The sequence below is a fragment of the Apodemus sylvaticus genome, chromosome 8 (genome assembly GCF_947179515.1).
Source record: "Apodemus sylvaticus chromosome 8, mApoSyl1.1, whole genome shotgun sequence".
Classification (NCBI taxonomy): domain Eukaryota; kingdom Metazoa; phylum Chordata; class Mammalia; order Rodentia; family Muridae; genus Apodemus; species Apodemus sylvaticus.
Genome location: NC_067479.1, coordinates 22,456,414 through 22,702,612, shown reverse-complemented (window position 1 = coordinate 22,702,612; position 246,199 = coordinate 22,456,414). Strand labels below are relative to the sequence as shown.

General features: G+C 37.5%; 1 protein-coding gene across 13 annotated transcripts; it reads right to left on the bottom strand.

Annotated features, from left to right (window-relative positions):
- Positions 1 to 4,230: 4,230 nt before the first annotated feature.
- On the bottom strand, positions 4,231 to 232,626 carry Mycbp2 (MYC binding protein 2). Of its 13 annotated transcripts, none has more exons than XM_052190750.1 (85): positions 232,012 to 232,626; positions 207,552 to 207,627; positions 201,105 to 201,320; positions 197,638 to 197,791; positions 192,802 to 192,998; positions 191,144 to 191,386; positions 190,865 to 190,936; positions 189,120 to 189,216; positions 185,042 to 185,115; positions 184,766 to 184,904; positions 182,780 to 182,856; positions 181,814 to 182,018; positions 180,540 to 180,704; positions 178,220 to 178,378; positions 175,635 to 175,839; positions 172,474 to 172,619; positions 171,686 to 171,787; positions 164,826 to 164,933; positions 158,903 to 159,022; positions 151,405 to 151,486; positions 142,371 to 142,488; positions 138,216 to 138,420; positions 137,571 to 137,724; positions 133,854 to 134,026; positions 133,111 to 133,236; positions 132,900 to 133,027; positions 127,895 to 127,986; positions 124,521 to 124,655; positions 123,047 to 123,130; positions 120,818 to 120,914; positions 119,326 to 119,518; positions 118,720 to 118,994; positions 114,844 to 115,065; positions 110,133 to 110,324; positions 107,971 to 108,177; positions 107,524 to 107,655; positions 105,030 to 105,208; positions 103,675 to 103,817; positions 102,271 to 102,371; positions 101,407 to 101,625; positions 98,852 to 99,077; positions 97,563 to 97,681; positions 96,926 to 97,013; positions 95,238 to 95,287; positions 93,675 to 93,847; positions 92,597 to 92,741; positions 90,979 to 91,194; positions 88,129 to 88,184; positions 80,582 to 80,697; positions 76,615 to 76,712; positions 75,827 to 75,943; positions 73,195 to 73,335; positions 67,919 to 67,993; positions 65,393 to 65,617; positions 64,408 to 64,540; positions 63,238 to 63,360; positions 60,612 to 60,791; positions 47,070 to 48,716; positions 46,064 to 46,233; positions 45,271 to 45,515; positions 43,076 to 43,243; positions 39,376 to 39,533; positions 37,699 to 37,898; positions 36,594 to 36,743; positions 34,988 to 35,148; positions 33,440 to 33,596; positions 33,037 to 33,261; positions 31,014 to 31,079; positions 29,555 to 29,794; positions 29,036 to 29,134; positions 26,974 to 27,054; positions 25,449 to 25,715; positions 24,720 to 25,003; positions 21,867 to 21,963; positions 20,328 to 20,447; positions 18,355 to 18,456; positions 17,509 to 17,637; positions 17,191 to 17,323; positions 15,141 to 15,244; positions 14,090 to 14,278; positions 13,278 to 13,385; positions 11,653 to 11,862; positions 8,831 to 8,938; positions 7,884 to 8,049; positions 4,231 to 5,047 (listed from the first exon to the last, which is right to left on the bottom strand). In XM_052190750.1, the coding sequence occupies exons 1-85, from the start codon at positions 232,323 to 232,325 to the stop codon at positions 4,932 to 4,934; spliced, it is 14,307 nt and encodes a 4,768-aa protein (XP_052046710.1). In that variant the 5' UTR covers positions 232,326 to 232,626; the 3' UTR covers positions 4,231 to 4,931. The 13 variants fall into 13 exon arrangements, with proteins under 13 accessions (XP_052046710.1, XP_052046713.1, XP_052046711.1 ...); XM_052190753.1 differs by having other exon boundaries at positions 29,045 to 29,134; XM_052190751.1 differs by having other exon boundaries at positions 37,699 to 37,895.
- Positions 232,627 to 246,199: the final 13,573 nt, after the last annotated feature.

The window sequence follows — 246,199 nt, the reverse complement described above, 5'->3', positions numbered from 1 at the left end:
TAAAGGAGAATGTTTATTTGATGACAGAATAAGGCACTTATCTGTGAGTATAGCAAACTATTGTTAGGGGTCATTTTAGTGACAGTTTTTGTTTTTTGAGCAGCAGAGTTTGGTTTTACCCTGGGTGTCTTCTCTATCTTGTCTCTGGCTCTTGGTCACTTAAGCAGTGTCGGGTAATTGTTCTGTCTCATGGAGTGGACCTTAAGTCAAATCAGATATTGGTTGGCCACTCCCACTCCCACTCCCACATGTTCTGTACCACCATTGCCCTAGCCCATCTTGTAGTCAGGACAGGTTGACTGTCAAAGATTTTGTGGCTGGATTGGTGTTTTATGTTTCTCTTTTGGAAGCCCACAGAGTATCTTCCCATAGGAAAGACAACGGATAGTAGTAATAGAGACTCCATGTGGACACCAGGTTGACAATGACTCACAGAGCAATGAGTTCTGTGAGCGTTGTCCTCAGCAGTGGGGCCCAACTGTCACTTTTCGGAGAGCAACCCATTGTCTTAGCAACCGTTGGGGGTGTTTGGGGATTTCCATGAGTTTTCCATGATCAATACCTCAACCGAATGCAATGCGGTCCTGGTACTGCAAGCGTCCTTTGGTGAGAGCTAACTGGGACTCTGTCTCTCCCATTATTATAAGAACTCATTTGGATCACCTTCATATATTTTAGATAGTTTCTTAAAAAAAAAAAAAAGCACTGCACTGTGCTTTCACATCATCCCTCAAATGCTCAATTCCAGCCTTCTCCTCTTGTTTTCTCCCCATCCCTATATTCCCCTGCCCTCCACTGACCCACTTGCCCCAGTCTACCCATAAAATCTATTCATTTATCTCCCACCTCCCACCCCTACAAGAGCCCAGTCCCTTCATTTAAACCTAACCTCTGAGTCATGGATTTTATGATTTCCTATGTGTCTGTTATGTTGCATTTTTGTTTCTCATTAAATTAATTTTGTAATTGCTCAAAGTTACATTGAATGGGTTACCTGGAAGGGAGCTGGGGATGTATGGGAAGGTGGCAAAAAGAGAACAAGACCAAGACAACAGTTGCTGATCAAGGTCTCAAGGTTTAATGGAGGACTCCTAATATATAGGCACGTGGGGGAGGGGGGAACGACGGGACACCCTTCCCAGAAAGACTTGAAACTCTTTACAGAATTGGTTCAGTTGCTCAGCAGGTAGCTAGTGTTTCTCAGTAAACTGCAGGTCCTTGAAGAACAATGGGCTTCACCTTGGTCTGAGCACTCCACCCTAGGTGGAGGGGATCATGGCTAACACGGGAGTTTCTGCTTAAGGCTGGAAGAGGAACTTCACCTTGGTCAATGTCAAGTTCCTGCCAGGTGGCATGGCACCTCAGTAAGGCTCTCTACAAATTTGGATATTTTTATCTTTTAATTTGGATAAAGGTTTGTCTATCTTGTTGATTTTCTCAAAGAAAAATGTCTCACACAGATCTGTTTCACTGATTCTTTGTATTGTTCTGAAAGGATAGAAAATAATAGAGCTTAACTCTAATGACCCCAAGAAATCAGGAGTTTAAAATGCTATCTCACTTTGTTAGAAACTAGGTAAAGGTCACATTCCAGAGCCCGCCCTTTGTTTAGAGCTAGCAGAAAGGCCTTGAATAGGTGATCCTGGCCCCACAAGGTAACTGGAAATGAGCTAAGCTTATCTTGCTTCTGTAAACTTACACCATTACCCCTATGCAGGAGTTCAAGCAGCTGTAGACATTCAAGAAAATAGGAAACTAATTGGTCCACTGAGCACGGGCTCCGATAATTTAAATTGATTGGACTAAAAACTATGGAGTGGTACAAATCAATTGGCTTGCATTTCAGCTAAGAAATGATTGGTTTGTGATTCGAGGGCTTTGTCATAAACTTATAAAAGCTGCCGCAATTCGGCACTCGTGGTCCACAGTCCTCTAGCCCTGCGCGATGTACGGCTGTGGAACCCAGAATTCTGAAATAAAGAAACCCTCATGTTATTGCATCGAGGCCATTTCTCGAGAGTGATTTGGGTGTCGCCTTCTGGGGCGTGGGGTGCTGGGGCACCCTCGGTTTTTGGGGGTTCTTACATCTAGAAGACTTGTTTGTTGGTGAGAGTGGCATACTGTAGTCTCCCACTATCAGTGTGTGAGGGCCAATATGTGATTTAAGCCGTAATAGTGTTTCTATTATAATTTGGGTGCACTTGTTTTTTGGGTATAGATGTTAATACATGCAATGTCCTCCTGTTAATTTTTTACTTCGATGAGTATGTAGTGTCCTTTTCTATCTCTTCTGATTAGTTTTTTATTTGAAGTCTATTTTGTCAGATATTACAATTTCTACATCAATGATTGTTGATGCCTGTTATTTTGTTATTGTTGGTAATGATGGTATGTGTGAGTGTATGGGTACCTCCCTTCTTTTGATTTTGCTGGTGTGAGATTATTTCCTGTGTTTTCATGGGTGTAATTAACCTCCATGGGTTGCAGTATTCCTTCTAGCACCTTCTGTAGGGCTGGATATATAGAAATATTTTGTTTATATTTGGCTTTATCATGGAATGTCTAATTTTCTTCAGCTGTGGTGATTGAACATTTTGCTGGGTATAGTAGTGTGGACTGGCACCTGTGGTCAGTAGCACTCTTTACAGGCCCTTCTGACTTTTAGAATCTCCATGGAGAAGTCCAACTCTGTTTCTTGAAATGTCATTTTTCAAAATAAAGCACCATGGATTTAGTTATAATCATGCAACCAAAAAAACCAAGCCAAACCAAACCAAACCAAACCAAACCAAACCAAACCAACCACCCCCCCAAAAAAACAACAACAAAAAACAAACAAACCAGTAATGATTTTTCATGAACCTTGAAGCGTTTGCCTTGGATATTTTTATGAAATTTATTAAAGAAGTCTATAAAATAGTTATTGCTTACCTGTGTTCAGAATTGATTTTACATATATACACATAATTTTTATTAAAAACTCATTTTTGGGACAGAATCTTATAGTCAGTTCATTCATAACCTCGTGTTTTCCCTTCTCTACTTTGTTCCCAGAAATAATGACTCTGAGATTTCTTTTATATAAATAAATGCTTGTTACTATAGTTTTGGCTCTGTTCCCTGTTCCCTGACTAGCTTATATCTTAATTATCTGCTTGTCTTATTGTAAGTCACACCACATGGTCGTTTACTGGTCCTCAGAGTCATACACATGCCTTCTGTGTCTGGGGCGTGAATCCCTTTGCGCCTGACTCTGTTCCCAGGATTCCGTCTCTCTGCACTGGAACTTCTACCTCTCTATTTCCTGCCTAAGTTAAAAGGCCAACATTTGATTGACAAGTGATACTTCCATAACAGTACAGAGGTTATTTGTACAGAATCTCATCTATACCAAGATGGCTTCAAAACTGCTCTGTAGGCTAGGATGATCTCCAGAGTGCTGTATTAAAGTTGTGCCTTCTTTATGGGGTGCTGAGGATGGAACACAGGGGTGTGTGTATGGTGCTGTCCTTTTCCTCTCTTCTCCTCCCACTTATGTTCTCCTTTGTCTGCAGGCTTGTGAAGGCTCAGGGAACCTTTGCACTCAGGAACCATTTACCCTGCTGCTCTTTTAAGACAAGGTCTCTCACGGGTTACTCTCCAAGTCGTGGGGATTCACGTCTCCCAGCACTGTTTTAAACTCCTCACAATTGCTTAACAGAAACCAAGGCCATTAGATTTGTTAATAATTTATATGTTGGCAAACTGATTTCTGTATTTCCAACAGTGAAAAAATTTTTAAAAATGGGTCAAATATTTCCTCAGTATCATGAAATAAACAAACCTAAAATTTAATAGTTTCACAACCCAAATGGAAAAAAAAATCTAATGAGCCAAACAAATATCAGCAAAACACATAGGTAACAAGTAAGTGGAAAACTGTGCACACAGATGTTGGAGTCTGTAGAAGTTAAAAACTAGTGCACTTATGTTGATAAATTATGCAAAAGGCAGAATTTTGGCTAAGACAGATGCACACTCAGTCCCTAAGTGCTTCTCTCTGTCTTTGGCATAGGTGTCTATGAGAAGATATAGCTTTGGATATTTATTTTCATGATCTTTGTTCCAGATCAAACCAGTGTGCTTTACTGATATTTTTATTTTCCCAGACAGAAAAGTTATGAGTGTGTTATTAGTGGGTTTTAGGCTTCATAAGTTGTTTATTTTTCAAAAAACACTTTACACAAATCGTCGACTTTATCACTGTATAAAAATGTACAGTGGCTTTATTGACATGTACATTCCAATATGTTTACAGCTGCAAGATAATGAGGCACACTCAGTATTGCACTTCATTAAAATTTCAGGCTCAAACTTAACCTAGAAGTTTAAATGAAACTGCTTTTGTAATTTAGTAATTCTTATACAGGACAAACATTGATAGCTTTATATACAGTCTGATACTTATTACATTTATAGGTCTTACTAACACAATTTTTTTTAAATAACAGTCCAGGAAAGAAACCAGAATATTCCTCTTTTTATACCCACCCGTGATGCAATTGTACAGGATTACAAAAAGGCAGTATACAATAAACAGTGATTCTTTTTCTTTTTTCTTGAAAGCCAGCATCATTCTTAGTCCATAAGTATGGAGATCCTTTTATATCAATTATCTATAATGTCCAATGCTTCACAGGCCAGTAATGGCCACATGCAAACACTTCACAAGTTTGATGTCTTGGTTCGAAGAAGATAAACCAAAATAATGGGGAAATGTTCGTAGCAAGAATTATGTACAAGGTATTTGGCATCATTCCTGCACTGTAAATGGTTCGGTTTCAGAATGTAAAATGGTCCCGTTCTGATCCTGAGCAGAGTTTAACCTTCACTGTATCTTCCCAGTGGATGAAGGCAACTATCTTTTCTGTAGACAAAAGGATCTGAAAGTTCTAAAACGTGTGAGCATTTCTGCACACGCCACACCCAAGAGCAAACTCTTCCCCCGTGGGTGGGTGAGCAACGTGGAGCGGACATTCAGTTCCTTCTAGCTGCTTGCCTTTGGGACCTGTGCACATTGTAAAGGAGGGAAAGGGATGTAGTTTTAAATACTCGATAAATGTGATGTGAATAAAAATCAGCTTATTCAACGAAATAACATGTCTATGAATTAACAAGCTAAACCCAAGTTTCTTCTTAGCACAAATACATTCACCATGCAAGCTTCGGCATTAGGGACCCGAGTATGTACATCAGACAACATGGAGGGAAATGCCCCCTGACCCAGAGGGTCCTGAGCTATAAAGTTTTAAGGAGCAATGATCAAAATCAGTCACAAAAATCTCTAACCTTAATCTAGCAGAAAATTATTCTGCATCAAAAAAAATAACAACAACAACAACAAAAAACCCAACAACAAATTTTTGTGGGGGAATTTCTTTTTACAAGTAAAAATCAAACCTAAATATAAATAAGCCATTTTCATCTTCTTCTACCTTCACTGAAGAAAAACTAATTAGACACTAGCAAAATGGGAAGACTTCTAATGCCATTTGTTAAGTATCTGAAGCAAAGTCAAGTTGAGTTTAAAACATGAATGTTACAATAACTGTAGTAATCTGGAAAGAATCACTGTGGGAAAGACACAGGTTTGAAATCAAGTAGGGGCATACAAATGTCAAAGTAATACCTGACCTTCTCTATTTACATATTTCAATGATATGCTAACGACAGCACAGTGCAGGCCCGTGATGACATTAACCAGCATTACCAGTACTCAACACAGACTCCCCCTAACTCTTTTTTTTTTTTTTTTAGATTTTTTTTTATTTATTGTTATATGTAAGTACACTGTAGCTGTCTTCAGACACACCAGTAGAGGGCGTCAGACCTCATTATGGATGGTTGCGAGCCACCATGTGGTTGCTGGGACTTGAACTCAGGACCTTTGGAAGAGCAGTCAGTGCTCTTAACTGCTGAGCCATCTCTCCAGCCCTTCCCCCTAACTCTTGTGTCTAACTCACTCCTGGGAGTTGAGTTGTGTAAGGACAAAGTCCTTCATGTGGTCAGTCCCTTGCATGCAGTGGAAGTCCTGTCTTGGTGTGACCTCTCATCTCAGCTTACACCCCACAACTTTGTCCTTAAACACTTATTTCTTTGCAAACTTCATCATTTTTTGCATTTTTGTTTTAAAAAACTACAATTTCCTTTATTAGTAAAACATGGATTTTCCCTGATGACACTGCCTTTAATTTTTCTCCTGAGAGTGGCTGTGCCCAGGCTTCTCCCATGTCCTTAGGCCTGGGAGCATGGTGGACTTTCTCCCAGTTCCTGCTTCTTTCCAGACCTTGACCTACAACTTCTGCGGAACGCTCCCCTTTCTCCCTGAGAATCTCTGCCCTCGCTGCCTTCCGCTCCTCGCTGCCCTGGCTCTCCTCTTACAGTCACCCTGACACCCTGCTTCAATGACATTCTCCATTTGCTTCTTTCACAGTCTGCCACCAATTAAAGAGGAGTTTTAATGGAAACCAGTGTAACAATTTTTGTGTGAAACAAATAAATGGCAATACACTGCATATAAGTCAAAATGTTATAGGATTGAGTCACCTGTTTATCCTCTCATTTCTAAAATTTTGCCCATATAAATGAGTATATATCTCTTCTTTTCCTTTTCTTCCAAAAGGCAGCACAGTGCAAATACTGATCTTTGTGTTTATCACCTGCACTACGTCTTAGGCTTTACACACGTCAGTACAAAGAGACGCCAGGATTTGTCTCCTCCCTCCTATTCTTTTTAAATACTGACAGCGTTTAGTAATATTAGCCCACTCCCTTGTTAGACACTAGTGCCATTTTCCTTATGTTACTGTTGTAGGAGCCTTTTGCCCCTTGCGGTCTTGTTGGGGGTATATCCCATGGTGAGGACCGCAGGCTGTGACTGAGGGGTGAAGCTACTGCCCTGCTTGAGGGGGCCTCCCATCTGTACTCTAACAAGCCAAGGTGAGAGGGTGTGTGAGCCTCAGAGCTTCAGCAAAGCTGTCTATGACCACATGTGCGTGTATTTACAGCAACACACTCAGCTCACACACAGGTCTTCCTCCAATCTCATTTCTCTCTTCTCACCTGTCACTCTACCCCGGTGTAGCCTGGTATTCCCTTCCCTGTGACCCTAAGCTTCCTATTTTTTTAGATTCCTGGATTCTGTGTTCATTTTTTTCTTTGCCTAATCTCCATGGACAGTGTTTTCCTCTGTATTTTTGGGAGATATTTTGGTTTCCTTAGCTTTCTGGTTCTAACTCTGCTACCATTTCCTAGGTATTCTACCTCAAATAAATACTCTTCCTATCGTATGGAAATCTTCCTAAGGAGAACAAACAAAGACCCCCCCCCCCCAAAGTCCCAAAACATCACAAGCTGGGCCTGATAGAGAGGCCTATAACCCCAACCATCATAGTCTGTGCAGAAGGACTGCAGGTCTGGGGTCTCTGCCTGGGCTACAGAGTGAATTTAGGTTAGTCTGGGCAATTTACTGAGACCTTCTCATCAAATAAAAACTACAAAGACTGTTCAGTGGTGCGGTATTTGCTACTGTACGCAAGGCACTGCAATGAACTTGTCTCCCCTCCCCGCCCCCGAGAGTTAAAATATAAACCTTTTCCTTGACTCTGCCAAGAATTTAAGGATTTAAGACATTAAGTGTCACATGGCTGACTTTTCCTTTGCTTCCTCTACTTCTCAGTAGACGTCACTCTTGCTCCAGGAGATGTTTCAGTACAGCTCCTAGCACATGACCTCAACTTCTTAACTTATTCAGGAACCATAAACTGACACTAGAAACAGAGTTCTCAGTCTTTAAATCTCATTACTATATAGATTATTGTGGGCTTAAACTATTGAGAACATACCTGCAGGACAGTGTGGGAGTTCTTCCTTAGGAATGCTGGTCATTCTTTGAAAATCATCATGACAAGCATTACAGAAATGTGTTGTTCCAAAACAGAAGAAGACAGCTACTGAGCAGCAATAGCGACATTTGTATTCTAGAAAGTCTGTTCCATGTTTGGGACACATCTATATAAAAAGGCAAGGGAAACACAAGATTAGAGTGAGGTATTTCAACAATACTTATGATAGCTGAAGACACATATAGTGAGTTTAAGAAGTGTATAGCTTATTAATCAATATTTTGAGAACACATGTAGCTTTGAATGCTGATCAAGAATGCAATGGTATAGGTTAAAAGATTATGGAGTAAACATGCAGTCCAAAAGATCTAATCAGAGCCTCAAGTTCTGGTTCGGCCTCCCATCCAATCTGTCTGATTAATAAGCAAACTACATTTCCTCATCGATGTTTTATTGGGTTAGAAAGTTGCCCAATAATATCGTACTATCTACCAAATTCATAGGAATACTGTGAAAGTTTCATTAAGGATGGGAAAGCCGAAAAGTTTGAGTGCAGGTTTATAAATGAATAAGTAAATATACTGATCACTTCATGAATGGCAACTATAAAAATATTAAAAAGAATAATACTCATGAACAAATTTAGAAGCTCATGCACAATCCTGATATGGATCAGAATAGACTACATGTATGTTGAAGCAGGGATTATGGAGAATTGGTCTTAAAGACAAAATTTTGACTAAAATAGGTTTAATTTTATTATTTTTCATTGTGTGTAGGTGTTTGTATGTTTGTGAATATCACGGTGCCTTTGGAGGCTGCCCCCCACCCCCCTGAGCTGGAGTTATGGAAGGCTATGAATTGCCTGCTGAGGCTTGGATTCCCTGGAAGATGACCATCTCTGTAGGCCCAGCTGTGACTTTGTGACATGTCTAACATCTGCCTACCTGAGCCCTGGACACATCAGAGCAGGCACCACAGATGAGCTCTCTGGGGTCGTAATCATCTCCTTGTCCAGCTTCAGCGTCACAGCGAGCCTCGCCACCAAAATACGCCTGTGGAGAAACCGTGTGTCCATGAAACAGCAGCCTGGGGGGCAGTGTGGCTGCAGTGACTGTGCGACACTCCCTAAGGCCAAGTATGTGGTGTCCACACTGATGACTGCAGGGAGAATTGGGTGCAAATGAAGCTAATCGTTCACTTATTATCTATTTACTTTGTTTTTATGAGACAAGGTTTCTTTGTGTAGCTCTCTGCCTCCTGAGTGCTGAATTAAAGGTGCGCACCACCAAGTCTGGCTTAAAAATAATTTCAATTCTGGAATGCGGATATTCTCCTTTCAGAAGGAGGGAGTCTAAAAAATTATGTTAAAGGAAAATGATGAGAAGATATACAATATTTAAACAAGTATGAGGAATAAGGTATCAAGTAGTAAATACAAATGATGCTTTTTCTGAGAAAAATTGGGAGTTTTTCTCATTCTGAAATCTTATACAACATGGCCCCTTTTATTGCTTAAAACATGCATATCAATTCCTAAGTCACAATTATACACAATTAAGTGTGCCTGGAATAAATTAGAGCAGAATTAAAATTCTTTTTAATTTCTAATTGTTTAATAAGAAAGCAAAAAAAAAAAAGTCAATCCTCTTCTGATCATACAATTTTGGACATGAACAAAAAAATTAAGAAATTCTATTCAGAATACTGCTCATATTTGTAAATCTACTCTACAGTCAAAAACTAAATATCTAATATGAGCACCAGAATGAATGCAACTATCTTGATGGCCAATTTATTTTACTTTTGACACAAAATAAACGAGGCCAAGAAATTGAGACAATTTGCATGCTCCCTATGCCTGCAGTCAAAAGGCCAGGTCCCTACTGAGTGAACCAGGTGAGTCAATATCTGTCTCCATCCACATGAGAACAACAGGACAGCAGACGGGCTCCAGTGGCGGAGTCTGAATGCTCATCTGTCAGTACATGTGGCTTTCCAGTATGCCAGCGCGTCCCAGGCCCATCTGCTTATTCCAACTGCTTGAGGTTTCTATGTCTTAAGCACGTGACTGTTACCCCAGGGGTAGCACAATATTCATTTATAATGTGTACATGGTAATTATACATAAATGGAGTTTTATTATTTGTGACAATATAGTGTTGACAAATGTATGGCCTGGGTCTTGCCTTGTATGTACAGTGTACACTCATATGCCTGCCTAACCTATTTACCTTCTATTCATTAGTTTTCTTTATTACATTTCAGGACTGCATATCATTCCTTCACTCATTTATTCATTCTCTAGTTAATCTAGTATTCATAGTACTGACTAGCATCAGGGACTGGAGATAGATGAACAGAAACGATACATCCTTTGTCTTTATAGAGCTTAAGAAACGGAGAGACAAGTAGAGCAGTAAAATAACGGGGGTTATGTTATTGTGGGCGTGGATGCAAGGCAGCAGAACTGCACGCAGAGGTGGTGGTTCTGGGAAGTGTGCACATGTCACCGCAGAGGGACAGGAGCAGAATCCTCCAGTCAGTCAGACGGGCTGTATGTATAGAGTTACAATGAAAGTAAAAGTGCACCCAAAAGATGAATCATGGTATGCACTCACTAATAAGTGGATATTAACCTAGAAACCTGGATTACCCAAAACATAATCTACACATCAAATGAGGTACAAGAAGAAAGGAAGAGTGGCCCCTTGTTCTGGAAAGACTCAATGAAGCAGTATTCAGCAAAACCAGAACGGGGAAGTGGGAAGGGGTAGGTGGGAAGACAGGGGGAGAGAAGGGGGCTACGGGACTTTCTGGGAGTGGGGGGGCTAGGAAAGGGGAAATCATTTGAAATGTAAATAAAAAAAAAGGAGCATCTGCAGGAACTCAAAAAAAAAAAAAAAAAGTAAAAGTGCAGCAGGGCAGAGAAGAAGATTCCAGAGAGAGAAGCAACCTGTATTAGCACAGGGCAGCAGTGGTGGCACAGTCATGGCTGAGTTTGGAGAAATGTATATTGTTCACTATGTTATTGGAGGTGAGGAGAGGCAGGCAATGCTACAAGATTAGAGGAGAAGAATGACCCAGGCAGATCTGAGATTTAGAAAAACTAACCTCCTTGCAGTAGTATAAGGAAAGAAATAGAGTTTAGGAACACCACAGAAAAGCTCAGGAAGATACTACAGTCACAGAAGAAGATAGAGTTATTCAAAATGTGTCAGGAAGCTAGGACTCAGAAATCTGTAGGCAGAGACAGAAGATTTTGCAGACACACATTACACACTGGGAAATGAAGGCTGATGTATCATATCAGATATCAACACTGAAGTACCTGTGAGAACTTCAAATGTCTAGTAAAATCCCCAAAGAATCTGGAAGGTCATAATGGCATAAGTGGTAGGTAAAGTCATGAATGTAGCAGTGAACACCCCAAACAAGGAGGAGCAGTGTCTTAAAGGAGTACTGGTAAGACATGAGTGACCAATAGGCTGCTGTTAGAGCAGCCATGGAAGAACAAGTAGTATCACACAGTAAGATCTGTCATGACGTAGCGTATCCTTTGTATGGAAATACTATACGCTTTAGAAAAAGTTTGTTTAGGTAAAAAGTATTCCCCTCTTCCGAATTAAATTAATTACTTCAATTTGAAACACTTCATCAAAGTTTCACATTTTTAAATTCTAGCTTAAGGTTTAAGAATAATTATACGTCACTATACAATTCAACTTGATTATATGGGTAATCTCAGGATCTTAACACTTTGGCATACCTTTCTGCACTTGTAGCAAACATAATATGCGTATCTGTTCATGGCATAGCCAGCTGGATCATTGTAAAACCTGACGCCAGGAGTCGTGATGGCTTCACTCTTGTGCAGGCCTTCATACTCCAGTCTCATTAAGGCTTTTCTCCGCACATCTTCATAGAGCTCTTTTATTGGATCAAGCAGGTCTTTTAATACTATATGATTTATTTTGTTCTGAAATAAAAAGTATATTTTTAACAGAAGCATTTATGTAAGAGTCCAACAAATACTTAGTGTATACTCAAGTGCCAACCACTGTAACAGGAGATAACTAGTTAGAAAACTCACTGTCTATAAAGCACTACTGCAAAATCCTCAAAAAATTCTATTTTGCCAAGAGCAAGGAAAATGGAAGAATAAGGACTCTGCACAAAACACTTCCATTTCTTGACTTTGTAGTTTCTGGCTGAAATACATCTTTCTCAGTCTTATCTGTTCTTGGAACAAAGGCTATCCTGTTTCTACAAATATGACACATGACCTCATGTGTGGGTTGGGAATGTGTTTTGGATCCATGGAGATGGGGTCTTGTCAGGTAAGAGATGATCATATTCTATACACCATCTTCCCTGCCTTTCCCAGGCTCATAAATATGACTTTATCTTCATGGTGGCACCATGAGAAGGGAGAACAAAATACTGTAATTCGTTTTTATTATTCTAAGTAAGCAAAGACTGGGCTGAGATTTTTCATATTAACTCCATTGGAACTGCCCATAAACAGGAAGGTTAAACAAAACAAAACAGAGTGTTACAAAGTCAGACAGAGAGAAGCAATGGGAAGACGATAGTGTCTTTAGTGAAGGGGCGTTCTTATCACTACAGGCTGCCTCAGCAGTTCTCTACTTCCATTACTACTTTTCTAGAGATGTGTTGTAATGCCAGAGAAATGTTCTTATTTTAACTAGTTCTAAAGGCACTGAATAACAATATTTCACATTTTAAAAGCAGATCACTGGTCCTGCAAGCAGTAGAGGTTCCTTTTCTGTTAGTGCCTCACAGCTGTGTGACATAACTCTTAGTGGGTCTGAACTAGTGTTGCATTCATCCCTAGTACACAGTGTTACTTAATTAACATTCCTCATGCCATATATGAAATATTTACTTCAATTTAGCCAGCTTTTACCTGACAATTAGGTGACAATTCAGGTGTTCCCACCCACAAAGGTCTCAGTTTCTCACCTTTCCTAATGCTGCAACCCTTTAATGTGATCCCCAATGATAAAATTATTTTTATTGCTACTTTATAACTGTAATTTTGCTACTGTTATGAATCTTAATGTAAATATCGGTGGTTTTTGATAGTCTTAGGTGACCCTGTAAAGGCTATTTGACCCCGAAAGGGGTTGCAACCCACAGGTTAAGAACCAGTGGTCTAGGTAAGGGAACAGTTGACAAAGAGGTATATTTCTACTAACCCAACAGTAAACACTCTAGAGAGACTGTGCACTGTTTTCAGGTTCTACATGGATGATGAGGACAGCACTAATGGAGACTCAGGGAAGGATGCCAGGAGAAGCTGATAACTATCTGAGATGAAAACAAAGATGAAAAGATATAAAAGTAGGTAAGTTCAGGTTCTTTGCACACCTTGCAAATGGGACAGGATATAAATCCAAATGTTATCCTTGGACCAAGCCATCTGTTTTCCAAAACTCGCCGACAGCACTGTAAGTGGAATACATGACTGCAGTCCAACTTAAAGAGAAAGACAAGGACGTGAGTGAGCAAATGCAGTCATGACCACACTGAAGTAATGAAGAGACTCTCCTATGTAGGAGAGCTGCGTGACAGAGGGAAGAGAAAAACCAAGCACTTTAGTATCAAGGCATGTCAGGGCTTTGAAAACTTACACTTGAGACATTTATTATTGGCTAGGTTTTCAATTCTAATTTTTTTCTAGTCATGTATTAATGCCACTTATATAACAGCTACATGTATAAAATAGGCTAGGTCAGGAAAATGTGAAATTATTCAATTAGCTAACATATAGAGAAAAGAAATTATAAATGTCAAAAATGTCACAAACATTTATTTAGCAAATATAGCACTAACTTCTATTAAGTAGTGAGGTACACATTGCTATCTATATACAGAGTAGGTATATATGCTACAACATATTCTGCATTGCAGAAATTAAGGAGAAGTTATCTACTTGATAATCTGATCATTTCTCTCTTCAAGCACGTTCTAAGTAGGCTCACACAATCACCAATGGTTGGACCTACAGAATGGGAGGCAGAACGTGAAGCAACAGAACTACTCAGCATCAACTAAGGATCACATATTAACAGGCCATTTTCCCTTGGCCATCTAAAGAATGTTCCAATCATCTTTTCACTTGAGAACTGTGGTCCCATCCCCTCCTGTGTAAATCTAGGCACATTTTCAAGCTGAGGCACCTGAATGGCTGGCGCTGCGGAGAGCGCTTCGGTGAAGCAGACCATGCACATGTCGTCAGCGTCCTGCTTCAGGGTGGAGGCGCTCTTATCGCAGCCGTGCAGACAGGGCAGACAGCGCTCTTCGTTTCTAACACCTCCACATGGGTGTCCACATGGATGCGTCTTGCTACAGGCGATCTTCGCATATTCCTATTGAAGATGAATTATAGCAGTCTTAGAATGATTAAAAAGGCATGTAACCTCAGGGTTAGATTAACTATATTAATTCCTCCAAACAACATTACAGGAACATTATACCTATTAGAATAAAACAACAATAATTATTCCTATGCTTTGAATATAAACTAGGATTAACAGTGTTTTTCTTTAATGTAATTAAAGGATTTCATTCAACATAAAAGAACAGCATTGATAAAAAGTGAACTATGAAAAAAAAGCAGAACTATGACTTTAGTTGATTTGGCATTTCACATAGGCACTATGTTCAGATGTAAAAATCTTATCACTGGCCCCTTTCCCAAACCAGTGGCCAAACTCCAAACAAACACATCCCCACCTATGTCTCGTAACTGGAGTACCAACCACATTCCACAGCATATATATTCGGCATGCAAAACCTTTCTTTCAGACACTACAGGTTTACTTTAGGCAAACAAATGAACAAAGACAATGGATTTCTGGGCAGATGTATATTTTATAGTGTATGTGTGTGTGTGTGTGTGTGTGTGTGTGTGTGTGTGTGTGTGTGTGTTTACTCATACAAGGCCTGTACTGAGAATCAAGCCCAGGTCCCCTGCAAGAGTAGTGAGTGCTGTTAGCCACTGAGCCATCTCTGCTGTCCCAAGTTGGCAGATACCTTAGCTGTTTCCAGAAAAAAATTAAGTACTAATGGTGGTAATGAACAAGCATCACAACATGTCACCTTTGGGCCGTGGCAAAGGAAAACTGCACTGAGGCAAAATGACAACCCTTACTAAACAATGCAGATGCCTTGTGAGAACATATACACTCTTCCTTCCTGACATGGCCTAGCCTCTAACAAGATGCCTACCTGGCAGTCTGCATCAGAGCAAACACTGCCGACAGCAGATAACTCCGTTCCACTCCTGGACCCACAGAAACGGCATGCTTCTGAGCTGCTTGTGGTGGGTTTGCCTAGGTGCAAGCAGAAGAAAAAAAATCTTTAGGAAAGTCATGCTTTTTATATAGTATTATAGATAATTTTGAAATAGCAAGCTAGATTTCTTTCAGTTATTAAGGGCTGGAAGCTGCCCTAATTAATAATCTCACTAAAGTGGTAAAAAAGATAAATCTAAAACCAAATAAACTTGACTGGTCTATAGCCTTTTAGCAGAAGAAAGAGACTATATATCTAGTTAAGGTAGCAGAATGAGCAAGTCTGGCAAACCCTTACCCAACATGTACAACACTAGATAAATATTATAATTAAAAAATAAAGTATATAGAATAAAGAGAAGTTTTTGAATAATTTTATGTAACAAAATTACAAGACAGTACAAAATCTGACTAGATTATAAAAGCTGGAAAATAGGAAAACCTACCCAAGGAACTCTGCAATTTCAAAAAAATTTTAAATACATTGAAATACTGAAAAAAGAATCAGAATTCCTTAAAATAAAGATTAAAGACTGTGATTATTTTTGAATACAGGCACACAAATTCGAGTAACAATCACTGAGTCCAGAAATGACTGCAGAACATTCTTTGGAAAAGGAAAGGAGTGTTTATATAAAAGGAAAGGTCAATATTATATTTGTTAATGTAGACCACTGACAGATCACAGGAGAAAAACAAATTGGGTTTGAGAAGAGGTGTATGTTGTAGCATGAGTCACCTGTATATAGTTAGTTAATTCAGATTTATGCTCAAGGCCAACAGGAAAAACTGTGTCATTAGGACAGATGGCTGACAGACAGCAGTTTTGCTGAAAGTGAGGGGTTCAGCTCATAAAATGTAAGGTTCCATCTTATAAACAAAGAGAACGAAACTGTGTGAGGTTCAAGTGTACCGGACATACAAAAGTATATTCTAAAGCGGTGCAATGCTCACCTTCATTATTACAATTAGCGAAACAACTATTTAGTAAGCTCTGAGAAGTACTAACTGTAGAAGAGACTGAAGTATCAGGAAATCATAGGACCTTGCAGTTATGTCACAGTATAGTCATGGTATCCACAGGCTCACTACAAAGATGTAAGCAGTCTAAGACAATGGACCTCACAGAGGCTAATGGATTACTTAGTTGCTGAGTGGTTTGAATATGAATGGCCCTCATAGGCTCATATATTGCTTGGTCACCAGGAAGTGGAACTGTTTAAAAGGATTAGAATGATTAGGATGTGTGGCCTGGTAGGAGAAAGTGTATAACTGGGGATTGGCTCTGAAATTTCAGAAGCCCAAGCCAGGCCCAGTCTGCCTGCCTGCCTGCTCAAGGAACCAGATGTAAAGCTCACAACTACATTGTACCTACAATGTAGTTGCTTCCCATCATGATGATAATGGACTAACCTCTTACACTGTAAGCAAACCCCCAATTAAATGTTTCTTTGATAAGAGTTGCCTTGGCCATGGTATCTCTTCATGGCAGTACAAAAGTAAGACAGTTATACAGCAGGTTCATGGGAAATGGGATTTCCTAACTTTTTGTCTGATGCTCTTTCTAACATAGATGGCTGTCTGTATCTACAAACATATGTGGTCAGATGCCATTATTTAGCATCTGTACTACTCAGAATTATTCCTGTTAGATAAGCTAGTGTCTTAGTTAGGATTTTACTGCTGTGAACAGACACCATGACCAAGGCAACTATTATGAGGACCACAGTTAATTGAGGTTGGCTTACAGGTTCCAAGCTTAGTCCATATCGTCAAGATGGGAACATGGCAGCATCCAGGCAGGCATGGTGCAGGAGGAGCTGAGAGTTCTACATCTTCATCTGAATACTAGCTTCCAGGCAGCTAAGACAAGAGTCTTAAAGCCTACCCCACAAGGCCACTCCCCAGCAGTGCCCTCCCTGAGCCGACTTATCCCACACTGCAGACAAGCTTCATCTTCCTCTTAACCTTTAATTCTCTCTTACCTGTGTGTTCTCGGAATTCCACCATTGCCTTCATTGTTTTAGAATCTGCTAATGCCATCAACCAAAACAGTTTTGTTCTACCACAGCCTTCATGAAGATCAACTTTTATAGCTTCTTCTTCTTCTTTGAAGACCTGTTGTTCCGTTACAGAAAAGGGTTGAATGTGTTTAGTTTCTGGGTAGAAGCATAAACATAATCATTCAGCATCAGTGGTTAGTGAGACCACTGAGGACCAAGTAAGGCCATAAATTCTAAAGTCCACTTCCCCTGGTTCGCTCCCACATGATTTCAGAGTTCTGGCTAGGAAGACAAGCTCACCTGTCTTTGGTGAGTCTTTGTTCGCCGATGCAGATGAAGGAATCTGTCACAGTCAGTACACAGATTGCCACAGATGTTGCATAAGATGATAGCTGCAGTTTCACCATCATCATGGTTGTCACACATAGGCTGGAAGATGTTTTTACATGCTACTTTAGACTCACAAGAAAGCCTCCACAAACTGAACCTAACTAGTATATTTATGATATTGAAGGCCTTTATTCTAAAATCTACAAGACTTTTAGAATCTGAGTGTAAAACAGAACTACTGTAGGAGTATACTGGATTATCAAAATCTCTGAGAATTACTCAATAAGATTAATGTGTATGCAGGGTCAATGATTAAAGGGAGAAAATGACTTTATTTAGTGACTTAATATTCTCCTTGTTATTCCAAATCTCATGAATGATAAATGAGCACAGTTCATTAAAAAATTTTTTTAAAGGTAATCAGAAATGTTGAGAGGACTCCATCACGCCCCATGAATGCCTGCAGTGCCCCTGTGCCTCCTCTGTTTACACTTGAAGAGGGTATGTTAGACCATTCCTTTAGCTGGTTTGCTGCTTTATTTTGTCCTCAGGATAATCACATTTAAGCAAAAATCAGTCAGGTTACAAATTTTGCTGATATAAGCATGAGCTAGAGAAGGATATATAAAAGATTATATAAAAATCTTTTTTATATAATCAGATAAAAGCCCATAGATTTCTAAAGCATGAAGTAGGTTTATGAGGTGAATTGGACAAGCTGGATATACGTTTCCAAGAGTTCGATATGCTGTCTTTCCCCACAAACCATCACTAACTATAAAGAAAAAAGTTCTCACAGCGCACTCCCGACCTTACCATTTGCTTCTGCTGCCCATCCTTTCCCATCCACCTCCCTGAGGAGAGGCGGTCCACATGGTCCTGATCAAGAACACACAGTGATGCCAGGGCAAGCCAGAGCTGTTGAAGAGGAAGGCTGCTGCATTACTCAATTATGGATGGGAACACAATTATGAAATGCTTGATATCTGACAGAGATACAGCCACATAAATGCTCGATCCATTTGGACATGCACAGATGTTTAGTAGCACTTGCATTTCCCTGATGTGCATATGTGCCACACACCAATGGAGCCAACTCAATAAATGACTATTTCTGTATAGAATCACCATTATTTACCTGATATGAAGTTACCTCTACCAATGATGTAATCAATTCATTTATAGGAATAATATTTACTGTGCATGACTACTGTATATTTTCCTAGCTAGTACAGAGTCTGAAGTTCTATACTCCCGATGAGCTGATAAGTAGCTAGTTTTGCAGTTCCATAAGTAGTTGGGTACATATTAGGTTATTGTACATAATAGCAGTTTTTCAGGAGTCTGTTGTCTCAAAAGACCTACTTTGTACACCTTGCCATAAATAAATATCTGATAAATTTCAGAAAATTATAGAAAATCTATGGTGATGGCAGGGGCTATACAAGTGTGAAAGCCTGGGTCCAAACTGCTAGGATGCATGTCAAGCTGAGCGCGAGAGAGCAGGTCTGTAGTCACTCACAGTGCCCCTGGGCAGGAGGAGAAGGAGATGGGGGGGGGGGAGCCCGAAGGCCTGCAGGCGAGCTAGCCAACTGAGGCAGCTATAAACAAGGAAGCGACTATCTCACAAGATGGAAGATACACATCAACACCTGAGGCTGTCCTTGGACCTGCATACATGTGCCAAGTGCACACAAGCATCTGTACACACATATCATCACAGATGTACACATATGATGCAAGACACAGATATATGAAATACTAACATTTCTGAGGGATATAAAGAGTAGACTTCAGTTTTACACACAAATGACATGTTTATTCATTAAGAAAACATTGAAAAAAGAAAAGAATCTATGCAAGTGAAAAGGGAATGTGGAATGAAATAATTCTTGAGTGGTAGGAAGGGGGTCACAGTAAAACATACTTGTTTTAAGTGTCATGCCCATAAGCATGGTAGCATAAACTGGATTTCTCTGCTCTAATAAAATATAATTTACTTCTTTTACAGACTTCAGAGAATTAATCTAAATGATTTCCAGTAGTGTGTCATACTGCCATCTTCAGCAATAGCTGAAATCACCTTTGGAGGTATATGGCTCATAAAACCTTATGTTAAAAATTAGATGTCTCATTTAAAGACTCCAACCCTATTTCCTCAAAAGTTCAACCCTACCTAAAATTAGGATGTACTGTTTTAAAACATTTTTTAGACTTATTTATTCTATTTTATGTGCATGAGCATTTTTCCTGTATAGACAGACAGACAGACAGACAGACACACACACACACACACACACACACACACACTTGCATGCATGTTGAGGTCAGAAGTAGATGTTAAATCCCCTAGAACTGGAGTTACAGTAGCTGTGAGCCACTAAGTGATACTGGGACCTGACCTGAACCCAACCCTCTGTAACAAGTACTCTGAACTGCTCGCCATTTCTCTAGGCCAAAGAACTGGGCAGAGGCAGTCCTGTCTTTGAAGGATCATCAGTCTCTCATAGCATAATATAACTACTACTCAATTTACTAAGGTAAGCTATGGTAAATAGGTCAGTAGAAAGATAATAAACACTGCATAATTTAGACTTTTCTAACCAGTATATCCTCAGCTTCCAAAATAATAACAAAAGTTGATACTATACACCCAACAGTGAACAGTAATTATTATCACATTTAATTCATAAGTAATTTTTTGATGAATACTTATTTAATTACAAATGTGATTAAGTTGCCTTCTTGATCACACATAATGATACAGACCAACAACAACAAAAACTTACTCTAGTTGTTGCAATACATCTCACTGGAGACCTAAATTCTTCTTCCATCTTGGTCAAGGCAATGATGGTTTCTGCAATAGCATTTTTTGTCACTCGGGACCAGGCTTCTGACAGGTGACCCTAATGAGCAGGAAAGAATATCTTATTAAGTAACCAGAATTGTCATTATAGCAAACCCTTTTCTCTGAAAATCACCTCTCAAAAGAGAATCTTTATTGATACCAAGACCATGTGCTTTTAGAGGAGGACACAAACTACAAATCCTTTGCAATCTTATGAAATACTGCAGCTGCTAATCTCTACTTTGATGATTGTAAAGCAAATACAAATTTAAAGCTTCAACATTGCTTTTCCATATGTGCAAGGACATTTTCTTTTATAATTGGATAAAAATTAAAGGTACACATAAGGTTCCATGCTTGGGAACCTTGATATTTAAACTAACTTTAAACTAACTAAGAGAGTCCTAGATGCTCTCTCTGGAGCCTAAGAGCACACAGAGGCTCACCCCATAATTCTGGGTACAGTCCTCAGTAAAAATATTTAAAAAATTTTATTTTTATTTTTTTTATATATATATATATATATGTATATATGTTTGGTTGAATGTATGTATGTGTTGTGTGTTGTGTGTGTGTGTGTGTGTGTGTGTGTATGTGTACCTGGGATGACAGACAGCTGTGAGCCATCATGTGGGCATGGTGACCTAGATCCTCTAAGAGCAGTTAGTGCTCTCAGCTGTTGAGCTATCCTTCCAGCCCCAGCTATACAGAGACTTAATGAGTACCAATACTCCATTTCAGAATTCAGCTCTTCAAAACATTCTTTTTTACTTCAATGGACTTCTTAGAGAATGCCTATTTGCTATGAAGCCTAGGAAAACATCCATAGTTAAGAAAAAACTAGAACTTCAACTTTCCCCCAGACTCTCTCATTCCAGGTGCAGTGAACCCACTAACTGGTGTGCCCTCCTTTACAATGTCCCCTCTGCCTCCTCCTCAGGCTGTCTCCTAAAGACACAATACCATGGGATCAAAGTGACCCCAATGGACCCAGACACTCAGTGGAGTAATTCCCTGTCCTTTGCACCCCAGATTGTCCCCCAAGGACCTTAAGATAGCGGTAAAGGACATGAGTGAAGAATTTAAAGGCCTAAAAACTCACAGTGGCAGACAATGAGAAACTTCTAGGAATCTTTTTTTTTTTTCCTTTTTTTTTTTTTTTTTTTTTGGATGGGGGTATGCTCCAACACAAGTTCTTTCTTTCCTTAGGAAGAAGACATTTTATGTTTTAAGGTCCTAGAAAAATTACCTAAATTCTCAGGTAAATTAACTAGAAGTTTGAAATGAGCATACTTTGGTGACAAATTTCTCATCCACTGATAAGACCAATGATACAGAAGTGAGTGTCCTAAAAATAGTCTTTAAATAAAACTTAAACACAAATGTACTTTTATTAATTTAGCAGAGTAAGCTGTTTTCTGAGTGAAGCAGCTTCCTGCTTAGCTCCCTGCTGCTGTCATCAGGAGGAAGGACTTACTGCAGCCATATCCTTAATAAGCTTGATGATGATCTCCGAGATCTGAGGAGGAGTTGAGCCTTTCATCCACCAATGACTTTCACCTCGTCGGAGGTAACTATAAAGAAAACAATGTTATTTCACCACAGAGCATTATAACTGTTTAACTGACTGAATCGATTAGAATGTTTTATGATTTTTATTACACTCTTATTTATTTGGTGTGTATCTGTATGTATAAGTGTGCTATGGGGATCAGAAAGTCAAAGAACAACTTTCAGAGTTCATTCTCTCCCTCCACTGTGAGTCTCAAGAGGTTCACACTCAGGGTACTGCATGCATGTGGTGCATGCACATACATGTAAGCAAAGCACTGATATACATCAAATAAAAATAAACAGGATCCTTTACAAATGTCTATTCTTTCATAAAGTTCTTAAGCTCTATACATATTTTGCTATTTAAAAAGTTGTTTTTATATAAGTATGTGTGTGTGAGATGTATGTACATGTGTGTGTGTTCTTGGGTATGACATGTGTGTGTGTGTAGATGTGTATGTAGCCCCATACTGTTCCTGGGTATCTTCCTTCATCATATCTCACCTTGTATGGAGATAGTCTCTGACTGAGCCTAGAGCTCGCCCTTTGCTGTTAGTCTGCTTGGCAGGTGTGTTTAGGGGAGGCTCTGTCTAGTCTCTGACCTTTGGGACAGCACACAGTTCACGCCCACTGCTTATAGCTTAAGTTCTGGCAGCTATGAAGCTGTGAACAGGAAGTCTAATTGTCCTTACACTTGTGCTAGCTGAGCCGCCTGGCCTGCCCACCTGCACTTGTTGGATCTGTATCCTCCTCGTGCCTTTGTTCACTGACATTTTCAACTTTTTCTACAAAGTGTTACTGACACTTATTGGCCCTTTGCCCTTTTATAAACATTATTTTAATCTTATGGCCAATAGTCTACTATGTAACTTTAGATATTTTCCAGGTATGTCTTTCAATTTAAAAACATTTTTATAGCATGTATGACAAATACACTTACTGTTATATATCAAATCTGTGGATCTTTTTCTATATAACTTTTGGTATTAGTGAAAATTTAAGATTAGAAAAACATTCTTCTAAAATTTGTCTTTGTAGAATTTTAAAAGAATTATAATGTATTAAGTGATATGAAGTTTATCTTCTATTTTTATTGTTATTGTGGAAAGTATTAACATAAACCTGAAATTTATGTCTCTATACAGTGAAAAACAATATTTTTCAACACAGATACACAAATACCAAATGTTACCTAAAAAGCTTACTTTCTATATTCTATGATAGTTCTTTTTAAAATTTTGGTAATTTTATCTCATTTATTAATTAATTGATTGATTTTTTTTTTTTGAAACAATGCTGCAGTGGCCCCAGTAAACTCTGTAAGGCAAAGTTTTACAGACTGAGGGGAGAAATGCCTTCTGGGGCTCTCCAGAACACCTCTATTCAGAAGCTGTAAATCTCACTTGGCAATTTTACTTCTAGACTCTCTTCCTTCTTAGTAGCTGGGACTAAGAAAAACCAAGCAAATTAAGATGTAAAAGAATCCATCTTAAAGTAAGTCACTAGCCAGAAAATTCTGCAACGTTTTGCTCCAGTCGTTTACATAATTATTACCTCCCAACAGTGTATAAATGTAGTATGGTTCTGACACGATGGTATGAAAAGCATTAATTAGCACAGTGGTATAAATATATTTCACGTGTCTTGGCTGTATATCAGCTTATAAGTCATTGGACATAATTTAAAAGATATAATGTTATTAAGAAGAGGCTAGTTTAACTAGCGACTCATGAAAAATACAACTTTCTTTTGTTCTTTGATGCTTATGGTCACCCTTGCAGGACAGGTGGATTTGAAACAATAAGCCCAGACTAGAAGATATTTACATCTGAAGAACCTTATACAATGTCCTTGCCAAACAAGTGGGTGTTGGGCAAGGTAGAAAGAAACTGCTTTTGTCCTGCAGACCCCACCTAGGGGGTCTTTGGCTAAAACAACATTCTTAACTTATCCAGGTGTGATCCAGGATACTTACTACTCATGGAGACTCATTTAGACTTAAGAGTTTCACAAAATGCCCTTTAAAGTCTCTTTAAAAGTTTATATCAAGAAGATTGTTGTTGTCTGTGTTCGAGCTTCTCAACCTATTACACAGAAAAACCTTTCATCTGGTTGGTTTTATACTTCCTTGTGCCAAATGGTTATGCTAATTGTTCCTTGGGACTGCTTTACTGGATACATCTTTTGATATGTAAATGTCAAACCCTCATGCTTAAAGACTCATGCCTCAAGACAAAAAACACACTCAGATCCAAAAACCACCTCAGTGTCTGTGTGTCATTTCACCGCTGGACCAAAAGAATCCTGGTTATCCCACGGCAGAGTTTGGTCTGCGGCAAAACAGGGTCTCTCTGTATAGCCCTGGCTTTCTTCACTCTGTAGACCAAGCTGGCCTCAGATTCAGAGAGCTGCCTGCCTCCAAGTGCTGTGGTTAAATGCTTGTGCCACCACTGCTCAGTTAATTTAGTAATTTTAAATAATTAAAAATATTAATATTAGAGTGTGAGGGTGCGCATGCATTCAAGAGATGTGTCCACGCCACAATGTGTGCAGAAGAGGACATCTTCATGAAATCTCTTTCCTTCCACTTCTAGGGGGATCAAATGCAGGTTACCAACCTTGCACACAAGTGTCTTGTCTTGCTGAGTCATCTTCCTGCCTGACACTGCATTTGTACATATAGCTAGTTGCTCACGGATGTTATTTAGTGAGTGAGGCAACAGTAAAATTTGGGATGTTTTAAGTGTTTGATACTAAAATTGAGAGAATGACAAACCTGGAGTTGAAAATCATTGGCAGGGTGACTGTCGTAACTCCTTTGCCCACAGTGGTGCCTGCTGTCCCAGTGATGGTGGTCCCTTTGGCTTTGAGCTGGACAGTGAGCGCCTTGGCAATGCATCCCAGAAACATGTCCAAGATACCCAGCTTATTCCAGTCTCCTTTCTCAGTTGAGTGAATGATGTCACTGATGTCAGCTGGGGGAAGAGACTTCACTCCTATGATACTGGCCAGACGATTAGGAGTCACTTCAGGCAAAACACGTCTTAGTAAGGAGGTCACCTGATCAGAAGATTGAAAAAGTGCATGTAAACACTGTCACTTTATACTTCTCATGTAAAATATGCCTAGCTCCTTACTATTCTGTAGCTTTAAAATCCATGGAAATAACAGAAATTAACTTAATACTTTTAATAATTTATAGTTTTAAATTTAAGAAGAATATAATTTAAGCATTTTCAGAGTGGTGGCTACCACCAAAAACAGAATGACAAAAAAACCAAAAACAAGCCTTTTACCTTTGTTCTTAAATGGCATAAGATCTCTCTTGGCAGGAAGTCAGTCAATACTCAGAGTACTATTTATTACACGACACTAGTAATTAGAACAAATCTTAAGAAATAAACATGGAGTTCAGTTTTGATCAGAAACAAAATGCAAAATAATAAAAGTTCACGTTTATGGTCTTTGGTCTTCAAACTTTTAAGTGGCGGGAGTGCCGGCTCACCTGTCTCTGGACCCTCGGGGAGGCTGTGTGGAGCAAGGAGAAAAGGTCTTGAAGCAGAGTCAGCTGCTGAGCCAGGTACTGTCTGCCCACATTGGAGCCGCTCAGTGCCAGGACCATGGAGAGCAACTCGAAGCAGTAAGCATCTGAGGAGGCATCTTCATCACTGGGCTGCGAATTGGCGTTTTCCTTGCTGGATATGGCATGTTCCCACTCTTCACGAACTCTTGTGGCTTCCATGCGAATAGCCTGGACGATGTGTGCACAGACCTATGTGAAGGAAAGAGAAAATACAGAGTTTTATTCATAGGTCTTCTTTACTTTTGGTAGAATAAGCAAAAAATGCAAACTATGCAGGTTAATATCTGACTTAAAACTTTTTTTTTGCCAGTATATTCTCCATTATATTATTTTCTTAACTCATCTTAAAAATAATGGAACAAACTAGGGGAAACTATGACACAAATCTCAATAACCAAATCATCTGATATAAACAGCCAAGTTAATGAAGCAGGAAAATAAAATATAAATTTATGCTGCTTTTTCCTTTAAAAAAGATTTAATGTTATGAAAAGTAATATGAGGGTTAAAAAAAAAATCAGTATTTTTCATCTCCCTATTTTTTTTTTTTTGATGGAGTTACCCTATACCAACCAGGCTAGCATTAAATTCAAGTCCTCCTCTCTCTATCATCTACATAGCTGAGATCACAGATGTGTGTTTTTGTGCCCGGTTTCCATCTGTCTTCTGAAATGCTATTTTTATGTCACCTAGCATTCTCATATATTAAAAACCTAGACTTACTTCTCTGGATACTTATGTTTAAAAGTATTAATACGAGTAATTTAATATTATTAGCTTAGCTCTTTCCTTCCTGATTGAGAAAATGAGAAGAAAAAGGAATATAATAAAATACAAATGTTATGTTTGTTATACCTGGTTACTATGACTAAAGTATAATACTGTACCGGGGGTGTAACAGCTCCCACATATAACCCCAGCACTTGGGATCCTAAGAGAGTAGGATTGTGAGTTTAAGGCAGGTCTGGATACCATAGTGTTGCTCCGCCTCCAACCAATCAACTAATCAACTAATCAACCAATCAACCAATTAACCAATCAATCTACCCAACAAAGATGCTTGGTAGCCACCTACGCACCTGCTGAAAACAGAGATAACAAATGAAACAACAGAGACAGTGAAGTAAGAGTCAAATTTGTAATAGACTTTCCCTCTCCTTTATATTGAGACAAGATTGCACTACACAGGCTGGGCTGGCCTCACAACGTCTGCTCAGTTCTTTGCTTTTTCAGTGCAGGAATCACAGGCACAGGAAAGCATGCCCGACTCTCAAGTGATGCAGTATGACACTGCGGTCATTTCTTTTAAGGAGAGGACACATTCTCTACAGGACCAATGGAGATGGAGCATTAAAAGCCTTCTCAGATTTAGAGGACATTTTATAAACTGAAAGTCCTCAGGGAAGCTAAGAGACAAAGACAGCTAGCTGGAAAGCTAGTAACTAACCTGTTTTTGTAAGTTAGTCAGTTTACTCCTGCTGAATATGATTCCAACCATGTGCTCCTTCAGGTCAGCATCGGATGTTGCCTTTACATAGAAAAGTAAAAATAAAGAAGTAGACTCTTTAGAGAAAATGTGTATATTTGACATTTTAGAGTACCTTGAGAAATAATTAAGCATATATGTATATATGTACACTTATGCTAAATTGAAGCTCATAACTCCAAGCCAAGGAAGGATAAAGTTTGAGGAAGCCATTTTAACAAAGCATTATAAAAATGAACAAAATTTGAGGGAAAAAAGGGGCCTCTGTCCCTTTATAAACCAGAGAAATGGGAAGAAATCAAAATCAAAACAAATATATGGGACACAATGATAAAGAAGATGAATTCTATAACTTAAAAGGAGGTAACCCGAGTTGAAGAGGTGGCTCAGTGTTTAAGAGCACCGACTGCTCTTCCAGAGGTCCTGAGTTCAATTCCCAGCAACCACATGGTGGCTCACAAGCACCTATAATGGGATCTGATGCCCTCTTCCAGTGTGTCAGAGGAGAGTGACAGTGCACTCATATACATAAAATAAATACAAGAAAAAAAAAAGGAGGTAACCATAAAAAGCTAAAAGCTATTTCCTCAAAACCACTGAGCTCCATCTATATTACCTAAGAAGAGAGGGAAGGCACAAACAGCCACCACAAGAAACAAAGAGGCTTCACTACAGAGTCTACAGATATTAAAGATACTGATACTTTTGTAAACAATTTATGCAAACAAGTTCTATAACCAAGCACATTAGTTAATAGAACTATCAAGGTTTTCTCAAGAAGAAATGGGTAACTGAAATGGGCCCACATTTAGTAAGGAAAGCACATTCCTAGGAGGTGGCCCTTTATCATCTGTCGGCTAAATTATGCACAGCTTTGTTCTAGATAGTTATTTTCATCTTAGCTGTGTTTACATCTTTACTAATTTGTTATTTTTAAACAAAACTATGTTGACATATCTTCTATATATCTCTTTGAGAAATTTCAATTGTTTTTTGATACAATCACAGATATGTACACCTGAGTTACCTAGAGATAATTTTCATCATTCTTAAAAAGATACCATGCTATATATCTATCATCTAATACTATTGCTATATTATTATTATTGTCATTGCGATTGATAAACAAAATACCTATACACCAATAACACATTGATTAAAGTCCATAGCACTGATTATTCTCCTGAATGACATTTAAGCAATTAACAGAAGAGAACTACATAAGAATATCCATTCTGAGGGAAATGTTAGCAGAATAGGGAAAGAAGAAAACATCCTCAGTCTCATTAACAGAACCTTAAAAAAAAAAAAAAACCCAAACATAAAAACCTTCCAATAACATCACTTTTTCTTTCTGGATGCAGAACCAGGCAGGCTGCCTGTCCTGCAGCTCCCCGCCATGTGACACCTCACCAAGAGGAACTCAAGAGGCTGACCCTTTCCTCCTAGGTGGACTGTTTCAGTTCAGAAAAAAATAGTAAGGTAATTCTTTTAGACACGAGTCAAAAGCACCGAAAAGTCATTATTTCAGTAATATTTAACTGCCATACACTGACCAACACATGGTGGGTGATGTGGATGAGCTCTCTGAGAAGCCATGGGAGAGATAAGACAGTATAGATGAACGTATAAGAAAAAAGAAGCTGTGAAGGAGAAGCACAGATGGATTGGTCTGAACTTTGGCTGTTTTCTCTTTGGGGAGGTTGTAAAGAAGGTTCCTCTTATTTTCAGCTAGACCATGGAGGGAAATGCAATGGAGAAGGCAGAATTTGGTGATCCCCAAGGATGCCAACAGCAGCCAGCAAGCACCTCACAGAGCAGCTTCTATGGATGAAAACTTCCAGCTAGCTTGGATATGGAAAGGTGAGTTACTTTTAGCTCCTTTACCTTCTTTCTAATGCCACATGACATAGAAACTGCAGCCACATACCCACTAAAGTGTAAATCAACCCAACAGTTGGTTGTTTTACCAAAAGAAAGAAAATGAAAATGAGAAACAAAATTTTAGTCTACAAATAAATACATTGTATACTTTTTCCTCTCCTTCAGGGGACGACAGGAGTGCCTTTTCCTCCTGCTCTGGTGTGGGCTCAGCATCTCCAGAGATGAGCTTTCCAAACACCTGACAAAGAACAGAGACAGGCAGGTGAGAAAGCTAATGACAGCACTACCCCGGGGGGGGGGGGGGGGGGGGGGGGGGGGGGCTGGGCTGGAGGACTACCTAATTCTGATGGGTTTATTCATTCTTTATTTTGAAGCAGGGTGATACTGTAGTCCAGGCTGTCCTGAGGTTTGCTGCAATCCTTTTGTCTTAGTCTCTAGAGTGCCAGGACCATAGGCTCAGCCCCCCACTGAGCCCGATTCTGAAGGGTTCCCTCTGGTACAGCATCTCTATCTCCCAGTACTAGTATGGCTTCGCCAACACTGGATATTGGTAATGGCCTAAAGGAAGTGACCACGGGCTGTGCTTGGAACCAGAAGATAGTAGTAGAATGCCTGCCATACTCTCAGCACAGGTCAGTTTACCCTGCAGTTCACTCACTTGAGAGGTGATGAGTCTGAACACGCGGAGGGTCTCGGCCTCACAGCTCCTTTGCTGAGCCACACTGGCTGAGATCTGGCCAGCAATTTTTGTGCTTTCACCATCTTTCCAACCGAGGACTTTTACTTGTCGAACTCTTAATGTATTTTCTGGGCCCTTTAACTCAATTTTGATGATGTGATTATCCCCCCCTGGGAGTTCACTTGTTACCCAGCCAATGTGCCTGGAATCCAAATCAACCTGGTGGAGCAGAAAAAGGACAGGAACCTGATATAGCAGAATCACTTTATCACTGTCCTGGGCCTAGCATCAATAACAGAAAGCTCAAATAAACAACTGCACAGACAGTAAAGATTATCAGGTTATTCCCATTATCCTATTTAAGTTCTGTGGGGACAAGTCGGAGACAGAACAAAGAAGAAAGGGAGGTTGACCCAGGTTGAGAGAGTTTCAGGAGGTGATGGGGCTGGGAACTGATAGAGGCCTGCCTACCATATGGCTTCCCTGTATAAATTCTGTGAGCGAACTATTAGAGTCTACATGATTCCCCTATGCTGGCTCTTAGTACAACAACGTAAGCAATGAGGTGCTGCTTTATGCATTTTTACATTCAACACCAGAGAAAAAAATGGTTTTTTTCATTGTGATGGTATTTCATATGAGTGTTTGTGTATCAAGAACTGAATGTCAATACATAGCAAAATGAGTTTTGACACTACTTCATCAATGAAATTAAAATTATTCTCATTGTATTTGATAACCAAGAAGGAACCTGCAGCCTTCTAGATGATTTATTTAGACATTTGTTATTTTAACTATAATGTTAATACTTCCAAAAAGAGAAATTAAGTGTGGAAATCAAAACAAAACAAAACTGCTTTTAGAATAATTTTCCTAGATTTTTTTAGTATTTAAATATTTTTCATCTTAACTCTCAATATGTTTGGAGATAAATTCAAAGAAACTTATTGATTTTTGCATTACAAAGTAAACCTTGGAGAAAAGCTCTGAGAAGGCATTTGTTGTGTAAGTTCCAAAGCTTGTGCATCATCTCAGGCCTGGGCCCAATGGCTTCATTTCTACAACTGTTTTGCAAACTGATTTTCAACACAGATCTAGCTGCTGAAGTAAAGCCAGGGTTGTATTTTATTTTATTTTGTTAGGCTAACAGTCAATTTTAACCTAAGTGTTGGCAAGTGAAGTTCCTGGCAGTGAACAAGTGACACTAAAGGCGCTCGAGTCTTCACAGGACAGAGAGGTTACAGACTGTAGGCTCCTGACTGAGGGCGTTTAAAGAAGTAATGGGGAGATATCTAGCATTGGGATGGTAGTTCTTGGCTACAGACTACTTTCAACTTATTGTTTTGTGAATAAATGATTTCTTATGCTATCTAGGTAGTATGGCAAAGCTGAAACTCAACAGTGAAAGCTGAGAAAAAAAAAATGACATTTCAATTACCTGCTTTATTCTGCACAAATCTTCTACTGCTTTACCAGTTAGGAAGGTCATTGAGGTAACTTTATTCTATAATAGAAATTTAAAATAGTTATACTATGTTTCTTCTTGGAACATTTACACATACAATAATGTCTTACAGCCTTCAGATGCCACATTGCTGCTTCAACTTGAGTTATCAGTCCTCATAGACCCCATACCATTTATCAAATCAACCACAGTGCCTACAATTCCAGTCATCTCTTAGATTTTAGCCTTTATGTGATTTCTCAGTTTGACTTTCCCAGTTTTAACCCAACTCTGTATCTTCATGTAGTGTCTAACAATTCTGTTCATGCTACTCCCCGATTTTGAAGTACATGAAAGGAAGGTTCCTTAACTAAGATAGATCCTCGTGTGTGTCATCACTTCTATACGACTTGGGAAAAGAACATCTTAGTAAGGTGCATTCTATTCCTTCAAAGGGCTCAGCAAACCAGGGAAGGCAATGCTAATGCTCACATAGGAAATGAATATCCACCACTGCTAGTGCCATGTCTCAGTACAGGAAGCCAGTCACCCCGGTACTAGAGCTGGGTAGCTTTATGCTAAGTACATCAAAAAATGGACAAGCATTAATTCCTCTTGAGCTGTTTATTATGAACTGTAACTCAAAACCACAAAAGTTGTGAATAAGGCTCACTGTGGGTAATTGGGAGGCAAAGTGATGTGTTTGCTCAAGGATGTCTCTTAAAAGGAAAGCAGATGTTAAGAGTTTTTAGTTTTTACAGTAAATATTGTTATGAAGTATCTCTACTTAACAAATATTGAAGTTCAATTTGATTATAATCATTGTGAGGAAGATGTCTTGGTGAAAATTGTACTGAGTCAAAGGTAAGTTCGTAGTCAGCAGTAAAACCTAGCCAGCAAAGTTTTGACATTTTCTTATAAGATAAACTATTTGCACCCATTGGAAATTCCTGTTTCTAAAGAGGAAATACACTCACAGTAAGTTATCTTATGCTCACTGTCTTATTTGGCAGCAGGGATGCACTGAACCTGCACTGATGCCTCAGAGCTGGGCAGGGAGGATGGCAGATTACTGTACTCGGCCTCAAGAGGGGACTGATGTGCTTATCTTTACATGCAGGTTATTTGAGACAAAACCCCACTATCTATTTTCTTTCTTTCTTTCTTTCTTTCTTTCTTTCTTTCTTTCTTTCTTTCTTTCTTTCTTTCTTTCTTTCTTTCTTTCTTTCTTTCTTTCTTTCGCAAAACCAATATGCAAATGGATGGGTTTATAGCTCAGCAATGGTTCATGGGAGTCCACTAAAACCATCTCCTGGAAAGCCTCATCTACCAAAACTAAGGACAGAAGAAGCAGTCTGGTGGCCAATGCTATTTTCCAGCTCAGGTAACAGGATCCTTTTCTTTTCTTTGGTGGAAAGGATTTTATGGAAGAATGTTTCATTCTTCCATTCAGAGGAGACGCTCTATTAGAGAGATTAGGGCTGGGAAAACTGTAAGTCATGAATATTTAAATGAATTCAAGGACTATCCACCTCTAACCCTAAGGACTCTAACCTTAGGGTGTGAAGCAGAAGCCAGAAACTAAGTATACTGTGGCCAAAGGATGATAGGCACCATTAGAGTACTACAAACAAACAAAACAAAACAACATACCTGAAAAACCCCATGGAGGAATGAGTAATTTTTATCCGGGAGTTATAATTCAAAGAGGGTTTCCCTGCTGAGTCTTAAGATTGTGGGAACACATTTTAAAGGAAATTAGAGCCTTGCTTAAGCAATGGCATAGAAACAGAAAATACTAGTGTATATTTGAATCTTGTTCAGCTGTACTCAAGGTAAATTGTGATCAGACCATTTTTTAGGATTTATAGCCCACAGTGTTTTCAGTCATATAAATCTGTTCTTAAATTTAGGATTTATTGGAGGATTATAAAAATATCTGGTTGGAGAATTCCCCCAAAATTAAAACTTTTAGTTAAAAAGAACTAATAATCCAGAAATTGAGCTCCCTTCTTACCCCCAGGTCCCGGGAATTGTCCACATGAACAGATACATAACGGGCATTAATTCCCTTCACACAGTTGATCGTGATGTTTTTAGTTTTGTTTTTATCTTCATCTCCTGATTCCCAAAAGGTTTCTGTGGAGCCATCTGTTAAACTGCCAATCATGGCTGGTCGACTTGATGTTTTTATGTCAACGATGCTGGTCAAGTCCTTTAAGCACATAACTATGCATAACTCCTAACAGAAAGAAATGTAGACAATCATAGTATTAAAAATGCAATCTTTTTGTGATAAAAAAAAACAAGCATTCAATAGTAAACAATGTAATCAAACTGTGTATGACTCACTTACAGTCTGTCTTTACCACACACACCGCCACTAGCTACTATATCAGATATATAGGTAAGCCACTGACCTGGCTCATAGCTTCAAAGCCAGACTGGATACTGATACTGAAGCTCTCCTCACTGTCTCCGTCGTCTGACTTTGACAAGATGTTGTTGATGTGATGGAAGACATTGCTCTGATGGAGGAACTGGTGGTCGGACTGCTTGAATTTGAGGCTCCAGCATCTGAAAGCAGAAACAAATACAAAGTAATTATTTTCTAGGACTACCTATGAATTCTGAGAGAAGTTACTATACTTTGAAGTGTATATATCAAGAGAAATTTACTTTAGAAAACTAAACATTGAAATTTTTCAGAGGATGAAATCATATATATATATATATATATATATATATATATATATATATTTGTTTTGAGAAATAAAGGTAACTTAGCAAGGTAAGTTCTAAAGAAAATCTCCCTATTTTAAAATATATATGTGTATATATATATATATTTTTTTTTTAAAGGAGCTATGGAGGTCAAGGCCACACAGCAAAGATGAATCTGTTTTATGGATAAGCATTATAGCAACTGTAATAACTTTCCAAATTTCTGTGTAACAATTCCATAATGGTTTTGGGGGGTACAACATTTCTTGCCCTTCAAAAACCTTATGAGGATTACAAAACCATCTGTTTTCTATTGGCCTTATCATTAGGGACATAGGAACCCTAATCTTTCCCATCAACTTGTGATAGACACCATGGAGGATTTATTGATGTCTGCAGTCCACTGAATCAATCTAAAACTACAGTTCATAATGTAATGTAATGCCAAATTCTTAACACATTCCAAAATTAAGATGATGTGATATTACTCAAGGTAGTTTAAAATTGGATGCACATAACTAGAATCTAGAATCTGCTTTCAAGCCCCTCCCAACTTTGTTTGGTTTCTGAGATGTTCTTGTCACTTTCTTTACTGGTCACAGTGAGACAGGAGCAGGCAAGGTGAACAAGACGGTCTCAGCAACCACTCTTGGTCTAGAGACCAAGAAAGGCAAACAGATACTAGCCGGAAAGAAAAAGGTTATAATTTAGGACAAAAGAGGGCAGTCACCATTTCCACAATTTAGGGATTCTTTGTATCTTGCCATTTAAACAAATTTTTTTTCAAGTATTCAGTACTTTGAATATTTCATTGTCCTGGCTGGTTTTGTGTGTCAACTTGACACAGGCTGGAGTTATCACAGAGAAAAGAGTTTCAGTTGGGGAAGTGCCTCCATGAGATTCAGGTGTGGGGCATTTTCTCAATTAATGATCAAGTGGGGAGGGCCCATTGAGGGTGGTGCCATCCCTGGGCTGGCAGTGTCAGGTTCAATAAGAAAGTAGGCTGAGCAAGCCAGGGGAAGCAAGCCAGTAAGAAACATCTCTCCATGGCCTCTGCATCAGCTCCTGCTTGAGTTCCAGTCCTGACCTCCTTTGGTGATGAACAACAATGTGTAAATGTAAGCTGAATAAACCCTTTCCTCCCCAACTTGCTTCCTGGTCATGATGTTTTGTGCAGGAATACAAACCCTGACTAAGACATTCATAAAATATTTTTTTATTAGAATACTTTGGTGAAAAATTACCTTAAGGCCATTTGTTGCAATGAACTGCCACTAGGGAGGGACATCATAAGATCAGAGATGGTCTGAAGTAACCGGTGAAATGTGTGTGGCAAAGGGTGAGCAGCTTCTCCTGCGATCACTATATCTGACAGCGGATGCTCACACACTCTTGTGTCCTTCTCCTAAGATGAAAATGAGTTCATCAGTTGGAAGAAATATTTAAAAAAAATCTTTTATCAGTTGTATGTAAAAGTTCTAATGTATTTGTATCTTTTCTAGAGAAAACTGATAAAGTAAATAAGAAAAATGAGCAAACAAATGAAAATCACATATACATATCAATTCTAGGATACTCACATATCATTAGAAGACTGAATATAGATGTAGATACATGTATTTTCATGCATATAAATTTATATTCAAACAGAAATATATTTTATGTATTTGTTTATGTATAAGAAATCATACATGTTTAGAAGTTGGGGTACTCCTAGTTCATAGGACTTTTTATGTACACTGCACAATAATAGACAATTTACAACATGATCATGACTTATTACCTATGTACACAAAACTCAATATTCTGGTCAATGTTATCCCACGAACAGGAACAGTGCAGTATTCTTATTAGTCTACCTCAGAACAATTATTTTGTTTGTCTGTTTGTTTTAACAAGCTCTGCAATGAATCACATATTCACATAATAGTAAAGCTCACAAAAGTGTAATAGCTAAATAGTTTTTAATGTGAATTTGTATAGGTTTTGTCAAATTTTTCTACTAGATGTGGTTAATACCCAGCAAATATGAATGCCTTTTTTTTCCATTCTGTTGCTAATAGGTGTGTCTCAACATTCTGAATTATGTCAATGAGCTAAGTAAAACACAGCCATGCTATTGCTGCTTTCTTTGTATGTCTACTGAAGTAAGAACATCATACAAGTTCTAGTTTACATCTGTTGCTAAACCATATTACGTTTTATACTCTATGTAGATTAGGTCAGGGCTTGGCACCCACGTGGTCAGACTGGTTATTTCCGACTTCGCTTTACATTTGAGCACTACACTCCCTGATAAGACATACACCACATTCATCCCATTTGTTCCTACGCTAGAAAGGAAAGCTTTCCAGCTCTAGATTTGCTGTACACTAGTGATGCTGATTGTAATACTGCAATGCATCTGCTGCTTGCTTGCTTTGTGACAATGACATTCAATGAGAAACCAGATGTGTCAGGATCTTTGCCAGACAGAAAACTTTTACTAAGTACGGCTAACATTTTGCCCATACTATCATCGTATTGTTGGGCTTTGCAAGTCATCTGTCAATTATTTCATGTAAAACATTACATACTACACCACCAGAAAACATACTACTTGGGTCCTATAAAAATATGAAATTATGGCTATATAGCCATGCACATATAGGAAGCACTATTTGGACTCTGGTTGCTATTAGCAATAACAAGGAAACAGGAGAAGTGCAGTAGGATGCACTAGGGGCAGCTGGAAGGAAGTAGTGGTGGAAGGGTGTGATTGGTATATATTATATACATTTATAAAACGTCCAAGCAATAAAATATATAAGTAAAAAGGGAAAACATGGAATGAGATGGAATAAAACCCACTTGCTCTGCATTTTCTTTATTGGATTTATTATCTTCATCCTCATCTTCTTCTGCTTCTACTGGAGAAGGAGTCAATGCTGCCACAAAGTGCCAGAGAATGTCATGCAGAGATGTCGTTTGGATGACGTTACAGAGCAGCCAGTTGAATGCCTGAGTAAACCAAGGCACAAAATAAAGGAAAATATGTGACTTAAACTACGTAGGGTTTTTTAAAATTATTATTTAAAGATAGACATGTTAGAAAACGTGGCCCTTGTTTCACTGAAAAAGCACTGAATCTGAAACAGTCAGTTCTGCTGTTAATAAAAAAGAGCAACAAGAATATATTGTTTACAAAATATAATGAAAATTCTTTAATATCAATTTATTCTATTCTAGTCATTTTTTCTAACCAGCATTTAAAACTAACCTAGAATGTATGATGGTTGATATATGATTGGCCCAGGGAGTGACCCTATTAGGAGGTGTGGCCCTGTTGGAGTAGGTGTGTCACTGTGGGTGTGGGCTTAAGACCCTCACCCTAGTTGCCTGGAAGTCAGTCTTCCACTGGCAGCCTTCAGATGAAGATGTACACCCCTCAGCTCCTCCTGCACCATGCTTGCTTGGATGCTGCCATGTTTCTGCCTTGATGACAATGGACTGAACCTCTGAGCCTGTAATCCAGCCCCAATTGAATGTTGTCTTTTATAAAACTTGCATTGGTCATGGTGTCTGTTCACAGCAGTAAAACCCTAACTAAGACAAATGTTTTCCAAATTCTACACAGTTATTTACTTAACTATATTATTTCCAACAATGAATGTAACAAATTATCTACCACATTCTTTTTATTCTACTGAAATGTCCTGAAAACAAAATTGTTTAAAAGATAACCTCATATTCAAGTAATATGAAAATAAAGATTTGGCATACTTAAGTGTAAAAATTCATAATTAAGTTGTTTATAAACTTTAAATTTTTATTTTGATGTGAACAGTTTTTTTTCCCCATTAGGCACATGACTTTAATTTGATGTAATTTTTTTGTTAAAAAAGTGTCATCATTAAATAGAATTACTGTGTATTTGTGTAAAGCATGGATAATAATTTCACCAAAGTATTCATACCTCCATAGCAAACACACGGCAAGCAGACTTCCTTAGGGCCTGCTTCATTGCTATTTCAAGCCCTTCTAAATCATGATGTTGTATAACAAAAGCTAAAACTGGCCATTGGAAATTTCGTTCTCCTTTGGAAAGAGAGCTGTGGGCTGATATGAGTCGGGAAAGCTCAGGTGATGGATGTCGCAAGAGGGAAGACCCAACTTCTAAAACGAAAAAAAAAAATTAGTAATCTTCATAGATAGTATACATAGATTTTATACAGTTAATGTATAAAATACTGAAAATATCCAGCTTATTCACTTTCAAGTCTTTTGCTTTTGCACATGACACAAATCATAACAATTTCAATCAGTGGTAAGGAATAACCATACCCTGTAATGTCTTACTTTATTAGAGCTACACAGAGTGTGTTGAAGAGGTAGGTGTTGAATGAAAAACTGAATCTCAAGTTCCATACTTCCTGCAGCATTGTAAAAGCTAAGCAGCTTGTATTCTACCTGAAATCTACACCTCATGTCCATAGCTTCCTGAAGGGTGAGTAAAAGTATATTATGTATATATGTAAAGTATGTAAAAAGATGGTTAGTTATAATTGTCAAGAGGCACAATCCCTGGGGAGGGAGTCTCAATGAGGAATGGATTAGGTTGGCACAAGGGCATTCCTGTGAGGGGTTTTCTTAATTGGCTTAGTTTCATTGGAAAGCCCTACCGAGACAGAGCACCAAGCACTAGCACACATGGAGCAATAAACAGTCTGCTCCTGATGGCAGAAGTGATGTGACCAGCTTAATTAGTTGTGGGCCAAATAAACCCCCCTTCATTAAGTTACTTTTGCTGAGGTATTTTATCATAGCAGCAGGAAATACAACAAAGGCAGTGTCTCAATACAAAGTCTAAAATATTTATTGAATAAACCTACAAATTGTCTACTGGGCAAAACAATATTTCTTTCTGGTGATCTTCAATATTAACATAACAATATGGTGACATGCTCCTTCAATCCATGAACCTGAGAGGCCGAGACAAGATAGTTGCAAGTTTGGGGACAAGCCTGAGTAACACAGTGTCTAAGAATAAAGCTTAGGAAAAAAATGCTCTCAAATTGCAACTGGTCCAGAGTACAAACAAACAAACAAACAAAATCCAGCAGAAGTTATTCATCTCTCTGTAGTGTTCTATCTCGTTGGAACCATGGTGACTGTGGGAGTTATAAGTTTCTATGGATGCTGAGAAATTACTGAGTGCTTAAGCACACTGGATCTGCTGGTTCATGATACTTAGTGGAAGGCATAGTGATAGTAGTATGTGGGGGTCAGACACCTGCCAAGATTTTGTAAGTCAATTCTGATCTAAATAACTATTCTCACTGAGATATAAAAAAAAGTAGGAGCTTTCATGCCTGGGTCAGATAAAGTACAATCTGTCCCAAATGGAAACCAATGCACCAACGTAGTGCTTCCCCTTCAGGGAGTACACCTTAAAAAGTGTCTGCAAAGAAAACAATTTTTCCTTTCTTTTCCTTTCCTTTTTCCTTTCCTCTTTCCTTTCCCTTCCTTTCCTTTCCTTTTCTTCTCTCCCTACCTCCCTTTGTTTCTTCATCTGTCTGTCCATCCGTCTGTCCGTCAGATGGCTGGTTTGTCTGTCTGGCGGTTTGATCATTCACCCTGCCCTTGTACCTACCAGTGTCTCCACTGTTGACTCTTCTTCTCGGGATGGCTTTCACCCGTGCAGGTAAAATGGAATGCTGCTTGTCATACTCAGAAGCAACAACAGAGTATGACCTTTGGAAGACAGTTCTCTTAGCCAGGTCAGTGTCGGTGATGGGGCTAGTTTCCAGACTGCGGATATGGAAAGAACAGAGGAAACACTCTGTGAACCAAGTGTGTCAAGTGCAGTGACACTGCTTTCATCATAGTGAGTTAGACATCTGATTCCACGTGGCCTCCACTAGCCTGAATACATACATTCAGGCAAACACTCATAACACATTAAGTGAACATAAAATCTCAAAAAGGAAGAATATAATCCTTTTCAACAATGTAACACTCTGAATGATTTCAGAACTATATCTTAAACTTACACTTTTCTTAAATTGTTTGTATTTCAAATGAAAAGGAAAAGGTAACAAATGTACTGATATTTTCTTTTTAATGTGTATAATTATTTCATGTGTATGAATATTTTGTCTGCATATATGTACATCATGTGTGTGCTCTGTGCCTACAGAGGCCAGAAGGGAGTGAGAGAAATCAACCAGAATTGGAGCTATAGGTGTCTGTGAGCTACACTGTGGGTGCCTGGAACTAGATCTGCGTTCTCTAGAAACACTCTTAACTCTTAACCTCTCCAGTTTCCTAACTTAAAATTCAAAGCTTGAAGATATTCAGAGGGGGGAAAAACAAGGAATAATCCTAAATACAGTAAACAGAGAGAAGCTTCCATTTTATAAGGAAAATTGACAGATAAAATGATGCCTTATTCCTTACAGATACTTGAATATGGGTAAGTGAGGTTTTATATTCTCCAGAAGAAGTGCTGTTAAAAGAGTGCATGGTTATACCAGAGTGCAATTAAAAGGTGAGAATTATACTCACCTGTGGGGATAAGAGTAAGATTTTAGAATTCAGTTAGAAAATATATTGGTTTAGGAAAGTGGGTTCTCTTCCGGAATCTATGATCTCTCCAGTCACAAGCAGTTGGCTAGGTTTACAATACCAACACGAATCCCCGCACTGAGCAGCTGCTATTAACCCCAAGGTAATGAAGAGCTACACACAACCAGTGGCTGTGGTGGGAGGAGACAGTCTTTTCAGTCCTTTTGAGCTCACTGAAAGTGAATGCAATTCTGAACAGTCAACCCTAAACATATATACATATGTGAAACACTGAATGAACCCAGGAGGGTTGTGCGTGTATGTATACACATGCTCATATTCATATATACACGATATACAAACACGGGGTGATTAATTTGTGAGAAAGTAAGGGGCAGTGGAGGAACAGGAGGGGGAGAGATAGTCTTTTAAACATGGTTTTAATATCATTAAAATTAATCATTGATATTATTTCATTAACTTATAGTTACTCTTGGGTTTGTAATAGGACAGAATTTAAAAACACTACCGCTGCTAGCACCACATTATAGCCTTGTATGTACTTAGGTTCTCAAGCTTTTTTTGTTTTCAACTATATCTGATTCAAATATATTTATATCTGACTTCAGGTAAACTTCTAAGGTAACATTTTTTTTTTGTTTTAATATTTCAGAAGACATTTAAAATTTTTCTCATACTTTCCTTTTGCAAGACAACTTGTTTTCCTTGTGCAGATAATTGAAATATTCCTATTTTTGTTGTTGTTTGGTTGTTCTGAGTTTTAGTAATTTAATATACTAATATTTATCATAAAAGATTCTCTTCAGACACACCAGAAGAGGGCATCAGATCTCATTACAGATGGTTGTGAGCCACCACTTGGTTGCTGGGAATTGAACTCAGGATCTCTAGAAGAGTAGTCAGTGCTCTTAACCGCTGAGCCATCTCTCCAGCCCCAAAGATTCTCATTCTATTTCAATATTGCTTAATTTTGGGACCCCTGACCTACTGTAATATCGGAAACTTTTCCTTTATTTGCAACAACTACCCTTCTATAAATTTCTAATTATTTCCTTAGTTTTATAAAGTGTTGGTCTGCCATTTTAGCATCACAATGTATTGCTTTAATCATATATATACTATAAATTACTTGGAGAAATTTTCATTTCCTTTAGTTGAATTTTCCTCCAGATTGGTTTAATTGTTTTTATTATTATTAATTACTATTATCATATGATAAACCAATTTTGTTTCCCAGCTTATCTGATAATGTATTATGGATTTTATTGAACTTGTGTTGGCAATCATACTTGATACGTATTATTCCTTGCAGAGATACCACAAGGTTTCAGGTTCTATTGCAAGGCAGAGCCTGCGCTGTGAAGAGTGCCATGGGTCCTTAGCAGCGGGCAGCTGTGAGCACAGAGAGGCAGATCCTGGGAGTGTGGTGACGAGAGGCCGTCTGGATCTCCGTCTGAGCTTTGCAGCCCTCCCTCCAGCTACCGTTCCATCAGCTGGAAGGCCTTTCGGCTTCTTAGCAAGTTCTGGTTCTTCTCATGGCTAACATGGAAATTTATAGCGACTTGTTTAATTTAGAATTGATGAAAAAAATTTTTAAAAAAAATATTAAAAATCATGTGGTATGGATAACTCTATTATACAGCTTTACCACTCACTATATCCAACTAGAAGTTTGTTCTATATGGCTTTAATCTTGGAACACATAACATCACCACTGAATCCGATTGATCATAGTCTAAAATGTTTCACAACTCTTTTTCAAAGGTGGAATTTATCTTCAGAGACACCTGAGTTTCTTTAAAGAAATAAAATGTACATTGTACTCTTTGGAGACAATGTCAAGAGCAGCTCAAAAACACATGAGAAAAATCCACAGATGGGAAAAATCTCAAGTATTTTTCATGGAAAAATACCTACTTTGGATATGCTAGCCCTATCATAATTCCTAATGTGCCTATTACTTTAGCTCATTACGATGACTATATACTACAGAACACTAACGTATCTTAGGTAAGTGTACTGTCTCTCCAGCAAAGACCTCCCTTTCCAGTGACACTATGCTCAGCTGCTTGTGCCTATTGCTTTGGTGCCATCTAAGATTATTTCTTCTTTACCCAGTGAAGTTGCACTCATTTCCCCCACGGTATATCTTCTTTATCCATCTTTCTCATGAGGCTGCAGTGTGCTCGGAGCCACATATTTAGCTGATGTCTATTACCAGTTTAGCAGCTTCTTAAAGACACTGTGCTACTCCCACACTGTTGGCATGCTTTTCCTCTCAAAGTGTCTGTGACGCTAGAGTTTCTCGGTGCACTGTGTTTACTTACAATTCCTTTTCAAGAAGCTCTTTGATAGCAACAATAGCTAAGTGAGAGGATGCCGCAGACTACAATCTAAGAAGCCTACAGTTCATGATCGAAGCTCTGTGCCATTTTTACCATGGGTCTAAGTGCTGCCTTGAAGCTTCTCTTCCCTACTCTGACGCAATGCATCACTCAGTTATCGGCTTCAGGATAATCTTTTTTTTTTAAATTTTTTTAGTATAGTCTTTTATTGAATTGCTAGTTCACATTTTCTCTCCCAGTGGTCTGCCCTCCCATCAAGAACTCTATCTAATACATAGTTTTTTGCCCTTTCCAACAGCAAGCACAGCTGACTCAGTGGCCCTCCGGAGACAGAAAGCTCTATTCAAAAACTACAAGAACATGTTTTTATAGTTCAGCCTTTCTTCCAGCAAACACTCGTCACTCCAAGAACTAAAGTACCTTGGTGGCATAGACTTCATATTGCTTTCTGGCTCTTCAAATACATTGGGACTTGCATCCGGAGTCACTGATATGTACGGGGCAGGGACAGACGTCGAACGCAGATATCTCATTTCATCCTGGAAGAGGTTGTCATCTTGATAGCCCACAAAATTTTCATGGTGGTGCCTGCATTAAATTAAATCCAAGAACTTAAGAGTACAGTGGCGGTATAGATCCTCTTCATTTTAAATCTCCTTTGAAAAAGGCAAAGTAGTACATGAAGAATATACAAATAAAGGAAGAGTATTAAAATAATCGCAGAAGCAGACTGGTAGATATAAAAGTCTGATATTACTTTCTACAAACTGAAATGGAACATATTTTCTTTTGTTTCAAGAATATCTCCATTTTCCGGTGCTTGGTGAATGATCCCACTGACTCTCTGTGCACAGAGAATATCTGTGCTAGACAAGGCCTAGCCCTCAATCAGCACTAGTCATTCAGGCCTATGATACCAACCACGCCTCCTTTTACACTGATCTCTCTTATCATTTTCTATCATAACTGCCACAGTGAAGACTGGTATCATTTCTTGATGGTTTGTTGAAATAGGTGTCACTTCTTGGGTTGTATTATATATCAGATTTGAAAAATTTGAAAAGCATAAATGCAAAGCATTCCTTTGGTTCTGGTGTATCCATTCCGCAGACAACTAAGAATTGAAATTCCTTAATTATGTTACGCTGGCAAGTTTTTCCTTCCATGTTTTATATTTTGACTGCTATTTTAATGCTACACATCTTTGTTTAGTGTGTGTGTGTGTGTTTACTAATGCATGCCAAGGTACATGTGGGCAGGTTAGAAGACAACTAGTGAAAGACGCATTACTCCTTCAACCCTGTAGATCCGAGACACCAGATTCCACTCTAGTTCGGTGTGGTGCTAAGCAGCTTTACCCACTGAACCATCCCACCAGCCTGGCTTGATTCATTCTTTTTCAAACCACAATAAAACACTGTTAACCTAAATGCAAAAAATAGTCTAACTGAAATTCAAGATACGTTTATGTTTAGCATGCCTTATTATTTCTTCCTGGTTTTGAATGTTTTACATTTTCCTATTTTAACAAGTGCAAACATTATTAAAAGCCTCATAACTTTGCCATAAAAAAGGGGCACTTTTCAGTGTAATGACTGGCTGGCAAGCCATGACAATAGGCAAAATACAGAACTCACTCATCAGCCAGCACGGAAAAACTCTACCTTTGGAATATGAAAGACTACTTTAGAGTGTTAGTATACAATGGAAAAGGGTGCAGATGTTAAGTCCACCTCCAGGATAGGAAACAAGCACTATCAGCAAGCAGTTCTCCACTTGGGTTAAATCCCTTGTCCAATTTCTGTATTGGTTTCCACATTCCATACTGTGACCTTTTAATTACAAACAGGTTGATTCTTTCCATGTTTAAAATTCTTCCTTCATTGCCTCTGCCTGAAGAAGAATCAGCACAAGCTACCGAGTACTATGTTCCCCAGATCACCAGTGACATTGGACGAGATTTCATCTGAGTGTGCTCTGCTAGAAACTGCTTTCCTCCCATCACTCGCCCGGTGAATTTCTATTATCAGTCCTTCAGTATTCAGGGGAATGGTGACGGCAGGCCCTCTGGGAAGTGACCCAGGTACCGTCTCAGTGCTTTCTGCATCCTATCTCACTTCACTTTGAGCAAGGCTAGCATGACATGGGACGGTGTTAATGACGTATCTCTCTTTCCACCACCGCTGACTACAGCTAGGACTTTAATATTCCTTTCAGTATCCTTGTTACTCAGCTGGTTTTTGTTTAAGGATAAGAAGAATAAATAAGGAAGACTTCTACAGGAAGCGTCAGTTTTTTTTCTCTTCAGCATTTCTGACTACTAGACTAAAGTCAACTAATAGAGAAAAAAATGCAAGTCTTTCTTTTTACGATACGTTTTGCATTAATCGTAACAGAACAAGTTGACAAAGTACCCACTAGCATCCAATGTGCACCATACTCCCAGTCTTGTCCATCTGGGCAATGGAGAAAGCCAATTCTGAAGGCTCCTTTCGGGCTCTCCATCTGTGGCAGTGTGGGTACTCGAGCACCCCTTGAGCCCCTTTATGGTGTCATTAATCCTCTGAAGCTGTAAACCCCTAGGGAATTAAAAGCCACAAACAAAGTCTTCTTACCTAGCTAATGTCTGTAAGTAGAGACAAGGCATTTTTACAGGAAGGTCCTCAGAAACACCTTCCTTCACGATGGGCAGCTGAGACTGGAATGGCTTTGCAGGATGGTAACACAAGATGCTTGGCTCTGCCGCACTGCTCAGGGACAGCAGGAAGAGGGCATTGGCTTTGATCACCTGGTGTGCTTCCATGGTGGGCAAGGCACGAGGTGTCTTTACTTGCATTGGCTTTCTTCTCGATTGTTTGACCTGGCAAAAAAAAAAAAAAAAAAAAAGGAAGAGAAGTGATTCTTTCTTGTGTATATTTATAAAGATCATTCTTAACTTTTGCTGTTTCTAGAAAAAAAGAAATGAAAAAGTATTTTACAATCATGACTGTGTTTACTAAAACAACCAACCACAACCCCACCACTGGGGAACTGGGAGGAGTCACGTAGGGAAGGAAGCTTTAGCAGAGGTCTCTGACTTGGTTTGTAATTAGTAGGAATGATCTCAACTTTCCGTGACTTCTACGGTACGATTGGGTATTAAGGAAAAGACAAGAGAGGAAGAGGAGGAAAGCAAACCAGACAAGAAAGAACAGGGAGAAACTCATATGTGTAGTGCGGGGGATAATGATAAAGAATGACACCACAAACATTTGTCAACATACCATTTGTACCTGTTAGATTAGAAACAGGTTACTTAACAAATACTGAATTTGTATCTTATTTTTTGTTGTACAAGCTGAAATTAATATCATTTACATAGAACTAATCCATATCATAAATAATATAGCCTGAATGGAATAAAAATACCTTTTCTCTTGCAGCAGCCTGTTTCTCACGGAGGTATTTTTCTCTACAGCGATCGCATACGAGGTACCAGGTACTTCCTCCCATTCCCCCATCACCACAGTTACCAGCCCATCCTCCACAAAAATGCCCAATACTATTGTATCCTTGTCCACCAGCATATCGGCCACAACCTTGAAAAAAGCATAAGACAAATATTTAACATTCTGAATGCCTTTGATCTTCGCTGCTGCTGTTATATCAGCAACAGGTGCATCTTTTCAAACTGAAATCCTGAGCAAGTACCTAACTGTTTATAAGGTGTCCATGTTAGAGAAACACAGCATGCCTGATCTAAAGAACTATCAATCAGATATGCTCAAACTGCTTGAGATATTCTATTTTTAGATGAGTTCATTAAAGAAACAGGGGATGGATACCTTTAGATCTACTTATGAACGTGAATAAAATAGATACATAAAAAAGAGTGGCCTGTTTGGGAAATCAAATGTTTCTAACACCAAAGTGAAAAAAAAAAGAAAACAAATCATACATGAAGTAAGTTTTAGATTATTCATATAAAAATATTTACCTAACATACAATCCTCTGATAAAACAACTGGTATCATCTACATAGGAACCACCGCCCCTCCCCATCCCAATTTGTATAACCCACTTAATTGGTAACTTTTGAACAGGAATCTAAATTAGAAGATCTAATACAGAGCTGTGCCTTCTTGTTTAGACATGCCATTATTTCTATTGTGTAAAACCTTCATTGCATCCTTTGGGAAACACATAAAATACTTTTAAAAATCTTTTCAAAATTTGCCACATTCCAAGTAAATAACATTAAATTTCTTGTACTGAGTATTACTAGAATTTCTCTATCTCTTTAAATAAATGATTCACTGTGGTCAATGCCATAAGATTCTATTTATTTGGGCAACTGTTTCCCTATCCTTTGATATAGTTCAGAGGACAGTTCACAAGGACTAAGGCGCATATATATCTAGCACAAACAGCTTACCGGGGTGAGCTTGTCTCATGTGGTACGTCACTGGGTATGGATGGGATTCTCCACAGAGCTCACAGATGGTATCTTTCTCTGGCCCTCCTACTGCAAGCTGGGCCATTTCACCAAACAAATTGCCCCTCGGCCGAATTTCTGTCTTTTCTTTTTTCTTTTTTTCCTTTTTTGTTTTTTTATTCTCTTTCTCACATTCTTTCTTTTTAAGGACTGCACAGGAACCAGGACTTGGAAAAATCATATTCTGGGAAGCAGCTTTGATTGTAGCCAAAGAGATATCTTCCCAGAAAGCCACTAAATGTTGTAATGTTAAGGGAAGCGGAGACTTAGACTTCACTGTATGATGCATGGACATTTCAAAAGTGGCTTCTGATTTTCCGTCCTCACATTTCTCATGGAGAGGTGGCTCCTTGAGCATAGACAAGACCTTATTTTTGTTGATACTACCCATCTTGGATATATCTGGTCCATGAGGTGCAATGTTAAACATATTTAGCGCTGATGATATTTCCAATGAATGTCTATTTTTTAACTTGATTTCCTTTTCCTCTGTGGGTGGTTGGCTATTCAAACTACTTCTTATAGGAGCGTGCTCTTTGGAAAGTTCAGGATTAAATTTCAGGAAGGAAGAGCAAGCCATTGCATCATGTACTATGCCTTCATGCCACAGAAAAGAGGCAAAGACGGCCCTGGCACACTCGGCCACAGACGGGGACATGGCTTGCTTGGCTGGCTCTAAAGATCTGGCTCCATCTCCTTTGAAAAGAAAGTTAGACTTTTCTTTTTTGGGCCTGGCGTGTCTATTAGCACACTTCCGACTTATTTTGGGTGATGCTCTCATCTCCTGCTCATCTTTCAGCGGTGCTTTTCCTATGCTGAAGTGCACTTTATTTGAACCTTCATCCACACTCTTGAAATCACTGCTGTCATCGCAGGTGCCGTCTGTGACACTATTTGTTTTTAAAGTACTTGAAGTACAGACTTCAACCACCTCACTATGGAGGTTTTCCTGCACTACATGGGGAGAAGGGGCTCTGTTCTCAGACCCTGGTGAGTCTTTAAGATCATTTGGTGCTACTGGTTTTGGTTTTGGTGATGTGGACCGCCCCCTCAATGGCTCTGTGAGGGGCATTTTCTTCTTACGGAGGGTGTCTGGATCAAGTGTGTATGAGTCTGACTTGGAACGTTCCCGAGGTGGGTCAAGTTTTGTCTTAGCAGGAGCTGTGCTTTTCTGAGGTAGATTTTTATCCTGCGGTGAGGAGGAGCGTGGAGAGCTAGCACCAGATGGGCTAGGCCTGGGAGTCGGCAGGGTCTTGGGCTTAGGAGAGGATGACCTAGAGCCTGGCCCTGGGGATTCGGCCCTGAAGCCAGAAGCCATCCTCCCGTCAGGCTTCAGTGTCTGCAGAGTGTTATGGTTAGGGGACAGTGACCTACTATGGGAGTCTGACCTCAACTTTGCAGCATCGGATTTTAACATGAGGGATTCACTAGCAGATAAGCCTTCTGTACCCTGTGGCTTCTTCTGGTCAGCAGTAGTCCGGCTCACACGCCCATCGGGTTTAACTGTTCTGCACTGCTTAGAGGGCAGCTCTGACTTTCCTGATGTACAGACTGGTCTTGAAGATGTTGAGATAGTTCCTCTGTCACCTGCATGATCCATTTCATAGTGAATTTGTTAATAAAATGCAACATAAAGATAATTTAAACACTAAACACTAAAATAGAAAAGCTACGAAATTTATATTACTTACATATACAAAACATGTTAAGAATAAGATAAAAATATTTCCCATAAAATTCTACTCTCTCATTATGCATGCTACTATAATATATGTTTATAGAAGCAAAACAAATTGAATAAAGAGTATGTATTCACCCAGATGAGCTATTAGTGATCAAATATAAACCCTAGCCCTTGTGCGACTAATTAGAATTTAAATTCTGCAAAAGACTAGAAAGAAAGTAACTACTTTAAAAATTAAATTTTGAAGAATATATCCTCCATACAAAATAACCAAGTTAAGAAATTCAGGAGAGTGAAACTTAGCATACTTAAGGTAACAGCATAGGTCTTCGTGAACAAAGAAACTCAATTTATATAATTACTGTATTTAATTGTAAAATATAATGCAACTAGGTTAGTGAAGAGCTCCATACAGGAGACACCTTGGTTTAATGTCCTGATAACAATGACATAATAAAGTATGGGTATCCTAGAGCTGTTGTGTATTAGCATGTAGGACAGTCACTCTGTTATATGAAAACAGTTTTCATCTTAAGATCTTAGCAACTTAGCTGATAGAATTTGGAACTGAAGGGCCCCACATATAAAAGAAACCATAGGACCTTCATCATGAGCACGACAAGTCTGAAATGGGATCGTCATGCCTAGTGAGTAACAGAAACAAACCACAATCACCAAAAACCCCAAACCTCTTTCTAAGGCAAATCCCAAGATAACTCTACACAGATACCATTTGGTATGGGTATCTGGCCTTCCCTTAATTTCTCTATTCTGCATATTATGCTTTCTTTGAAGCAGTACAGTCAGGCTTTGTCCCTAGTTGGTGGTTCAGATTAACGTTACTTTTCCTCCTTAAACAAACAACCATAAAACGACTCTTGCTTATAGTGCAAAGACTGTTTTAGAAGGAGAGCAATCTGATCCAAGTGATTCAAGTGTCACGGAAAAGCAAAAAACAGCTAGATACAATGCTATGTGTTTATAAAAGAGGTTCTAGGAAATGGAATTTGTTACTGGTAATAAATGCAGCCTCTTCTCTCTTTTCCCAAAAAAGAGATGGCAGTAAGTGTAGGCACTGCAGAGAAGTGTTCTGATTTGCCCGTGTATGAAGTCACACTGCAGTCATCTGTATGTCTGAGCAATAACTGTTAGAATTTGTCTTCCTTCTGGAAAAGAATCCAGGTCCAGGTCCACTTTGCGTCATTTACTTCTCATTTTTCTTCCTTTTTTTTTTTTTTTTTTTTTTTTTTGGCTATCCAACACATTCAGACTCTGAGAATCCACTCTTTGGCAATCACAGCAGATGTGATAGCAGTTGTTGTGTACAATTAGAGTCAACATGAATAATTCTGTAGTGAAATGAGAGGGCAGAATAGCTCTTGGAGAGCACAATGGTACAACACATATGTACTTCAGCTGCAACATCCCAATATGTAGCAAACAACTGTAGTTCTTTTGAAAGAATGAAAGTATTTTGAACATTATCTATTTCTGCTACATCATGAATTTTCCTCTTTCTTAAACATCCAAGTTAGTCTTGTGTTCCTTTCTCTCTCTCTTCCCCGCTCTTCCCCCTCTCTCTCCCCATCTCTCTCTCTCTCTGTATATATATAGATGCGCACACTTGTATACTGAGAGGGTCAGAAACTGTCTCTAGTAGAGGGGATATTTCCTTGAGTTCCATAAGTGACAACAGTTAAATAACTCTTGGAATTCAAGTGCATAAGTAATGATGGAGAATTTCTTCCCAAGATGTATTTATCAAATCATAACTAAATCCTTTTAAAGAACATATGTCTTCAAAATGTTTTTAAAAATATTTTTAAAGTGAAATTTAGGAGCAGTAAACCTGTAAGCTAATTTTTGTTTATGATTTTCATATGGCTTTCAAAGAATTTTGCTGCATGAATTGTTACTAAAAATTATCATGTTGATGTCCTAAAATAAAAAAAAATTATAAACAAATACCTCATTTAAATTCTTGGACTACATATGCGTTCACAGGCAGAAGTTATTAATTATGGTTTCATAATTATGTTCATAATATGTAAACTTAAGTAGTAGGAAAGAAAATTTAACCTGTAATGAATCCTTACTAAGAATGAGCTAAAAACTTTGTATAGTCAATCAAATTAAATGTTACTGAACATGTTAAACATGAAGAATTTATTTATTAAATCACTAATACCATTTTTATTAGTGTGTGTGTGTGTGTGCATATCTCTGTGTTTGGGAGTTTGCTCTCTCTTTCCATCACGTAGGCTGCAGGTATTGAGCACTGGATGCCATTGGCTGCAAGTTTTCTTACCTTTTATTAAAGATTACTTTATGGCAAAAAATTTGAGTAAGCACTTGCTGTACTCTAAAGGACCAAGTGCATACTTTTAAATATTTGAAACTGCGTCTGTTAATCACTGAACACGTCTAAATTTAAAATTTTTAAAATAGGTCACTAAAATAGTATAAGAGAGATTCATCATAGAAAGGGGTAGAGTGTGTGCACATGTGCCCGTGGTACTTCTTAATAATCAAAGTTTTAAAAAGCTTTTAACCTAATTTTAAAAATGTTTCTATAACAATTAGGATGGTAGGCTGCTTAATCAGGCTCCATACAGCACTACGAGTCTGCGAGCCAGCTTGTCCATGAGAAACTGCTTTATCCAAGCTTTATGCTTCACATGCAGCATCTGGTGGCAATCCTTTTCAAACTCTTAAGACCTTACAAAGCTTTAAAGAGTAACAGGAATGCTATCTGAACCCCAGGTATGATAAACATATATAAAAGGACAAAGTATAATACAATATAATATAAATGGATACATCATAAATAATTTCAAACACAAAATTCTAAATAAAATGACCGAGCTTAGTTTAACAACTGGAATGGGACAGACAGGACAGTGGTGAAGTGAGCATGTGCAGGCTCCTCTCCAGCCACTGAGAACGGCCGGATGCTCACGAGGCACGCATACCCACCCTGCAGTTTGTGAGACAGAGATGAGAGAGCAGAGGCAGGCCCAGTTACACCCAAATGTTTGTAAATGCGCTCACGAGAAGCAAGGTTGCGAGATGGAGAGTCTAGTGGAAAACATTGGCAAAGAAGCAGCACAGATTCAATGGACAAAAGCTTAGAGAACACAAGCAAAAACAAAGCAGTTCAAATGGTATGCAATTATACACTTACTTAAAGCTACTGTAAAAGTTTTCAAAAGTTTATATAAAATTAAGATTTAAAACAAAGGTCAAATTAATGTATTTAGATGAATTGTATATGTAGTGTGTCCAAATATATTGTTATTTGTAAGGCTTTTAAATCTGATTGATCAAATTTGAGTATGTCTATTTAGACTAATATTTCTTTAGTTTGTTAAGTTTCTGTGATTGCTTACCTGTAAACAAGGTTATACATGGAAACAATGATGGAAATGTTACTTGTAGTTTAACTATTGTCTCGTTTTCTGAATGGTTTCATTATTATTATTATTATTTCCAAAATATGTATCTTAGAATGGCCCAATGTTGAAATGTACATTTATCTACTTTTTTTAAGGCTAACCCCAGTATTTAGTGTTTTTTGGTAATAGATCTTTTATTTAAGATATTAAATCCTGTTGGCAAAAAGTCTCACAACACAAAGCACATTTAAAACTCATTGGGACATGTTAGACACTTTACTTATTTTCAATGCAGTCATAAATAATAAAAACTTTAAAGCAGAAAAACTAAAAAAGAAAAAAAAGCTGAATTTTCACCACCCTATAACACTACATTGCAATGATGGCAATTAAAATTAATCAGTAGCATAAACTTTGGCAATGAGAAAATTTTTTACAACATTTTTGAAAATAAAAATCTTGGGAGGTAGAGTCCTGGCTCTGTGGGTAAAGGGCTTGCTACATAGCTATGAGGCATGAGTGTGAATCACTGCGAATGTGGAGGTAGCAGAGTGCTCTTTAACCCTGGCTCTGAGGCGGTGGAGACGGAGGCTGCCAGGACCTCAGTGACCAGCTGGCCCAGAGGAAACAGTGAGCTCCAGTTCCAGTCAGAGACCCTGTCTTCAACAAAATCAAAAGAGGGCAATAGAGGACAGCACTCAGGAAAGACACCTGAACTCTACAATTGGCTGTACTTATCTATCTGCATGCATTCATGCACATACAAGCCAGCAACATACACATACACACAAATAAAATAACCTACATATAACATATACATCTAGAACAGCATGAGTGATATTTTTGCCTGGGTTATTCTTATAGATGACTTAAAAATGCATGACATACAAATAAAAAAAAAACAACTCAATGAACAATATTGAGTATTATATATCAGCAATCATCCTAGAGACCAAAAATACAATGATGAAAAAGAAGTCCTAACTCTTATGGCACTTGTGTCGTGTGAAGGGTGAGGCAGAATGAAAAGATAAGGCAACCTACGGTACGACATACATAGCAAAAGACATGGGCGCTATTATCATGCAACATTGATAGTACTCCAGCACTGCTCAAGACCATCAGGGATTGGACCCACAGGTGCAAAACCATGCACCCTTGTGGGAAGGGTACAAAAAACAAAACAAAACAAAGAAAATGAGAGTAGAACTGAAGAGCTAATGAGAGAACAACTAAGACTCTAGGAGGGTAACCACAAGGCTGTCAACCTCACACAAACCAGAGAATGTCCTAAGGCTCAGAAGGAGATCTCACCCCAGGGGGTCAGTCAGAAATGGAGAGTTGACAGTGTGGTAAACCCACCATAAACTACAACTTAACACTTTACTTTTGAATGTTTGTCTTTTTGCATAAGTCTATGAAAATCAGAAGGAGCTGCAGAGCTTCTGATGCATTTAAATCTTAGCTGTAGTTTGTAGCCACTGTCAAGAACGTTAGGAGAGTGATGTGTCTGACGTTTTTCTCCTCTTCAAGGCCTAAGCTGGAAATGGGAAGATGGACAGTGTCAGAGTCTGTCTAGCAGCCTCAAGGGCCTAGGTTCAACTGCAGTGTTAAAGGAACCACCAACAAAGAGACAGACTGGAAAGTGGCAGTGCTGCATGCCATCAGTCTGTCAGCTAGGAAAGCTATCTCCTTCCCGGCAGGCTTCCAGTCTGGGACCCAGGCTTATCCTAAGACAGAAGATGGGTGGGGTGAGAGCTCCAAAGAAGGCCACTACCCCGAGGTTCTCATCCATAGACTACAGTGTGGGGAACTATAACATATGTGCAAGACAAAATGTCTTAAGTGTGAGGGAAAAACACCTGTAAACATTTTCTAGGCTGCATTGCTATGTATCTATCATTCAGAATAAACAATTACATTTTCTCAGGGTCAAAAAAGCATACTGTTAAATGACTAAAGGAAATAAAGTGTGACTAGGGACATACTGAGACTATTTACAAAAGAAGGGTTAATGGATAAAATACTTTATTAACATTAAAAAGGCATTTTTAAAAATAATTAAATTCTACAGGTGAGACCAAACATTTAATTCATTTCTACAACATGAACTATCTTTTGGACATTAAATACTTCACTAAAGATAGTAACAGTAAAAATAATGAAAGAATAATCTGGCTTCTCTGCAGTCCCTACCTGAGCCCCCACAAACCTTGCTGCTGTGGGTGCCACTAGCTCGTCACAGCCAGTCCTGTGTCACGTCCACTCTAATGAAAACTCACCTTAAACAACCTTTTCTCTGTACTCCTATGTCTTTACTTCTTTCATTTCTTTGTTTTGAATTCCCAGTATCAGATCCCCTGATCACTTTATTTACTGTCACAAAAACTGAGCTTTAAATTTATTATTTGTGTACAAAAATAAGTGAACAGTAAAACTTTCAAATTTTAATAAGTAAAGCAATCTAAAAACTTGTGGTTTGGGTCTGAATGCATGATTTCTGGACCATTCCTGATACCACACTCAAAGAAATCAGGGCATCTGTTGCCCTCTTGTGGCAAATACACAAAAGTGCAGGTTCCCAGAATGGAAAAAATGGCATAAATTATCATTTAAAGTAAGTCAACAATTAAGCACTGACTAAAAAATGATAAATTTCACTGTCAGAAATATGTAACCCATTAGAGAGCTATAACATGAGAATGACTGTGGATTCTGACAGAAAATTTTCAAGGGTTATAATACAATGTTACATGTGCATGAAATAAAATCCAGGTTGAGCACTTATTTTAGAAAAAGATAAATGTATTTATTAAATTCACTTCTAGCATTCTATTTATAAATTTCCCATTATGTGCTAGCATCAAGGTGGGCCACTGCCAAGGGTTTTCTAGGTTCCTATTGGGCAATACTGAGAGAACTGAAAATGACATTTTAGGAAGGATAATATAATGGAAATTACTGCACTGAATGAGCAATTCAGGAGTGTAGACTATCTTAGTCACACTGCACATACTATCATTATTGACTTGAAGAAAGATCATAAGCAGGCAGATCTCTGTGATTTCAAGGCTAGCCTCATGTACAAAGTGAGTCCCAGGCTAGCCTGACTACACAGTGAGACACTGTCTTAAAAGCAAGCAAGCAAACAAAAAACAATCCAAAACAAAACCTGGTTACTATTTTAGGAATGTAATACCCTCACTCATAGTTGACCCTTCTCAGTTTTGCTCACTGGAAACATAATCCTACACTTGATCTTAGTTAGCCAAAAGGCCGAGAAGCGATGGAAACATATTCCTAAAGCAGTTATTTATTTCTTTTTCTTTTTCTTTTCTTTTATTTCTTTTTTTGAGACAGGGTTTCTCTGTGTAGCCCTGGCTGTCCTGGAACTCACTCTGTAGACCAGGCTGACCTTGAACTCAGATATCCTCCAGCCTCTGTCTCCCAAGGGCTGGGATTAAAGGTGTGCGCCACCACTGCCTGGCAGCACTTATTAGTTTTTCAAATTCCATAAGTTTAAAGTTACTAAATGTAGAATAGTAAAGAAAAATCCTAAACTTGGCATACACACACAAAGGAAATCTGTTATAATGTTCTTCTAGAACAATAATTCTTTAATAGAATTATTATTTGCACAATATTCTATTGTATAAAAAGAATATTTATATCATATTTAAAATAATTTGATATAAAATAATTCTGACAATTAAAAATTACCAGTTTGGGGGCTTGAGAGGTGACTGAGTGGGTAAAGTGTCTGTTGTGGAACCATGAGGTTTAGATCACAGCATGCAGCCCCTTGGGGCTGGGGTACATGTCTGTCAACCCAGCTCTGAGGAGGCAGAGATAGGCTGACCCCTCAAATCACTGGTTAGAGAATCACTGGTTAGCACAATCAGTAAGCCAGTTCCTGGCTCAGTGAGAGACCTTGGCTCAAAAAGCAGCCAGATGTTGACCTCTAGTCTCCACACATATGCACCTGTATGTGTGTGCACACAGACACAGACAGAAACAAGTATATGTAAAACCCACACATATAAAATGATTATTTTCATAGATTATTTTCAATTCTAAAGTAGTGAAAAACTATGCAAAAAAGAATAAGAGTGAAAGCAAATATCCCAGAAAGTACTAAAAATAAAGCTAAGAGAAATGCTAAGCCTAACATGTGGGTACTTTATTTGTCTGTTGATTTTGTCTAGTTAACTGAAAACCTGAGTTACAATAGTTAGGAAATTTTTTATTCTAATGCAATACATAGAAAGTAGAATTATAAAAAGGAGTCAGTTTATCAAAACAGAACTTCTAAAATGTTCATTAAGGAGTAGGCTGTGTAGCACTTAGGAAGACAGGGTGAGGATAAAGTGTAACGTCTGCCGTCTGCAGCCACAGTCTGACGCAGCTACTGCCACTTACTTCACTGTGCAACCTTCTAGGGAACATCATTTAGTCACCCTCTATGTGTGTTTTACTCGTCAATCAGAGTATGACTTCAGATAAGGATCCATTAACGTGCCAAAATAAAGTGTGGTTACTGCTTAGTGCTGCTGTCAGTATAGGTTAAATTGGTGAATATCATCACTGAAATAATATTTTACTTTATTAACATAAAACTGTAAGGCAATCCTCATTTGGTAGTGAGAACAAGAAAGTGGTTTAAATACAACATAGTATATAAAAAGATAAAATATAGTGGGATGAGAGCAATAAAAGCTCTGGTCTTAATAAATACTTGTTATACTGACTTTCCTAACATGATATGAAAAATAAGAATAAATTATTTTCAAATATTGAGATTATATTTTAGCCCCATATTTCCTTAATGTTATACTAAAGAGACTTCTGATTTCTGGAATTTGGAAGACAGAGTTTAGTTATACTCTGCTGAGACTGTGTGGATTGGAAAATGATCTAAGAACCTCCCAATGTTGGAGTACAAGATAGTAATGACTTAGAATCATTGCTGCAATCTACCTAGGCCACAGTTAAATTTGCTGAAAGGTGGTGGTAAAGAACTGGTGGTACCTGAGAAATACATGATGTCTTTGTTTTTAGTCGTTGAGTATTCCATTGTATAGGTGTACTACATTTTTTTTTATTATTCATTCTTCAGTTGAGGGGCATCTAAGTTGTTTCCAGTTTCTGGCTATTAAGAATAAAGGTGCTATGAACATAGGTAATTAAATGTTCTTGTGATATGGTGGAGCATCTTTTGTGTATATGCTCAGGATTGGTATAGCTGGATCTTGAGGAAGAACTATTTCATTTTCTGAGAAAGCACCAAACTGACTTCCAAAGAGTTTGCAATCCCTCTCACAGCCATGGAGGAGTGCGCCCCTGGCTCCATGTCCTCCCAGAAGGTGCTGTCTCTTGAGGTGTTGATCTTAGCCATTCTGATGGGTTTAAGATGGAACCTCAGAGTTGTTTTGATTTGCATTTCCCTGATGACTAAGGGCTTTGAACATTTCTTTACATGCTTCTCAGCCATCCTCTGTTAAGAATTCTGTTTATCTCTCTACTCCACAAGGTATCGTGAATTTTACAGGCAAATGGATGGAACTTGATAATATCATCCTGAGTGAGATAACCTAGTCCCCAAAGGACATTCATGGTATGTACTCGCTTGTAAGTAGATATTAGTCATAAAGTAACAGATACCCGTGCTACACTCTAGAGACCCAAAGAAGCTAAACAAACAAGAAGGAAGGTCCAAGCAAGGAAGCTTGAATCTCACTTAGAAGGGGGAACAAAATGGTTTTAAGAGGCAGATGGAGTGAGGAAACTGGGGGGGGGAGGGAAATGGGAAGGGGAATAAGGGGCTCTGGATCAGGTGTGGGCAATGAGGAGAGATGGCTGGATGGCCATGCAAATGAATGAAAATCTGCACTGACAGGGGAGGAGGTACAGGGCTTCTCCGGGACTACACAGAAAACTGGGAGAGGTTAGGCAACCAAGAATCAATGGGGGTGACTTTAGCTGCGACTCACAACATTGGGGATAGGGAACCTGAAGAGGCCACCTCCTGTAGCCAGGCAGGAACCCCACTGGAGCACTAGGGACACAAATATACCCACAAAACTTTCAACCCAAAATATATCCTGTCTATAAGAAATGCAGGAGGGAGCAGAGACTGAGGGAATGGCCAACCAATAACAGGCCCGATTAGAGAGCCTTCCCTCAGGCAAGCACCAGCCCCTAACACTATTAATGTTACCCTGTTATACTTGAAAACAGAAACATGTCCTCTGAGAGGTTTCACCGAGCAGCTGACTCAGACAGCCAAACAGTGAATGGAACTTTGGGACTCTTAAGGAAGAACAGGCGGAAGGATTGAGAGACCCAGAGGGGATCGAACTCTACAGGAAGACCAACAGAGTCAACTAACCTGGACCCTTGGGACTCTGAGTCTGAACCATTAACCAAAGAGCATACACAGGCTGTACCTAGGCCTCCTGGAACACATGTAGTAGATGTGCAGATTGGCCTTCAGGAGGGTCCTGAACAACTAGAAAGGGGGCTATTCCAAAAGTTGTTGCCTGTCTATGAGATATGTTCTTCTAGCTGGGCTGCCTTCTTTGGCCTCAGTGGGAGAGGATGCACCCAGCCTTGTAGAGACATGAAGTACCAGGGAGGGAGAATCCCCAGGATTCCCCACCCACTCAAAGTAAAAGAGGAGGATGAGTGAAGGATTGTGGGAGAGGTGACTGGGAGGGTCAATGGGCATAAAGTGAATAAACAACAACAAAAAATTATATATAAAAAAAGAGTTGGTACCAATGATACACATAATGTGTATGAAATGATACTGGCATAAAAACATCTGCAACTAGAGCATAGCTGGATAAATCAAATTTACTGTCATCTTTCTTCATGGGGAGACTACAGGGCCTTACACAGAACAAGCAAGTGCTTTATCATAAACAAACACCCATCCCTAGGCCAACATATGGGACCATTATTAGGCAAATTTATCTTATTACAATCAAATTAGAATGAATTTGAGTTTCTATAATAAGAATTTTTCATTTGACTGTATTGTTTTTCCACTTTAGAACATCCTACAACCAGAGCACATGTAATGATAAAATAGCTGGTGCATCATAGAATTAATAAGTCAAGATTAAGTCTTTACTTTATTTTCATTCTTCTCAAATACTGCTTATCATAGACAGGAAAAACAAGTATATCTCACTAGTCTGTTTCCCTGAAAGTCTTAAGAGAATAGACATGTCAATACTGTAGAAAATGATAGCAATTGCATGTCCAAAGCTTCTGTATTAAACATGCTTGTTATGTAATATAAACCCATGAAAGGTCACATACTTGTATTGTCTTTAATTTATGTTGATAATACTACAACAGTGAATAATATAATTTTTGCCTAGAATCTCGAGTATTCTCTTAAGTAATCCTAACAACAGTTACCAAAGTCTTGCTGTAACATAGTAACTCAGGCTTAACTGTGAATGCGGTATAAGTGAAGTGGTCATGTGAGAGGACCACATAATGGATCCATAAATTGAGGCACACACAACACTCAGAGTTGAATTCTAGGCATCTCCCCAAACAAACAAACAAACAAACAAACCAAAAGAGCTGGAAAGTAAGGCTTCCATAGACATGGTACTCAGTGTGTTTAATCAGACAACAGGAAAATTGGAATGCCAAAAGAACCTACTGTTGTGAGAGTGCAGTTTATTTTAGTGGAAAGGCTCAGGAGGCTTTTAAGAGAAATGAACACTCGGTTAAGTGTGATTTGTTTGAGATTATGTTCTAAAGCAGTGTAGGCCATTGTTATGGTTAAGTAAAGGATAGAGGTACCCTAGATTGTAACACTGGAACCAAATGACCAAAATAAGGCCCGAGGGACAAAGGACAAAGGTGGTGAGGCAATGACAAGTTAAAGGCACCATGGAACTCCAAACTGCTTTACAGTTCATGGAGATCAAGTTCATGCAGAAGAAACCACCAGTGCCTCCCTTTCCCCTAACTGCCTTAGCAAAACAGGCTGATTCTTTTTGGACTTGTGGCAAATAACAAAAAAAGTCAATGAAACAATGGAAGTTACTACTATAATTAATGCTTACTAAAATCATGCATATTAATAAAATGAAATAAAAAATGTCTTTCTGAACATGTTTTGTAGTATGAATTTACTAGAATTAAAAATAGAACAATGGTCAGATTTAGTAACTCTCCTTAATTTATAAATATTTAATTAAAACAAATGTCTTAGGTGCAGAACATCTTAGCTCTGAACAGTTTAAATACTTCAAAAATATGGGTGGGATAACAGTTACTTAAGCAAAAGCAGTCAGTTGAGGTCATGGCTAATAGGCTGACCGTAACTAGAGACAAGCTTCAGAAAGGCTGGAGGAGGCAGAAGGCTGACAGACTTACTCTGAAGCTGACGCTGCTGGAAGGAAAGGGGCTGTCCGAACACAAATGGGCTGTGGACTAGGGAAGAGGGAGGTTTTGCAGCTTGATCAAAGATGGAAGGAGCTGGGAGATTGGGCCGTGACTGAATAGAATTCAATATGGCACTCAGTTGATCACCTGCAGTGGGCAAAACAGTCAAAACTACAACTTGTTACTTATAACATCCAAAATGGTAAAGTAAATGGTGCTCTTACAACAGTCAAGTACATTAACAGTAAATACAGCTCTGCCGATTCAGAAAGGGGAGGCTGGTGATCACTGTTCTCACGTTAGGGAGCTGATTCTACATGCTAGTTGGTTTAAGGTGTTCAGTGGACACACTCCCCCAGTCTTATACAGTAGTCAACAGAAGCCAATCTAATTAAAATTCATATATAATTCCCTATTATTTGTGACAGATAAAGGATCTGTGAGGAATATATAAGTTTATTAATACTGAATTGAGAGAAAGAACGAGACAGAGAGGAATGAAGATCTTAGGTATGGTAAAAGGTGTTTGTCCCATGGTTCTCAGTAAGAACTAATGCCACCCTCCCTCCTCTGCAGAGTATTTCATGCAGGAAATATTCACTTCTGAACTTCATTTTCTTAAAATGTATACTCAATGGAGAGAAAGTATATTTCCAACTCAGCAATGCAACTACAGTCATAAGTCAACACATTCTTCTAGAAATGATTTCTGCTAAGGAAACTGTATTTTTTGCAAAAGCAGGAATTCTTTTGCTAAATTTTATAATTCCTATAATACAAAAAATGAATGCGTTACCTAATTTGATCAGTATTTTTCCTTATAATAAATATGAAGGATATTAATAAACTAGCTTAAGGACAGAAATAATGTAATTAGATGAAAAACTGTATTTATGAAAACTTATACATTTCAAATACTTTAGAGGAAAGCCTTCAGTCAGGTCAATGAAGAAACTGACAATGCATTTCCGGTTATATTTACTAAATTAAATAAAAAAATCTCAATTGAGCTGCCACGTGGTACATATTTATATGAAATAATGCATTTAAATTGCATAAGTACTGAGTTTTTTTAAAAAAAACAAAACACTTCAGATTCCAGAAAATACTTTAGTTTTTGAAGAATTGTTAGAATTGTTCTAAATCAAAATACTTTTGCAAGAAATTTCTTAATCTTGTGCAGTAAAAAAAAAACAAACAAGAGAAAACAGTTAAATAGTAGACACATTTCATCAAATTTAACCTTTGTAATATTTTCTCAGTAGATACACATATATTCCTAAATGAATGTTATTTTAAAACAATATTTACAAAAGTACTTTAAAAGTACTTTTTATTTCTATTCAATAAATGCTTACAGCAACACATTTCTTAAAAAGTGATTTTATTTTTACATTGCTTGATTAAATTCCATTTAGTTTTAAAGACTGAGTTACCATGTGAGAGCAGTCAGCAGAGTGACAGTGACAGGCTCACAGGGAAGGCACACGTTAAAAGCAACACCGATTTGGATGCATTGTTCCTTAGGATCAGTGGCAGTAAGTAAACAGTGACATTCTCATTTAAGAGCTGACAACACTAGAGAAAACAGAACCTGAAGAGAGCCCAGCTAGCACCTTCTCTGTAAGTTAACAGAGGTAAGAGAAAATACAAGCTGTACAAGCCTGTGAAAGCGACCCAGCCAAGACAGAAAAGGAAAACCTGCAGACATTAATGAAGCCAATTATAAATGTGGCTTATCGTACATCAATGGAATTTTGTATTTCATTAATTTTTAAAAAACTGCAAGTCAGATAAATATAACTATATGCCCTAGGCTGGCCATCTGTTTCTCTCTCTGGTGCTGAAGTTACTAGACTAAGACACCATGCCTGGCTAAAATAAATTTTAAAAGTCAAGCTACTTCCTTGTCAACCCTCCTCCCCTATTCCTCAGGGGGTGGCTGACTTCTCACAATATTGCAAATTTTCAAGGAGCCAAGGTTAGATACATTGGAAAGAATATATCTGAATTTATCCATAAAGGCAATTTTGAACTAATTTCAGGAGCAAACTATCCCAGAAGAATTCTTTAGACTCTCCATGATGTTGACCTGTTCATTAATGTATGAACAGCTATATATTTCATAATAAAATACCTTAGTTGTTTCAGTTTTACAGATTTCTAGTTCATTATTCATACTATGTTCAAATGGAATATTTCATATAACTGTAATCTAACAGAGATTTAAACCACATACAACTCATGAAGCTCATATTCGACATTTCTAACAGTAAATTTTAATGGACTGCTTAAGAAAATTCTTTGTTGCTCATTTGCATTTATCTCCTAATAACAGGTCATGTTACAAATTATTTACTAGATGTAGCGATTTAGGTCTTTAGAATACAAGTTCAGAAGGATTTAAAACAGTATCAATTTGAGTAAGAAATCCAGGAAACTTAGGCAGAAATTGATATAATACAATATTGTGAAAAAGAACACCTGTTAAGCACTTTGAGTCTTAGTTTAGCATGAACACATTTTAATGACAACATGTGGGAAGGACAAAATGAGTAAAAAGTAACAAGACTTTCCTGAAGTCTCCGCAGTAAGAGACTCACATTCAGAGGCCTACCTTTGTTATTTCCCAAGCCATAGTCAAATCCTTGAGCACTGCAGCTCGCCCCTTTATTGAAAGCTTGTACTGAGAAAGGGCTTGGAGGAGGAGGCTGAGAATTCTGGTCCAGAAGAATTTGTTCTACAATAAAAGTCACAGCTATACAGTTAAATTTTGTCCGTGTTTTTCCCTATTCATATATCAGAGAAAATCCTTAGAGTTTGAAATGGTTTGATTTAAAGTAATCCCTCAGGAAGATCTGAGCTAAATCTGGTTCTCAGTCAGACCATCTTAACAGGTTGAGGCATATTATAAATTATTGCTTTTGTTAATCAAGTAAATAGGGAAATTATAAAAAATGGATATATGCTTTTAAGTGGCCCCCTCTTATTGCGAAAAATAGACACATGGGCATTATAAAAATAAATTGGACACTAAATTAAGAATAAAGACTATATATATGAATATATGAATAGTTATATATTTTTGAAAATTCTATTTTGATATCATACCTATGACGTTTTAAACTAGCTTGCATTTACATAAGCCTATAATGAGCTAGCTGGTAAGTATCAGAATTATTTACAAACTGGGACATAAAGACAGCCTGTCCTCAAGAGACTCAGCATCTTGATTTCAAGACAATGAGAAATAAAAGTTTTGTCACCATCAACAAAAACAAAAGGGGTCAAGACAGGAATCTTGGTGATATCAATGTTGGCAAACAGCATGGAAAGCTAGTTCAGACAACAATAGATGCATACACAGATGCTTTGCATTTATTCAACTTTCCTTTCTTGAGAGAAAATTCAGCTAAATGTGATTTCCTCACATAATACTGAAATTAGTTTGAAAACTGAAATTCCAGCTCAGATCCAGCCTCACGGTAAAGAGTGAGGCACACAAGCCAATGTTGGTAATGCAAGAGCAACCTGGTCTTACGTTTAAACAAAGACATGACTCTGCTCTCAGCATTCTTGTGATCTCCTCCTTTGTGGACATTCATTTAGTATGCAAGGATTTTACAAGTCTCCTTTGTTAGCTGTAAGATGTTTAAACTTTTAGATTTTCTTTTACTTAAAAAATAAACATTCGAAAACCTCTTTAAGGAAAGATAATGCAATAAACATAAAATGTACGTATACTAAAAGTTTAATGAAAACAAATCACAAATTGAAGCCAACTTGCCGTCTTCATGCCGTAGGTACTGGTTTCCGCCTCTGTCTCTAGCTAAGGACCACGCCTCTCCTTCATCACTCTCACAGAACTCTACCATGCTGTTCTTATCCAGCTGCACCCATGCACCTTCAGAATTGGTTACCTGGTATATAACAGAAAGCATGATTGATTGGCTTAACTCTTTCAGGGCATCCAGGCTGAAAACCAATACAAATGCTTAAATGTTTGTGAACAATGTAATGATTCCATCACATTCCTACTGTGAAATTCTGAAATTAAGACCACAGCCTGAGGTAAGACAGAATTTAAAACATCTATGAAATACTGTTTATGTAAGCCTTTAATTAAAATAATATCTTTAAATCACAAAGATCATCTCTGTATAATTTCAAGTATGCCCAAAACCCAAGGCTTATTTTTTAGGCCTAAAATGTCCTAAGGAAGTATAGGCAGTATTCCTAGGTTACTGGTGCCTACAGTGTACTTTGAAATGACCCTGACCCTGAGAAATAGCATGACACACTACATCTTCAAGCTTATCTGCGGAGGCAAATGCCACAGTGGTCTAAAGAATAATTTTATTTGCTCAGGACTTCAGTGAGACCTGTGAATGGGAACAAAGAAACGAAAACTTTTGAAGGGTCACATCTCTGTACCAATTCATAGAGAATGTTTTAAGTGCTGACAACCCATAACATACAGTTAGAATAATGAAAAGCTATATCCAAATGTGGAGCATTTATATATACAATATAACTTACATGTTATTACATGTTAATATAAACAATGCAAATATTGTTTTCACAAGATATTTATGAGAATAATTTTTTAAAGCACAGAAAATTATGTCATAGTGTTTCCAAACCAAGTAAAAGTCCACAACATGAACATTTAAGAACCTGAGATGGAAATGACAATCTGGAAAAAAGTGATGCTTGATTACATTACAATAAGAATGGGTATCATAAAGTCATGAAGCTACAAGAATCCATACCTCTCCCACTGCTTTGACTTTGTTTCCCAGAACTAACATTCCAATTGGGATACCTCTAAGGTTGGGGCAGCTTCTGACGTTGTGGCCTGAAGGCCCTGTCTTCACTACCTTGTACATGCCTGGCCCGCCTCTCAAGAACGGGTGATCACGTTCCTGCATTGTTGCTTCCTGTGGGCAGCAGGAGTTCATGTCTTTGAAAAAGTCATCAGTATTAGTTTTAGGTTCCTAAAAAATTGAATAGGAAAAGAAAATAAACAAAATATAGTCTATTACCACTTTCATAATCTTAAGAGTTTTTGGAGCAAGTCTATAAGATTTCCAATTAAGAATATATAATTAAAATAATACCCAATACTAATACTACTAAAGAAACTATTCAATTTTAAACATTGATATTTAAAATAAATTTGAGGAGAAAAAAACCCAGTAGGAACAGGAAATTAACTGAATTTTTGTCTTTCTCACCTCCAAATTAGAGAAATGCAGTACTATAGTATATGAAATGCTTATAAGATCTTGGCAAACCACAGTACAAAAGAAAATATCTTTCTAGATTTGCTAGGCCAGCACTATTCTGTGACATATCAATGCTAGTGGCAGAAAAAAAAAAGGCCTATTTTTAGTAGAGAGGATAGATTGCCACTAAAGATACATTTTTAAAGAAAATAAACTGTATTTAAATTTCTACATTAAAAAGTATTATTTCTAAGTGAAAAGATCCTACTCTGTATTTCCTGTTGAATGTCAATACTGTGATGAAATATTTCCTATGGAACAAACAGGGCGATACAGCAATATGCATACACTGGGGTTTTTCTGTTTCCATATTACTGTTTTCTTTGTAGTGTTGATGACTGAACTTAGGCAAGTATTGAATCACAACTACATGTCTTAAAAACAAACAAGCCTACCTTTAAATATTGTATTATAAATTCTATGAATTGTATTTACATAGTTAGAAATAACCATGAGACACATATAAAATTAGGAAAGAATAAGAAAAAGTTATATAAATAATAACAATAGTAGCATTACACATGATAAACTTTATAGCAGATTTTTATTTCTACAAGTATCTTTATATTAGCAGATGTATATATATATATATTCAAATAGACAATTGGTTACTAAAGATAAATACTGGAGCAAAAATACATGTAGATTCAAGAACTCATATGTACTTCAGTAATGTATTAAAATTATTAGTTTTTTTATTGTTGTTTTGAGACTAAGTCTTGCTATGCAGGGCTGACTGGCTAGTACCTAACAAGCCTCCTAAGTGGGAGGATTACTGGTATGTACCTATAATCTAGGCTCCTCACAAGATACTTTGTAAATTACCTGGTGGTAATGAAAGAGCAGAAAATTTTCCTAAAACAAATATATACTATGGCAATAATTTATTTATATTTATTATAATGTACTGCATATATCACTATTAAATGAGGCCATTAGTGACTAAAAAATACTAGATTTGTAAGTAAAGTAAAAAAATAGACATATGATTATGAATATATATATTTGTAAAAATCTGTATATACACTTCTATAAAAATAAAGAGAACATTAAAAATAAATTTAAGAGTATACTAGGATATAAACTTTGAATAGTGCTAGTATAATCACAAGATTTTTGAATAAATACTTAAAAGTTCCTACTTCTCAATGGTAAACTTCAGTAATATATTATGTCAGAAGAGGAAACTCTTGTGTTTTTTAACGTTTCATGTTGACATTAAAAATAACAGCAAAATGCACAACCTGAGCATAAAAAAATCTTTGTTACTCAATGACCTTCTTGAATCACTCCTAAGATTCCCCAGTGAATGTGTGTCAAGGGGAACAAGGGAGGAACCGTGGCAAAGCTAAGACCCTTCTAACCTGTCAGCAAGGACAGTATTTATCTAATCATAATGAAGCTATATAAGATAACTAGAAAACAATGCATTCTTTCTAAAGATGAAAAGTTCTTTTGTATTAAACCATATGAAACTAATTGGTGGACATAACATTATAACTGTGGATGTCATTCTTAAGCAATCCTACAAAGTACATTTTAGTACAGCAATGTGAGATCAGACACCAGATTATAAAACTGGTGGATTTCAATCATTTATAATATATATTTATATTTATTTATTTCTCATTCAATTCCCAACCCCTTATCTAAAATAAATATTTAAAAGGACAATTCAAAAAGAACAGGCTGGAGCTGAATAGAAGAGTTTTAAGACCACATCACCACTACCTATGTAAGGTTATTCTGACAAAGTAACTTGGAGCGAACTGCTGGAGACAGCCCTGCAGCTGGGAAGCCCTGTGAGGAGTGCTGCTTCTTTAAAGCCTTAGCACCCTGGAGGGAAAGGAGAGGGGAAACTACACTGTAGCACTTGCACATTTCCCCCTCCCCCCACCCCTGGTAACTTGTCAGTTTACTAATCCTAAGCAACACCTCAAAGACAATGTAAAACCTGTTGCACATGCTGAGACAGCAGGAAATGCTTATTGTTCCTTACAGTTAACTCACCTGGGGGAAAAAAGCTTTGGAAGTCCATGAAAATACGTCCAAATCCCTGACTCCTTGGCTAGCATTAAAGATATTCTGAGCAACAAAGTTTAAGAAAGAAAAATATCAACAAGGAAAGGGAACAGAGTATCATCTGCAGAAGATGCTTTCACAGTAACATTTTCTGAGCTCCAGCACCAATAGGAAATACAATTTTGCTAAAGTGAAACTGAAGCCACCTGAGTAAACCACACACCAAAGTTCTGAAAATCAAGGCTTTGTCCAAAGCTCTCCGTAGATGTAGTGTGTCATGCCATTTATTAACATCAAGAGCAGACTTTGCTGTTAGACTTAGGACTCAGTGTAAGAAGGAAACCCCGAGACCCTTAAGCGAGAACATTATTTGCTCTAGTACAAGCCTATGACAAAAAACAATCTGTTGTTTTATAAAGATGCCAGCAATGGAGACTACATAGAAAATGCAACACGTACAAATAATAATGGCATGTATGTAAACCATCACTTTAAATATCAAAATTAAAAAAAAAAAAACCTTAACCCAAATGAAAACCAAATCATTAAAATATCCCTCCCTATATAAATGAAAAAAGAAAAAGAAATAAGAATAAGGAATCTTAGGAGAAACTACTTGCAAAAAATTCAAGAAAAGCATAAAGAAACACAAGCTTAATCTTTTATCAAAAGGTAACTGGTTTATCTCAAAGCTTAGGAAATCATAATCAATCATGATTTGGCATGATTAATCGTGCCAAATTATTTTGCTAAACAATTAATGATAACATTAATCCTATTTTTCACATTCTAATAACAATTTGTGTAATATATAGTTTGCACAGATACATCACACGATCAACCTATACTTCATTTTACCTAAAACTCAAATACAGTCAATATGCAGCAGCATACCATAAATGTATTGCTTATGTAAGGACTGTGCTAACAGGTTATTCAAATGAGGCACTCAAATGTTAACTGAAGTATACATCCCTGAAGACTTTAACATGAAAGAATTACTAAAATACTTCATCACTTATGCTATTTTAGACAATAAAAAGATATTTGCTTCTTTCTATTTCCTTAAAGTATGTGTGAGTGAATACAGAAACATATATAAACATAATATAGACTTTACAAATAGCAATTATATAATATAAAACATGTAAAAATGAGTTTCTAGTAATATATAGGCAAATAAATTTAAAACAACAGGAAACCAGAGCCATTATCCCCTTAAATTTGGAATGCATGGCCAATAAGTCCTCTCTATTTAGGTAAAATGAAATCTTTACAAAGCATTTAAAAATGCCGCTCTGAAGAAAAATGATATACATATTGGTTGTTCAATGGATATGAAAATGTGATTGTCAGTGGCTGTTCTCCCTGAGAACAGTGATGTAGACATTTGGACATAAAATATCAACATTTAAAAAGTACTTTTCATAATTATTATATATGATTTTAATACTAAAAGCAACATGACAAGCAATTGTTAAAAACACTTCAAATTGATTCAGTATTAGAGAGTGAATATGGTAACTTTTTACGCTTATATCTTATTTTCATTGTACAAATTAAGTGTTTGCTAAGTCAGTAACATGTACAATGATATTAAAAATTTTAGCTATGGCAACAGATTGCCAGTGAAAAAAACTTTGTTTAATTATATATAAATTCTAATTTTATATATTTTGCTTTAGCTCCTATAATTGCAGAAAACTCTCAGACTACAAAAATGTTAAATTTAAATTATTTACAAGCATTAAGACTTTTACCAAATAGAAATTAGTTTATTTTGAAGGTTTAGGAATATTTCATCTAATCATATGAATAGTTATCAAAATAGTAATTTATCTAAAGTCTCAATTTCTGATTATTACAAAAGACAAATTAAGTTTTTATACTATATAACTTCAAAGATTAATATGGCACAGTACAGAGATACATATATTATAATTTGAATTACTTCTTTCTTAAATCCTATTTTATAAATAATTTTTTCTAAAAAGTTAGAATATTAGTGCATATTAGAAACCTAGTTAAATTAGCAAGCAATAAAGTTCAATTCTATGATAAGTTTCTCAAGGAACAGAAGACTTTACATAAGTTAATTACTACAGTGAAAACATTTTTAAACGCTTGTGGAAAAAAAAATCACTCTACTAGAAAAGCACAGCACTAAGGGCTGCTAATTTTAAAGCAGAAAAAAATATAAGAAAATCAACTGTATATATATTACAGCATCCTTTTAACTGCTTATAATAATTTAAAGATGACATATTTATTCCTGCTGAATTAAATAATGACTTAATACTATTAATATTAAAATATGCTACTATACACATAAGGACAAGGAGTCTGAAGGATGTCAAACCTGTACTGCCAGAAGTTATTAAGCATTTCAAGTGAACGTCTATAAAATGCAAGAAATATTTGCAAAGTGTCAATAGGTGGTACTATGAGGGACTCACAAGACAGCAAACCTTCCCTTAATCTACACCAAATCTTTAGTACTCTTAATTTTTGATTATCAGCATACTTTCTTTAGGTGAACAACAATTAGACTAAATAGAAAGTGATCTGTGTAGTACATGAATATGTTCAGACACTCTCATCTCTCAAAGGATTCAGAACACACTCATTAGCTTTCCTGGGTATAAAATCTCTTTTCTATTCAATATTTCTTATTATATTGAGTAGATAATTCTTACAATATTTGCAATTTTTTGACAAAACACATGAAGAATTGGGTATGTAAATTTTAAGTCTTGAAAATCTCCAATAATAAAAATAAACATCTAAAAATGTTTTGTGATTTTTTTTTAACATTTTTTTATTTTTTGATGTAGGGTTTATTTTTGTGTAGCCCACGATATCCTGGAACTTGCTCTGTAGACCAGGCTGGCCTTGAATTTTAAGAGAGTTGCCTGCCTCTGACTCCTGAGTTCTGGGATTAAAGGTGTGAGTCACCACCATCTTCTCTGTCATATAACAGCTCTTTGATGTCATATCCATCTCTCTTTACTTGCATTTATTACATATATCTTGGAAAATGTAAGTAAAGAGAGATGGATATGACAAGATATATAACATATTGTTGTAACTAACTTTAGAGCAGTGGCTCTCTACCTTTGGGGCACAAGTCCCTTGTGAGTCACATGTCAGATATCCTGTATATCAGTTATTTATATTATGATTCATAAAAGTTGTAAAATTATAGTTATGAAGTGGCAATGAAATAATTTATGGTTGGGGGGGTCACCAAAACATGAGGAACTATATTAAAGTGTTTTATCATTAGGAAAGTTGAGAAATACTGCTTTATAGCTTTCATTTATTCATTTTTATGTTTACATCATGTATTGTCAGTATGTCTATATGTATAACCTCAGGTGACAGCCTCAGAACCACTGTCTTTCACCTTGAGGCAGGTCTGGAGATACCCCTGCTCTGTGTCTCCAGAACTAGGGTTGGAGCACCGAGCAGTTTGCTCTGGATTTTATGTGAGTGCTGGAGATTGAATTCAGGACCTCCCACAAGGAAAAGACTTTACTGCTTGAACTATCCTCTCATAGAACTTCATTTTAAAAACTTAAATTGACTTATTTACCTTTCACATTGTGATACTCATTTATATTTAATAACTAGTATTACAAATATTCATACTTACTTAAATTGGCAATTTATACTTAGTAGTAATGATGTGAATAATAGTTCTATTACTTTGAATTAAATTACTCTAACTTCTTCCTTTTTCTTCACATCTGCCTTAGATATTATCTCTTAAGCTATTAAACAGCTTATCACAAACCAACTTAATAAATTATGCAATTATTTATCTTTTTTACTATACTTATACTTGTTTCTCCATTATACCAAGGTGTGTTAACATAAAACATACACTGTGGAATCACAAGTAGGACTCTAGCACCAGTTACACTAACACTTACAATCTTGGAAAAATGAGAACAATACACTTAACAAGACAGCGTCACAGTAAGAATGACATGACATAAACAAGGTAAGCACACACATATGTGAGTAATTATTTTACGCACAATGATTATACCAGACAAAAACACTCAACATAGATATCAAGCAATACTGAAAGACTAAGATGAGTAAATTACAGTATTTAACACTGTAGAAACAACAACCTTGAGTGACAATCCTTAATTAGTCCTTACCACTAAGGAGCTTAAACCTAAAATCTCAATCTCTCTCTCTCTCTCTCTCTCTCTCTCTCTCTCTCTCTCTCTCTCTCTCACACACACACACACACACACACACACACACACACACAAACACACAGGTTGAAGGTAAATAAAGGAAACTAAATTCAATAAATAGTTGGAATGAGAGAAAGAATTAAGCCCTTTCCACTCTTAAAATGTACAACTTAAAAAGAGAAACCTAATTTTCACACTACCTATCAGCTAGTTCTATCATCCTGCTATGACAACTAGCTATCAATTTCTAAGTATTTAATACCAATGCTACTTATTAGTAATGTCATAGGAACACTTAATGAAGAAGAAAGGCTATAAAGTAGTGCTCCTATGACAGACTCCAGTGAACATTGACTTAACCATTCTCCTGCACTATCAAGGAGATCTAATGATTCTCTCATAGTTACTATCACTAGATAGAAGTCTAAAGATTGCATCTCATATCAACATAACAGTACTGTAAATCAAAACAAAGGATCCAAAGGTAGACATAACACAGAAACTACTGCAAACTGTCAACATAACAAGCCCACATTTATACCTGTTTCTGAATGCATAGTAACTCTAAGTTTCTTAAATATTGGGTGAAATTCATTTTAAAAAGCATTGCGAATAAGAAAAAACGTGTAAGCATTTTATTTTCTTATTTATTTTTATTTTTATTTTCTATATTCTATGTTTACGTTCCAAATGATTTTCCCTTTCCCGGTTTCCCCCTCCCAATAAGTTCCCTAAGCCCTCTTCCTGCCGCCCATTCTCCTATCAACCCCCTCCTACTTCTCTGTCCTGGTACTCCCCTACAATGCTGGAATAAGCCAATTAGTTATGTTTAGTTATAATTTATTATCTACTACCACTGGCAGCATTAAGAGCCTTATCCCTGCCAAATTCCACTTTCATCACACTGAAGCCCTTAAGCACTCAAGCACTTTTGAAGTAAAGGTGACATAGGTACGAATTACCTCAGAACTGAAAAGCCTTAATTAAAGAAAGATCTATAATGAGGACAGAGTGCAACTCTGATGCTTTTAAAAACCATCTTTCACTTACGTCAACAGGGACCAGAAGGCTCTTGCCAAGATGTTGATTAAAAGAGAGGCACCAGGCTTCTGTGTAACCGTTCATGTTAGGAACATACTTCTTTATTGTCTCCTCATTCAGTCTCAACCACACGCCATCATCATTGTGGATCTAGGGAAAAAGATACCAAGCAAGTTTGCCTTCCTGTAAGCACCAGGGAGCAGTGAGGACTGAGGAGGAGCAAAGCAGGGAGGGAGGGTAAGGTGGAAGTGGAGAGTCTGCATGTTTTAGGAGAAGATAAATGTGTGAGAAATTGAGGCAAGCAAGGGATATTAAAGCAGCATGATCATTTCCGTGGTGACATTGTGAGAGCAACATCTCTCATGAATTATACTTAGGATTAACATCTCCCTTCCACATACTAACCAGGCCCAACCCTGCTTAGCTTCAGAGATCAGAAGAGATAGTGCACATTCATTAAAAAAAAAAGATTAAGTATGTAAGCTGTTGCATGACAATAGATAAAGATAGCTTAATTTCATTTTGTAGTTAAAACTTTTTTACTTTGGGGTTATATTTACTTTATGAGTTTTCAGAATGTAAAATAAAATTAAATGTAAGATTAAAATTAAATGTAACAATCTAATAGCAAAATTAGTCATTTCTCAAAGGACCATGTCTTTTATTCAGGCTATGGGTAGCCTGCAGGAAAATATTCCTTGGGCTTTCCAAAGTTAAAGCAATCCAAGAAATATATTTCAAAACAATCTAAAATTTTTTAAAATTTGTCTATATTTATAAAGTAATATTTTTATAGGTTTTGATTGCTATGTTCAACTGGTTTTTATCATGCTCAAAGTGCAATTTTCCCAGTTTTTACTGAAAAGGGGGGGATAAATTAAATGTTAACCTCAATGAACATATCCCATAGTTTTTTCAAAAGATTTCTCAAACTCTTTGAAACATAAGCCTTGAAACACAGGTGGTAACTGGCATTCAACTATTGATCATGCAGGGAAACTTCTCCAGTCATCTGCCATGTCTTTCTAAATGATATCTCTTTCTAATAGGTTTTTACAGATAACTATATTTATCAGTCAGGAATAGGTTGTCTCTTTTAGAGTTGTTGACCGGACTTGGGCAGAGGAGATGTGCTGTAGACAGCCTGTTTCAGACCGAGCCATCTCTTCTCTGCGTCCTGAACAGAAGTGAGTAACTGTTGGTCATCATGTTCTGGGAAAAAAAAAAAAAAAGGAAGAAGAAGCTACTGAGGTGCTTGTATCTATAGGTCAACTAGGCATCAGTTAATTACTATGTCCATCTAGTATGGTAATTGACAAGTGACCCAAAGACCCCCCAAACATTATTAGGGTGCTGCCACTGTTCTAGGTGACCATCCAGACATTAACAGTAAGACCTATTGCAGAAGAGATCACACATGTGCCCCACAGAACACAGAGCTCCCAAAGGTGGTGCTCACTGGAAGATGCATCACTAGTGGCTGCTTTTCATGGTGCTGGAAGGTAGTACGCATACTACCAGAGGAGAAAAGGAATCACCAGTCGTACCTAGCTGTAGCACGATTGTCTAGACCAGGAACCTGTGACTAGATAGGTCATAGGCCCTAGAGGGAGTGCACTACTATTACCATACTAGATGGACATAGTATTAAACTGATGCCTAATTGACATATAGATACAAGCACCTCAGTAGCTTCTTCTTTTTTTTTTTTTTTTTTTTTTGTATTTAAAACATGATGACCAACAGTTACTCACTTCTGTTCAGGATGCAGAGAAGAGACTCGTTGGTCTGGAACAGGCCATCTGTGGCACATTCCCTCGGCCCAAGTCCCGTCAATCATTTAGGAAGATGGTAGGTAAGGAGGGATTTTAAGGGTGACGTTGTAAGTGATGAAAAGGACCAGTGTTTTCTGGCAACAACAGTGCAGCTGACACACCAGAACTGCTGGTGGTTGAGAAAGCATTAACAAGACCTTCAAGAGTTCAAGGCAGACAAAACCCCAGCATGGAGAATGGTCCCACAGCCCATCTGAGAAACTCGTGGCAGCTGGTAGTTTCTGGAAGACGGAGAGTCAGCTGTCTTTAAGGGTGCAGCCCTTGACAATGGAGGACATTCCAGTGAAGACCATCAAGAGTTAGGGCCAGCACAGCTTGGACTTGGTGGGATGAAAGAATAAAGGAAGGTCTGGAGCAATGACTCTCTGGTGAAGAGCACTGGCTGCCCTTACAGATGCCCTGAGTTTGATTTCTAGCACCTACTGGGTATCTCAAAACCATCTGCAACTTCAGTTCTAGTGGATCTGATGCTCTTCTCTGACCTCCACAGGTGCACACATGCTACATAGACATACATGCAGGCAAAACGCCCCCCACAAAGAAAATTGTTAAAATAATAATAAAAAAGCAGAAAGAAGACAAAAAGTTGGGTAGGTTGGGAAAAATGTATTTGGGAGGAGTTGCTGGAGGGATGAATATGACTAAAATACTTTGGAAGAAAAAACTTAAAAAAAACTGATAAGTTAAAGAAACGGTTCCTAAACTGTTTAGAACCCAATAACATAACATAGTTTCCTTGTTATTATGCAAATATTACAAAAGATTTTCTGTCCAAAATAAATTACTCATACATATTTATTAATTACCTCATCAATAAAAGTGATAGTTCCATTGACTTTCACTATTCCAATCTGCTCACTCTGAAGGGAAGGGTGGCTCCGAATGCGGAGACCAGCACTGTCCTTGGCCACAAATTTTCGAATCTGAGAAAAGAACAGATTTGACAGTGACAGAGAAAACACAGGATATTTATTACTTAGAAAATAAGAAAGCCCATACAGTTAAAAGAAGTACAATCTTAACATTTTTTCACAATCATCTGTAGCTGGTTATCTAGCTGTATCCTTAAAACAGCAATAAAAGTATACTTCTAAGTACTGAAGAATATTTGATATCAATGATTAATATATTTTATGATTTCCCACTTTAAGTATTGAAGATATATAACAAAAATAGAAAAGGCGAATTTTTAGAAAGACAAAATATAAACTACATTATAATAGTTTTAAAAAGTTTATTCAAATCCCTTTAGCTAGTTTTTAGATATAAGAAAATTAATGTTTCTTTTCAGAATGTTACAGAATGTTTAACCTTGAATTCTCACATGTAATTTCAGTAGACTTTCTGTTAATAGTAAACATTTAATATAAGAATGTACAGAACACTCATAAACAATAAAAAATATATAAAGAAGCCAAAAAAGGCAAAATTGTACAATTTGAGAGGAATAATTCTTATGAACTGCTCTTCAGGCTGATTTAGGGGTTCTGCAATAAATCAAGTAAAATGTTAGATATCTGACAGCTACATTGAGGCATGAATGAAAAATTTTAAATCTCTGACCAATTCCACTTTTGATCTGTCCCACACTGACCTTATTGGGTTGAGGGTCAACCTTTGGCTTGACTAGCTGAGTTCCTGGGGGGATCATCCCTTTTGGTGGTTCTTTTACTTTTACTTCCAGGCCAGCATCTGTAAGAAAAGCAGTGCAATTAATATTTGACCAAAGGTTGAAAGGACTGTGAAATCTAACCCCATCATAGGCTATTTTATTTTTTATTTATGTATATTTTTTCCCCCACCATGTATGTCTGGTTACCCCATTCATGCCTGAGGCCTGCAGAGGCCAGAGCAGGGCATTACATCCCCTGGACTGGCCTGGAATTCCAGGAAGTACAAGCCAACATGTAGGTGCTCAGAAAGGAGACCATGTGCTCTGGAAGTCGTTCAGTGCCCTTAACTATGATGCCACATCATAGACTGTCTTAAACAATTAAGACAAATATCTGAATTTTGCTTTTTTAAAAAATGTGGTTGATACTAAGTGGGAAAAAATGAAAAAAAAAATTGTTCTTTTGACAGTGTCCTTTGCCTTACAGAAACTTTGTAATTTTATGAGGTCCCATTTGTCAATTCTTGATCTTAAAGCATAAGCTATTGGTGTTCTGTTCAGGAAAATTTCCCCTGTGCCCATGTGCTCAAGGCTCTTCTCCAGTTTCTTTTCTTTTTTTTTTTTTATTCGACATATTTTTTATTTACATTTCAAATGATTTCCCCTTTTCTAGACCCCCACTCCCCGAAAGTCCCATAAGCCCCCTTCCCTCCCTCTGTTCTCCAACCCACCACCCCTTCAAACTTCCCTGTTCTGGTTTTGCCCTATACTGCTTCACTGAGTCTTTCCAGAACAAGGGGCCACTCTTCCGTTCTTCTTGTACCTCATTTGATGTGTGGATTATGTTTTGGGTATTCCAGTTTTCTAGGTTAATATCCACTTATTAGTGAGTGCATACCATGATTGATCTTTTGAGACTGGGTTACCTCATTTAGTATGATGTTCTCCAGCTACATCCATTTGCCTAAGAATTTCATGAATTCATTGTTTCTAATGGCTGAATAGTACTCCATTGTGTATATATACCACATTTTTTGCATCCACTCTTCTGTTGAGGGACACCTGGGTTCTTTCCAGCTTCTGGCAATTATAAATAGGGCTGCTATGAACACAGGGGAGCATGTATCCTTATTACATGCTGGGGAATCCTCTGGGTATATGCCCAGGAGTGGTATAGCAGGATCTTCCAGAAGTGAGGTGTCCAGTTTTCTGAGGAACTGCCATACTGATTTCCAGAGTGGTTGTACCAATTTGCAACCCTACCAGCAGTGAAGGAGTGTTCCTCTTTTTCCACACCCTCTCCAACAACTGCTGTCTCCTGAATTTTTAATCTTAGCCATTCTGACTGGTGTTAAGGTGAAATCTCAGGGTTGTTTTGATTTGCATTTCCCTAATGACTAATGAAGTTGAGCATTTTTTAAGATGCTTCTCAGCCATCTGAAGTTCTTCAGGTGAAAATTCTTTGTTTAGCTCTGTACCCCATTTTTTAATAGGGTTATTTGGTTTTCTGGAGTCTAACTTCTTGAGTTCTTTATATATATTGGATATTAGTCCTCTATCTGATGTAGAGTTGGTGAAGATCTTTTCCCAATTTGTTGGTTGCCAATTTGTCCTTTTGATGGTGTCCTTTGCCTTACAGAAACTTTGTAATTTTATGAGGTCCCATTCATCAATTCTTGATCTTAGAGCATACACTATTGGTGTTCTGTTCAGGAACTTTCCCCCTGTACCGATGTCCTCAAGGGTCTTCCCCAGTTTCTTTTCTATTAGCTTCAGAGTGTCTGGCTTTATGTGGAGGTCCTTGATCCATTTGGAGTTGAGCTTAGTACAAGGAGACAAGGATGGATCAATTCGCATTCTTCTGCATGCTGACCTCCAGTTGAACCAGCACCATTTGTTGAAAAGGCTATCTTTTTTCCATTGGATGTTTTCAGCCCCTTTGTCGAGGATCAAGTGGTATAGGTGTGTGGGTTCATTTTTGGATCTTCAATCCTGTTCCATTGATCCGCCTGCCTGTCACTGTACCAATACCATGCGGTTTTTAACACAATTGCTCTGTAGCATTGCTTGAGGTCAGGGATACTGATTCCCCCAGAATTTCTTTTGTTGTTGAGAATAGTTTTAGCTATCCTGGGTTTTTTGTTATTCCAGATGAATTTGAGAATTGCTCTTTCTAACTCTATGAAGAGATTTTAAGCAAATATTACAATTCATTATGGTAATTTTTATATTGAAAATAGAGTCTTCTTTAATACAATACATCCCAACCAGTTTCCCCTCTCTCCATCCCTCCTAGCTTCCCCCACTTTATCCAATTCCCCTCTGATTCCTCTTCAGAAAAGTGCAGGTCTCAAAAAACAGGACAAGCATTCAGGACAAACAAGAAAGAATAAGACAAAGAAGAAGGCCTCATATTGAGGCTGGACAAGGCAACCCCCTTGAAGGCAAAGCCCCAAGAGCAGGCAAGAGAGTCAGGACACAGCCACTCCCACAGTAGAGTCCCATGCAAACCCCAAGTTAACAGCCCTAACAAACTGTTTTGCTGTTTCCCTTCCCACTCCCCATTTTGCCCTCCCTTTTGAAAATAAAGGAGCTGGTGGCAAACAAAGGCTATGAAGCAAAGTCCCTGCCTTTACAGTTGGTATGCTGGATTCTGTACTCCTACACCTAAGGAGAAAAACTCTCTAAGGACCCCCTCTGCACTTCCTGTCTTGTTCCCTGCCTTTCTCTGCCACTTGCGGCCCTCATAGTCTCCTGTCTAGGTCACAGCCTATCCCTACTCCCATTCATTCTAACATTAGCACTTGCAACCTGTGCATGAGGAAAAGCAGGCAATTGCTTTTTCTTTTAGAATTTGGATGACCTCACTTAGTACAATACTTTCCAGATTCATCATTTTTCCTGCCAAATTAATAACTTCACTCTTCACAACTGAATGCAAGCCTATTGTATACATGCACATTTCCACTGCCCATCAGTGGACACCCAGACTGTTCTGACCCTTGCTCTGTGAATGACGCTGAGAGAAACCTGAAAGGACAAGCATCTGGGTGGCTCCAAGGCTTTGAAGTTCATGCTCAAGTCCGTATTCATATCTACTTAAAATCACTTGGAAGTTATAACAAGTTTGTTTGTTTAATCACAGCAACGTATAAGTCTTTAATGCTTGATAAAATTATCTTTTCTAGAACCAAGTTTTGCTAAGAACAAAGTAAATGTGTGCTAGCCTAAAGGATTTAGCAAGGTGGTAAAATAAGAGACTATGGCAAAGACATTATAATTTATACACCTGATTGAATAGCTATAAATTCTACATGTCAAAATATAAACAACCTTTTTATCTCCAATAAAAACATAAGTGATTTATAGTACAACTTCCTAAAGGTTATTCTGATGCTATGTTACTATTATAGTCACCCTTTCATGACATTTTTCATTCTGTTTTCCTTTTACATGAAAATTATACAATGAAGCATTAACACATTATAGAAAATCAGTATGATTTCAAAACTACTGAGAAATAAAATCTTTTAATTAACAATATCTGCTAAGTAGCCACTCTATGCCAGACACTGATCTAAACCACATCACCTATGAAATAGATGGTATCTGCTCCTGCCAGGTGAGGATGACTGATGGGGGTGGTGACAAGGGGTGTAGGACTTGGGGCTGGGTGGGGGTAAGGGTATGGGGGTAGCATACACAGGTATAAGGAGGGTATCACACCTCATTGATACAGTAAAAGGCAGGGAGCTCATGACAACACAATGAGTGATCACATACCATAAATCATCCTCAAATAATATCTTTGCAATGTACTCACTATGAAGGAGGACATGAAGCTACAAGAAGTAACGTATCTATCTATATATGTAACAAGGGTAAACAATACAAGGATGATTTTAATTCTACTTCTTTGCAGCAACTTCTTACTTAACACTGTATTTACCTATTTCAATGCCATCAATGGTCACATGAACAGTGTAGAGTCCGATAGCCCCTGGAGTCCAGTTTGCACAGTACGTCCCATCATTATTAACACGAATAAGCATGTTTTCACTGGGCCTGAATAAAAAGTGGATAGGAAAAATTTTACTTTTGATTATGCAGCTAGCATCGTTTGCTACTTCAGTGCATGTGCCTGTATCATCACACTGCCTGTCAAACCTATAACTGTCATGGCGTGTTCCCCAACCCACAGACAACTGAATTGCACTCTTTTTCCTTTATAGCCCCACTAGTTCTCCCTCACACTCTCAGATGATTATGATTTCTATTTTCCCTTCTGTGGAAATATAAACAACAGGTTATAATCTCCATGCAGTAATCAGATTGGGAAACCAATTTTGCCTCATTTTCTCCCTGGTTACAATGGAAGTAGGAATGTGGTTCTTATCTAAAGCCAGGTTTTTCTACGTGCATTTGGTCCCCTCAACAGCATCACTTTCTCTCACACATAACTTATTTGTCCTCCTCTACTAGGCCCCTTTATTATATCAAATCACTTTATAATGTTCCATCTTAATTCTCCCTCCTCAGATGACTCTTAGCAACATCTAATAGCTGGCAGTGCTCACTTTCCTGTAACACTACTTGTTCTGACCTTCTCTTGGCTTTCCTCTTCCTTGCTAGTCATCTTTCTCCAGTGTTCTGCTGGCTTCTCTTCTAATGTTCTTTAATTCATGGAATACCCAGGGTTTGATACCTATCTTCGCTTTCTTAATCATCTGTTTAACTGGCCAACTATTGCTATTCATTAATGGTAAGTACCATTTCTATAAAGACAACTCCCATATGCACTTTCCCTTGGACTTCAAACTATTTGCAGCTGTAGAGCTATATCTCTACTGAAATATGAAGTGTATGAGAATTTGGAATTTCAATATTAACATATTTAACAAAAAGCTTCTATTTCCTACTAATCAGCACACACCTTACAGATCAATACAGAAGAACATAAATACCTGCTTGATCTTATGACTTCTTGGTCCTGGTAAAAATTATGATATCTATACTAAGAGTCAGTCAGTACTTTATGTTACAATTTTAGTTTCTTAAGTTAAAATTGGTCTGTCAATTGAAATTGCTAAGATTCTGTTCTATCTGGTTTCTAAGCCAAAAATAAAATCTGTTGTTTTCTAAAAATAAGCTTTAAATTGTAATAGAATTATATCACTTTCCTTCTCCCTTTCTTCCTTCAAACCCGACAAAACTCCCCACTCTCAGGTTGACAGCCACCTTTTCTTTTATTATTATAGGCATGTATGTATGCATATATAAATATGTATGTATATGCAACACACAGACATGCACATGTACATGACCTTCCAAGTCTGTTTTTGTTGTTTGTGTAATTACAGTTTTTGGGCTGATCACTCTCTAATGACAGACTCTACTGATTCAACCTTCAGCACTCTACCCCAGTCTATATTGCTTAACCATTTCTAACTTCTTTGCTGCTCTTCTTGATTTCCATTAATTTACCTCTGAAGAGTTACCACAATGATCTTCTACAAACATTAAGGACTAATGTTTTTAGTCCTAAAAACATTTAAAACTCATGGCTTATAAGAAAATTAAACCTCCTTCCACCTGGTCCTTTCTGCTGGGGCAGACTTTTAGCTGGTCTGCTTCAGTGAAGACACCATATCCTGACACATCCTAGAGAACCAGCTGCACTCAGAGCAGGTGGACAACTGGTTGACTGATCCACTGAAGACCCAACAGTCTGAAGGCCTCCCAGGAGATCTTCTGTAGCCAGGGCAACAAATCAGAAGCTTCTCTCTGCCCCTGTGAAGAGCTCCCAGTTGGAAGGCTCCACAGGTGACCTGCTACTACAGCCAAGAATGCAGGCCTACCAGGAGACTTGGAGCAACCAAGGGACAAAAGAGGCAGACTCCAGACTGTCACCCAGACCAACAATCACCAGGGATATCCAGATGGTGAAAGGCAAGCACAAGACCATAAGCAACAGAAGCCACTATATGTAGGCATCATCAGAATCCAGTTCTCCCACCACAGCAAGCCCCTAATACATCACACCTGAAAATCAGGAATCTGTCCTAAAGTCCTATCTCATGAAGGCAATAGAGTCCTTTAAAGAAGATATCAATAACTCACTGAAAGAAAGACAGGAAAACATAGGTAAATAGGTGAAGGAATTGAATAAAGCGGTCCAAGACCTAAAAGTGGAAGTAGAAACAATAAAGAAAACACAAATGGAGGCAAACCTGGAAATGGAAAACCTTGGAAAGAGGTCAGGAATTACAGATGTAAATATCACCAACAGAATACAAGAGACAGAAGAATTTTAGGTGTAGAAGATACAATAGAAGAGATTGACACAACTGTCAAAGAAAATTAAAAATATAAAAAACTCCTAACCCAAAGTATCCAGGAAATTCAGGACTCAATGAAAAGACCCAATCTAAGAATAATCGGAATAGAGAAGAACAAAGATTCCCAGCTCAAAGGACCTGAAAATATTTTCAACAAAATCATAGACGAAAATTTCTCTAACTTAAAGAAAGAGATGGCCATAAAGGTACAAGAAACCTATAGAACACTAAATAAATGGGACCAGAAAGGAAAATCCTCCTGTCACATAATGATCAAAACACTAAATGCACAGAACATGAAAGAATATTAAAAGCTGCAAGGGAAAAGGGCCAAGTAACATACAAAGGCAGACCTGTCAGAATTACACCAGACTTCTCAACAGAGACTATGAAAGCCAGAAGAGCCTGGCCAGAGGTCATGCAGACTCTAAGAGAACACAAATGCCAGCCCAGTCTACTATATCCAACAAAACTCTCAATTAGCATAGATGGAGAAACCAAAATATTCTAGGGCAAAACCAAATCCAAACAATATTTATCTACCAATCCAGCCCTATAGAGGATACTAGAAGGAAAACTCAAACACAAGGAAGGTACTTGCACCAAATAAAGGACAAGATATTAAATATCTCACAACAAAAGGAGAGAGCCACAAGCACATAAAGCCACCTACCAAACCAAACATATCAGGAAACAACAGTCATTACTCTTTATTAATATTTCTCAATATTAATGGACTCAACTCACCTATAAAAAGACATAAGCTAACAGACTGGATATGCAAACAAGATCCAACATCTTGCTGCATACAAGAAATATACCTCAATAACAAAGACAGGCACTATCTCAGCGTACAAGGATGGAAAAAGGTCTTCCAAGCAAATAGTCCTAGCAAACAAGTAGGAGTTGCCATTCTAATATCCAATAAAATATACTTTTAATCAAAAGTTATCAAGCGTGATGAGGAAGGACACTTCATATTCATCAAGGGGAAAACCCACGAAGAGAAAAATCTCAATTTTGAACATCTACACCCCAAATGCAAGAGTACCCACATTCATAAATGAAATTTCACTAAAGCTCAAAATACACATTGATCCCCACACAATAACAGTGGGAGCATTCAACACCCCACTCTGAACAATGAACAGAAACAGGTCATTGAAACAGAAACTAAACAGACACAATAAAACTAAGAGAGGTTATGAACCAAATGGATTTAACAGATATCTACAGAACATTTCACCCTAAAACAAGAGAATACACCTTCTCAGCATCTCAGGATAATTTCTCCAAAATCAACCATATAATTGGTCACAAAACAACCCTCAACTGATACAAGAAAACTGAAACAATACCACGCATCCTATCAGATCACTGTGGCCTAAGGCTGGTCTTCAAGAACAGCAAAAACTATAGAAAGTACACAGACACGTGGAAACTTAACAACTCTTTACTCAATGATAGCCAAGTCAGGGAAGAAATAAAGAAAGAAATGAAAGACTTCCTGGAATTTAATGAAAATTGTTGACACATCATACCCAAATTTATGGTACACAATGAAAGCAGTGCTAAGAGGAAAGTTCATAGCACTAAGTGTCCTGGTAAAGAAACTGGAGAGATCTTACACACTAACAACTTAACAGCACACCTGAGAGTTCTAGAACAAAAAGAAGCAAACTCACCTAAGAGGAATAGAAGGCAGAAAATAGTCAAACTCAGGGCTAAAATCAACCAAATAGAAATAAAGGAAACAATACAAAGAATCAACAAAACCAAAAGTTGGTTCTTTGAGAGAATCAACAAGATAGATAAACCCCTAGCCAAACTGACTAAAGGGCCAAGAGTAGTATTCAAATTAACAAAATCAGAAATCAAAAGGGAGACAAGAGAAATGGAAGAAATTTAAAAAAAAATCATCAGATCCTACTATAAAAGCCTATACTCAACAAAACTGGAAAATCTAGATGAAATGGATAGTTTTCTGGACATATACCACATACCAAAGTTAAATCAAGAGCAGGTAAACTAAACAGGCCCATATCACACAAGGAAATAGAAGTCACTAAAAACTTCCCAACCAAACCCAGCTCAGGGCCAGATGGATTTAGTGCAGAATTCTACCAGACCTTGAAAGAAGACCTGATACCAAATTTCCTCAAACTATTCCGTTAAATAGAAAGAGAAGGAGCAGTACCTAACTCATTCTACAAAACCACAATTACTGGTACCTAAAGCACACAAGGACCCAACAAAAAAGAGAACCTCAGAACAATCTTGCTCATGAATATCGATGCAAAAATATTCAATAAAACTCTTGTAAACTGAATCCAAGAACACATCAGAACCATCATTCACCACGATCAAGTAGGCTTCATTCCAGGGATGCAAGGTTGGTTTAATATATAAAAATCCATTAAAGTAATCTACTAGAGAAACAAACTCAAAGGAAAAAAAAATCACATGATTATCTCCTTAGATGCAGAAAAAGCATTTGACAAAATACAACACCCCTTCATGTTAAAAGTATTGGAGAAATCAGGAATTCAAGGCCCATACCTAAACATAATAAAAGCAATTTACTGCAAACCAACAGCCATTATCAAATTTAATCGAGACATGCTTAAAGGAATACCACAAAAATCAGGGACAAGACAAGGATGTCCACTCTCTCCATATATTTTCAATATAGTACTGGAAGTGCTAGCTAGAACAGTAAGACAACAAAAGAGATCAAGGAGATACAAATTGGCAAAGAAGAAATAAAGGTATCACTATTTGCAGATGATATTATAGTATACATAAGTGACCCAAAAACTTCTACCAGAGAAGTTCTCCAGCTGATAAACAATTTCAGCAAAGTGGCTAGATATAAAATTAATTCAAATCCATAGCCTTCCTTTATACAAATGATAAACAGGCTGAGAAAGAAATTAGGTAACCAATTCCCTTCATAATAGCTACAAATAATATAAAATATCTTGGGTTAACTCTAACCAAACAAGTAAAAGACCTGTATGACAATAACTTCAAGTCTCTCAAGAAAGAAATAGAAGATCTCAGAAAATAGAGAGATCTCCCATGTTCATGGATTGGCAGAATTAACATAGTAAAAATGGCCATCCTACCAAAGGCAACTTATAGATTCAATGCAATCCCCATCAAAATCCCAACACAATTCTTCAAAGACATGGAAAGATCAGTTCTCAAATTCATCTGAAAAGGTAAAAAACCCAGAATAATGAAAGCAATTCTTAACAATAAAAGAACTTCTGGGGGGAATCACCATCTCCGACCTCAAGCTTTACTACAGAGTAATAGTGATAAAAATCGCATGGTATTGGTACAGAGACAGACAGGTTGATCAATGGAATAGAACTGAAGACCCACAAATAAAACCACACATTTACAGACATTTGATCTATGACAAAGAAGCCAAAAATACACAATGGAAAAGAGAAAGCATCTTCAATAAATGGTGCTGGTCTAACTGGCTGTCTGTATGTAGAAAAATGAAAATAGATCCATATTTGTCACCATGCACAAAGCTCAATTCCAAGTGGATCAAGGACCTCAACATAAAATCAGATACACTGAATCTAACAGAAGAGAAAGTGGAAAAGAGCCTTGAACTCATTGGCACAGGGGAAAAATTCCTAAACAGTACTTCAATGGCTCATGCTCTCAGATTAAGAATTGACAAATGGGACCTCATGAGACTGGAAAGCTTCTGTAAGACAAAGGACATAGTCAATAAAACAAATCAGCAACCCACAGATTGAGGAAAAAATCTTCATTAACCCCACATCTGATAGAGGGCTAATATCCAAAATATATAAAGAACTCAAGAAGCTAATCACCAAAAAACCAAACAACCCAATTAAAAACTGGGGTATAGAACGAAACCTAGATTTCAAAACAGAGGAATTCTGAATGGCTGAGAAGCCCCTATAGAAATGTTTAAAGTCCTTAGTGATCAGAGAAATGCAAATCAAAACGACCCTGAGATTCTACCTTATACTAATCAGAATGGCTAAGATCAAAACCTCAGGTGAAAACACATGTTGGAGAGTATGTGGAGAAAGATGAACACTCCTCCATTGCTGGTGGGATTGCAAACTGGTACAACCACTCTGGAAAATTGGAGGTTCCTCAGAAAATTGACAATAGATTTACCTGAAGACCCAGCTATACCACTCTTGGGAATATACCTAAAAGATGCGCCACCATGCTACCGGGTCACATGTTCCACTATGTTCTATGCATTCTATGTCCTTTCTATTGAGTGAGATTCCCTTACATCCATGGGTTTCCTAATCTCTCTCTTTTGAGCTAGTGGGCTATCACAGACCCATGAATGTTACAGGCTATCGTCACTGCTCTTGTCACCCCCTAGAAGCTAATAATAAGACCTTATTTTGAAAGCAACATATGCTTACATTATAAAGCAAAGAGAGGTCAAGACAGAACTGGCCTGGAAGCTTCCTCCCTACTGACTTGCCTTTACAGTACTGGGAGCAGTGATAATGAGTCCCATCCAGCCATAAGCCCTGAGCTACAACAATGACTAGCAGGACAAGAAATGGCCACTGGAGCCATAGCAACATGGAAATCATGGGAATAACCATTTTCTGATTGGATCTAAGTCCTGTTCTACAACATGAAACCTGGAACTAGTAACATTAATGAAACTAAGAACCTGTGGCTAGATAGGTTATAAGTCATAGGAGTATAACAAAATATTATTATTATTATTCATAGACATGGTGCTGAAATGATTATTGATTATTCAAATACCCATAGATTTCAATTCTTATTCAAGAAGCTTCTAACAGTAGATGGCAATTTACAGAGACTTACAACTGGTAAGCATACAGAGAACAAGAATCTATGTAGCGATCAGCCTACAAGGGGCTGTTCTTATTAGCCCCCTCATGTCAAGGCCCAAGGACCTTCCTGAAGAGAGGGTGGGATGATGACAAGGGCTGGAGGTGGTAGATGACTCCCAGGCACAAATAGGACAGATACACATATGGACTCAAAGAATTAGTAACAATATTTTAAAACAAAAGAAAATAAGGAAGGGATTTAAAAAAATTATTTCAGTCTGAATGATTAAGTTTTAGTTTCAGCAACACTTTGAGAAAACAGTTCTTACCTTTTAGGAGTTGGTGATGCAAAACGCAGTTCTTCAAATGAGTAGTTTTCATATACCTTTAAGGAAGAGACAAGTAACGTTGGCACCCTTGCAGGGGACATTCCATTTAGTGCAATGCTAAAATATCCAATAAATGAGGTGGAGCATTCTATCCACACAAGAGAGGAATAAGACCACTTGGAATTCTCTCAAACAAAACATAAAAGTCAACTTTCTAAAACTTTATGTTGTTGTTCTTTATATTGTCAACTTGACAGGACCTAGAATCACTAAACAGACAAATACATGGCTATGTCTGTGAATAATTTTCTAGTTTGGTTAAGTGTTGAACTTTAATAAAAAAGGAGAAAGGAGTACAAGCAGTACTATTTAAGTCTCTGCTTTTTTGACTTTTTTTAGATCAGTCTGCCTCCCGGCCTGCAACCATACCATCCCTAACATGGAGGACTGCAGTCAGCCAGAACCAACCTTTTCTTAAATTGCTTACAGGTGCTTTTTCAGAGAAGCATAATTTGAGCTTTAAAGGATGTAAAAATAGAAATCTTTGAGGTTCATTAAAATTTTAAAATATCTCCAATATAAAGATACTGTAGAGAAAAGTCTTCACATGGAAGGATTTTTAAATGATGTAATTTATATGGGATATACATACACAATATATACAGGCCAAATCAATCAATACACAGAGAAATCACAGCAGAATAACTGTGAAAGGCACTAGTCCTAAAGAAAAGACTTCATGGAGATGGAAAACAAGGAAGCACAACTTAAAATGACAAAAAGCCGCAGCACAGCTACAACTGGAGCTGAGTAGAAAACCAGTGTGGATGTGCAAGCAGCTGGCGGCAGGGGGATCAGCTCCGGAAATGCTTAACAAAGAGTTAGACATGCTTTTCCTACAGCCCAGAAATTACATGGCTAGGAAACTTTTCATGTACATGCAAAAACAATGCCACTGTATAAAGCTTTGGAACGCAGAGTAAATAAAAATATTATTTATGGCTTATTTTATATTTACTAAAAGTATGCAACACACAACACACACACACACACACAGAGAGAGAGAGAGAGAGAGAGAGAGAGAGAGAGAGAGAGGGAGAGAGACAGAGGGAGAGAGACAGAGGGAGAGAGACAGAGGGAGAGAGACAGAGAATGAGAATGAAAAGATATCTTCTGGAAAGGTATGGAACAGGCCTGCAGGAGCCTTTTGCTGGCATGGGTTGTGTGTCAGTCTTGCAAAAATAAGCAAAATGTCTGAACAAAAGATATAGCAAAATATAAAGATAAAAATGGGCAGTACATATGGTAAATTTAGCACATGAACCCTGATACATTTTATACCTGCAAATTAATCATTTTTCATAGCTCAATTCAAGATCTTCATGCCCTTCCAGCTTCCCCAGTACTTATGAAGGAAAGTACACACCAGTTACAGCCTTTCTCCTCCCCTGCCCTCACCCCCTTTCTTTACCATAACAGTGATTCAGAAATTACCTAGCTGCATTCACTTATCCACAGGTCATGCATTAGATAAATGCTAACTTAAGGTTGACTCTGCCAAGTTTCACAGCAGTTAACAGCTGGGAATCCAGGTGTCCAGACTCTGGATTATGTGTTCACTGCATCAATTTCAACCATAAGAGCATATTTTATTTTTCCAGCCTCACTGCTGAGTGAGGCTACAGTATCTATGAACGGTTAGTAATTGATGCAGAAAGCACAGAAACAGAAAAGCATGTGTGAATGGAAGATGCCACAAAGAATGCAGCCCTCTTCACAGCTGATTAACTGACTGTGAAGTATTTAAAATGTTTATAGGCCCAGAGCCACATTTAGCCCTCTAAATAGTCTTTCCTTGTACACCTCTTTGTGGAACTTCACATCCTGTGACCAACAGCTTAAAAAAAAATAGTAGTTTAAGAAAACCTGACTTTCTACTATCAAAGGGTCACAGTGCTCTCAGACAGCATCTATGGCTTAGAGCAGAGCTCTTCCTGTTTGGTATACCCTACTTCTCTGATGTTTCCAACTTCAATTATGAACTTCATATTTTATTTCCTACTTCCATTCTTTTCATTTTACTCTTCATTAGTGTTGAAATTGGGCTGATGCAATATTCAATATGTTTTAAGTCTATTCTGACTGACAACTCTCTAGATCCACGTTGTACCTCATTGTACCTCTTTAGAGGAAGTCAACAGTTTTCCTGGGAGGTTTTAATCCATGCTTCTTATTCAGGTGTCTTCTTAACTATACTATATTATTGTACTACAGCGTTAATAAACTATTGGGTATGATCATATCTTTAAGTTACTAGAATATAGATACTGCTTTCTAATAATACCAAAACACCTACCCTCAGCATGATGCCTGGGGTAGTAACTCTGCCTTGTACGATAAGTAAAAAGCTGGACTGTTTTTTTTTTTTTTTTTTGAAGAAAAAAGATCCATCTAAAAGGAATTATAAACTAAAAAGCCAGGAGAAGTAAGAAATCTAAAGAGATAGCCTAATATTTGGGAGTCATAAAAACTGAAGGGACCCAAGAAAACCCTTGTATCTTGAAGGCCTGTATTCTGGCAGACAAACACTTCAGCGTTAAGTCATCTCAACCTCTGAGTGAATTAACTTGTTCTATAAGGGGTCGGCCCCTCAATGTCCGCCAGAAACTGATTCAATGTCTCTCTAGGTGAAGAAATAGCATTTAAAAATATATGCTGTCAGTTTAATACTTGAGAGTAACTCTCTAGACCTGTAATATTATGCCTGTAACTGACTTGAACTGAACTGAATAACTGAAACATTAAATCAACTGTGAAAGATAAAATTTCTAATAAGTGAACATGAATGACCTTCATCATTGTTATGGCAATGTACCGAGCCTCCTTGACTATCATCGGCTCATAGGAAACATCCAGCTTTGGTGATGCCAGCCCACCAAAAGTCAGGTCAGTGGACGATGCTGCTGCCGCTGCCGAAGGGCTGCCGGGAATCCTTTGAGATTTCTTTCCTTGTTCTTGTTGCAAAGATGTTTTTTTCTGAGAAACAGGTACAGCTTTCACTTCCACCTATCCATAATAATATAAAAACCAAATATATAGTTATCATAGGAAGTAATTCATAATTTTAAAGTCAGTGATACAAATTTTGTTAACACTGGTTCAACTTGGTCATTTCCAGAGCCAGGATGACCTCACATACACTAACAGTAGAAAACAGATTTGTCAATATTTTTAGAACAAATAATCACAGATTTCAAAGCATAAAAATTAAATCTTTGCCGGGCAGTGGTGGCGCATGCTTTTAATCCCAGCACGTGGGAGGCAGAGGAAGGTAGATTTCTGAGTTTGAGGCCAGCCTTGTCTACAGAGTGAGTTCCAGGACAGCCAGGGCTATACAGAGAAACCCTGTCTTGAAAAATTCAAATCAATCAATCAATCAATCAATCAATCTTTCATTAGTGTGATACTGGGAAAGAAAACAGAAATAATCTACATTGAATTTTTCAGGAAGTAATATTATTTTATCAGATAATTGAAATGCAAATAATTTTTATAATAAAAGTTTATTTATAAAAGTTGATTTGAATTCTTACTGTAATAGTCTACAAAGGAAAAATATTCATTAATAGAAGCCTTTAGAATTGATGGCAAATAATTGATGATAAAACATACCAGAAATCTGCTTGTTTACTTTAGGGAAGAAAAATACACATTTACCACTTACCACAATACCACATTTAATAATTTGAGTTATTGATTTTAACAATGTAAACTTTTTAACTCAGTTTCTACAATGGTACAATGTGAATGTCTTCATCTACAAGTAGGAAAGCTGAATTTTCAAAAGCGTATTAAAATACTGAAAATATTTACTGTTGTTAATGACTTGCCAGAAACATTTTGGAGTGTCTAAGATTAGTGACATAGTATATAAGTGTAATATATTTACATATATTAATTATGTATTATATACATATATATAGTATATATACATATATAGTAGGTACATACATATATGTTTATCATCAAATTTCCTAAATTTTGAAAGCATTTGCTTCTTTATTTTACTCTGAACTTTTAATGGTGGTAAGTTGCAAATGCTCTGTGTCAAACAACAAAGATGAGACAATCATAGTATAACACAATGAGTATATATGCATGTCACCTCCCATATTCTGTAAGTACTACAAAGTCTATCTTTTTGCTTCCATGTTTGGGTCATGAGACAAAATTTTAATCTGTGTTTGACATAGACAATTTAAACTATCTTCTTTAACTCTACTGTAGCATCTAACTTATAGCTTGGAAATTAGGGAATTAATTAATATAAAATAAATAATAAGCAACTCTTCAGTGTCCTCCATCATACAAAGACAAGGAGAGAAGAGCAGACTGATTGTGAATACTTGCCATTCTCAATTTTTATTAGCAGTCAATGTGTAGACATTGCTAACTCACATAGAATTACCTTCATGTTGGGAACATGAACCACATCGCCATATTGGTCTTTTGTTTGAACAGTTATGGTGGTGGGCCAGCCACAACGAATATCATCCTTATTCAGGATCAATGACGTTTTCTGAGGATCAGCATAGGAATCTGGCTGAAGCCATCTAAGAGAATCAAAGAGAACATGAAATTAAGCCAAATAAACTAAACTTGTATTGAACAAAATGCTAAACCAGTATCTTCATTTCCGATTCAGTGATAGTTGCAAGTGTTTTCCTGGGAAGTAATTAATAAAAATCTTCCAGACATAGACAAAAATGCATGAAGTTTCTGATGTTTACATATACTATGAAACAATTTTAAAGTTAGAAAATACTGAAATTTTTATGTGTAAGATATCAAAAACGACATTAAGTTACAGCTAATTTGAATTCTCACTGAGAGTGACTAGATTTATGCTAACAGCTGGAAACACCCCAGTTTCCTTATGCCTTATGAAAGCTAGGGCAGAAGGCTGCTCACGTGTTTGGGAGCAGTGGGTGTTCTGGGCACCCTTTGTTAACATAACTTATTACCACCTTCTTTAAGATCTGCTCTTTCTTGCAAAACTTGTCCATTTCCTATTGTTGCAGCTACCCAGTCCTGAATCTGGTTCACAATTACATCTAACTTGTCTTGTGAGATGGATCATAAGTAATTCTGTCATGTATTATATACAAGTGCCTATAAACACAAAATGGAAGCTAATTTAAAAGTTTGCTATTGTTTGTTGGTCAACATTTTGGCTTTAATAGTAAAGTGCAACCTCTGAAAATTAAAAATTAAAACCAAAAATAGGTTAGCCTTTTATTTTTTTATTAATAAGTTAACACAAACTTGTATATTTTTCTTTTCATTCTAATTCAGGCAAAGGAGAAAGACAATAAATTAATAAGTGTCATATATCTTAAAATATCATCATCTTTTACTTCCGGTTCAAAACACGTAATCTGGATTTTAAAAGGGAGCATTTTAACACCAAAAATGGCCATTTTTCTCCTTTAATTTCTACTCAGAGATGAGGCCTTAAAAGACATTAACTGTAACATTAAAAGTACCTTGCAAGTCGTCCTCCACTTGATCCTGGGACACAAGCAATGAAATCATCCAGGAAGGACTGCTCATTGCTTTGGATTTGAAGTGGCAAGTTTCCTTCAAGTGCCTCTAAGATAGTTGGTGAGTGAGAAAGAGCCAAGCCCTTTCCAAGAATGCCAGAGTGAGTTTTGCACACCTATTGGGAGAAAAAGGTTTACTTTTTCTTTACTTGTTTATTATTTATGTATAAAAAAGGCTCCATGCATGGCCTTGAATGTAGGATCCTTTTGTCTTGGCCTCTTGAATGCAGAGGTAATATACGTGTGCCACTATACATGGCAAATATATTAAAATAGAAACCTTTCTATGAATTTTTCAACATGTGTACATTTTTGGTATGCCTTATTGAGGAACATTATTTCTTCCTATGCCTAGCCTTACTATCTTTGGTCCATGACTTCCAAATTATACTAAAGAAAATACAGGAGAACAGTCAGTCACAGTTGTGTAACTACAGATCTCCATGGCGATGGCACACGCTCTCTGTGCTGTCTGTCCCTGCACAGCAGGCAGGGCAGAGCCCCTGAATGTTCAGTGCCCATTACTGACAACTGCAGGGGTAAGGAGTTAATCTGCTCTTTCTAGCCACCCACCAGAGTTTTCTGGATTCGTGAATAAAAGATACATACATGCTGCATTATTTTTAATATGCCTTACTAGTTCAAAAGCTAGTCTCATAATCAAACTTAAGTTGCCTACATTGAGGAAGATGATGTTGACTTAAAAGGATGATTTTCAGATGGTAATACAAGTGAAAATCAGAACATAATTCAAGTATAGAATTGTAAGCTCTTTAAGTTAGGAATGATGGTGGAGTACTTTATCTAATAGACAAAGTATGTTAATGACCAGATGTTAATTGTATATCATACTTGGTAATTTACATAATTGTTAAACTCTTTTAATAGCATCTAGTCTAAATGTTATTTTATATAATACCATCTTATCAAATAATAAAATATGAACTTTTTATTGGATATTTTCTTTATTTACATTTCAAATGTTATCCCTTTTCCCTGTCCCTCCCATTCCCCACTGAAACACCCATCCCATCCCTTCTCTTCCTGCTTTCTATAAGGGTGTTCCCCCACCTACCCATCCACCACTGCCTCCCTGCCCTGGCACTCCTATACTGGGTCATCCCCAGAATATGGCAATAGTGTTTATATGGGCTTTCTCATTAAGAGGACCCTTATAAATTATGTGACTCTACAACTGCCAGTAAACAGAACGAAGATAACCACTGAGTTTTTTGGTTTTTTTTTTTCCTTTGGTTTTTTTTTTTTTTTTTTTTTTTGAGACAGGGTTTCTCTGTGTAGCCCTGGCTGTCCTGGAACTCACTCTGTAGACCAGGCTGGCCTCAAATTCAGAAATCTGCCTGCCTCTGCCTCCCAGAGTGCTGGAATTATAGGAATGCATGATCACCGCCCGGCTACCACTGAGCCTTATATTGAATAAAATAAGAATTGTCCAGGAACTATTATTTTAACACCAATGAACAAAAGTTAAAATGTTTGGTGCAATACCTGCAGTGCAGCCTCTTCAAGAATCTCAAGATCTTCCTCCAACTCATTACCTGTTACACAAATTAAAAAGTTATACTAAAATATACTAATAACCTTACCAATCCTTTGTATTCACTATTTGTTTTTGTAATCTTGCTATTATATAGATTGCAAAAATTTACAAATCTAGATAAATCCAGTAGTTTAGATTTTAAAATGTTCAGTTTTTTTGTGTAATATGAGTTACAACTGCTAAGCTAGTAATCAAGTATCATTCACCAAGCGATGTGAAGAATGAAGCAGGTTCACACGCAGTGCACATGACGGAGGAGTCCTAAAGCAACTATCAATATCAACACAAAAAAATCAAAGACACTTACAACTCTATGAGAATATTTTTGTGTTATTTGTGTCTTTCTGTGGTGTGTGTGTATGTGTGTGTGTGTAGCTTGTGTGTGGAATAGGTGACAATTTCGTGTTTCAATGTAAAAAGGTTGTATGAACCTGAGAAAGTAACTATATGAATGTATTTATGTGTGAAGTTTATATACTTAATATATTATATTTTTTACTAATAAAATTATTTTGAGTAATTAATAAATTTCAGGTAAACAGTGATGATTCATAAAATCCTAAGTTATTGATTTCCTGTGTCCTTCAGCCATTTTCTCTTCTATTGTGTAATACAGAACATGTTTTATTTATTGATTTTTTTCTTTGATAGTTATGAAACAGTAATATGGCTCAGAAGAAACAGACTGACTAGAAGAAAGTGTGAATAAATATATTCTAATCATCACATTTTCCCCTAAGGAAATCTATTATCAACGGTTTCTTATATACTGCATGGTGTATGTCAATAAATATACAGGTGAATTTGCATACAGATATGATGCTGTTACCAACCATGAATGTGACCTTTTAGGTAACTATTTATTTTTTCATTTAAATAATACGGACAACTTTTGTCCTCAGGCCACATAGTTATACTTTCTGTCTCAACTGCACAGACTCCATTAGGTATCTAACTAGACTCCAAATGACAGATTTGGTTGCAGCCTAGTTTGTCAATCAAACGCATTGCTGTCTTCATCCTTCATTCAACATTTTTTTTTATTTTATTTATTGATTCAAAAAAACCCACCAAAAAGTACAGTCACATCAAAAAGCAAAATTTTAACAGTTATTAAACTTTGTTCCTCCAATGATGGTGCAAATAATTCTCTTCATATAAAAATATGAAGATATTAAAAGAGCAGAAGACTGGAATATTTCCTGCAAATGAACTAATATTAAGCAGGATCAAGGAAACAGGATTGAAAAGGAGCAAGAAAGGGGCATAGGAAGGAATGACAAAGAAAAGGTAAATAATGGGAGTAATAAATGGTGGAATGAGAAGGCTTACATGAACCTTCAGAGTGAAAAAATAAATACCTGTATGTGTGTGTATTTCTGTGCATATCTATGCACAGGTATATGTTATATATGGACAATAGCATATATATATGTATGAATTTCAATAAGTTAAAAAAGATTTTAGGATATGCTCCAGTTTCCATTTAAACAGCAGTGTATCAGACAGTTATAGCTCCTACTTATGTGTAGTCATAGAATTTGTGTTGAAAGTTTACTTTTAAATGTTTTGTAATAAATATATTTTACTTATAAATTATCTTCAAATTCCCTAGCAGCACCAATAGTAGACTCACCAATAGGCAGCGCTAGATCCTTCTTCATCAGAGCTGCGGCACAGACCCCACCAAGATTGGCTAATTCTTTTTCCAGCTGAATAACTCCCTGTAGAATTGCATAAAAGTCACAATTTAAAACATGTTTGAATGTGATATGTGAAAACATGTAATTCTTGCTCTGCAGCTGAAACTAGAAAGAAAGATCCATTAACATGAGCTGAGAGACAAAGATTTAATATCATACCCAATTTCATCACAGTGTGTGTTTGATCTTCACTGTCCAAATCATTCTCCATTCATTATTTAGGGCAATTATGACCTTGGGTTCATCTTAGTGTTTGACTTAAAATATTTAAGAAAACCCAGAATAAGCTAAATCACACTGTAAAGCTAGGCTCTGCTATTTACTAAAGATAAAACTACGTTAGCATGGGGCATGAGCTATGCTTCAAATCACACTTCACTAAAATGTGACCATACTGCATAACCTCAATTATTCCCATGTGTGAAGGAAGAGTAGCAAAAAGTTACCACACATAATTAAACCACACAACACTTTAAATTATAAACCTCTAGCTTGCAAAGCATTTTAAATCAAGAGAATCTTTAAAAGAGCCATTTGTTCTTAACAGACTTGAAAAATAATTTTTCTTACCTCATCAGGTCCAGGGCTAAATTCATATCCAATTGCAAAACACTTGAACCCATAGAAGGAGGCTTTGTCATCTTTCACATAATCTGAAGCAGTTTCCAGTGAGAAAAGGGCTTCATTTCCTTTAAAAACAAAACAAAAAAAGTGTGTGTGTGTGTAAGCAAGTACTTGTCTATTATTGATATCAAAGTCTAAAAGAACTTTATAATTCATATTTTCATTATGTCAATAATTCTTCAAATAAGTTAATGAAGTGGAAAGAAGATGTTTTGAGGAAGACTCCTTTATTTACTTAAGCAAACTGTTAGAAGCAACCCTATCAACAAACTCTAATGAATTGTTGCTAATTGCCATTACAATCAAATCTGCTCCCTTAATCCTACTTTAAGTGAGTTTGGGCATATCAAAAATTGAGTACCTAAGTTAGTCTTCTCTTCTTTGAATTAAGTAATTTTCTACACTGCTAATTGGTTTTTTAGGATCTCTTAACAAATCAATCCAACAAAAGTAGGTTAGAGTAAAAGGAAAACCTCTAAATTTATCAAGGCTAGAATATGTGAAAGATGACAAAGCTTCCTTCTACAATTTTAAAAGTTTGAAAAAGTAGTTACTGTTAACTGGTTAAAATGAGGATACTTCAGACAAGAGTTTAAAATTTACATTTTTAAAGGAAAATATAAATATTATACGTAAGCATTCATGTGCCTCCACCTTCACCCCATCCTCACATGTTAAAAGAAGGGGCTTGAATCCTATCTCTAAAAACACATGGCATTAACTGAGAAAATAGGGAATCAGGTCCACTTGGATACTTCTTAGTTAGTTTGGTCCCAACTACACAGAAGAGGCAGTACTGTCAGTCCCACTCCACACCCACACACAAAATCTTCATGACAATCTCTCTTCACAAATTCCGACCATACTATGCCCCTTACCTGGCACATCTTATTCATCCTTAATTGTACCCAAGACCCATAGTCTTTAAATAATTGTCTCTGAAGTTGAACCCTTTCCATAATTAATTTTTTTTTTTGATTTTTGGTTTTTTCAAGACAGGGTTTCTCTGTATAGCCCTGGCTGTCCTGGAACTTACTCTGTAGACCAGGCTGGCCTTGAACTCAGAAAGCCGCCTGCCTCTGCCTCCCAGAGTGCTGGGATTACAGGAGTGCGCCACCACTGCCCGGCTACCATAATGAATTTTTAATACATACACACACATACACACACACACACACACACACACACACACACATGTATCCATTTCACTCCATAAACAGAGAAGAGAAATTCACCTGGCAACACTAAAACCATGGTAGGCCATCCAGAGGATCCTGAATATTTCTTTAATTCTATCCATGAATTAAGGTTTTCATGAACAGATGTCAGTTTTGCTCCATATCCTGAGTTCTGAATGGTTCTCACAGGAATAAGCAAACGAATGACGTCTTCTGACTGTGCAGTACCACACTGAGGGTCAAATTCGATTGTCATCCACCTAACACATTCTGGGAATGTCACCTGGTGGTACACAAGAGGATATCTGTTTATGTGTATGTATACTTTTATTAAATGAAACAAAGTAATGTTACACTACAAAAAAAATGAAGAACTAAAGGAGAAACAAACTGAAGGAAACAACAGTGTCTTATTATTTAATCATCTATTTAATTATTAGAAAACAAAATTGTCTTATGATTTCTATTCCTATATAAAACATCACAACCAAGAATCAAGTTGGGGAGGAAAGAGTTTATTGAGCTTACACTTCCACACTGCTGTTCAGCACTAAACGAAGTCAGGACTGGAACTCAAGCAGGTTGGGAAGCAGGAGCTGATGCAGAGGCCATGGAGGGATGTTTCTTACTGGCTTGCTTCCCCTGGCTTGCTCAGCCTGCCCTTTTATAGAACACAGGGCTACCAGCCCAGGGATGGCACCACCCACAACAGGCCCTCTCCCCTTGATCACTAATTGAGAAAATGCCTAACAGCTGGATCTCATGGCATTTCCTCACCCGAAGCTCCTTTCTCTGAGATAACTCCAACCTGTGTCAAGTTGACACACAAAACCAGCCAGTACAAAAATCCAATACATGACAATAATAATTCTAATTTACCTAACTTAAAACATGCATTAAAATGTGTTCTTGCATAACAAGAACCAGAACCTTTTCCTCTTTCAACTGACTGATTCCAGAGTTATGGAAACATGAGTTTTCATATTTGCACATTCATGGGAACAAGGATACAAAGACAATTAGAAGAGGAAATCTAAAGACTCAGAAAGGTGGGGTGAAAAGCAGGGACACAGGGCCAGTTTCCTCAACAATCAGAAGTCAAGGAAACCAAGGGATAGAGATGGAGGGGGCTGAGAATGCTTAAAGGGATTTAACACAAAAAGGGACTGAAGAAATAAATAGTCCCCAAAGTAAGCATCTTATGTAAATTTAAATTCAAACAAACTCATAACATGTATATTTGATAATATTAAGGAGTTACTCAGTTTTAACACTATGGTTATTTTAAATGGTTCTTATAGTAGATATGCAAAAGAAAATATCATTAATTGTTTTACAATAATATAAAAGGGAAGGAATAAGTAGAAAACAAATGAACTGGGTTTATTAAGAGCTTAAGACTTGAATCAGGACAGCAGAAACTATTGTCTATTGTTCTGCATCCATTTCTATAACAGACTGAATACAAGTATAAAAGAAAATAAATTGAAAGAAATGTGGTTCATTTTCATTTATTTACTGAAAGGACTTGAATATGATGAACTTAAATTCTTAGATATTTTCCTTTTTCCACAATATTCTGAGTGGGCCTCTCTAATTTCTCCGAGTTCTGACTGTAGTTTATGGCATCATAAGTGTGACTTATAGGCAGGTGACAGATGAGCATGTAACGAGCTGGACGCTTACAGCGTAGTCTCCAGGACCTGTGCAAAGGTAAAGAAGTGCAAGCTGGGCATGGAGGTACAAGCTCTAATCCCAGGGCTGGGAGGGGAGACAAGGTGATCCCCAGAGCTTCTTGGCCAGCCACGCTAGTCTACTTACAGAGCTTCAGCCAGTGAGAGACCCTGTTCCAAAAACAATGAGAGAGAGAGAGAGAGAGAGAGAGAGAGAGAGAGAGAGAGAGAGAGAGAGAGAGAGAAACTGACAGACAGAGAGACAGGCAGACAGATATCTTGGAATATACAGCTCTAATTGGGATGTTTCAAATAAATCCCTCTCATCATGGCTCAGGGATCCACATAGAAGAGGAGATCATAAGAGCCAGAGGGGGTGGAGGACCCCAGGAGAACAAAACCCTCTGAATCAACTCATGAATCACATGAACCCACAGGGGCGGAAGCAGCAACCATGGAGCCCAAACAGGTCTACAAGGTCCTCTACACATGTACTATAGCTTTCAGTTTAGTATTTTTGTAGAATGTGTGAATGAGTGGGTCTCTGATTCTTGTGCCTTCTCATGGAGTTCTTTTCCTTCTGTTGGGCTGCCTTGTCCAGCTTTTAATGTGATAGTTTGTTTTATCTAATTATATTTTATTTTCACTGGATCTCTTAGAAGCCTGTTCTTCTATAGCAAGAAGCAGAAAGGCAGGGCAGGGGAGGTAGGGAAGAACTAAGAGTAGAGGGAGGGGAAACTATATTCAGGGTACATTGCGTTAGGAAAGAATGTCTTCAGGTCTTCTTTAATGCAACAGTACCACATTATCTCTATGGACTCCTTATATTTAACTACTACAAGCAGTAACATTTCTGAACGTACATGAAACACTCTTTCTGCTATCATTAGAAAGCCTAAGCTGCAGCTCTGGTGTGAGCCTGCTGAGAATGGTGCCCACCTTGTAGTGCATCACACAGGCGGGCTTGTAGGGGTGCTCACTCTCAATGACAGCATAGTGGTTGGAAGTGGTGCACGCCGAGAGGCCTTGCTCAGGCTGGTTTCCTGTCGTACTATCAGTTGACTGATTGGGATTGAATGCAGGTGGTGCATACTTCTGATTCAAAATGGCAACTGAGGGAAGCAATTGCTGGACAAGGCCAAAAACTTCTACAGCCACCTAGTAGATAAAAAAAATATACATGATTAAATCAGTGTGAAATTCATTTTACTTAGAAACTATCCTAACTGATGGTAACTCTTATAAGTACCAATTTTCATATAGTTTCTATAAAGTACTTTTAAAAAAATGCGTTTTTAGTGGGTAAAGAAATTTATTCTAAATATTATATTGAAATAATCTATCTTTTAAAGCCCTTGCTTTTCTGAGATCTATAATAAATAGCTTTACTCTATTTAATTAAACTGCCAAAGACTCTACAGTTTATGATATTCTTCATGTCTTACCTCACTACTATAAAACAATCTTTTTATTGATAATTTTATTAAAGCTGGAGAGTTGGCATTAAGTTCTGAATTTTTTTTAAAAAAAAACAGGAAACTTAATTTTTTTATGTCATATTTATAAAATAGAGTTCCTATTCCCAAATTCTTCAAGTGTGAAGCCAACATGTACACTAATCAATCAGAAATGCTGGGAACAATGAGACTTAGCTAACAACTTCCAGCACTTAAGGCACTTGCTTTATCTGTTACCTATAACCCTCCTGCCTCAGTGATTAAAATATCTTTAAAGGGCAGAGGTAAGACCTGTGAAATGGTACCAATCGTAAGAGATGCAAAGTTAGAGAATTGGATTACACACCTTGGGAATAGCAGCGGCTACTGGTCCTATGTAGGCTATAATAAGGGGAAGCAGCATGGAAAACAGACTGGAAGAGCTAAGCAGTTCTGGAATGTCATCAGCTAAAAAAAGCATTAAGACTGTAGTTAGAAGGTAGTTTGTTATACTGGATGCATGCTATACTAACCCTGTTATCCTCAGAAAGCTGTGCTTGACATCAAGTATACATTTATAAAGGAGAGGCTCAGTTTATTCTGAGGGATTTATTGTTTTCTCAGTCCTTTCCTTACAACTGATACTTCCCTCATTTCAAAAGGAAAAGCCAAGTTACACAGTGCTTGTATATCTTACAGTAAATTTGTAACACGGTCTACATGAGAAAGGGGTAGAACCTGGGCTGATGGCTTTACATAGCTCCATGAGTGACACGAAGCAAATCATTTAGAATAACAACAATATTTCTTCACTGAATGCTATCAGGATTAAATTAACTGACACATAAGACACTTAGAACAATATCTGTATATATCAACATTCCAAAAAGCATTTGTTGTTACTAAACTATTGTGACTTCTTTTTTCCCCATAAATCCCTTTGCTGATAGTCATTTTAGTTATTAACCCAAGATCATGATGCTTAAAAGGCTGGTTGAGTCTACATATTTATATTATAGGGCAATTTTTCTTTCAGATAAGGGGTTCTAAACCTATTGTACAAGAATACATGACATACATTAACAAATACCTTTTTAGCCTAGCCTAAATCTCTGGGTTGGGACAACATTTTAGGTGAAAGGATAACACTGAATATTTTATACTAGTAATTCTCCTTAGTGTATAGAGGATGCCTACATACCCAGGTGGGTAACAGGAGAAAGGTAGCAATATGATTATTTGGGCATTTCCACTCAAGAAAAATGTGTGTGAGGTTGCACTAAGGCATCTTAAACTATGTTCTGGAAGATCAGAGAAAATACTAACTGGACTTTCCAAAGAAGACAGTTCTAGGACTTGATTTAGACCATTAGATCTGAGGATATGGACAGGGTTATTCATCTGGTTATTCTCCAGACATTTCGATGAATAGTTAATGGAAACAGGAAGCACAGAAAGAAAAAAAAATTCACTACTAACAAGAAAATAAACAAAAATGATTTTAATCAGATGAGATGTTTGTCTTATTGTGAAAACTAAAAACAAAGTATTATGTATTTTTTTTTTTTTTTTGGTTCACTTAAAAAAAAGTCTTCCTCAGAGTATGAAGGGAATGAATGATCCAAAATCAAGACCTGTATAGATGGATAAAAAAGTAAGGAACTAAACACTTAGGGATTCTAAAAGGTGGCTCCCTTTCATTAACTATTCACAAAAGAAGAACTGTAAGTTCTAAACTATTACTATATAGAAAGGAAAAGGACAGCCTTACCATCCACAGCAAGAGCTCTGTGCAACAGGTCCTTAGCAGCTCGAACAACAGTGCTTACCACAGAGAGTGCTCTGCTACAGTTTTTATCTTCTTCATTGGCTTTACTTAGAAGTTGGGATTGTAAATCTCCATCAAATTCGCTCCTGTGACATGAATAAACATGAAAACAGTTTTCTTTGGGAACTTTAGGCATCATGTTCATATCAGAAATTTTCAATAAACTTAAAGTGAAAAACAATTATAGTTAAGACAGTATATCTGTAATTATGTAATTATGTTAGTTTAGTTTGTGATAAAGGCTTTGAACAAAAACTAATGCAGATTATGTTATATTATTTTATGTTAGATTAAGTTGCTTTTTGTTGAACTAATATTTAACAAAGACCTGAATTGTGTTTAAAAGACAAAGTACAAATGGGCCCATGGAAAATGTGAGAGAAAAGTATCCGGACAGTGGGAGCCAGGTGCTGAGTTCATGGGAGAGGATTAGTCAAGCAAACAGGTGTCAGATCATATGGATTTTCAAGGCCAGAGGAGCAAGCTCCTGTTTTATCACAGAGTCAAGAGAGAACTGAGGAAGGGAGGGGTATGCCTTCATTCCTATCAGAGAACGCTGACTGAGCTGTGGAGAACTGACTGTAAAGGGCAGCAGAGAAAGAAGAGACACTGAGATAGAGATGATGATTATTTTACAGTTAGAGAGATTGGTGATCAGCAGTTCGATTATAGGAATGATAGGAGAAGCCGCATGTAGAGCACTTTACAAATATGTATGTCAGAAATTACCCAATTAGATGCAAGAGAAAGAGATATCTAGAAAAACAAGGTGTTTGGCTACAAATGGGTGACTACTATGGGACACATTAGACCTACAACTATCAGTCACCACAGAAAGCATCCTTAAGGAGGATATAGGGTGTGGTGATTTAATAGTGTTTTGTTACCTGGAGTCCAACATCAGGCTATGAACCCCTTTACCGTAAGTCACTGCACATGAGATTTGGGAACAGTGTTTAACTACTCAGTGCCTTGGCTCCCTCTTCTGAGAATAAGGATAGAAAAAATTCCCACCATGTGACACTAGCCATGGCAAATACAAGAAGCACTGCCTATACAATATCAGTGGCTTGATACAAAGTTAGGTTGAGAGGAAAGGGGGATAATTACACTAAGATTATACATGAGTTATTAAACAAAAAAATTAGACACGACGAAAAATGTATATATAGGGTCATTTTTCCTCAAAGATTATAATTTTCTACATTACCACTTGGTCTATTTTACTATATCACTGTATCACTGTAAACGTTCCCCACCACTTTAGCACGCTCGTTTCTAACTGTAAACACACTCACCTATAGTACAGTATCTGGGGGATTTGTCCTCTGGTTTGGTTTGTGCCATTGCTGCTCAAGCTGCATGTGCTGAAAGTAAAGGCCACCCCATCAGGGCACTGGACGGTAGTCATCCCTCCGTCTCCATTAGCTGTACGGCTGCCATAGTTCCTCAAGCGCACAGCGTACTTAACATTTTCCTTCATGATGAAGACATAAAGCATGTTATGTGCATTCACAATATGAGGAAAATACAGAAAGACTCTAGCAGTCAACTACTCAAATATAAGGAAATAGTGTGGTCATTATAAATAATATCATTAAATGAGCTTTTAATGAATATAATAGCTAATAGTTACTGAATACCTTTTGATAACAGAATCTGACCCAAATACTTTATATGATCGAAATGAATTAATTCAAGTATCCTCAGTAGGTAAGTATATTACTTGATACAAGAAGAATTTGAGACCCAGTTGCTAAACACTTGCCCAAAGTAATGTAACAGGTAAGCAGTGAGACTAGTAGTTGACCATCATAACTATAGGTAGTTGTATCTGTGCCTAATTACATGCATAAAATATTAGTCATACAATACTAATATAAGCTAATATTGTTGTCAGTTTAAAGTCTTAAAATAATTTAAGTATGTTAATTGTCAAATCTGTTACATTTTTATTTTGGGAGAAATTTATTCAGAGACAAATATATGCACACAAACACAGAACAACAATCCATGTATAACAACCTATCCAGTATACAGTATGTCGAAAAACAGAGACGCAGATACTTATGCTTTATGATCCAGAAGGTTTGTGTATGTTTTCTTTCATTTATGCTGGATAGTTTTATGTCAACTAAACACAAATTGTTTCGCAATTAAGGAGAGAACCTTAATTGAGAAAATAAGATCAGGCTGCAGGCAAGCCTGTAGGGCATTTTTTAATGACCAAGTCGATTGTGGGTGGAGTCACCCCCAGGCTGGTGGTCCTGGCTTCTATGTGAAGGACAGATGATTATACAGCATACTGTAGCTGTCTTCAGACACTCCAGAAGAGTGTCAGATCTCATTATGGATGGTTGTGAGTCACCATGTGGTTGCTGGGAATTGAACTCAGGACCTTCAGAAGAGCAGTCAGTGCTCTTAACCGCTGAGCCATCTCTCTAGCCCCCAGATGATCATACAGTATCCCTGGAGCTACAGTTATAAGTGGGAAGAAGCCTCTCAGTGTGGGGGCTGGGAACTGAACTCTAGTCCTCAAAGAGAGTATTAGTACTCCAAACCACTGATGCATCTCTAACCCTTAAAGTTATTTCTGAAGTCTCTGATGAGTCTACGTTAAACTTTAAATTCTGTTCTGAAATGGTGTCTATTCACTTGCATCAGGTATAGTTTAATTTTACTTTAATATTAATAATTACTTTAATATAATTTATCTACGTTGGCAAATGCTTGCATTTAGAAAATAAATATAAAGGATAAATCTTAATACAATACTCTTTTCTATTCATTCATTCATTCATTCATTCATTCACGTGTGTATGTGTTTTGCCTACATGCATGTATGCATGTGCACCATGAGCATCCCTGGGGCTTGAGTAGTTCAAAGAGGTCATCAGATCTCCTGAACTAGAATTATGGATAGTTGTGAGACACCATGTGGATGCTGGGAACTGAACCTGGGTTCAGCAGCACCTAGTGTTCTTAACTGCTGTGTCATTTTTCTGGCCCCCATTAATACCAAATCTTAAGGCCACCTTTGTCTTTCTTAAAGAGTTTTTGGTGTAATATAAGTTGGAAACATGGCGACGAATGCATAATCAGTTTAAATACTCTGCAACACCAAGGCTTGTGCTTTGCTGTCATTACTTTAACAGTATAACACTACAGTATTGATTATTCTTTCTCACCAACAAAGGAGGCTCAAAAGTACTAAAATGACGATATGCCAGAATTAAGATAACTCACATGGGAGAAAGCTATAGTCGTACTGAAACTGAATAAATACTATTATATAGCTTATCTACTTATATCATACAGTTCCTTTAAAAAGCTCAATCTGTCTTACCCTGCATCTAAAACTGTCTGACTATACAACCTACCCACTTGTCCCAGTACACCAGATTTTGCTACATGTGAAGACCAGAGCATGCTGAGTACAACACCTCATCTATCACACTGGAGCAGTTAAAACAATACAGCGGATAAAGAACTTAGGAGAAGCCAGAGTCAATGCACGAGTGCAAAAGGAGATGTATTTTATTGTTAATTAGTATGCATGCACATCTGTGGGGCAGTGATGCCTGTGAGTGCAGGCACCCGGAGAGGTCAGAAGACAGCCCTGGGTATCCTGGACCTAAAGGAGCTGGTGCTGGTGACATGGTGCCAGGATCCACTTACGTCCTCTGCAAGAGTGTACACGGAAGCATGGTGCGCCCTCTCTAGCTCTACTCTTCATTATCTTTAACCATGAAACACTACCTCTTAGTTTAAAAAGAAATGTAGTTGAATTACCTTTAAAGGAACAACTTTGTCAAGTCTGATTTCAGCTATGTCACTGGGTGAATCGTCTGTTGTATAAGTTCCTTTAACTAATTCTAGAGAAGTCCATCTATGAGAATGAGTTGAATCTCCTGCATGTTCACTCTGATGAAGATATGAAAACAACATTTACAAGATGGTTAACTTTATTGTAGGAACAATTCTAACTCTAACTCTTCAGTGTCTTTAGGTAGTTGATTATTGCCTTGTATAAAATAAACAAAATAAAGTAAGACAAAAGTGTGCCGAAATGTTCCAAACAACCAATAGGTTTTTGATTCCTATTTAATGTTTACATATAGGTGATGTGTTAAATTTCTGAAGGTTTGAAGTCATTGTACTACGATGATGGTAAACACTGACCAGCACACAATGCTGATCAAGAGTGACCAGCAGGATCACTGCAAGAGTGGTACTTACATCATCAACCAACACCTCCAGTTCATACTCATGGATGCCACCTCCTCCATAGACAGAGAAACCAACAACAACAATTCCAGGTTTGTCTACTGCAAAACAAATTGCATCAGGGGACCCATTTCCAGTGTTCCAACTTCTTCCCTGACTTGTTTTTGTGAATCGGTTAGCACTAGCTTTGACAGAGTGAAGAGAATTAAGTCCATCAACCTGTAAACAATACACACAATTCCATTAGCAGTTGTTAACCTGAGTATTATGAGCAACAACTGAAACAAAATATTTAGTGCACACGTGTTAGATATTAAACATCCATTTGAATGATGTATTTCATATTAATATAAGATTTTCAAAATCAACCCACAATAATTGCTGGGAGAAAAACAAAACACAGATGCATCAAAATCAGTTAAAATATTCAGGTAAGTTATAAAACATAGCTAAGAAAGGCAGTGGAGAGAGGAAAATAATAATACTTCACAAAATGTATCAAACATATAATATTTGATGCTTACATTTTGTTACAGTGGCTACAGAACAAGATATGCAGTTTCTACCTATGGGATTGATTATAATCATAAAATTTACAAATATCTTACCACAGTTACAGAAACTCTGCTATAGGTAAGACAGACTCTGCCCAGCTTTTATATGGATTTGTATATATTAACTATAGACAGAGCAAAGCTGTGGAACTTTTGTTCTTTTAACACCATTTGTTTATTATTACCAGCCTGACCTCATAACATTACTTATCACTTATTAATGAGACAACTGGTGCAAGTTCATGGCCTTGTGTAATAAGGCAGACAAGATCTTTGTCTCCAAAACTATACATACTTAATATACAGTGATAATCTAGTTCTATTAATGAGGAAGCAGTTAAAAGATGAGATTGGAATGGAGAAATGGTCAGGTAGTAGTATGTGCTCTATAATCATGGAGACATTGGTAAAGGCAGCACATCTGTAACCCCATCAGTAGGAGGTACACAAGCAGATCTAACCTGGGGCTCTTCTGACCAGTCTAATGAGTTTCTACATTCAGTGTGAGATCATTTTTCAATAAATATTGTTGAGGTGAGGAAGACACCTAAGATCAATATCTGGCTTCTACGAATATACACACATAGTGAGGCATACCTATATGTACACACACATACATACCACAAGAGTGCACGTGCACATACACACATATTCTATGAAAGAGACTGAGAGAGTGAGTTTTAAAAAGTAAAAATAAAATGAGTAAATCATAGAAGAACAGGAAAGCAAAATAAAAAATTATTATTTTGTGTATGTATATGCTATGCAGGGCACACACAGAGCTAAAGGATATCAGGTATTGTGTCCTATTACTCTACCTTATTCAGGAGAAATAGGGCCTTCTCCTTAAATCTGGAGCTAGACTGGCAGCAAAAAGAGCCAAAGATCCTTTCTAAACACATATTCCTGACTAATTGGAAATTACTAAGAAGCAAAAATGTATGAATGAAGAAACAGCATAGAAAGATAAGTCTGTCTGTTGTTACTGTTCTCTATCTATCCTTTTGAAGAAGAGCCTTTTTAAAGAACCCAGACTCACTCTGCCTCGCTTCCCCATCTGGAGTGCTGGATTCTAGGCATGTACTATAGTGAATGATACTGTAAAAAAGAGGCAAGGCTGCTTTGGGAAAGAAACCGACAGGAACTGACGGTCAGAAATAAGCTTTATTAATGTACAGGCCTTTTACAAAGGCCATGATCAGGCATTGAGGTAGGTGAGAATTAAAGGTGTATCATATCAGGGACAACAGCAAGAGGCCTTAAAGGGAAAGAGGAGCTATGCTAAGATGTCTAAGTAAAAGAGAAAGAAACCTCCCGCAGACAGGATGACAGGATAGATGGTGTGGGGAGATCAGAGGAGAATCTTCAAAGAAATCAATCTCCTGAATAAAAGAAAACACCTCACGTGCACGTGTTTGTGCACGTGTGTGTGCATGCACGTGTGCACATGTGTGTGCATGCCTGTGATTAGAAGAGTGCTGAGAAGGACTATAAGTTAGTGGCCTGACCTTTTAGGCTATGAGATCTCGCAGCCTAGAGAGGCCAGTGTCCTAAAGAGACAGGCTTACTATTCTACAGAAACACATGCTTATTGATCCAATTTGGAGATACAGCTCTTACCTCAGAGCCTAGGGCTGATGCAGTCAGCTCACTAACAATACTGGCCAGTAGCCCGCACGTGTTGGAGACCAGGTGAGAGGAAAAGAGTTCATTCTCCCTCCGAAGGCTATTTCTCACCGGAAGCACGACAATGACCAGCATCTTCTCCAGCACTTCCCGGAAGCTCGTCATCCCTGAGATGTTCTCCTCACTCTACAGCAGGATACGGGAGAAGAGAGAGGCAAAGCTTTGCCTTACAGTCTACCACAGAAGTTCTCAGTACACAACCCTTTCCATAGGATACCCTAATGAGCCATACCTGAATTATTCCGTTTTGTCTCATAATTTACAAGATGGGTTTTATTAGCTTTGTGACATTTTCACATACTTTCTTATTTTAACTACATAACAAATCTGTATCTATGTGATAGACAATTAGTCATTCTATTCAAAATTATTTTTCTACAAGACTCCAGGAAAACTTGTCTCTATAAAAATGGTTTGTACATTCATGCAATACCTACACAGCTAATCCTTTTACAACTACTATTATATTCGATTTCTGAAAGAAAACAAAAATTGCAATTTCTGTCATTTGTGAAGTCCATTTGTGAAATTAGAATTTCATTAAACCTCAAACTCCAAAAAGATCTCCCCCCAAATACTGAAAAGATGATTAATGCCCCTGCTACCTCACACAAAGCTCTGTTCTCTCTTACAGTCTCATGCACTTTACCCACAGTGAATGAAAGAGGCACATTTAAGGTCATTAGAGGTCCGTTATTGCCAGGTATTGTGGGGTGGAGCTTAGACAGAACCCTAACACTCACTAGAAGGAAGTTCTGGTAAAGACTAGAAAAAAAAATCACATCGTTTGATACCGAGTTGTAATTCTTACATGGAGACTCAATTTTCCTGACTCATTTGCTATCATTCAATTTTCAAAACCACATTCTTAGTTCCTTGATAAGTTCTTTTATAATAATTATATTCCTGTTTTATATATAAAATATTCATGAAAAAAGATAGTTTGAATGAACAGGAGCATAGACGCTAACTCATTTTCTCCTCAAATCAAATTTATATATAAATCACCTATAGCAGGATTTTCCCTTAATTGATTAAAATAATAAATACAAAAAGGCAATCACTGGGTGAGGAGGAGGCAGGACTTCCAGGTCCCAGAGAGGAAGTGGGAAGGCAGGAGGAGGGAATTTCCTTTTGGTCTGTGAGAGCAAGGAGGACATAATAGGGACTGTTTCGGTGGCGGGATCCATTTCTAACAGAATAGTTGGGGAATTTAGGATGCTAGTTTCTGTACCCAGCAGTTATATTATCTGTTGATTCTAAAGATTGTCTGGTGTTTTCCTTACAAGGTAATTCAGCTGAGCTCCAGTGAAAGTTGATCTTGGCAGTCCCTAGGCTTGCCTAAGTGTGCCCCAGCTAGCCGGCTGTGAGAAGGAGAGAGGGAATTGGCAGCTCTGGAAAGGCAGAGCCCGCTTTGGTGGGACAGGCTTTGGCAAAAGGGAAACATGAGGCCTTGGTACCAGGCTAGGAACAGACGGAGAGCGCTGGCTGGTGCCCAGCCCGAGATAGCGTGGATTGCTTCTTAATACACACAACAATTGCCCACTTAGGAATCAAGTCTGTCAGTTGGGATGTTATCAGCATGACACACTATTTTCTTCCTAAACTACAGTCTTAATGCTATACATAAAAGTGCTTAAAAGAGGTGGTTTTTTTTTTAATTTCAGTTAGTTTATTAACATCTAAGTAAATTACTATATTTTTGTGAATTTCTAACTTTTTAGGATTTAAAAAAATCTATTTTTATTTAAAAGTCAAGATAGTTTTTCCCTTCCATCTTTCCATTCTCTAGGAACTTCACTTTCCCAGAAAGTCTGCTTTGAAAAACAATCGCTAGTGATATGTCATAACTAAGAATCTTGTGGTGCTTCCTTTAAGAAATGTCTGCAGGAGAGAAGTCTATGTGTTTCCGTTTCTAGTTTGTAGCTGTCAAGAGAAGCAATTACAAGAGCTGCTCTAATAACAATCCGTCAGTGTGACATGTCAGACAGCAACACGTCAAACACAAGGGAATACTAGCTTTCTAAATGAGTTTTGGCAGTTTTTAGCAAACCTTTACATATTTTCCTTGACATAAGAAAATTCTGCATCAGAGAATAAGGGCCCATGCCGATAGCTGTAGGGCTGAGAAACTAAGGCTGAGGGTGCACGCTCCGGCTGACTTAAGATGCAGGAGAGAAACGAGCAGTCAACACTAAATACTTAAAACTGGGAAAATAATCATGACCATAAATGAGAAGTTAGGCAATGATACTGTTTAAAATATTAAATATTTGAAATGTTCTAAATACATGTATCTATGGGCATGGTTGATCATACTCTGGCAAAATGTTAAAATGTACAATCTCCAGTAGGGAAGGAAGGGGGAAATGATATAATTTTATTTTAATTAAGGATATATAAAAATTTTAAGTTATAAAAAAAACCAGAAAAAGAATATATATTAATTGTGGTATATTTTCAAAGACTTTAAACACATACTTACTACTACATGTTAGAATTAAAATATATAACTCTAATAGTAACTCCTAAAGAAACACCAGAATATCCCTAAATTCGTCATCCATGTTACTTTATCTCTGTATTCTTTCCAATAAGTGTCCTTTTGCCTAGATAGTTTATGTAGTCCCCACTTTTTCTGTACATTTACATTTTTACAAATTTGCCTTGATAATAAATGTGAGTGTAACATTTGGAATGGCTGACTCATGGCCTATCAAGTTAACACACCTGATTCAACTATTCCACTTAGTGATACGGATTTAAAGGCCTAATTAAGGTTTCTAACTTTTCTTTTTAGCAGATATACACAGAGCTTCAGTTTTCCAATTACTCTCCCAGTTCCCTCTGAAAACACTGACAATAAGCGGTAATAAAATGGCAGTTAATCACCTAAAAATGCTAAATTGTTTTACACACTTCAACTATGACTTAGTTAAAATTACAGTAAATAATTGTGCAATAATTTCTTGCTAAAAGATTTTAAAATGATTTACACTAATTTAAATTACAAACAGCTGTCTATAAGATTAAGGTTAGTATATTCATAATCTCACCAGCATTGAAATTTAAAAGAAAAGATTTTAACTTTTTAAAATTTTTCTAGAAACAAATTACTATCTTAGTATTTATTTCTTTTCCTGGCATTCATTAATAATAACTAATGAGGCTGATGTTTACTAATGCTGGCTCTTACATTACTTTAAATTACTTTAAATTTAAAGATCCTACAAAAGGCCGGGCAGTGGTGGCATACACCTGTAATTCCAGCACTTGGGAGGCAGAGGCAGGCGGATTTCTGAGTTCGAGGCCAGCCTGGTCTACAGAGTGAGTTCCAGGACAGCCAGGACTACACAGTGAAACCCTGACTCAAAAAACCAAAAAAAAAAAAAAACATCCTACAAAAAAAAAAATGTGTCATTGATTTTTATAGTGCTTTCTAACAATGCAGAAGCAGTTACTAAATGTTTCCTATGTTTAACATGCCAGCATATTTTATAAAACCAATTTCGTCAAAGTTATTTCTAATGTATTTTATCCATTCATGTATTTTGTGTGTGCATGTGTATGCGTGGAGGTGTGTGTACGCACACATGTAATAGTCAGAGGACAGTGTGTTAAGTGCTGGCTCTCCTTCCACCATGGAGGGTCTGGATCAAACGGAACTCGTGCTTGGTGGCAAGCACCCTTATGAACTGTGCCTTTGCTAACCCTGGGTTGGGTGGGAAAACAGGGGGAGGGAAGGGAGCTGATGGGACTTTTGGGGAGTGGAGGTCTAGAAAAGGGGAAAGCATTTGAAATGTAAATAAAAAAGATATCAAAAAAAAAAAAGAACAGAAAAGATTGCTTATGCTATCTGTAACTTAGTTTCTTTTTTTGTCATTGATTAATTTAATCATTTTAACATCCCGATCTATCCCCTCCTCCTACTTGGTCCCCCTCATAGAGTCCCTGCTGCCCTTCCTTCTCTTCTGAGAGCTTGGCGCCTGCCCATCCCTCCTAGCTTTCCCCCATCCTGGCACACGGAGTCTCTGCCGTCTAACTTACTTTCAAATGAAACAGCAATAAACAAGTATATACGTATTTACTGTCTAATCACATTTTAGAGGTGAGTTGTCATTTAGAATAATCCATATGATTGAATGCTTGGTTCCCAGGCGGTGGAACCATTGGAAAGGATTAGGAGACACAGCATTGGTGGAGGAGGTCTGACCTTGTAAAAGGAGCTAAGTCTCACTGAGGATGAACTTCAAGGTTTCAAAAGCCCAAATAAAGCCCAGCCTCTCTGCCTCCTGCCAGTGGATCACTGTGGAAGCAGCCATGCCTGCCTGTTACTATGCTCCCCGCCATGATGATCACTGACTAATCTCCCTCTGAAACTGTAAGCAAGCCCCCAATTAAGTGCTTTTTCTATAAGTTGCCTTCGCCATGGTGTTTTGTCATGGCAATAAAACAGTAACTAAGACTTTTTCTACATAAACATGAAAATTAGAGAATAGCTTATTATAAAACAGATAATCATTTGTTAATCATTTGCAAATATAGTAATTATCAATAAGGAAGATGAAGTACCAACCTATGTGTGTCTTTCTTTTTGTTGTTTTATTCCTCCTCTATTTAGAGATTTCTAAAAAAAATGACATACCTGGCTGAGCTTTTCCATATGCCCCACTAAAATTGGAAAACGATGAACAAGTGTTGAGTCATTCTCCGTGCTGACTTGCTTAACAATCGATCTCAGCAAAACTTCTCCATCATATGCAATAGGGAAGAGAGAAGTCAGCTTCACAGATGTGTGACATAGAGCTGACATAACAGCTGCAAGGAGCCGGCTACTGGATGTCTTAAAGTTTGCTTCCTGGATATCCTTGTAAGAACAAAAGTAACCCTTAAATACTGCATCACTATAAACCAAGTTTCTTCACATATACCCAAGTATATACCACTCAGTCATCTAAATGGCTTTAATACTGGATAATAGCATATCAATACAGTAGAACATAATTAAACCATTATCTAGTAATAATGGGGAGGAAGACTCAAGCAAAGTCTCCTACAGTCCTATGGCAACCCACTGCTGATGCACGTATGTGTCTGTACGATCACGCACTTCCTAGAGTTATTTTCAATGTGAGATGGTAAAGGACTCCCATTATAATCTATCAACCACACGGTCTGTAAGCAATGAAACTACACGCAAAAATAAACAATATGGATTGCACTTTTGTAATACCATCTTACTAAGGTACTAAACTACACCAGTTTATGTAGAAATCTTAGCTCAGCTGTACATTTTTTCTGATTTTTTAAAAACATCAACCAAGGAAATCCTAACTCAAAAAAAAAAAATCGTACATACACTACTTAGCTCTTCAAACATTTGTGTTATCAGTGAAGCATAAAAATACAGCAGTCTTTCACTTTGATCCAATGTTGCAAAAGCTAGCCTAGCAAAGGGAGACTGCTATGCTGAGACTACTCTTATAGGGAACCACTGGTGGGATAAATACACTCTCCTTACATGGATCAAAGTGCACTGGGATTCCACTGTGATGATGATGAATCAGAAAGAGCAGGGTAAATAAAGACGTCAAGTTTTCACTTCCACTACAATATTAATGAAAGTGGCAAGAACACACAATACGTGCTTCCAAACTTGGGGGGACGTTCATGACTTCACAGTTAAGGATGATGTTAGCTACAGATTGTTTTTTTACAACACAGTATATTGGTTCCAAACTAAACAATATTATTTTAATCACCAGATAAGATCTTAGTTACAGATTGTTCTTAAAAGATCCTTTATCAGGTTAGGTTAGGATGCTTCACTACATCCTTGTTTACAAAGTTTTTATCACTGATTGTCTTAGTCAGGGTTTCTATTCCTGCACAACCATCATGACCAAGAAGCAAGTTGGGGAGGAAAGGGTTTATTGAGCTTACACTTCTGCACTGCTGTTCATCACAAAAGGAAGTCAGGACTGGAACTCAAGCAGGTTAGGAAGCAGGAGCTGATGCAGAGGCCATGGAGGGATGTTACTTACTGGCTTGCTTCCCCTGGCTTTGCTCAGCCTGCTTTCTTATAGAACCCAAGAGCACCAGCCCAAAGGTGGCACCACCCACAAGGGGCCCTCCCCACTTGATCACTAATTGAGAAAATGCCCCACAGCTGGATCTCATGGAGGCACTTCCCCAACTGAAGTTCCTTTCTCTGTGATAACTCCAACCTGTGTCAAGTTGACACACTGAAACCAGTCAGTACACTGATTAACTGCTAATTCTAGTGAATATATTTTGAATACCTGTTGAAAGTATAATTTTCTTTTTTCTTTTTTCTTTCTTTCTTTTTTTTTTTTTTTGTTGTTGTTGTTTTTTTGAGACAGGGTTTCTCTGTGTAGCCCTTGCTGTCCTGGAACTCACTTTGTTGACCAGGTTGGCCTGGAACTCAGAAATCCATCTGCCTCTACCTCCCAAGTGCTGGGATTAAAGGCATGCACCACCACGTCTTTATTTAGTTAATATAATGAGCTCTTTTTGTCTCCAGTACTGGAAATTGAGCTCTATTAGTGCTAGGAAAGCACTTTACTACTGCACCATACCCCAGAACAATTAATTCTATTATTTCTGGATGTTAATCCTGCACTTCAAGGTAAATAACACTACTCTTTTTGTGGACAGCCCTGGGGCTCATTGAAGTCGATGTTAATTCCCTTCCCTTGTGAGGGGCTGCGAACAAGGAATGAGTCAGCACTCAGGTTCTATAAATCTCCTCACCTTAATTTATAAGTAAAGGCTAGAGCCGGTGATTAGGCAGAGAAACAGGAAAGAGAAAGAGGGGAAGGTGGAGCTGAAGGTTTGGGGAAGAAGGAAAGAGAGGATGACAGAGGAGGAGGCAGAAGGAAAACAGAACAGAAGCCCGGGGCTGGAGAAACCGCAAGTGGTAAGGAGCCTCATAGACAAGGAAGATGGAGTGCAGTGGTGTGTCTGCCCAATCTAGGCGCATAGCTTGTATTCATATTAATTGAGTTGTTTTCATTGCTGGGACATATTTGGGTTGGAGAGTTACCGCAATAGTGTTATAAAAATACGTGTGCCTTAGTAATATTTGTCTACTATTTATTCTCAGTATCTGTTAGGTTTTGGTATTAGACATATCATCAGTTATTGGCTCTCTTTTTTGAAGGAATGTGTTAAAGATGGTATTTCTTTATAAATGTTTAAAGACTCTATGAATGACAATATCTAAGTTAAGAATTTAGTTTGTGGCAAAGTTTTAAATAATGAATTCTATTTTTTAATGGACAAAAAGCAATTAAGATCTTCCTTTTCCCCCGATTTCTGAGATAAGGTCTTGCTAGGTAGCCCTGATTTGTGAGGTAAGGTCTTGCTAGGTAGCCCTGACTGGCCTGGAACTTGTTATGTAGACTATGCTATTTAAAGTAATTTTTTTTAAAAAGTGTATCTGAGAGTTTTTCCTGTATGTAAGACTGCACCACTTGGGAACTTGAAGCTTCAGAAAGCTGGAAGAGTCTGCCACAGAGGATCTGGAGTTTGAATTGCTGTAAGCCCTCTGTGAGCACTGGGAATGGGACCCGGAGCCAGTATTCTTAATGGCTGAGCTACCATCCCTCTGGTTCTGATTTCACAATTTTAATCTTTTAAATTCTGCTAGATTTATTTTTGGCCAATATATGATTTATCTTGGCAGATATTCTATGAGTATTGGAAAAATATGCATTCCATAGCTGCTTATTATAGTTTATAAATGTCAATAAGATTAATATAGGGGTGGAGAGATGGCTCTGCTTGGCAGTTAAGAACATGTTAAGAATACTTCCTGTTTTTCTAGAGAACAAACATTTAATTCTCAGCATTTATATTCAGGAGATTATAACTGCCTATGACTCCAGCTCCAACAGTCCTCTTCTCCTACTAAATGCATATTTGTACACATACATATAGAGATATAAACACATATTTGAAAATAAAAGAAATTCTTAAAGATCAAGATGGTTTACATCATTGTCCAGTCCTCATTCCCCTCCACTTTTTGTCTGGACCTATCACTGATTACTGCAACAAGAAGTCTCCAGCTATGAGACTCAATGTCGGTCTGCTCTATAGCTCTGTCAAGCATTTGTGCCAAGTGCCTTCATGTGTGAACGAATGAAGTTTGCACGCCCTTCGCCCACCCTCTTCCTGTTCTTACAGTTGGAAAGCCACCCAGGGTCAGATGCTGCTACACTTGTTCCCACTCACTGCATTCTTTCTCCCTCTCAACCTCACCTCTAGACTGAAAGAACAGGTGGGCAGTTACGGAAACATGTCTGAAATTTATAACAGATAATACCAGAAAATGAAGCAATTTTTCTAAGTTTTAGCTATAAAAGCGATGCATACTAAGTAGATTCTAAATGACCACTAGTAATTAATAAGGTATAAAATAATTTGAATAAATTTTCTTGCAGAATAGTAAGCACTATATTTTCTTTTCAACAAGTACCTTATAAACTCAACTCACCTGGTCCAGACAGTTGAGCAGGTCACAGAGGCAGGCCCACTGCAGTGCCGGCGTTGGGTAGAAGGAGTGGAAGCAGGCAGTGAAGGTGTGGTGGCACTCCTGCAGGACGGCCTCCAGCAGACTCAAGGGCTGGCTGAGGAACCCCTGCGGGTCGTTATCCAGCTTCACCATGCAGTGATCCACTCCTTCTGACAAGATTTTCCTTAACAAAGTTCTTGTTTTTCCAATACACTCAGCTAATTTGCTAGTTTCTTCTACAACTGCTTTTCCTGTAGCTTTGAGAAAATAAAAGGTGCCAATAAATCAAAGTGTATATAAGATAATAATTCAGTCATTTACTGTACAAATAAAAGTCAAACACCAAACCCCAGAAACGAAACTGCTTAGTTAGAGATTAAGTGTGCTTCAAAGATCAACACAGGAAAAAAAAAAGAACTGGCACTTAAGTGTCAATTAGTGGTTGAAATATTTTCTCTTTGAAAATAAGTTTAAAAGTTACATTTTTCTGTCTTAATTTTAGAAGCAACTTAAACATATCTTAGGATCTTAACCACTTGACTATCTCTATATTGACTTGACAAACGTTATTTTAAAAGATCACCGTACCTGACACTGGGTATATTTCACAGGTGTACACACGCAGTAGCCGCAGACAGCAGGTGCCCACGAAGCGCAGCCGCTCCAAATCGAGGAGTGTAGCAGTGAACTGGAACCCTTTCAGTCCTCTCAGCTCTTCAACTCCTAAGACTAAGGTGGTCCAGCTCCAGTGAAGGATGCTGAGCAAGGACTCAAAGCATTCCTAATCGCAGGATGGAGAAGACACACTAGTTGGATCAAGTGAATCACAGTCTGAGGAAAGCGGGACCAGAGTGGCACACCACTTCAAAACTAACTCAAACGTCTTGCTGAGTTTTGATTGCTGAAATAAAATAACTATGTATTTTTTTATATTTTCCTTTTATCTGACTAGCTAGTTTAACTTACACATGTGGACAAAAGAAGAAAAAGAAACAACATAATTTACATGTTTCTTCAAAATGATAAATCAATAAAATATAACAATTTAAAGTAGTGTTCTCTATCTATCTATCTATCCCAATGTATAATTAAAACTATAACCAATTTTTTTGAGAAGTTGTAGATACTAATAAAATTCACTATTTGGGTTTTTTTTTTATTAAATAAATATTTATTGACCATGCTTCAAAAAAATGTGCTAAGTCTTAATACATATTAGGAACAGTACATGTGTTGTACTTTCCTCTCTAGAGAACTACATTATACTGGTAAACCTAAGCATTAATACCATAAGTCTTAAAACGTCATTCTTAATTGTCATTACTGTTATGGAAGACAAAAATAAAAACCCCAGCTTTGTACATTGTGAATTGTAGAAGACAAACCTCTCGTTTGTCTTGCAACACTCGCCTTTCTTTAGAGAACACTTGAAAATACATGCACTCCCTGATGCGCTTTCACATTATAATGGAATATTATAATATTGTTTTCTTTTTGTGTGTGTGTGTGTGTGTGTTTTAGGGTTTTTTAATTCTCAAGCATGGATGGGTTCATGGGGTGGCTTCCTTGAGGTTCTAGGTAGACTGAAGAACGTCACACTTAAATGATGGAAAACACTACAGAATCTCAGAAAGGAGCACTTCGCTCCCCAGTCCTCACCAAGGTCCAGAAGACAGCTGATATAAAGAAAATTAAAAATTAAAAAAAATGACTGAATAATAAAATAATTTCAATTACCTATCAACCACAAGGCCATTTATATACACATATAGTTTTTTTTTGAAATGACAAGAACAATATTATCTTAATGAGAAGATACTTAATGACTTAGCAGGATATGTGTCTCATGAGAAATGTCACAGGGTACGTCAGGTGTAGAAAAGCCAGTTCAGCTGGACTTGGTAAAGTCACAAGCACCAGCTTTACTTTCCCACTACTGAAGGGCACATTATCTTTGCCTAGACTATCTATAAACATCAAAATAAAAGCCGATCAGAATTTATAAAACTATGCTGAGATAGCCTTAGGAGTTAACACTCAGCAATAAACAGCAAATCTTAGAGGTTTTGAAGTGGCTTACCACGGAGACAGTTCTTGCAAAAGATCTCTTTAAAATGTGGACAGGCTCACTAGTTTGCTGTTTGCCTTTTGAAGTACTGCCATCACTGGTCGGAAGTCTGGTGGCAGAAGATAAATGATATGCTCTGTTCAAACGTTCAGTGACAATTTATAACGTACATTTTTATTATCAGTGGAGCACTCAGTTACAAATGCAGTATCTATATTATGTCCCACTATCCCCAAGGCTCAAGGACAATAATAGAAGAGGCGACAGAAAGATTTTTAAGATCCAGAGAGAGGTTTGGTGGACAGGAGCAAAGCAGTGTCTTCTGGACCCAACAGGAATGCTAAGCTCCTGGAGACAGTGCATCTGTGGTTGCCAGTACAATACCAGCACAGGACATGCATGATGCCAAGTTGGCATGCCAATGTGGGTGGGAGAAATCTCCCAGTCCCACCACAGCTGGAGAGCTACAGACAATCAATGGCTTCTAAGAGTGAGAATGGAGTTTTCCCTAGGGAGGAGCTTCTGATAGGTAGCATGACTCCAAGTGGTCAGCAATAAACACATGAGAGTAACACTAAATAGACTCAGTATAAGATATCATCCAGCCACCTAGCCACCCTACCTAACTACAAACCTACACACACATGCATGCTCAAATGCACACACATGCAAATGTGCACACACAGACATACATGCAAATGCACACACAAGTGCAACACATGCAAACACACATAATTATATAGATATGGTATTCATATATAAGATATATATATTTATGAAACATAATTTTGAGTAATGAAATATTAAAATTACTGTACACCAAAGATTATAAAATTAAACCAAATAATGAATTACAGGTAAAATTTCAGTTTTAAGTGTATATATAAGAAATAATGAAAATTCACCTTCAAAAATATATATATTTTAAGAAATCAGGAAAAAAATCATAGAAAGCAAAAGAGGAGTATGAAGTAGAGCTAGGAGAAGGGCAGGGTAGATCTGGGATGAATTAGAGGGAGAAGTATGGATAAATATTTTCAAAATACATTGTGAAATTCCCAAAGAAGTAATAAAAATAATATATTAAAATGTACATTTGCCATAGTGAAATAATCAACTTTAATATTCAGCATTAAAAATATAAATACCACGTTCCCTAGCAATGCATATATTCAACAGTAGTTCATTAAAGCAGTCTAGTGCAATTTATTATGTTCACAAAGTACTTTAGGCTAGAGTGATGACTTAGTTATTAAAAGCCAAAGCACACAAAGAAGCAGAAAACACTGCTAATATCAAAATCAATGGCTACAATAGATAATGTAAAGATCAAAACTGCTTTCTGGATAAATAGGAGATTTCTAACATTCAATTTCTTTTAGTGATTACTAGAAGATATGAGAGAGAGAGAGAGAGAGAGAGAGAGAGAGAGAGAGAGAGAGAGAGAGAGAGAGAGAGAGAGAGTGTTACTTCTACTGTGGGCACTATGTATATAGTAAGAAAGGCATTTTTAATGGGGTTTAATCTGGAAATAGACAAATACTTTAAAATATGAAATACATCTCATTCCATGTTTGAATTACTGTGAACTAATTAAAGTTCTTATTGTTAATAATGTAATAAAATACAGGAGCATTTGCTATTTCATTTAAAAGTGGAAGTTAATGGTGAAATGTTTTTCAATGTCTTCTATCACAAAACCCTGTTGTAAGCCTATCAGGATAGAGTTCAGCAGAGCCCTGGGGTGCTTGCCTGGCCTTTGTCAGTCCCTAGGTTTAAGCTTTAGCACAGAGAGAGAGAGAGAGAGAGAGAGAGAGAGAGAGAGAGAGAGAGAGAGAGAGAGAGAGAGAGAGAGAGAGAGAGAGAGAAAAGAGCCCAATAAATTGATTAGGTGCACATCTAAAATATTTTCCCATCCTAATTCACATTCTTTAAGACAAACTTTATTACATTTTGAAAATGGTATTAAAATCAAAAGGCAGATTAAAAAACCACCTATTGGCATATTGCTATTGATATACTCATGCCACATTATGTAAAATTTTGAATTAAGTCTGATGTAGAAAATGCTCATAAAGTATACTAAATACTAACAAAAGTAGCTATGTTCTACCAGTATAATATTAATTTGCTCACTGCTTGAATAATTTATCCACTGCTGCATAATTTATAGTGATTTTATTTTAGCACAGCAGATGACTAAGTTGTATTAGTTAACTCAAAATTAGTTAACTTTAATACCTGTATAACAGTTGAGGTATCTGACCAGCATTGACATCAGTACCATTGTTAGACTTCTTTGAACTCTTAAACTGGAAAACCACCCTAAAAGAGCAAGAAGGAATAGGATACATCAAAATGACAAGCTTTAAGGCTCATTCAAGTTAGTAAGAAATTTAATAATACCAGGACAGGGAAATGGGAGGGGGGGTGATTGGGAAATGGGCGGAGGGAAGAGGGCTTATGAGACTGATGGGGAGGGCAGAACCGGGAAAGGGGGAAGCATTTGGAATGTAAACAAAGAATATAGAAAATAAAAAAAGTAAAAATAAAAAATAAAAAAAAAAAGAAATTTAATAATAGCCGGGTAGTGGTGGTGCATGCCTGTAATCCCAGCACCCTGGGTGGCAGAGGCAGGTGGATTTCTGAGTTCAAGGCCAGCCTGGCCTACAGAGTAAGTTCCAGGACAGCCAGGGTTATATAGAGAAACTTTGTTTTGAAAAAACCAAAGCCAAAAAAACCAAAAAAAAAAAAAAAAAAAAAAAAAGAAAAGAATTTAATAATAAGGTCTTCAAATTTTATGCTAATGAAAATTATGCATTTGTTAAAATACATCCAACTGAAGAAGTAGTGCCCTGACTTAGAGCTGCTGAGTTATGACCCAGATGAACAACTGAGCTTGACTGCAGCTCCTGGACAGGTAGCCTCCAGCCTCCGTCCTTCAGCTTGGTTTTGACCTCCCCAGTCAGTGTTCAACTAAAGACTTCCACTTCAGAGCATTAACTAGATACATGTAGAAGCTTTAGTCCCCAAGATAGAGATCATGAGATTCCATCTGGAACAAACTATATACAGTAACCATGAACTCTGGGTGAATTCAGTTCTAGCAAAAATCCAACAGGGAGCAGGAAGAGAAACATCCTAAGGCAGATTTAACTTCCTGTAAATACTCATCAAAACAGAATTCTCATAAATGAGCATGTACCTTTTATACTACTATGTTCAAGAGAAATGAAATGAACTCAGTTTCTCTTACTGACACTAGGATGAGACACCACGTATAGACAGAGGGCTGTTTCTGAACATGGTAACCACGCCATTATATTAAGCATATAATTTTCCCGTTGTATTTCTCTAATTTCCCGAGTACGAATGGGAAATAACTGCTTTAAAACTTCCTGAGGGAGTCAAATAGTATACTGTAAAAGAAAGCATCTAGTTACTTAGTGCAGTGTGTGTGTGCATGTGTATGCCCCTGAGTGCTTGTGCCCATGTGTGTGTTTACAGATGGAGACTAAGGGTCTACTTCAGTTAGTGCTTCTGAAGAACCAACAGTCTTTTCTCCTTGGTCTGTCTACATTAACTCAGCATATTTGGTTATATATTATATAAATTTAAATTTTAGTAATTATATTAATGCTCTGTGAGATTTCAGAACAATATCCCCTAATCAAAAGTAAGAATGGAGTAAGTCAAAGGTTAGTCTGGTGCTCACCCGTCATCTGTGGTCATGGAAGCTTGCCCGTGAGACCCGCAGTCACTGCTGGGGCCGGACACTCGAGCCCATGCTACGTACCACCATCCAGCTTGCAGGAGAGCCGGTTCGTCAAACATCATCGCATATTTCTCTCTGCAGAGATTCAGAAGTCAACCCTCAGCCTCATCTGTCACATGCACTTACTATCAACTACCTTATGCCAAAACCCATGAAATTGCTTTTCCCCCCAAGATTCTTGCCAGATAAGAATCTTAAATTTGGACACTTAACAAATTCCAGTTCCTTATGTTTGGAAAAATCAAATTTTCTTTCTTTTCTTTATGGATTCTACAACATTCTTAAATTTTATAAAACTTTCAAATTAAAACAAGACAAATTTGAAATTGTTACAAAAAGCATTATTCAGACAAGAGAATTTTTCCCCTTAGTTTTAAGAACTATTTTTTCAGCTAAGAGTTCTGAGGGGTGGTATGTCAGGAAAACGACCTACTAACTTGGACATTTGGGGCAAGTTACTACAATTATTCTGTATTTCAGTTTGCCTGAATCCTGAAGTATAAATATATTATATTTATGTATGAAATCCCCTCCAAATAAAAAAATAATCTTTAAATAATGAAAATGGTCAAAAATGTTTAGTTCACTGAGTTGTCTGTGGACTAAATTAATACAGATGCTGCATGGAATTAAGCCTGTCAGAGAACTACACACAAACACAAAAGTTAATTAGTCTAACAGGAAATGACATTGAACAGTAAGACTATCTGGCAAGTGGCCAAGGAAAAGTGACTAGCTTTAACTCGTATTGATAATAAACAAACGAAAAGAACAATAAGCAGGTGAACCAACAGATTTCAGTAAAAATATGTGAGGGGAACAACAGCCACACAAGAAGGAACTGCGTTGTTAGTCCATGATGATGTATGAATGAAGAAGACTAAATCAAAAAGATACCAATGCTACCCAGAGAAGTCGGGGCCTAGTGAGTGAGCAATGCAGACTCTAGACCCTTCACTGCTGAATCCACCACAGCTCAAGTCTTAGAGCCACAGTCCTCTGTTCAAACATAAATAGCAAATAATAATGGTAAAGTTTCATGAAAATTACCTTTTTATTTGTATAAATCTGTATATAAATTGAAGAATTTGTATAAAATCTGAAGATTATGAAGTAACAACAGCACTGTAGAGTCTAATGCAGTGGTTCTCAATCTTCCTAACCCTGTGGCCTTTTAATGCATTTTCTCATTTATGGTGACCCCCCCCAAACCATAAAAGTATTTTCATTGTTACTTCATAAGTGTAATTTTGCGATTGCAATGAACTGTAATGTAGATATATTTGAAGACAGATGTTTGCCAAGGGGGTTGCAACCCATAGGTTGAGAACCATTGATCTAGTGCTTAAAGTAAACAAATGGACTGATTTTTCTTTAGATACACTTCAGTTTTCAAAAGTATATCTCTGGTAATAAAGGTTAAACCAATGTCTTGCCTTTATTTCTGAAAACATGTTCTATTACCAGCAAAAAGCTGTTATGGACCTTTTAAGCTTACTTTTTTGTGTGGTGATGGCAGCAGGCACGTGCATCCATGCATCCGTGAGATTCAGAGTGAGTCTTCCTCACTTGTTCTCCAGTTTATTTTTTCTCACAGGTTCATTATCTGACTAACCCTAGAGCTTTGCTAGACTGGGAGGTGTGTGCATGCTAGGGATCACCTATCTGCACAGCCCCACCACTTCCTTGGCTTTTTTCCCCATTAATTTATTTATTCACTTCTGCTTGGCAGACCCCTCCCTCCTCTCTTGCAATCTCCTTACCACACCCCTCCCCTTTTCCTCAGAGAAAGAGAGCACCCCTTTTCCTCACTCTACCCTGGCACCAACTCGCCTTGGAACATTAGATCTAATCACGACTAAGTGGGTCCTCTTCCACCGAGGCCAGACAGGCAGCCCAGCTAGGGGAAAGAATCACCTTAGCCTTTATGTGAAGACTGGCAATTTAATAAGGGTGTCGTGTCTGAGTGCGCATGTGTGTGTGTGTGTGTGTGTGAGAGAGAGAGAGAGAGAGAGAGAGAGAGAGAGAGGAGCTATACTGTGACAATAGAGTCATCTCCTTTGACCATCAAATAGCATTTATTAAATATAACTATTATTGGGAAGTATAATGGACTATTATTATTATAAAGCTCAGTTTATGTTTTTTTCCCAGGGATCAAAATGCTAATTTATCATAGTGCATTGTCGAGACAATTCTTAGGATTCCAGAAAGGACTGCAAAACCTAAGTCTTTTTATACTAATAAATTTTTATAAATAAATACTCTGATCTAAGTATGTTCCTAAGAGCCTTCAACAAAGCTGATAACCTCCCTGAGTGTATCACTATCAAGCTTATACTATTGCTGTGATGTCAGGGTATATGGGAATCTGAAATATGGCCTACTATGACTATTTGACTATACATATATATATATTCCTGTACATATGTATGTATAAGGAATAAATGATTATTTTAGTCACCTTAACACTAATATGCTTGCATTCTCTAAAGAGTTTACTGAAGCTATACATGCAATATATATACATATATACATTTCTATTTTCAGTCTTGAATTATTCATCTATATGAAAAACTAAGATTACACATACTAATATGTTCATATTCTACTTAACATTTCATATAACAAGTCACAATATAGTGGATAGTGACAAAACTATTTTGCCAGGTTATGTACCTGGTATAGGGGGCCAGATTATCTAGGTTTATGTGAAGACCTTCTATTTATATTTATATTCATAAGTGGATGAAACTGTTTGACAACCAACTGCTCAGAATATATCTCCATCATTGAGTGAAGCACAGTTTTATATAGTTAAATTTCCTAACTTACCAATAATATTCAAAAACTTCCTTTTAAAAAGGTTTGTTAAATTAAAATAAAATTTTTAGGGCCGGGCGGTGGTGGTGCACATCTTTAATCCCAGCACTTGGTAGGCAGAGGCAGGTGGATTTCTGAGTTCGAGGCTGGCCTGGTCTACAGAGTGAGTTCTGGGACAGCCAGAGCTACATAGAGAAACCCTGTCTTGAAAAAAAACAAAAAAACAAAAAAAGCCCCCAAAAGGCTCTATTTTGCCAGGTGTGGTGGTGCACACCTGTAGTTCCAGACTTGAGAGGCAGAGGCAGGTGGATTTCTGAGTTCGAGGCCAGCCTGGTCTACAGAGTGAGTTCCAGGACAGCCAGGGCTATACAGAGAAACCCTGTCTTGAAAAACCAAAAAAAAAAAAAATAAAAAATAAAAAAAAAATAAATAAATAAATAAATAACATAAAACATTTTTCAAATATGTTAAATAATGAGCAAAGCATTTACCTAGCAGCACAGTCATAAGCCAACACATCAGTCTCTGCAAGAAGGTCTCCATCTGTTTCATGATCTCCTCCATCAGGACCCAACTCAAATAGCTGGAGTATAGAAAAACACATTGTTCCCAATCATTCAGTTTTGTGCACCTAAAAATTTACAATTTTGTGCATGTCCAGTATACCTAAACCATAAATTATATAAAAACTCTTACATACTAATTAAAGTTTAATTACTAAGTTAAATATTAAATTAAAAACTAAAATTATATAAATATACATACATTTAAAATAAGAATTATACAGTGTTTTATGGATGTATCAATTCAGTTCTATACTGTTAATTTTGTACCTGATATAATGAAGGAATGTAAACTTTCAAAGGATTTAGGAAAAACTCAAAGCATTTTAACTCAGAGATTCTAAATGAAGCAGACTCTTATTTCGTTAATTATCAGCTGGGAAGATCTGGGGTCTAGATTCTTTGCCCATAAAAAGAAAGTAGATATTAACAGTGTTCAACCTTTAGTGATAATGCAAATTAAATAAAAGAATATTTGTGGAACCCTTAGAGAAAAACTTTGCACAAAATGATTACAAAAGTATTACTACGAAAAAATTGAAAAGTCACATAAAGGTTCTCAAAAAAATACAGGTAGCAAAAGGGAGTTTAGTAAGTAGCATGGGAAAAGAAGAGATGAAAACTTAAAATAAAGGTTATAGGTAAGGTAAGACTCTATCTAGGGAAGGAAAACCAATGAGGAGGAAAGAGATCTTTCTAAACACTGGGTTGACATGAGAATGAGTCTGTTTCAGAGACAAGCCCCTAAACGCTTACCCAGCATGGAGCTTTCAGCCCTGAGATCAGGACACACCAGCCGAGCTAACAGATCAGCAGGTTATATTTATGCATTTATATATGTGACGATAATAATAAAAAGATTGAAACAGAGTGACAGGCAACATGGAAGGGGTTGGGAGGAATCATGAGATAGATCTGAGGGCAGACCAGAAAGGTAGAGGGAGTGATGCAATTATAATTTAATTAACATTTTTCTAAGAAAAAGACTAATAATTGTAAAAACGTCATTTATTTCTAGAGAGTTATAGCAGGTAAATGGAATTAACAGCAGGTAAGACATTAAAATGCATTTAAAATTACTGAGCAATTACTAAGCTATAGTTTCAAATTTCATATTTCCGACTATAGCCTTGGGCCCAGAAACCCGAGTCTATGATCAGACTTCGCAGAGTCTCTCCCAGCGACCCAGTTCTCTGTTCTAAGCTGAAGAAGTAATCGGCCGCTTCGTGCCAGTCTGACTCTGTACTGTAGTAGGGACTTTCCCTGTCGCCCAGACAAAAGCATGTGCTTCCATTTCTCTGACATCACTGTCAGTCCAACCACTCTATTTTTAGCTAGGAATCTTTAATAATTCTGACTAATCCAACTTATATATAATAGCTGGTCTTTATCTTTTGTAGTGGTAGTGAGTGAACTCGGGTCTTCATAAGCTACACAAGTGCAATGGCACTTAGTAATTCCTTCAAAAGAGTATCTGATATGAATATCCCCATAGAAAACTGATCAGTGGTTTTTCTTCTTTTCTGAGACAATCTTACATTTGTCTCTTCCACTGATATTCAACAAATACTTAAAACTCATACAACACACCAGTCATGGTTCTAGGAACTAAACATATAAGGTAAAAAAATACAGATCATTAAAAAACAAACAAACGAACAAAACCAAACAAAAAGAGCTATTGGTCTTCGTATGTGACGGGGAATAGGACTTAGGATTTTAAGTGAACTCATGAGAGTCAAGGTCAAAGGTGATGAGGAAGTGAGATATGCAGGTAAGAGCTGCAGGTGGAGAGAAGAGCAAGTACCAACGTCCTGAGGTAGCATTGCTTGACATATCTGAGAGAGAAGCAAGCACTAGAACCCAGAGGACAGTGGCAGAAGAAGCAGACACACAACCAGAGCTGTCCCAATGAGTTCTGATAGACTCTAGTCCTGTTAAGGCATTGATTCTCAACCTGTGGGTCACAAGCCATTCAAAGGCCACATATCAGATATTCTGAATACCAGAGATTTACATTACGATTCATAACTATCAAATTAGTTAAGAAAGAGCAATAAAATAATTTTAAGGTTGGCAGTCACCACAACTGAGGCAATAGATGAGGCTCTAGGTGAGAAGAACTGCTTTAATGAAGCCTTCCTCAGTCATAGGGAAGAAACTCACTCTGATATTCCACCCCTCAAAAAGCTCTAGAGGAACCAGGGAGAAACATACATCATCTTGAAGAGCTTAGCTTGGGAGATATTATTCAAATGTACTAATAAATTTAAATCATCAGTTACATATAAATCACCCCATGAGTTGGCTGGGTATTATCTACTAAATGGCACAACTAACTGAGTTTACTACATCAAGCCATTCTGAATCATTTTGAAGATGGTGGATTGAAATATACCCAGACTAAAGCTACTATATTTTTAGTATAAGCAGAGGTATTCTTAACTTGAATTCTATTCTGATGATTTCCATAACTATAAGAACTTTAATTTTTACCAAATTCATTCCTATAGTGTCTGAAAAATTTAAAGTATACATATTAACATCAATATTATAAGTAAACATTTTTAAGTTTTCAGTTCTGGTTGAGATTATGTATACTATCCTCAAAAATAATAAAAAGCTTTAATATATTTGAGGTATTACAGAGTGACCTAAAAAAGAATACCTCTCACAAAAGGGACTGAAGTAAATTGTCTTGAAAAGCATGATATTGGAATTAGAGAACTTGTCGTGTGAGCTTCTCAGTGAAGAAGCAGATGCCTGCAGACACACACAGTGTCCATTCGAATAAGGAATAACAGAAAACAGACAGCTAACCCACAAAGGACTGCTAGTACTTCAGGAGATAAACGTGTGGGAAACAGCCCAAAACCCAGCACACTGGTTGAGTTCACCATAGGTGCCTTTCTGCCTCACCCTCTCAAGTTTCTAGCTGACAAGCCTGTGTCAGCATACCAGGCCGACTTAAATTTTTCCTATTAGGACAGGCTTCTCTGCTATTTTTTTTTCTTTAAATGTATATGAGTACACTGTAGCTGACACACCAGAAGAGAGCACCAGATCCCATTACAGAGGGTTATGAGGCACCATGTGGTTGCTGGGAATTGAACTCAGGACCTCTGGAAGAGCAACCAGTGCTCTTAACCCCTGAGCCATCTCTCCAGCCCGACTTAATTTTTTTTTTTTTTTAAAGACAGGGTTTCTCAGTGTAGCCCTGGCTGTCCTGTAACTCACTCTGTAGACCAGGCTACCCTCAAACTCAGAAATCCACCTGCTTGCCTCTGCCTCCCAAGTGCTGGGATTAAAGGCATACACCACCACTACCCAGCTCTGACTTAAATTTTTATACAAGGCAAATCCCTCCACCTTTTTACTTCATTGCTAGTTCCCTCCTGGGTGATTGTGGAGGGTACCTGTTTATATAGTAATTGGCAATAAAAATGCACTTTTACATACAGAACAGGTGGGTATCCTGTTACTAAAATAGCTCTGTGAAGCCAACCACATAAAATAATGTAGCCAACTAACCACTTGGAAGTTTAGCACAAAGCAGTGAGACTGGCTAGGAATCCCGTACGGTCACTTGATATTTGACAAAGGAGCTAAAAACATCCAGTGGAAAAAAAGACAGCATTTTTAACAAATGGTGCTGGATCAACTGGAGGTCTGCATGCAGAAAAATGCAAATCGACCCATTCTTATCTCCTTGTACAAAGCTCAAGTCCCAGTGGTTCAAGGATCTACACATAAAACCAGATACACTAAAACTCATAGAGGAGAAAGTGGGGATGAATCTTGAACACATGGGCATAGGGGGAAAGTTCCTGAACAGAACTTATGCTCTAAGAACAAGAATTGACAAATGGGACCTCATAAAACTGCAAAGCTTCTGTAAGGCAAAGGACACAGTCAATAGGACAAAACGGCAACCAACAAATTGGGAAAAGATCTTTACTAACTCTATATCCCACAGAGGGCTACTATCCAATGTATACAAAGAACTCAAGAAGTTTGTCTCCAGAGAGTCAAATAACCCTATTAAAAAGCCTCAAAATGGCTAAGATGAAAAAGTCCGGGGACAGCAGATGCTAGAGAGGATGTGGGGAAAAAGGAACACTTCTCCATTGTTGGTGGGATTGCAAGCTGGTAAAACCACTTTGGAAATCAGTTTGGCAATTCCTCAGAAAATTAGACATAGTACTACCAGTGGACCCAGCTATACCACTCCTGGGCATATACCAGAAGATGCTCCTACATGTAATAAGGACACATGCTTCACTATGTTTAGAGCTGCCTTATTTATAATAGCTAGAAGCTGGAAAGAACCCAGATGTCCTTCAACGGGGGAATGGATACAGAAACTGTAGTATATATACACAATGGAGTTCAGCTATTAAAAACAATGAATTCATTAAATTCTTAGGCAAATAGATGGAACTAGAAAGTGTCATCCTGAGCGAGGTAACCCAATCACAAAAGAACACACATGGTATGCACTCACCAATAAGCAGATATTAGTCCAAAAGCTCAAAATAAACAAGTTACAATTCACCCAGCACAGGAAACTCAAGAAGAAAGACTTAAGTGACTGTGCTTTGGCTCCTCTGAGAAAGGGAACAAAATATTCACAGGAGCAATAAGGGAGACAATATGTGTAACAGAGACTGAAGTAAAGGCTACCCAGAGACTGCCCTACCTGGGGATTCACCAAACCCCGACACTACTATGGTCGACAAGAAGTGTATACCAAATGAAAAGTCATTTTCTTCTTTCGTACAGATTTGCTTTGAGTAAGAGTTTAACAATGTTTCCTTTCTTTAAAGGGTCCATTAATAACAAACCAAGGGAGAAGTGGAAAAACATTGCAATAAGACAACTAAAGCCAAACAAATGTCTTCCGATGAGACAGTTACAGTATCATGAGCCTTACCTTAATTTTAGCAGTATATTCTCCTCTTCCTCCAAACAGACCAAGACCACCAAGTAAAATGTCAGTGTCAGCACTAAAACGTATGGCTTCCACTGAATGAGCAGAGTAACCCCAGCCCCCTCCATGACCTGAAAGATGCAAATCATGAGGTTTAAAATATGTGTGTGTTTCTATTATTAAGAGAGCATATGCTAAGTCTCAGCATACATACTTTCAAACCTGTTGACGATACTGTAGTCTTCCTTGGAATACACTTTCATCACTGCCTGGGTCTCTTCCTCTGTACTTGCAATGCCCATCTTTAAGTCCTGCATAGCAGCCAAAGTGTCAAGGCAACCTAAAGCAATGAACAAGTAAAATTCAAACCTTGAAGTGAAACTGTCCAATCATACCAATGTTATTAACAAATGCTATATTAATTAATATTAATCTGAACTCTGGTCATGACATTTGGAAGGCAAACTGTATCCAGAGACTCATCTCTCCAGCTCTTAAATGAGTTTTTCTGAACAATCATTTTCTAAAAGGAACACAATATATAGGTATGTGGACTGATTTAAAAAGAAAAGACAAAAAATAGCAACTAGTTATCTCAAAAGTTCTGTATCTCTAATTAAATAAAGATATACCTAAATTAAAAACTATAAGACCATATCTCTATATCTCTAAAAGTTTATGTGTTCAAGTTTCTTTATCTCTCTATTGAGAAAATTATATTTTCAGGGATGCTTTATAGTTAGGCATCCATTGATCTTTCATGATATTGGTGATAACTTCTGTATCATTTCATGGAAGACAAACTTCTTAGGTAGTTATATTTATTTTTGTGACTTGCATCCATTATAATTTAACAGGCATGACAGAATAATATAAAAAATTTAACTATTAAAAATTCATGACCATTAGTACAGCCTCCATGAATGCCATTCAGCTGGCATCAAAGGGCAACCCTACCCAGGATGTGCAGGGCTGCATGAGATCGGGTGGTGAGAGCCCTCGGTCCTGTTGGCAAAGCAAGTTCAGGACTTAGAATACTACATCTAGACTGCATGTCTGTTGCAGAGGGAAGTCTGGCATCAGCAACCACTGCATTGTAACACCAGAGCTCTCTGGTGCTTGGTCGAAACCTATGGAGAAAGATAATTACAGCACTTTAACACTTTGAATTACTTTGAAAATTTCTAAACTGTAATTGACTAGAAAATAAATAATACAGTTACTGTACACAGGAAAATACATATCTATAGCTAAGCTAAATATATAACTAATTTACTATAAAAACTACAAAAACATCTGAAAATATAAAACATTACAAAACTTTATAAATACCATAGCAATTATATACTTACATTTGATGCATAGATAAAAGTAAAGATTTCTTATACCAAAATCATTTGATAAGAAATGTAAAAAAATACATATACAACAAACTATAATAATTATAATGTGTATGAACACATGTAAGACAGTAAGAGAAAATCAGTACAGTAGCAAAAGATGAGCAAATGATGTTGAGTGCTACCCTAGGACACAAACGAAATAACAGCAGTGCAGCAGTGCAGCAGTGATAAAGACTGCACGGAGGTCAGGTCACGGTGTCGTCCTGCGTTAGCCTCGGATTACCCCATTCTAAAGCTTAGGAAAAGACGAAATGAGGAGTTGCTATCTAAAGACTACAGTCTCAGTTTAGCAAGATGGAAAGGCTCAAGAACTCTATAGCCTAACAATTTGAATATTTTTAATTCCACTGTATCTATATAGTAAAAAAGGGACAAGAAGGCTTATGTTCCATTTTTATCAAACTGCTTTAAATTTTTGTATTTTTAGATGCTTTAATTTTTTTTTTTTTTTTTTTTTTTTTTTAGATTTGGTTTTTTCGAGACAGGGTTTCTCTGTATAGCCTTGGCTGTCCTGGAACTCACTCTGTAGACCAGGCTGACCTCGAACTCAGAAATCCGCCTACCTCTGCCTCCCAGAGTGCTGGGATTACAGGCGTGCACCACCACCGCCCAGCTAGATGCTTTAAATTTAATAAATGTAATTAAATGTTTACAAAATAAATAATTCATTAACATATAATTTCCTCACTTTCCCCTTCCCTTTCCTCCTTTAGCCACCCCTGCAACTGTCCCGCAAATTAAAAAAAAAATTAAAATAGTACTTTAAACAAAAATAAATATATAAAAAGCTTCTATAATAGAAGCATCTATAATTAGTAGGAGGACTACTTTCGACAACTGTTATTAATATAACTTTCTTCTTTCTGCACAATCATTTTCTCTCTGGTTGGTTAAATAATTATCTTCTGATCTTTATCGTTCTATTGAGGCAATACATTCTTTTGACTGCTGATAATCAAAAAGTACAGTTTTTTAGTATTTGAGGATTTAAATCTCCTTGTTTCTAGAAAACTCTTAGGCATTTCTTTTCTAACGATGATTTCCCTTTGCCATCTCTAATGTCTGGACTAGGATGCTAATATTTCCTTTATGACTGTTAGATTTTCACACTAAATCCTTTACATTTCTAAACTTTCAGATTTACCTATATTTGTCCTGCTGTACTATTAAGGGTAGTAATGCCCTTCCTTTCATGCAGCACTTTTTCCAATCTTTTAAAAAAATATTTAAATGTATGTGCATACATGTGTTGCCTGCATATGATTGCATGTGTCCCTATGTATGTATGTATATTCTATGTGAGTACATGGTGCCTGTAGAAGCCAAAAGATGGTCAGGTCAATAACTTATTGACCCCCTTAAGACCTTGCAACAAATCATGTCCAAAAGAAGTAGACAGAAATAAATAAATTAATCAGTGTAGAAATTAATACAATAGAAATGAAAAAGTTACTAAAAGAAAATGAAATGAAAAGCTAGTTCTTTGGAAAGATAAATAATGTTAACAAACACATAGGCAAATTAATGAAAAGATAAAGAATATCCAAATTAACAAAAATAAAGAGATGAAATGGGATGTATGACAATATAAAGAAATAAAATAAAATTATAAGTCCATACCTTAAAAACAAACCCATATTCCATTAACTGACAAATATTAAAAAAAAAAAAAAACTGGTGAATTTCTAGATACTGTGATCTACCTAAATGAAGCAACAATTTAAATAACTGAAAATAATTTAAACAAATTGAAAGAAGGAATTTACATGTAGATCCAACAATATTGAAGCAGTAATAAAATATTGCCTAAAATAACTCTATCAATAAACAAAGAAATAAAAGCAAAGACCAGGACCAAATAGATTCACAGCAGAATTCAACAAGACTTTCAGAGAAAATGTACCACTAATACCAATTATTTTCAAATCATTCAAAAGATGGCAAAGGAAGGAATCCTTTCAAAATCTTTACAAAGCCAGAACTAAATACTCTCATACAAAAGCACAGCAACAAGGAAAAGAAAACTACCAACTACTTCCCCTCATAAATATATGTGCTAAAGATTATCAATACTTAAATGTGAGTATTAAAAGGAAATTTCGCAGTCAATGACTATTTTTGGCTCAGTAATTCTATTTCTTTAAAGAAAAATTCTAATCTGTTTGTTGTGTGTTTGTATGTATCGGTGGGCATAGTGAAATGTGGATGTCAGAAGACAACTATAAGAGTTGGCCACTTCTCTTTTATCATGTGTGTCCTTTGGGATAAATGAATAGAACTTGTCAGGTATGACAGTGAATTGTTATAACCACTGAGCTACCTCACCAGCCCAGCAATCTCACTTGTTCTTTTATCTAAAAAATATTTTTTAAGTAATTATGCATGTGTGTAGGTGCTGGGGTGTAAATATGTGCACATGAATGCAGGTACCTACAGAGGTTAGAAGAGGGTGTTGAATCCTTGGATCTCAGGCTATACATTGTTATAAACTAATAAGCTCTCTGAGGAGGCTGGAAACTGGAAACTCCTCTGAAAGAGCAAGAGGAGCACTCAATCTCTGAGCCACTTCTCCAGCTCTACAATCGTTCTTCTCCCCCCACCCTATTCCCTTTTTCCCTCTTTCTCCAGGGCTGCTCACTCTGGGCAAATGGTTTTCTTCCTTTTTTTTTTTTTTTTTTTTCTTTTGTGGTTTTCTGAGACAGGGTTTCTCTGTGTAGCCCTTGTTGTCCTGGAACTCACTTTGTAGACCAGGCTGGCCTCAAATTCAGAAATTCACCTGCCTCTGCCTCCCAAGTGCTGGGATTTAAAGGTGAGTACCACCTCTGCAACTCTTATAAGAACAGCATGTAATTGGGGCTGGCTTACAGGCTCAGAGGTTCAGTCCATTATCATTAGGGCAGAAGCATGGCAGAGTCCAGGCAGACATGGTGCAGGAAGAGCTGAGAGTTCTACATCTTCATCTGAAGGCTGCCAGGAAAATACTGGCTTCCAGGCAGCCAGAATGAAGGTCTTAAAGCCCACACCCACAGTGCCACGCCTACTCCAACAAGACCACACCTACTGGAACAGGACCACACCTCCTAATAGCATGGTATTCCCTGGGCCAGGCATATACAAATCATCACAAGTAGTTAGTTAGCAAATCTAATGAATTTTTACTCCCTGTTAAACATTTATTTCTAACTTAGTGAAGAAACCCAGAAACAAATTCTGTAGCATCCATGTTTTGTTTATTTTATTGATACTGTATTTTATAAAGACATATACTTACCTCCAAAGAACATCATACACAGGATCAAGACATACACCAAATCCTTGCAGATCTTCTTGTTCAGAGTCATTGAAAGTTTTACAACTTCCATCTACTTTATTTATCAGAAGACATTTAAATGGTGGGGGTTCTGATATAGAAGCAGGAACCAAGCCTTATGAAAATATAATTAAATAAAATTTTACTTTGTATTACCTTTACACATTCCTCCAAGCCCACAAGGAATGTAGTTTTATTACAATTTCATACATACAGAAGCTGAAATATGTCTAATAGGTTTAAATGGAGTCTTTTTAAAATGGCAGAATTAAAATACCTCTGACTATGTCTATGATGACTTTTGTTATGCTCTAAAACTGTACTGTATAATTTATTGTGTCATGGACACAGGTTTAAGTGTGATCATCATAATCTCTCACAAAAATTAATTTCAATTATTTACTTACAGATTCAATGTAGAAAGTCACTCATGACAATATAAGTGTGGTCCCTTTACAACATAGTTCCTGTCACTGTCATTGTCTAGATTATAAATATTCTGCTTCCTAAATATCCCTATTTTTCTATCATACATGAACCCCCCCCCAAAAAAAACCAAAAAACCAAACAGACAGCTCTATCTCATTATAAAGATAAGCTATTTACCTATTATGTGTTTGCTAGCAAAAATTTCTGATGTTGCAAGTACATGAGAATTTATAAGTGCTTCATCAATTCGTAAGAAAGTTTGGTCCCCACTTGCACCGATCCAAGTGGCCTTCCGTCCATATTTTGATCCAATGTTAGGCATGGGAGCTGGCTTTGCATTCCAGTATGGTATATCCAAAATGGGTCGTCCCAGCTGGCCTTTCTAAAAATTAAATAAACCATATTAGTATTATTGTTGGATAATCTATAGGCTTATAACTGGCTATAAAATAACTATATGAGATCATATTTTATGTACTTTTTAGTTTTTCTTAATAAATACACATGGAATTTGGACCTAGTACTTTAAGAGTAATTTCCTAGATAATCTCCTTTTAACAATATATAAAGTATATGTTTGTATTAGTTGAAATATTTTCCATATGAAGAATGGTCCCAAATTCTCTGTAATTGCCTATTTTTAAATTTGAAGTATGCAACATATACAACACCTGAAACATACTGTTACAAAGGATTCCTCCAAAACAATCCCTTTGACATTTTAAGTTAACAGTATAAAAGAAAGTCATTCTTAATCTCAGACAGTATAAAGACATTTTGTGATAAGATGATAAGTAAAGTTTGGAACTGGGAATAAACTTAGAAAAATGTTCAATTCCGTTTTTACGTAAAGTTTTACTAAGTCATTTAATTCATGTTTTAAGATAAACGTAGAAATAAGATGTGTGTTTAAAACAAGTTAAATCACTTAAAAAGTATAGCTACCTAAAGGTAGTTGGTTAGCTAAAAAATGTTTTTCAAAAAAAGTAGGGGGTTTCTCACCATCTACCTGACCCGTGGCACACTGAAGAACACTGACACTGGACTAGGGGACACTGACCCACATGGTTCATTAGCTGACTCCCACCTCAGTCTCCTTTCAGAAGCCTCACCAATGACAACAACCAACAACCAACAAATCATGGAAAGAAAAGCATCACCTTAGGAACGAGGCCACACAGGCTACTCCAAACACTCAAGGGCCCACACAATTGCCAGGTTCCTAAGAAAACATCTACTGCCTCAACGTCATAGCCAGAAAACCAAACACAGGCCAACTAAAGATGCAGCTAAGCCCCAATCTCTAGGAAGAGAACACAGTGAAGGAAAAGAAGTTATATAATAAGAGAAGTAGCTAATTAGCCTTTTTCAATGGCCATTTTTTTGACCAAAAAAAAAAAAAAAGCTTACGAAGGTGAACATTGAAAGAAGCACACAATACTCATATATTCTGCTCTGGGAGGGAAAGGAAGTCACACTGACAACTGAAATAAGCATGGATTCCCTTACCACCACCCAACAAGTATGAAGAAAAACAGTGAGAAATATAGATGCCTAAACAACCCCATAGGGACTCAAGGGTGTGGTGACAAGTCAGACACTCATAAAGCCATAGGAATCTGCAACTAAAATGTTAGTCTAGAAAACTGTAATGTTTGATTCACATCTCCCACCTGAAAACACAGAACGATCAGAGAGCAGATAAATAAGCACATGACTAAGACTTTTAACTGTATTGGGATACTGTAGAAATCTTAACTTGAAATCAGAGGAAACCAATACCCTGGGTTCTCTCCCACCGGTCCAGTAAGCATAAAGGTATTGGAGGCACAACAGAAGAGGCCAAAGAGGAGGACTGAATAGAGAGGACGCAGAAAAGGGGTAGTTGTCCTCCAAGAGATAAAAGCAGACCCTTAATAGGAATGTGGGAAAGGGGTCAAGACACTTAGTTCATAGCAGCAACCACAGGTAGGGGCTTGAAAGCGAGCAGAGATTAAAAGGCACAGCACATTCTGTTGTCAAAGCTCTGAAGAAAGCCACTCTCACATGCAGCTTAAAAAAAATAGACGGGGGGGGGGGGGGGGGGGGGGGGGGGTCGGCGCTGGAGAGATGGCTCAGTGGTTAAGAGCACTGACTGCTCCTCCAAAGGTCCTGAATTCAAATCCCAGCAACCACATGGTGGCTCACAACCATCCATAATGAGATCTGATGCCCTCTTCTGGGGTGTCTGAAGACAGCTACAGTGTACTTACATATAATAAATAAATAAATCTTAAAAAAAAAAAAAAAAGAGTGTTAGCACTCAGAAATCTACCGAGGCTTTTTGAGCCACCAACTTTTGACCCAAAATTCTCACTTTTTAGAATTAAACTAAAAGATACACTTCTAATAAATTATGTAATTAAAATGTAAAGTACACAAATATCTAAGGGTAAGAAACTGAAAAATTATAGTATAGACACAGAGTGGAGTACAAATATGTTAAATGTCAGTGTGTTTGAGGGACTCTCGTAGACTGGTGAGCAGGCATGAAGCACAAGCAGTTCTGAATCCTCAGAGGTGAGGCAAACATAATAAAAGCCAGCTTTATTAAACACTGGCTTGTCTCCTGCATATTCACTGCTTACTCTCACAGCCTTCTTCTTTCATTCCCCACTTAAAAGTTTAGAGGGAGAAAAGGGTTAGAGGATATGGCATGATTATAATCTCAAAAAATAATTAAATATTTTCATGAATTAAAAATAGATGGGACAGATGTTAAAGTTCTAAAAAAAGTTTATATTTGATTATCAAACCTGATTAGATAGAGACGTAGACGAGAAAGAAAAGAACAGCAAACCAAACCGTGGCCACCTAAGGTGAAGCAGGCCTGCGAACAGAGCACTCAGGGATCTAGGGCACAAGGGTTATGAATACAAGGCTTTATCTTACTAACATCAAAATAGGATAGGAAAGAAAATATATCTATAGAAGCAGTATGTGCCAAAATTTGTCCAGAATATTAGAAAGTGAAGAAAGTTTCACTTTTTTAATGTCTTATTCTCTACAAGTACCATTAAAACATGGGGCAACCATGGCCAGAATTCACAATGAATGTCCTGAAAAAATTAAAATACCTGTCAAAGATTTTGTGTGAACTGATAGAGTGGGGCAGTTATTATGGTCAACTTGACAGGATCTACAATCTGTAGACAAAGTCTAGGCACATCTGTGAACCAGGTTTCCAGACTGGTCACCTGAGATGAGAAACCGCGTCTTATTAGGCGGCGGCAGCACTCTATGGCTGAGGTTACAGACAGAGGGAAGGGCAAACAGCCAAGCTGGGTATGGTGGCACACGGCTTTAGTCTCGGCACTCAGGAGGGAAGCCAACACCAGCAGACTTCTGTAAACTGGGGCCAGACTGCTCTATATACAGAGTTCTAGGCTAGGAAGGGATTTTCTGTAACAGCTCATCTCAAAAACAGAAGAAAAAGAGGAGGCAGGGATGACAAAGAGAAAGAGGAGGAAAGAAAGCAAAAAGCAAACTGAAGGCAAACGTTCTATGGTCTTCATGACCCATTGCCAAGCCTTCCCTTTTGCAATAGATTACATCCATTTTACATTTTAATTCTCAGAAACCAAGGCCACAGGTCCTGGAGAGTGACACTGAAGGTCATCCTGTAGCCTTCGCCTTGTGCTGGCAGGCACACTTCACATACACATGCAAGCAAACTTACTTACACACTTCAAAAGACAAGCACTGTTGGGTCCTGTCTGACAGTCCCCACCTCACACAGTGCGGGCTTACTAACAGAGCCGTGAGGAGCCCTGCCTTCATAGTCACTACATCAAACTACAGACAACAGCTCTGGGAGAGGCAATGGGAGAGATGAACAAACAGAATGGGAGAGGACAAAGAAAAGTAATTTTGCATTTGATGTTAGTCAAAAAGATAAGAGCCATAAATTAGTTTAAACACTAACCTTTCCAAAATTCTAAAATAGATTTAGTTCATCATGTTAACAAAATTTATTTCTTTATAAATTAGATGAGAAATACCCTTTTAAGTAGTAGATTCAGCTCCACTGATTGTTTAGAAGCTTTTGATTTGCAATAAACATATCCAATTCTAATACAATTGCTAAATTCAATAAATTCTAAAGCTGAACTAGAGATGAAAATTATTTGAAAATCTGTCACTCAGGAACTGTGTGTGTTGGGATAGGCAGGAAATATGCATTTGTAATTATATTAATACAAGAATTTTACTGGAACCAGAAAAAAAGCTAATGTAGCAAATTATAAGGCAATTGTATAATGCAATATTATTAATGTTTTAAAAATTCCTTACAGAAAAACTTCCAAATGTGAAGACCTGTCCATCCATTAAAAGGACTGCCGTGTGGTTGCTGCCGGCAGTGACTTGTGTGCTAGGACCTGGCAAGGCTTGAACAAGAGTGGGGCATCCCCTAGGTTTAAGAAAAAAATAAGTCAATTTCTTACAAGTATCAACTGAAATATAAAACAATGTATAACAGTAAACTAAGGAGATGTAAAAGTCACGGCACTAGTAGGTACACTCAGCAATCACCTGTTTCAGAGTTATATACCTGCCGCCATGCTAGGCACCAGGTAAGCAGACACTGACTTTAAGGAGATCAACCAAAAGATTCTTGGAAGTTACTACCCTAACCAGAAACACATGATTTTAACTTTTCAGAAATATGGGTGCTAACTTTAACAGGAGAAATCTACTTAGCCGGTACAGTAAGTGGTATATGGTTCCTCAACAGGTATTCAATTCAGTACTAGATGAAATAATCTTACCATCTTCCACTCTAATTTTCAGCACATAGATGTCAGAGTACTAGTTAAGACCTCAGAGCACACCTAACGAGAAGCCTTGCTGTAGCAAGATCTAGAGCTGGACAGCTAGGACGGAGGCCTACTCCTGCATGGCAAGACTAGGAGACTGACCAAGTCATTCTCTGTGTTTCAGTTTTTCTTCTTCAATACAGAGGATAATAAGAAACTGTTTATCCCATTGGTTTCTGGAAACAATTAAGTGTTTGGACCCATGCGTGACACACAGTAAACACATAATTTATGTTAAGTGGATAGTTAATAACATAGTTTGTAATGATGACAATATCCTAGTTTCCTTATCTAGTTTTATAAACTATGCTATTAAGCATTTTTAGTAACCATTATCTGTAATTGGAAAAATACCCACTAGAAAGTAAAACACACAGTCAGAAAGTTTTGTGTTTGAGATCAAATTATACTTTGTATTTACTTTAATTATGTATAATTTATCCACTAAAATTAGAATACAACTATAAATGACTCAGAAAGGAGCAAGGCTCCAAACTAGAAACACAGACGTTACGGTATGTTCTCATGAAAATATGAACTAGGAACGCCAAGGTATGTAAAGATGGATATATTTGATAGCTAAGTAAGGATTAGAACAGACACATAGCTGTAATTTTTCAGATATATAGATATTACCTTTAACAGGAGAAATCTACTTACTGTGAACTGAATGGCATTTGCTATCTTAACAGGAACTAGATGTAATAACTGATTTTATAATCTTCAGCCTTAGAAAATTAAAAAATTATCATGAGGAGGCTGGAGAGATGGCTCAGTGGTTAAGAGCACTGACCACTCTTCCAAAGGTCCTGAGTTCAAATCCCAGCACCCACATGGTGGCTCACAACCATCTGTAATGAGAAAATTGCCAGGTATGTGAGAATTAAGCAAAAAGTAGATGGGAGAAACAATTGTTTATTCTAAGAAAAAGAATGGATCTGTGCAGCTAACTTCAAAGGAAATGACAAGGTTTTGCTATTTTGGATATAAAGGAGGCAGAAGAAGTGTTAGGAATGAGAGTGAGAAGAATTACTGAACGATTTTCCAGAGGGACAAATAAGATACATGCTGATGCTTTAGGAGGGCAGGGAGGGAGGCAGAAAAGTTACTGGGAACAAGCAAAGCCCTGCTTGCAGTGCTCAGTGCCGCTGGAGAAGTGGCCAAGTCGCATCAGTAATACCAGTATTAAAGGAACAAACAAAGGAAAACAAACAGCTAAAAAGAAAACTGAGCTGCAGAACAGGTGTGCTCCATTTAAGATAGCAACTCTGAGGAAGTGTGAACACATTAAAATAGACAAACAGAAGTAAGCGGTCAGAAGGGAGATAGGAACGAACTGGCCGATTCTGCTGATATCTCTGGGAAGGAGACTCGGGCAATGATGAAAGCACATCCCTTCACAGCAGTATGACTGGATAATATGAGTTGAAAATAAGGCCATAAGATTAGTGGGCAAAAAACTATCCTGCCTTATGATTTTTTTATTATTATTTTTGTGTGATGTTTCTGCAGATCCTGTGCTGAGAAAGGGATTGGTAAACAGAACGGTTCGCAGTAAGAGAATCTGCTCAGCTGGTGGTGATGGAGCAGATGAATGCCTAGCTGAGGTCTGAAAGAGCTAGCATCTGAGACAGATCATTAGGGGTTCTAGGAAGGCCACAACTGAACTTCAGGAGATCGGAGGAAAAAACCCTTTGGCTTGTTAACAAGCATGGGACTAACCAGTAATACTTCACAGAAATTTTATTCTATTTTTTTCTGATAAGAATGTCTATTATCAAATTCTCAAAATATCTTAAAACAGTTTTTTAAAAAAAAAAAAAAAACATGCCATGGTTGTCTCTGGAGAGGCCCTGCCAGAGCCTTACAAATACAGAGGCAGATGCTAGCAACCAACTATTAGACTGGCCATGGGGTCCCCAATGGAGGAGCTGGAGGATGGTCCAGAGGAGCTAAAGGGGTTTACAGCCCCATAGGAAGAATGATTTCGGCTACCCAGACGCCCCAAGACTCCCAGGGACTGAACCATCAACCAAGGGGCACACATGGTTCCAGCCAAATATGTGGCAGGAAGGCCTTGTTGGGCATCAGTGGGAGGAATGGTCCTTGGTCAGGTAAAGGCTCAACAGAAGCCAGAACAAAGGGAAACAAAAGGAGGAGGGTGGGGAGGAGGGAGTGTGTTGGGTGGAGAAGCATATAAGTGGAGGCAGGGGGAAGGAGGAGTGGGAAGGGTTTAGGGTCTTAGGGGAGGGGGGATATCAGGAAAGGTTTTACCATTGGCAATGCAAATGAAGATGATATTCAATAAAAAATTAAATTTGAAACAGATTTTTATACTGAATAAAATAAAAGCAAAAGCAAAAACAAAAACAAACCAAAGACATGTAGGAGCAGAATTACACTCACTGCAGAGGGATGAGCTGAAACTGAAATGGTATCTGTCTACACTGATATGGTGATTTAATTCTTTACAGGTCTTTAAACAATAGCTATGAAAAATATAGGCAGCATACTGTTCAGAGTAAAAAATGAAATAATCTCTATATTGAATAAGAAATAAAATGAAAGGGGGAAAGGCTAAGAATAAAGGCTGTAGAAAGAATAGAATGATAAACTCAAAAGTTATGCGTGTGAATGAGTGCATATGTGTGTATATGTATGAGTGCGCATTTCACCACTTTATGAGTATCAAGGTAACAATACCATATAGGACCCTTTACACTACACTGAAGTCACTTACCACAATAAGACCATATATTAAAGCCACTGTGAACCAAATTAAAATTTCAAATGATAAAAAATTTATCTGCATAGGCAGGCAATAAATAAAGGAGACTAAAACAGAAGGCCATGCCTATAAACAAATGAATAGATGATAGATAGATATGAGGACAGACAGATACATACATACATACATACATAGATGGATGGATGGATGGACGGACGGATGACAGATGGACAGTTTTTCACTTGGTTTTCAACTAGAGAACACAGTGAAAAGGTTGACTCTCAACTCTGAGGACAGCAAGTTTGGGCAAGTAAGCAATTGTCACTTTAGAGGTATGCTCTGTGAATCAATGTCATCACGTGAACATCTAGTTCAATGCAAACAGGAACTGAAGGGAGAGTTCCTATAACAGTTACAGTTTATAACACACAGACATATAAAACGCTCTCATTGATGTCCAATGTGTGCTGGCAATCTGAAGACCTTACAAGGTGCCTGCAAAGGTTAAGCAGGACTTGGACTGGAGTATAGGCTCTTGGAACTTTATCTACGGTACTCATGAGTTCATTTAGTAAACTATTTCAAAAGCAGGAGAAGAACAAAAATAAAAATTCTACCTGTGTATGTGTGCACTGCATGCACTCTCGATACATTATACAGAGTCTGCAATGTTAAGCAGGGCCTGAGAACTGGAGCTCAAAGAGATGACCATCACGGCATTTGTGGGAGGTGTGGGAAGAGAAGCAGAGTGTGACCCTTGTCTAGATACTTGCAGACATAATAATCAATAATGTATTGGGTATAAGGACAAGAAGAGAAAGATAAAACTCAGATACATTATACTGGACAAAGCACCAGAACTACTTAATTCCCAAGATCTGACTTTAAGGTTGCAGAGAATGCCAAATTAATTTGGAATTAAGGAACTCAGAAGCACAATTAAACAAAACAAAACAAATTTTAAAATTTAAAATCTTAATAGACCCTTTTCAGGAATGAATAAATGTATCAATGCCTTATAATCCTTCCAACATTTATTTTCAAAATGCACAAAGAATGGTATTAGTGTAGTAGAAAACATGAAGGCAGTAAGATCAGTTGTGACTCTAGCATACGCTACTACTATAATAGAGAAATTACCCAAAGGCAGCTACAGCAATGCTTACTTTTATTGGACTCTTGTTTCAGGTTAGGCTGCACAATGAGTCCATGACCCACATCGTCTCTGGAATCCCACATATGCATCTTAGGGAGGTACACTTAATCCTACTTAAAGAAAAACCTCAAGCACAAGGCTAAAAAACTTGACTATGATCAGCTACTAAATGGAAAACAAACCAACCAGAGCACTCAGCAGAGTCATTGTGACAGAGTGACTTACTTAAGGAGATAGCAACACTATCTCCTCCATAGCTGACCACTACATATACTATAATAGTCTCCTTATATTAGTCAACACATTTTATTATGTTACTAATAATGTATACTCAGCTACTAGAAACATTTAAAAATACATCCAACTACATACATTAATTTAACTAAACATCTATACATGCTTTGTTTTTGTGGTAATAAGTAATTATACTATAGCAATGCTATAGAGGCTTTGCTTCTTGTATTATTACTCCTCCAAATAAGTGATAAACTCCTTCCTAAATTAACATATTTTGTAAGTCACACATAGCTCCAAGTCAAAACAGGAGGGCCTAAGATTAGAAGTGGTCTGGGTGAAAGGCTAACTCACTGGGATATCATATTCGCAGACTACTGTGTCACCCAGTTTAGTGGTCTGGGTGAAGGGCTAACTCACTGGGATATCATATTCGCAGACTACTGTGTCACCCAGTTTAGCTCTGCCAACACCATATGTTCAAGTGTTACAGCTCTGAGTGAAAAGGTATTTTGGCTGTCGGAATCCAAGGAATACCACAAAGACATACCACACAACAAATTTCACACAAAAGATTTACTGAGGAAAACATAGGAGAATGGCTGCCTCTGTGAGGGAGAGACAGCAGCAAACTGAGGAGGAGGCAGGCTTGTACAGGGTTTCTTAGGGGTACAGGTTTCCAGGGTGGAGATTCCCAGGATAGGTATTGGTAGGATTTCAAGTCCTGAGCTTAAGATGAGCTCAGTGATTGGTGGGATTCCAAGTCTCAGAACTGAGCTCAGGCTTTTTACTCTATAAACATGTACTGAGTCTTTCAGTTACACATTAAACTAAAAGTATAAGAAAAAAAGATTGTAAAATAAAAGAACATTGTTGAGAAATTAAAATGATCTCATGGGGCTGGAGATGACTCAGCAGTTGGGATCACTAATTGCTCTTGCTGAAGATCTTGATTCTGGCCCCCAACAGATGTACAGTGTGGCTAGAATCAGATACAACTCCAGCTCCCTCCCTCTCTTCCTCTGGGAAAACCAGTCAAGCATGTGATATATGGAATATGTAGACAAAACATCATACACATAAATTAATAAATGCTTAATGCATTAAAAATAGATCTTACTGGAATTTAATATACAAAATGATTTTGTTTTAACACAAGTATTTCTTGATGACAAAATTGAGCTATCAAAAGTACTAAACATATTTGATTTTCTTACCTTAAAACTCATTATAAATTCCTAAATGATCAGGAAAACATGGATTTTTAGGTACCCTTTCATTTTAGAAGACAGTATGAACAATCTTTCTTCCAGTAGACTGTACATCTCAATAAAGGATGGCAAGGATACTGCAACCTTTCCACACTGTGCAAATGTTAAAATAACCAAAGGCTGGAATCTGAGCAGTCATGATTATCACTCTTTCTTTTTCAAATATGTTGTTCGGCAAGTATTTATTTGCGGAATGACATCCAAGCACCAAGTCCGTCTTGTCAAAAGATGCTCTATTTCATACATGACTGAGACTCCATCATATCTAAATGCAAAGATCTTCCTACATAAGGCTCCAATATGCTTACCGGTTAACTACCACTAACAGTCATGGTAATTGTTAGAAGAAACCTTTCTGTGCTGTGTGCCCTCAGTGAGAAACGAGGTGTTGACTTATTTCCCACACACCTTACCAAACCGCAGGCACCTGTGACATGCATGCCATGGCAGGGTGGTGAGTTAACACAATTAAAACTACTGAGTTTATTTAATACCTAGGAGAAAGAGAGTTTCTTTCAAGGGCTATAAATAAGAAATCATATATGTTCTTTTGATTCTGGCAGTGACTCAACTGTATACTATGACTATGGAGGGAGAAATGAGGCAGAGTAGAAAGCAGGTTCTTATACAAACTGAACTGCTGATCTAAAGCTGCCTCTCCAGATGTGATAAATAAGTCTCTGTGTAGACATAAACAACTTCGATTTTTGCTAGGATAACCTACTGCAGGAGCACAGCGCTGACTTACAACCTCAAATGCTATCTGGAGGTCCATGAGGCCGCTCACCCTGAGATACTCTCAGCATGGAACACAGTAAACACATACATGGGGCTCCATTTGTACCCAAGGCAGGGCTCTTTCAAAATATTTTCCCTGGCTCAGAAACACCTTGCTGCTCTAGCTGACAGACTCTCATAAGCTACAGCAGAATCTCCATTTTTCTTATTAATACCTCTCTCCTATAGGTGAGATCTACAAGATACTTGAAAATACTGCCTCTTGCATCTGTTTCTCCTCCCATTTTATCTTTTGGTTTTCCTTTAAAAAGATCATTTGCACATCCAATCCTGCCTTAACTTCTCCTTCATAGAAGACTGGAACTAAGAAAAACAGATATCCCTCAGCAACCACAAGGTGGCTCACAACCATCTGTAATGGGATCTGATGCATACTTCTAGTGTGTCTGAAGACAGTTACAGTGTACATAAAATAAATAAAGCTGAAAGAAAGAAACAAAGAAAGAAAGAAAGAGAGAGAAAGAACGAAGGAAGGAAAGAGAGAAAGAAGGAAAAAAGAAGGAAAGAAAGAAAAAGAAAAAAGAAAGAGGAAGGAAGGTAAGAAAAGAAAAGAAAAGAAAAGAAAAGAACAGAAAAGAAAAGAAAAGAAAAAAGGAAAAGAACAGATATCCTCTTACTTTTGGTCCAAAGCTCAACTGAGTGGTGCTTTGATTCCTCTGAGAAAGGGAACAAAATACTCACATGAGCAATAAAGGAGACAAAGGGTGGAGCAGAGACTGAAGGAAAGGCCACTCAGAGACTGCCCTACCTGGGAATTCATCCTATAAACCAGACTCTATTATGGACAACAAGAAGTGCATCCCAAAAGGAGCATGCCATGGTTGTCTCTGGAGGGGCCCTGCCAGAGCCTTACAATACAGAGGCAGATGCTAGCAGCCAACCATTGGACTGGGCATGGGGTCCCCAATGGAGGAGCTAGAGGATGGTCTGGAGGAGCTGAAGGGGTTTACAGCCCCATGGGAAGAACAATGATTTCGGCCACCCAGATGCCCCAGGACTCCCAGGGACTAAACCATCAACCAAAGGTACACATGGTTCCAGCCAAAAATGTGGCAGAGGAAGGCCTTGTTGGGCATCAGTGGGAGGAGTGGTCCTTGGCCAGGTGAAGGCTCAATAGAGGCCCCCACAAAGGAAAATCGGGGGTGGGTGGGAGTGGGTCAGGTGGAGGGGCATATACCTGGAGGCAGGGGGTGGGAAGAGGGGTTGGGGGTTTTCAGGGAGGGGGAAAACCGGGAAAGGTTTTACCATTTGAAATGTAAATGAAGATTATAGTCAATAAAAAAAATAAAAGGTATGTATTGCCCACTGAACAAAGGCCATAACAAAAGGGACTTGAGCTAAATTATTTCTTACCTTTGAAGAAATTATTTGTAAGGAATTGGTGTGGCAATTTAAAGTGCAGAAAACTAAGCTATTTCTAATTTGTAGTTTTGTCATTCTCCATAGGTTCCAAACGGTGATATCTATGAGAATATCTTAGATCTTGCCAGCATACATAAATTCAACCAACCAGCTATGAGAACAGCACAATGACAGAGTTACTCCTATCACCCTGCTTAGCATGGCCACACTGTGCTGCAATACAACTTGAGAACAGTAGTTATGGTTGTATTAGCAATCCAAACTCTACTACCAACTTACGTAGGGAAGAGTGAATATTACTCAAGAACTCACCTCTAACAGTTGAGCTTTTGCTACTTATGTTAAGTCAAAATATTAACAGGTTTCAATGACAATGCAAATATTAGACAGAAATATCAGCAAGCACCCCCTTCCTTCCTGCTCCTCTCCCTGCAGGGACAGGAGTAAGGCCCTGCCTTCTACATATCTAACAACTGACACTGAGCTATACTTCCAGTCACACTGCAAACTCTTTGGTTTATTTTGTAATACAATTTGGTATGTTCACTACTTTTTCCTATTACCATGTGGAGCTTTGATTAAAAAAAGAATATCTGTAAAGAATATGGTTGGGTTTTGTAGTAATCCTACTCACTCATACATAAAATGCCTATCAACTATTCACATTTAACTACAAGTCCACTATCTCATATAAGCACTCAACTACATAACCAAGAACCACCAAATAATTCTAGACCTAGGATTTCAAAAACAGTAATAGTATATTATTTCAATACACACACACACAGATATATATATATATATATATATATATATATATATATATATATATATATATATATATATATATATATGAGAGAGAGAGAGAGAGAGAGAAAGAGAGAAAACGCAGAAATATAGAAAGGAGAGAAAGGAAGGGAGAGGCAAAAAAAGAACATAGTAATCTAAAGCCAGTCAATACCTGGAATTGACATCCCCATGTCCCAGCTGGCCGTGCTGCCCATATCCAAAGGTATAGACGTCTCCATTTTCCATGAGAACCACTGAAAATAATAGTTTATATCTTTATTATATGCATTTTACATTTCTGTCATAGCAATACTGAGAGCAGTTTAATTTTCACTGTTCAATCTGTAGTCATTAAAAACAGGTCATAGAAAGGATCAAATGGAAGGGCACAATGGGGCAAGAACTATAAGGAAGGAAAACTAACATTGCAAGACATGAAAACATCATATGGAAGCCTACCAAATAGACGCTTCCTAAAATAGACACATATAAAAACAGATTAAACTGAGTTATCCTACAATGGGTGACAGTATCACAACTAGAAAACACATGCTGACAAAATAGTGATGACAACAGCGATAACGATGACAATGATGACAAAACAAAAACCCAGTGCCACAGGGGAAAAGTTCCTGAACAGAACACCAATAGCTTATGCTCTAAGATCAAGAATTGACAAATAGGACCTCATAAAATTACAAAGTTTCTGTAAGGCAAAGGACACCATCAAAAGGACGAAACGGCAACCAACAAATTGGGAAAAGATCTTCACCATCCCTACATCCGATAAAGGGCTAATATCCAATATATATAAAGAACTCAAGAAGTTAGACCCCAGGGAACCAAATAACCCTATTAAAATTGGGGTACAGAGCTAAACAAAGAATTTTCACCTGAAGAAATTCGGATGGCCAAGAAGCACCTTAAGAAATGCTCAACATCATTAATCATTAGGGAAATGCAAATCAAAACAACCCTGAGATTTCACCTCACCCCAGTCAGAATGGCTAAGGTTAAAAACTCAGGAGACAGCAGGTGTTGGCAAGGATGTGGAGAAAGAGGAACACTCCTTCACTGCTGGTGGGATTGTAAGATGGTACAACCACTCTGGAAATCAGTCTGGCGGTTCCTAAGAAAACTGGACATGACACTTCCGGAGGACCCTGCTATATCTCTCCTGGGCATATACCCAGAGGATTCCCCAGCATGCAATAAGGACACATGCTCCACTATGTTCATAGCAGCCTTATTTATAATAGCCAGAAGTTGGAAAGAACCCAGATATCCCTCAATGTAGGAATGGATACAGAAAATGTGGTATATATACACAATGAAGTACTATTCAGCAATTAAAAACAATGAATTCATGAATTTTTTAGGCAAATGGATGGAACTGGAAAATATCATCCTAAGCGAGGTAATGCAATCACAAAAGAATACACATGGAATGCAATCATTGATAAGTGGATATTAATTAGCCCTGAAGCTCTGAATACTGAAGATACAATTAGCATATCAAATGATTCCCATGAAGAAGGAAGAAGAGGGTCCTAATCCTGGAAAGGCTTGATCCAGCACTGTAGGGGAGTACCAGGACAGAGAAAAGGGAGGGGGAAAGATAGAAGAATGGATGGAGAGAAGAGGACTTATGGGACATATGGGGAGGGGGGAACTGGGAAAGGGGAAAGCTTTTGGATTGTAAACAAAGAATATAGAAAATAAAAATATATATTAAAAAAAAACCCAGTGCCAGAAACAGGTTTTTTTTTTTTTTTGAGTTGTTCTCCACTGCTGATGCATAGATCCCATCTAAATATTACAAGCTCTGATCAATGCTCTAAGTTCATCTCTAGAACTAGAACTTGATGGTAAGACCCTGCTGCTAACATGCTTTAACTATAACAATGGAAAAACCAGGCAAGAATTGAACTGACAGCTTCATCCCTCTTGACCAGTTTTCAAGGTGCTAGATACATACTACCGAAAGAGAACGTAATCATAATTGTTCGCCACTTTAGAACCCCGTGAGTTACAGTGACTATCTGGGGATGATATTCCCACTGGTACAGGAATGGCATGATGTTTTTGTTGTAATCAACATTCTGATTAGATTTAAGAGTCACCCCTATGAAACAGAAACCATACCTAGCACCCTCAGCAGAGCCAGCTTGTGGTTGGAAAGGTCTTGGGCCACTAATATAGAAAGGGAGAACTACTACTATTACTTTGTTTAATAAAAACAAATCCTAATGATTTTGGCTATGCACACAGATTGTGGCATCTCTCAATAGCCATCAAGGAAACTTCTTCTTACAGTAGATGGCAGTTAGCAAACAGACCCACAACTGGTCAACCTACAGGGAATACAAGACTTCAGACTGCTTAGACCTAAATGGGACATCAGTATCACACACTCTTCCTCTTAAAGGCTCAGGAATCTTCAAAGATTTAAAAAGCTAGAAGTAACGAATGACTAACAAGAAATATTTTCCAGACACAATAGGCAGATGTACAAATGGGTTTTCAGTGGTTGATTGTGACAGTATGACCAAGGCCCATAAAAAGCAAACCAGACAAAATTCAATCATGAAGCAGGGGAGGTGGGCATGGAGTCCCACAAAAGCTGATAATCTTTTAGATTTGATGTTAGCTGTTGGGAGAGGGAGAGTCATTTTATTTAAGGATGAGAACCCTAAATTCATGCTAGGCCCTACATTGAAGAGTATTTGGGCAATACAAATTGTACTTAATGGAGAGGGAGGAAGGAAAAGAGGAAGGGAGGAGGGAGAGAGAGAAAGAGAGAGAGAGAGAGAAAGAGAAAGAGAAAGAGAAAGAGAGACAGAGACAGAGGAGGGCTTGCATAATTCTACATTTAATAAAAGTTCTGCAGAGTATTTTATAGGTCATAAAATGTACACTTCTCATAATACACTCCAAACATCTTATCAATACCACTAAATAACATTAATATTTAATTATATATGTTAGTTTATCTTAATAATGTGTAAGGACATATAAAGTCCTGTTCAATAATTTAGAACATTTAGAAACTAAGAGGTAGGGTAGTATATAATTGTAGACAATTATATACATCAACAACATAACAGAGCCTAAGGTTTATCAATGTCTTATCAAATAAGAAAACATATTTTTTTTTAATTTTTGAAAAAGGTTGAATTGCATAACCTATGCTATTTAAATGCAATGTCAATAATTTACTAAGATTCTAATTGTTGTATTTATTTTATTATTTAATGATATACATTTATAATTCAATATTAATAAAACATGGAACAATATATGAAAGCCATAGGATTTTAGAAGTAAAAGGCATTTCAGAAATTATTTCATTTCCTATAATTTCCTGAACTGAATTAGAAGAATGAATGAACAATGTATGGATATTCTGGTCCATTTTAGAAGGGGGAACAAAATTCTCACAGAGATACAAAGTGTGTAGCAGAATCTGAAGGAAGGACCATCCAGAGACTGCCCCACCCAGGAATCCATCCCACATACAGTTACAAAACCCAGACACTATTATTGATGCCCACAAGAACTTGCTGACCAGAGCCAGATATATTTGTCGCCTGGGAGACTCTGCTAGTGCATGAGAAATACAGAGGGGGGACACTCTCAGCCAGTCATTGAACTGAGCACAGGGTCCTCAATGGAGGAGCTAGAGAAAGGACCCAGGGAGCTGAAGGGGCACCATAGGAAGAACAACAATATGAGTCACCCCGTACTCCCAGAGCTCCCAGGGACAAAATCATCAATCAGAGAGTACACATGGAGTTACCCATGGTTCCAGACACATAGGTAGCAGAGGATGGTCTTGTTAGACACCAAAGGGAGGAGAGGCCCTTGGTCCTGGAAAGACTTGATGCCACAGTGTAGAAGAATACCAGGACAGGGAAGCAGGGGAAGGTTGATTGGGGAACAGGGAGAGGGGAGATGGGTTATGAGACTTTCAGTGGAGGCGAACCAGGAAAGGGGAAATCATTTGAAACATAAATGAAGAATATATCTAATTTTTAAAAAGTAAAAAAAAAAAAAAAAAAAAAAAAAAAAAAGGTAAAAAAAAGTTTATCGTGTCCTGCCCAGGGAGCTGTGGAAGGAGAGAAGCCCCACTGCCATACTCGCTGCCTACAGGGACACAAAAGGATCACTAGGTACTGTATCACCCTGAGCTTTAGATTTCTGGTGGTACAAACCGCCAGGGGTCTGCCTGCACTCAGGAACTGAGCAGGTAGGCAGCTTTTGTCTGCCAGCCCGCTGGGCTCGGCTCAGGGTGTGTCCTGCCCAGGGAGCTGTGGAAGGAGAGAAGCCCCACTGCCATACTCACTGCCTGCTGGGACACAAAAGGATCACTAGGTACTGTACCACCCTGAGCTTTAGATTTCTGGTGGTGCAAACCTCCAGGGGTCTGCCTGCACTCAGGAGCTGAGCACATAGGCGGTTCATCTGCAAGCCAGTCCATCTCAGGACCTGTGTCCTATGTGAAAATCAATAGAGGGAGTGACCCCCACCACAACTTCTTCCCTCCATAATAGAGCAGACAGAGAACACCTGGTTGACCTTGAAAAGTATAGCATTGCTTGAGGCAAGACTGAGAAGGGCTCCAAAGGCACAAAAGAGGAAGCCAGCATATCAGTAATCTGTGCCAGAAGAAACCCAGTCATCCAGGGTTGCAGAGATAATCTTAAAGATCCACCCACAGTAGGTTGAAGCTCCAGCCAGTGACAATAAGACCATCTAACTCCTGGGAGAACCAGATGGCTAAAGGCAAACATAGGAACGTTACTAACAGAAACCAAGGCATTATGGCAGCATCTGAACCCAATTTTCCAACATTAGCAAGTCCTGGATACCCCAACACACCAGAAAAACAAGATTTGGATTTAAAATCACTGGTCATGATGCTGGTACAGGAACACATGAAGGACATACTTAAAGTAATTCAGGAGAAAATGGATCAAAAATTAGAAGCCCTTACAAGGGAAACACAAAAATCATTGAAAGAAATTCAGGAGAATACAAAAGCCAATAAGGAGGAAACGCAAAAATCACTTAAAGAAATACAGGAGAACCTTGATCAACAGGCAGAAGTCATGAAAGAGGAAACACAAAAATTGCTTAAAGAATTAGAGGAAAACACAAACAAGCAAATGACAGAACTGAGCAAAAATTTCCAGGATCTAAAAACAGAAGTAGAAACAACTAAGAAAGCACAAAGGGAGACAACTTTGGAGATAGAAAACCTTGGGAAGAAACCAGGAACCATAGACGCAAATATCAACAACAGAATACAAGAGTTAGAAGAAAGAATCTCAGATGCTGAAGATACCATAGAAACCATGGATTCAACAGTTAAAGAAAATGCAAAATGCAAAAAGCTTGTAACCCAAAATATCCAGGAAATCCAGGACACAATGAGAAAGCCAAATCTAAGGATTATAGGTATTGATGAGAGTAAAGATTTACAACTTAAAGGGCCAGCAAATATCTTCAACAAAATTATGGAAGAAAACTTCCCTAACCTAAAGAAGATCTCAGAAAATGGAAAAACCTTCCATGCTCGTGGACTGGCAGGATTAATATAGTTAATATGGCCATCCTGCCAAAGGCAATCTACAGATTCAATGCTATTCCCATAAAAATCCCAACCCAGTTCTACATAGAGCTAGAAAGAGCAATTCTCAAATTCATCTGGAATAACAAAAAACCCAGGATAGCTAAAACTATTCTCAACAGTAAAAGAACTTCAGGGGGATTCAATATCCCAGACTTTAAACTCTACTACAGAGCAAAAGTGATAAAAACTGCATGGTATTGGTACAATATCAGGCAAGTGGATCAATGGAATAGGATTGAAGACCCAGAAATGAACCAACACACCTATGGTCACTTGGTCTTTGACAAAGGAGCTGAAAGCATCCAGTGGAAAAAAGATAGTCTTTTCAACAAATGGTGCTGGTTCAATTGGAGGACAGCATGCAGAAGAATGCGCATTGATCCATTCTTATCTCCTTGTACCAAGCTCAACTCCAAATGGATCAAGGACCTCCACATAAAACCTGACACACTGAAACTAATCGAAAAGAAACTGGGGAAGACCCTGGAGGACATGGGCACAGGGGAAAAGTTCCTGAATAGAACACCAATAGCTTATGCTCTAAGATCAAGAATTGACAAATGGGACCTCATAAAACTACAAAGTTTCTGTAAGGCAAAGGATACCGTCAAAAGGACAAAACGTCAACCAACAGACTGGGAAAGGATCTTCACCAACCCTAAATCTGACAGAGGGCTAATATCTAATATATACAAAGAACTCAAGAAAGTAGAACCCAGAGAACCAAATAACCCCATTAAAAAGTGGGGTATGGAGCTAAACAAAGAATTTTCACATGAAGAACTTCGGAGAGCTGAGAAACACCTTAAGAAATGTTCAACATCATTAATCATTAGGGAAATGCAAATCAAAACAACCCTGAGATTTCACCTCACACCAGTCAGAATGGCTAAGGTCAAAAACTCAGGAGACAGCAGGTGTTGGCGAGGATGTGGAGAAAGAGGAACACTCCTCCACTGCTGGTGGGATTGCAAGATGGTGCAGCCACTTTGGAAATCAGTCTGGCGGTTCCTCAGAAAACTGGGCATGTCACTTCCTGAGGACCCTGTTATACCACTACTGAGCATATAGCCAGAGGATTCTTCAGCATGCAATAAGGACACATGCTCCACTATGTTCATAGCAGCCCTATTTGTAGTAGCCAGAAGCCGGAAAGAACCTAGGTATCCTTCAACGGAGGAATGGATAGAAAAAATGTGGTATATTTACACAATGGAGTACTATTCAGCCTTTAGAAACAATGAATTCATGAAATTCTTAGACAAATGGATGGAGCTGGAGAACATCATACTAAGTGAGGTAACCCAGTCTCAAAAGATCAATCATGGTATGCACTCACTGATAAGTGGATATTAGCCTAGAAACTTTGAATACCCAGGACATAATCCACAAATTAAATGATGTCCAAAAAGAATGGAGGAGTGGCCCCTGGTTCTGGAATGACTCAGTGCAAGAGTATAGGGGAATTCCAGAACAGGGAAGTGGGAAGGGATGGATGGAAGAATAGGGGGACGGAAGAGGGCTTATGGGACTTGCGGGGAGTGGGGACCCAGAAAAGGGGAAATCATTTGCAATGTAAATAAAATAAAATTAAAACAAAAATAAAAAAAAGCTCGTCCCTTAGGGGAACAGGGATAGAGATGATCTCAGCAGAATCTAGGGTCTGAAAAAACATTAGAATGAAGAAATCTAAGATATGACCATTGAAACACAGTCCTTCAAAAACCCCACTTGAGATCTGAGCATGGGCAATTTAGCTTGAGCATTACAAAAAAAATGATCATTTGTCATCTTAAAAAAAAAGTTTATAAGCAGACAAACTAGAATTTAGATCTTATGACAAGTACAACACTTTGTCATTATGCTATAGCATTTTTTAAGATTCTGCAATAAAAACAAAACAAAAAACCATGGACTTGAGAAATGTATATCATACTGTGCCTTATCATGCAGATAACAAGTAATGTTTATCAGTTCTAAACAAGTTGTACACAATTGTAAAAATGAAGTTATACCCTAAAGTTCCAGCTGCTACCTGAGTGGTGAAATCCACAGCTGACTTGGACTGCTCGGAGCTCACAGTCAAATCTCACGGAGCCTGGAGGGTAGGTGGTGATTTTGCTTGCGTCCTTTTCTCCTCTATCTCCACTTCCATCTGAAAGTGTTAAAATTCACAATTACACAATTATTCTATTCATAGTAAAATTTAAACCAGTTTACTATGGAAGACAAAGAGAAAAATGTTAAAAGAAATGAGCAAGAAGACCCTGAGGTTGTTAGAAGAGATAGATCAAGAAGCTATCTTCAAAGAAGCCAGTCTGAATAGACACATAGTATATTTCTGTTATAGACTACTAAATCAGCAAAAAATAAAGATATGATCTGGTAAAGTCTAGTAAGCTAATCAGCTGTGTAATGAAAATACACATGTAATTGAAATAAAATTTTAATGTGAAATTTAAATTTGATATGGAATAATTTAGTCTGGATCAAAAATAACTATATACAATGTCATTTAATTTTATGATAATTTTACTTTAATAATTTTAAATTATTAAAATTTTAATAATTTTACTTAGGAATACTGTTAGTATTGCTATTTTGAAAATCCTAGTAGACTCACAAATATCTTAACTAGCTCTCAGAAAGGATAATGCCTTTCTGCCCACCAGGATGGCAACTAAACTTGAAAAGAAACGTGATAAAGACCAATGAGTTTTCTTCAGGACCCTGCAGTTCAATGGCCTCTTTTTACTCATCGCTCCTCTACGGCCCCTCCCAGTGGTCTAGTGTGGCCTCCCTCACCTGCTGTTAGTCAGCCAGTCAGTCCTCTCTCTCTCTTCTCCTTCCTTCTTTCTATCTTTAGTTTGTTCATCGATAATTTTCACCTCTCTTTAGGCTTCTTTCAACAACTGCTTTCTATATTTGATCTAGAAATTATATGACATTCTAACCATAACTTCCACATTTTAGAATTTTAAAACTTAAATTTAGAAATGTGTAAAGACAGATAACTTGCTTTTTGAAACAAAAACTATACATTACATACTAAAATATGACCTTTATTTTATCAATAGTCAAATTCCTTTCACACGGTGTGTATGAAATTGGAAGGATTTCAACAGGTCAACTGGGCAGAACTACTCCATTATAACATAGAAACATTAAACAAGTGCATGAAACATGCAGATACATATGTTAATCTACAGACAAATGGTTTGAATTCTGAATATTATTATAAAATATTAAGTGAAAGAACATTGAATCATTTAATTTTCGTTTTCATCAATAATCATTTTTATCAATAAGTCATTCTCTCTGATTTACTTTCATCAATATTTAGTTAACACAAACTTGTCCTACAGTATGATTTTCTTTTCTGTAAGTGGATTTTATCTTGAAAATGTTGAGCACTTTCTAACACTTGGACGTAAAACCTCACTAATTCTGGATAGCATAAAATGGGTGGGCCCGTGTAACGTAGTAAAGAAGGATTAATTACAGAATATATATGTAAAAGTTCAATTCGTTTTTATCTTCAAGTAATATAGATTACATGTTAAATGCTACAATGAAGAAAATGTTTTATGTAGTCACCTACATAAAACTTCAAAATAGGCTATTACATTAAAATGTACCATAAACACAAAAGTCTTTTAACATACAAGAATTAACTGTGGGACCCAGAGGTTGAAGGCATGTTGAAGGAATCCTTCATTTCTTGAGCCCTTGGTTTGAAAAGCTAGTGATTTTAAGACAGGATTCCCCTTAAAAGTATGACCCTGAAAATTCAGAGGAAGAAATTACTTTGAAATTTTATTTAAAAATATCACAAATACTATACCTGAACTAGTGAGCGGTTTTACTATAACAGAATAATAAATAATACCTCTTCTGCTAAATTCTCTGATGTGTTTGTCTATTAAATCAAAGAAAAAACAAATTTAAAAAGCTCCAGTATTTTATTTCAGTTCAGATAAAATGCAGTCCTCGTTTAAAGGTTTCTCTCTCATCTTGGAAGATAGTGGAATACATTAAAGGTCTCACACAAAAAGGAATATATATTTTCCAAGGGTTATTTATTTAAATCAAGTACTAAATAGGAACAAACATTTTAGCTTTGTCATAACTGGCAAATATATATTTATTGAAAGCAAGTGTGATTTAAAATGAAAGTAATTGTTTTCATATGTTCTTAGCAGACTTAATAAAACATATTCCACTATATAAATGTATTTTGTCCATTTAGAAACTTCTACCCTGACTTTAATATCTTTCTCTTTCAATGAGTTAGAGGCTACCACAGATACAAATCCCACAAAAGATGTACAACATCACAGAGGAAAAAATTTTAAAGGGATAATAGTTTACTAAATAAAATTGATATGAATGAGAGAATGAAAGATTTTATTTTATATACAACTTCTACTAGGAACATTTTGTTAAGAGTTCATGTAAATACTCTATATGTAAAACCATACCATTACTATAGATTGGGAAAGTATTAATAAAAAATAAAGATGAGTCTTAGTCACTCACTGACTTTATAAACACACACATGCATACATACACACATACATACACACACACATATTGGGGTCTTCATATAAAAAATGATATAATTAAAAAATTTGAATTTTTGTTAAGTTTTGAACAGGAGTACTTAGTAAACATCCAAAATGTTGTCTAAATCAAGAATCAGCAAGTAAAATTCAGCAATATCAATATGTTGAAGCTCAATACTCAGAAAAAGATTAATGAGCAACCAAAGGATTTCATTTTGTGTTTTGATAAATAAATAAATAAATAAATAAATAAATAAATAAATAAGTCTTCTCAGCATGCTCATAACTGCCTTTTTTCTAATCAATGTTCACAGATATCTATCATATGATGTTAAAACTGACAACTTGGTAGACATGTAACTAAAACATTACATTTATCTTCTCTGAACATATTTATGTAGAGAACCTTAAATATTGAGTAAAAATAAGCTAGTTCCATATTTAATGATATTGCGAGTCTTGTATATCAAGAGAATTCTAAAATAGAAAGCAAATAGAAAGAATAGAAAACTAAGAGTTATGGCTAGGGTTCCTGGAAGATTTCTAAGTACAAAGATTACATACACATCTCATACTTTTAATATAATCTTTATAGCAATGTATACTGTAAATTATTTTTAAAAGAAAGATACAGACCCTAAAAGGACTAACAAACACAGAACAGCTGTGTGGTTTGAGGAAATGAAAGACCCAGAATGAGCACTGTACCCCATCAAAACCCAGGCCTCCACTACACTCCTCAGCACTCTGTGAAGGTTTGTACTTCTTAGCCAGGGAATGGCATGATTTGGAGGTGTGGCCTTGTCAGAATAGGAAGCCAGTCTTCTCCCAGCTGCCTGCCTTCAGGACAAGATGTAGAGTTCTCAGCTCCTTCCCCAGCACAGTGTCTGCCAGGATGCTGCCATCCTTTCTACATGGCAGATGATAATGGACTGGACCTCTGAACCTGTAAGCCAGCCCCAATTAAATGTTGTCCCTGGGTTCTTAGTCATAGTGTGTTTTTACAGCAATGAAAACCCTAACTAAGATATACTTCAAATAGAAATAGCAGGAAAAAACTCCCAGGTGCTTAGCAGCATGTCTTCAGAATGTCACATCAGTCACTCTAAGATAGATTTCAAGACTATTTCTTGAATAATTCAACTGTTCCTAACTAGGTATGATGTATCGAAAAACTTCCCTGACTTTGATATGTAGCTAGAGAAAATGCTAATCCAAGAATCCCTTAGAAATCTAGTTTATGACTGTAACCTACTATATGTTATACAGAACTCTACTCAGGGATTCAATCTTACACATTTGTAATAAAAACAGCCATCCTATGAGCATCTCTGAACTCCTTCACCTTCTCCAGAAGCTCTCTCACTGTTACTAATACTAATTTTTAACCCATATCAAGTTGCAGATCAGATACTGTAACTATGTCTTCCTACACTTATCAACATAATTATATTTAAGTCAGAAGATAACTAGCACAGAGAATTAGGAGGTAAATTAAAGCCCAAAGTATTTTTTAAAGGCGTATAAAGGGGAAATATTAAAGTACAGTGAAAGGTAGCATGAGTAATCAATAAAGAGAGGAATAAAAGGGAGGACAGTGCATAAGGAGCTGGACAGGCAGCATAGTGAGCAGGTCGACAGCAGCTAGTAGCAGGCTAATCTTTTGCACAGACAGGATACCATCTCATAACCTAACACTGCATTCCTCTTGAAGTAAACAGATGAAATTATCTCATTTTATAAAATGAGTAGAAATATATAAATGCACAAACCTGGTTCTGTAATATCACATCCTTCTCAAAGAGACTGTTATAGCTCTACCAAAAAATAGTTCAGTGGCACACAGGAGTGATTTAAGACTATCGTTTTGCTTAAAAGTTTCTATAGCTACTAGTCTCCAACATGGGAAAAAGTGTTATTGAAATCTGTAACACTGGTCTTAGCTTAATACTATAATCAAAACAATTTTCAAAATATGATTTGTAATAAGATATTATGATTTTAATGTATATCATAAAATCAAAATATTTTGTTCTACTTTATGTAAAATTTTAGAAGAACTCAGGCTCACACATTTACAGAGAAAAGAGATGAAGAAAATCTGTACAATAAGTGAAGTATGATGCCACAGATTCTGGCAAATAGCAAATATAATTTACATAATTTATTCTAAATACTTTTAAAAAAGATTTATATATACATGAATTGTGTGATTACCAGTACAGCAAATAAAATTATATACCAGATACAAATCTTATCTTATAATAAGTAAAATAATTTAAGAAATTATTTCCTATATGTAATAATATACCTAAAATACTTGTTTCTACTATATATTATATATTTATACTATATATAAACTTTATATATTTAGTTTAAAGTCTCTGCTTTGTCTACATTGAAGAGCTGAGAAGGGCAGATAATCAAGTATGCATGACTGCCAGGTCTCACATGTAGGTCACTTTTAAAGACAGGTTAAAGGTCTCTAGGCAAAAGAAAAAAAACAAAGTTGTAATTAAACTAACCTGTCTATATAGAAAAAAGTCTTAAAACTTCCAACAGTCATCAGCCCTAACTTAGGCATTTTAGAAAACAGCAAAAATAAGTTGCATTAGCCAATGATGAGTACCTGTTTTACATGCTAGAATTCAAGGCACAATTTACACATAAATAAAAAATTGTTTACATTATATTATTACCTGATGTTAATCAAGATATACAATTGGTTGTTTAAAACAAATATAAGCATACTTTGGAATAATCATACTTAGCCCAGAACTCTGCTTAAGAAATGAGTGATGCAGAAGGAGATTCCTAGTCTCTCTCTCTGGTTAGAACTCTGACCTCTCTTGAAAACTACAACACATCTGTATGCTTTATTCTCTATTTATAGCTATTTCCACTTGGCCTTCAAATAACAAGTATTTCCATAGTCTTGTATGTTGTTGACATTAAGATAGCAGAAAATGAATTGGCAGTTTTAACAGTTTTACACACTGTACTTAATAATTTTGTAAATGACATACCATATTAACAGCATTGGACTAAAACCTTGGACTAATATCTTACATTGTGACCTTCAAAAAGCAAATGCTAAAGAATAGAAAGAGAAAGGAATGATACTCATTAATGATTAAAGTCTATGAAGGAGGAAAGCAAATGAAAAGACAGACTGTAGAACACATTCCTTGTTGCAGCTCACAACAGCAACAAAGAGAGAAAGAAGCACCGCAGCCACAAAGGACAGTCCCACTTTGAGCAGGCTTTCTCGTCAGACCACACCACAGAAGCGGAGCAGAAGAGTCAGGTTTGTGCATTTTCCCAGAGATAAAGTTGAACGGAGTGGAGGAATTTGGAGAGCACCCCACCTCGGTGGCAAGGAAGACCAAGTACCTTTGTGCTTGTCCCGCTTATGCTTTGGCTGAGCTGCATGGGGTCTGAGTCTGGCTAGAGCCTGTTCTCGGTGGTTCATAAAAATAGGACCAGCAAATACAAGGGGGCCTGAGGAGAAACAGTTTGCATGTGCATAGAAAAGCTCACAAAAGGAAAACACTATAATGAACAAAAATAAAGCTAAAATGCATGAGAAAATTTATTTTTAACTATTTTGGACATTTTACTTTTTCCAATTCTTCTTCCCATTACCTACTCCCAATATGACACATTACTATCTCACGTACAGCTTATAAAGGAAAAATCCAATCTTTCATTCTTATAAAAACTGAGTATTTAGAAATAATCTCAAGTGGATTACCAGAAGTTCTACTAAAATAATCTTTAAAAAAAATTTTAATACCATATTGTAAAGATTAGTAAACATGTATTTAATGAAAACAAGTTTGTTTCCTTTTGAAATAATAGTAAACAATAAAATTTTAGGTTAACAGATCTCTATCACCTTTGCTCTAAGACCAATGTACAATTGTCACTGACATTTATTTGCATGTTTTCCACATACATGGAACAAGGATGACCTGGATTAGGTCTCATATTGATAGTGCAAAGGACTAATTCATTTAACATTTTAGAAACATTATCACTCATTAAACCATTTCTTTCTGAAGCACCATTATAAAAAACATCAGACATATTTGTTCCTTCCACTTATTTAGTACTTAAGAAAAATATCTACAGTTAAAATAATTTTAATAAATTTTTAAAGATCAATTTTTCTTGTGAACATTTAGCTTGAAAAGAAAAAGAAAGTTAGGTTACACTTTAAGGCCATAAGAACAATAATCTTGAGATTTAGCAACTTCAACAAAGCCAAAATTTAAAAAAACTCTAAATTTGATAGTTAAATTACTAGCATTTGAAAAGAAAATTATGAAAATTTATTAAAGCCAAATTTTTTTAAAAATGTTTTTCATGATTCTCTACTGGTCTTTAATTAATTTTTCTAATGATGCAAAAATTAAAACTACAGTCACTCTTACAAATAGTTTAAATATAGGGTATTCTTTAGTAAACAAAACAAAGAAAGAAGACATTTTGATTATGTTCCTAGAAAAGGATGAGTAGCACCAATACTTTGAAAAACAAATATTTTCTGTGATTAATTATAATAGAAACAAGCAGATTTAATGTTAGTAGAATTAGGTATTATTTTCCTGTGATGTGGTAAATTCATATAAATTGAGTTCTATTTCTAAAGGAACCAAAATACATATTTCAAATATGAGCTAAATATCTTATTTCCTCACTAGGTAGTATTATAATTTGATTTACTAAAGAAATAGCATAAATTACTCTAAAGTACTTTCCACCTATAAAAATATTAAAGTAATAACATATTATAACATAGCAAGCTATATTATCCTTTTCTGTCTTAGGACTCTGATGGAGATATTTTACCTAAAAAAATACAGCTATTAATTTATTGATTAGTTTCTCACTAAATTAAATCTTTTAAGCATCTTCTGATACATGAACACTGACTGTTATGAGCAATCATGCCTAGAAAACACGAAGCTCCAAAACAGCACTGTAAGCTTCTCCCAAGGACAGAGCCTCATCATTCATTAATTCACAAAACATTCAGTTATCCCTTATGTAGCAAATACTAGGTCCCAGTGATAAAATTATAAAGATATAGAATCACACTAGGAAAAATCAACTATACAATATTGTTAGTGCAATAAAAGAAGTCTGTATGTCATTAAAGGATAAAATGTCCTATAATTAATTTGGTTGAGTAACAAAGATTTCAAAAGATGTGGTATTAACAAGAGAGTAGAAAAGAAGACATTCCAGTTAAGAGATTTATAAATACATTTGAATGTTAAGCAGTATTGTTCTGTCATTAATAACACATAGCACCAAATGAGAAAACAGGTCATGCAGTCATGAGAAATTAGTTTGTGTGCCTGGCATTCTTCTATAATTCCAGCACTTAGGAGTGTGATTTGGTTCAAAACAAACACACAATTTTTGATAGAATCAGCCTTCATTTTAGAGATAATCAATAATTCCTGAATTGTTTTCAATCAACTAACAAAGATGTTCCAATTTGGACTCCTAAGAGAACAACCAGTTACTGAGATTTGGTCTTTTGCTATGTATTATAATGTTAAATCCTGCACTCTCGCCTCCTTCCCCCTCCCCCCCCCCAAAGCCTAGCTATCCCCAGGACAATAGAATCGGAACATAGACCCAAGTGAGGCTATGTAACGTTGCCCCCAAGTTATCCCTGATTAGTGAATACAGATGCCTACAGCCTATAGCTGGGCAGAAGAGAGATAGGCAGAGGTTTTAGTTCTTGAGATTGGCATGGAAGGAAGGACCTGGACAAAGGAGAGAAGGTGGAGAGAGGAGAGGCACCATGGGGTAGATAAGTCAGTCATGAAAACATGGCCAACTAGAGTTAGGAGCAGCCCAGATGGAACATAGCAAGTTATAACTCGGGGATACTGAAAGGGAAGTAGACATAATAGTACACTTGGTACTATCTGCCCAGCTTTGGTGCTGATTAAGGCTTATAAATACAAAGGTTGTGTGTCTTTATCTGGGAAATGATCAAAGGTGGGGAAGAAACCTCTAATTAGAGATTAAACATTTACTACAACAACTAGGAAATAAGACATACACCCTGCTTCAAGAATCACAGTCTAATGAAGGGTGGTGTTTATACACTACCAAATAAGAAGCTTGAAACAATAAGAGAACTGATATCTAACAGCTCACATATATATGTACATAAAGTAGATTATTTGGGGCCCACTCACAAGCATGTAAAAAGAATATAGAGTAAATAGTATTAAATAAGACAAGCTTTTTGGCCAACTATTAGTGATCTATACCAATAATTTAACTATTATTCTTGGGACTGGGGAAGATAGGTAAAGTGCTTACCATGTAAGCATAAGGTCCTGAGTTCAAATTCCTAGCACCCACATTAAAAGGTAGGCATGGAGAGACCAAGAGTAAGGCAGAGAGCAGTGGATGCCCAAAACTCTCTGGATGGTTAAGCTAAAAAGGAAAGTTCTATGTTCAGGGAAGAGACCGTATCTCAAAAACTGTTAAAGTTGTAAAGTAACTGATGTAGACATCCCAACATTCACCTCGGGCATGAATGCTTACATGGATATATGCTCCTGCCCACAAACACAGAAATGGCAGCCCTCACTTATCCTAAGGAAAATTTCTTCCAAGTTTTACAGAAATTTTAGCTCAAAGGTACTTATTTTAACTCATTGAGGCAAAAATCTAAAAATAACCCACACAGGAGCATAATTAATTGAAGAACTATGGAATCCCCTCAATGGAAGAACATTCAGACATTGAACTGTAACTTACACAGCACGTTCATGCAAAAAAGGATTTTGTACTGTTTAACAATGAGACAATACTGTCCTTGTGCAAAAATTAAAAGAAAAGCTAATAAAAGGGGCACTAGTGAGAAACATGACTGTTACTCAATAGACTTGAGAACATTAATTCCTATAATGCTAAAAAACACTGAAAAGTCTATAACAACTTAAAATGCATACTCTGTGACTCAGATGTTCTACCTCAGGGGAAATAGCCAGAGCTGCTCTTTGCACATTGGTAAGGTTAACAATCTTCATTTCAACCAATTTCTCAAAAGCCTAAAAAGAACCCAAGTGTCAGCCAACCAATAATAGTTGTATAAGTTTGTGATGAACATAGTAGAGTCTACCTTAAATTGTATTTATTCTAGACTAGAAAGTGACAGTGGATTGTTGCAAATATACATACAATACCAGACTGCTTTTGTAAATACAATGAAACAAGTAAACTTTGTAAGTGAACCAAAGAATGGGACCTAATTTCTTATACTACTTCAATTATTTTATCTGCAATAAAGAATTTAAATAATAGAAAGAATTAAGAGAAAAATACACATCAATCTGTATTACAAGACAAAATCATCAAAAATAACAAAGCAAAATCATATATAAAATTATAAAAGAAATTATAACAAATTCTGTTTGTATATCCACATGAAGAATTATAAAAACGTTTAACAGCTACTTTCTAAATGCTTCATATATTCTAATTTTAAAATACTTTTATGTGGCATTCAAATTTAAATTAATACTGCAATTCATGTATTAAATCAATCAAGCAATGCCTTTAAAGTCTTAACAATTTCAACCTGGCCACTTTCTAATAAATTTATCTTTATATTCTAATTTGTTTCTAAACAGATTTTCATGTATCAAAATGGAATCTCTTTTATTCTTTTTTTTTTAAAGATTTTATTTATTTTATGTATATGATGAATACAATGTAGCTGTCTTCAGACACACCAGAAGAGGACATCAAATTCCATTATAGACGGTTGTGAGCCACCATGTGGTTGCTGGGAATTGAACTCAGGACCTTCAGAAGAGCAGTCAATGCTCTTAACCACTGAGCCATCTCTCCAGCCCCTCTTTTATTCTTGAGAACCAGTTGAATATTTTTCTTTATTAAAATCAACATTTTACAATCAGAATCAAAATGTTGTAAGAAAAGCAATTATTTCAAGGATAGAGATATGAAAGTATCACTTAAAAGAAAATGGACTACTTTTCTAATTCTAATTCTTCTCTAATTCTACAATTATTACAGCTTAGCACATGCTAGGCATTTTCACACAGGTCACTAAGGCCTTATCTGTATAGTAGTAGAGCTAAGTCATCAGTGTAAATTGTTATCCAACTGAGGTGACACTGAGAGTGACAGCATTGTGGAATAGCTTCTGTCATATAACAGTACTAAAGTGTACAAATAGGCCTACAGCTGACTAAACAGGCTTTAATACAGAGCTAAGTTCTGAATGTTGATCAACCTTGAAACAACTAAGGCAGACTTAAACTATGATGAGAATAACATACCAAACCTTTAAACTACATACATGGGTACAACTCCATCACTAATGAACAAGCAGGAGTGGGATCTGGAACATCACAATTCTATCATTACTGTTCTAGTGTAGGAAACCAGACACAATCAACCTTCTCCAAGAGAACCATGACAGAACTCTGAACCATACAGCCTAAAATACTGCCTTAGGAGTTTGGCATCACTGGAATCCCCTAGGAAACGTGTTAAAGAACATTTTGCTAGGTCCTAATATCCACGTTTTAGACTCAGTAGGACAGGGTGGGGCCTGAGAACTGGCACCCCTGACAAGTGCCACTTAATGATGGTCAGGTAAGACCCACTATAATAAGTGAATGCTCAACTCTGAATAAAATCCATGAAATTACTGTGTTTTGTAGGTCAATTCATGTGACTCGATCTAATGTTTCAAAGAATAAAAAATGAGTATCAAAGAGATAATAACCTTAAGCAAAAATACCATTAACATAAAAGAAATAAATTGCCATGTTAGAGACCTACAACTGAATATGTAAATTTTGAAAACATTTATGAAATGTAAAAATAACAGCACATCCACGAATCTATTAAAATACTTTAAATTTACATGCATAAAGCAAATACTTATTCTATCAGTCATCACTGCTTCTGTTTCTGGAAACAATCTGTACATTACAAAAGTTTACAGGTACACCAGGTATTACTTATTTTATTTCATAAAAGATAACTAAGAAAAATGAACAATGATAGCAAGAAGTTATGATGAGTTTATGGAAAATATATAAAAATGGCAATAAGTTTATTTCTATATCAAATGTTTATACATTCTGAGATGTATTGAAAATATGCAATGTTAATATATGCTTCTAAGTAAAAATTTGCTTAATTAAACATTAAATCACAGAAGTTTAACACTTTTGTCATAATTATACAAAGAAAGATTCTGTTGGAAAACAATTTTAGTAACATAATATTTACTTCTGTCTTATTCATATATTTTAAAATGTCATTTATGTACAACTAGTATTAAATATATTTTCAGGTTAAAAGAAATTGTCCTAAACAATAAGGATATAATATAAGCAATAAACCTGTTTTTGCAAATAAGCATGACTTTCAATTCCTTTTTCTAAATAATTGTTTTGTATTTTAAAAAAATTAGAAAGAAAAAAAAGAAAGACATGAAAAAGTCACAATAGCTGGGCAGTGGTGGCACACGCCTTTAATCCAAGCACTTGGGAGGCAGAATGGGCGGATTTCTGAGTTCGAGGACAGCCTGGTCTACAGAGTAAGTTCTAGGACAGCCAGGGCTACACAGAGAAACCCTGTCTCGAAAAACAAAACAAAACAAAAAACAAAAAAAAAAAGTCACAGTCATGCACTGGATGGCTGGAAAGCAGTGTTGTACACCAAATGGGTATGAAAGCTGACCTGAAAAGGCCTAGGCTAAACTAAATACGGACTGTGGGCAAACACAGGTGACCAAAAGCCTGGAGAGAGGAGCAGTTTTAATGATTTGTGACACTGGTAATGATTTGTCATTACCAACGGTATTTACAGTTCACAATAGTGCATCCTGTTATCTTTTTTTTTTTTTAACAGTCTAACTGCAGACTAACAGGCTTGGAATTTGTAGCAATCCTCTTGTGTTAACATTAGGGTGCTGAGATTATAAGTATGAGCCATCACACTGAGCTGCATAGCACACATCTTACTGTGGTTGAGGAGTGCTCTACTGAATTAAATGTATTATATAACTAGCACAATTATAAATGCTGTAAAATATGCTCAGGTAACTTCACTTGCTACTAGAATGCTGCAAACTTTAATAATCCTTACTAAATGAGGGTATTCTGTAAACATCACAGTTGCCTCAGTTAGGTATGAAAGTTTCCCTATACTTTTTCTCTGTAGCTACATCTTACCTCTTCCATCTTCTAATCTGTGTCTTCTAATGACACGTTGCCGTTTTTCTTCTTGTCTTAACTGAAGATGTTCCTCAATATTAACCCCAGGTACAGGGACAGCTGAATAATTGGCCAAAAGAATAAAAGTAACATATGTAATATACTTTAAGTATGTAATAGCTGTACCTATATAAACTTGAATAAAGTAAAAGATAGCAGAAAACCACATTAAACTTAAATTTTTATTGCAAGAATTCTGGCTGGGCGGTGGCAGTGCACGCCTGTAATCCCAGCATTCTGGGAGGCAGAGGCAGGCAGATTTCTGAGTTCGAGGCCAGCCTGGTCTACAGAGTGAGTTCCAGGACAGCCAGGGCTATACAGAGAAACTCTGTCTCGAAAAAAACAAATCCAATAAAAAACCAACCAACCAAACAAACAAACAAAAAAAGAATTCCTATCATATAAACAGGGCAGTGGTGGTGCAATCCTTTAGTCCCAGTGCTTAGGAGGCAAAGACAGGAAGGTCTTTGACTTCAAGGCCAGGCTGGTTTACATAATGAGTTACAGAACAACCAATAAACCCTGTTTCAAAAAAATAAAAACAGAAAATAGAAACAACCCCTAAAATAAATTCCTATCATAAAAGGGGGAAAAAAGGTATCACCCATGGCCATCTCTGTCACAACAACAATGCTTGCTTATAGTAACCATTACCTTAACTTCACAACCGTATTTGCTAGAAAGATTTTAAACTATTAGAATTATTGAGGTGAGGGTAAGATATTGAACACAATAAAATAAATTACCTAAAAGGAGGTCTAAAGGTATCATTTCTTTCACGGCATCAAGGATCCCTCTTTGCCTTGCTTCTTGACCGTCCAACTCTCTTGCACATGCCTTGCAACATCCACACACGGCACAGCCAGATTCTCCTGAACCACAACCACAGATCCTGTGTAGAAGCAAGCAAATGAATCACAATAATAAGCAGGCTTAACTGGAATCCTTCTAATCTTTTAATATTATTTTTCTATAATCATTTTTCTAATTCTTGTATTGATTTCAAAGAAAAGTAGGAATTTAAAAAAAATTAAAAGAAGAATGTGATATGAGTCTAATGATTCTAATATATTTTGACAGGAAATCAAAATAGATTCTACTTTTGTACAATTAACTGTAACTGGACGTTCTCCTGTAAGTTTTCTCAATGAGAGCACCAGTGTGAGCATGAAGGGTGGCACATGCTGGTGGTGAGCACATGCCCCAGTTCTCTCCAGGAAGTGAGGGAGTGCAGGTGGCCTTCAGTGACAAGGCAGCCTTATCAGCAAAGGATCAGCTTCATCTCTCTCCTCAGCCTTGATATGTTATCATGTCCCAAGTGTCTCTTCTTTCTGTATCTAACTACCTAAGCCTCACTTCTGCTTTGTCACTATCAGACAGACAGAAAACCACATAACATGTCTTTATCACAAAGTAAAGACAAAAATATTTCTGAAGTTGGCTAGGATGTTAATGAAAAACTAACTCCTTTGTAACAATCTTCATAGATAACAGAAGTCATAGCTTTAATTATTTACTAATTGACTAATTAAAACTTCTGAGAGCTCTGTTGCATTCATGGTAATATAGATTTTTGTAAAGCAACAACAGAAACATTCTTCCGGCAGCAGTTCAAATGGTGTGGCTCCTAAGTATCCTTCAAAACTGTGAGCTATGAAAAACAAGTATCACTGACAACTTGGAAAATCATGTCTTACGTGGATATTTAATGCAATGACATTAGAACAAAAAACCAAAACACTCAACAGACAAATAGCCTTTACAAAAAATAGTTGAGGCAAAACACCCAACTAAACACTAACAATTGAACTAAAACACCACACTAAGATAATATACCATGAGAAAGTAGAACTCATTCCTGGAATGTAGTATTAGAAAATATATGTAATAATATACTACTCTAAGAGCATAAAGGAGGAAAATGTATAATTTTCTCAATCTATACAAATTAACTTTCAACAAATTTAACATTCTTCATTATTTAAGGAATTCAAGAAACTAAGAACAGAAAAAAATTTTAAACACATTCAGAGCCACAAGTGAAAACATACAATGAACATTACACTCAATGAAAGATGGAAAGCATTTCTTCTAAGACTAGATACAAAACTAGGATTCCCATTTGATTAATTCAATTCAACATAATACAGCAAAGGTTAGCCAGAGCAAACAAGAGGGAAGAAAAAAATATAAGGTATCCAAATCTGAAAGAAGTACAATTATCTGTCTATATATATTTCTCAGAAATTTTTCATTCTGATAAATCTCTAAAAATATTATACATACACTAAAACTCTAAAAGAAATGGTAGAACTAAAAAGAAGAACCCCAGAAAACTGTCAGGATAGGAAACCACATGAATGACAGGTGGCATTTCTTAACACTGACAACTGCAAAGAAAACTCCAACAAAACTTGCACTGACAAAACCATCAGAAAGAATAAAAATCAGCGATGAACTCAACCAAGAAGGTGAAAGACTTGAATAATAAAAACCACAAACACTGGTGAAAAAAGATTAAGTCAAATAAATCAGACCACATCCCAAGGTCAAAGATAAAAAGACCTAATATTAAGATGTGAGTGCCATGTAATCAAGCCTACAGATTCTATGCAGTCCTATTATTATGAACCAAATGATTTTCACAGTTATCTACTGAACATTTCACCCTAAAACAAAAGAATACACCTTCTTCTAAGCACCTCATGGTACCTTCTCCAAAATCAACCACATACATGGTCACAAAACAACCCTCGACAGATACAAGAAGATTGAAATAATCCCATGGATCCTATCAGATCACCATGGCCTAAGGCTGGTCTTCAAGAACAGCAAAAACTACAGAAAACCCACATATACATGGAAACTGAACAACTCTTTACTCAATGATAATTTGATCGGGGAAGAAATAAAGAAAGAAATGAAAGACTTCCTGGAATTTAATGAAAATGCTGACACATCATACCCAAACTTATGGAACACAATGAAAGCAGTGCTAAGAGGAAAGTTCCTAGCACTAAGTGCCCTGATAAAGAAAATGGAGAGATCTTGCACAGTAACAACTTAACAGCATACCTGAGAGTTCTAGAACAAAAAAAAAAAAAAAAAGCAAACTCACCTAAGAGGAACAGAAGGCAGAAAATAGTCAAACTCATGGCTAAAATCAACCAAATAGAAATAAAGAAAATGATACAAAGAATCAATAAAAGTAGAAGCTGGTTCTTTGAGAGAATCAACAAGATAGATACACCCCTAGCCAAACTAACTAAAGGGCCAAGAGGCAGTATCCAAATTAACAAAACCAGAAACAAAAGGGGAGACATAACAGAAATGGAGGAAATTAAAAAAATCATCAGATGCTACTATAAAAGACTATACTCAACAAAACTGGAAAATCTAGAAGAAATGGATGATTTTCTAGACAGATTCCTCATATCTATAAAGCAGATCTATATCACACAAGGAAATAGAAGTCACTAAAAACCTCCCAACCAAGAAAAAGCCCAGGGCTAGATTGATTTAGTGCAGAATTCTACCAAACTTTCAAAGAAGACCTGATAACAAATTTCCTCAAACTATTCCATAAAATAGAGAAGGAACACTACCTAACTCATTCTACAAAGCCACAATTACTCTGATTGTATACTAAACCACACATGGACCCAACCAAAAAAGAGAACTTCAGACCAATCTCACTTATGAATATCAATGCAAAAATACTCAATAAAATTCTTGCAAATTGAATATACCCCACATACCACTACCCCAACACACACACACACACATACACACACACACACACACACACACAATGTAGGTAGACATTTGTGAGATGACCTAAAAAACAATAAAAACAGAAAAAGTGGGGAGAGTGTGCTTATTTTCTTCCTAGGAAGCCTTGTCTTACCCTCCAGGAACTCGATCAGGACGGCCACTGCTCACACAGCTGGCGCCATAGCCCGTGCAGTCCCCACACACGGTGCACACCATGCACTGCTCCAGCTTCCACTTGTGCATGCCTGGAGGGCACATCATGGACTTCTCATCTTTGTCATCTAGTTCTTCCTCCAGGTCTTCATCCATTGCTGTTGCCATATTTTCAACTCCAAACCCTGTATGACAATTAAATTTGTAACTGTATATGAATAATTTCCATATCTGAAAACATTATTTATCGACTTAAAAACATACATGAAACCCTGTTGCACTCACAGTACCTATGTATTTACTCACTTCATCCATTTTTCCTTATCAAACTTATTAATTTATCTCTTACTTATAGCACACAACCTAAAGAAAAGTCACTCAAGGTAACTATGTCTAATAGAGAAATTGATTCAGGAATGCAGGATACTAAGCTGTTAAAAGGCTAAGCTCACAGACAGAGCATAGCACATGAGGTCTTTATTTAGCTTTGCCAGTTATGATCATTGGACAATATAAAAAATGAGACAACTAAATATCAGATAATTTTGGCTAGAGTTAGAATAAAGCAATTCTGGTGGAATGTATGAAGCACGACCTTTACCTAATAATAAACACATTATTATTTAAGAGTCAACATATGATAACTATTGTCTTTGAATTAATCTGTATATTCAATAAAATACAAATGGATTAATTTATATTTCATAATTTAAAATAAAGATTCAAACTGAATCAGAAAGAATTGTTTTAAAAATGCTATTTAAATATATATATATATAATTACACACACAACTAGGACCAGCACTCTCCCTATCAAAACTGGGTCCTGTGACCAAAACTGGGTCCTTTGAGTCCGTGGTCAAACAGACCTCAAAAGAGATGCTCTTGGTTTGGTTAATAAATTGAAAGTTTAAACCTCAAATGATTTTAGTTGAACCATAGTCCAATGCTTAGTTCTGATTGTATAAATGTATCTTCTTCCGCTGTTTTAAAAGAATATCAAAGATAGTCAAAAATTGAACTAAAGAGTACAGGCAATGTTGGTAACAGCTAAAAGTAAAAACTGGAAGCAAGAATTAACTAAACATACCATTAAAAGCAAAGATTGAGACCACAACAGCAAGGGAATTGAAGGATAAGGCATCTCTTCCCTTCAACAAGACTAAGACTTGAGAAGAAGACACTATGAAAAAAAGATAGCTATGAAGGACCTTGCCCTACCAAAAGGCCAGGGAGAAGAGCAGTCAGAGTTGTCAAAATACTCATGATTAAACAAGGAGGGCAAGACTGTTGAAAGGCTTTTCTGCCAAAAAGTAGTTAAAACTGAAGGCAAAACCATTTGAGAAAAATCTCCTTTCTATGAATAATTCAGTCATCAAAAATGTTAAATCAAAGGAGTACATTTTAAAATATTAAACATCTAGGAATATTACTTCCTCAAAAAACAAAAATACAAAGTATTACAGGATATTTGATCAGGCTGTGAAACCTGACATTGTGTTGTTTATTGGAAAACGCCTGTTTCTAGTTGGGCTCAGGCTTAGCACATACATTTAATCCCTCTTCCTGGAATACAGACACCCTCTTAGTGCATCCTTTTAGTCCCAAACAATGAAGGTAAAGTTAGTCTGTAGAAGGAAGCACTCATATTTGAAAGTGATGTCTAATTGAGTGGCAGGCAAAGGGATGAATCAGAGAAAGACTTGGCAGAATAGGATATGCAAACACTTAGGCCAACAGAGGAAAGGGAAGCTACTTGAGGGGCAGTGCAGACAGAAAGAAAAAAAGTTGTTTAAGGAGAACAGTGCAGGGAGAGAATGAGAGGAAGGAGGCAGTGTTACTGGACAGTTGTGCAGAGACAGGTTGCAAAGAGAACAAGCTAGACACATTCTGTGGCTAGTACCAGGCAGAGAATGAGAAGGAGCCAAAAGACTAGAACACATCAGTAAACTGGTATGAGGCCAAGCAGAGTAATCTGCACGGAGAGGAGTTGGAGCCAGAACAGCTGAGTTATACCAGCCAGAGCCCAAAAAGGTGAGCTTACTATTCAGCAGTAAGTTTCAGAGGCTAAAAACATTCTAGACTTAGATTAGATTGTATGGAGGTTAGAAGCACCAAGGCTAGGCCTACATTAGTAGACAGGCAATAAGCTTCAGGCCAAGAAAAGTTACTGTTAAAGTCTATTTTATTTCTGCAGTGAACAACTTTTATCAATAGTTATTATCAAGTAAAAATGTAGGGAATTCATAAATTTCTAAATTTATAAGAAATCAAAGAATAATTCATCATTGTTTTTCATTGTTAAGTATGACTTTTGCCTACATGCATGCGTGTGCGTGTACATGTACAGAGCATCAGACTTCTGGAACTGTAGTTACAGATGGTGTAAGCCACCACACAAGTGTAGTGGTTGAACCTGGGTCGTCTGAAAGAATAGCAGGTGCTCTAAACTGTTGAGACATCTCTTACATATTCATTTTTGAAAAGGGTGAAATTCTTTACTATGTTCTAAGAAGTTAATGAAAAGACAACAGAGATCTTAATATCCAAGACTTAAACTCCTACCTTTCCCTCCTTGGTTCATAGCACCAGTATCTCGTCCACACTGTCCTTTATTATTTACACCGAATGTCCAAACCTCTCCATTCTTCATTAAAACGCATGTGTGAGCTTTGCCCATTGCTACCTGAGTTACAAAATGGCCTTTCAAATCAGATACCAAACCTAGAAAAAAGTTACAAAACCAATAAAAACAACAAAATATTACTATACCTAGAAGAACAACTTTAATGAAGAATTTCTTGGGCAAAACAAGTGACCAAACTCCTGATAAGTTATCACCAAATATTTAAAAAAAAGGAATAGAAAAGAAAAAAGTATTAAATATAGTTTTAATAAATTTTCAAATGGTATTCATACTTGGGACAAATATTATAATATCATGTCTAGCTAACTTCTCCTGCCTGCTTACTGCAAGTACTTACATCTTTGAACAGTACACATTCGGAAGAAACAGAAGCTCTCAAATTTCCACTACCAGCACAAAGAAGTCATGAACCTTTACTGGCTTAAACTTACCTCAGCAGAAAAATAGCAAAACACTTGTAATGTTTTCTATAATAAAACAGTATTGTTTTTTATAAACCTGTAAGATTCTTCAAAATAGTAGGTTTCATTGTAAACTAACATTTACTTTCTTTCTTTCTGCGTGTGCATTTAAATACATGTGTGTCCTTGCTGCCAAGTGTCTAAGTCAGAAGGGAATTTGTGGGAGTTGGTTCTGTCCTTGCAGCACCTGAGTCCTGAGGACTGACTCAGGCTTTCGAGCTCAGAAGCAAGTGCCTGCCTTTGCATGTGGAGCTTTCTCCCCCGGCCTCTGAACAGTCCTCTCCAGGATTTCCTCAACTTCCCTTATGTTCCTTTTAGCATGCTTTTCTCACCCACGTGCTACCCTGATTACTTATTTTGGTAATAATTTTAAAATTACAAAGTCATGCTGCTTAGCCTTATAAAGTAATAATAAGAGTAAAAACTAAAGAGTTTTCTAAAATATATCAGAAATTTCATTTCCAAAAATTACAGTGGATAAGTTGAAAATATTCCCAATTTCCATATGTAGCACACTTGAAACATATAATATTTATTTAACAGAACAAAATTTGATTACTAATAATAGATGATTATACAATGTGCTTTTGCACATTCTAGGCTCTGTGCAAAGCATTTCTTACATGTTCTTTCTTATAGACTTACAAAAATAAATTATGAAACACATACTATTATTTGGCCTCCTTTTAAGGAAAGTAGAAAAAAAGAAAAATCTGAAAGTTAAGTAAACATTGTCCAACTAAAAAAGTAATAAATCTGACTCTGTCTCTAGGCACTGAGCAATACTTACTTAAGTCCAGCAAGATGAACTGTCTCCCAGGCTGCAAAAGGGCAGGAAGACATTTTCTCTCTAGTTCACCCAACTTACATGTAAACATTAAATTTCTATCAGCATTTTAGTAAGCAATAGCTACATGAATATTATTTTAAAACTATTAATATGCTACTCCTGTAGTCTGGTTCACTCTAACAAATCAGCCCACTGAGAATCTGAATGTCCCCACACTAAGTCAGTATTCCTATTACCTGGGAGCAGTTTTAGTTAGTAATTAACTGCTATAAATTGTCTTCATGCTTGACTTCTTCATCCTTGGAATAATCAACTTAACTTTAGAGTCATAAACTTCATTTACTCTGGTCTCCTTTTTATATTACAGGTCTCAAACAGAATCTCCCCAAGTGGGATTCACTATACTCATTTCTAATTACTAGGAAAAATATCCAGCACCCAAATAGTATGAGGTTATGGATTTGAGTTTATAAATATAAAACTATCTAGCTACTTCTATTTCTCATACCTCCTTCTTAAATTTCAGTCAGGCTCCTGATAAGCTGATATATTATTCTTGTAACTGTGTGCTTGATATTACAGAAAACAGTAATTAGCAAGGGAAATAATACTTTCACCTTGTCTAACTGAGGAGACAGATAATTCAATGATTTTAAGTCAGCCGTGTTATAAAAACTGTCTGCTGATGGTAACATTAACTCGAAGACTTGTCAGATGAGTACCTTTGGATGGAGGGAAAGCTTTCCAGACGGAAAGTTCCCGTCACCAGGCTCATAACTAGCTTTTTGAAAAATGTACATTAGATCTTCTAATGACAAACACAATGGAAAACATCGGCCCCCAACCTTCACATTTGAAAAATAATGTCAAATATATAGAGAAAGCATACTATACATGTTAATTTTCTAGACACATCTTCGTTACATCTAGTGACTCACATTGGAAACTTTTGGCAAAAATGTTAATGGCTGTTGATTTTTAACTTACTTGAACTATCAGAATAAATAGCATCTTTTCCAAACATGTATAGTTCTCCATCTTTAGAAATAACTGAACTACTTCCATTATTGCAGGCTGTGTACACCACAATCTTCCCTTCCATTTTAATAATCTTTTTCGGTTTATAGGGCTTTGACTGCCGTCTGCTCTTAGCTAAAAAGAGTGAATAAAATAGATATAAGGTAATAGCAATGATTTATATATAAAACCGAAGAAAAGAAACAATTGTTTTCTTTGTTATACTTCTGGATACACTTTATCAAGTCTCAGAAAGCCTGGGCTTACCACCATGCAGATTAAAACAGGAAATTGCTAGCCTCACGTAGTCAAGCACACATACCATGTCAGTCCCCCTACACACATACGTATAACACCTCCTTTTTATCTCTCCTTATAATTAATGTATGCTCTTATATTATACTCTGGAAACAAAATTTCTCATTCATCTAATAGATATTAAGTGCTATTCCAACTCGATGTGATTATAGAGAAAGATGATATTCATATAAAACTGAACAAATAAATAGAAATATGGTGATATAACAAACTACTATTCTAAAAAAATTCTACCCATGAAATAAGCCAAAGACGGGAAACATCAATGAGCTGTTCATTTGATTAACCAACTTCCTACAAGTGTTCAGAATGAAGACATCTTGTTAGACAATAGCATGCCTGTCACATGGCTTGACACCGATGTTTATGTGCAAGGACTAGTTGAGATGAATGTTCTCTATCTGCTCAAGTTTCTAGGAGATGGTAACACACTCTGGTTTTGTTAAGGTTATTCCCAAGGCAACTTTTATTCTCACATAATTTTCCCCTGTAAGATGCTATTCTGAGGAATATGAAAAGTCATTTAAGAGAGAAAAAAGATGTTTTAAAGAAGGATATAAACAGAAAAAATACATCAAATTATTTACTTTTTTTATTGCTGAGCAACTAGTAGAGAAAGAATTTCCTAGTAGAGAAAGAATTTCATAAACAGTAATAGATAATACTATGTAAACAAAGTTACATAGTTTATTTTCCCTTTGAAATACATAGTCTTTGCCAAGTTTTCAGCTTTTGAAGTATCTACTAGAATAAGTAAATGAAACAAAACATTACCAACCACCTACTCTCAGAAAAATAACGGTATAGCCATCAATATGAATTCATTCATATTGTCTGCAGTAAAGCAAGCACCTTCCTTTATCTTTACTGAACAAGCCCCATCTGAACAAGCTGCCCAGGCAAGTGCCAACTCTCAGTCAACGTACTTGACTCTCCATCTTCTCCTTTGCTTGCAGATCCTGTGAAGAACACACTTCCATCCTCTGCAACTAAAAGGGCGTGCGAGCCATCATGTCCCACAGAGAAGTGCACTATCTTTGGAGATTTGGTGATTGGTAACTCAACCCATTTTCCTGCTGAAGGGCCACCTTGTTTGATTCCAAGACTCTGGTACTTGCCAGTATAATATATCTTATATGTTAGGAAGGGAAGAGAAACAAAAATTAGACTGCCTTTTGGAGTGGTACACCAGGTTTTACAAAAATGTAAAAGCTTCCATATTTTATTGAAAGGTAAAAAAAGAACTCAATAATTTTTATACTATTCAAATTTTGTGACCAGAGGAAGACAAACTGACCCACTCAAGCTTGCTTTCTCATATGTATTCTGGATACTTACAATTTTCATGTTTATAATTCCCATGAATATACTCACAGAAAAATTCATAAAATCTGTTATTAATTTCCCAAATTTATAAAAAGCTTCATGTAAATATATGCCTGATGATTTCTATTTTCAGAATTCCCTTAGTTATCTTAATTTCCATTCGTATTTATTAGACAAAGGAAACTCAAATCTATGTAGGCTAACCTACACAATCTACATGCTAATTAAACAGGCTTCTATGGTATCTCTAATTATATATTATGGACATTTGTAGACATTTCTCATTTATCATTTACAGAATAAACACAAACACAAACTTATACTACTTCAAAGATTAGAGGAATTTATAATTAAATACTTTCAAATATATAACTTTTTAAAAGTTTACAAAATTTTAAGGTCTTAAATGTCACTAGTCTTTCACAATAGTATTTTCAACATGATTATGTTTTACCATGTAACAATCTATGACAATACTTAGATATGAAAATGATCTGAGTTATGTAACCCTTTGTACTTTCTTGTTAAGCAGAAAACGTTAGTTTTGAACAACATGAGTGGCTTACCTTTCCATTTGCTGTTTTCATTAACGCAAACTCTCGTCCTGCACCAAGTATGGCTGACTCTTCATCAAATCCTGTGCCTGTCATCAAAACAAGATGAATAAATATGACTGTATCTCTAATACTCGTAATTTTAAGTACAGCATGCACCCTATGAAATAATTTCAGTCAATTAAATTAGCATTATTAAAAATTGAAATGGCCTAGCCATGTATCTGGAGGACAACTGGTTTGAGAGCACCCTGGGCTACCTAGAAAGACTGTCACAAAGTGATGAAACAAGGCAAAGCAGAACCTAAGCACCATCATCTGCTCCATCATCTGCTTACACTGTAACAGGCATGATAGGTCCGCAATTACAGGAAAAGATGAAGCTGTTTTATTATTACCAACATTTATACCTCTCCTCCGTAAAAAGACACCACAAAGTATATAGGAGGATCAGGTCAATACCTCCCCTCCATGGTTAATGCCCACCGTCTTTTGACAGATGACTGTCCACCTGGAAGTTACCTCCTCATCTTAAAACGAATAAAAAGGGAGGAGATGTAGAGAGCAAGTGTCACGCCACCTGGTAGGAACTTGACATTGACCAAGGTGAAGTTCTTTGTTCCTCCAGGTCTAAGAATTCCTGAATTAAAGCAGGTGATCCACCCAGCTACCTGAGCAGTGGAGCCAATGCCCAGTGAACAGCCAGACCAGTTCCCCAGAACACACCCTGAAATTTGGGGGAAGGGTCTTGCCCTGCCTATATATATTTGCAGATCTCCATTAAACTTTGAGCCTTGAGCAGAAAATCTTGTCTTGACTCCATGTTTCTCCTATCACCCCGTTCCTATCCCCAGCTTTCCTTCCAGGGAACCTGGAAGGAAATGTTTGAATGTAGCCATCGGCAGCTACAATTTATAATAAAATATAAATAAAATTCAATGTTAACAGTAGTCACTGATTTAAGGTATTAAAAAATATATACATTTTTATGGACTGCAGACATGGTTCAGAAGCTGGAAGTACTAGCTACTGTTCCAGAGGTCCAAGGTTCGATTCCCAGCACCCTCATAGCAGCTCACAACTGGAGTCTGTGGCTCCAGTTCTAGGGGATCTGACAACACCCTCATATAGACATACATGCAGGCAAAGCGCCAATGTGCATAAAATAATAAATATATACTTTTATTAAGTATCCCATGTACTAAACATCACTAAATGAATAAATTTTATCTCATTTGATCTTCCTAACTTACTGCCCATTGTTTAAATGAATAAATCCAAAATTACAGGTTCATCTAATACCCCTATTTGGGATTGAAAAAAAACATGAAGTTATCTGAACTAAAATTTTCAAATTCTTGGTCCTATGCTTTTTGATAAAAGAAAAACCCCTAAATTTAAAACTATGTGTAAATATATGCATATATCTTCAACCCATAAATTATAATTTTCTATACAGTATATTTTATGATGTTTGGCCAGTCATATAAGCAACCAATAATTCTGTGGGCTTTTTAAATGGAAATTGAGCTCAGTTTGGCATATTTTCCCATGGAAGGGAAAATATTAAAAAAAAAATCTTATACAATTAAAACATGAGATAAAAAACTAATGTCAAGATTATTATACTCCCAATGAAAAATTTTAAATGCAGATATTGTAGAAATTTCCCTAAGTTACAGAATAACACTACACAATCTGCAGTGGTATTAAATAAATTACACTCAGCATTGCCCACCATAATCCTTAAGAAATATTGATTTATTTCATTTCCACCATTCAAACTGGAGTTGGAAAGTATTACTGTCAATCATTTTCCTCAGCACTTTCCAATACCTTGTCTATTTACAGGCTGCATTTCCTAGTTACTTCATGTATTAATCAAAAATTGTTTTACAGTAATAGACACAAAGGCCATGAAATTATTAGATGAAATGCTGAAAACACAATTATTTTTTTAAAGGAATTAAAAAGAAACATTGATTTTTGTCATCTTACTTATTATATGCAAATCCTTTTCCAGATCAAACAGTGATATGCCACAGGCATGTAAGCATTTCCTGGCCAGTTTAAGCTGTAGTTCTTGTTGCAGTACAGGTTCAGTGCTTGTGGCAAATATCCTGACAACAAAGCCATCCTAAAAAATTTTAAAAATGAAAAATGAAAAAAAAAATCAAGTATTACATTGCATGAATCACTCTTCTGTTCATTAATAAAGACCCAGTAATTTAAGAAAAAGTGGTTTCATTTACAACAGCTATTCCAAATACTTACATCTCTTGAAGCAGCTATCTGGTTAATATACTCTCCATCAGTAAATAAAATATTTTGACCTTCAGAATGGCAATCTATACAAATGAAAAAGAAGTAATTATATTACACAACAAAAAAGCAACTCATGAAATGATTTTACTCCTCTGCTGAAGTCAGAATGAGAGCTCTTCAAGTAATAAGAATAGACTTACACTCCAAAAGGTACTTTTTAAAAATTAAGAATTACAAATTAGCAAAAAATAAATGATTCAACTAAGAGTCCTGATCACATGTTGTGCTTACACTTATAAAGCTTGCATAATTAAGGATCTGAGAGCCAACCTAATTTCAAAATGAATTAGTAACTGACATAGTCTGAGAGTTGAACATGCACCATGATAAACAGTGTTGGTTACAATCATTTCAATACCATCACATGCAATGTAGGCAACACTACCAACAGACATACACCACAGTCATTAGTGTCACAGAGAAATACAGAGAGAGCTAAGGCTTCTGTATTTAAGTCTACGGTGTCCAACTGCAGATATCCCTTGCTTTACAAAATGAAGGATCAAAACTACCTATATTTCTCATGTAGAAAGTCAATGTTTGTTCCAGTATGTTTACTATTTACAATGTTCTAGGTTTCTAACCATTTATCCTTCTCCTATTTATAGAAAGCCAACAAATCTATAGACATTTCTTTCTTTTTATCTCAAAATAGCCAAACATCTCAGCTACTAACCTTATTTGAAAGCACTGAACATATATATCTATGTAGAATGGTGCACTTTGATGAAACATTTCTTCAATCAAAGTAACGCACAAGCTAATTGTGACAAGGGATACCAGTATCATGAAGGACACTGGAACATGTGTTAGTGACTGCTGCTAAATAACACAAACTACAAGCAAAATCAAATCAACATCTGTATAAATTCTATCCTTTGGGAAAACAAGTTTTCAGCAAGCAAGTCTAAGAGCACACACACTTTCTACAGTAACCATGGAGAACTAGGATGAACCTCTCCATTAATCACAATACAAAAAGAAATGTCATTTCTCTTCAACCTAAATCAACAAAACATAAAACTCTGTTTTTTGGAATACAGCAATGTAACCCACCCAAATAAGCTATATCTTTGCCCAAGAGCTTCATACTAGCATACTTCCTTATTATAAATATGCAAAACACAGGCAGACCCTTACCAAATAGAGAATTCAGTGATCACAAACTGGAAATAGAAACTGGGAGACAAGGCCCACTGGTAGCCCAAGAGACTTGGTAATCAAAGAGAGGAGAAATCGAAAGAAAGAGTTCCTAGTCCACTGTATAGAATACAAAGAGGCGCAAGAAAGATGCTTCTCAAGCTCTAAGCAGTAAGATTTTAAACTAAAAAGCAAAGAAGAAAAACTCATTATAATTTCAGATAAATGCAGGGGTGAGGGAGTGAAGCGGCGCAAGAGTAGAAAAAAGGCCTCATGTTCTGAGGCAACCTGTCACAAGACGTAGACAGCAAACGACACAAGAACACAATCTGAAAGTTACGCTGAAATATAAAGAATAAAGTGATATTCAACAAGAGGTGTTCATCCATACCGCAGTGAAACAGCTCTAAGACTAGCTAGACTATGAAAGTGAGTAAATTACTAATTTACATTTATTTTAAACACGGTATTCAGTAAACCTATAAATCTGACAGTTTACTACTTCTCTTCTTGATGCAAAGCTACAGAGAAGATGTGTCCCTTGTCAGGGAAAAAGCAAATGGTTTTATTGAAGAAAATGTAGTCCATGCCAAAGAAATGAGCAAATGACAACAGGCTTCTTCAGGCTTGAGGGCTGACGGCTGGGTCTTCCTCCCGCGTCATATTGAGAACTTCTCTTGATCCATTCTTTATCCACGTGTAACATTATAAGACAGCAGCTTCAGGAATATGTCAAGCAACATCTGTAAGCTTGGAAGACACACAATATGGGACTATCCTCCCAAAGTTTGATTTGTTCTTCACTGTGAGCACAGCACATATTTATGAAACACAGAAACCACACTTGTATGGTTAAAATTTACATTTATGTTAAATGATGCAGAATTTAAACTGAATAAAGACATTAGAAAATAATTTTTAATCATGGAAAATAAATGAAATACCTAGAGGTAGCTATTTTTTAATTTTCCTTTCAGCTACAACCTTATAAATGAGCTGGACAGAAGTTACTCTTATGTACCCATCTATTTAGGATGACAGGTTTTGTCAATAATGAACTTTTCTTCTATAACATTATCCTAAAATAATTGGTACAGAGACAGAGAGATAAAGGTGATCTTCCCCCCTATAATTTTTGTATATAAAAAGAAGAAGAGAGGAGGAGGAAGAGAAGGAGGAGGAGAAAGAGGAGGAGAAGGAAGATATGAAGGGAAGGAGGGAAGGAGGGAGGGAGGGAAGGAGGGAGAAAACTGGAAAACAGGAAGACTAGAAGGCTCTTGTTTTAAAATATATTAATAAATCAATAAAGTGTAATTTATAACATTAAAATAATGCTACAAAATTCTGAAGACCTGGAAACATTCAGAGAAGTAAGTAAAGGGTAAGTCCAAAGTATAATATGATCCATTTTTACAACTATTTACATATGCTTATATGAGTTTTGTGGAGGTATAGATATAATTTAAAAATACTCTTTAAATCAGCTGGTTGTGGTGGTGCATGCCTTTAATCCTACCACTCAGGAGACTGAGACAAGTAGATCTCTGTGAGTTCAAGGCCAGCCCAGTCTACAGAGCAAATTTCAGGCCAGGCCAAGCAGAGCTGTACAGTGACAGCTGCACAGCTGTCTCAAAACAAAAACAAAAATGAAAGAATGGAAAAAAAAAAAACCCAAATCCAAAAATCCAAAGCCATTTCTATCAGCAGAAGATGGAAGAGGAAAACAATATAGGGAGCCAAGTATTAGGAGTGGCAATGTAATTTTAAAGTATGTTATAACGAATGAAATCAAGCCTAATGAAACCCTTTGTATTATACAGCAAATATATGCTGATACTTAAAAATATTTCTAAAGTTTTTATTATTAAACAAATGATACAGCCCAAGACTTGTTTAGAAAAAAAATGTAGAGTCTGAAAAGAAGTGTTATAAAATGATTTTGTTAGGTTGCCATTTTCCAAAACTGTTCTGTCAATTGACATATAGATAAAATGTTTCATTTGCTTTATGATGCTGTCTATACACTATTTTGGGAAAATGCAGAAATAGAAGAGTTCAATTCATTTTCTAATGAAGGTATAAAAATATTTAAAAACTTGACAAGCAGGCAGGGAACAGACATCTTTCTCAATGTGCTCTTTCTTAAAAAATAAATTTCACTTCTTCAAAGATCAAATACTTAGGAGTATTTTACTATTTGCCAAGAGATTACTAACAAACACAATAAATATTAAGGTTTAATGTGATCAGTTTTAGAAAGCATCAATGGTATAAGCAAATTTAAAACTTTAGGACAGAGAATATTTATGCCTTTACCTAGTGCTGCAGAAAACCTGAGAACTAGTGCCTCAGACCTTGGGCAGCGTAGTACACAGTTGCAGATGAACTGTACCCAAAGTCTTTGTCAGTGCTTCTGGACAAAGGGCACATGCTGAATGTTAACAATTCCTTGACCATCCTATGCCCTACTGCTACAAGTCCTTTAAAGTAGAGGAAAACCAGTTAAGGTGACTAGCAACCACAATGTTTCTTGTACAAGGCAACTTAAGAGTTAAAGTAGTGGTTCTAGTGGAAAAAATGAAACAAAATAACATTACCCTGATAACTGGGAGCTGGGGTCTTAATGGGTAAAGGTGGTATACCCTGTAAATGTGTATGAATTTGGAAATAAATAGGAAACCTTATTGTGCTTTGTTTCTGATGCCTAGTATCTTCACATATATTAACTTTCTGTAGGAACTAAAATGGCTTACATGTCATAATATTTAAAAACTCATTTGTAACCAAGTACTAATCTGTGCTAATTATCATTTACATCTTTAAGTATCTTAACATGCAAGTTTCTTAAAACTACTAGCGAAGAAAAATATGACTAGTTAAAGCATACCTGGTAACATTACAGTACCATCTTGTTCCAGTGTCTCAGGGCTTATTCTTGTGGCAGTCATACTATGGTTATTCACATCTCGATATAACAAATAACCCTGGTGATAAACAATTTTGATTGTGTTAAGATATATTTTCATTACCAATAGAAAAAGCAGATATATGTTTCTGTATTATATTTTGCTGATGTATAATAAGTCAGTAATACTATACAAAGAATATTAAAGATTAAAATTTAAGACATGGGGTCTGCTTCAGATGGAGGGAACTGAGGAAGAACTTAAGGTGATCCTCTGTTCTGCAAACACACATGCTACATGCACATACCCCTATAACACACACACACACACACACACACACACACACACACACACACACACACAAACTCTAAAAAACTAAATCATTTTCCATAACATCATTTCCTACATAAAATCTAAGTATATATTAATGAGACATTTTTAAAGCACACTGGGTTTTAAAAGATAATCACTTTAATATTAAAATTTTATTTTCAAATTATCTCAATAACTAACATAGCAGAATGATTCTTGAGCTATGTGGTGGTGGCGTTTCAATTCTTAGTCTCCAGTTAGTGGGACTGTTTAAGAGGATTAGTAGGTGTCGCCCTGTGGGAGGAGCTGTGTCACAGGCGCAGGCTTGGAGGTTTTAAAAGCCCATCCCAGGTCTCTTCTCTTTCTCTGTCCCTCCCACATCCTCTTCTTCTACCTCCCCTGACCCCTACTTCTCTCTGTCTGTCTGTCTGTCCTCTGTCTCAACTTGAAGATCAGATAGGAGCTCTCATCTATTGTTCCAGCACCATGCCTACCTGCCTGTCACCACACTCTGTGTCAGTGACTATCTAAACCTGTAAGCAAACCCCTAGTTAAATGTTTTCCTTTATAAGTTGCCTTGACCATGGTATATATTCACAGTAACTGAACAGTAACGAAGACAAACTAACAATTTCTTTAGTTTTCAAACTACTTTCAAATACCTCTTTTATCATTTCATGCTGACAACCTATACTGTTAGCTCAAAAAACCATGAAATGTAGGGAAATTTTTTTTTGACTCTTTCCAGAGGAAACCTGAGCTTTGTCTCAAAGACAGGGATACAACAGAATTATGTATTCCTGAATCTTTCTGTCCATCTTTCATTTACTTCTTTTTCATAAGAGGAAAAGCAATGGCATCTGATGCTGAACTGGTAAAGCAGACAGACTGTGTTGGTTGCAGCTGAGACCGCAGCACTCAGTAAACGCTCCATGGGCCATGGGCTTACTGTTTTCTGTACTTTGTGGGTTCTGTATGCATCTCTAGCAGGTGGCTGTCCACTGACCAGGTCAAGTGTTTGCTAGAAGGGACAGGATCTACACTTAGAATGCAAGAGTTTATGGCAAGGAGCCCTAATTTGGTCTCGGGTCACTTACTCATTTTTAATTCAGATTTGTTAATGAACAAGGTTATCTATGATTCTTATCCCTAGACTTACTTAAAAGAGAACACCACAGAAGGTGCCTTTAACTGAAAAACAACAGAGAACAAAATAAACTGACCTGTCCTAAGTCACACCGTTGCTAAAGTGCAGAGCCAGGCTTGTAATTGAACGCCCGATAAATTCTGACTCCGTATTATCCCTCTTGCTCTATACCTTACCTAGCCATTTTACTACAAACATAGCATTCTTGTATAAATTCATTCAACAAGTGTAAGCGGATAATTTCATTTATTGAGGATATTTGCCTACCTGGGCATACCCTAACCAAGACTTTTTTTCTTTTCTGTTTCTGATACGAGATGTAGAATTATATATATGGCCCTGTAAAATAACAAAAATTTGTCTATGAAGTGATTAATAATTATTAAACAATAAAAGTAATAAAAATATATGTAGTATTTAGTACATTATAATGTTCAAGTAAAAATAAAAATTAAGACACTATTAAGATGACTAGAACAAGGGTATAATCAATTACTGAATTATGGTTATCTCTGCTATGATAAGAAATATAAAGAGTCATATTACCCGAACTGTCCCACTGTATCCAGAGCCTATTTTGTATAATCCATCCTTGCATAACAAATAAAGAAAAAATCCATCATTCTGAAGCAGACACTGGTCATCTTCATCCACAGATATCTCTTTTAATGGCCACTTGTGCATTAATGCTGCTTTCTTAATGCCATTGCTAAACCAGTCCTGGACTTGAATCTTTCCAACCAGCACTGCCTGTACACTTCTCTGTAGTGAATTTAGTATTGTTGGCACCTATTCAAAAGAAACAATATAAAAAGACATTTTAAATTTTTTTCAGACAAAGTAAAGATATTTGTATTATTTCTGGCAAAATAAGTTATAAAGACTAATCAAGGTTTGGCAGGCTTGCAAAGGTATGAACTAAAGCTTCATCTGTAAGAAGTAAAGTACTATTCCTGATGCTATGCGTACAGACAGGAGTTTAATATGACTGTCCTTGGAGAGGCCCAAGAAGCAGCTGAGATACTTACACCTAGTCATTGAACTGAAGTTGGGGACCCCTGTGGTTGAATTAGGGAAAAGCTGGAAGAAGCTGAGAAGGAGAGTGACCCCACAGGAAGACCAGCAGTCTCAACTAACCCAAGATCTCTCAGACCCTGAACCACCAACCAGGCAGCATATACTAGCTGATATGAGGCCCCCAACACACACACAGCAGAGGACTGCAGGGTCTGGACTCAGTCAGAGAAGATCTGCCTAACCCTGAAGAGACTGGAGACCCCAGGAGTAGGGAGGCCTGGTGGGGGAGGGGGTACATCCTCTTAAAGATAGGGGAGAGGAGGAATGGGATGAGGAACAGTGGGAGGGCAGACCAGAAGCAGGGGGGCAATGAACAGCTTGCAAAAAAAATAAAAGTAATAAAAAAAAAGTTCAGGGAGATTAGACTTCTATAAGGATTCTGTCACTCACAATTGTAAATCTTGCCTATGACTTGCTCTTTGTCACTTTGATCTATCATTGCTTTATGGAATTCAGAACACATTAATACAGTCTGCTTTATTATACACTAGCTTTATTTTTTTTAAGATTTATTTATTTTATTTATATAAGTACACTGGAGCTGTCTTCAGAAATATACCAGAAGAGGGCATCAGATCCCATTACTAATAGTTGTGAGCCACCATGTAGATGCTGGGAATTGAACTCAGGACCTGTGGAAAAGCAGCTGGTGTTCAACCACTGAGCCAGCTCATACACTAGCTTTCTTATTCTCTGTACATGCTTTCCATTTTATCTTTCTCTGTGATATTCTACATAATTTCTTCCTCTTTTTCTTTAGATAACTATTTATGCTTTTAACCATACTAACACTGTTTAACCCTGTCTTTAATTTTCAAAATATAATTATTTGATTTTTCACTTTCTGGAGTTCTTATTTGACTTTTTTTCTAATGAGACTATGTTTATATTATATTCATTAATTATAGTTTAAATATTTAGAGATTTTGCCAAAATCTATTTATCTTTAATGATACAAAATTAAACACACATACAGCTTAAATCAAATGCTGTACATTATTTGTATATCAACAAGAGAGATCAAAGTAATATATAATGAAAAAAGGCAGAGAATTTCTATTGACAGAATGAAGAAAAGTACAATTTGGCATCTCTGAAATTTCTTAACAGCTAAAAATATGAAATACCTGAATAGTTTGGCAAGCGTGACTACCATTGTTGGTTAAGATAGCAGAGATGGCCTGAAGTGTCCTTCCTGTTTCTCCCCAGGAAGCCACCAGGCTAAAGAGGCAAGCACAGGAGAGTGCTGAGAGGGACTGCCCTGTGCTGTCATTCACCCCAGTACTCCGAACAGTAATTTCCAAAAGGAGCTGGAAGAGAGACTCTGTGGACAAAACAAGATTCAATTATATTCATTTGAGTTACAGAGCACTAAATGTACATACTTATTATATCTTGTTCACTCTACATAAATTTTAAGGCACCTAGAACTATTAGTTTTTACTAGTTTTTGTCTAGTTAACTGCTCACAATTAGCACATTTACATAAGAAGGGATTAGAGAACATTTAGTTCTATCCCTTACTTTTGTAAATGAAGTAATAGAATTTGTCTAAGTTCATACAAATCAATCTTGCTTATACAAGAAACTCATCCTTAAAATCACAGTTTTTCAAGTAAGAACTACTCGCTGTACTTTCGGAGTAGAAGGAATGTGTGCTTCTATCTGGGCCCCTTACACATATTTACAAAACCACAAGAAAAATGCTATATATATAGCTTTAATATAAAAACATTATAATTAATATAATTTATAAATAACATCTCACAGTAATAGAGGGGGGTAAATAATTCATTTATCTTAAAGAACTCTCCAAGAACAGAGAACAAATAATTTTCTTTAATGGGCAACACAATAGAGACCCAGGCAGATTAAAAGACTTCCCTATTCATAAAGCTATGTAGTGACAAAGTAGAAAAGAAGAATGAATGACTGTTCTATTACCACAGCAAATCACCTGAACACCACCCAGGACTGAGACAATACAGCATGGGTGTTTCTTCAGCAGAAAGGGAAAGGAGGACTAAAAATTCTTAGAGAGTAAAATAAAGGAGAGTAAAATAAACCAAGTCAGACTGACAGAAAAACCTTGGAGAGATTAAAAAAGGAAGAACAGGAAGCAAGAAAGAGAACCAATACTTTGCAATTCTCTGAAAATGGGAAGAATTCTGTAATTCATTCAGTAATTCACAGGAAGTAAGGGATCATTTCCCATCAATTCTTCATTTTCCTAATCCCCAAACAAGCATTTATTTTCTTCCTAATTACTTCTTCCTCTTTTATCTTATTACCATCTTCCTGATCCATGTTATCTACTACCAGTAGTTAACGAAGCTACCGAAAAGGAGGTCAAATTTAACATTCAGTACTCCTTTTTCCACTTATAGTCAGAGAATTTTCTTTTCTTTTTTGTTTTTATTGAATATTTCCTTTATTTACATTTCAAATATTCTCACCTTTCCTGGTTTCCTTTCCAAAAACACCCTATCCCATCCCCCGTCAGAGAATTTTCAGACCAAAAATCTAGTTATATGCTTAAAACACACTCATTCTTTTGTTAATTCTGTCCTCCTTCCTTCCTGTCCTTTGTAATCTGTTTGGTTTCCATGTTTCTTTTGACTTGTCTTTCCCGTCTATCATCCATTTAAATATCGTCATTTCTTCTTTATCTTTTTTAATCTCCCCCTGCTCTGTACATCTCCCTCTAATCATTATCAGCCTCAGCTGTGGCTGTTCAGGCTTTCAGCCGGTCACCAAACTGAAGTCTTCCTGCATATGGAAGCACTCTAGGTAGGAATAGTATACTGGCAAGCAAAAAGAACAATGTCATTTTCCTTGAAATGTTAGATTTAAGATGAAAGAATTTGTTAATAATTTAAATAAATAATTTTACATAATAAAATCTGTGACATAAATCTTTTTAAGCATGTATATATATGTACATGTGTACATATGTGTGCATATGCACACCACGATGTATATGTGAAGATAGACGGCAACTCTTTGGAGTCAGTTATCTCCTTCTATGTGGTCCTGGAGATCTAACTCAGACTTTCCAAGTTTGTGTGGCAATATCTCTACCCACTGAGCTATCTTACCAGCCCTAAGATAAAATATTTTTAAAGATTTGTTTTATTTTTATTTATGTGTGTGTGAGTATCTGTATATGGATATGCACACATGAGTGCAGATACCCAAGAAAGCCAGGAGAGAGCACTTGATCCTCTAGAACTGGAATTACTAGAGGTTGTCAACTGCCTCATATGGGGTTTGGAAACCAAATTCTGACCCTCTATAGGAGCACTCTGTACTCTTAACCACTGAGCCATCTTTGCATATTTTCTATAGAAAATATTCTTTATTTGGTATAATGAAGTAGAGAGTGACTTTCCCTAGCACTGAAACAAACCTTATAAATATGTCTAGACAGCGCCACATATTCGCACCCTCTTTGTCCTTTCCTTCCAGACTACAAGGCTTTCCTTCTGTCTAGTAGTTATGTTCTAGTTGTAAAAAACTCTCTTCAGTCATTTTTCCCAATCTAAGAGTAACAGTTATACAAATGTTTATAAGTGAGCTGGAAAACAACTGGTGAGAGAAGGTAGATAAAGGAATATGAATCTAAAAGGAAAAAGACTAGGCATTATCAATATAAGTTCAAGCTAAATAAAAAAATCTGAAATGTGAAATGACAGTAAAACCCTTATACAGAAAAGTCAGTCCAAGAAGTAAAAACCATTAGGAATAAACACTGAAAATAAGACAAGATACCAAACAAACAGAATAATGGCATTTCAAACTTCTAAGAAAAAGATAGGCAACTTAATAAAATTAAATTTTTGATAGAAAATAATTAGGTGAAAACACATTCAAAGGCTAATATTTAAAACAAGACACATTTTTAAAAGGAAGTATTTATGTAAAGAATGACTATAAGGGAAAGTACACAGGATATAAGAGAACAGTAGAAGACATACACATTTCCAAGTGAAACAGGCTATGCAGTTAGAGAACTGTGGTTCATTAACCACCACAGCAGAGCTCAAGCAAAAATCAGCTCCTATAAGTAAAAATTTCAAAATAATGCTGTTGAGTAACATGTCACACTATTAATAGGATTACCAGTGCTACTATACCAAGAACCAGAAAATTGACTAATCCTTAACCTGCACTACCTTTTGTTTAGTGGAAGCGATTAAGTGCCTTAGGCTGGGTGCTGAGATATAGACTCTTTAAAGTTTTCAGCATATCTTTCTTCTGTCTTGTGTATCATATAAATAAATCACCTGTCTATTAAAAAAACCTATGACTTACAGAAAAGGATAGAATACAAGGTGGAATATCCAGGGGGCAGAAAGGATTCTGAGACAGTGCTAAGCCCAAGAGATTTCCCCTAGGAAGATGTGAGCAAGACAGACACATGGTGCCCCTGCACTTAAGCAACCAAGTGGCAGAGTGTAGATTAGAATAAATGGGTCATATTAAGTTATGATCTAGTCAGATAAGAGCATAGCTACATGGCCAAGTTACTTATAAATATATTTTGAACCTCAGTCTCCTTTCTGGGAACGTGGGCCTGAGAGGAAGAACCAGTCAAACTCCTCCAATAAGACAAAATTAAATATAAAAACTAAATCACTATATTTAACCAAAGAAAGATCTGGCACATAATTAGGTTCTGAAAATTGTGGTTCTAATAAAATTGAAATAGTTAGGTAGGACATAGTTGTACATATCTACTAACCCTAGTACTTGGGAAACCGGGGCAGGAAGAATAAGGTTCAAGGCCCGCCTGGGCTACACAGCAAGGCTTTGTTTCAGAAAAACAATTTAAGTAAAAAAGAAAAGTGAAGTGAAGCCAGGATACAGAGAACACAGAATCAGAATCTAATTCAATCAAGAGTGTTCCCAGGCCACCAGCTGCAGTATAGTCCAAAAATGTATTCAAAATATCAACATCTGGTGCCAGCTTAAATCTACTGAATGAAAAACTCCATACCTGGGTCACAGATGACTCAGATACAGGTTAATGTTTGAGAATCCTATCTCTAAAGCTTTGAGGGTATTTTCCTACATTGTTAAAGCAATCTAAACAATTCCAGACAGACAGGATACCCATGATTATCACCAGAGAAAAGCAATAATCTAACTAAAGCTTATGCTTCACCTACATTTCTATCAAACTGCAGAAAGCTCCTATCTTCCTTCATGGTTATATGTTAAGCCTAAGTTAATTTGAGAAGCAAGCAACGTTAAAAAAATATATTTGAAGAAAAGCCAGTGTCTGTATGTAATGAATCTTGCCAAATAAGACCCTTTCTCCCCAAAACAATTTTTTATTGTTGTTTATGATATAATAAAAAATGTCCTCTCTTTAGAAATAATTGTACTGGTTGAGGTTCATGACACTTATTTCTTTCCTCCCCTTACTGGTTTAAGTCCTTTAGCCCTACCTTTCCAATGCTGTGACACTTTAACACAGTTGCTCATGCTGTGGTGACCCCCCCAACCATAAAATTATTTTGATTCATACCTGTAATTTTGTGACTGTTATAAACTGTAATATAAATATCTGTGTTTTCTGATGGTCTTAGGCAACCCCTGTGAAAGGGTGGTTCGACCTCAAAAAAAGCTGTGACCCACAGCTGAGAACCACTGCCCTAGAGTAAAAAAGAGACGAGATGCGTATTTGCTGTTGGCCACAGGTATTCAAGTTCATTGGGATTTTAGGGTTTGGGTGTTATTCTGGGATTTCAAGGACTTATGTGTTGTTGTTCTCCTATTGTTACAACAACAAAGAGACAACTGTGCAGGAACCATACCTCTTTAGACTCTATCTCTAGGAAAACACAGAAAAATAACTGCAATCCAAGTCAATCCAAGCTGCATTTCCTGCCCTTTTGTATGTTTCACTGGAGAAGTGGTGCAGCTCCACGTGCTTGACTCTAAGCATAAGCTCTTACCTAGGACTTCTGGTGGCTCTGATTGGAGGCCTTCTGGCTGCTGGCCTTGAAGTACATTCAGCAGGGCTTGGAGGCTCCTTAGACACAGGGATGGATGAGAAAACCGAGTCTCCTTGATCAATTCAAAGACTTCACAAAGCCCAACCTCAATAATCTGTTTAATATGAAAAGAAAATTAGGCTTTCTAATATGTAAGTAAATGACACTTTCTATACTCTAATTTGTGTAGGTAATTTCAATACTAAAGTAGCATGATATTTAAAAAGGAAAGCAAAAAAACCAATTGATTTTATTTCTTTAACATGAAGATTTTAAAAACCATGTACAAAATTAAGAACTAGTTACATTATTTAAAGATTAGTTTGGAAACAATGAAGCCATAGCAAGGGATGTTGAATAAAACCTTGAAAATTGAACTGGGGTGAGGGGGGTGGGGGGCAGATGGCATTCACTCAGAAGAAATGGGCTCTGTTAATTTACATAGTACATTTGGTTGTATGCAAGCAGCTTTATTAGAGTACTCACAACTAAAAATAAAGATAACACTACATACAGCAAAGGTAACTTTGAAAACTGATTTCACCTTAGCCCTTCCTGTGATAGTATAATTGTAATGTTATCATTAATATAAGTAGAGTCCCCTTCATTTGGGCAAGATGATCATTAAAGGAGCTAAAACTGGCTCAGTGAAAATATGACTGGTATTAATCAGAATAGTCCTTACTGGGCCAAAAAATCCTTGACTATCTTTAGCAAAAGAAGTAAATCTTTAGAGATTGTAAGAGCAAAGTTACAATGAGCTGCTATTACTTTGAAAGACCAATAATTAACAAAACACTAAACGATAAAATTCTATTTCTCAGTCAACGTCAATTTTGATAATCAAATATATAGCTTCAGATGTAAATTATGTGCAGAAGTGATATTAAGAATTAAAATAAGGGGCTGGAGAGATGGCTCAGCAGTTAAGAGCACTGATTGCTCTTCCAGAGGTCCTGAGTTCAATTCCCAGCAACCACATGGTGGTTCACAAACATTTGTCATGGGATCCAATGCCCTCTTCTGGTGTCTGAAGAGAACAACAGTGTACTCATATAAATAAATAAATCTAAAAAAGAATTAAAATAAGGCCAAGTTGTAGAATGTAAATAATCTCAAGGTCTCAGAGTAGCAATATCACCCTTACATGAGAACAGGGAGGACTGAAGGAGAATCACTGTGTGGCTAAAACAATGATGACACTTAGCTTGCTCTCTCAACATCCTGGATTTAAAGTAGATGGAAAACTGTCAGTATGTAGTTATAGCATCACATTGAGTTTCTAGAAATTTTATTTCCTGGTATATGAAGTATTTATTATTACAGGATACATTGGGAAGAAACTAAAAATTAAATACACCTATAAATTCTATTATTTGGCTCTAACCAGACATGTCTAACTACAGCTCTCATTTACTGAGTACTTGGTATGTGATGGTACTCTTAAGCACGACATTTGACATTCATAAACTCATTTAATCTTGACTGCAATCCTAGGAGATATATAATGCTCTCAATATACAGATGATAAAGTGGAGGCACCATTCACCTCCACTTTAAAAAGCTAATAATTTTAATGGTATTTCAACTTAAGCAATTTGGCTTCTTCCCCATGGTCTTAGTCATTATTCGCTGTTTCCAGAAAGTAAAGTATATGGTGGAAAATACAGTATTAACCATGTATTTTTTTTTTTTTAGGATTTCCTTTTAGACATTGTTAATCATGCTAGAAAAATGTTAATAGCAGCTGAAACTTTCTTTACCACTCACTTATCCTAATGTTTTAAAATAGTATAATAATTAAATTTTCCTAAGTGTTTTGTAATCTAGTTTTGTTATTATATTTCTGTATAAAAGATTTCTTTGAACTTCTGATTTCCCTCCCAATACAGAATTTAATCACCATGATTAATTCAGTGCAGTGTGACCTGCCCACAATAGTGCAATATTCTTATAAAAAGTGTACGACACAAATTCTCTGAGGGTTACTTTTTTCAACTCCCCTAATTAAGCAGAAGAAATCGCAATGAAGAGACCACGAGCTACACCTTCAGGAGGGAAAAGATAAACACGTTCATTTTGGATTATATGAGGAGACTGGGAGAGCAGGAGCCGTTAGACACCAGAGCAAAGGAAAAAGGACAGAAGACACACACGGAGAACGCTGATCAAGACAAGGACGTGCACCAAGCTGCCATGCCCTTCGCTTATGAAGTAGAAACCTGGCCATCTCTGAGATAAGAGGAGAGGGACCCAACAGTAGTCAAGGACAGTGCCTGATCAGGGACAGCCGCAGCAGGCCATTAAGAGAAATCAGACCAGGAACATGAGCTCCATCGTCCCCATAACGCAAGAAAGGCATTCCATGTAAAAAACTATTTATAAGATACCTTGTAAATAAGTTTACTAGATGAATTTAACATACCAATTTAATAATACATGAATCATTTTTTATAAAAGAATCACTTTTAAGTTTATTTATAAGAAAACAATATTCATGAATCACACATAAACCATTTTGAAATGATTATATTTTCCCTTTTCTTTTTAGGAGCACTATAATAACTCCAAGGCCAGGGATGTAACTCATGAACAGCAATAGCACTGGATTATAAGAACCTTTCATTGCTATGAAAGAAGAAAACAAACGGAAACAGAAGGAAGGAAGGATAAAGGGAGGAAAAGAAAGACTATATCTCCTGTATGTATGTGTGTATGTATGTATATATGTATGCATAAATGTATACATATGTGATAAAATTAATCACAAAGTAAACCAATCCTTAGAACAAAGTACATTAAGAGTAGTTTTTTCAGTTGTAATATGAAAGTTTATACGCTTCTGGCAATAGGAAGTAATGTTAGAACAGTACAGACTGGACTGTTGCTCATCCTATTTTTTTCGTAAGCCAGGTAAGCAGAATAGTAAGACAGCAGATAAAGGGTAAACAGATAAAGCTTTCAGCTGAGCTGCTGTTAAGGAAGCTTTTCATGTCTGTTTAAGAAAACTGTAAGCATCTAGTGCCTCCAGGGCTTATGCAGCATCGCCTTCTCTTTAGGCTTCCCTTAATGGAGGTTCTCCAGCTCAGAGCTCATCTTCCATCTGCTACTGTGGAGACCTTCACACAAGCATATCCATGCTACTGCTTTTGCACACTGACAGCCCTTAACAAGCTACAACCCACGGGCCTTGCTGCCTGTGCTCTGGATGCTCATCCTGCTGGGTTCCTAACTACTGGCTGTATTAGCTGGTTAAAAGTCCCATTGAGTTTTCCTGGGCTACCCCAAACCAAACCTATTTTTATCCATAAGCCATGTTATTTTAATGCCCTATTTTAGAAAGCACAGGGTATCTCAGGAATGTATGTGCATATGTGATAACCAGACCACTTGTAGGTAATACATTTAAATAGAATTCTGTGGCTTGCCTTTGGCAGCTTGATGGGGAGCTCTCTGGACTCCTCTTCCTCATCACTGTCTGATTCTCCACTCTGGACAGAGTTCTTCGATGCAGCTGCCAGTGATGTTTCCTTTTTCTGCCATTCCAAAACGCAATGCCGTACATTACAGTAAATGTTGAAGGCAGAGGGATTGCTATGCAGTTTGATATCTGGTATAATTAGTGTATTTTCCACATTTTCAGACTGAAATATAAAACACAACACTTCTGGTTTACATTCTTTATAATTATCATTTCATTGTACATAAAAATTATAGACAGATTAAACTACCTTGCACATATTGCATAAGTGAAAAAGCACAGATTTTATTATATTTCACATACCAAAAACAGGCAGAAAATGCCTCTCTTCTTCTATAAAGTATTGAGGAAGGGCAAAAGACACATGCTAAATAAGATATATGTTAGTTAAATTGCCATGTAACTTGTAAATATACCTTTCAAAATACTAAAAAAATAGACAACATAAATATATTGAGAATATATTAGATTCTGCTAGCAGCCTTCAGATGAAGATGTAACTCGCATGCTTGCCTAAATGTTGGTGTGCTGCAGCCTTGATGATAATGGACTGAACCTCAGAACCTGAAGAAACTAATCATCAGCTTGGAATAGTTTCAATGGTATTATCATTGAAACTCATCATGCCTTCAAGTCTCCATCTGCGCCCACACTTAACCTTGTGGCACAGCTCCCCAAACCCAAATCCCAACTAAAGAGAGCTGGTCTTCCGGGAGCGTTGTCACTCCTAGGTTAACAGGTGAGATGAACACTTTTGCACCAATAACTGACCAAAGAGGGACCTGCTAGGAGACCACAAGGGCTCAAGAACCACTCAGCAACTGGAGACATGCTTCTTCCTGACTCCTGCTGTGACAGGAGTTAACCCTGTGGCACCACTTTCTGGACCCAAATCCCTCCCTGAGAGAGTTGGTCTCCCAGGAGTGCTGACACACCTAAGATCACAGGCTCACAGGCTCACCAGAGGGAAAGGCTCCAGTCAGAGACAGCAAGACCAACTAACACCAGAGAGAACTAGATGGTGAGAGGCAAGCACAAGAACCTAAGCAACAGAAACCAAAGCTACTTGATATCATCAGAACCCAGTTCTCCCACCACAGAGAGCCCTGGATACCCCAAAACATGGGAAAAGCAAGATTCTGATTTAAAAATCACATCTCATGATGATGATAGAGGTTCTACTTTAAGGTAGACATAAATAACTCTCCTAAAGAAATACAGGAGAACACAGGTAAACAGGTATAAGACCTTAAACAGGAAACACAAAAATCCGTTAAAGTACAGGGAAACACAACCAAAGGGGCGAAGAAATTAAACAAAACCTTTCAGGATGTAAAAATGGAAATAGAAACAATAAAGAAATCACATAGGGAGACAACCCTGGAAATAGAAAACCTAGGAAAGAGATCAGGAGTCACAGATTTTAAGCATGACCAACATAACACAAGAGATAGAAGAAAGAATCTCAGATGCAGAAAATACCACAGAAAACATTGACACAACAGTCAAAGAAAATGCAAAATGCAAAAAGCTCCTAACCCAAAACATCCAGGAAATCCAGGACATCATGAGAAGACCAAACCTAAGGATAATAGGTATAGAATAGAGCGAAGATTCCCAACTTAAAGGGCCAGTAAATATCATCACCAAAATTATACGAGAAAACCTCCCTAAAGAAAGAGATGCCCATGAATATACAAGAAGCCTACAGAACTTCAAATAGACTGGACCAGAAAAGAAATTCACCCCATCATATAATAATCAAATACCAAAGTTAAATCAGAATCATATAAACAATCTAAATAGTACCATAACCCCTAATGAAATAGAAGCAGTTATGAAAAGTCTCCCAACCAAAAAAAAAAAAAAAGGCCAGGACCAGATGGGTTTAATGCATGATTCTATCAGATCTTCAAAGAAGACCTAATGCCATACTCTTTAAACTATTCCACAAAATAAAAACAGAAGGAGCACTACCCAATTCTCTCTATTAAAACACAATTACACTCATACCTAAACCACACAAAGATTCAAACAAAGAAAGAGAACTTCAGAACAATTTCCCTTATGAATAGCAATGCAAAAATAATAAAAATTCTCGAGAACTGAATCCAAGAACACATCAAAGCCATCATCCGTCATGATCAAGCAGGCTTCATCCCTGAGATGCAGGGATGGTTCAATATACAGAAATCCATCAATGTAATCCATTATATAAACAAACTCAGAATAAAAGTAAACACATGATCATTTCATTAGACGCTGAGAAAGCGTTTGACAAAATTCAACATACTTTCATGATAAGTCATGGAAAGATCAGGAATTCAAGGCCCATATATGTAAAAGCAATATATAGCAAACCAGTAGCCAACATCAAACTGAATGGAGAGAAATTTGAAGCAATCCCACTAAAATCAAGGTCTAGATAAGGCTGCACACTCTCTACCTATACAATATAATACTCCAAGTCCTAGCCAGAGCAATTAAACAACAAAAGGAGGTCAAAGGGATACAAATTGGAAGGAAGAAGTTAAAATATCACTATTTGCAGATAATATGATAGTATATTTAAGTGGCCCCAAAAATATCACCTAAGAGAACTAAACCTGATAAACAACTTCAGCAAAATGGCTGGATATAAAATTAACTCAAACAAATCAATAGCCTTCCTATACTCAAAGGATAAACAGGCTGAGAAAGAAATTAGGGAAGCAACACCATTCACGATAACCACAAATAATATAGAATACCTTGGTGTGACTTTAACCAAGCAAGTGAAAGATCTGTATGACAAGAACTTCTAGTCTTAGAAGAAAGAAACAGAAGATCTCAGAAGATGGAAAGATCTCCCATGCTCACAGATTGGCAGGATTAATATAGTAAAAATGGCCATCTTGCTGAAAGCAATCTACAAATTCAATCCCCATCAAAATTCCAAATCAATTCTTTATAGAGTTAGAAAGAGCAATTGCAAATTTATTTGGTTAATAACAAAAAAAAAAAAAAAAAAAAACCCAGGATAGTGAAAACTATTCTCAATAATAAAAGCACTTCTAGAGATTCACCATCCCTGACCTCAAGCTATATTACAGAGCAATGATTTAAAAAAAAAAAAAAAAAACTGCATGGAATTGGTACAGTGACAGACAGGTAGATAAATGGAATAGAATTGAAGACCCTGAAATGAACCCACACACCTATGGACACTTCATATTTGACAAAGGAGCTAAAACCATCCAGTGGAAAAAAGATAGCCTTTCCAACAAATGGTGCTAGTTCAACTGGAGGTCAGCATGCAGAAGAACACAAATCAATCCATTCTTATCTCCTTGTACTAAGCTTAAATCCAAGTGGATTAAGGACCTCCACATAAAACCTGATATACTGAAACTAACAGAAGAGAATGTGGGGAAGAGCCTCAAGCATAATGGGTACAGGGAAAATTTTCCTGAACAGAACACCAATGGACAATTTCATTTTCAACAATTGAAAAATGGGACCTCATAAATTTTCAAAGCTTCTGTAAGGCAAAGGACACTGTCAATAGGACAAAAGAGCAACCAATAGATTTGGAAAAAATCTTTACCAATCCTACATCTGATAGAGGACTAATATCCAATATATACAAAGAACTCAAGAAATTAGACTCCAGAGACCCAAATAACTCTATTAAAAATGGGGTACAGAGCTAAACAAAGAATTCTCAACTGAGGAATACCGAATGGCTGAGAAGCACCTAAAGAAATGTTCCACATTCTTAGTCATCAGGGAAATGCAAATCAAAACAACCCTGAGATTTCACCTCACACCAGTCAGAATGGCGAAGATCAAAAACTCAGGGGACAGCAGATGCTGGCAAGGATGTGGAGAAAGAGGAACACTCCTCCATTATTGGTGGGATTGCAAGCTGGTACAGCCGCTCTGGAAATCAATCTGGCAGTACCTCAGAAAATTGGACATAGTGCTTGCTACCTGAGGACCCAGTTATACCACCCCTAGGTATATACCCAAAAGAAAGCCGCTCCAACATATAACAAGGACACATGATCCACTGTGTTCATAGCAGCCTTATTTATAATATCCAGAAGCTGGAAACAACGCAGATGTCCCTCAACAGAAGAATGGATACAGAAAATGTGGTACATTTACACAATGGAGTACTACTCAGCTCTTAAGAATGATGAATTCATGAAATTCTTAGGCAAATGGATAGAATTAGAAAATATCATCCTGAGCAAGGTAAGCCAGTCACAAAAGAACACATATGGTATGCATTCACTGATAAGTGGATATTAGCCCAAAAGCTTGGAAGACCTAAGATACAATTCACAGACCACATAAAGTTCAAGAAGGAGGAAGACCAAAGTGTGGGTGCCTCAGTCCTTCTAACCTTCTTAGAAGGGGGAAAAATATTCAAAGGAGGAATTATGGAGACAAAGTATGGAGCAAAGACTGAAGGAAAGGCCATCCATAGACTTCCTTACCTGGGGATCCATCCCACATACAGACACCAAACCCAGACACAATGAATAGTATTGAATCAATAAACAATGTTGATACAATACCCAAAAAGCAATCAGTATAATTACTTCCCCAAAAGAGCAAATGTAATAAGGTAGTAAACAGAAGATACTATAAAAGATGGTAAACGCATTTGATAAAAAACTAATACCAATATACAAAAAAAAAGTATAATCAAATCAGGAATGTCAAGGTATTTTCTCAACTAGACAAAGGATAACTATATCATACCCTTATCAGACAGTGTAACAGACTGCCTCACTCCTAGGACTGAAAACAAGGTGAACACTCTGGAATTCAATTCCGTGTTGTGTTACTTTCCTATTGCAACAACCTGATAAAAATGACTAAGAAAATTATCTTCTAGAAATGCTTTTGAAAAAAATTAACTAGAAATTATATGCAAGTTTGGGAAAATCACAGTGCACAAAGTAGAAAAGATTAAGAACATCCATACATGAAGAATGAACAAAACCAACACGCGACAGCTGGAGAGCTGGCTCAGTGCTGAAGAGCACTGGGTGCTCTTTAGAGGACCTGGGTTTGATTCCTAGTGCCTACATACATGTAGGTAAACACAAATACACACAAAATAACATCATTAAACCTAAAAAAGTTAATGCCAGTTTTAAAAGAACACAATTTAAGTCTCTAACAGGGAAAAGCATCTGCACAATATACATCTCATAGCCCTGGCTGTCCTGGATCTGTAGACCATGCTGGCCTCAAACTCTGGGATCTACCTCTCCCTCCAAAGCGTTGAGATTAAAGGCATGTACCACCACTACTACCAGGAGTCTTTATACTGAACACAATGATAAACTGTAGTACAGCCACACTAGGATATGACTGATCAATAGTCGAAAAGGAACAAACTATTATTATGTGCAATTAATTGGAAGAACTCAAAGAAATGATATCAAATATTTTAAAAAAACAATCCCATAAATTACATACTAGCCCATTCAAGTACATATTCTTGAAATAGCAAGCCTATTGTGATGAAGAACAGCCAGAAGCTAAGAAGACAGAAGTGACATGAATGGCTATGAGGGTGGCAAAAGGGTAGCAACCCTATGATGAAACTGTTCCACATCCTGACAATAAGTCACAGAGGTAGTCATATCACACAGAATTAGATGCACACTAATAAGTATATGTAAACTGAAGAAACCGAGATCTGAAGTGATGGCTGGGTAGTGAAGGGCTAGACAGCTGGAAAACAACAGCCAGGGCAATGTCTCCACTAGAGCCAGCTATCTCACCACAGCAGGCCCTGAATATTACAGCATAGCTGAAATACAAGAAAAAGACCTTAAAGGTAACTACATGAAGATGATAATGGTCCTTAAAGAAGAAATGAATAAATCCCTTAAAGAAATACAGGAAAACAAAAACAAACAATTGCATGAAATAAATAAATCCCTTAAAGAAATTCAAGAAAACCCAAACTGTCAAAGGAAACAAATAAGACTGAAAATGGAAATAGAAGCAATAAGAAGTCCCAAAAAAATGATATTCAACAAAATCATGGAAGAAAATTGTCCTAACCCAAAGAATATGCCTATTCTTCTTTACTATACTATAAAGGTAGTAGAAGCATACAAAACACCAAATAGATTAAACCAGAAAGGAAATGCAAATAAATCAGGGTTGTTGGGTCTTAGGAATAACTGGAGAGTGGTTGTGTAAATAGATAAGATCAAAACACCCTGTGGACATGTTTAAGATTGTCAAAAAATACTTTTAAAAAGAGGAATGCACAAAATGACTTGAGCACACAGAACAGAATGATTTGCTAATTATATTCCTATGTTTAAGTCTTTTCATTTTTGTTTCAATTACTATGTCAACAAGTTGCTAGTAACTTTACCTTGCTTCTTGTCTTTACTTTTGACTTGTTTTTCTGTTTTCGCTTCAGTTTCTTCTTACTTAAAATTTTCTTATTCCTAAAAATAAAAGGTGCAAACATTATGAATATTTACATTCAGACATACAAAAATCAGTGAAATAGATATTTTTAATAGGTACTTGCATATTTCTTATATCTTCTATAAAGCAATATACTCTACATACAGATAGTTAGTATTACAGTAGCTTTTAAAAAGACAACAATGGAGAGTAATTCCAAAAGGATTCTATAAAGTTTTTATCAAAGTAAAGCAATTAAGGTATTAAATAAAGCTTTAAAAAGAAAACCTTCTTTCAAGGTCTATCAGATGCTCACGGGGGAGGGTAGGTTGCCACTAAATCCTTCAACCTGAGTTCAGTTCAAGAAACTCACTTGGTGTCAGGCTAGCTGTCTCTAAAATTTACATGTATGTTGAAGCATACTTGTGCATACATGCACACATATGCATACACACAGAGTAAATGTAATTTTAAAAGAACTAATGTTTTTCATCAGTGGGTATGTTAATAAACTTCCAAACACTTGTTCTTGACACTGTGAAGACTGCAATGCAGAAAGTTCAAGTCACTGTTTACTAAATCACTATTAATATAAAGAAGGGGCTGGAGAAATGGTTCAGTGGTTAAGAAGACTAGAGTTCAATTCTCAGCACCACATGGCAGCTCACATCACCAGTAACTCCAGGCTTAGGGGACTAGACACCATCTTCTGGTCTCAACAGGCACTGGATTCAAATGATACATAGACATATGTAGGCAGAGCATCCATACCCCAAAATAAAATCAAGGAGGGGGAGGAGAGAGGTAAGGGTCGGGAGGAAAGGAATAGAAATTTGAGCTCATATCCTTAGCAAATAGCTCTTAATGCCTCAACCCCGGACCTGTTTTTGCATTAAGGAGAAGGAACCCTCTGAGTAACTTAAGAGAAAAACATCCTTTCTCCCCGCCCTCCCTCAACATAGTAAAGAATAAAGTGGGAGGAATAAGAGGCTAGCCAAACATTTCACTTTTATATAATTTCATATTTTGAATGCCTACTATGATGAGAAAGACATTCCTAGGTAGCAAAGACTTAAAATAAAAAAGACAGATTTGCTCTAGAGGACAGCAGTGAGTTAAGTGAAAAGAACACTATATCTGTCTCATAAGAGATTGTCATCACTCTAATAAAAACAAAAGGTGGCCTGCATGGTGGTTCTCTGCCTGTAATCGCAGCATTCACAGTTCTTGTTAGGATAAAGCAGGAGAATTAGAAATTAGAATTAACACTGTGTGCTAAACAGAGAGACACTGTCTCAAAATAAAACAAAAATAGAAAAAGAGAAACTGGTGAGATGAGATGGCTCAGTGACCTGAGTTCAATGAAAGAACCAATTTCCACAGGTTGTTCTCTGATCTCTCTCTCTCTCTCTCTCTCTCTCTCTCTCTCTCTCTCTCACACACACACACACACACACACACACACACACACACACACACACAAACACACGTGCGAGGGGATACAGAGAAAGATAACTAACAAATAGATGAATGTAATTAAATGATTTAAAGATAGAAAAGGGGGAGATAGAGCAAATGAATAAGGAAGACGATGGGGGCAGAAGATGAGGAGGAGATAAAGATAATCACAATAATGATCATAGATGCTAGTCAAGTTCTTAAGATCTTATAACTACTATGATGGAAGCTGTGTCATAAGTTTGCATGCTTAATCACTAAGGGAATGGTAGTCACTGGAAGGATTAGAAGAATTAGGAGGCATGGACTTGTTGGAGAAAGTGTGTTGCAGGGACTATGCTTTGACGTTTCCAAAGCCCATGCCAGAGCCATGTCCACTCAGTCTGCAGATCAGGGTGTGACTTTCAGCTCCAGCTCCAGCACTAAGGGTGCCACTATGCTACATGCCATGGTGACACATGTCATAATGAACTAAACCAGTGCAACTGTAAGCTCCCAATTAAATGCTTTCCTTTACAAAAGTTGCCTTGGTCGTTGTGATGGCTATTCCTGGTTGTCCACTTGATTACATCTGGAATGAACTACAATCCAGAAATGGAGGGCTCACCTGTGACCCAGATCTTGACATGGGATGACACATGCTTTTGATCCAGATCTTGAGGCATAGTGGCCACAAAAAGCTTAGGTCCAGACAAGGTAGTACAAGCTACTGAGGCAAGCAGATCTCTGAGTTCAAGACCAGCCTGGGACAGAGCAAGTTCCAAACTCAGGAGTGGTGGTACACACCTTTATTCTGGGTCATACCTTCTGAGGGAGGACTACAAGGACAATGGAAGAAGGAAGACTCAATTACCTTCGCCTGCTTGCACTTACTTGCCAGGACATCTGTTGGAACCTACTTCTTTAGAATTCTAGCTTATAAAAAGATACAACTAGCTTCATGGGACTGAGCAACTATTAGATTATTGGACTTACCATCTAAAGTGGCCATTGCTGGATTAATTGGACTGCAGAATGTAAATCATTACAATAAACTCCCTTAATATATATAAATTCCATAAGTTCTGTGACTCTAGACCCTGACTAATACAGAAGTTGGTACCTGGAGTAGTTCTAAAGGAGCAGAAGTATAAAGATGAATCTTTTTAGTATCTGGAATTGGTTTAATTATTTGCCAGCATTTTCTAATTCACCAACACCTTCAAAAACTGAAACCTCCTCTGACTGTCTCCTAGGAGCTTGGAGAATATGGAAGGCCCATGGTGGAAACTATATTTCAAACTTAAAGAAGAAAATGCTTTTGATTATCTTGATCTGCCAATTGTGCCTGGCAATGGATTAGTAGACCCCAGTATATGAAAATTTCTACAGTTTGGGGAAAAAATAAGGAAAATTATTTTGCTTAATTAAATAATTATTTTGCTTAGCATCTCTGGATAAATTGATAAAGGAAACAAATGAGCTCTGTGATAAAAGTGAATGGCTCCAGATGTGAAAAAATAACCTAAAGGTTTCTAATGTGCCCTTGAAGAGAATCTTCTCTCCAGCAGTCATAGAGCTCAAGTTGCAGAAAATGAAACCAAAGCCCTCATTATAAGGTTGGCTGAATTACAGCAAAAATTCAAGTCTCAGCCTCAGAGGGTGTCAGCAGTTAAAGTAAGGGCATTAATTGGCAAAGAATGGGATCCTATAACTTGGAGTAGGGATGTATGGGAGTACCCTATTGAAACTTAGTACTTTGAATCCTCAGATTCTCAAGGGTTTACCTAACCTGAGAAAGTAGTACCCTCAGCCCCACCCCTTAAGCCTCTTTCATATGACAAAATTAATCTTTCATTGTCTGATAAACCAGGGGTGACTTTCTCTGAAGAAAATGCTGGGCAAGACAATACTCATGTTCTTCTAGGCTCACCAATAGTTTCCTCTAGACATATAGCCAGACTCAAGGCAAAGCAGGCCCCTAGAGGAGAGGGAAGAAGTGTAGTCCATGAGGAAATGCGCTACACGACTAAGGAGCAATAGAACAGTGACTAAGATACCTTTAGATCAGAACATCACTCAAAGCTTATCAGCTTTTTGTAGCAGAAGGTAATTAACTCAGACCCACAACTGACCAATGTGCAGAGAATAAGAGACTTTGGAGCACTCAGCCCTAAATGGGATGCCTTCATCAAAAGCAATTCCCCTTAAGGAAAGGGGAGGTGATAAAAAGATTGCAGGAGCCAGAGATGGTGAAAAGACTCCAGGGGAAAAGCATCCTCCAGACACAGCAGGGCTGATACACATTTGAATTCACAAGGACTATGGCAGCAAGCAGATTACCTATGAAAGGTCAAATGCACTAAAATCACCTCATTGAGAAGAAGTAGTCACAAAGTCCTGCCCTAACAGAGAACCTATTTGCAGTTCATACTTGCTTGGAAAAGGAGAAATCCAGTTTCTTCATTGAGCTGTCACTGGATATATCAACCACCCTCCAGGGCAGTCTCCATGGCTACGAGTATTTGGCCAAGACAAAATGGACTCCATAGGTTTCTGTGGTGAGCGTGTGTGTGTGTGTGTGTGTGTGTGTGTGTGTGAGTGAGTGTGAGTGTGTGTGTAAGAGTGCTGCAAACACTTTTTGTCTTGTCTTGCTATTTTTTATCTCATTGGTTTTATTTGTTTTGACACAGAGAACATAAAGTTGGGTGGGGGTAGATTTTAGAGAAGGTAAGGTAGGAAAATATGATCAAAATGTATTATATAGAAAAAATTAATAAAGAACTAGCAAAAGTAAGAGATTAGGGCACACAAAGGAGACAACACTGATCTTCTATTAGGACCCCAAGACCTATGCAAAATATAAAACCTTAAGCAAAGATGAAAACAAAAAAAGAAAAAATTTAACTAGACCATTTGTAGGCTGGAAGGCTATTTCCAAATAAAGAAGTCAGATAAAATTAATCTGTAAAAAAAGTAGGCTCCATTCAAGTTACTAAAGTGTCCTAATGACATAGATGATCAGAATATGAAAAGTTGATATTTACCACTGCCTGTCATTTCACTCCTATCAAAATAATCACAAAAGCTGGAAATTTACATTTCATAATGACTCTTGATTATGTCCACAGCATCTCCATCACAGCTACTCTAATGAATGACCTCTACAATCACCTGGACCATGTCAAATATTCACATTTCTGCACATCCACACCCCACCTCCCAAGTGGGCAATTCTCCTACTTAAAACAGTATACACAATTCACTTAAAATAGTCTAAAAAAGACTGACATCATTTAGAACATCCTCTTCTAACATTTGATTAGGGCCACCTCTGTCACTTCAATCTGCAGTTTAAAGGTAGAGAGTTTTTAAATGAACCACCGAAAACTGTAAAATGAAACTGCTTTGCCAGTAACATAACATCCTTACACTAACTATATTTGAGAACTAATCATTTTTCATGATATCTAAAAATAGACAAAACTCCAGAAACCAGTCTTTTTTTTTAATTTTTTTATTCGATATAATTTATTTACATTTCAAATGATTTCCCCTTTTCTAGCCCCCCACTCCCGGAAAGTCCCGTAAGCTCCCTTCTCTTCCCCTGTCCTCCCACCCACCCCTTCCCACTTCCCCGTTCTGGTTTTGCCGAAACGATCATCCACCATGATCAAGTAGGCTTTATCCCAGGAATGCAGGGTTGGTTCAATATACGGAAATCCATCAATGCAATCCACTACATAAACAAACTCAAAGAACAAAACCACATCGTCATTTCATTGGATGCTGAAAAAGCATTCGACAAAATTCAGCATCCTTTCATGATTAAAGTCTTGGCGAGAACAGGAATTCAAGGCCCATACCTAAACATAGTAAAAGCAATATACAGCAAACCAGTAGCCAGCATCAAACTAAATGGAGAGAAACTTGAAGCAATCCCACTGAAATCAGGGACCAGACAAGGCTGCCCCCTTTCTCCTTATCTTTTCAATATTGTACTTGAGGTACTAGCTCGGGCAATTCGACAACATAAGGAGGTCAAAGGGATACAAATTGGAAAGGAAGGAGTCAAACTATCATTATTTGCAGACGACATGATAGTCTACCTAAGTGACCCAAAAAACTCCACTAGAGAGCTCCTACAGCTGATAAACAACTTCAGCAAAGTGGCAGGTTATAAAATCAACTCAAGCAAATCAGTGGCCTTCCTATACTCAAAGGATAAGCAGGCTGAGAAAGAAATTAGGGAAATGACCCCCTTCACAATAGCCACAAACAGTATAAAGTATCTTGGGGTGACTCTTACCAAACAGAAACCAGTCTTATATATCAACAGTTCACTTTGGAATTTATGATGATTTAAGAATCTAAATACTAAATCAATAGAAGCTCAAAGAAGAATATTTAGAATTGGTCTTGTAAGACATTTTTTTTATTGTCACAAAAAGAACTTCATACTAGTGAAGGTATCATAAAAGTAAAAATGCTTTTAAACTGAGGTAAATATCTTAAATACATTCAGGGGTTGGAAAGACAGCTCAGCACTTAACACATTTGCTGATCTTACAGAGGACCAAGGAATTTTCCAACACTCACAGGGTAGTTCACAACTGCCAAGGAAGCCAATGCCTTCTTCTGCTCTCTGCATATACCAGGCAAGAATGTAATATATATTCATATACACATGTAGGCAAAATACTCATGCAAAAAAATAAAAATAAAATTCTTTTTAAATTATATTTTAAAATTGTTATATTAGTTAAGGAAGATTAAATATTTCTGTAATATAAAAACTGAGGCTACAAAATTTGCTATTATATGTCATTAGTTTCTCTATAAGCTTATTAGTAATTTTGTTTCCTAATAAATCATAAATTAATTACAATTTTAAACCTCTCATTTTAATCTCTTTCTTTTGTTCCTTCTAACTCAAATGCCAAGTTTTGATGAATCCAAATTTACATAATATTTGGGATTAAAGATTTCAATCTTTTATTTAATTTTATATATTAAAGAAAACTTTATTTAAAAATCTCTAAATGCAATCTAAAACAATAATAGGAAAACATTTTCTGTAAAACACCAGAGGGTTAAGTAATTTACGTTGTGGGCCATAAGATCTCTGTGATAACTGCTTTAATCACCACAGCATGAATACAGGCAAAGATCACACAGAACTAGATGAGCGCGGCTATGAGTAAAATCTTATTCCTAACTTTAAAACTGTAAAATCCAGTCTTAGCTCATGGGCTACACAAAAACCAGAATCAGACTAGGTTTGCTGCCTGTGCCATCTTTTGCTAAAGCCTGGCCTACAGAAGCATCTTACTATAGCTGTAACCTAAGTACATGAGTGTAGCTGAACCTAAGAAATGCAAAAACAAAGCACAAGCAAATAAACAAAAGACAATTAAAAAGCTGCTGAGCACACCGTAAACAAAACCTAGCTCAATTCAAAATGCATTATAAATCCCAAGTCTTTCTGGCATTAATCCCCCATACTGTATCTCAAAACAACCCTTCAGCCATAGTTCTGAACACACGTGGTACTATAAATATACATAATGATGCTACCCAATACCAATCAGCAATGCCTAAAATACTTCAGGTCAGACTTGTTACTACTGTGTGTTACCAAGCAGTGTTTCTGTTAGAATACAAAGTTTTCTGCTCTTACAGAAACATGGTTTAATTCATTATTCTTCATATGAAAGTAAACAAGCATACCCACCTATTAGAAGTCATTTGCTTCCATCCTTAGTGACTAAACTACATGTATACCAAGGGTTGTCCTAAAATATACTTTCTAAGGATTTCTAATCAAGTAAATGTTTAATTTATATGCCTATATTCTTTGAGTATGTAATAATTACAAGAAAACTAGGAGGAAAATTTAGGATATCCCTGGCCTAAGATACATTTTATAAAATACTGTATTAGAATGGTTCATATCAAATATAAAAATATTTATGTATATAATACAGAGAAAGTATTCAAAGCATTACTATGCTTATTTTTTTTCATTCACACATAGCTGTGTCTATGCCTCATCCTTTTTTTTTAATTCAATATATTTTTTTATTTACATTTCAAATTATTTCCCCTTTTCTGGCTCCCCACTCCCTGAAAGTCCCATAAGCCCTCTTCCCCCATCCACCCCTTCCCACTTCCCTGTTCTGGTTTTGCCCTACACTGCTGCACTGAGCCTTTCCAGAACCAGGGGCTACTCCTCCGTTCTTCTTAGACATCATTTGATATGTGGATTATGTCTTGGGTATTCCAAGTTTCTAGGCTAATATCCACTTATCAGTGAGTGCATACCATGATTGATCCTTTGAGACTGGGTTACCTCACTTAGTATGATGTTCTCCAGCTCCATCCATTTGCCTAAGAATTTCATGAATTCATTGTTTCTAATGGCTGAATAGAATTCCATTATGTAAATATACCACATTTTTTTTATCCATTCCTCCGTTGAGGGACACCTGGGTTCTTTCTAGCTTCTGGCTATTATAAATAGGGCTGCTATGAACATAGTTGAGCATGCTGGGGAATCCTCTGGGTATATGCCCAGGAGTGGTATAGCAGGGTCCTCCGGAAGTGATGTGCCCAGTTTTCTGAGGAACCGCCAGACTGATTTCCAGAGTGGTTGAACCAATTTGCATTCCCACCAGCAGTGGAGGAGTGTTCCTCTTTCTCCACATCCTTGCCAACACCTCCAGTCTCCTGAGTTTTTAATCTTAGCCATTCTGACTGGTGTAAGGTGAAATCTCAGAGTTGTTTTGATTTGCATTTCCCTAATGACTAATGAAGTTGAACATTTTTTAAGATGCTTCTATGCTTATGCTTATTGATATAAGTACTCTTAAATTATCTTCTTTTCCTATGTATAATTGGAGACTTCTTGTTATATTAATATTTAAATTAGTTGGTCAGGAAAAATCCTGTTACATATAATGATGTGCTATTAGCTTCCACTTTTCTAACATTTGATAGTATACAGGATTAAATTACTGCCTTCCTTCACAGACTAGATCATCATAAGAAAGCTCTAAAGGGGTGGGTGGGAGGACAGGGGGAGAGAAAGGGACTTGCGGGACTTTCGGGGAGTAGGGGGCTAGAAAAGGGGAAATCATTTGAAATGTAAATAAAAAATATATCGAATAAAAAAATTGTTAAAAAAAAAAAGAAAAGAAAAGAAAGCTCTAGAAGAGTAAGAACTAGGCAACCAAACACAGAAAGACTATCTCAAGATACACTGAGAGCTCAGGCATTGTCTTTTATAGACCTGTGGAACATTTAGACACAAACAAGAACTGAGCTTCATTCAGAAGACTACTATTAAAGCAAACAAAACACTAGTGGTCCTTTGATGTACACATGGTCTAAAATGACACTAAGTCATGAATGTTTTCTGTTGGTGGTGACAGGGATAAGATACAAGGTCCCATAGATCAGCCTCAGTGTCACTATGCTGGTTAAGCTACTCTTAAACTTACTACTTCCTGCTTCAGTTGCTGTACGTTAGGTAATTTATTCATCAAAGAAAAACTAGAGATTGACAACAGAAAGAAAATTTAAAATGTTTGCAACCAAAAAAAAAAAAAAAGAAAAAAAAAGGAAAGAAAAGAAAAACTGCCTCCGAATAATAGTCACAATGAAAACTAAAATGTATTTCCTATTAAATGAAAATTAAAATATGACATCAATGCCATGGAAGGAATGAAGGAAAATAGAACTTAGACAAAATATATAGTTTTTGCATATACTTAGATGTGTTATTGAAAGTTATGCTTATACCCACTTCATTGTTCATTTCTGAATGAGGAAAGATGGAAGAGAACTGTAAAGTTATGCTGTCTATACACAGAGCCGAAAAAAGAAGAAATGAAAACATGAACGTAGGAGGGTAGGAAGGAAGGAAAGAAGGGTAGGGAGGCAGAGAGGGAAAGGGAAGGGACTGAGGGAACTAACCAGTATGGGGCGAGAGGAGAAACCTCTAAAGTAGTGTGGCTCTGTAGATCATACCTACAGAATCAAGGTCTACACACAGCCCAGGTAAGATGGAAACACATACCATGACACAACTGTACATTATTCACACTAAACTTCTGAAAGATTATCCCAAAAAACTAGGGACTTACACATACTAGTGAAAATAACAGAACTAGATACAAGAAAGACAAGCAAATACATCTCTAAAACACAGTGGATAAAATAGATAAAACAGAGACCACTAGATTAGAATCTTACAGAGCAAACACAGTGAAAATGAAAGCATTTCATAACTGTGCAACAAGCCTTTTTCATTATTATCCCCATACTGAAGTGCCTATCGTGATTTGTATTCCCTCAAAGCCACAAGATACCTCAAGAATCTACAGGCAACAGTTGCTTTGAGATGTGATCTCTGGTAAAGGAAATCATGAGTGACTTAGATAAATGAATTAATTAATTAAAGCTCCCTAGTTTTTGTCAGTAGACACAAACCAGCTTCAACCAGAAGAAAAACCTCAACTGAGGAATTGTCTCCATCACACTGGCCAGTGCGCATGTGCGACTTTGGAGCACTTTCTTGCCTAATGACTGATGTGGAAGGCTCAACTCAGGATGGGCAGTACAGCCCCTGGGGTAGTGGACCTGGCTTATATAAGAAACCAAGCTAGCCATGAAGATCAAACAAGCAAACAGTTTCCCTGATGGTCCCTGGCTCTGCCCTTGCTTGAGTTCCCACTAGGTCAGGACGTCTTGATGATGGAACATGGTCAGGAACTGTAAGGCACATAAAGCCTTTCCCCATCCAGTTGCTTTTGGTCACTGTTGTGTCATAGCAATGGAAAGCAAATGAGGACAGTGCGTTATGAAGCTTACTACCATGATGGGTAATTCTACTACTGAACACGGCTCACAGGTGCTCTAAATGCAGGGAAGGAAAATGAACTGCTTATCTGTTTCCTACTTGTCACTGGTTGAAAACATTTCTCAGGGAAACTTTCTATAAAAAAAAGTCCTGCAGACTTCCAAGGCTCTAAGTCATAAATGTTTCCAGGAGACAGTGGAAATGGGTGTCAGAGACACAGCCAGTCCAGTAAGAGTATCTGCCTCACTCTCTCACTTCTGGATGTGCATGTGGCTAGGGGGCAAAGGGAGGAATCTTCCTTGATTGCTCTCTACTTTGCTTTTGGCACAGGTCTCTCCTCACAGATCTACCAACTGGCTGAGCTGTCTCCTTATCAAGCTGGTGGTATCCATCTGTCTCTGCCTCCCCAACTCTGAGCTTACAAATGAGCAATAGAAGCCTAGTTTGTTTTGTTTTTATGTGAGTGCTGATGAGACAAACTCAGGTATTCATGGACAAGCACTGAAGTAAATAAGCCCTCTCTCCCCAAACCCTAGTATGATCTCTTAATGGACCTGTCTAAAACATTCATTCAAAAGACTACAGGAAAGGAGGCAATTCACCCTGGCTTATTCATGATACCATGCTATAATACCATTAGTCTAGATACATCTGCTAGATATTGTAATTATATACTAAGGATTTTCAATAACACTACTGTAAATATATTCCATCAAGAAAAGGCAAATACAATTGAAATATAATAGAAAGTTCCCAGTACAGCAAAAGATTTTAAATAGAATTGAACAATATAAAATTTAAAATTTCATTAAATAATTCATTAAAAAATGGAGATGACACAAAATCTATAAATTTGAAAATGGGTCAATGATTTGAGCTGACAAGATGGCCCAGCAAGCTAATGTGCTTACTGTGTAAGCCTGATGACCTACCTTCAATTCCCAGAACCGAAATAACACAGTGATATGGGCTGGAGAGATGGCTCAGTGGTTAAGAGCACTGACAGCTCTTCCAAAGGTCCTGAGTTCAATTCCCAGCAACCAGATGGTGTCTCACAACCATCTGTAATGGAATCTGATGCCCTCTTCTGGTGTGTCTGAAGACAGCTACAGTATACTTAACAAAACAAGTAGATAAACCTTAAAAAAATAAATTAAGTACAGAAACAAAAGAGTGCTATGCCAGGTCCAGCATGTAATGTCAATACATTCACAATGACATGGGACAAAATTACAAAGCAGCACTGGCAGTAGAAACAATGAGACCCAGCCTTAAAAGCATGGTGTAAGGAGAAGTGACTCTGAACAGTTGTCCTCTGATCTTCACACACAGCAAATATCTTCCTTGACCCCTCTCTCATCTTATTTTTTTAGAATGGTTCTCTCTCTGAACATGCAGCGCACCATTTTGGCTAGATTGGATGGCTAGTAAGCCTCTAGGATCTGTCTATAACTACTCTTGAATCAGCCAAGGGCTTAGGGTACAGACTTCCACCGTTCGGCCTGGCTTTTGTGTGGGTAGTAAGAGACCCAAACTTGGGCCCTTCAGCTTGCAAACAAGCATTTTAAACACTAAACTATTTTTATATCACCAAAGTAAACTCATTCAAAACTATTATTAGAGATGGAAATGTGATATTAATAAAATAAAAACAATAAATTACACCAGTATTTTTTAATTTGTTTGTGTATATGTATATGTATATATGTACATGTACTAGTACAACACAAGAAGAGAATACAGGTACCTGCTGAGACCAGGGGCATAGAATCCCCCATGGAGCTAGATGCTGTAAGCTATCTAATGTGGATGCTAGGAATTGAACATGGGTCTCCCACAGGAGCAGTAAATGCTCTCTAGTAAGCCATCTCTCCAACACCAATACACCAGAATTTTTAATAGCTATAAATGTATATGTACCCAACAGAAAAGACTAAAATTATATAAAGCAACCATTGACAAAATTAAAGGGCCAAAACTATTTTAATACCTATCTATATACAAAATGTCCAAACAACTCTCCGCTCAGACTTAAATAATTGATTGTGATGATTAATGCTGATTTTCAACTTGATTAGGTTGAAAGATGCACCTAAAAGATTAGAACACATCATCTCTGGGGTATATCTATAAGGGAATTTCTAGAGACAATTAAATCATCAGTGCTCTGGCCTAATTAATGGCATAAGCAAATGATAGATTCAAATCTTGAATAGATTATTACATAAAACAATGGACAGGATGGCCTTGGGAGGATATAACTGGGTTCTAAGTCCTTCCTCCTCCTCCTCTTTGCTTCCTGGTTGCTATGAGGGGAAGTTTCCTGTCATGCCCAGCTCTATGGTGTTTCTGCCTTGCCAAGGTGACTGAAACATCAAAAACTGTGCCAGAATAAATCTGTGTAATGTATCTGTCAAAGAAAAAAAAAATCCTACACAATATACTGACTCTTATAGAACATTTAAACCCAAATGGCATAATTATCAGATTGTAAGCAAAAGAAAAAATAACATTTTTCAACAAATGTTAATGTGGTTGAAAGAAATTGCACAAGGCCCCACCCACAGAGGTAGAATCAGTTTTCTCAAAGAACAAATTCCCTGATAGGTTACCCAATACCTGTGTGTGTGTGTGTGTGTGTGTGTGTGTGTGTGTGTGTGAGAGAGAGAGAGAGAGAGAGAGAGAGAGAGAGAGAGAGAGATGAATGTGAGAGTGAGGGAAGGGGAACAGTGGAAGTTCTAGTAGATGAAAGGGGAGAATGGAAAGGATGTAGTACAATCCTCATAAACTCATCCATGAAAGCGTCACATGAAGTCAATTTTAAAAATCAAAATTAGGCCGGGCAGTGGGGGCGCACGCCTTTAATCCCAGCACTTGGGAGGCAGAGGCAGGTGGAGCTCTGAGTTCGAGGCCAGCCTGATCTACAGAGTTCCAGGACAGCCAGGGCTACACAGAGAAATACTGTCTCAAAAGGAAAAAAAAAAAAAAAACAAAAACAAAAAAAACAAAAAAAACAAAAAAAAATTAAAATTATATTTACTGGCTTTTTGAATATGCTGCTTTACAAAAAATAAAATAAAACAGACAACCAAGAAAGTTTTTGTTGCTTCTTGGTAGAGTGGAAGAAACACAAGACCCTCATTCCCACTCCCATTTCCATTGTAGTAAAAGGTATTGACTTAGGTTTTCCCCTTGCTCCTTTCATCTCCCCTCCCTGTCTGAGCCCGTTCCTAAGTGGGACTGGCTCCGTCTGCCTGTCCATAGGCAGCATCTGACGTAGTTCTTTACAGGGTATCAGATATTGTGCCTTTTGGTGCCAGGTTCAGAGTCAAAGTGCCGATCTGACCTGTGAACCAGTGTACAAAAGAGTATTTGAAGGAGAGATGCTCCATCGAGCAGAGCATCACCAGGAGTCCAAGCCCGAGTGAGAGGAGGGGCCCAGGTTTCTGAATGCCTTGTTTTCATCTTAGCTGTTTTTTTCAGATTTACTGGCCATTCCTGATACTAGATAGGGTTGGAACAGGGCTTATGGAAGGGGGCAGAAATATTGGGGGAAAGGAAAAAACAATCTGATTATTCCTCAGAGCTACCCATTTCTGTCTTGTGTGGGCTGCTTAGCAAGACAACAGGGGAATAAAGTACGCCGAGAACCACGTTGAAAAAAAAAATCAAAATTATATAAAGTATGTATTAGAAGTATTGGCAATGGTATTTATATTACTAAATATCTGGAAGTTAAGTAAAATATCCTAGGTACTAGGCTAATCAAATAAAAAAGCCACAAATAAAAATTTTAAATATTTTAACTAAATGGGAAGTATACTAAAATGCTTGGAATGCACCTGAAGTAGCCAAAGCTTCAAATTTCACACTAGAAAATAAAAATCTACAGCGAATGACTTAAGATTCCAAAGCTGGGGATCAGGGGTGAAATGACCTCGAAGTAAGAAAAGTAAATGGCAGTGCTGAAGGGAAGCCAGGACAAAAGTAAACACCATGAGCAGCATGCACGCACAAAACTGTAGCATCGTGTGTGTGTGTGTGTGTGTGTGCCAACTGCTTTTCTATATACCAGAAACAAAGTAGAATATAAAAATGTTGTATCCTCAAGAAATAAATATAAAGATATAAATCTAATAAAACATTTATAAGAGCTAAATGAAAAAAACCTTCAAAATTTTAATAAAAAAAACTAAATAACAAATATCCCATAGATACAGACAGGAAAGTTCAATATTATTATCAAGATGTTCTCTTTCTAATCCATTGATCTAACAGAGTTTCAATAAATATCCTGGTAGGTTATTTCTGGGATTTTAACAAATGTTTAAGAGTTTATGAGAAAAGACAAATAGCCATCATAGTTAAGACAATGTGAAAAGAAGAAAGTAAATATCTCACTAAAGATTTCCTATAAAACTACAGTAACAAAGACCATGTAGTACTGAAGAAACAAGAGACAGCCCAACAGAACAGAGAGCAGGGAACTCAGAATAGACCCACATAAATACAGCCAAACAGCCTTAGTAGAGGAGCAAAGCAAAGCAGCAGATACCCTAGGCTTGCAGCTTGCACAAAAAATTAACTCAAAATGGAAAATAAACCTTGAATGCAAAACACAAAACAATACAGTGTTCAGAAGATGGAACAGGAGAAACTCTAGATGGCCCTGAGTATGGCAACAGGTTTTTAAATAAAATGGTAAAGCATGAACTAGGAAAAAATAGTTGAGAACTTCATTAAAATCAAAACTGCCTGCTTTCCAAAAAAAAAATAATAATAATAATAATTACCAATAGAATGAGAAAATAAGATACAGACTAGGAGAAAATATCTATCTATAAAAGACATAGCTAATAGAAGACTATTATCCAATCTAATCAAGAACACTCTAATCCAACACTACCAAAACAACAATGTTGGTGTTTAAAAATGAAAAAATATCCTTGACATGTCCCCAAAGTAGATACAGAAATAACAAATCAGCACCTGAAAAGGTGTTCTATAACAGGTGTTACCACACTAATACAGGTTAAAACAATGAGATCCATCAATCAGAATGCCTGAAATCCAGACTGACAACACTAAATGTCGCTGAGGACACAGAGCAAGGCAAACTCTCATACACTACTGATGGCTTTGTTTGGCTTTGTTTCTCATATATACATACACATGGAGAGAGAGAGACAGACAGACAGAGAGAGAGAGAGAGAGAGAGAGAGAGAGAGAGAGGGGGGAGAGTACATCCAATCCACTTAGGAAGAGAACTTGGCAGTTTCCTACAAAACTAAACATATCCTGACCATATGATCCAAAAACAATTAAAGATTCTGGAATGTATTTATCCAGAGAAGCTGAAAACTTATGTCCACACACACACACACACACCAAAAAAAAACCTGCACATGGATGTTTATAAGAATTTCATTCATAACTGTCAAAACAGGAGCAGCCAAGATTCCCTTCCAGAGAACTATGCCACCTTTAGGCAACAGATATTATCAAGTATTAAAAGAAACAAGCTATCAGGCCATTAAAGAAAAAGCACATACCACTAAGTGCCTTGGATGGAGTATATCAAATATTTATGAACACCAAGCCTATACAGTTTTTAATATAGAATAATTATTAAATTCATTTTATGAGGATGACTCTAATACTAACATCTGAGAGACACCCACTGGATCACTTATGTGACAAACATCTGTGCTCTGTTGTGTTGACAACCCTACTTTCCAGACAGGTCTATAAATAAGCCCTATCTAAAGAAAGGTTTCTTTGGACCACTGAGCCCTATCAACTGTAGCTTCAAGTATAACAGGATTCTTCTGTGTTTTCTTCTTAAATGTCTCTCATCTAAGAACCAGTGTCTTTTAACTCCTCCTTCTCAAGCTCTGACAACAGAAAACACAAAGTCCCAATTGTAGAACTGAGAATGATGTTGAGTAGAACCACTCCTACCTGTTCTTTTTCTGGGAATATCAAAGGATGGCTGCTTATCCTTGCAGAGCACCATGCTCAAGCCAGGTTATTGTCATCAGTATTGCCATCAAAAGACCTGATGCCCTATCAGATCAGCAGCTTCTGGCTCATGTGTTGTATAAGTCAAATGGATCTCACCAGTTCTTCTTTGATATAAAGTTGATTCTTAGTCTAAACAATCCCTGTGCTAAGGGCAACTACTGGACACTAACAATTCTCAAGCATGGAGTCAGACTGAAGAGGCCACCCTCCTGTGCAGTTCCATATTTCTGACAAGTAATGCTTGATTTGTATCACAAGCACCAAAAGCCTAACTGCAAAAATACATCAAAAGAAACGTAGTGGTAACTAAAGTCAAAACCATTAACTACTTCAAACTACTGGTGAGACAGAAATTGTAGTATTTCCTTTGAAAAGTTCAAATATCATATGGTATTTCTGTGTGTCTAATTGTGGTGCTTTAGAGTATCTCAGTTCAATTGAGGAACATACTGTGTGTAGGGGTGTGTGTGTGTGAGAGAGAGAGGGGGGGAGGGAGACAGAGACAGAGAGAGAAAAGAGAGACAGATACAGAGACAGACAGAGAAAGAGAGAGACAGACAGAGAAAGAGAGGGAGGGAGAGAGGGAGAAACAGACAGGCAGATCCAGTGCCTTCATGCCTTGACTCTATTTATTGGTTTGTTATAGCTAAGAGTGAGGTCAAAGTGTCCAGGAGAGTACAAACTTCTACACAGTCTTCAAGAAGGCATTTTCTACTCATAATTAAACAACTTCTGGAAGCCTAGATGACTTGGTACATCAATTCAGAGAGAGGTTCTATTCTAAAGGTCAAGGAATCCATTTCAACCCAATCAGAACACTGACAGTGGTTATAGCAAACGAGAATTCTATCCACTAGAACCTTCAACATTAAACCTTTGGTTGGCCTTAATAAATCTTTGCTGCTTATTGCAGGTATTCCTCTATATGTTACTAAAAAAGAAAAAGAAAATTCCTTTTACTTTTCATGCCCAATTACCTTTAGCCTTTCTTCATCATTCTCATCTATCAATGTCATTTATTAACAGTGGACTCATTATGCTACCCTTATAATGAATACTTCCCAAAGCCTCTCAAAAGCCCAAGATATAGAACCCACAAGGACATTTCCAATCATAGAAACCGCATTCCACATGGCAGTTTTAATAGTTACACAACTGTGCATGCTGAGTTGCAGCAGCAGCAGTGTTCAACTGACACTATTAGAATGTGCTTCATTCTAAACAGCACTAAGGTTCCTAAGATCATTCCTGATAGCGAGTGAAATGACTAAAAAAGAGATAATCACACCAGAACTTACTGAGGCATGCTCCAAGAATCAACAACTAAGGGGAAGGGAAAGGAGCAGTTCTGAACAGAGGTTGGACTGCAATTCAGCCATACAAAGGCCTCCCCACACTATAGTGGATGCCAACAAGTGCTAGCTGACAGGAGCCTGATATAGCTGTCTCCTGAGAGGCCCTGCCAGAACCTGACAAATACAGGGGTGGATGCTCACAGCCAGCCATTGGATGAACATGGGGTTCCCAATGGAGGAGCTAGAGAAAGGACCCAAGGATCTGAAGGGGTTTGCAGCCTGATAGGAGGAACAACAATATGAACCACCCAGGACCCTTAGAGCTCCCAGGGACTAAACCACCAACCAGAGTACACATGGAGAGACCCATGGCTCCAGCTTCATGGGTAGGAGAGGATGGCCTGGTCAGACATCAATGAGAGGAGAGGCCTTTGGACCTGTGAAGGCTCATTGCCCCAGTGTAGGGAAATGTCAGGACAGGGAGTGGGTGGGTTGGTGAGCAGGGGGAGAGGGATGAGATAGGGAGTTTTCAAAGGGGAAATGTGGAAAGGGATAACATTTGAAATGTAAATAAAGTAAATATCTAATTAAAAAAAAAAGGAAAAAAAGAAAAAGAAAGGCCTCAGCCAGTACCCTGGGGAAGCTCAGGTTGAGAAGATCCTTCAAAACTGCCTTGCCTTGGGGGGATAGGCGAAGGGGGTTCCGGAAGGAAGGGGAACTGGGAAAGGAGTAACATATGAAGTGTAAATACATAAACCATCCAACAAAAAATAAATAAATAAAGCCTGTCTTGCCTCTAGGCAACCGGGCCAGGCACTTCCACATCAGCGCAGAACCAACTGTGGACACAGTGGCTAGGAAGCATGCTGGGCTACCTTCCCTTTAGTTCTCAATAGTGCCTAAAGCTACAAAAAAAGCGTGCGACTCAATCCAGGAAGGAAGGTGGGTAATCTGGGAAACTAACTATAGCCCCCCACCATATCATCACTGGTCTAGTACATCAAAAAGCACTATCTAATAAATACAGAAAGATTAACAGAATTGTAAGAGGGGAAAAAATCTTTTAAACTTCTAATAACATTACTGAGTCAGTCAAAGACGATCAAAGGATATTAAAACCATTTGGTGAAAGATGCAGAGTGCTGGTCCTAACTCCCACAGTTCTGTGCTCATTATGAACAGAAGAGCATAAATTAAAAGGGATAAGTCTGATGCGTACTGGTGTTAGTGCCACTGCAAGTAAGGAAAGCCAATAAGTTGGGACTGGGGCAACATGCAGTGCTTAGTACTATACACAAAATATTCCTGCTAAGATGTCTACACAGAATCCAATGAGGTCTTAAGGCCTAATTTCCATTTATAAATAACACAGGATGGAACACAGAACATCAACAATATGTAGGCCCTGCCCTGAAAGGAACTAGATTTGCATACTATTGTAGAAAAGGTAAATTAGCTAGACAGAGTCATAAAGGCAGCCAGGAGAAGGAGTATGAAGCCCTAAAAAGGCTTTCTGAAGTGACGGAAATATTCTAAGATTCATTAAACAAATATTTAAAGAGGGTTAAATTTATTATATATAAATATAAATCCTAACTAACCTAAAACCACCCCCCAAAAAAGAATCAACACATTTAATCAATTGTTGGGAAAAACAAGAAATTGTTTTGCGAACTTCTAAACTGAATACCATAATATGAAAATACTATGATTAAATTAACATATTTATTAAATGAACATATATTTTATAAGATCCAATATTTTTTTACTTCTTTTGTGCTAGGAGACTAATTCATTTTACATTTTTACCAGTCAGTATACCAACAGAGTAGTACTTTCGTCTTAATGTGCTTATAGAACATACAGAATTTCACAGATTTAACACCTATGTGAAGAAAAGTATTAACTACCCCCCCAAGACAGATACGCATACACTAACTCACCCTCACATCATTCCCTAGCCCACTTCTATAATAATGTTTCTTCTTAGCTCAAAACTATCAAGATTTCCCAATAATTCTGCTCTGCTCAAAATTTAATTTTTCTTGTTCTTCCAAATAGTGCCCTTTGGCTAATCTCTCCACTCCTGCAATGAATTCTTACCCCTCTCCCTCCAGATACCTGCATCCTAACATTAATAAAAATATCAGCATTTCCTACACACAAGCTGAGCAGGCCCGTGCAGTTAAGCAGACCCAGAGTACCATCACCTAATAGTTGTTTTTATTAACATTTCCCTTAAGTATCTGCCTTTTATCTTTCATCCCCAGACAGACAATACACTCAAGACTGGGGACTTCAACATCTAATAACCCTCAACGTTCATAGAATTGACTTCTTAATCTCTTACAACCCACATTCCAAGCACAGATGGAATGGACTAAAATACCAATTCTTCTCTGTTCTGTTTTACTGTGAGACAGAGTACCAGGTCCAGAAGCTGGCCTTGAAGTTGTTATATACCAGAGGCTGGCCTTGATCGCCTGACCTTCCTACCTCCACCACCCACATGCAGGGATTATCAGAGTATACTAACAAGCCAGTCAAAAGGCATTTCTAACAAAAAGAAGTAGCAAAGAAACTAGTTTAACTGAAAAGAAGGACACGAATCCCCGTTTAGTCACAGTGTTCTCTGCTCTTTGGCTGCAATGAGCCCCAATGCACAGGCTTTTCTTTCTAGCTCAGTTTACCACTTCCCTCCTAGCACCACTTCCCTTTCCCCACAGTCAAGCAAATCTTTCAATTTCTACTTTTCTTTGACCTCCAGTCATACTTTAACTCTGAATCAGTCAACTAAAAATTTCCTCATTTATTTTCTAACTAGAAAGGTTTATGATAAGCAGATTGGAATCGTAAAGATGATTTTAATAATAACAGCGGCAGCCAACATTTAAAAGGCATTTAACATGTGTGGCCACACAGCCTTTAGAGTACTCTAAAAAAGTTACAAAAACCAGCTGTCCACTCTAGTGTACACACCTGTAATCCCAGACATCGGAATGCTGAACCAAGAGGATAACTTTTATTTCTGGGCTACATAGTAATCCTGTTAGAGTTACATGAGATTCCATCTCAAAAACATAAAACAAAACATTCAGGCTGGGCCTGGTGACACAAGAACTTTAACTCCAACCACCAGCAATATTATAAGTTCCAGGCCTGACAGCATCTACAAAGCAGAATATTTCTCAAACATGCACACACACACACACAGAGCAACCTAACACATAAGAAAGGTAAAATTGGATCTAAACTAAGGCAATCTACAAGCTGCAAGATCCTACCACAGAAGTGTGGCACTTCCCAAATGGAAACTTATCTAACCATTCAGAAAACTGAGGAAACTTTTCTTTCTGCCTTGCCTGGCTGGCCACTTTCTCCGAGAAAATGTATAATTTCATCCAGTCTTACCCATTCAAAAACATACATATTCGGTCACTGAATGCATATTCAGCAATTATTGGCCCCAAAACCAAGTTACAGGCAAGACTATTACTTCTCTCCATATCCTCAAACCCCTCACTTTCAGAAAAAACAAAACTCCTAATATTTAATAACATATAATGTGCCAAGGATTTGACAAATATTTGTTCATCTGATCTACAAAACAGTGCACGTTATTATTATCTCTGCTCTACCTATAAGAAAGGCAAGGCATGAAAGTTATGTAACATTCAAGGTTACACAACTCGAAAATGGCAGGACAGGCAGGACCTAAAGCCAGGGAGTGCAGTGTCAGGAGTCCAACTCATCCAAGGCGGTTCGTTAAAACACCTTCAAAGTCAAGCCTACCTTAGACTTGAGTCTTATCCTGAAAACAATCTATAATGCTGAATTTGTTCAACCTGGGCTGATAATTCACTTATATATTTGTTCCCTGAAGCACGTCTTCTCTTCTCTTAAGGCTTTTATTATTTCCTCATATGCACTTCTAGATCTCCTTCCTCCTTACCTGTCAACTTAAATGCCAACTCCCAGTGAGAACTCTGCTGACACTATCACTCAAGTAGCTCAATCCATGAAACTGCCTGTATTTCCTTCATCATTACTCATCAAAAAAAATTACCAGCTGTTACCAGCACCCCCAGTGTTCATTGCAAAAACAGAGAGATCCTGTCTGTTGTACTTAAGCAATGCCTTTAATGTCTACAATAGTGCACAACACAGACACTTACTGATACAATGCCAAAAAAAAAAAAAAAAAAAAAAAAAGATGCCACCCATTCAGATCACCAGAAAGAATAGCTATGGTACTCATCTTCAATAAAGTATCAGTCGGTATCTTAGAAATACTTCCTTTTCTACTAAAGGAAGATCAAGATCAATTCTTACCTTTTTCAATGGTTAACCTGTCATCATAAAACTGCCTCCACTGATTTCTATCCATTATTCCCTCTTTTGACTCTTTAATATCCTCCTCTCTACTTAAGTTCCCACACTTGAATATCCCACTGTCCTCTAGTACCCTCTTGCATATCCCCCCCAAGTTTCCCAATACTTTCCATCTCCCCTCCCCCTCTTTATGCTTATCCCAGTTATGACCACTTGGTTCAGAAGTTATCGGTGACTAGGAAACTGCTTTTCTTCAGTATCTAGCACTTGTGTAAATGTTTTCTTCCTTCCCTAGAACCTGAGGTGCGCCTGCCTGCTCCTCCTCTCAGTTTTCTAATGTCTTCTCTTAGGTTCTTTCACTGTCTCCCTTTTCTCTCATCTTTGAGCTTGATGCTCTCTAGAATTTCAGCCCTATTTCTACCTCATCTAACTCAATGCCCTATATAAATAAACTAAATCCCAATTCTTCCTCCCTGCCATCCTTAGTTTTTTAGTGAGCAAATTTAATTCAATTCACAATAAAGAACAGTTGTAGATAAAAATGGGGAGAGTGAACTATAGTAAACTATACTATGGACAAGCATTGGAAAGCATTATCAAAGTAAGGTTAGTTTCCATGAATATTTCTTGAGGTCAATGAACCAATTCCTCATATTTTATTGACAGTTTATAGAAATTGATCAAACTAAAATCACCAATTTTAAATATATGAACCTGTATTTAACTTTGTCTACTACTCCAAGTACATTTCTAGATACAAGAAAGTCATTATTTAAAAAACAGTAGAAAGTCAAAGCAAGAACATACACCATAGCTTATAGTTTAGAAATAATATAATTTTAAATCTGTAAGAGGAGTTTGTGCAGATATCCCAAAGTACAATAATTTAGAGATGCATCGCTCAAGCTTAAACCTCTCAAGGAAAATTCTATAATGTGACGTGTGCTGCTTTCCAAAACCATCAGCAAGAACCACACCTGTGACATTGTTACCTTCATCCCAAATAGCAAAGAGTAGTTATGATCATTTACATCCATTACTCAACTAGGGATGCACCCAATCCTGTCAACAAATAGATTAGGCTCTGCTTTATCTATAAAAAGTGTGCATAAAGCTCACCTTTACAACCATCTCCAGCAGATAAGCCGTAATACACACTGGTACGCTAGCTACGCTTATGGGCTAGAGACCTTCTACAATGGCAGGAAAGGGCATCTGGCATTCCCTAACAAGCCACACCGATTTAGTAAGGGGAGGGAAAAAAAAAACTTCAGTAAACTCACTTTTCAAAACCCTACTATGCTTTCTGAATGCCTTGTAAGAGGCTATAGGAAGAAGAAAAGAAGACTCCCAATTACCACTCTCAACACTGGCAAAAGGAGTCAGCAAGCAGGCTTCAAGGTATGCGACAAGTTAAGGCATGGAAAAGAAAAGAACTGGAGAGTCTTTAGCCAAAAAAGTGTACCCATATTTTAAGAAAAAGAAAATGAAAGTGATTTGCCAACTAAACGAAGGAACTTGAAGGTGAAGTCAGTCTAATTGAAAGAGACCTGAGAGCTACTCAGATTTTCTGGTAGCAGGTAAATCCTAGCCAGGTGACATATTTTCAAAGTTTTTCATTTAAGAAATGGAGCATTTTTTTTTCCATTTTCCCACAAAACTCCCTGTACTCTCAAATCTGTAAGTGACAGGAAATAGAACAGAAGATGAAGGGAAATGGCCAGACAGGACATCAGAACAAGACCTAGCAGCTGCAAACACATTTCAAGGCCAAAAGGCTCCGTAATCAAACTTCACTTCTACAAACCCCTATCAGACACTTCTGATGTCTGCACAAATCCCCATCTGTATCCTTTATTCATAAATTTCCTAAAACAAAGCCACTAGCTTTTTGTCTACAACATCCTACAAAGCATCAGTATCTTTAACCTACACCATTGCTCCCCTGTAGTGAAAGGCGGCTTTTATGGAGGGCAGCAGGAGGAAGGAATGTGATGGGGAGGGGTCGTGCAAATAACACTGCAGCTCAGACACTAGAAACGCGAACACGTCCCCTAAGGACTCTTGCAAATTCTCTCCATGCATTGTGGTCTTACCCCTCTCTACCCATGCCTCTTTTCTCGACAATACACACGTGTCGTGACGGACCAGCACCCTCTCTAGCGTTAACCGATACGTACCCATCTTCTGTACCTTCCCTCGTTCCCCTCTAAAGACAGATAGACACACACACACACACACACACACAGAAGCACACACGCACGCACGCACAGACACCGTGGCCACCACACCCTCTTATCACCAAAGTGCTTCTACCACCAGCATCCAGCCCTGACGGAAAGCCGGGTGCTAATTATGTGGACACACAAGCACCGGTGCGCGCGCACGCACGCACACACACACACACACACACACACGAGGGGGGGGGCACAGATGCACACGCGGCAAGGAAGGGCACCCGGGAGACTCACCTGCAGGCCGGGTGTCCAAGGCTGCTGCCGGCCTGGTCCCTGTCACTGAGCACAGTGGTGTAAATCCTCCGGTAGCGGTCCGCCAAGGCCCGGCCTGACAGCAGCAGCTGATAGTGACCCCGGTAGTCCGTGGTAGGCAGCCCCAACCCCAGCCCCAGCCCCAGCCCCGCGGCGGCCACCGAGCCGTCAGGAACCGGCATGAACAGCGCCCCCGGTGCCGGGGAGGAAGAGATGGTGGCGGCTGCAAAGAAGCCGTCCCCGCCGGGCCCGGAGGAGGCGGCGGCGGGGGAAGCAGTCGCCGCGCACATCATCATCCTCGCCGCTGCCGCCGCCGCCTCGTCCCCGCGGGCCGGGCGGGCAAGCACGCGCGCGCCCTCAGACTCCGCCAACGACGACGGCTGTAGCGGCGGCCTCGGGCGCCCGCAGCAGGGACACTACAAAGACAGCGACCTCCTCCTCCGCCGCCGCCTTCTCCTCCTCCTCCCCGCGCCTCCCTCGCCGCTGTTGGGGCCGCTCATCTAACCCCGCCACCCGCGGAGTGTGAGGAGGAGGCGGTGCCGCCGCCGCTGCCGCCGCCGCCGCTGCCACCGCCGGAGTTGCCCGCAATGGGAGGCGACCGGTCGCACTGAGCATGCGCGCCGCTCCGCACATGCTCAGTAATAGGACCCGGCTCTCCAGCCAGCCCCACCCCCTCCGCCGCGGCTCCCTCCGCCTCCCAGCTGTGGGTGTCCGGAGGCCGAGCGGTGCCAAAGCGACAAGAAATCCGCAGCTCCGGGTTTTACTAGCAGCACGAGGAAGAACGTGGACCACGCTGGGGAAGCTGTCAGTGGAGGCGTTCTTCAGGTAATGTGGTTCCCTCCAGGTGAGAGAACCCAGACCTGACAGAAGGAGATGCCTGTCAGTCACCGGACTGACAGCTCTGCAGAGGCCTGGACCCAGGTCTGCGCTGCCAAGGTGAAGATGAACTGGGCTGAGCGCTGGCCAGGGCACAGTAGCCTTTGGCAACTTTATTTGGAATGGCTGGGAGGACCATTATATTTTATTTTGAGTCTCTTAAAAATAACTTTGAGAACCAGGAGTCACCGTGGCTAGCTTCTGTAATCTCAGCAATTGGGGCTCTGAGGAGGAAGTTCGAGGCCACCCTGGGCTACATAGTGAGTTCCTGGCCTGGGTTGTGAAGTGGGAACCTATTTTTAAAAAGCAAACTTCAAATGAAAAAAAGCTCTGACTACTAAAGAGTTAATAATCAGGACACTCGTTTCCCCACGCCCTGTGAAGATGTAATTAGATGTATTCGTAAGCCAGCGGTCATTCCCAAATTCTTACAACTAATATTTCTATCAGATATAATTCTTCTTACAGTTATCAAATATGCTTTTAGTGGCTCCTTACTTAAAGCTGTATTTTTATATTAACAGTAGTCACATCGTCATATATTGACTTATCTTTCTCTGCTTAGAGTTAAATTACCGAAGATAATTCTTGAATATGATTTGAAACTACAGGAGTGATTAAGACAATCTTATCTGTACCAAGCCTAACACTGCCCTTACCCTTGTTTTCTACAGAAAGGTAACATCTCCTCACCGGTCTCTTACATCTGGGCCTCTTTAAATGGACTTATCGTGAAGAAAGTTCCACCTTAGTATTTGAAAATACAAACAAGAAATAGGGAAGTGTATTAGTTCTAACTGGATAGATAAGGATGCTGAAATATTTAATTTTTATTGGAGCTTTGAATGATAGGCTTATATAACTTAGATTAATATTTTAAAAGCTCTCTAGACATAATTTACTGGAAACACAGGCAAAAGCAGACATGAAGAGTCAATATTTTAATGCCTGTTAAGTATTTTTTTCACTTACCTTGTTTCTTTACCTATATTATGTGTGTCTTCCTCAGTTACTACTCTGGGACTTTGCTCATAGTAAGCATGTAGCCTGTGTTGTTAGATCTCTTTCCTGATGCTTCAGGGTAGGAAGTTGCAGACTACAGTGTTGAATGGGAGGCTTCCTATCCCACCATTGATCTGGGGTAAAAAGACAAGGCACTGAGGTCGAGGCACTGGGCCCCTAAAGGTGGCACAAGCGGGAAATGCAATGGCCGCTGCTGTTGCAGGAGCCAGAACAGGCTACCTAAAAGGATTTGAAGTCTAGCGACCTTGGACCCCGTCTTAGCTTCTTAATATTTGTTTGTCTCTGGGTAAGGTTCCTTCTTTAAACCATGTCCAAAACCCTGTCTAGAGTGCAAGCATGCAGGGGCTTCGGGGGAGGACACAGGGCTCAGAGCTCGGGGGAGGGCACAGTGTGTGACGGGAACATGGGATGATAAATGATGACACTAGACAGACTCTTGACGCATGGAAGGTGTCCATCTTGTCACGTGACAATCTATCCCTGGGATGGCAATACACATCGCACAAAGTCTACTAGACTTCTGCTCTGGGTGGGAATGGGGTTTTAGCCAACCCACTGATTGCATGTCAGGGGATAGATAATGGTTAAGTAAATGAATGCTGTCTGAGTGTAGGGTCTCAAACCCGGGACTAATAGCTATCTGAGGTGCGTATATAATGTATCAAAGTAGGCCTGGCCTCAAGGTTCTCCCAGAATCCCTCAGCCCTGTTACAGGGTATGGCTAGCATACCCCACCCCAAACCCTAAACTTTGCCAGCCCAGGAGCCGGGATGCTCTTCCTCTCCACGCCCCCCCTCCCCCAGCTGCCCTTCCCTATATAAATCCAGGCATGTTGTTACCCTCCTGGCTTCTTGGTTTCTCCTCTCCTCTCCCCTGCCTCCTCTCCTCACAGGGTCTACTTCAGGAAAATGTTCACTCTGGATTCCCCCAGATTTCCCTACCTCTGGCTATGCTCTCCTTCCTCTCTAGAATAAACTTTCTCCTCCACCATACTTAGGAACATGCCCTTCCTTTTCTTATTTTTTTTTTTTTCATTCACACCGGAGCTTTCTTAGCAACGGCTTAGGTGGTGGCACACCGTTTTCTCACCTAATTAGAGTTTCTAGTGGATACCCACTCCTGCTCTGGTCTCTGGGTCCCATCCACCTCTTCCTGAATTTCACTTTGGCCCTCAACAGTTCTTTAAAGTACCAGACTAGCCCCTTCCTGAGCTTTCTTGGTACTGACAAAACAGGGCAACTGGATTTTTTTTTTTCCCTCTGAAACTAGATGTCACTAGGTTGCACCACTGGGCGTGCGCAGAGCCCCACACATGCTCACTTAGGTATGGCGATCTGTTGCGGTTGGCAGCGTTTCCTTCCACAGCAGCGGCAGCAGCAGCGCTCGCCCTACTCTAGATTGATAGCAATGCAACGGGGTTTTTCCCTCCTCCTCTTCCTGCCTCTGCACTGCACTGTTTTTTCCCCAACTTGGTTCCTGCAATTGCCACAGCTACTGCCTTGGCAGCTGGGTCCCTTGGAAATCGTCCCTGGCGTGGCGGGGAACAGGACACACACCAGAAAGTAGAGGGGTTTTGGAATCACCATTCCACTGTCAAGGGGACAAAAAGGAGGGGTGGGGGGTCTCCAAGTCAAGTCGCGAAGACCGCGTTAGTCACCCCTTTAAACCCTTGATTGATTTGCTTCCACTACCCCTAAACGTCCGGTGCAGCCCGAGTGCTGGGGGGGAGGGGGTATTTCGCTCCTCTCAGCACTATGCAGAATGAAAGAGCGGAGAAGGTTTGGAGAATGTTTTCAGCCCTCTTGAGCAGCTCGTGTCCTTTGGGCGCTGCCATTTTAGCTTTAGCTGCAGCGGTGCCGTCGCCTGTACACTGCGTTCCCCAGGGTGCAGGAGAGGGGGGACCTCACCCCTGCATGGCTGCTTGTCAGGTAGGGCCGACCCCAGTGCATGACACATTTGCCTTCAAAGAATAGCGTACAACCAAGGCCGATCCTGCCTTTGCCCATTTTATTGTGGGCATATTTTTTCTGCCTTTGTGGTTGATAGGCTCATTTCTCAAAAGACTAGTCAGCTGTCGTCCTATAATGAGAACATGGCTTCATCTTTCACGTTTAGGATCACAGGTTTTCGCCATTCTGTTTCACTTGACATTGACTGGGCTTTTTAAACTTTGCCCCATTAACGCTTTTTTTTCTTTTCTGTATGTTAAAAAAATATTTTTTTTAAAGAAAGTTACCTTTGCTTGTAAATTATAAGACAGGAGCCATGATGTGCATGTAAAATAAGAAAACAAACTGAATTTCATTTAAATAATCAATATACTAGCTGTGCATAGCCATGCACACCTGTAGTCCCAGCACTGGGAGGCTAAGTTGAGGCAGGAGGATTGCCATAAGTCCAGCAAGACCCTATCTCTGAAATAACAAAAATATCTTTTTAACTAAATATCAGTGACAAGCTTCCAATACAGGAAGCGTGTATACTATCAAGCACAAAAGAGATTGAAAATGTGGAGTCAGAAGTCTGTGTTTTTTCCTGTATAATAACATACAAAGGCGTTTACAGACAAGACTAGCACCTAGAAGCACCTTAAAGGGAGCTTGATAGCCAAGAGCAATTTGGAGACAGAGTGAAGAAACATTTCCTTCTTCAGTGACCTCCACATTTTAAGGGTCATAGAATTCTGCTTTCTTAGCAACTGTGATGATATTTCAATTTAAAATATTTCAGATAACATTAACAGCACCAAACTGAATATACAAACTAACGAGATAACTGGGATTCTTCGCTGTTGGTTGACTTTTTAAGAGACAGTATCCGACTGTGTTACCCAAGCCAGCTTCAGACACCTGACCTCAGGTTATCCTCTAAGTGGCTAGAACCATCGGAGCAGCAGGCTTAACGTCCTTTTAAATATTTACCATATACAGCAACACTCCGGTGCTTTCATCTATAAGCATGAATATCTAGTGCTTTTTTTTATATATTAGTTTTTACATCTTCCAAATATTCCTACAGGTAACACACTTGGGTTCTAAGAGGACCGAGTCACCTTTGAACATTTCCATTCTTCAAAAATTGCTTGCAAATATTACTTCAGGTGTGTGAGTTCCTTAATATATGTGGGTGGAAATCACAGCCTTTTAGAAAATCGTGTTCATGGAATAATGGCAGTGTGCCTTCTTGATCAAGAGAAAAGGCTGTGTAAGATGGGACCCTGCTAAGAGGAAAGGTAAACCATACTTTTCAAGTGTGAACACTTCTCTATAAAGCCAAGTGTCATGGATAACCTTGTAGTTACATCACTTTGGAAGCTGAGGCAGGAGCATAGCTAATCGGTTGAGTACAGTTTGGATTACATGATGAATTGTAGGTCACCCTGGCCTATAAAATGAGGCTTTTTCTCAACAATACAAAAAGAAAAACTACAAAATCTCTACTATAATAGGTATCATTTAGGTTGATTTTTATTACTGAGGTTAAGTATATTCAAATTGTAAATATTTAAACACTAAAGGACCACTGGATTTCGTGTATAGCACAACAATGCTATTTCTCAAATAGAACAAGAGTTTAGAAATCCAGAAGAGAAAAAACGAGTGGCCCTGATCCCAACACCCCTTAGAGTATTTGGTTTTTACACCCTGTTCAGGGACCTGAGTCTGGCCAGTGCCGTGTTCCCACCAGATGACTCATAAGAGCTCCCACTGGAATATTAAATTATACTTAATGTAATTCATATCTTCGTTCAAGAAACTAGTGAAGTGGGGACCCTCTCTGTCCTAGCAAAAGTAACCAACCTACTTATTTCTTCAAAGATAAATGGGACTGTAGTTGCGTATAGGAAGGGAGAGTGTGTTTAACATACAGGTTGGTTTTCTTGGTGTTTGTGACTTGGTTTTAATGTTAAGTCAAGTACATTTCTACGGCTGAAGGAGATGACCAAAGGCTCAGATCTCTCAGGACCACAAGACTAGCTTGTCAGGTCCAAAAGTTCTAGCTTGTGGACCAGTTGGTAGGATGTTCTAGGGCAATTGTGGAGGAAGGGCCTTCTGAGTGCCCGCTGTACCAGCTCTCTACAGGGAAACAACACCCCCACAGACTCCTGGCTACAGAGGGCTTACTCTGCAGGAGAGCCTGGATCTGAGCAATGTCCGAATGGACTCCGTGGACTCAGTAGCACTGTGTATGTCACTTGACCCTCCCCCAGGATTGAGCCTCTAATCACACAGCTATCAGAGTATTGGCAGATGACAGTTCACAGCTGATGGTTGTTCACTGCCTGGTCAGTGGTGATAAGGAGGTGTAGTGTGCTCCAGGTTGTAGTTGTGAGGGTCTAGCTGTCTGTCATTAATGTGGGAGCCTATAAAGGCCCCAACCCACGCACAGAAGCTAATGCAGCTCTCTCTAACTGACCCTCAGTTCAATGCATATTCTGCTTCATCCTACTTCTTTACCAGTTGTGTTCCTAAACATATTCTCAAAGTAGATGTTCGTTTCACAGGTAGCTTCCTGGAGAACATAATCTATGAAGTTACTCTAATTAAAAGTATTTTTTAACATTTTTTTTTTATGAGAGAGGGTCTCACTATCATTGGCCAACCAGGCTGAGCTCAAACTCATAGACTTGTTTGCCTCTGCTTCCTGAATGCTAGAGTTAGAGACATTCACCGCCTCACCCAGCCTTCTTATATATTAATGACAGTGTTATGACATGCCGTGACCTTTTTTTACCATTAATTACCAAATTAATTTACCAAAAATTATTACCATTATTCCTTTTTTGTGTGCTGTGTTAAGGATTGAACTCAGCGTATCACTCATGCTAGGTAAGAATTCTACCCCTAAGATATACTCACATCCCTTGAAAGTTATGCTCTAAAATTACTCAGAAAATGTTTTTATCTGGCTGTTACCTAAACAAGGCTGGGTCAAGAGGGTCACAAGTATTCCTGGCCTGCCTGGGCTACAGTGAGTTCATAGACAATGTATTGACACCTTACCTCAACACCAGCAAGAAAGTAACTTACATATGATGCCTCATGGCTGTAATCCCACCACTTGGGAGGCTGTGGCAGGAGGATTGCTGTGAGTTCAAGGCCAGTCTGAACTACACATGTAAACAAAACAAACCCAACAGAAGTGGGAAAGAAACACAGTAAAAAAGAGGACTGGTACAGCACTGGCTCCAACACCCATGCTAAAAAACAAAGGAAAAAGAGAAAGAGAGAAAAGCTTTCTTCTCTAAACCCCTTCTTTATCTTTTAAATGACTTACTTTTTATTCATGAAATTTTTAGCACAACTTAAATGGATGTATATTTCACAATTAGTTCTGTGGTATAAAATGACAATTATTTTATACCATACCCCCTCCCACATCCCACCCCCCACCCCACCCCCAACTATTTTCATGGGGCTTAAATACTTATGATTTTAACTTTTTATGATTCTTTTCTACGAGAAATGGCATTTATATACCCTTAGGGGTACATTATGATAATTTAATACATGTATATAATATACATTAGTCAAATCCAGGTAGTAAACACTTCCATATATCTAAATATCAATCATTTTATGTGTTGGAAAGTTTTTACTCCTCTAGATATTTTGGAATAGATCATAAGTCGTTTTAACCAATGGTACTTCACCGTGGTCACAGGAAATCAGGGGTCTCCTGCCTGTTTGGGAGTGCCTTATTCCCTTTGCTCCCTTTACCTCTGTGCTGCCTAGCCCCTCGTATCCAGGGCCCCTGTATCCAGGTCTCCGCCCCATTGTGTTCCGAGAAACGCTTCGTGGTTCCCACAAATGAGTGAGAACACGTGGTGGCGTCCCGTTCCTGCCATACTTCAGGTCACTACCGATCTACGGATTGGCTTGTTCCTGTTGCTGTAAACAATGGGTCTTCAGGCTTCTTGTGGCTGAATAATCTTTTATGTGCCGCATTTTCTTTACTGTTTAATCCACAGGTATGACTCTAGGTTGACTCCACACCTTAGCTGCTGTGAATGGTGCTGTAATAAACAAGGAAATTTTTGGCATACTGCTTTTTTCCCCCACAGTTGGATATATATATACTTGGTAATGAGATTGCTGGCTCATATGGAAACTTTATTCGTAAAGAATCTTCATGCTGGCCATTGTTTACATTCCTTACCTGAGGGGGAAAACTATCCTCAGAGAATACAGTCATTCCGCCACATATGCACACACCACCTCTGCCTCTGACGCTGGCTTACTTCGCTTTGGCCTTTCCTGTCAACTCCTATGAAAGCAGACTCTGCAGTGAATGTTCCTTAGGTAACTGGAGGTATGACTGACTCAGAGACAGAACACTTCATAGCATGCATGAGATTCTGGGTTTAAAGTCCAGCACTGAAAAGCAGAAACCTGCTTTAAAAATGTACTTAAAATCCTGGTCAAGTGAATAAACCCAGTTGCCACAACAGATAAACCCAAGCAGTACCTCCTGGCCTTTGGATGAACTTCCTTGAGCCCCAGGAGGCTGGCTCCTGGGGATGCACTCCTCAGAGGCCCCTCGCTGGGTCCTGGGTCCAGCTAATGAGGGACCGTTCCCTAGAGACCAGAGACTGGAGAAGAGGCACCGCAAGGTGTTTTCTTTTCACATTCCCTGCTTTGTTAGCACCTCTGGCAATGGCTGAGTCAATTTATCCTTGGGGCTCCTGCCTGGCAGCTCCTTGTCTCCTTGTCTCCCATGTTCCTGCCCCTCCTCTGGACATTTCTGAGAGGCATTCTTTCATTGAAATCTATCGATTTGCACTTTGTGGAGCAGCTAGTCTTCTTAGAGAATGTGGCCACTACACCTCACCTACATTACTATCAGGCATGCCGTAGGCCCATGCGGGTTAGATAGCATCCTGTGTGCTTGCAATGATACCGTCTGGGTAAGGAGTCTCCAACAGGAAGGAGCAGAACACTGACTGGAAAGTTTGCCTTGGAATGCTGAGAGCCAGGTTTGTAAACGCCTTGCATCACTTCTACTTGTATCCCGAGGTAGAGCAAGTCACAAGGACCCCAGTAGCAAGCAGGCTGGAAAGTGACAACGAATACTCAGGCATCTCTGCTTGGTTTCTAATTTTATTGTCTTCTCTTTTATTTTAATTCTCTACCTTACATATATATGACTGACTAAAAACATGTTCTCTGAATGCAAATAAACTCATACCTCTGAGCAGCATCAGTGAAGAACAGAAATAAATGAATGAGCAAATGCTACATCAGGGCTTCTACAGTTATTATGATGTATAACCTTATGAGATACATAATATCTATCTTTTCTCCCACTGAAATACTTATTTTTAGTTTAAACAAATCACTAGGAAGATTTACATAGGTATTAAGACTTACATTTTGCTTGTATATCTTACTATGTGTAGGTTTGTTATATCTGCTATTTAATATTTAAATTAACCTAAAATTATTCCTGTTTTATTTTTATGTCTGTACTGGCTGGTTTTGTGTGTCAACTTGACACAGGCTGGAGTTATCACAGAGAAAGGAGCTTCAGTTGAGGAAGTGCCTCCATGAGATCCAGCTGTGGGACATTTTCTCAATTAGTGATCAAGGGGGAGAGCCCCTTGTGGGTGGTGCCATCTCTGGGCTGGTGGTTTTGGGTTCTATAAGAAAGCAGGATGAGCAAGCCAGGGGAAGCAAGCCAGGAAGAAACATCCCTCCACGGCTCCTGCATGAGCTCCGGCTTCCTGACCTGCTTGAGTTCCAGTCCTGACTTCCTTTGGTGATAAACAGCTCTGTGGAAGTGTAAGCTGAATAAACCCTTTTCTCCGCAACTTGCTTCTTGGTCATGATGTTTGTGCAGAAATAGAAATGTCATTCCAAAGTATTTCACCCCATGTTGTAATTCCTATGAAAAATAAAAACATAGCTATTAGGCATTAATCTCATCCTAGTATACACATATTTTTATCCTATAGCTTTCCTCAATGTTCTGTAGAACTATAACTATTCATGATCTGTTTCTGTGGTGATCTGTTCATGACTTTGTTTTATAAGGATTTATACTTTCATGGTATGTCTAAATGGATTTTTGATAATTAATTATTATCAATAAGCTAATATATAAATCCACAAACCAAATAAATTCACTTTATGTCTTTGGTTGTAGGCTTTGAAAAATGTTACCCTCCTGTTTCTACCTTCCAGTTGGTGACAGATGCTGACATCTGGTTCTTTTGAATGGGTGTACTCTCCTGGTCTGGATGGCAGGTGCTACCCACCTGCTTTGTTAGACACTACATTCCTTGCACACTAGATGGATCCTATCTTCCCCGTCTAATGAACAGATGCCGCCCTTCTGTTGAGGTTAGATAGCTGCGACTCTCCTAGTTTGCTAGGGCAGTGGTAAGGCCATGTCAATCTTCAGCATCAACTCAGGAGCCAGTAACCGAGAGTCTCTGCTAGCTAGCACTGGTGTAAGGTACAAAGTATGTTACAGACAGAATGCAAGCTGTGGTTACTTAGCTGCTGTTGCGTAGGCTCAGATAAATGCTAAAGATCTATTGTCTTTCTTAACTTACTTCAAGGAGGGCACACGGAGTCCATTTTTATATCAAGTTTATCCAAATGATTTATAAATCTGATCACTGCTGTGGGAACTCACAGAGAAAAATTTCCTGAATAAGCCAATAGTCATCTACCTTAGCTTTAATATAGTCAACTATGTCAGCCTCATTTCTAATAAGGCAAAAGAAAAGTTGGTTTTTAGTGGAAGTTAGGACTGAATTAATCATTAATATATAAAACAATGACAGCATGCAACACTGAAGACTATTATAGCTATTTTTTTTAACATGTCTCCTTGTCAATCCTTTTCTTCCCACAGAAATTGTAGTCTTTCCTCAATGGTGTAAAAAGTTTAATTTTGTATAAAGAAAGTATAACAAGAAAATGAGATAGTAAATTCTAGATGTCAGTTCATCAATATTATTTATGACATAGGAGCATAGTGAATTTGAGTTAATGTTGTGAGAAATTCTTTAAATCTTTAGATAATCAATGTAAGAATTCTAAAAAGTGAACTTGAAACTTTCTAAAGATATTTATAGAATTCGAGAGAGAAACCTATTTTGCAGTGCTGAAGCAATGTCTGAGTGGCTAAGAGCACTGGCTGCTCTTTCAGAAGGCTCTGGTTGGTGACCAGCCCCCTCACGGTGTCTCATAATCCCCTGCAACTCCAGCTCTGGGGGATCCTGTGCCTGATCTCAGCTCTCACCTAACACACCTGGTACACAAATATACATTCAGACAAAACGCCCATACACATAAACATACACACAACATAAATAAATTTTAAAAAAGATTTTGCAAAGAAAATTATTTTTGCAGTGGAAGTGTTGCTTCCAAGTATTTGCATGTTCTTTAGCATGCACTCTTTCCCTACCGATTCACATTGTAGGCAGTTATCACAAACTAAAGATCATCCTGAAAACAGATTCTCTTACTCAGACATGAAAGCAGCAGAAAAGGCTAGGTTTCTGGTCTCTAGGCAGGGGCACTAGATCCAAATCACCCCTCTACCCATCACCATGATTGGCCCGAGGGTCACGTGTCCCATGTTTGTATTCTAGCTACCTCCTGCCCTTCTTCAGGTAGGACCCATGTTGTCAGCTCTACTGGTTCTCTGCCCAAGCCCTAACCTCCCCTAGGAGGACCCTAGATTCACACTGCTGACTCCACCCTGTGATCTCCCTGAAGACCTACCAAGTGATTGGCTCCTGACTTCCTGGCCAACCTCCAACCCCTCCTCATTAGGTGTGGACCCCAGGCATTCTAACCACCCCACATGCTTCCTTTGGCCCTTTTGGGCCATCTCTATGCAGGGCCCCTATGCTAATACTACCAACTCTTCCCATGCCTGCTATTCAGACCACTCCTCCAGATATGGACCCTGTGCTCACACCAACAATTACACACACACACACATACACACACACACACACACACACACACACACACACGCACATGCACTCACATGCACACACACATTCTTACACACACACACACATGCACGCACACACATACATTCTCACACATGCATGTACATGTGCATGCACACACACGTGCACACACGCATGTGTGTACACACATGTGCATGCACACACATGCATACACCAGTGCTTGCATACAACCTGCCTGAGAGCCATGCATCCCTGTCTGCCTTGTGGATTCCCCTCTGGTCCTATCTCCTTGAGCATTATTTTTTATACCTAAATATCTCCTATGGATAATTTCTTAAGGACTTATTAGTTTTTAAATTGTATGTAGACATGGGGGAGTGATAGTGATATGTGCACATAAGTACATGCATACAGAGCCTAGAGAACGTTGGATCCCCTGGTATTAGAAGTGCAGATGTCTGTGAACTGCTGGATGTGGGTGCTGGGAACACAGGGGAGTTAGCATATAACATAATAAGTTTTATTCTGATATTCCAAATATATGTATGCATGTACACATGTGTGTGTATATATGCACGCATGTTTGTGTGTATGCATGTGTGTATAGCATGTGTGTGTTTATGTGTGTGATTTTGTGTATATGCATGTGCACATGTGTGTGTACATGTATGCATGTGTGTGCATATGTGTGTGTTTGTGTGTGCATGTGCATGTGTGTATGTATGTGTGTGTGTGTGTGTGTGCATGTCTAATGTAGTGGACACACACAGTTGTGCCTTTACTATCTTCACTTCTCTTCCCCTTTCTGATCCCACAAATAGCTCTTTTTTGTTTTCATGTAAACAATCTTACTTGCATGGACAACTTTACTGGCTCTCACAGCCTGAGAAGTCCTACACTCCTGAAAATTGACTGTGAACATCTAACCTATACGAGGTCTGCTTCTGAGCTTAGAAACTTCACTTAGCTTGAGTTGAACTGGGACTGCTTCTGTTGGAACATCAACGCTGAATTTCCACAAGACGGATCCTAAGCCCTATGAAACTCATCTATAACCTGACAAGAAGAGTAGCAGTAAATGAGCTTCGAACACCCACACAACAAAGGGGAGACAAGACTGCCCTTGGGAGAAACACTACCAATACCCAAACTCCAGACGCCTAGGCCCTATCAAAAATTAAATAGGTCAATAATCATGAATAACTGAGACAATAAATATCTGGCAAAAATTAGTACTCCAATGGTTAATGTCTCCAGAGAACGTGACTTAAATAGCATGTAAGATCATGCTTTCAAAAGAGAAAGGACTAGCCAAGCAGTGGGCACACGCCGTCAACCCCAGCAAGTGTGAAAAGACAGAGACAGGCAGATCTCTGAGTTTAAGGCAAATCTCGTCTGCAGAGTGAGTTTCAGGACAATCAAGGATACCCAGAGAAAGCCTTTCTCAAAACAACAACAAGGAAACAAAAGAGAGATAAATTTGATTAAGAAATCAATATATGGACAGCGAAGTCATAAAAAAACATGGTAGAATGAAATAAAACATTTTCTATTAGCAAAATGGAATCTTAAAAAGATAAAACTTCCAAAGACAAGCAAACATGAGATATAACATGAAAAGAAAAATCAGGAAAATAAATTTAAAAAAACAAAAAACAAACACAAACAACAACAAAAACCACTCAGAGGAAGGCCTACATGATGGATACAAGGTAGAGAAACTACAAAGAGAATGCCTGACCAAAGCCCGACAACAGAGCATGTAGGGGATCTTTTCCTGTTGCTTACATAAAACTCTCTGGCAAAGCAACTTACAGGCTTTCACTCACAGTTCAGAGTTCAATCATCATAACGGGTTACTCAGCAGCAGGCGCTTGAAGCAGCACCTTCCTCGGCGCCCACAGTCAGTAAGCAGAGAAGGAGGAGTGTGTGCAAGCTTGATGGAGCTCAGCTTGAGTTCGCCATTTTCCAAAGTCCAGGATCCCAGTTGTAGGGATAGGCCCTGCCCCCACTGGGTGGCTCTTCCCACTGTATTTAACAGAGTATACAATCTCCCAGAGGGATGCTCAGAGGCCCTTCTCCCAGACTATGCTAGCGCTTGCCAATGTGTCAATCAACACTAACCATTACAGAGCCAGTAACAAAAAGAGTGTCTGTCATTTTCTAAAGGCAGTTCTGAGTCATCTTTGACTGTTAGGCTTTATTTTATGTAGAATGTGCTCTTTGCAAAAATGAACTCTTTTTTTAAAAATTGTTTCAGTATTTGTTGATATGGCACCTAGCTGTCAATTTCTGGTAGTACATATCTATGCTACACATAGAAAATTTGCATGT

Coding starts and splice junctions, on each gene's coding strand:
- Mycbp2 (XM_052190750.1), bottom strand. CDS start 232,325: ATGATGATGTGCGCGGCGACTGCTTCCCCCGCCGCCGCCTCCTCCGGG. Junction 14,279..15,140: donor GCTCTGATGCAGACTGCCAG/GTAGGCATCTTG, acceptor CATCTTCAATAG/GAATATGCGAAGATCGCCTG. Junction 8,939..11,652: donor TTTGCTACAAGTGCAGAAAG/GTATGCCAAAGT, acceptor GTTTCTCCACAG/GCGTATTTTGGTGGCGAGGC.